Source organism: Chrysemys picta, chromosome 4, assembly GCF_011386835.1.
Source record: "Chrysemys picta bellii isolate R12L10 chromosome 4, ASM1138683v2, whole genome shotgun sequence".
Classification (NCBI taxonomy): Eukaryota; Metazoa; Chordata; order Testudines; family Emydidae; genus Chrysemys; species Chrysemys picta.
The window spans coordinates 92792524-93055064 of NC_088794.1; the positions used below are offsets into that span (position 1 = coordinate 92792524).

Consider the following 262541-nt stretch of genomic DNA (forward strand, 5'->3'; position numbering starts at 1 on the left):
TTTATTATATCTTCCTTCACACTTCATAAGATCAAGATAAAATGTGTGTGGCATTCTAATGGAATGTTAACCTCACACCAGCAACAGCAATCAAGTCATGTTCTGAAGCAGGAAGCAATACTGAACTCTGTTAGAGATAGGTTTTATATAAAACTCACAAACTGGTAGAAAGCTAGGTCCCGATTCTCTTCTCACTTATGTGGTTTCAATGGAGTCACTCCTGATTTACATCAGTGGAGTTACACCATGTAAAATCAGTGTGAGCAGAGTCAGGCCCTTTGTGTCCTTGAAGAGGAGAACCAGTACTTTTTACCTAATTTTTGAGGTAGGAAGATAATTTTCTTAGCATAGACAAAATTTTGCCCTCTCTTAAAGGTTACATTGGCATAACTAAGGCCAGAATTCGGCGCTGTTTTTGTCATTTCTGTCCCTTGGAATGTTCAGATCAGTGAAATCCTTTTGTTTTCAGACTGGACTATTTGAGGCTCAAGGAGACACAGGATTCACCTCAGCTCACCCAACATGGATTGGTTCAACGGTGATTTAAACAGAAATCTTCAGGTCCCCAGTGTTTAGTGCTTGAATCAAAGTCTCACTGATCACATCTGCTTGAAGGGAGTATATAATTTTAAAGGGGGAGGAGAGTAAAGATAGTTCCTCAGAATAAAGGGTAGGGAGATCCTCAGGGTCCCAGGAGGAATGGACTTGCTTGAATAAGTTGCAGTCATTCATTTAGAATATAATGGTAACAGCTAATGCTGTGTGTTGAAACTTGGCACTCCCAGAAATCCCCTACAGAGAATAAACTGCAGCAGGTGGAACTGATTGACTGAGCACTGTGTAGGCTTAGTGGGAAAAGCTGGCACATGTACAAGCTTGTTGGTATTTGCTGGCCAGTGTGGAGTTAGAGCAGGAGGGGGCAAACTTTTTGGCCTGAGGGCCGCATCGGGTTTCGTAAATTGTACGGAGGGCTGGTTAGGGGAGTGGGTCGTGGCCCAGCCCCCACCTCCTACCTGCTCCCGCCCCGTCCCGGGACTCCTGCCCCATCCAACCCCCTGTTCCCTGACGGTCCCTCTGGGACCCCTGCCCCATCCACACACCCCCACTCTCTGTCCCCTGACCGCCCCTGGACCCACGCTGCCCCATCCAACCCCTCCTCCCATTCCTGACGGCCCCCCCGGGACCCCTGCCCCATCCAACCCCGTTCCCCCCGATCAGCCCGACCCCTATCCACCCCCCCGCCACCTGAGCACCACCTCTGAACTCCCCTGACCTCTATCCAACCCCCCCGCTCCCTTACCGTGCTGCCTGGAGCACCCGTGGCTGGCGGTGCTGAAGCTGGGCCATGCCGCCGCCACCGTGCAGCACAGAGCACTGGGTCAGACCGGGCTCTGCAGCTGCGCTGCCCCAGGAGCTCACAGCCCCGCCGCCCAGAGCATTGCATTGGCGGCGGAGTGAGCGAGTTGAGGCTGCGAGGGAGGGGGGACAGCAGGGGAGGGGCCGGGGGCTAGCCTCCTGGGCCAGGAGCTCAGGGGCCGGGCAGGACGGGCCCGTGGGCCATAGTTTGCCCACCTCCGAATTAGAGATCCTCTCTATATTCCCCACCACCCACACACATGTAACAAGAGACTATCTGAAGAGGCAAGTAAACTATTTACTATTCTCTTCATTTTGCTAAAAGAATGGAGTGAATTCTGCTCGCTTCCATCCATATAACCAACTGACATCATTCACAGGTTTGCATCAGAGCTGACTTTGGCTTGTTTTTTTTTAAAATAACATATGATTTATAGCACGGATATTATTAAATAGAGCTGGGCAAACAGTTTAAACTAACTATTGAACAGTGACAGTGGGCTGGGAGAGACATAGACTGGGGGTACGGTGGCATGGAGCTGTGTAACCTGGTCTTGGAAGAGGGGATTCCGGAAGGCAGGAGCAAAGGGTGCAGAAGGGGTGGGAGCAGGAGACTATAATGGCAATAGGAGGAGGTGTAGGGAATTGGGGAGGGAGCATTGAAGAGGACAGATAAAAGCCAAGTCTTTTAAACATTTATATATATATATATATAAGCATTTTAAAGTTTTCAGTGTGGAACAGTATCCTCCATTCCCATCTTCCAGCCTCAGCTCACAAAGGTAAAAGCACCATTTCCCCACTGCATGCATTCAGGCATGCATGAGCACCCCCCATCCCAAGGACTGGCTAAAGCAGGGGTGGGCAAACTTTTTGGCCCGAGGGCCACATTGGGGTATGGAAATTGTATGGTGAGCCATGAATGCTCACGAAATTGGGGTTGGGGTGCAGGAGAGGGTAAAGACTCTGGCTGGGGGTGCGAGCTCTGGGGTGGGGCCAGAAATGAGTTCAGGATGCAACAGGGGGCTCCAGGCTTGGGCTGGGGAACAGGAGTTATGGGGTGCAGGCTCTGGGTGGTGCTTACCTCAAGCAGCTCCTGGAAGCAGCAGCATGTCCCCCCTCCTGCTCCTATGCAGAGTGCAGCCAGGCATCTCTGCGTGCTGTCCCGTCCGCAGGCCCCGCCCCTGCAGCTCCCATTAACTACAGTTCCTGGCCAATGGGAGCTGTGGGGGTGGCACTTGGGGTGGGGGCAGTGTGCAGAGCCCCCTGGCTGCCTCTAAACGTAGGAGCTGGAGGGGGGATATGCTGCTGCTTCCGGGAACCTCAGCATGCGCGCACAGAGCAGCCTCCGACCCCGCTCCCTGGCTGGAGTGCGGGAGCAGGGCAAACCCCAGGCCCCACTCCCCAGTGGGGAGCTTGAGGGCCAGATTAAACTGGCTAGAGGGTCGGATGTGGCCCACGGGCCATAGTTTGCCCACCCCTGGGCTAAAGTCTGGAGGAAGAAAGCCGTGCTATAGCACGTCTTATAAGATCTGTAAGAGCAGAGCTTCTCTTGTGCAGACCTTCTATTTGAACAGTTGGTACTCATTCAAATAAAACCTTGGGCAATCGCCACAACCAAAACACATTGGCGGTGGGCAGGGTGGGAAAAAGCGTTGTGATAGAAAGTGTTTATCCAGCTAATTCCCAAACCCAATATTATCCTTTATAAAAATCTAAATGTTATAAAGTCTAGAAATAAATATTCAATGTGATTTCCCCATTCCCATATTATCCTTTATTCACTCACATCACCTGGTACATACTACCCTCCCAAACCTTAACTTTGGGCTGAGTTCAGATTCAACTGCTGAACTGTTCACCCAGCTCTGTTATTTACTTTCCTATAAACAGACTGTAGGGTTGTTCCTTGTCTTGTAGGCTAGGGCTGTGGGGACAGAAAGAGAATGCTTGTAACAGAAGTAATCACACTCATTCAAGTTGGTTCTGCCCAACTTGCACACAGTGTCCTAGACATACATTTTAGTCCTTTTCATTTTGCATAGATTCATCAATGCTGTTTGATCAAGCTGATTCAGGGCTCCTCCCCTTCTCCCTCTCTGAAATGCCCTATTCGCTGAACAGTCAAGATTTGCAGACACTGACTGGGTCTACACTACCCGCCTGAATCGGCGGGTAGAAATCGACCTCTCGGGGATTGATTTATCGCGTCCCATCGGGATGCGACAATCGATCCCCGAATCGACGCTCTTACTCCACCAGCGGAGGTAGGAGTAAGCGCCGTCGACGGGAAGCCGCAGAGGTTGATTTTGCCGCCGTCCCTACAGCGGGGTAAGTCGGCTGCGATACGTCGAATTCAGCTATGCTATTCGCGTAGCTGAATTTGCGTATCTTAAATCGACCCCCCCCGTAGTGAAGATGTAGCCTCAGAAAAGTGCCTGCAATTTAAAAACTAGAAATTCTTGGGTTAAAGATCTTGAAAACCAGGCCCACTCTCTTCCACAGCCTAATGGAGGACTTTATTGCATGGGTGCAAGCAGGGCCGGCTCTACTGTTTTTGCTGCCCCAAGCAGCGCGCCGAATTGCCACCGCCACGGAAACGCGCGTGCTGCCCTAACGGCACACGGACTGCTCCCCCGTCCGCAGCGGCAATTGGGGGCGCTGTTTAGGGCGGCAAAAACACACGGACTGCCGCCCCTTGCAGATTGCCGCCCCAAGCACCTGCTTGGAATGCTGGTGCCTGGAGCTGGCCATGGGTGCAAGGGAGGGCAGAATTTAGCCCACTGCCTGCAGAATCCTGTTTGCCAAAATGAAACCAGCCTTGGCAGGACAGCGATGAGCCTTTTCCAGTGATATGATCGCATTACTATTACTTTTGCCAGCTACTGACCAGGAAAGAGCTTGTCAAATCTAAGTTAAATCAATCTTTTAAAAGAAAATGTTAAGAAAGATTAGCCTGGGGCTGCTATAGTTCTGCCTACATTATTTCAAACTAGTCAGATTCAAGAGAGAAATTTAAGTCCTTCAAAACCATTTCCTTTCAACTTTCCATCCAGTTCTCTGAAGATGCAGTTTCTCCTCTCACTTGATGTGAATTTCCCAGTCAGCACCAACATTTAATAATAGTTTTTCCAGGGTCAACATGGAGGACTTGGCATCATATGTGAAAACCACTTCTTTGTCTTTCCCATCTGAATTGCAATAGGAAAAGAGAGAGTTTATGATGCACTCTAAGAAAACCTCTTCTGAACAAAGTTATACATGACTGCCTTATTTCTCTCACTCTTATTGGGTCAGATTATCTCCTCTGTTAGGCATGGAGGTGATAAAAGGAGAGCAATTACTGGCCAAATCTCCAGTATGCTCATAAGGGTGCATCAGAGTTTACAGTATCACTTCTTCTTTTACTCCAACTCTGCAAACATGTGCTTGGGGCTCCATGGTTTTTTGGGGGAAGCTACCATTCTGAACCCTTATCTTCTCTTATATCCAAGGATTTTCCTGCAGAAATTACAGCAGAATTGAATGCTTGTTTCTGCATTAATTGTCACTTTTTGTGCCTTAGCAGGAGTCGAGACAGGTGTAGGCAGGAACAATGACATTATGATTCCCAAAGGGGAAAGGGAGGCCTGGAGGGACAGGTCCTCTGTGCAAATTTTACTAGCTTTCCCTAGGCAGGTCCTTATATAGTCCAGTGGGTTCCACACTGTCAGAATCTGTGAACCCTCTTGTGTGAGCGAGAATAGAAACTTTTGTTCTTGCCTGCAAATTTCCTTTCTTGGACCAGTCTGACCCACCCTATTTGAGGGTCTAAGAGTGTTATTATTAAGATGAATCTCCAGCTGCACGCTCTGTAAAACAAGGTTATCTACATTTGTTAATCCTGGGCTCCTCCCTGGGCTTGGAGAGCTAGGTTGATCCCCAGGCTGAGGCAGCTTTGTTACCTTGTTTTGCTTTGTGTTTATCGAGACTTTCTCCTAATGAATGAACCTTACAGCCGTTTGCTGTGGTTTCTGCCCAATTAAGCCACCAGTTTACACACTAGTTGCAACAACTGGTGCTTTAGTCGACACCTTCAGTAGAGGGGCCAAGGATTAACTAGGCTTGCAAACTGAACTACCCTCTTATCCACAGTGACGGTCCCTCAAGAACAGGGTGGGATATACTGGAGGGACAGCACTGGGAAGCTTGTACTGTTGCTCCCCATGCTTATAGTTTTCTTTTCAGTGTTGTCATCTGCCACCTTTAATTAGTGCTACCATTGCAGTAAAATTTTTAAAAATTGAAGTGAAGTATAAAATACTTGCCTCTCTTACCATGGAGACTGACTGTCACAGATGTGGGTTGCTTTTGAACTCCCAGAATTAGTACCCGTTCAACTACACATTTTGTGTGGTACTGCCCAATTTCATCAGCACAGCTGAAAAAGAAAACAAACAGTCTCAGACACAGTAGTTTCTACCTGTGGTTGGAGAGCCAACCCAGGCATAAAACTTGGAGGGACAAACCACTACTACAGTTTCTTACTTCAGGATCCAAAACAGTTTATTTTCCCTAACATACTTTTTCTTGATGCAGAGGCGATATTTTTTCCCCTCCATCACCAACTGCCTAATGGGTGCGTAAGTGGGTTTCACAAGCTCCTGGTTACCTAGATGGCGTCTGAAAATGATTTAAATAGATACAAACGGTGAAGGGCCTGTCTATGTGATTCAGTCGTGCCTGCACTGAGGCGACTAATCTGTGTTTTAGTCATGTTACCCAAGCCATTCTATGATCCTGCTTTAAGGTAAGTTTCGTAGTACAGATGATCTCTAACTCACACTTAAGAGCTGAAGGAGCAAGAAAAAAACCTGTAGGTTAATGATGGTGCTACATATCCATTTGGAGAACAAAATTTTGTTACAGTAGTGGGTAGAAATCTGGGAGTAACATATTTGAGACATCTGCCTACTTACAAACAGCTGTGGATATTTTTGGTATTTAGCATGCCTGACCACCCTCTTTGTTTTTCTATGCTACTATTCTCTTGACATACATTTTCTGATTATGTTTCAACATTTCCTTCCTTGGCTTCATTGCTAATAAGTATTTGTCCCCCCATTATTTGTAATCTTAGAACATAGTCTTTATTGATATGATTACCCCGAAGCTATCCATAAAATGATTGTATCCCCTACGTATCTTCCCTTTGCAAAACTCTAAATTTAGCTTCCTCAGTCTTTCCCATATACCTTATTATCTAATCCTTGGATCCCTGTTGCTGCCCTTTGTTATATTTAATTTAGTAAATCTGTATCCTTCTGAAACAGTGTGAACCAGAGTTGCACTCAGTATTCCAGATGCTCTACACAGTCCAGGCCTGACTGTGTAGAGCAACACTTACCTCTCCAATTTTGCATGTGAAACTCTCTATCCCTGGGGGTTCTTGAGCAATGGACAAGAATAACACTTACACATTTGTTGCTAAGTAAAATGAATTATAAAAGGGATTTCCTTTTATGGGGATTTTACCTGCAACAGCTGCCATTACCTGGAAGAGAAAACATTCTTGTGGAAAGTAAATTTCCTGTGCAGGAATTGCTTCTTATGGAGGTACTGAAATGAATGCCCATCATCTAGATAGAGCTCACCTACTGCAAAGTCCTATGGGACACATCAGATGTAGAACAAAGTTAACAGAAGCCTGAGTGTTGGACAATGAAACTGAAAATAAGCATCACTATATGTTGAAGTTAACAGTTAGAAGCCACTAGAACCGTTATGATCTCTGGTAGGTTAAAACACTCCCTTGAAGAACAATCCAGCATTACTAAAAGAACATTCTGGATGTTATGGTTTTGTAAATTCATTGTGGTGTCTGTGCAGTACTTTCCGCTATTGGCTTGTATTTAAAAAGACAGTTGCTGAATTCATTCTCTCTGGGTCTGAAGAGGAAGTTTGTGGCCTGAAGCAATCCTCTCCTTCCTCCAAGCTGCTGGAGGGTGGCTGACAAGGAGAGGAAGGGCAAGGGGAAGGTCAGGAAATGCTCTACTTGTGTAGAAATCCTAGTCTCATGTTAAACGAACAGTTTGTGTGCTCTGGCATGAACCCCAGCACAAAGAGTGTAGCCCAGGCAAGTGAGAAGAGGGCCAAGTTTCTCCACAGCAATCTGGAGGAGACTGGCTCTTCTTCTAGCTGGTGTGTAGGCAAGGACCGTACTGTGCTGGTTGAACAGGCAGAAGGAGACCTCCTGTTCCCTGTAAAGCAGATCCTATTGCTAGAGGGCAAAGAGGAGCAGGGACATGATGAGATCAAAAGAGACAGGAAGAAGGGATAAAAAGACAGGTGTATAAACTAAATGTAATCCCAGAGTACCTTGGAGTCCAGAGCAACACGGAGTTCGTAAGAAATATCTGTCATCCATTCAGTGGATCTTCCTACGGTGGTCTTAAGGGGCACCACACCCCCACCTCGCTGGAACACTGGAATCTGCCAATAACAAAGCCAAGGTAGAAGAATTCAAGTGTGGAAATCATAGTGCTATTCTCTGATCATTTAATTTTAGCTTATTGGGGAAAAATTGCAGCTGTTTCTTATCACCCATAGGGAACTTCAGCAGACAGCACGTTGATGAATAAACTCTATTCTGCTTACAAGTCATCTTCCCATATGCTTTTCCTGTCTCAAAATCATCCCAACAACATTTGCTCAGAGTGCCCACCCTGTACGGTGTCTGTCTTCTCAAACAACAGCATATATTGGGGGCCATGGTGTAACTGGGTCCATCTGAATGAAGGACATGGGATACTGACAAAGACGGTCCATTGCCCTCCTCTGGTACAACAGTTGCTATAACTTACATGGACAATGGGCACTGAGAGTCCAGTGCTGACGTTCATGTAGTGCTTGAACAGTACTACGTCCCACCTAGAAATGTGAGGATGTCCAAGTGAACCCCTCCTTTGCTATAAATACTGTTGAAATACTTTCTGCACTTTCAGCATTTCTACTAAATACTCCCTCTAAGTGGAAGGTGATTTGGAGGTGGAAGGGGGTTCACTGTGGAGTTCTCTTCTGCCATAATTAGCCCCCTCTTTGTCTATCTGAGACTGCTGTGCTCATATTATCACTTTGCTGTTTCTTAGTTTGAACCATGTTGCCTAGAGTTAAGACAGCATCTTTTTTTTTCTCCACAGAAGCTATTTTAATTCTCCTTGCAGGACTGCAGCCTAATGTCACTATTCGGATTTATGAGTGTTTGGGAGAAAATCTATTTTAATCTGTCAACCCAATAAAAGCAATGTTACAAAACGAAAACATACACTCTCCAGTGTTACTGGGATCTTCAGAGTTCCTGGATAGTCCAGTCGTCTAAATCTTCTGAAGTCATACCAAACCTACATCAGGGAAAAAGGCAGAAGAAACAAACATAAGATATATATTATGAAAAGATCGGATACCTCTGCAGGGACATTTGCTTTGTGAATTCATCTCTGGCTGTCACTGTCTTTTACTGTATTCTTGTGATGCAAGGAATAGCATTTAGTGTGCTGAGTCCAAAGACCTTTCTGAGAGACTTAGTAAATGTGCATTACACAGAAACACAAAATGGAGAATGACCTTTTCTATAAGTTGCATTTGCTCTAATAGGTTTCAAAGCTGCTGCAGGTGCTAAGCAACAGTGTCATTCACAAAATGATGAAACTTTTAAAAAATACTTCAAGAAACAAATCCAGTGTAAGCACATTTGTACCTTAAAATAATCTAAGTTTTCCACAGGCCTCCAACTTGTGTTCTGAGATATGTGCTATGGACCAAACCTCTTTAGTACACACTGCTTTGGCTCTAGGGCCTTTGGAATGAGTATAAGAGACAACAGGACACATTGTCTATTTCTCATGAATTTTCAGTCTTTTTATGTTAAGTAACAGGGCTTTGCAGTTCAGTGCTTAGTACATGTGAAGGGTTAAATTTAGGCTGGTCTGACAACTGAAACCTTCTCCTGCACCAAAAGCCAAATGCATTTCTAGGCACCCACAACAGCATGTGATTTTCACATTGTCCTTGAGAGATCATGCCCCCAGTGTAAGGTTATTCAGTTTTTGATATTGTCTGAGTAAATGCTGTAAACTGTATAAAGCAGGTCAATGTGGACTTTTCTCTATTACCTGGGAACTAAAATAAGGCAAACAAAATAACTACAACCTAGACGTCAGACTTGACTGAACTTATTGGGATATTCCAAAGCATGCTGCAAGAGCAGGTCATTGAAAATGACCATACAAAGCACCCTGTGCCTCTGCACCATAGTCCCTGACAGGATTAGCTGTTACAGCCATGGCAGGCAGTGAATTCCTATACAAATCTTCACTAAAAAAAAAAAAAAAAAAAAGTGTGTGTCAGAGATTCCTGAGAGAGACCCTAAGCAATCTTTCCCATATTTCTATACTCTGCCTTATCTCAAGCACAATGATCAAAGAACTCCTAGTTCCTGAGACACATTGGGGAGAGCCACAGGCTTTTACTTGACCTTTCATACTCAAGGCTATTCCGTCCTCTCCTTTTCTACCTGTTGTCCCGTTCACCTGCCTCCAAAATTAGATCTCAAGCTCCTACTCAGTGCAATCAGAGCTGATTCCCATGACATGTGGGAAATCTAGTTACTTGAGATGCTGAGAAAATTTTAGTCAACACTTAGCCATGGAAGCTGAAGAAATCTCTCTTCCCAAAGTACCACCTCCACAACCTCTGATTCTGAAACCAAGTCTTCTATGTAGAAGCACATTGCACTGCCATCATGTGGATGAACAACTTTCTCTTCAGAGAGGCACTGACTTTTTATAAGTGTATGAGAGTGTTTGCTGTGCTTAACTGGGGCACCTAATCACAGAACAACAATCTGCACTGCAGCACTTGCATTATTATTACTCAGACTGAGGCAGTGGCCAAAATGTGTTAGTTGCTGAAATGACAATACCTGCTCTGAAGAGCATGCAGTCTTGGGTAAAAAGAATATAACATACAAGCAAAGTGATCACGGTGACAGGCACACAGCAAGATTATAAGAAAAAATTGTTGAAGTTCCTCTCCTTTCATATTTCCTCTACCATCCATCCCCCAAGTCTTTTCCCCCAGGTTCAACTCAAATGTCCTTCCTATCCTCTGTCCCAACATTTGACCCCTTCCTGCAACATAAATGAGAAACTAACCCTAGGAAAAGGAAATTAAATAAATAAGCAGACAACTTAAGTCAGCTAGAGTGTTGCAGAGGTGTAGGATAAGTATAAAATTAAAGAACTAAATTTAGCTTAAGTTTGGTTAAGGAAATATATATTTGTTGTAAAGAAAGGCCCAGACTAGCAAGTAGAATGAAGGCCTTGAAAATAATAAGTAATAAGGCCAGAAGGAATGAAGTAGGGAGGCTGTCTGGTTCAAAGAATAACTAATGAGATAAGGGGAAGTTTCTAAAAAGAAGGCCTCTGACTGAAAGGGATGACTGCAGATGGTTTTAAATAAAATAAAGAGAATCTGTCGTAAAATGAGCCAACATGGCCCTTCCCCAACTCACACACCAGTGTTAAAGCCTGTGTAAACCTAGGTGCAATTGGGAAACTGTTGGACAGCTAGAGGGAAGGGAGGAAAAGCCTTGGGAAGAAAGGAGGTGCAAAATCTTATCTGGATTAAGACTGGAAATAAAGTGAACTGTCTCAAATTGGTGTTTAGCTGAAGTCAGCAATTGGCAATGACATCACTTGTTTGTAAAAGGGCATAAAAAGTAAACTCTTAAAGGATTCATTGCTAATACCTGCCTGACCATGTTGGAGCCAGCCAATACGGATCTAAATACCCCTGGGTGTAGCCCCTTTGTGAGTATCTTGATCAAATACTTATCCATTTTTTGTTGCTGTTTGGATATAGTAAATTGCTTATTAGTTAGGGTTTGTAGGCATGTTTAGAGCAATTGTATAAGTATCATTTGGCCTTTGGATTTAATAAAGGAATTTATGATTAAATTTGTGTTTGGTGGTTTCCCATATTCATAATTCCAACAAGGTGTCATGGAAGGAGTGGGGCTTGAGGAGGGATTTAAATGAGAAGAGAATAATAGCTCGGGTGCTGGCCCGGGGAGGGTAGTGTATGTGTAGAAAGTACAGAGATTGCTGTGCAAGAGACAGACAAATGGGGAAGAGTGGCCTTGAGAAGGGGACTTGGGTTGCCGCTAGTAGCAATATCACTTATTGGTTATGCTGGAATAGAAGAGGACTCATGAGAATGGAGTTAATGCACTTTCTTTGATTCAAACATCAGAGTGGGTTCTTAGTTACCCTTACCTCATCTGACCCAGGCAGTAAAACGTTCACTGTAGTGGCCTCTTGTTCAATGACTGGATGCACCAGTAAAGCGTTTCCTGGAATAAGAGATACAAAAGGAAATGAGAAGATGCAGCATAGCCTGTGAATAGGGCATTGGACTGAGAATCAAGGAAACCTGGGCTCTATTCGTGGCTCGGCTACTGGCCTGCTGGGTGACCTCTGGCAAGTCACTTCACCTCTCTGTGCCTCAGTTACCCCATCTGTAAAAAGGGGATGATACTGACCTCCTTTGTAAAGATAGCACTGTGCGATCTACTAATGAAAAGTGCTGTATAAATTAATAATAATATCTAACTCTTGTATAATTGTTTTGCCTTTACCTAAAGATTCCATTGTGGGGCTAATATTTAAGGTTGAAGACTACAGACTTATTGGATAGGATTTTCAAAAGCACCTAAGGGAATCAGATGTTCAAATCTCTTTGAAACGCAATGTGAGTTAGGCTGGTGCCTAATTCATTTAGGTGCTTTTGAAAGTAGTACTCAGTGTCTGTAAGAGTTATGACCATGCAATGTTAAACACCAGCATAGAATCCAAAACTATGGTATGTTACCAATATGTTAACAATGAACTTCCACAAAAATCACTCTTCACAGGTGATAAAATCCAGGGTCCTATGGGTTAATGTGCTTGCATACAGGACTGGTGAGGGACTGGGGAATCTATTAATATATTTTCATATTTAAAAAAAACAACACTTTCTTACAACTGGAAGCAAGGAAGAAGGCAACCCCATTTGGCAAACAAACTCCTTTTCAGTGCACTTCATTGGAAATGTTTACACTTTTTTTCTGAAAAATATATTGAGTAGGTTGATTGCATAGTACAGTGTTCAAAGATGTGTAACTGACAAGGGTGTGTGGGAAAAAAGTTTCTGAAGTTCTAATACTTGAAACATTCAAAAAGGCTAAACATTTGCTCTTAAAGATGTATTTTTCTAGCTCTAGAGGTAACTCAACCCTGGCAGGGATGGTTTATTAGAATCCACAGAGAAGGTGAATTTCATCAGAGGCACTGAAATCACTCTAATCTCTCCATCAGCTCTGGATAATTAGTTATTAGATGTTGCCACACCTGATGCAGGTTGTGGTTTTAGATGCTGGAACCAAGTTCCATCTCTGCCATATAGAAATGAGAGCCAAGATTTTCAAAAGCGACTAATGATGAGTGCCTCAATTTTTTCACCTTAACGTGAGACATCTTTAAAGGAGTCTGATTTTCAGAAGTGTTGAGCATTCACCCTCTGAAAATCAGGCCTCTTTAAAATATCTCTCACTTTTAAAAATCTTGGCCAGGGTTTTCATACTTTTTGCTACTATAATATGCAGAAGTGCTTAACTTTGAAACTTAAATCCAGACACCAGCTGGTGTTTAGGAAATGGTTTACTTACCCAGCATGTATTCATCTTCCACACCAAAAGTTTCTTGTTCCTTGGGGAACTCTACCCAGAGAGGCCTGTAGAAAGCAAGGTGGAGTCTTGTCAGTTTCTTCTTTTCCATTGGACACCTATGTGACTCAGCTGGAGTCCACAGGCTCCCCACCATTTTCTACGTTCCCGCTCTCCTACAAGGCCCATTTCGTGACTACCGCCATCCAACCAAAGAAGACTGGACACATTTCTCATCTGTCCCTTTAAATGCCACTTCTTCTACAATCATTATGTTTCCTAGCTGAACGAGAGTTAAGGCACTTCCCAGTGTATCTACTGCAAGCAAAAAGCTGGTCTAACCCAGCCTCGTCCGCAGGCTCTTGCAGGCCAGATCACAGTATTTGGGCTACTCAATGTGTGTGCTCAGTCAAACTACTGTTTGTTTTTCTTTTTGCTCTGGTTTTGGCATGTATGTCTGTTTTGCCCTTGGCAACCCTGGGAATCCCCCCCCATTTCCTTATGAACCCATATAGCATCAACCTTTCTTCTAGCAGAGGGGAGATGGACTGTCTGGACAGGACTTTCCTTCAGAGACCATCAGCATTGCTCCTACACTGGCTTGTTTCTGGGGGACAGTCTCTTTTCTTCTCAGCAGCTGACTGTGCTGGTTTTACAGCAATCCTGGGTCCTGTTGGTCAGGGACTGAGAAACCTGACTCAGAAGATGAATTGCATAGTAATGTGGTATGCTAATCACGTGGTCATCGCACAGGCCTTCTTTTGCTTATTTATAATTCCAAATGTTACGATAACAATAGCTCTTTCTAGTTAGAGACAAGAACTGGAACAATTCTGTGGATTCCCTCACAAACAATGCCTGCCTGACCTGCTTACTAATAGGCATACTGTTGAATGCTGCAACAGCACTGTTTATTGGCAAAAAGAACAGGAGTACTTGCAGATTTTACATTCTGCTTGCCTTCATAAACCAGTGAAGAAAATACCACACTTCCTTTTTAGTTTCTGAATTTGCCACAATGCTAGCTATGCTAACAATGCTAACCATGGCAGTATTTATTATTGTATATAGTCAACATGGGCCTGATTTTTAGAAAGGTAGAAGCCCAGGGCATGGTTAGGTGCTGGACAATATATACAAATAGGACATTTGTATATGCAAAGGGCCAGACAGATGCCCTCACTGGCTCTTGTAGTGCCTGCATGCACAAATCAGGTTCACAACTGAGTGCAGCCCAGAGCTTCTGCCCTGTTAAAAGCTAGTCCTGATCTTTAAATGCTTTTGCATTACAACTAGCGAAGAGAAATTTGAAAAAAGGACAGCAATTCTAGTGCCATTTGTAAGAGACAAAAATACAAGAGAGATTAGTAATATTTATCTTCTACTTATGGGACTGTTGCACGCAGCTCCACTGAGAGCTCTCATTATAGATTGGAAAGGAGCACAATGGAAACTAGTTTACTAATTTAATGTCTATATTACATTACTAAAGAAAAAATGATTATAGGAAACGTGGCATGGCATATACTTCATACTTGAATTATCTATATGAAATGAACTCTGGGAAAGGTAACCCAGTTGGCCCAGTTTCTTCAAATGAACAAAAAGCATTTACCGGAGAGAGAGAGAAGGCAGACTTTGAAACTTTCAGGTCAGCGTAGGGATCCACTGGCAGTATTTAGATATGAATAAGAATTGTGATAACATTCTTCTTGGGGTCTACTGTATTTTAGAAATTTATCTAAGACTGGTAATGGTTTATTTAACTGATGTGCTCAATTGCTCTCTTTTAGAAAATTAATGTATATATTATTTGCTTTTAAAAATTCAAATTGAAAGTCACAAAAGTAAAGAAGAGTAATTTAATTTCCCCCTCTTAAACACCCATCTTGACACAATTATAAAATTTCCTGGCTCATAAGAAGGGCTTTTATATAAAGAGCAATACAAGTAGTTTTAATGTAGCCCCTTATGATCTTACCTCATGACTGGTTCAGCAGTGGTGTGTGCCCGGTAGAACAGTGAATACAAGTAGGGCAGAAGGGTGTAGCGCTCTCTAATGGCTTCCCTGATGATCCGTGTGTTCTCATCCCCAAATAGCCATGGTTCACGCCGTTTGCTTTCGATATTGGCATGGCCTCTGAAAAATGGTTGGTACGCACCAGCCTGATACCAGCGAACAAGTAGCTCTGGTTCTGGGTCCCCAATAAACCCGCCCACATCAGCTAAAATTTAAAGACACGTTAATTGGTTTATGAAAGTGTTCTGCAAAAACATGAATTTCTCTTATTACAAACATTACAAATCTATAAATACATTAATGTAATATGGTACCTCCTATCCTGCTGAAAGGCAGCTGCTTGGCCATACAAAGTGAAAAAAATTATCAGACTCATTTGTTGATGAAACAGGTTGATAGCATTTAGAGACACAGTGAGTGGTTTTCCTTGTCACAGGGGAAAATTATAATGATGCTCATGGAAGACAACTCCAAGCTGTCAGTTCAAGGGACTCACATGCTACCAAAGATGAATATGCAAAAGGAAGGAGAGAAGAATGCTACTGGGAGCTGTAAATGGACTAAATATAGGAAACTGTTTTGAAACAGATTGGAGTATAGGAAAGAAGTGGGTTGTTCTGGTGGTTGTGTGTTTAAATCTATCTTGAGACTCAAGCTCAGTAAGTCTGGTGGCCTACATTTAGTGAAGAATCCAGTTAAACGCCTTACCTCCACAGAATGAAATTCCTGCAATACTGATTGTGAGCAACATTGGAATGGAGATTTTTAAGTAACTCCACTCTGCTACGTTGTCTCCTGTCCATACTGCACCTGGAAATACCAGTAGCATGGTTTCAAGTTTACACACTGAATTCAGACCCCTAGGTCAATTTATACTTGCAATTAGGGGGAAAGAAAGAAAGTGGCAAGCCAATAAATTTGCTTTGAGTACTCTGCTGAATTTAAATCGGTATTCTATATTGTTTAACAGTGTGATTAAAACTGCAATTAATCACAACTTTTTTAATCTTGTGATTAATTGCAATTATTTTTTAATTGTTTGACAGCTCTAATACCAGGCCTAGCATGCATAAATAAATAAACAAAGCATTACAGAAAAACATGATTTCATGAAGCTTGTCCATGCTTACCATACTTCTGTGATCCGGCAAAGAAAGATCGCGTGAGGACAAATGGCCTCTTCTGTCCCCCAGAGCGTTTGATAAGTCCTTCTGCAGTTGCCATTTGCTGCAAAGCATAAGAATAACTGACAAGGAGATAACCTAATTACAAACAGTATATACCACACTCCTGTTGTAGACAATTAAATGCAGGAACTATATGAAATATATGTCTAGAAATAATAGTAATTATTATTAGTTAAGTACTCACAGTTTGTTGGAAGATACTAGAACAGGGAAAGGAAAAATATAGAAATACTACCTTTGCATATGTAATAGATTGATGTCATTACACTGTTGCAGTAGAAAGATATGCATGAGTGCTATCACTGTTACAGGTCTGGTTTATCATGGAGAAGCTGATTCCAAAATACTGGCACCTAGTACAACAGGGCCCCAATCTTGATGGGACCATCTGGGCGCTACCACAGTACATAATAAAAACCATAATCATCCAGGACAGAGTATCTCTGGCAGTAGATTTTTGTCTTTAGGTGCCCTACCTGGTAAAAGCCATAGAGATTGTGAACCTCCCGGTGCTCCCAGTTGCCATGATGGACAGCATCTCTCTGCATGGTTAGTTCTGCTGCTTTGAAGACTGAAGGCTCATTCATATCATTCCATACAAACAGGATGTCAGTAGAGCCCTGTGATACAAAGTAGCGTTTAGGGTACATTTAAGTCATTAGGTTAATCCAGTGTTACCCAAACTGCAGTGCTGGGTGGTGCTAGTGTAGGGGATGCACAGGAAGAGACAGAACAAAACAGTGTCACTGCAAATATGCTCCCATGGCTCCAGGTACAGCTGAGGGTAACTTATTGAAAGCTGTCTGTCTTCCCTCTCTTCTCTCCTGACCGCCCCTAATTCATCTGGCCACAGAAGCAGCTTATGTGTACAGGGTTGCAGTTCACAAGCTTATTTGAGCTTTTCAGCTCTCATAGCACTCAGCTGAAATGGCCCTGCGGGGCCAAGTGCACATACATGTGCAACCAATAGATGCCTCAAGCCTCACAGCAAGCAGAATGTTGTCTTCTCGTGAGTGATGGTGGGAAGGAGGCAGGGGAGCATAAAAGTTCATAAGAGAATTTTAAAATATTAAAAAGCCCAGAGGAAAACTGCAGAAAAGGACAGGAAAAAGAAACTGGGGAGAAAAAGTTGCCTTGGGACATGAAGTGAGGGGCCGTAAGTAGCATGAGTTTACCTGCCCCTTGCAAAGTGGGGCTCCAACAAAAAAATGACTGGGAGCTGGGCAGTGTTTCAGTGACACACACGTCTAATATTGAGTACAGCCTGGAAGGGGCTAGGAGTGATGTGACTATAGGCTATGAACAGCCAGTACTTCCACACTATTCTCCTCGCTTAAAGGACTCATTGTGGGGGAGGACGACTTGAGAGCAACTGTGAGCTCCTCAGAGGCAGCACTCTCACATCGTTTCCTATGTGGACTCCTATTGAGAGAAGCTGGGAACGGGACAGCTGCATTAGATGACATGGTGGTAAAATGCCTTTTCCCTGTCCACACCAAAGTCTCCACTGTTGCTATCAGGGGGGGAATTGCATCAGTGGTGAATTAGGCTCCTATTTTTCTTTGTGTTGACAAGGCCACGGTGAGGCTCCTTCTGCAGTCTATATGGTTATCATTATATTCAGGATATTTGCCTCTACAGTCTAATGACCATCTACAAATACAAAGCCCCACTACCTTACTTATCTAGTAGTTTATCTCCTCTGACTCTCTCTTCCCCATTTCCTGGTTTTCGATGTGCTCTGTAGGATCCAAAGAGAAGAAACACAAACCTTATATGATTTGAAGGCAAACTGATCTGCATACCATTCTCGGACGTCAGGATTGGTAAAATCCAGGTAAGAAGAGGAACCTGCAGGTATGGACCACCACATTTATTATTTTAACTTTTATAGCATTTATTGCTTTGGCATTCAAGCACTGTAACATGTTGATACAACGATCTCTACAATGGGTAGCACCGAGACTTCTGCCTTTGCTGTAATCTTAATACGTAACCCAAAATGCCAGGAACAAAAACTTAAGCAAAGTGTAACCAAGTGCTAAACTAAACAAGTACATCTTAAGACCACTAAGCTTGGGTTGTGGTGGGCTAAATTCCACACCATTTAAAGATCGTGACAAGCATTTTGAATGGCACCCAGAAGCAAACTGAAAGCCAGTGAAGGAATCGAAGCCTTGATGTTACAGGGAGTGTCACTCAGGAGGTGGGTAACTGTGTTCTGCAATGGTTGTACTACGTTCATTACATAGTATAGAGCCACAGTGATTCAATATTGTACACAGACAGCTGATTTGCTGTCAGTTTATGTCCCTGATGGAACTCCATTGATCCTCATATATTTCCTTGCTTACAGAGACGTCTACTCCCCATGCACCAGTAGTGCAGTATTCACCAACAGCGTAGTGGAGTTTTGGAAGTGCAGGCACTCCCAAGTATAGTCAGGAATGAAACAAAATGCATCTATATACTTATTTCAGAGCCGCACCCATGTCATGACTCTCTGTTATTTGTTGCTAGGCTGTCCGGCTTGAAGCTAGAATTTTAAGACTGGCAACTTCTACAAAAGTCATGTTTTCTGGAATTAGATGGATATTTTAAAATATAAAATTGGGGCTTGCCAACCTTAATGGTGTCCAAATCCTATTAACTCTTATCTCACTTTCCCTTTTCCCTTCTCAGACTTTCCCCCCTCCATCTGATCTAACCCTTTTCCAATTTTGCTGTTCCCACCTTTGCTGAAAAGGATCTTTATGGTACTGTTTCATTCTCACAGCGCCGTGACAACTGTCTCTCCCTGCGTGGCCTCACAAACTTCAAGTGGAAAGGATTCCTCTAGCCACACACTATACAGTGAAGAATACAAGCCCCACTCCATGAAGTTTGAAGGAGAAAATGTAAATGAAACCCTTGTTCACTGTTACAACATTAAACCGTGAAGTGGGTTTTATGTTATCACTGGCTTACTCCCATTGTAACAATCACCATTAAAAATCCAAGAAGGAATAGCAATCTCCTCTCACTAAAATTAACACAGTTCAGTGATTTAAACTATTAACAATTCCTCCTATTTCTAGAATCTTTCCGCTTGTTGTTATACCAACCAGTGACTTCAGCAGGAACCTTGAAGATCTCTTATTACAGTTCTTTTAACAATTCAGTTTGTACCAGTCTATTTGACTCAACTTTTGCTTACTTTTATAAACAATTTCATGTAACAGGCCGAGTACGATTTATGTAACATTGGACAACTTAAGAGTACTGATCTTTGCACAAGTTCAGTAACTTTATGGTGCCATGCACCTAGATTATATGCAGACAGAGGCACTGTCTTTCTAAGTTGCCAGGGGGTGCTTAACCCCCGCTCTGCCCCAGGCCCTTTCCCCACAGCCTCCCCGCCTCTTCCCACCCCCTCTGCCCCTGCCCTGCCCCATTCTGCCCCCTCCCCTGAGCGTGCCCCACCCTAGCTCCTCCCCCTTTTCCCCAGTGACTCCTGCACGCTGCTGAACAGCTGATCCATGGCAGGTGGGAGGCACTGGGAGGGAAAGGGAGGAGCTGATTAGCAGGGCCGCTGGTGGGCAGGAGCTGATGGAGCTGATGGGGGGGGGGGGGGCTGCCAGTGGGTGCTGAGCACCCACTATTTTTGGAGCACCCACAGAGTCAGCGCCCATGTATGCAGAGATAATAGAACTAATGGTAGGGGAATTAGAGCTGGGAAGACTAGGAGATGCATTAGAACTGTCAAAAGAACTATAAGACTTGGAATCATAAATATCCAAGAATTACACCAACATTTTTTTTTCCTTTTGAGATGCTAGTTCTATCCACATGACTATCCACTTTTGACTCATGTTATTCTGCTACACATTACAAATAAACAAATTCTAATGTATAGACTATAAGCAGTGGGTTTTCTTACCTGGCCAACAGATGCCCTCAAAGTCTTGGCCTGTCCTATTTTTCACAAAATACCCCTTCTTTTTGGCCTGAGAGTATAGGGTGTACATGGGATCAACCTTAATGTGAGGATCTATAATGACAACAAGCTGCCAGCATAAGAGATGAGAAGAATCCATTAGCATCAACTGTTCAGCATATTACAGAAAGAGCTCAATCCTGATTCAGGTTAAGGCACGGGCAGTCACATTTTTGAAAAAGGAGTTACTGGCCCTTGTGCATACTTACTATACATATGTAAACTAGCTGATTTCACAAGACAAGTAGCAGTGCATGCTTGTCTACCTGAAATAAGGGTCAGTACTATATCATATGCTTCAAAAGAAAGTAACCTCCCCTAAAACCAATATAATACAACATTACACAATTGATGAGGTGGGAAAATAAATTTCTCCCTGACTGTTGTGGCGATTAGTTTCTTCCCTAAACCATAATATTTAATTACCGTGACAAAGTCAGGCTGGACTGCTGCAATTGGAGTGATGGAAGGCAGGGCTATTAGCCCAAGAATGAAAAAGGCCCTTTTGCCTACAAACTGAAAAGAGGTCAACTAAGGACACTTGGACATTTAAAAACCCCTCTCCTGGTGGGAGAGAGGGAGGAGAGACAAGCTGCTGCAGGGTTAATGGCATCAGGGAAAAAGGCTTCTCCAGGGTGAGAGGGTGCTCTTCTACCTCCAGCAGAAACCACCAAACTCACTGCCTATTTAGGAGAAGGATGGACACCCTGGTGGCCAATAACAAGGCAACACCACCCCTTTCAAGAGGGGGTAGGAAAAGACATTCCCCCTATATTTTGTGTTTTGAATTTGTTTCTTTTGTTTGGTAGAGGAGTACTCCTTGGGCCTGCCTTGAAAACATTGACAAATAAATCCAGAATGGGAAGCCCAACACTCCCCAGGGTGGTGCTGATTTACTTCAGACCCCACCATCATCTGAGGGGGAAGCACTAAGCTTGGTGAGATGGAAGAAGTGCCCTGCCACATTACACATTGTGACAGCATATGCTATTATGGTCACCACTTATTATGATCAATCTTGTACAAATGCCTTGTGAGGTATCGTTGGGAAAAGTTATAGTCTGCTGAATATTATTGCCCTGTTAAAATGTGTGTATGAGATTTTGCTATATGTTTGCTACTGAAACATGTTGTGAGTCTGGGGAATGCCCACCGTCTAGCTCTTTAGAAATAACAAAAGAACTATAAACTATAAACAAAGGACTGGCATGTCATCCCCAGAGATACCTGCATGCATACTGAAGGTGCAAGCAAGAATTTGCAATTCATATGGAAATCTGAGTGCACAGCACATAGGCATGGAGTTGCCTGACCTCATGACACAGCAAGAACTTTTCCAGTAAAAAGGGTCAAGATACATGTGAAACTGACTGACTGGTCAAGTTGGGTATGATCCATAACTTAAAAAGAGACCATAGAGGACTCCTGCCTCCCCATACTGGGGGGGGGGGGCACAATCTAAAGGGGAGGACATGTGACCTAAGTTCCCTCCAAGGTGCGCGCTTGCATAGACACGCAGGAGGCCACCAAGAGCCACACACTTAACTCCCCCAGCCCTGGAGCTGCTGCAGCGGGGAGAGGCGCTTCTCTCCCGGCCCTGGCCCCGGCCTCAGAGCTACTGCAGCAGGGAGAGGGCTAGGGGGAGTCCTTTCTCCCTGCCACAGCCCCAGGGCATCCTGCACCTCAAACCCCTCATCCTTGGCCCCACCCCAGAGCCTGCACTCCCAGCCAGAGTCCTCGCCCCCTCCCGCACCCCAACCCTCTGCCCTAGCCCTCAGCCCCATCCCACATCCTGAACCCCTCATTCCCAGTCCCACCCCAGAGCCTGCACCCCAGCCAGAGCCCTCACCCCCTCCCACACCCCAATCCTTTGCCCTACCCCTCAGCCCCCTCCCTCACCCGGAACCCCTCATCCCCGGCCTCACCCCAGAGCCCGCATGCCCAGCCAGAGCCCTCAACCCCTGCACCCCAACCCTCTTCCCCAGTCCTGAGCCCCCTCCCACATGCCAGACTCCTCGGCCCCACCCCCACCACACATTATCTCCATATTGGTGCACGTAACTAATTTTTCCCATTCATGTAGAATGAATTTTGAGGGAATTTTGAAGGAACATTGCATATGACTGTCCCACATGTCTCCTCTGCCCAGTGACCCCCCTACCCTCCTCCCAGACTGGGGCCACCACGCTCTCCCTGCCGCACATTACCTGCTGGGGGGGGGCAGGGGCAGAGAGGGGCTCTGTCCTTCTCTCCCTGTATCTCCCCTCTGCATATTCAGCAGCCGAGCCCAGGCAGAGAGCAGGTCACTGCTGACTCCCAGCCAGGCTCTCTCAGGCTTCTTGGTAACCAGTGTGATATTGCAGAAACTGTTTTGTTACTGGCTTGGTGAATCTAATTATAGAATAAACCACCAGTTTGGGAGATTGCAAGGAATAGGGCAGACAGTCTGCCCTGAGTATAGCATTCTCAGTGTAGCCCATCCAGGCACCCGGTCACAATATAAAAAGAGAGAACAAAGGCCCCTGGCCACCTCTCTTCTCTTCCATCTTTACTAAAACAAGATTGATTGTAAGACTTGGAACTGGGGAAGATTGATCCCAGGCTGGGAAAGGAAACCAGCCTGTGTACTAAGAACTGAACTGCCTGCAACATCCAGAGGGGTGAGAATAACTGTTTGCTTCAAGTATCAGGGGGTAGCCGTGTTAGTCTGTATCTACAAAAACAACAAAGAGTCTGGTGGCACCTTAAAGACTAACAGATTTATTTGGGCATAAGCTTTCGTGAGTAAAAGCATCCGAAGAAGTGAGGTTTTTACTCACGAAAGCTTATGCCCAAATAAATCTGTTAGTCTTTAAGGTGCCACCAGACTCTTTGTTGTTTTTGTTTGCTTCAAATTTAGCTTTGGTAAAGTTTAGGAAACAGCTTGCAGTTTTTATCTTTTATTTCTTTTTGTAACCAAGTCTGATCTTCAATGCCAACCCCACTAGTAATCACCTAAAATCCATCTTTCCATTTTAATGTTTTATCTAAACCAGGGTGTTTTTGGCTGAAGAGTTTGGGGAATCTACTCAGATTAGCAAGGGCCAGTGCATATTCATTTTCTTTGATAAAATGATTAACTTAAGAGCTTGACCTGTCCAAGGGGGTCTTGAGCAGTGTAAGACGCACATTTCTGGGGTGCAAAGCTGGGACTAGAGATAAACGGGTGTTATTCTATATGGAAGAGTGGCTGGGCATAAAACTCTGGTAGTTGTCTGGGGGTGAGCTGCATACTAGAGGCTGGGTGAGTGGGCAGAGTGGCAACTCATACAGCAAAGCGGCGCACAGTGTACACCAGACTGGAGCATTAAGGGGGCACAGCTATCTTATGAGCTGGATTGTATTTTGGGGGACGTCACACTCATATCTTAACATGCATAATAAATATCAGTTATAAAATTTTCCTGAACTTTAAAAAAATTTGACCATTGTATTTTGCTTAGTTGCCTTCTGCAGCCATTAATTCCACGGTCAGAAGAGGTGCTACTATGTAACTTACTATGACTTCACTACTTTAACATTGCTCCAATAATCATTGGTTTTTGGCTGAGATCAACTATTGTATGAGTTCATTAGTTGGTTACATAATCTCTAGATTCTGCACTTGAATATATAATACATTTATAAGTCCATACAGCTAAGGACTATACAATAAAAGCAGAAATAAAGATTAACCAACCAGAATACACTGCTAACTACAGCCAAAGGATCTGATACAAGGGCAAACGCAGTAGCCCTTAGGCAACCAATCCCACCAAACAAGAAGGAACAATTCCCAATTAACATAGATAGGGGAGAAAATGGATTGTCAATATAAAAAAGAAAAGCAAAAACAGAGAAGGGGGCTTCACAATGGGTAAAGGTCACCCTGTTGAAATAAACAGACCTTCCTTTATGACCTAAATGCAGCCAACAAGGACTGCAGTGAAACCTCCTGTAAGATGGAGTTTCACATAGGTGGAGCCTGGACCAAGAAAGCTTTGTCCTCCGCCTTATGCTAACTAAGCAAAACATGAGTAAGAACTGACCCACCACAGCCACTAGTAACTGCTGGTGGGGACATGGAATGAGATATGTTTGCTCAAGTATTTAGGGCCTCCCTAAATTATGCTGTACTATGACATTTTCCTTCCTCCCTCTGTATAATGTACCTTGCGTTTTTTCCTTGTGAGCAGTTCCTGCATCCTTTTGGGGTGCTGAAATTTTTTCTTGTCCCAGGTGAAGTACCTCTTGCCTTCTGTGTGCTCTATGTCCAGCCATATAACATCATAGGGGATGTCATGCTCATCAAAGCCAGCGTCTACGGTCTTTACATCCTGCTCATCCTCATAGTTCCAGCGGCATTGGTGGTAGCCCAAGGAGAAGAGTGGAGGCAGGGCTTGAGTGCCTAGGAACAGATATGAAGTTAGAAACTAAGCCAATAAGCATAATAATGGTATTGCCTTTCAGGGTTACCTTGAATCTTTGGAAAAGTCAATGGGAGTGGCATGGCTGAAATCATATGCAACTGTTTGAAATTGAAGCATACTTACCTAAGGTTCAGTCCAGAGCACAATTTTCACATTTTGAGTTTGTAACACCAGAAACTAAGCTCATAACAAAAATTATGGACAGGCTTAAATTTAGCAGAAGCTGCTGTAATTATTATATCATATGGGTGAGAAAACGACTGTTACAGGGTGGCATAATGATGCAGTGTTATTCTAGTGATCATTATTACTCTCCTTGCTAAAATTTTTGTTGATGTTTTAAAAATATTGAGGGTGAATTTAATTTTCATTGACATGAATAACTAACAAGATCAGGCTTAGTGGAGAAGGCCATTGTAATCTTCCTGCCAGTACACCTCAAGAATGATTTGTAATTCCCCTTACTCTGGCACTTGAGCAGAAACTAATATTTGCTTAGTAATAGAAAATAAAACCGGTTCCTTAGGTGCAACAATACAGCGAGACCAGGGGGTCAGATTTTTTTGAAACTTTTTCATAGTGTGGGCCTCAGCTTTGAGAGACAGTCTTGTAAACTATTTGCCCTCCATTCATGACCAAATGGACCACTTCTCCTCCTATTCATGATCCAATAATATCCCCGTGGCAATTGCTTATGTGGAAAAGTAACAGGAAAGTTTGTGTGCTTTTAACTGTCTTAAATGTAGTAAGACAAGGAGGGTGAGGTTATACCTTTTATTGGACCAACTTCTGTTGTCTCTTTCACCAAGCTTTTGAGCTTACCTCACAAAGCTCTTTTTCCACCAACTGAAGTTGTTCCAATAAAACATATTACCTCATTCATCTTGTCTCTCTAATATCCAGGCACCAACATGGCTACAACAACACTGCCTATAGTGTAGTAGGTAATTTTTCCTTTATAAAAAAGTTAGTCACACTCTGCACTTTTGCTCTTTTGCCTCCCCTTGCCTATGACTCTTTGCCACCTGGCCTCTTACTTCTCCTATCGCCCTGCACTTGCTTTCCTGTCACTTTGCTACCTTCTCTCATGGACTCACTGGCCAGCTACCATCTCCTCTTCCTGCTCCCTTACAGGTACTATCCAGTTGCTTCATTCCGTTCTCCCACTGGTGCTTGGTAGCGCCACTCGCTAGGATTTTCTCCTGTTTCCTCTCTTCCCTCATGAAAGAGCAGCCTCAAGTAGTAACAAATAGATTGGCTTCACATTACCAGCTACTTTTAGAGGCCAAGCCTGAACACCAGTAGATGCTGCTGAAAACAAGGATGAAAGCCATCTCTCCACAGAACACCAATAAGTGCTCTGTGAACTACATTTTGGGACTGGCTGTCCTACTGCATTCAATGAGATAAGTAAACATTAGTCCCCTTTTTGATACAATATGTCCAGCAGGTAATTGTTCCACATTATTTAGGTGATGACAGGGAACCTCAGTGAGGAATGTACAATGCTGTTTCTTCACTGATACAAGATAATACCTGTCAATTGTGCATATTGCTTGAAGATATCAAAAGGGTTGGGTCCCATTAGGAGGAAAACATCAATTATTCCACTTTCTGACATCCAGCGCACATCAGTTTGAGGCACCACTCTCTGCTTAGTTATGTCTGGAGGAGATCTGGATGGTACATGCTTTGAAAGAAACAGAAAGTAGAATCTGAAGCCCTCTCTCTACCAAAGATTAATTTTACAATCTCTCCATTGATTGTCCAGACCTCAATATTTCTCTCTGATTTTTTTATATAATTTAATCTAAATAGTGTATTTTTGACCATGATAATGCAATACTTTATTTTACTGTCTCATTTTAATAAGCAAAACTAATATTGGGTGTGAAATCACAGCTATATCCTTGTTCCCTGAATATCAGCAATATAGTCACATGAAGTACTGGGGAGGGGAAAAATACCAAGAACTTCTAAATTCCATGGTTTGATAAATCCTAGCTTAAAAAATGCTCATTATGTTTTCTGCACTTGACCGTGTTGGATATTTATTTTTGTGAATTTTTCTTGCAGGATTTGAAATACTTCAAAAATTTTTTTTTCCTCATATGAAATTTATTATGTGATTCCTGCATCTTGTCTTCTGAAAAATGCATCCTTGTGATCACGTCTAAAGTTCACTAAAATAAATGAGGAGGGAGAGAAAAGAGAGTTACAATTCCTGATTCACTGAGGCAAAAGGTGAACATGAAGTTACACTATCAGATGGCCCTGTGCAGGAGTATTTTAATTTCTTATTGAACTCCTGGGCACAATACCATGCATCTCTCACCTCCATTACAGCTTTTGTATTAATCTCCACTAGAGTTTCTGAGGAATTCAGCCAGAAGATCCCAGAAGTTCTGTTAGGTTTATGTGCTAACAGAAAGGGCACTGAACCATAAATGCCCATTTTGTCATGAATCTTGTGCCCATAGACATCCAAGTTAAAAAGCCGGTAGGCATCATCGTCACTGGAATGAACAAACAAACATTACTTGTCATAATTACTCACTGGGCCACTGAACTCAAAGGTGTTACAGCAGGGATTAATATGGTGTATTCTTTATTACCGTCTATCATTTATCAGCAAGATACGACATGTGGCATGGATGACCATTTCTATCACTTTGCTCAAAGCTAGCTGTATCAAATTATATCTCTTGCTATCACTGACACTGCTTCTGATGTGGTCTTATCCTTACACTATTAACATTCCCCTTCCCCATTTTTCTGCTTAAATCCCATAGAGCCGTCTGGAGCTGCTCTTTTATGCATTTCAGTAAAGTATATTCTGTTTAAACCTGAGAAATACTCATGCAGAATTGGCTGCACAGAAACATAATAGAGAACAGGAAGAGTCAGCGGCAGACTGTGGAGTTGGAAGCAGAGCAGCCTATTCCTTGGGCACAGATGCCATCATTTTATGTGTTGCTGCTATTAGAACAAAATACAAAATGTATCGTCTGCTGTATCGGTATATGTCATACACATCTCAAGCCTTGTTTGAATTAAATCATCTGGAACACTTTATGGCTTCTCCATTACAGGACTTATAAAGTTTTCTTTAGTTATTCACCAATCCACTGAACACCTAAGCTGCAGTAACCACTCCTTGTGCTCATTCAGTCTTGGATTTCCTCACATCACACCACTAATATGTCTGTTATGACTCGCAATGGCCATCCGAACAACAATCCGGTGTGTTCAGTTAAACTGTTGTGCAAATCTAAATGTTCAAAGGTGACATCAGGACAAAGATCACCAGCACTTGTTCCCATTGCATCATCAAATTTCAGATGTGCTACCCCCAGGGCCGGCTCCAGGGTTTTTGCCGCCCCAAGTGGCGGGGAAAAAAAAAAAGCCGTGATCACGATCGGCTCCACCGTGCCGCTTTCTTCTTTGGCGGCAGGTCCTTCCCTCTGATAGGGACTGAAGGACCCGCTGCCGAATTGCTGCCGAAGAGCCTGACGTGCCGCCCCTTCCCCTTGGCCGTCCCAAGCACCTGCTTGCTGGGCTGGTGCCTGGAGCCGGCCCTGGCTACCTCGCCTAATTATCCCCAAAGTCAGGATTACAGCCCTCTTTAGAAGCAAATCTGCTACTCTTTTACCTGGTGTTTTTGAGGAGAAGTGTTTCTGCATGCTCTGGTATTCCATAGACATGTTCACATCCATGCAAAGAAAAATCCAAGCCTATGGAACTGGGACCTGTAGGAACAGTATTGAAATACAACAGCCCTGAGTTCTGGTCTTATCATGGCCTAACTTTAAGAAATAGATCAGAACATACTAACTATAAAAATGTTCTGTTTACCTATTGCTTCAAACTTGATTTGAGATTCACCTCCATTATTATATACTTACTATATGGGAAAGTTTTCTAGGGGCACTTGTTTGTAAATTTGTTGTTTATAAATTTTGATCTAATCATGAAGGGCAAAAAGAATGCATTTATAGTAAAAAATGCCCAAACTTGCAGGTTACTTTATTTTTATCAAACTATTCTTTATTATGTAATAAAACGGTTTACAATTTCTATCTCAATTCCTGCAAGCTCTGCCCTGCGGCAGAAGCAGTGCAACAAGGTGAAGTAAGAAAGCCTCTTTTCCAGCCCTGCTTTCCTGTTTCAGCCTCAGGAGAAGCAGCAGCAGAGCACGCACATGTCTTAAACAAGGCATATCAACTCTGTCAGCTAAATCATTTTCTTTTATCTGTGTAAATCCAGAGCAACCCCAACGAAGTAAATGGGGTACTTCAGACTGACACACACACAAAAATCTGACTGTATGGACTTTATTCCCTAGGGAATCCGTGACTTCAGTGGCAGTTGTTACAGAAATGCAGCCTTAAGTATTTTATACCAGTTCATGCAACACTCTTTAGATCACAGGTTTTACATTTCACCGAGGAAAAGATATGGGACTTTAATCACTTCTTAGAAGAGCTTTAGCCAACCAAACAAAATCATTGTATATTGATCTTTGTGCCTTTTGAAAGATTTTGGGTTGCAAGTCCTGGAGACTGAAATTTCTTTCTGTCCACAGAACAGGTACAGCACAGGCAACAGGAGTGAGAGCTTCCTCACCCTGTGCCACCTGTGTGCCTCCTCAACCATGATCTAGACAACTTCTAGAGAAGGGAGGTTACAGCAATTTAGTTTCCATGGCTCAGATCCACAAAAGGACTTAGACATTGTGATGCTGAGCATCGTGGCTCCTAACTTTTAAGGGCCTGGCAAATCACAGGAACAACACTGCAATCCACAAAGCATGAGTTAGGAGCCTGGGCTCCTATACAGTGAATTAAAGATAGGCACCTTAGTCTGCAGTCCACAAAGCCAGTGTGGTAGGTGGGGAGCTGCCTAACCTAGCCAATGGGAGATGAGGCCAAAGGTGGGGCTGTCCTAAGTCCTGCCCCTCTCATGGAGATAGGCACCTAAGTCTGGGCTGCAGGGAGGTGCCTTGCCCTGCTAGTAATCCACAAACCAGGGAAGATAGGTATTCATCCCTGTAAGTCGTGTGTGGGGCCCACAACAAAACAGCTGGGTGCAAGATCTCCCTTGCAACCTTTAGCCTAGTAGATAGGGTGCTCACTCAGGATGTAAAAGATCCCTGGTTTGAGTTCCCTCTCCTCCTAAGCGAGAGAAGGAATTTGACCAGGGATTGTCCGCTTTCAGGTGAGTGCTCTAATCACTAGGCCATACAGTCATTCTAACTCTTTCTCTGGCCCAATTTATATATAATTGTTCAATTAAAGTCGAACAACTTAAATAGGTGAGACTGAAGGAGCCCTACATCAGAATATTCCATTGCCTAGGGCCCTCCCCACTGTTCAAATTCCTTCTCCCCCACAGGAGGAAGGGGAGCTTGAACCAGAGGTTAGCTATAGCCCGGATGAGTACTCTATCCACCAGGCTAACAGTTATAAGGGAGCTACCTTTCCTCTTCCTTTTCTTCCCCTCCCTCCCAGCTGTTTTGTGTGAACTCAGTGGAGGAGCCCAATCCTGCAGCCTCTGAGCATGCCTACTGGATCTGGGCTCCTGTATGGGACTTAGACAGCTGAATATCTCTCTTTCCCAGTTTGTGAATTGCTCTGGGGCTTACACAGGAGACAGACATCTGGACGGCTATCATGAGGCAGCAGTGCGCATACTCAGGAAGAAGATAGGCACCCGCCACCTAGTGTTAGGCTTCAGCATGCATGCCCAGAGGCAAAAACTTAGGCATCCACAGGGATAGGTGGCAGCTGAGGCCTTGGCTACACTGGCGCTGTACAGCGCTGCAACTTGCTGCACTCAGGGGTGTATAAACACCAACCCCCGAGCGCAGCGAGTGCAGCGCTGTAAAGCGCCAGAGTAATCAGCACCTGCAGCGCTTCACGCTCGCTCACAGCGCTGCAAGCTATTCCCCTCGGAGAGGTGGAGTACTTGCAGCGCGACTACACTCGCACTTCACAGCGCTGCCGCGGCAGCACTGTGAATTCTCAAGTGTAGCCAAGGCCTAAGTGAGAGTTTTGTGGATCACAGTGGTGCCTAAAAATAGGACTTGGGCACCTAAGTACCTTTGTGGATTGCACCGCAGGCCCAATCAATTGTTGGCCTCTCTATTGGGTCTGTTAACTTAGTGCCCACTGTGATAAAGGTTTATGTGATAATGTTTTATGTCATGCAGAGCCTGGCCCATTAGGAAATGGATTGAGTTAACCCATTCATTTCATGTAGAACACAACAGGTTGTTATGAATTTAGTTCAATTCCAGCCTAAATTAGTAATGAACCTAGAGAGGTCTATCGTCCATTAATAAATATTTATTATTAATGTATCCTTTGAGCCTTCCAGTAGGAGAAAGAGTGAGATGGATAACCATTAAGTAGTTAAACAAAAAGGCAGATAGAAATATGAATGAGCACATACTTATGCAAACTGGTAAAGTTGTTTTCAAGTCTAGGCTTAATCTTACCATTAGCTTTGATGTCTAAAAAACTGCCAAATTCCTCCTGCCAGAGACCCAGATCCTCTTGATTTTCCTACATGTACAAAAATAAGCAAATCTAACTTAGCCAACTGTGCTTGTTTACAGAACATTTTATTTATGAGTGATACAAATATATTCTCTTGAGATGCATTATTTACTTGATATGTTGTTGAACATAGGTGGAATGTGGGCCAAAAAACACTTCAGGTTTGGGCCAGGCCTGTGAACCTTGAAGAACGGATGCGCTGGTGGAACACTACTGAGCTCCGCTGCAGCACAGAAGAGCAGCATAGATTCCAAGGCCAGAAGGGACAATTGTAATCATCTAGTCTGAGCTCCTGATGCAACATAGGCCTGAAATAATGCCTTGAGCATAGCTTTAAAAAAAATACATCCACCACAACCCTCAGTAAATTGTTCCAATGGTTAATTACTCTCATTGTTAAAAATGTCCACTTTATTACCTGTCTGAATGTGTCTAGCTTCAGCTTCCAGCCATTGGATCGTGTTATACCTTTCTCTGCTAGATTGAAAAGCCTGTTAAATATTTGTTCCCTGTCTAGATACTTATAGACTAATCAAGTCACCACCTTAACCTGTTCCTTGTTAAGCTAGATTGTCCTCTTTGAGTCTGTCTATCACTATAAGACATGTTTTCTAATCCTTTAATCATTCTTGTGGCTCCTCTCTGAATCCTCTCCTAATTCGTCTTGAATTATGGACACCAGACCGGACACAGTATTCCAGTAGTAGTCGCACCAGTGCCAAACATAGGGGTAAAATAACCTCTGTGCTCCTATGCAAGATCGCCCTGTTTATGCATCTCCAGGATTGCATTAGCATCTTGGGCCACTCTGTCACACTGGGAGCTCATGTTCAGCTGATTATCCACCATTCCCCCACCCCAAATCTTTTTCAGAGTCACTGCTTCCCAGGATGGAGTCCCCCATCCTCTAAATATGGCCTATGTTCTTTGTTCCTAGATATATACATTTAGCCGTATTAAAAACATGTAGCTGGCTTGTGCCCCGTTTACCAAGTGATCCAGATTGCTCTGATCCAGTGACCTGCCCTCTTCATTATTTGCCACTTCCTCAATTTGTGCATCATCTGCAAACTTTATTGGTGATGACCTGAGGTTTTTTTCCAGGTCATTGAAGGTAATGTCGTTAAATAATGTAGAGCCAAGAACCTAGCCTTGCAGGAACCCACTGGAAACACAGCTGCTTGATCATGATTCCCCATTTACAGTTACATTTTGAGACCTATCAGTTAGCCAGCTTTTAATCCATTTAATATGTGCAAAGTTAATTCTACATTCTAGTTTTTTAATCAAAATGTGCGGTACCATGTCAAATGCCTTACACAAGGACAACACTTGACTTGGTACTGCAATAAAAGATCTTGAAAACTCACAAAGCAATACAGATACTATTTCAGCATATTTGATCCTGAGCTCCCAGGACAAGCCAGGCAATGGATAAGCCTCCGAGAGTCTCCAACCCTTATAGGAGTCTTGAGCTTGTTAATGGCCTCCCTCAATTCTTGAGCCCTGTGCCCTACTATCCAATCTCCTTGAATTTAATCTTTTTGCAATATTCTTTCTGATTTTCTTTTTCACACTCACTTCAGCATAAAATGAGCTTGCCCTCTGTGACAGTTTGTTCCCTTATGTTCACCCCTTTTAAAAGACTATGATAAATTTTGTACAAAGCATACGTTGTAAGGTATCATTTGAAAACTCATGCTTTGCTGATTATTGTCTTGGTAAAATATGCATGGCAACATTGTATATACAGTTGTAAGATTCTACTGCATGATATTAAGATAGGTTCTAACATGTTCTGGAGGGCAGTCAGAAACCAGTTCCCCAGAGACAAAAGGCTAGCCAAGTCCTCGGCCAGGTGTCAATGAGATTAAGTGGACCATCACCTGAGTGGACACTCTTTGGCAGGAGAGGGGATGTAGGCTAAAAAACCCTACATTTTGACAAAGAAGCATCCTGAGGTTCCTGCCCCCACAGACTTTCTGTCTACTGAAACTCAACTGGAGATGACTGTTGCACAAGAGAAAAGGCTATAAGGGGAGATCATCTCTCCCAAATCATCTCTCCCTTGCTCTCTACCCAGGGCATCATCAACACCTGAAAAACAATGGAAGTGTCATTGGACTGGGGAAGAGATCCTGACTGAAAGAGGTTCAGCCAGTAAGGCTGCTGGAACATGGGGTGGGAGACTTTTGCTTTGTATTCACTTAACTTGTTAAGTTAGATGTTAGTTGCATTTTACCTTTTATTTCCTTGTAACCATTTCTGACTTTTATTCCTTATTACTTGTAATCACCTAAAATCTATCTTTCTGTACTTAATAAATTTGTTTTGTTGTTTTACCTAAACCAGTGTGTTTGGGAAACTTCATTTGGGGTAATAAGATTTGGGCATATCATTTTCTATTAATAAATGACAGACTTCATATGAGCGTGTATTGTCCAGGAGAGTACTGGGCAGTACAAGATGCACATTTCTCGGGTAAGTCTGGGACTGGAAATTTGCTGGTGTTGCTCTGCAGTTTGATTCAAGAGTGGCTGGCCATAGCACTCATACAATATAGGTGGGAGTGATTTACATGCTGGAGGCTGTGTTGAGCAGACCAAGAGTGGTAGTTGTCACAGCAAAGCAGTATAAAAGACACCCCAAGTTGGAGAATTGAGGGGACACAGATGTTCATCAGTCCAGATTTGTACTCTGGGTAATGTCACACCCTCCTACACCAATTCTGACCTCCTATGACATCCTAGGAGCCCTCTTATTGGTCTACATCCAAGGTTGATCTGGAATGGGTTCCAAGGTAGGATACAGGTAGAACTTCCTCTAGCCTCTCTTGTCAATTATAACAACATGGTGGAGCAAACAGCCATCTATTTAAGAGTAGGTTAAATAAATGTCTATCAGGGATGGTCTAGACAGTATTTGGTCCTGCCATGAGGGCAGGGGACTGGACTTGATGGCCTCTCGAGGTCCCTTCCAGTCCTAGAATCTATGAATCTGCACACATTGTACTAACACAGCCTACTCAGAAAAAGATGTGTGTCTTTATCCACTGCCAATACTAAGTCTCTTTTCAAAGAGAATCCTGCAACAGTACCAGGGATGTATGTGCCTGAGAATATGCCTCTGGCCTATTTAACACAGGTGAAATGTGGGTCTCAGGCTCCTGGCAAGTTGCCAATGTGGCCTCAGTTTGGCTGTTTGGAAACCCCTGCCATAACACTAGCCCATGCCATACAAACACAGAGTTTGTAATCATGACAACTGATCCATCCTTCCCACAGGGTACTAATGCCAGAATCAAACCAAGCTTGGGTTACCTGAGAGGAGCCAATTGATGTGTCCTCTTTCTTTTGTGCTGTAGTTTTGCTAATGAAAACAAATGAGCAGAAATAACCAGTTAATTGAGAGGATTTCAGATAGAAAACTTTAAAAACTACAACACCTCCAACAATATCTGGAACTTTTAGCTTTCGACTTTTCTGAAAAGCAATCGTGTGTTGAGATCTGTAGTTGACAAGTGATTTTGGTATTTAATTTCTTACAGTGATCTTCTTTCCAAACCAGATCTAGTTTGGGTTATTCTGTTCAACTGGTTCCTGGGGTTTCTACAGTCACTTCTAATAATGTCAGCATTTTCCCCTCTTTATCCCCACAGAGAAGCTTTTCAGACTAGATATTTGTGTGTGTTCTGTCATGCAGAGGGCTCTCTGTCAATTACAAGTATTTTTTAAAAGTAATTATTTTCCCTAGGGTAGAGTTACCTACCACGTTGCTTTCTCAGCTCTGCGGAATGTCCCCACATTCCCAACTCCCCTACTTTATGACCCCTCATTCTTCCAGTATTTTGCAACAGGGCTGGAGTGCTAAATATTGCAGCTATATGATGAATGATGCCTTCATAAAGAGCAGGTTCAGCTATAATGAGGATAAGTAGATAAAATTAAGGACCTGATCAAATGAGATAGTGGGCACCCTCAAATCCCCAGAAAAGTCAAGGGGAATTAAGGGTGCTCAGCATCTTATAGAATTGGCCCATAAATAGGATAAAGAGGCAGAATGAATGGGTTCAAACAGCTTTAAGTTAAACTGGTCCAGAATCCCTTCATCAAAGATTCAAGGAGATGAAAGCCCCTTTGGCAAATGATCTTGTTGCGTGGCTCTCAACCTTTCCAGACTACTGTACCCTGTTCAGGAGTCTGATTTGTCTTGTATACCCCCAGGTTACACCTCACTTAAAAACTACTTGCTTACAAAATGAGATATAAAAATTCAAGTGTCACCGCACACTATGACTGAAAAATTTCTCACTTTCTCATTTTTACTGTATAATTATAAAATAAATCAATTGGAATATAAATTTTGTACTTACATTTCAGTGTATAGTATGTAGCAGAGGTGGCCAAACTTACTAACCCTCTGAGCCGAATACAACAATCTTCAAAAAACTGACAGCCGGGCCGGGCCTGCTGGGGCTCGGGGCTTCTGCCCTGTGGTGGGGTGGTGGGGCTCGGGGCTTCTGCCCTGCGGGATCGGGGGGGTCTCGGGGCTTCAGCCCCACAACAGGTGCCTCCTGCGGGGCTGAAGCCCCAAGAGCCCCCTCCCTGCTGGGCAGAAGCCCTGAGCCTCACCACAGGTCAGAAGCGCCAAGCTCCCCCCAAACAGTCTGGTAGGTGAAGAATGGGCGGGGGAGGTTGTGGGGGGCTCCAAGAACCGTACTTTTACGCAGAGCCGCAGTTTGGCCAACCCTGGTATATAGAGCAGTATAAACAAGTCATTGTCTGTATGAAATTTTAGTTTGTACTGATTTCGCGAGTGCTTTTCATGTAGCCTGTAATAAAACTAGGCAAATATCAAGATCAGCTGATGTACCCCCGGAAGACCTTTACGTACCCCAAGGGTACACATACCCCTGGTTGAGAACCACTACTCTAGTTGAGTGAGCAAAGGGAGAACCCAGGCTTCAATATTTGGGGTGCCCTCAATCAGCTAGAGGATGGATGTGTCCTCACAGGATCAAATTCTGTCCTGACTTCAGTGGGGTCTCGCAGGGAGTAAGTCAGAGCAGAGTCTGTCCTTAGTTGTTGTGCTGGTACTTTTCTGAATGTCAGAGCCAAGAGTATTGCATGTAGATAGTAGCATTACAAATGGTGGCACTGCATATTTTTGCTGATCTGAATTCTTGTTGGTTTATTTTCAGCAGCATCACAAACACTGCACTGTGGGATATGGAGATTTCACACCTGTTTTGGGGTGGCGGTTGTAGATGCTCAAAGTACAACAGGCCATTGGTGTTCACGCTCAGTACGGTCTCACCCTTGGACTCTAGTTCTATCTGGAATGGATTTGCTGTGATATGAAGCTTGCGGTCCTCACTGGCACATGTCAGTACCAGAATACCTGCCTCCTTCTGGGCTATAGAGAGCCTGGCAAATAAAAAAAAAAAAAGATAATGGATTTCCATAGGTTTTAGATAATTGTAGATAAACAAAAAATTAGACAAATTAGACAAAAGATAATTTAAGGATAATTGTGTAACAAAGCCAAATCTTGAAACTGCTATTGAAGCAAAACTCCATTCTCTTAAATAACTGTGGGTTCTGAATAAGCACTAAGGACTCCTGGATCTGGCCCACAGACTGAACAGTGCAATAGCTGGCTACAAAGTTTCCTTCAACATTCTCAATAGTTTTTATTTTCTCAATACAACTAGACTACACATTAGGTCAAAATGATGCATACTAAGGTCTCTAGCCCACTTTCTGGCTGGCTCATATAGTTACAGGTTTCACATATGAGGCTATATCATCTTTCTCAATGTGCAACATTTATCCTTAGGCACAAATTCACCTTCATAAGCCAATTACTTTTTTTCTATTCCTATAAGTTCCTGATATTCATGAGGGTAAATACAATTGTACTCAAATGAGAGGGACGAGAACACACAGTTGAGGGGAAAGGAGTTAAGAGACTATATCACCTTCCAGAGCTTACCTCTGAGTGGTAGGTTCTTTTATGAGAACATCAGGGACTTCATACCTTGATTTGAGAGGAGATACCTCATTAATTTTAAGCCTGAAAATGTTGCCTTCTATTGCATAAATTTCCACTAGGAGAGGAACCTGGGAATAAACAAACAGGTACAGTAGCAGCTAGTGCTACACTGTGATAAAGGCATCGATTTATATTTTGATTTAGAAATTCTGGATCTCATATCATCAGACATTTATTTTTTGAAAAAAATCTATGTCTGCCTTCTGATCCAGCATAGTTTAGTAGGCCCAAAACTGCACACAGTCACTATGCATTTGAATTTTCACCAGATAGGTCTATTTCACTGTTTTTAAGAAACAAATTTTCTTAGTTTGTAAGTGAAACTGGACTGAATTTTTTACAAACAGCCAAGCTGAAGGCTTTGTTTAGCATTTTGCAGGAAATTGCCACTATTGTCTCCACCAATACCAACAACAGCCAGAGCACTAGTGTCAGGGCCGGCTCCAGAGTTTTGGCTGCCCCAAGCTGCCAAAAAAAAAAAAAAAAAGCCGCAATCGCGATCTGCGGCAGCAATTCGGCAGAAGGTCCTTCACTCCGAGCGGGAGTGAGGGACCGTCTGCCGAATTGCCGCCAAATAGCTGGATCGGCCGCCCCTCTCTGGAGTGGCCGTCCCAAGCACCTGCTTGCCAAGCTGGTGCCTGGAGCCGGCCCTGACTAGTGTCGACAAGGCTCGAGGCTCAGTCGTTGAGAACTGCTGTAGGCAGGGTTAGGTGACATGGTGTTAAAAATGTCAAGGCCCTATCTACAGTAGTACTCCCAGTGGTGCTTATACTGTTAGAGCTGCACAGTGGGAAATTAAAAAAAAAAAAAAGGTTGTAGAATTACCTACCCAGTAGGTCTATAACTGGTCTTTGTAAACTTGGTAATTCAGAGGTATGTAAAGTGGAGTGTAAGCCACATAACTATCTCACCCCAAATAACTCCTTTTTTCCTCACCGTGTAGTGTCTGCTACATGCAGGAACATTGAAGATCTTCACAATGGCATTCCTCCTCCCCTCCCTCCCCCCCCCCCCTTTTCTAGGATGGAGGAACGTCACTGTCATTCCTTCTATCAGACTGTAGGGATTCTTGTAAGGCTGTTCCTCACCCTAACAGCTTACAATGCTAACTTAATAGACTAGACTTATGCTCCTATTAGTGTGAGATGCTGAATTTGGCTGATCCTGGATCTTTTGTATAGGAAATCACTAGAACCATGAGATAGCAATTGTCTTTGCTCATTTAACTTCCTTATTTGTAAAATTTTGAGAAGGAAAACTTTCCAGACAAAATGTTATAGGATGCAAAATTATTATTTTGAAAACTACAGGAGTTTTCATTATAGCTAAAGTTTTTCAATTGGCATGCACTACAACACACAAAGGAAATCACCTTGCTCTCATTCCATTTGGGCAGACTTGAATTTGTTATTTTGGAATGGGGGAGAAAGCCCTAAATCTAAAAAACCTTTTTCAGGTAAAAAGACATCTGTTTAGGTTTTTTGTATTGTCACTGAAACTAAAAAAAAAAATATTTAATATCTTTAAATGAGCCTCTCTTTATATTCATATAAATTATCTGTAAAATAAAGGACATCTTTGTGATGATAATATTTTGCATTATATCACAGAACTACCTACATCCAAGGATCTCAAATGACTACAAATGTGGGCAAATATTATCAGTCTCATTTTAAAGAGAGTCAGTAGAGAAAGGACTCAGTTTCCCAATTCACACTCTCATCTTTTACCATTGCCTCCCTTAGTGTGCGAGATCTTACCTTATTCTTCTCATTAATTATTTGGAGTTTGACACTATCATTGCATAATGTAACCGAATCCAACAATGCTTGATACAAGGACTTCCCAGGATGCAGAAGTTTCTGACGCCTGCAAAGACAGAGAATTGTTGTTGGCCTCTATAAATGTCATGGTTTACATGATGTTAGGGAATACTACATTAAATAGGAATTGTTTACTGAGTAAACTCTCTCTTGCATTTTTCATATACTTGCTATTTTTCATTATGTTAAGACATTATTATTAATTATTTATAGCACCTGGAAGCCCTGACCAGGACTAAGTTCGGGCTGTGTCAGGTGCCATATAAAGATAAATAAAGACATGGTTCCTGTCCTGAAAAGTTTATAAAATATATCATGTGTATGAGTTACAAAAGGGAGTTTTTTGAGTTCATAATCACTAAAAATATCAGTACAACTGTTTTTGCAATAATAGGGTTAACCCAAGTGCCCTGGCCAAATTCCAAGTTAGGCAATCATATTCTGCCTCCTTAACTTCCTCCTGAAGACAGTTTAAAATGGATAAAGTTTACTTCACTTCCTGTCATATTCCTGGCTTCAGATACCCTGGTAAATAGCTACTGCATTGCACTGGTGGGTGAAGCAATTCCCTTGTGTGTATGTATGCATGATTTATCTGTATTTTGTATAGATTAGAATACTATGGAGAAATATAGACTCATTTAAAAATGGTGTCTTTAAAAGCATAACCGAGAGGGGACCTAACATAAAAACTACTAATCAAGAAAAGCTATCCTGCTGTGCATAATTAGGCCTTTAGGATGGAATTTGCTGCAGAAGACAAACAAACATGTAAGATTAAAACCTTGTGAGATGTGTAATTGACTAATTGGTACAACTGCTTTTCTCCACATAAAATCAGATAATAGTTGGAAAATGTATTCCAGGTAGATATAGGAGAAGGGACTGTTTATATTTGGAGTAATTTCATCAGAATAATAGGGCATGGAGTTCAGGTTTGATGTTAAATTATGGCTATAGTTCAGGTTCAGCACCACTGAAATCCTCTGAGTTAGTCTTGTAAAACTTTGGCCCCAAAGGGCAGAAATCTCAGGAGAACAATTGATCTCTGTGAGATTTCTGCCATTTTGGGCCACAGAAGAACAATAACCAGAAAACAACCTCCTACAGTCTTATCCAAATGTAAATAGTATAGGTGCTTGTTAAGATATAGAGATTCAAATTCAGATTTTTCTGGAATTTTGGGGGAGTACGAGATGATGCTGCATTTGAGATTTCAGTCTGACCCCATTTCTATTTAGAATATACTAATTATTTCCAAAAATGGTATTGCTGTTGAGTGGAAAGTTCTCCTTTAAAGTCGTATTCATTCTCAAACTTTGTGTATTCTTTGGTTGCTTTAAACTAAGGTATGGTTATGAACTGTAATTTATTTTTTGTTTTAACTTCAATATTGTTGGCTTTAAAAAAAACAACAACAACACCTCCCTTATTTAGAATCCTTGTTATAGATGTCCATGTAATATAATGAAATAAATCAATCATGCTGTGTGTGAAAAATACACTTAGGTTGGAGCCCACATCCTTACCTGTAGAAAGCAATGTGGTTGCAGTTCTTAAAGTTGCTTTTGTCCACAGCCTCATCTTGAACACTAAAGAAAACAGATCGTTTAAGAAGTCTGTTTTCTAAACACCTGCTAAATGATCATATAATGACAGCCCCTGCACAAGAGCAGGGAGGATTAAAGAAATTGCTTACAGTTTACATAGCACTGAAATGCAAAGAGTATTGGAACTGAACCACTTTGAGCTTTCGTACTGAAATAAATGAATTATTCTTATGGTTTTGAGTACTAAATGATTTCCATTTAATACCTTGATATTTAGACAAAAATCATTAAATCAGTGACTAAAAGAGCTGACTATTAGCACAAATAACTACTTGGGGGTCCTGCAATTTGAGGTGAGTTGTCCTACAGCAGTCTCAGTGACTCAGTTCATGGTCCACTTCTAGAGGTGGGAATGGAGAGGGAGAAACTCAGAAATGCCTTCTCTTGCCTCCCCTACAGCTGGCAGCGTGAGGGCAGTGCTGGCTATGCCTGTTGAAGAGATGTAATAAATTCTACTGCTCAGCCATTGTGTGCTTCCCCATTATCTCCGGAAGTAATTATTCTTCCCAAAGGCATAGTGGGTCTGATCCTAGTAGGTACTGAGCACATGCAACTCTCACTCACAGATGATCAACCCTTTTAAGAACAGGCCAAAAGTTTCCAGATAACACAACTTGGGTTGTGAGAGTCAGCCCTCTAAAGTATCATAGCTGAGCCCAAAGAATTCAGAAAAATAGATGCTAGTAATTAAGTACTGTGCTTTAATTAATGGCTAATTAATAAATAAATACCTATGTTATCCAGAGGAAAATAAGGCCAGTAGTTCTGACCATTCTAAAAACAGAAGTGCCTTACATCTTCCAACAGATTTTGATCTCATTTGTTGTCAATATGTAATAACTGCCACTTATAAAACATACATTCAACAAATTCAGCTAGGTGTGGGGGAGGGATAGCTCAGTGGTTTGAGGATTGGCCTGCTAAACCCAGCGTTATGAGTTCAATCCTTGAGGGGACCACTTAGGGATCTGAGGCAAAATCAGTACTTGGTCCTGCTAGTGAAGGTAGGGGCCTAGACTCAATGACCTTTCAGGCTCCCTTCCAGTTCTATGAGATAGGTATAGCTCCTTTTATTTATTTATTTATATTTTATTTCTGAAAAATGTCAGCTCAATGCATAGCAGTGGTCAAAAAGACTAACAGAATCCTAGGAGATATTAGGAAAGGGATAGAAAATAAGACAGAAAATATCATAATGCTTAGGGTTACTTAACTTAAAAAAGAGACAATTAAGGGGGAATATGACCGAGGTCTATGAATAGTGTGGAAAAAAGTAGAGTTATTTTCCTTTTCCACAGTATAAAAATCAGGGGTCACCTGACAAAAAAAGTAGGCAGCAGGTTTAATACAAATAGGAGGAAGTATTTTTTCATGCAATGCACAATTAACCTGTGGAACTCATTGACATATGATGTTGTGATGGCCAAAAGTATAACTGGGTTCAAAAAATAATTAGATTAATTCAAGGAGAATAGGTCCATCAATGGCTATTAGCCAAGATGGTCAGGGATGCAACCACATACTCGAGATGAGCCTAAATCTCTGACTGCCAGAAGCTGGGAGGGGAAAACAGGGATGAATCACTTCAACTGCCCTGTTCTGTACACTCCCCTGGAAACTCAAGTAATAGCCACTGCTAGAGAAAGGATACTAGGCTAAATGGACCATTGGTCTGACTCAGGATGGCCGTGCTTATATATGCAACATATAAAATTGCAGATAGATGCAATATATGCAACTATGGCCTGATCATAAACAATATTATAGTCAATTCATATATTGTATCAGTGGGGACCATTATGCTCAAGTCTGACCTACTACATAATATAGGCCAGAGAACTACAAGTGATTCCTGAATCAAGCCCTAACTGCTGGTTGAAATAAACAAATACAATGGCAAATGTATTAATTAATCTGTATCTTTATAGAGAGAGTTGACAGTGACCCCTGTATTTAGGCTGCTTAAAATGTTTCATTATAAAAGTTTCTTTTGACCTTTTTTTGAGAAGTTTGAACACGTCCATTTTTTGCAGTAGTCTTTGGATTTCCACAGGGAGAGAAACCTCGGGGTAGAGAAGTGCTTTTTCTTTGTCCCATTATGATTGGGTGTATTAATGCCGTACCGGCCCAGCAGGGATTAACCACTCACCGGGGGCTCAAGAGGCCACTCTTCCTCACCCTTGCTGAGCATGCTCCAGCTGGTCACAGGGTATAAAAGGAAGCAGCTCAGCTCAGTATGGCCTGCCTGAGGAGGTGAGTGGATGCAGGCCGTGAGCGCCTGCTGGGAAGTCCCCAGACTGCAGAGGCTGAACACACTAAGTCCACTGCAGGACCCCAATCAACTGGAGACAGGTGGCTACTGCCCCTGGGGGAATTGCTGGAGCTAGAATCCAGGGTAGGAAGTGGCCCAGGGAGTCTGTTTGTTGAGATAGGAGTCTGAATCTGAAATCAGGACTACTGGTTCTACAGGGCCCTGGGTCGGACTCGGCAGAGTAGGGTGGGCCTGGGTCCCCCTACCCTTTCCAGCACCTACTATGGGTTATGGCAGCTGCCTGAGGGATTAAGCGCTATTGCCAGATACACTTAATACAGGGTGCTAGTACCTGAGATTATGGCCCTGGACAACTGACTTTGGCTGCTAGGCTTTGCCTCCCAGAAGGTGAAGGGCTGCAGTCTCTGAGAGGGGGCAAGGGCCCTCCCTCCTCTAGGGTCTGATGCTCCATGACAGCCATGAAATATTCAGGCTTTGCTGAGATATAAACTTTAGAAAATCACCATTTCTCTTCTCTTGCTCTCATTCCTCAGGAAAATTCTGGCAGCATGTCAAAATAACACAAACATTCTAAAGTGCCAGGCTCATGCCACCACCAAAGCAGTTGGGGCAGCACATACTGTACTGGAAATTAAATCTCTAGGATCTGCCTCAGCAGCTGTAGTAGGGGTGTGGGGAAAGAGCTTGGCCTAGGATCCCCCCATTCACACCCCCTGCAGACTCAGCAAATGGCCCCAACAGTCCAGCTTCTCCACCTCTGGAGCTGGGGGTGGCAGAAAAACTAGCTGCTCTTCTTCCAAACACTTCCAGGCCTGGCAGGTGGTTCAAGCAGCCCATCTCCTTTCTGCCAAGAAGTCATCTTCTGCTGCCAGCTATTGTAGGACTAGATTCACAAAGGGATTCCGGGATGTAACTGCTTCTTTGGGTGCCTAAATCCAAAATTTAGGCACCACTGACCACCAAGCAGCTGCCACCTAAACCTGTAGGGGCCTAAATTTCTGCTTGTGGGCATACATAAAACTGCCTGTGTCCTGACACAGCAGAGCTGCTCAGCACCCTAGCTCACGCCTAAACCCCAGCAGGCTTCTCAAACTAGACTTTCCCGACTTATCTCCCTGTGGAGCCAGATCCAGTAGGCATGCTCAGAGCACTCTTAACCAGGGCCGGCTCCAGCATTTCTGCTGCCCCAAGCAAAAAAAAAAAAAAAGCTGCGGCAGGTCCTTCGCTCCTAGAAGGAGTGAGGGACCTGTCGTCCCAGAATTGCCACAGGTGCCGCCCCTCTCCCTTAGATTATAAACTACTGGGGCAAGGGCTGTACCATTCTGTGTGTCAATTCCATGAAAGTAGACCAATTTGGTCACCAAACATACTTTATACATATTCAATATATTTAGACATCAACATGGAAAAAGGTAGGTTTTTACAAATCTGAGTGTCAAGTTATTTCTCATTATGTTGTTTGCTAATAATGTTTGCCTGCTATTTTCAGTGCCTTCTCAATATTATTCTGTAAATATTTGACCCATAACTTTTCTTATTGTATGTTAAAGGAACGATGTCCTCAAATGATGACAGCCATTAAGTCTGCAAAGTAAAATTGAAAATGAGGAAAGAGTGTGCTGGAAGAAAAAGTGCCTTTCTCTCCCCTCCCTCCCTTCCTTCCTCCCCAGGCAAGCACTATCCTGTCAGCTCAGATGTGTAGGTAGCAATTGCACAATTATTTGTGTTTTACCTGCTTTCTTCTTCCTTAGCTGGTTCCATTAAACTCAGTGTTTTTTGAACTACAGTGCTCTGATCTGATCTCTGTCTGTCGGTAAATGTCTCCTCACCTTCACTACTGATCCTGCAGTACCAATCACAGAGGGAAGCCTTCAGCCAATGACAATCTTTGACTCCACAGTCTCTGAAAGGATTCTGGGAAATTGAGTTCTTCTTTAGTCAGCAGTTCATCTGAATGCCAATTTGCTTGTAAAGATTAACTGCAAATGACAGTATGGCATGACAGGTTTATTAGTGTGGTGCCCAGAGAACTGCTATCAGGGATGGGATCGAGAAGGTATTTAGAAAACAAACAGCTGGCAAACATCTACAAGCCTGCATTTTTTATTTAAGTGCTGGCAGCATCACCAGATTTGCAGCTGACAATCCTATGGGCAAACCCACAATTTATTTATAGAGCAATTTCACTAGAGGCAAATTTTTCCTGCCTGCCCTAGAGGTCCCTCCTTTACAGTCAGATGGGAATTCAGTTCACATGATCAGCCAGTTATTAGTATCTCTGCTGTGATTACCAGTGAGTTCCATATTTGGTGGTAGTTCTTATAATGTGAAAAGAAGAACAGGAGTACTTGTGGCACCTTAGAGACTAACAAATTTATTAGAGCATAAGCTTTCGTGGACTACAGCCCACTTCTTCGGATGCATAGTCCACGAAAGCTTATGCTCTAATAAATTTGTTAGTCTCTAAGGTGCCACAAGTACTCCTGTTCTTCTTTTTGCGGATACAGACTAACACGTCTGTTACTCTGAAACCTGTCTTATAATGTGGTCACTTGTTTACCAGGAAATGGACTGTGTCCCTTCCAACAACTCATTTCATATAAGCCACCAAACCTCTTTCAGAGTGTAACAAGTTTGATCATCACTGACCTGGGTTAGACTCAGTTCCCTGGATCAGGTTTATACTTTAAAAAAGAAAATGTGGTGGTGATTGGCAAATTTCTCCCACCTTTTAATGGTTTGACTGACTCCTGTGACAGTTTCTAATGTAGTCAAAAGCCTCATAATGGGATTAGACTTCAGCTCCTCACTCTAAGACAACTAAAACTGCAATCCTTACTCTTCTGGAGACCATTTTCTGTAAACGGACCTGCATATGGAGATTTCATATTTTAACTTCTTATTAAGCTTTGTTCTTCTTTGTAAAGTAGAAAACCAGGCACTGTTTAGTGAAATCTAATAAAAGTAAATAAATATGCAACAAAATGGTGTCAATGCTGTGCCCCAATACAATCTGAAAGAGGCTTCAATGGCTGGGAAAGTATGATGATAAAATCTGCCCAACCTATTTTTAGTTTGTGTGGTTGGACTAACTTTTGCATCGCCTCATCATGTGCCACAATTAGATGAAAGTGACAGTCTATAGCACAATGTTCATCCTTTTTACAAAACTATGATACATTTTGTACAAGACATGCATTGCGAGGTATCAGTTGAAAACTCACAATCTGCTGTGCATTATTGTCCTGATAAAATATGTGTATCAGCATTGTATGCAGCGTTATAAGATTCTTATTCCTAGGGAAATTCTGTGCCTAAAAATTCTACACACATGATTTTAAACTTCTGCATGTTTTATGTCAAAATAACACTATATCATCATGCCAGTTTCAATTATTTGGATAATTTATTTCAAAATACCTGTCAGCAAGTATGTCTGTAACAATTTAGACACCTGCTGGGATATAGTAACTATTATCATGGTGGGACAGGACCAATACAAATTGATGTCACGACATCACTAGGATGATGCAACACTGCTTGTGCGCCCCTGGCGGGGATGCAACAAGATGATGTCACCTCAGCACATCAACACAACCTGCTCCAAGAGTGATAGCATCCCTCTGCCTCGCAAGGTTGTGATGACGCATGAATACTACGTGAGCGAGAAGCTCGTCCCCCGTTCCCCTCCCCGACGCCGGCGGCAGTGACACGACCCAGCAGCCACGCCCTGCCGTCCAGGCGTGGAAGGGGCGAGGCCAGCTCAGCGCTCACTCGCTGCTGCAGGATGGCTGCTCCGCGGCGCTGGTGGCGGCGACTCCGCTTGATGCCGGTGGCGGCCCTGCTGCTGCTGCTGCTCCCGGGCCCGGCCGGCGCCGCCCAGCACTCCAAGTGGCGGCTGCCGGTGCCCATGGTGAGTGCGGGCCGGGGGGTCGCTCCATCCCGGATCCCGGGGGCGGGGCAGATCCGGGACGCGGAGGCTGGGGGACGGGACGTTGCCCCGCCCTATCCCCGGGCGGGAGGGGGCTGCGGTGCGGCGGGCCCCGGCGCAGGGAGAGGCGGAGGTGTCGCTGGGGTGTCGCGGCGAAGCGCCGCCAAGGTGGCCGTGGGCTGACGCCGGCCCGCCCGGGGCAGCGTGTGCGCGGAGCTGTCTGCTCGTTTGCTCGCTGCACTATTGGTTTTTTTCCTGGGGCATGAGAGTCTTGCCATTGTCTTTGCTCAGTAATATGGTCCTAGACTTAAAGGTGACCTTCAGAAGGGAACAAAGTTGGGCTTGTTGGGCCCCTTTTTCTTTCGATTTGTGTAGAAGGGCCGAAAACTTAGATTTATTTATTTTTGGCCCCTCCTGTTTTGCATTTGTATAGTCCAGAAGACACTCCGCTTGCCTTTGGTGCTAGTGAAATGACCTCAAAAGAGTCTAGAAAATGAAAACTGCATTTGAGAGGAGGAAGGCTTTCTTATCAGACTGCTAAACTGTGTTTTATACCTGTTTAACATTAGTGATTAAAAGCTCTTGGTGAAAGGACTTCTCTTTTAAAGAATCAGCTTCTCTCCACTGTCAGCCAAGCTGTGAAAACTAACAGTTCACATCCTCTGAGAAATCCTTGAGGTCTTCCAGCAAAATTAGAGAGGATCACAGCTCCTGTTAGGTTTAGGGCTAAAACTCTTTTAAAAAAAAAAACCAAAATCTAGACCTTTTGTATAGCTCCCAAAGAAGCAAAGTCTAATTTAAATAAAACGCCTGTGCATGAGCTCTTTTGTAGGTGTGGCTGGATATGTTGGAATTGGGGGTGGAAGAATCATAAATACTAAATCAGTTAGGCTACTTCTTGCAAGAGTTTGGGTTCTCTTGACTATTGTGCTTGAAATTCTGGGTGAAAGAAAGCAGTGTTTACTTATTTAAATGATCTAATGCTATCCAATTGTCTTCTTCTTCTCTTTACTTGTTTGTCTTTGCAGGGGAAGAAGTTTTTTCATTTTGAGAAGGTTCTCTTCAATAACACTACAATTTTCCTGAAGTGTAAGTGCTTTTGGTGGATGAGTCTGTTATGCTAGTCTCTACTCAAGCTAGTAGTCATCACGCTGTAGTAATACTTGGATGAAAGTGCTTGTAAAACTGTGACTTATCCAAAGATATTAAACTGGTTACATTGGTAGATTAAAATCATGTGCCCATACTGATATTGTTAGATCTGTTAGCATCCTTTGACACCTCTGATTAAGAGGTGGTGTTAACTTGCTGCAAATTGCAGTAGGAGTGGATGGTGCTGCTCTTGGGTGGCTTCCATCTTTCTTGACTAAATATTTCCAGAAAGTGATATGGGAAAGTTGCTTCTCTTTCCTTTGGGTACCATAATATGGACTTCTGCAGGGATCTGTCTTGTCTCCCCTCCTGTTGAATGTGTGGGGCTGTTGGGAGGGTTAGTCAGAAGATACGGGCTGCGGTGTTTTCAGTAGGCTGATGACATTCAGCTCTGTCATTGTCTCCTGATATAGCCATGATAGGCCAGTGTCAGAGGAAGTTGGGGCAGTGGTGGAAGGCCAGTGTCAGAGGAAGATTGGGGCAGTGGTGGAAGCCAGCTAGCTGATGCTCAATTGAGATAAGACGGGTACAGTTGGGAGTTGGGGGAAACAATTGGGTAATATGGTGGTGATGATTTCTCTCCTTTTGACTGTGGGTGTGTTCCTACCATTTGTTTACCCACCTTCATTGGGAATAGTATGGGGTCTGTAGGTGCTGTTAGAGGATCAAATAGCAGCAGTGTCCAGGAGAGCTTTTTACCATCTGTGTGTGGCCAGGAGACTGAGACTGTGGTTGGGGTTTTTTTGTGTTTTGTTTTTCTTTTCAAATGCAAATCCTCTTGCAGTGATCCTTGTCTTTGTCACTTCAAAACTGGATTATTCCAGTTTACTCTGCATGAGGCTATAATTGAGGTCAATCTGGGAATGTAAGGTTGTGTAGAGTGCGGCAACTTGCCTATTAACTGGTGGTACTTGGTGGCAGCACATGTTACTGGTGCTCCATGATGTGCCCTGGCTATCTACTGGTTTCCAGATGGAAGATGCTGGTTTTGATATATCAAGTCTTAATTGGGACTTGATACTCTGATACTTGAGAAGACCACCTCTCCTTGTGCCATATTGCTACGTTTGCAATCAATGGAGCCATTTGATTAATAGATTCCAAGCCCAGAAGGGACCATCATCATTATCTGGTCTGACCTCCTGTATAACACAGGCCATAGAACTTCCCCATAATAATTCACAGATCATATATGTTAGAAAAACATCCAGTCTTGATTTAAAAATTGTCATTGATGGAGAATCCATCATGACCCATGGTAAATTGTTCCAATGGTTAAATTATCCTCACAGTTAAAAATTTACACTTTGATCTGACTCCACCTTGATTTAAACAAGGTGGCTGATGATAGTGTTCTTTGTGAGGGGTCATCATCTCAGGAATAGGCTTTCCCCACTAGTCCAAAATGGCCCAAAGTTCCATTGAACTTTATAGCACCCTGCAAGATGGCTGTTACGCAGGCTGCTGTGGAGGCAAGCCTTGGAAAGAAATCCGATATGTTGGTGAGAGGGATGGCTGGTGTTTTTAAAAATTTAAGGCATGGGCGTCTAGAGCCTTAGTACTTGACCCTCTTTATTTCTGTATAAATCTTATTATAATTATTAATTTGCATTACAGTAGTGTGTAGAAATCAGGGCTGTAAGTAAGGATTGTAAGACAGATTGTGAAGCATTTGCAATTGAAATAAATGAGCAGGCAAAGGGCAGGAGGGGAACCAGAGGCACATAGAAATGAAATTTTGTCCATGGTCACACAACCGGTCAGTGGCAGAGCTGTCAATAGAATCCAAGACACTGTGTTAAAGAATAATTTCACACATCTTCAGTCACCCAAATGGAATCCTGTAACATCAGAATGAATGGAATTCTAGTCTCCATATGGGTCACTTTGTGTTCTTTTGAACAATAGTGACTGTCTCAGAAGAACACACTTTCTGCTCTTCTGCTGCTGGTCTCTTGTTTGAATAAGCATATTATTCTTCATTGTTTATTGTAGTTGGTCAGGGGAGTAACATTATATATGGTACTAGTCCATTAACAGCTAGGGGACAACCTGGCATATGAGGGCTTGTTATATTTTTTTCTGTCTTGTTTTCCTTGTAGTTGAAGGAGACGAGAAGGCTTGTGATCCCTTGCAGGGTTACAATGTTACCTGGTACTTTAGATATTCTGATTGCTACAATGAAGTCTCCAACTTTGGGGTAAGAATCATCTGGAACTGCATGGTGGGTTGTTTTTTTGGGGGGGTTTTTTGGGTCATGGTGGCTTAGTGCAGGGGTGGTCAAGGTGTGGCTCCGGAGCCACACGCGGCTCTTCAGAAGGTAATGTGTGGCTCCTTGTATAGGCACCAACTCCGGGGCTGGAGCTACAGGCGCCAACTTTCCAATGTGCTGAGGGGTGCTCACTGCTCAACCCCTGGCTCTACCACAGGCCCTGCCCCCACTCCACCCCATCCAGCCCCCTCCTCTGAGCCTACCATGCCCTCGCTCCTCCCCCCACCCCAGAGCCTCCTGCACGCCAAGAAACAGCTGATCAGGAGGTGTGGGGAGGGAGGGCACTGATCAGGAGGGCAGCCGGTGAGTGGGAGGCGCTTGGGGAGGGGGAGGGTAGAGCTGATGCGGGGCTGCTGATGTATTACTGTGGCTCTTTGGTAATGTACACTGGTAAATTCTGGCTCCTTGGGCTCAGGTTGGCCACCCCTGGCTTAATGGATTTGAGCTTGGATACTTCATTTATATCTCATTCCTGTCAGTCTGCTGTGCTGTGGAAGGCATCTGTACTCTGGTGGTAAGACTCCTCGGTAACTGGGAAATGCAGAGGGCATAACCCAAAGCTTATTGAATTCAAGGGGAGTCTTTCTATTGACTTCAGTGGATTTTGGATCGGGCCAGTAGCTCTTGAGTGTTTACACTAATTTTCTTCATCTAGATGCAGAGGATAAAAAAGCAACTAGGAAAAACCCAAACAAACCCATCAACTCTGATTAAAAACTCAAACACTTAATATTCAGTACAAAAAAAATTAGAGAATTTAGCACTCCAAGGTCAGCAAATACCTAAACTGAGTTTGTATTCAACCTTAATTCTTCCCCCATCGCGTATGCTATATACAAGTCTGTACGTTATATAAACGCTACTGTCTCTCAAATACAGTAGAACATACAACTTTAGATACTTCTGTGTGGCACTTTGTGATAGTTTTCTTGTTTACTTAATTTTTATTCTCAGGTTCATAAAATGTACTGAATATAACTTTTTATATTAAACTCTCTCTTCTGTCTAAGGTATTTTAATAATTTAGACTTCCATGTTGCAGATTTATGCTTCTCCTCTAAATTTAAGCATATAAGTAATCCCACTGATTTCATCCCGATTACTCATGTACTTAAAATTAACCACAAGTGTAAATGTTTGCAGGCTTGAGGCCTTAACAGCCATGTTGACTTTTTTTTTTTTTTTTTAACCAGTGGTACAATCTTATTTCAGGTGCAGTTGATTATTAAGCAAGTTAGCTCTGAACTTAGGTTCCTTTTATATGGTAACAAATGTTCACTATTAGTATTGTATAATATATGTTGTATATTTATAGTTTACAGTGCAACTTTAATGAAAATAACTTTGTAGACTGCATTCAGTTCTGTATGTATATAATTGTGTAAGATTATGTTTAAAAAATCATGGCAGAACTAGTTGCCACTCTCTGGTTAGAGAACGGAGAGTTCAGTTATAAGATGTGTTTTGATCCCCATTCTAAATTTACATGGAAGGATTTTTGCTATGAATATCTTTGTAATTAATTTGGGTGGATTCATTTTGTATGGACAGGATGGGAAATACTTTTTTTGTTTTAGATGTCCTTTTCTCTTCATAGATGTTTGTACGTTAAGAGAAATTGTGTTGCTTTCCAGTTTTTCTAGCTGCGGAGAAAAATCATTTTATATATCAAATGCTAAAACATAAGTTATATTATGTGTCTGACAGGATGATCAAGCAGTGTCTTATTTTGGAACCACTGCTGAAGCACATACGGGTTGGTCAGGATCCTATGCCATGGCTTCACTCTTCTTCCCCAACTGTTCTGAGCTCTTCAAACCACAGGTATGATGTTGGTGAAGGCTTTGTAATCCCACCATGTTCTCTAATACCACATTCAGAGGAAAGGATTGGGATGATTGGGAACAGTTGGGCTTGTTGCAACTACAGGTGCTGCCTTAACTGATGAGTACATATCCCCTACCTTAAAGCGGAGAAGATGTATCTTTGTGTGTATATAATTTGTTTGGTTGTCTGTTATTTGTTAATCATGATTTCTTTGTTTTGGTTTATTTAATGTTTACTGTTCAAAGTCTGGCCCCAAAAAGCAGACTTAAATGGTGGAGTTTTCCATAGTGGCAACAGTGTCTTCTTCATATTGGGGAATGGCATAATGCTTACTGCTGGGAAGGTTGTGGGTGTGTCCATGTAGTCAGAATGGGTGCTGCTTTTGGCGAGGCTGTGGGAAGTACACAGCAAACTGGGCTTTACATTCCTTGCTGAATAATACTCTCAGCTTTTTGCCAGGTGAGTGTACAAGACTAACATTTAAATAAACAGGTTTCAGAGTAGCAGCCGTGTTAGTCTGTATCCGCAAAAAGCACAGGAGTACTTGTGGCACCTTAGAGACTAACAAATTTATTAGAGCATAAGATTTCGTGGACTACAGCCCACTTCTTCGGATGCATCCGAAGAAGTGGGCTGTAGTCCAAGAAAGCTTATGCTCTAATAAATTTGTTAGTCTCTAAGGTGCCACAAGTACTCCTGTGCTTTTTATTTAAATAAACATAAATTTAAAGACTAGGTGGATAGGTAGATTGTATAACACATTGTCGATAAATTAGAAACTTCAAGCAACTTTTGCCCTTTCAAAAGAGTACTTAAAGCATAAGACCAAACAAGAGGGGGAAGAGGAGGGCCCAAGTGGGCAGTGACACGTGGAGGTATGTGCTTGTGGAAAGGAATCCAGGGGGAGTGTACAAGTACACGCCCTACACCAGTTGTATCTTGCCACGTGAATCTGCACAACTCTATTAATACTAAATGTCAGTAAACGTACTGTTTGTTTAACAGTTTGTACATAGAGATTTCAAGGAGAAATGTGCAGCTTGGCATCTGTATTAGACTGTTCCCAGTTGAAACAAAGGACATTCTGTAGTGAACACCAGGAAACTTCTCTTAACTACTGAATCTGGTGTACTAAATAAGCAATGAGGCATAGTTAAAGGTGACTGGAAAAAGAAATTTTAAAAATCATATTTGTGCTCTTTTAACTACTTTGATGTATAAAGATGGCTTGAAACACATTTTAAAATACGTTGCCTGCTTTTACATTTAGAAATATCAGAACTGTCAACTGTTTTCTCTGCTTTTACTGGAAGAGCTCTTGTGCATCTCAGCTATGTATTAGGAGGCCATATATTAATAGAATGGCCAAGGTGGCAAGGGTGGGATTTTCAAAAGACCATAAGGGTATGTCTACACTGCAATAAAACCCTTTATCGCTGGTCTGTGTCAGCTGACTCAGGCTGCTGGGGTTATAAAATTGCAGTGTAGATCTTCAGGCTTGGGCTGGAGGCTGAGCTTGAATGTCTGCACTGCAGTTTTGTAGCCCCGCAGCCCAAGCACCCCAAGCGTAAGTCAGATGACACAACTAGCTGTGGATGTATTATTGCAGTGTAGACATATACCCTATGTGACTTTCCCTTGGGCGCCTTTGAAATCACAACCGAAATCTTGAACAAAGACATCCTTTCTCCCAAGTGTATCAGCTAATAAACGATTGTAAACAGTCTGGCAAAGACTCTTTCACACTCAGTTGCTTAGCTTTCAGGGTCTTCTAAAGTAGTAGTTTCATTAGTTTTCCAGTCGCTGTACTGTCTTTCCGGGTAGTCAAGATCTGAATTTATGTAAAAAACAAGCAGCAAAAAAAAAATCTGCAAATACAACCCAACTAAACCCACCCTTTCAGGACTCTTTTATGCATAAAGAAATAAAACGGCTTGGGTCCAACTTTTTTCTTCATGAGTTACCTCTCACAGGGAGGTGCCTAGAACTCTCTAAGTGGTGCACACTTTATTATGGGAATTAACTTCTTTACTCCTCAAATTAAATCTGTTGGTTCATTTCTAAAAAATGAAACCTGTTGTATTTAGTAATTCCGTCTCCTAAAAGGGCTAGTCTAAGTAAGTGCACAAAGCTTTATCCCAGCTGTGGAGAGAGTTTGGGTTAGGGAAATGAGAGAAGGGCTTCTCCCTGTAAATTAACCCTCTGTTGCTATGTTTCAGAATGTGCTTTCTTTCTTGTAATCTAATTTTAACATCAGAAGCACTGCTGGTATAACTTGTCTTTATATTTCTAAGAAAGTGTTTATATATATATTTTTTATCCTAAAGATTTTCTATAAAGAGTATATTCCCCTAGAACACCTCTCAGATGAAAAGCAAGAGGTAATTACTTTTCTTTGGTGTACATGATTTTAAAATGGGGTTGATGGTGGTGTGTGTGTGGGGGGGAAGCTTTTGGAATCTTGATTAATTGCTGCTTTTTATGTCTTTAAGAGCTTAAAAGATAAGGAGAATGCAACAAACCACACAATGGTGGCAGAGAAAACTGTAAGTATCTGAGGATTTTAGGCATAAAGGGTGGTGTGGAATTTAGCAGCTCTCAATAAAATTTTTTATATTTGCACAAATTATTTTTAGTATCTATTAACGGTAGTGCTATTAATTTTGCTACACTTAATTTTATGGAAGCTAGATATGTTTTAGCCTTGTCATAGTGTAATAATTATGTGGAATGTAGGTAATTTGGCAATAGTTCTAGGTGTTCCACATTCTTCATATGAAATGTTTAGTTCTTTTAAGTCCATGTTCTCTCTGGATTCCATTAAAGGTAAGACTGATTTTATCAGAAATAAAATTAAATACAATAGTTAGGTTTAAATTTTTAACACACTAATGTTGGTATATAATCTATATCAGCTTTCACAGATTTTTTTATCATTGATAATTTTGTCTTCTCAAATATCTGATTTATTGGCAGATCTGAGTTGTAAGCATGAGGGATGTCCCAGAGCCAATAGTAATTTCTACAGCAAATGATCAATATGGAAAGTTCTTAGTCCATCTCAATAACCTTTGCTGTTTCATGTTATACAATTTGAATTGCTACTATCAAAGCCAAATAACTCGTTATAGTTTTGTTGTTGCTTTCAGAGAGTAAGAAGCAAAATAGTCTTGGTGAATGTGTTAATGTTAGTGGAGCTGAACCCAGGAAAGCAACTCTTTTCTGACATCACTGTAGCTTTTGTGGTAGTCTGTCTGATTAGCTTTACTAACTTTTAGTGCATTGCATATAAACCACATTTTTTTAGGAGCCTGGCTCTAGTGTATTACAAGTGTGAGAACAAGTTGGAGATTGAATGAAAAGTATTAATATATATCCACTAGGTGGACATCTCCCATCGTGTTATGTAGTCGTATTCATATTTCCCAGCATAAGGGCTTTGGGAGAGAACATCGTGGTTGTAGCCTCATCTGTGAATACTGTGCCTGCTTAAAATCTTTTCAGGAGTCTTATCAGAAGATGTTAGTTTTTCATTGATCTGATTTGCTCTGTGTTGGTCTGTACATACATCTGGAAGCTTGTTTTTCAGGCAAGGAATGCTGTGATCCAAACCCGGAAAGATGGGCCATATATCTTCATTGTGCAAATTGGGATTTCAGCCTTGAAGGAGTCTAGTATCAACATGAAAAGGAGGGAGATAATGGCACCCTCCTCTGATCCAAAAGAGAGTCTCTTTACAAGTAAGCTGTATATAGCCATCTTTTATTCTCTTATTTATTTTTGACTTATTGAATGCTCTTATCAGACATTCTTTAGGTGCTTTTATGTAATATATACTGTGCAGCCTAGTGTCAGTTTAAAGACTTCCATCTTCTATCTCACACACAATTACATTCTCCATTACAGCTCCCCTCAGCCTAAGGCAATAGATGAGCCATGCGTGGTATCAGGAGGATAACCGCTTTAGGCTTTGTCAAACTAATGGTGGAAACTATCGAGTCATCAGTAATTCAATTCTGAGTATTGTCCCTCCATGTAAGGATCTCAGAAGAACACCTAACTAATGTAGTTGTTTATAGTAACGCTCTTAAGTAGAAAGAACAGGAGTACTTGTGGCACCTTAGAGACTAACATTTATTTGAGCATAAGCTTTCGTGGGCTACAGCCCACTTCATCGGATGCATAGAATGGAACATATAGTGAGGGGAGATATATACACATTCAGAGAACATGAAAAGATGGGAGTAGCCAGGCCTCAAGTGATGTAGCATTGCAAGATCAAAATTAACACCTTGCAGTTGCTACTAGCAGTGACTTGGAACCATGTGCACACTGTTGAGGAAATACTAAACTCTTTAGCATATCTTAAATTAAAATTTTATTGGCATGACAATTGTTTTAAAAGTGGCTACAGAGCATAGGCAGTTAAGAAAAATAAGGAAATTCAAAATTAAGGCTTAAATGTTGTCTTGAACTAGCCCTCGTCTGCACAGGCTCTTCGTAGCACAAATTAATATAATTTACTTTTCATTAATGACTCCTATATATAACAGGGCATGTCATTTTGAATACAAGCATGTAATTCATTGTTTTATATAAGGTTTAATCTTTTGTGATTGAAGTACAAATTACATTTAAGAGGTGGTGCACTATGTAAAGATTTGGAATATCTCTGTTATTGTGCTGATGTCAGAATTAGGTTGTTCTAGTTCCCTGTTTTGGTTCCTGTTCAAACCAGTTGGATTGTTTTTTGACAGTGACTGTGGAACTGAAGGGTCCATATGAGTACCTCTCTCTTGCAGACTATCCTCTCATGATTGTAAGTAAAACTGGCTTTCTTTAGTTGGCCTACAGAGTTGACATAAATCCCAGTAAATTTTTTTTCTTGAGCAGTGTAGTCAACCACAGTGACTTAGTGGCTCAGCATGAATAAAGAACATTATTCTTCATGTATTTTCCCTACTCTGCAAAGTTCAGGAATTAGCATGTTCCAGTATTAATTTTTTTTTATTGTCTGAGTGCTATAACATAGCTGCTGTAGACTAGTCATGACAGAAGGTAACAATATCATTAGTATAGTTATCCACTCATGAATTGCAACTTTCAGTACATACTCTCCTGTCTTAGGTCATCTGGGGAAACTCATTGTTTTTTTTTTTTTTTTTTTTGCTTAATGTTACCATTTTGTGTGTCATTGCTTTCTCTGCTCTTCAGTGGTAGCCACCCCCTACTGTTCTTCACTGTCACCAGACAGTGACCGAATAACTCAGCTTGTAGCTGACTCAGTTCTTAGTTGTTTCTTTCCAGGAGATGAAGTGATTTCCTGCTGGCTGAAGAAGTAAAGGGACTTAAACAAAATGTTCATCCCCTTTATAGAGACCTTGGAAAAAGACTGACAAAAAGTAATGTCTCTTTAGTCTGATTGCAGTGATCTCTGCTACAGGGCGGGGGTAAGCAGTAGTCTCTGGTTGTGATTGAGATGCTGCACGCTTCACTTTCTGCAGAAGTAGAAAGCATCCAGCAGAATTTTCTAAGGCTCATTTAACCTGTGTGAGTGACCCAATGTGAGAGATCCAGGAAAAGGGCCTTTAAGTCTAGAAGGTACCTGTTATGGAGGGCCTTTACTGAAGCTGCTGTGGCTAGGTCCTTCTATTTGAATTGTATGCCTAACCTGGACATGCAGGTGTATAGGGAAGAAAATCCTATCCTGATCAGGAACTGCGTTGAGGTTCTGCAGTTTGTCTTTCGATGGCCTAGTTTAAAAACCAGTTCACTGCAGGGAGAGACTGCAGTTGTGCCTATGCTGTCCCACTTTGTTCTGGCCATGTAGTTGATCCATATTGAGAGGCCATTTGTTTTATGTGCTTTATTGTCTTCATCCTCATCTTTCTTGCACATTGAACCTCAGTGATCTATTGGAAGTTCACCATGATCTGGTTGGTGTTCTGATGTTTCTAATCCATCAAATAACTTATGAAATCTGTTTTTCAACATGTCAAGTTTGCTTCTATGCAATGCGTGTCTGAAAGATCTTGATGATTTTACTTAAGTATCTTAAAAAAGTCACTTTGGACCTAAAACAGCAGAGTGTTAGTTTGAACATTCTTTTGTGATTAATTTCTGAGACTTTTTCTAGGTCCTGTGTCTTACTCACCTCTTTTGAATGACCTCAGATTTGGTCAAAAACTTTGTTTGTTGGCCACATGTGTCAAAAGGTGATTTTGGGACTGGGGGAAATGACCGAACAGATCTGTAATGAAAAGCAAGCCTCTTTCCTACCTGGGAGGGGAGGGTTCCAATAATCACCCCGTAACTTGTGCTTTACAGAATGGTATGAGAAATAAGCCTGCTTCTTACATTAAATCTTTCCAGGATAGATTCAGGAAAGTTTCTGAAATGTCCCTTAAGGGTGGCAGAGAAGTTTGGAACTACAAGAACAAACAGGTCCAAGGGGGGTGATATTTCTTGGTGTTCGGGGGATGATTTGTACAAGCGCAGATTCTAATTGGAGTTTTTTTAGGCTAGTGATATTTGCTTTACTCCTTTGGAAGAATCAGCCGAGAATAAGTTGGGAAGCTCCTCTTATATAAGAATGGAATCACTCAAACTCAATTACATTGGTTCCATCTGCTGGCAGTGAGAAATTTGTACCATGCCTCCAGACTGTTACAGAACCCCAGGAAAGAAATGTGAAGTGGAACTTTTTTTTTAAACTTTCCACAGTAGTTGGATATAGACATTTCAAAAGCTGCTGTGCTTTACCAAGAAAATAGAGCTGTATTAAATCCATGAACTGTCCTTCCGTGGAAATGGAGTTGGGTCTAACCATTCTATTAATCCCTTCCTTGTTTCCCTCCTCATATAATAGTTTTTCATGGTGATGTGTATCGTATATGTGTTCTTTGGAGTTCTGTGGCTTGCATGGTCAGCCTGTTATTGGCGGGACCTCCTGAGGATCCAGTTCTGGATTGGTGCGGTTATCTTCCTGGGAATGCTGGAGAAAGCAGTCTTCTATGCAGAATTCCAGAACATCCGCTACACGGGAGAATCTGGTATGTATCAAGGACAGCTTATAATTATGGGTATATCGACACTGCTGTCAGAAGTGTGACTCGGCACATGTCAACATCCTGAGGTAGCTTTGATTTAGCCAGTTGAATAAGTCTAGCAGTGGAGCTGCGGCACTAGGAGCTGTACAAGCCCTTCCGGGACCCTAGATATGTATTTGATCAACCAGTATGTGCTGCTGTGGCTTCGCTGTTATTGTTTGAGCTAGCTAGATCAAAACTAGCTCTACATATTCTGTAGTCACCCCTCTGATTGTAATGTAGTCATAACCATTGTCATGGGCAGGGTAAGGTGGTAATGACTCATCCTAATATATAACTAATTAGGTAATGTATATTCAATAACTATTTGATTAGTTGGGCACCTCAGAACAAGGAATAAGTAGTCAATGTTTTTGGGTTCTGTTCCCAATTGTGCCACAGGCTCTCTGGGTGACCTCTGGAAAGTTAGTAAACTGAAGTCTTCAGTCTTCATTGTCCCATCTGTAAAAAGGGTATAATACCTACTTTATAGGGATAATTGAATCCTGTTTCTAAAGTGCTTTGACATTCTCTGAGACTTAAATTCAATGTGCTATGTAGGTTATATCTGTATAGGAAAATCTTGCTAACAATAAGGATAGTTGAGCACTGGAGCAGGTTGCCTAGGGAGGTTGTGGGATCCCTGTCATTGGAGGCTTTTAAAAACAGATTAGACAAATATCTGTCATGGATGGTATAGGTATACTTCTTCCTGCCCCATTGTGGCGGGAAGGACTAGATAACTTTGAGGTTCCTTCCAGCCCTACATTTCTATGAATCTATAATGTAATATTTTAGAAAATACTTCAAAAACATTTTAGGATCGGACTTAAACTAATTTAAAGCTTGTTTAAAGCTGATACTCGTGCTGTTTTGCTCACCCGTGCATCCTTATGGGTTAGAGAAGTTTGTGCTATAGTACATCAAAAAGCTTTAAAACACAAGGTAATAGATTACAAATGCCAAATCTAGATGCAACAAGTTGAGTTATAGACGGAGCTGGGTTGTGAATTAATGGGTTGTGTGACTTGCTTTGGGATATGACCATTTCACCTATCTAGATCACTAATTATAATCTGGTTCAGGCTGGTAGCAACCAAAATTACTGTACCAACTCACTGTCAGATTGCAGTTGAAGCTGATTGGAGTGTGCTGGGTTCTAGGTGGGATGCACTAGCACAGGGCTTCGCACCAAGATCTTAAAGAAGGATCTGAGTGAGTGGAAACTACAACATGGTCTTACAGAATTTTTACATGCAGACGTCCTGATCCACAACGTAGAGGATCTTGTTAGTTGGCTACTTGGGATGCTATTAATGCCCAGGAGATGCTTAAGGGCTATATCCAAAGTATTTGCAAGAAGGAATGGGGAAGGGCATTATCATATTTTGGTTTCCGCATGAATTAAGATCATTAGGTATTCAGTCTGATTTAATGACTTGTGTATACCCTGTGGTGAGGTATGGGACTGAAATAACCTTCAGTTCATCTCTCTGCTAGAAGATACTTAAAGGTAGGTTTTGTCTTAATCTATCTTATATAGACCTTTTGCATACAGACATTTTCTGAGAAAAGTTTCTCATGAACTTCTTTGGTGCTGAATGAAGTATTCAGCTCTTCCTGGAAGCTTGCTCCAACAGTAGATAATAAAAAGATTAAAAACACTGATGCATTTTAATTTGCCTGCGTTTCTTGGAATAGTCTTGACCACTGTAGTGTTGCTCTTACCTGCAGCACTTACTCAGAACCTTAATTATATGTTTAGTAACCAAGTTTCTTGTGCTTTGTTCTTGGTAGTCCAAGGTGCACTGATACTTGCAGAGCTGCTTTCTGCAGTGAAACGTTCACTGGCTCGAACGCTGGTCATCATCGTGAGCCTGGGATACGGGATAGTTAAGTGAGTAACAACCTCATCTCATGTTACAGGCTGAACACGTTTCTTTAAAGTGGCTAAATGACATTTGAATGTTATTAGCAAACTTGGAAAATGGATGCTGCAGTGAGACAAAATGAAGTAAAATGTTAAATACAAAAACTATTGGAACCAGGAATGGAAAGAGAATTTTAAAGAGAGAGAAGGCAAAAATCTTTCTGTAGTTCAACACTCTTCTCTTTTTAAAATAGGCAAATTAGAGACCCTGTCAGTGAAGAAGCTGACCTATCTACTGAAAAATGACATTTCGTAATGCATATGAGCTTAATTAAATGTTTCTTGAAAATGTTAAAAATTAACCCTGTTTTTATAAAAAAAAAAGTAGCTGCTGACAGCACTAAGTAATGGATTCTGTTAATGCTGTCACTCTCCATGATGTAGTCAGGTGCGTGTGGAGGCTGTGCGCATGCATGAACAGATACTAGTATGCAGTGAATATAATTGAGTACAAAGTGCTCAGTGTCCAGGAGAGGGAGAATATTAGCAAGTAGGTGAGTTATGGAGAATGGTAGAAATGTGATCATTCATTCAAAATATTTTCTTTAAACCCTTTAAATGTGGATAGTAACGGGACTAAAACAGGTGGAGATAACTCTATTCTTAAGTGCATTTGCTGAATCTTCTTGAGATGGGAGGAAGTATGGAGATACCCACTTGGGGGAATATGCAATTCTGGATCTGATCTTTTTTAAGAAAGATGTGGAAAAACTAGAGAGGATGCAACAAATGCAAAAGGATTAAATGATAAGACCTGTGATGAAGGACCAAAGGCACTAAAGTGTGTGTAATCTAAAGGGGAGAGAACATGGGGGACAAAGCTTGGCATAGAGATCAGAATAACTCTATAAATGAAGAAAAGTATTTCAGAAGATGGTAGAACCAGGATTAAAGGAAGCCAAGAAAGGAAAATGTTAAACTAGATTTTGGGGATGTTATGGTTCTTAGACTAGACTGAGATTAATCCATTATCTCTCACAATGAAAGAGTTTAAAACTCTTTTGAATGTTCAAAAAGCGGTTGGAGAAGACCACTTGTGTATGTATATTTTAAATTCCCATGAAGTGTGAGACAAACTTTTTCTGTGTCTGAAATTAAGTCTGGGTCTTGAAGTGGTTTTTATCTTACACATAGCATGTGAAACTTTCATTGTACTGTACTCTTAAAATCACACCTTTAAATTCAAGCCTGGACAAAGCCTAACATGACACCATGAGCCTAGAGCACCATGACAAAATAACTTCCTAGATCTATAACTTGTGATGAGAAACCTTGAATCGTGTGCCTTTTGCCAAAGTGTGTGTGTTAGCTTTTTTCACTTTTTTTTTATATTTCCCTGCAGGCCTCGTCTTGGAGTCACTCTTCACAAAGTAGTTACGGCTGGAGTGCTCTATTTATTATTTTCTGGCATGGAAGGTGTCCTTAGAGTCATAGGGGTCAGTAGACACTTACCTGTGTTTTCATATGTGCCACAGATGTAGCAATTGTTGGTCTTGTGTGATTACATATACTGTAATGTAGTGAAGGATCCTTGGGTTGTGCTATAATAGGGAAATTTGGAGAATGAAATTCCCAGCGCCTTAGGGGGGGAGAGAGTACGGTTGTGGAGTGTTGTTGAGAAGGCTTTATTTTTCCAGCTATTTTCCCAATTTCTTGCCGTGTCTCCTCCCCAAAATTTAATTCTCAGCAATGGAAAATAATTTTGGTGCTTTGAAATAGGAATACTTGAAAATAAGTGGGTTTTTTTGGGTCCAGAATTGACAAAGTTTTGAATTTGTGCCTACTAGTCAAGGGAGGTTTCACTGGGCCTTGTGCAGTGAAAAAAACACGTTGGCACATAGAAATGGGTGCTGCTTGCAGATTTTTCAAGGTACGTATTTTAATAGCCCGATGAAGACTATTTTAATTCTTAAAGCTTTTATTGTAGTCATTTTTTAGGTCGATGGAGTTCGGCTTCACTAGGACAATATCAGTCCTGCAGTGGCACTGCTGCTTTTCACACCCTAAAACTTACCTTATCAGAAGAGTCTTTGTCTTTGGTTCTGCACCTGACTTGACTGAATTCTCGGGACAGCTTATTTTGACTTTGTCTCTTATTTGATACCCTTTCAGCTTTTCTATGGCACTATGGCTCTGATAGCGAACTTGGGTCTATCAGTGATTGATGCCTGTATTATTTTGTGGATATCCTTTCAGAAGTTGCCCAATATGACTAATTTTTCTAGGAAATGTTCAGTGCCTGGTGCAGAGACCAGTACAAGTGAATTTCTTACACAAATTCATTCAGGATGTTATTCTCTTATGTGCAAGAGGACTGTTGATCGCATCTTGTATGTTTTCTCCTAGTGGGTTCCATCAACTTGTGCCATTTTGTTTAAATTTAGTGCTCAACAGTGGAACATGTAGTCTTTGGCACCAACACAGTACCTGCAAAGATCTATAACAATCTTTCTGTAAGAAGTGGGGTTATTGCAGCGCAGCACCATCAAGGCTGTCTGCTCATTAGCGGTGCCTTTTCAATGAGTTACTCACCTGACTCTAAAAACTTACTTCTTGCCATATCAGTCGCTTGTGGGGATCAGAACTGTGTGTGGCGTTGTCTGCTTTTAACTCTGCTACAAAATACTCTGTCCTTTGTGGTGAACACTAATTCAAACCCTCTGCTTCAACGGCAAAGCATAGGATCTTCATAGCTTTCCAGTTCTGTATTTGTTCTCTGATGGTAAAATGATAACCTGGGACTGAATGCTTTAATGATTTTTGAGGTGTGTGTGCTTTGCTTTCCCAATCATTTTGTTCTCACTGGGTCTTTTTCTTTATCTCTAGGCACAGAATGATCTTGCCTCCTTGGCTTTTATTCCCCTGGCTTTCCTAGATACTGCCCTCTGCTGGTGGATATCCTTCTTCACTGTTTAATTTGGTGCAGTGTTTTTTCTTTGGAGTTTGGTCTTCAGGGAGTCTTTTCGCAGCAAACATTTTTTGCCATCTTGAATGACATGCCATCTTTTTGTCGAACAGCTACCATAGGCCCTGTGGCCTAAAGGTTCAGGTAAGCTCTATTTCCATAACTTGTGTAACAAACTTTAAATTGCCAACAGAGGTTTGTGTATTGGTTTTGAAACCGGTCCTAGCCCTTACCATAGTGAACAAGTAGTTTTTGTGTTGTGGTGTTCTCTGATTATTGATGTGAATTTACTCTGAAGTTGTACTGAAGCAGTAGTCAGAACAGCAGTTTTTGGACTATGGTCTGTCCTGACCTTACTGTGGGTGTTTTTGTTTTTTTGGGGGTGGTTTGGTTTTGGGTTTTTGGTTTTGTTTTAAACTGGTAGAAAACTCTTTATTTTGACAACACTAGTGCTAAAATTTCTTCTCAGAACTTGCAGGTCTCATAAAGTAGTTTGGGGACAAGAAAGAGTTGAGTTAACTTTTAAAGCCGTTTTCTGAATCATTTTTCTAAACCTCTTCCCAGCCTCCTCTTCCACGTTTGCCATTTGTCTTCTGCTGCGCTGAGACCCCTTTGAGTTTAGGTCTTGGCTAGGTTTAGTATAAGCTCCCGAAACTACCAAACCTGAAAAATTAGGATATGCCAAAGTTTACCTTTCTCTTTCCAGGCCAGGGCAACCCCCTTATTCCTCTTACAATTATGTCGGTCTTTTGTCTAAACACATGTTCGATTATTGTACAATTAAAATTGCAGGCAAGGTAGGTAAAGACAAACATGGATGTGCTGTCCATTTATATTAATCTCATGACCAGGTTTTAAACTTATTTTTCTCATCTCCAAAATGCATGTGAGGTTTTCCCGCGAGTATGAGCTAGTTGGAGTATAGTTGTAGTATAGTTGTGAAATTTTGCATCAGGCTAGCTTACTGATGTGGTGATATCTGAGTACTAGGCCTGGATGGGGCTGGGTGATGTAAAAAGATGGGTATGGAAAACTTGTTTTAGTAAACCACTGTTCAGGAGCACTGCCTCTGGATGACCACCTACTGCTGTGCGGGAGGGCTGGGTCGCTGTGGTTGTGCTGCTGTTAGAAAGGGTTGCAGGGGAGCTATGTCTGTATGGCATGACGGTGTTGCTTGAGATGTGTACAAAAGCTGTATCCTACTTGTTATCAAGAACTTGATTCTTAAGCTTGCTTTCCTTGACTTGCCATACATATTCATCAGCTTGACTCAAACGATGAAGCTGCTAAAACTTCGGAGGAACATTGTGAAACTCTCTCTTTACCGGCACTTCACCAACACTCTTATCTTGGCAGTAGCAGGTGAGCTGTGGATTCCATTCCTCACTAAATAGTCTACTTTCCAGGTATTATGGGTCTGGTTTAGTTTACTAAAGCTCTTCTTTGGGTCAGTTTATTGGCCTTTGGCATTTCAGTGTTTGCTCTTGAACACTCAGCCTTGCATAGTGGTGTGCTTCTGACAAATTTTTCTGACTACCCATAAACTGTAGCTTCAAATTAGCATTTATCTGAATAAGCTAAATAGTTTTTTGGAGTTTTTCATTTTGGTCCCTTTTCCTCTCCCACCTCCTCTCCCCAGACATCCTCATGCTTTGCTAGCAGCTACATCCCATGCTGAAATCTGCTGCTGCTGAGATGGGTAGTGGCTTCCTCCAAAACTGCAGTATCACTTTGTACTGGTTAATAGGGGATTTTAAGATGTGTTATGGCTCCACCATGCTGACAGCTTAATCTTTGAGCAGAGTGGTTTCGTGGAAAAAGAATGTTTGCTCATTTTAGAAAGGAGAGGGCAGGCTATTTTGGGATGGGAAATTGAAATTTAAAGTTTGTACCTATTTGCATCAAATAAAATCTAGTTAACATCAAGGACATACCTAATAATGCTACCAGACTCCTAGTTTTTCTCACCCATCCACAAACCCTATCCAGGCAGTGAGCAGATTGCTTTTAACTCTACTCTCATAAGGGACTGAAATGTTTGACACTTGTTTTACAAAATCTGCCCATTAAATAGATGGGTTTGGTTGACATTCTTGGCAGCATCTGAAACTAAGCCGCTCCAAAATACAACCAGTATAAAAAAACCCAACCCATTCTTTAAAGCCCACTATGGGGAACGCTTAGCTTCTGCATTAAAACTTGCTTTTGGTCCAGGGTAATAAGATCTAAATTCCAGGAATGGTGGGTGGGAGGCTTGGTTACTTTAAAATATTTTGCACTTGTAATTGATGATAAAGAGGCCTGATGTCTTTGAATGCCAGTATCCTAATCTGTCTTTCTAGAAGAAGGAAAGTAACATGACAATGGGAAATGGAGGTTTGAGGTTTAGCTTAGACTTTTTTATGTGAGGTATGTTTTTTTCATTTTTGAAGAGATAGCATATAGTATTTGAAGCCTCTGATCTGAAATATCTTGACTTCTTGTCATAAGGTCAGTTTCCGACTGGGTTAACCTAACTTTTAATTTTTTCCGAAGGCTGATAAATTGAGTTACGTGCAGTTCACTCTGAAGGTCTCTGGAATGAAACCTTTTAAAAACAAGGTTCTGCTGATACTGTGCAATTATTAGATTCCTTGGCCTTTTTCATAAGATGGAGGGGTTTTCTTTGTGTAAGTCATGCAATGTATTGTGTTCTAATTGATTGCAAGTATGCTTGCTCGAGGTGACTATTCTTCACTATTGCTGTGGATGTAGCTTGTAAAGAACTTTAGTTTTCATAAATGTTAAACTGTTACATTGTCTAGAATGCTGCTAGAAGGAAGTTATGTAATTCTTCAAAAAATAGTCCCATGGGGAAGAAGGAAGTAGTGGGGGATCATTCCTTGCCATGTCTTGGACAAGGTGTTGAAAGCATGCCTTTGGGGAAACAAGAACACTGAATTCAGCTCTTAATTTCAGTGGCTGAATTAACTGATGTGAGATGACTTCTGGAGAATCATTGTCCCTTTGTGATTGGAAGAAAGGATGTAACAGGAAAAGATATAGTAAATTGTTGATGGTTTAAAAAGACTTTTGCCTTTGAAGTCCCCGGGGGATTGATTACTTAGTTCTTAGTTTTTCTATCACCAGAGTATCTAAGAGGTAACAAGCTTCATGCATTCATGTCTGACTTACCGGTTTTATCAAGTGTTTTTTTTTTTTTGCCTTCAGCATCTATTGTATTTATCATCTGGACCACCATGAAGTTCAGGCTGGTGGATTGTCAGTTGGTGAGTTTGCATCTTGTACCTAAGTGGTTTCCATGATTACTACTTCCTTTCTTAAAATCTGGATTTGGAGGTAGAGGAAGTGAGGTTGGGGAAGCTGGCAAATGCTCTTCTTATAGAGTCCCCTTCATGCGGAGGAGCATACAGTGAAGTCTTAATACATGGAAATTTACACCCTATGTGAAGCCATTTAGTACAGAACTGCAACTTTACTCCTTATCACAGGTATTTCTAGTTCACCAGTTTAAAAAAAAAAAGGACTAAGGGCATGCATTCTCTCTGTTCCTGGCATGTTTTACTTCTCGTACTTTTCTTGACAGGACTGGCAGGAGCTGTGGGTGGATGATGCCATCTGGCGACTGTTGTTCTCAATGATCCTTTTTGTCATCATGGTTCTGTGGAGGCCGTCTGCCAACAGCCAAAGGTTTAATGCGTCTTACCTTTCTTAAAGTAATCTTGAATTCTTAAAGTCAAGTCTATCCAAAGAAAGCATTTCCAGCAGTCCTGGTGTACTACATGGTCACTTGCTAAACTTTTTTTCAGGCTCTGTGAGCCGTGTGTGTGTGTGTGTCTATATATATATATATATATATATATATATAATGTATATAGGGATTGAGAAGGAAGTATAGTTCATGTAGTCTCTCTCCTGACCTCAGAAAGTGAAAGCAACATTTGTAGATTTATAGGCTCTCCTTAGTGACATTTCTTTAAAAAAGAATGGTATGAGTACTTAAATTACCTCAGGCTTGTGGTTGATCAAAAATCTAACTTACAATTAGAGTGAGCTGTCCAGAATAGTCAAATGATAAAAATGGCAAGATAATCAGTCTCTTCAAAATGACATTTATGTAAGATATTTTGACTTTGTGCGTCTGTCTCATGTGCCTTCGTTCTTTTCCTCTTCTCCAAAGGTTTGCTTCCTCACCATTGTCTGAGGAAGATGAGGATGAACAGAAAGAGCCCATGTTAAAGGAAAGCTTTGGTAATGTTGGAATTATTAATATTAATGTGGGAAACCGCCAGACACTAATTTAACCATAAATTCCTTTAAGTCCAAAGGCCAAATGGTGTTTTATATAGTTGCTCTAAACGTACCTAACAGCCTAAAAGTAAGCAGTCACTACATCCAATACAGTAACAGAGTATTCATAAGCATGTGATCAGTATACTTACAAATAGGCCAGACCTAGAGAAAACCGTCTTATCCTGGTGTGCTCCAGCATGATCAGGTAGGGGTCTGACAAAGAAGCTTCAGATTCATAGCTTTTCTTTATACCCTTCAGCTAACTCGCTAGTTTTAGCAAAAGTCCAGTTTGAAGCAGTTTCTCCTTGCTTCTTTCTTTCCTTCCTCCAAGGCCTTCCTTTATCTCCTTCCCCAATCCTTGCTCACCAGCAGAACAGTGGGAAGGTTTGTGTTTGTTTCTCTTAAGACATTTTTTTTCTTATTCTTGTTACCGCAGCTCTTTATTTTATTAGTTAGTTTTTGAACCATACTTCCTTCCCACACTACAAGTAATACTATTTATTATTCTCATGGCTGCCTTTTACTTGCTAATGAGAGCCCCTTCCTTACTGGCCACAAACCTGAAAGCAAATCTATTATTTTCTCAACCAAACTTAAACTAACTTTTTAATTCTTTTAATTTCATAACTATCCCTAAAGGTAGGAACAGAATTTTTCTGATTTTTTTCCTTTCTGTGGGGGTGGGAAAGGAATCTTAGTGCTGAATTAATCAAGAACAGGTATAGCAGCACTGTCACCAGCAGCGTAAACTTCTCCACGCTGCCACTAGACTTAACCCTAGCCTTCGAGGAACACCACCACTAACTGTTCAGTCTCTACAAGGAACTGGACTGAGCTCAGCAACTTATTTAATGTAGGCAACTAGCCTTCAGATGGTGGGGACTTTCAGATGCTACTGCTGAACAGCAAATTAAGATGGGTTTGAAATGATGATTGAAGCCCTGAACTCTCCAGTGCTAATCATTTTGCATTTCAGAAAGGCCCACAGAAAAGGTGGGGGAGCTGGTTCTACAGGAACAGTGAAATGGATAATGTATAAAGTAGACTGAAGAAAGATCCTTTCCCTCTTAGTTATAGTTATCCTAGGTGTTCACTGAGCTTCACTTTGAGCTTGCCTAGACAGTGTGGCAATGCACACTAAGGGGAGTGATTTCTAAAGTATGTGAATGTGGTGTGCACTAAAGTTCCCTGGAGCGCTTTAACATAGTGCTGTTTCCACACCCACCTAGGGAGCATTGTCACACCATGCAGACCAATTCTTAGTATTGTTTGTTAAAAACATATATGAATATTTCTGAGAAGTTACTTTTGGTACCTGGAAAGGGGACTCTCCTTTTAAATAGGTAGCATGCCCTTTCCTCTAAATAATGATCTTTGGTTTCAGTGGAGTATTCCTAATAGATATGCAATCTACAGTTTACATACTGACCTAGTTTAATCATCCCGTTTCTACCTTGTCTCCCCTTTGCAGAGGGAATGAAAATGAGAAGTACAAAACAAGAACCAAATGGAAATATGAAAGCAAACAAAGCCGTGAGTATGCTCTTCCCACCTTGGCCCTATCACTAGGTAAAGGTAATGCCAGATCACTCAGTTGGCAGCCACTTAAATAGGAGCTCTGTAACAGGATCAGACCAAGTATCTGTGTTTGTCCTTTCCAAGAAGTGTGAGTGATTTGGGTCAAAACATGGTAATCGTGGTGCTTGTGAACAGATTTTGAGTCTTGGCTTTCTGGTAAATCAGAATTCAGTATGTGCTTTGAGAACTTGCACATAATGCATTAGAGACAGAACTGAATTTCATATTTACACCAAGTTCTCTGAAACTGGCTAATTTAGCCTTTGTGTAGCTAGTGTCTCAGGTTCTGAGATTGCTTCAAAACAGAAAAATATGTGGAAGTAGAACTGGATTCAAAGGGAATTTACACTACTTACCCTGTGTCTCCAAATTCTGTATGCTTTTCAGTCAGATGCATGACCACGTGAGGTGCATGTATATCTTTTGTGAGTGCATTTAAGACGTCTGCATTTTCCACATGTGACCCTGTAAAACTCAGGATTTATTCACATTGAGGAGGTAGAAAATGCATTAGAGTTGTTTCTCAAAAGCCTTTAGAGTGGAGCTCATTTTTGTCTAAAGCATGCATAAACTGTAGAACCCTGATGCCCCCTGAAATCTCTGTTCTGCTTTGGCAATAACAAGGAGTTCCTCAAACTCTTGAGTCAGCAGCAAGGACATTCAAATAAAGATGACTTCTAATTCACAGATATCCTAAATATAAAGATAAAACTGCCCATTGTTTTCTGTTCAGCAACAAAGCAAAGTAGAAATATATTCAGTGCTCAAACATCCTAAGTAATATTATATATCGTAAACCAAAATGTCAGTTCATACAAACTTGTGGCAAAGTTTGCAGATGATACTAAACTGCTCAAGATAGCTAAGACCAAAGCAGACTGTGAAGAACTTCAAAAAGATCTCTCAAAACTAAGTGATTGGGCAACAAAATGGCAAATGAAATTTCATGTGGATAAATGTAAAGTAATGCACATTGGGGAAAAAATAACCCCAACTATACATACAGTATGATGGGGACTAATTTAGCTACAACAAATCAGGAAAAAGATCTTGGAGTCATCGTGGATAGTTCTCTGAAGATGTCCACGCAGTGTGCAGAAGCGGTCAAAAAAGCAAACAGGATGTTAGGAATCATTAAAAAGGGATAGAGAATAAGATGGAGAATATATTATTGCCCTCATATAAATCGATGGTACGCCCACATCTCGAATACTGCATACAGATGTGGTCTCATCTCAAAAAAGATATACTGGCACTAGGAAAGGTTCAGAGAAGGGCAACTAAAATGATTAGGGGTTTGGAACGGGTCCCATATGAGGAGAGATTAGAGGATGGGACTTTTCAGCTTGGAAAAGAGGAGACTAAGGGGGGATATAATAGAGGTATATAAAATCATGAGTGATGTGGAGAAAGTAGATAAGGAAAAATTATTTACTTATTCTTGTAATACAAGAACTAGGGGTCACCAAATAAAATTAATAGGCAGCAGGTTTAAAACAAATAAAAGGAAGTTCTTCACACAGCGCACAGTCAACTTGTGGAACTCCTTACCTGAGGAGGTTGCGAAGGGTAGGACTATAACAGCGTTTAAAAGAGAATTGGATAAATTCAGGGAGGTTAAGTCCATTAATGGCTATTAGCCAAGATGGGTAAGGAATGGTGTTCCTAGATTCTGTTTGTCAGAGGGTGGAGATGGATGGCAGGAGAGAGATCACTTGATCATTACCTGTTAGGTTCACTCCCTCTGGGGCACCTGGCATTGGCCACTGTCGGTAAACAGGATACTGGGCTAGATGGACCTTTGGTCTGACCCAGTACGTCCGTTCTTATGTATAAATCAACAATCCTATGAGTGCTATAAAAATGCTAATAGTCTCAACAAAAATTAGGAAGATTACATTAACGTATGGTGTACTCTTTTATCTTTTAAATCCAACATTATGAATCATATTTTTGTGAGTTAATACAATGTTTTATTAATTATCATAGCATTTTAAGTTAATTCTTGGCTGAGTAGGCACTGGCTTAAAATTGCTGAAAAATGTTTAAAAAATGTATTGTGACTTCCCTGATCCTCTGAACTGGATTCCTTAATCCAAAAATAACAATTTGTATTTCTTGTGTGAGCATCCACTGTAGTTAATGCTGAGCTTTTCAGGTAGGCTAGAGAAAATGTATTCATTTGCAAAGCCCTTCAAAGAATCTTGCCATTTTTGTTTTTTATGTTTTGTTTCTGTGCTTCTAGCAGGAAGATGATCTGAAGTGGGTAGAAGAGAATGTTCCTTCTTCAGTGACTGATGTGTGAGTATCTGTACTGTGACAAGCAGTAGTAGCTGCATTGGAGTCAGACGCACTGGAAGTATAGTTAGAATGCCAGCAGTTCTGATGCTGGCTCTGTCTGGGCAAGTGCTGAACTCTTTCTGGAGTTGGCCTCTGACTTTAAGGGTATGTCTACGCAGCATACAAAGCATACATTTTTAGCCATGTGTAATACTTAATTGAGTTTATAAGGTTTTTTTTAAAAAAATCCAAAACTGCACCTCCTTTAAATCTTGGTGTTTGTCCTTCTCTTGCTGCTGTGGTGAAATTATCCTTAAATGTAATGTATTTGCTCAAAGGGGGACTGGGAACTTCTTAAATGTTCAGTGAAGTTGGTAATGGTAGGTACAAACAGTCCCTTATGAGGATTTGACCTCAAGTTGAAAATCAACAGTACTACAAGTGAGGCTACATAGAACAAATAAGTCTTTGGTTCAATATTTTGGTTTGATTTTAAGCATTCAACATTTGTATTGTTAGAGGTCTCACGCATAGGTAAAGTCCTAGTCCTAGTTAAAGGACTAAGACATTTAAAAGATACAGAACAGAGCTGACACATTCTTGTGCTCTGTGGATGGAGAAATCAGTGTGATTCTGACAATGAGTAGTGATACTTTGTATGATAGAAACTTGTTCCTGTTTTGGCTTCTGTATACCACCTCATGACTATGAATAATGAGCTGAAGTCAGTGTTAGCTGCCTGTGTTTTGAATCCCATGTCTGATGACTTTTTTTTTTTTTTTTTTTTTTTTTTTTTTTTTTTTTTTTTTTGGGTGAAGTTAAAACCAGATTAGTTTCCCTCAGTAGTATGCTCTGGATGTACACTTGAGTATTTTTCCTAATATAATATAAATTGTGGATAACTTTTATTAAGTTTTGTAATTAAGACAATGTCGGAGCCTTCTGTTTAGTGACACTTGACATTGGCATTATGGAAGCCCACTGTACACAACCGGTATCACTTCTGTCTTAATATAGTGATTTTTGCAATTTAAAAACTTTGGTGTTCTATGCCTAAAATTTATATTTGTTAAATCATATGTAAACCATGATGGGGATACTAGCTTACAATTCTGATACTGGCATTCCAGTGGAAGGCTCAGATCCTGGATTTAAATACACTTCTTTGTTTACAAAAATACAATTCAGTTTATACATGATAGGATACTAAGTTTCAGAATACTACACTGAGGAAAAGAGGAAAATTTATCATAATTTGCCTGGAGTTTGTCTTTATAGAATGAGTAAGGATTTTCTTTTTTAAAACACTCTAATTAGAGGGTACTGAAAGCTAGTAAAGGCAAGATACTCCTCTCCACCACATAAAGTAAATAAGAGGCTATAAAAGACACTTGCATTTTACTTGAGAGTTTTTGATAGTTGATACCTTCTGGCTGATTTCAAGTGATAATGGGAATTTGAGAGCTGAACAATGAAAGCAGAACTTAGAAACTGATTTTAGTATTTGATGATACTATTTAGGTCCCATCTCACTCTGTTAATATCTTTCTCTGTCTTCCTCCAGTTCTCTAATTTTAGCGAAAGGTTGGTCCTCTTCTCCATCATAACCTACTCCCTGTCAAAAAGCTGGCAGTGTTAAAACTGACATTGATATTTTCAGTCATTTAGTGCCCTGGGTCTGTGTAACAATCTTTGTTTGTTTTACTGCAGTGCTCTCCCAGCCCTTCTGGATTCAGATGAGGTCAGTAAACAAGCCTTCAGCACAAATTGAAGTCTTATGACATGCCAAGGGTGTCATGAGTCTTTCATTAAAGAGGTTGACTTGGCCTGTTAGAACTGAGCTCTATGTTCCTATAAATGCAGCAGGAAAGGGGAGAGGAGAAGTACTGATGTTATAATTGAATGAAATACAGTAATTTTGCCCTAAATATGAACAGTATAAACCAGTGTTCAGCCAAAGACTTTCAAGAATGGTAGAACCTGTGCAGCAGATTGCAATTTATCATGAAACAATTGTTTTAAATGCAAATGATTTAAAATACTAGGCGCTCCCTTCATGCAGTAGTGCCATGCATGTTTGTTCAAAGTAAAGCTGCATTTCCCCGTCTCCTGCCACGTTTGTGTGTGAATTCCAGTAACGTGTGTTGTAGCAAAACAGCTCAGTTTCTGGCTTTGCAGATGCCATTACATAAATTAGCAGCTATTTCTAGAACAGTGGTCCCCAAATTGAGGGGCGGGGGAGCATTTGGGGTGTGTGTGCGGTGGGACCTCGGCCAGCCCTGGTGGGGAGGGAGCACCATGCTTCCAGCCCCACTCTGCCTCCAGCTTCACTTCTCTCCCAAACTCATTCAGCCCCAGTCCTACTCTGCCTCCAGACCTGGGCCAGCCCCCGTGGGGGGGCCCGGGAGGGAGTGCCACACTTCCAGCTCCGCTCTGCTGTGATTCCCTCTTTGCCCCCAGCCAAGCTCTGCCTCTAGCCCCAGCTCCTCCCCCATCCACAGTTCCGCCCTCAGCTCTACCTTCAGTCCAAGCTCCGGTGCTGGGAAAGCCTTGGCGGTGCTGTAATGGAGGGCAGGCACAGACCGATTCCATTAATGCAGGGGTTCCCAAACTTGGTTCGCAGCTTGTTCAGGTAAGGCTTGTTAGGGTAAGCCTCTGGTGGGCCGCGAGACGCTTTGTTTACCTGAGCATCCGCAGGTACGGCCGCTTGCAGCTTCCCAGTGGCTGCAGTTTGCCATTCCCAGCCAATGGGAACTGTGGGAAGCGGCACCCCTGGCCGCGGTTCGCCGTTCCCAGCCAATGGGAGTTGCAGGAAGCAGCGCGGGCCAGGCCACTACTTCCCGTAGCTCCCATTGGCCGGGAACGGTGAACCGTGGCCACTGGGAGCTGCGAGCGGCCGTACCTGCGGACGCTCAGGCAAACATGGCAGCCCACCAGAGGCTTACCCTGAACAAGCCGCAAAACAAGTTTGGGAACCCCTGCATTAATGGTAAGTGGGGTGGGGGCAACTGGAAAAGTTTGTGCACCACTGTTCTAGAAGTTGAGTTTTGGTTAATACCTTCATTTGCATGTTGCTTTTGGGGAAATAAAGGGTTAATATGTGAAATCTATGCCTCATGTTGAATTACAATAAAATCAGTCACCTAAATAATGCTATGAATGTTAATGAGTTGATTAAATTCTTGACAAATGTGTGCTCTCTACTATATCTGGAACCACTAGGCAAAAATTGTTCTTGCTTAAGAGGACTTAATGAGAGAGATGATGGATTACTCCACAAATTATTTGGTGAATAGTTTTTTCCTTGTCTTTAGCACATATTTTTCTTTCCGCTTTTTGTAGTATTAGATGAGTTCCAAACTTTAAGGTTTGATTAAGAGTGCCCTTTTCACCTATTTGGGAGTGACAAAACGCAAACCTCCTGCTAATTAGGGAGAAACACATTATGTCAGTATTTGAGTGTGCTTCTCTCTAACCAGCATACAAAGTTCTGTAATGTGTACATGACAGGTATCTTCACACATTCAGAGTTAACGTTGTAATGATCTGATCGAAACAGAGATCGAGTAGCAGTGTATATTCAGAAAGGTAACTTTGCCCCATATGTGCAGTTAGATTTCTGACTGGACAAATTTTTATCTTGTCAAAATTTGAGCACTCTTTATATATCTCTTATTCCGTGTATAATCACTGTTCTGCAATGCATGTGTGTATCTATAAACATGTGAAGAGTGGGCTCTTAGTTCTGAGTGATGTAAACACAGAGACAAAAATTACAAACTTCAATGACCTTTCTTTGAATCTTTCAGGAAAGAATGATTACACACTTTGAAAGATCCAAAATGGAGTGAAGAAGAAGCTTCTTGAAAGTTCTGTTTCCCGTAGGCTGCCCAGTGGATCAGGTGCATCCTGCTGATCTCTCTTGATCTTCATCTTTGGAACTGGACACTGTATTTGAGTGAGAGCATCTTACACAGTTCACTGTGGAAGAGGTTCGCAAGGACATTGATAAACCTTTGGAAAATGTTTGAATTTATGGTGTTGCTGCAAGTTTGGATTTTTAAGTGATTTAAATGTGTGTTCCAGCACCTTCTGTAACTTTAAATATCTGAAGAATCTGTCAAACTAAAAGTCCTAACATCTGACTGAGGGACTATGAATTCAATGTTACAATTAACTTCCACAGGTCAACTACCTGCTTTTGGTGGAGGGTAGAAGAAATTGGTGAAGAGTTATTTTAGAAACAAGCTTCCCATTTAATTGGAAATAATGGCTAATAGATGGAGACTGCACAGCTGGCTTAGAAGGAGAGGAGGTTTTTGAGTAAGAAGCCCCAGTAATTGAAGGAAATCAATTAAGATACCAAAAAGGAAATATTTGAAAAAGTTACAATATTGATGTTTTTAACAAAACCAAGTGCAATTTTATTAACACTGTGTAGGAAAGATTTTCTATTTTAAATGTCATTGACCTAGGAGCAACAGTTGCATAACTTTAGCATTTGTTGTGGCACATCTCATTGCTGGCAATGTGGTGGATGCCTGAAAAATGACTTACCCATACCTTCAAAGTGTTGCGTGGCCTAATAAAAACTTCCTGCAACACTTTGCTAATGTTTGTCTGACTATGAAGTTAAGCAAATATTAACTAGATATTTCAGTAGAACTCTACTCTGTGCAAGTGACCTGTCTGCCAAGAGGTCCATACTCATCCATGAGAAGTTGGCACCACCTCCCAGAAGGAGCAAGTTCTACTTTCCCCTGCAGGCAAAAGCTTTGCAGGTTTTGATGCTAATATGTTCTGCTAGGATATTTCCGCTCCTGAGGTCTATTAAGGAGAAGGGGCGGGGGGAGTTTAAAAAGTCACCTGTTACGTAAGTGGTTTAGTGATCGGTTTTCCTGTCCAGTCCATCCCTGTGGCCAACAGGTGCTCTTTGTTCATTTGATCAATGTCTGAGTTGCAGATGTCTATTCTGTACAGAATGTTCTTCTCACTTTTTAAAAGCAGGGAAAAAAAGTCTCTGCTTTTGGTTTTTTAATCATCTTTCATACTTTCTAGCCTGGAAGTTTCACTTGCAATAATTTAAATGTGCATGCCCATTGTAGGCCACGGGTTTGCACGTGTAAGTTGCACGGGTGCGAGTGAGGCTATACTTGGCCTGTAGAGTCTTTACTACTGATAATGACAGGAGGCAACAACAGCTTGACTTTTACATCCCATGTGGAGTTTGCAGTTAAACAGGTTTTTACTTGTAAATTGAGCACATTTGATTCAGAAATTGATGAGATAATATGTAATGCTCAAAGTGCCCTTGATAGAGCTGTCCTTGTGGAGGAGAACTGCACTAAAATCTCAAACTCATAGACTTTAGATGAGCACAATGATCCCTTCTGGCCTTAGTCTGACCTCCTGCACGTTGCAGGCCACAGAACCTCGCCCATCCTCTCCTGTAATAGACCCATAACCTGTCTGAGTTACTGAAGTCCTCAAATAATGATTTAAAGACTTCAAGTTACAAGGTATCAGCCATTTACTCTAGTTTAAATCAGCAAGTAAACCATGCCTTATGCTGCAGAGGAAGGCAAAAACCTACAGGGTCTTTGCCAATCTGACCAAGAGGAAAATTCCTTCCTGACCCCAAATACGGCAATCAGTTGGACACTGAGCATGTCAGCAAGATCCACCTGCCAGACACCTGGGAAAGAATTCTCTGTAGTACCTCAGAGCCCTCTCCATCTAGTGTTCCCATCCCTGGATATTTGCTAGTATAGTCGCAGATGGGCCACATGCCATTGTTGGCAGTCCCATCATACCATCCCCTCCATAAACTTACCAAGCTCAGTCTTTGAAGCTAATTCAGTTTTTTTGCCCACACTGCTCCCCTTGAAGGCTGTTCCAGAACTTCACTCCTCTGAGGGTTAGAAACCATCATCTAATTTCAAGCCTAAACTTGTTGATGACCAGCTTATATCCACTTGTTCTTTTGTCAACATTGGTACTTAACTTAAATAACTCTTCTCCCTCCCTGGTATTTATCCCTCTGATTGTATTTATAGAGAGAAATCATATCTCCCCTCAGCCTTTGGTTAGGCTAAATAAGCCAAGCTCTTTCAGTCTCTTCTCATAAGCTAGGTTTTCCCTTCCTCTGATCATTCTGGTAGCTCTTCTCTGTACCTGTTCTGGTCTGAATTCATCTTAAACAAGGGAGACAAGAATTGCACACAGTATTCCTGATGAAGTCTCACCAGTGCCTTGTATAATGGCAGTAACACTTCCCTGTCCCTATTGGATATGCCTTACCTGATGCATCCTAGGTTTGCATTAGCCTTTTTCATGGCCGCTTCACATTAGTAGCTCATAGTCATCCTGTGATCAATTCTTATAACCAGGTCTTTTTCTCCTTTTTCACCTCCAACTGATAAGTCCTCCGCTTACAGCAGACATTCTTGTTGTTAGTCCCTAAGTGCATGACCTTGCACTTTGCACTATTAAATTTCATCCTATTTCTTTTTCTTCCGTTTTCAAGGTTGTCCAGATCTTCTTGTATGATATTCCAGTCCTCCTTCCAACTTTGCCATCCGCAAATTTTATTAGATCACTCCCACTTTTTATGCCAAGGTCATGAATGAAAATGTTAAATAAAACTGGTCCCGAGATGGATCTCTCAAGAACTCCACAAGTGTAACCTCCCTCCAACCTGACCGTTCTCCTTTGTAGAGACCCATTGTAGTCTCCCCTTTAACCAGTTAATTATCCACCTTTTTAGTTCTCATATTAATCCTGGTCTTCTCCAATTTAATTTATAATTTCCCATGTGGAACTGTATCAAATGCCTTACTGAAATCCAGGTAGATTCGATCTACTGCATTTCCTTTGTCTAGAAAATGGATTATCTTAGAGAGAAAACCATGTTTGCATGTTTTGTAACACCATAGTCACATGCTTTCATTGGCCACTTTCCTCATCCAGCAGTCTACCCTCACAATTCTTTAGTCCAGCTTCCATCTGTGAGTCTTGAGTTTTCCCTTCTGCCTTCTCTCGCCTTCCATCCATCATCTGCTTGAATACCCTTTGAAACTCAACCATGGTTTATACCTGCATCTCCAAACCTTGGATCTTCTCTTCCATCAGCTCTATCAGGCGGCACTTCATACAAATGAAGTTTTTGGGCTCTTTGGGTACCCACTCCAGGATAATGTACATCCCGCAGCGTCCACATCCAGTCATCTTCACTGTTTCTTCCATTCCTTGGATCACTACCACTGCTGCCTTTGTGTCTGTCATAGTGTTCCCGCCTAAACTCCATTCAAACCCTGCAAGCTCAGAACACCACACTCCCTCTCCCAGACTCCATTTTCTGCTGTGTTTGCTATCTCCTGCTGCTGGCTGGCTGCTTGGCTGCCTTTATAGGCCTGCTAATCAGGGCTCTGTTACGATCAAAGGCCAGACAGCAAACTAGCAAGCAAACAGACTCTCAAGAACTTAATCTCTGCCCTTAAGAAACAGGGGCTTGCCTCCCTCCTTTCTCTAACAGCTCTACACTCAAATTCCTCTGTTTGCTGGCTCCTATGCTGCTGCTAACTGGCTCTTTTGTGCTAGTCTTCATATTTTCTTTAACTCGTTTGATATTAAAGGTGAATGGAACAAAAAATCATCATGTGCCCTGGAACTGCAACATGGGGTGTGTGTGTGTGTGTGTGTGTGTGTGTGTGTTTTGAACAAAACCTAGGCCAGGGCACTGGAGGGACCTAACTCAGTTTGATTTCTTTTGCTGAGCAGTTCTGCTTTGTGATGGGAAATGGACAGAAAGTATTCTTCGTTCTTCAGAAGAGTTGCAAGGAACTTGGCTTCTTTAAACCAAGCTCTAGTTTACTATTTCCCTTTTAACCCTCAGGTGCCTGCTATCTTCTTTACCTCTTCTCTGATTCCTTTCTAATGGTTGTCCGATTCCCTGTTATAAATGAAGCTCAGCAATAATGGTGATGTCACTTGCTGGTTGAAAAGCTCTTGAGATGGTTGTCCAGGACATATATTTGAGTTTTGAATCTAAGCTAAGAGGTATTTCAAACAACTTTCAAAATTGGTAAAACTAGCTAGGTGTGCAAGAGGTTTAAGAGTAGAATAAATATAGCAGAGATCGTATACTATCAGCCAACAGCTATGCTGGGCTCTTGATCTATGCTGTTACTTGACTCTTCTCAAGTGGTAGATTGATTCAATATTGAATCTGTCTCTCCATCCTATTGGATGGATACTACACCTAATCAACAAAATGCACACTGTTTCAGTATGTATTCTACACAATTTCTTGCTCTCAGCTACTTTCCCTTTTTTTTGTTTTGACATGGGTTTCCTATATCTTTCAGGGGTGAGAATCCATTTCCTCTCATGAAATAGCTTAATGCTATGGGCTCAGCTGTACCATCACTCTGGATAACTTATTTTTGAGAGTAGTCTTATGAGCAGTAGGGCACTTCACAGTGCAAGTGGTTACTCCTGAGGGAATTCTGCACCAAAAAAATAAAAATTCTGCACACAGTATTTTAAAATTCTGCAAAGTTTACTTGTTAAAAGGTGGAGGCTCCAGTATGACATTGGGGAGCACAGGTGGGAGATCCCTGTGCAGCTCCCCCTGGGACACAGACCCAGTGGTGAGGCTGCCCCTAACCCTGACACAGCACAAGCGCTGGGATATCCCTCTCTGCCAGATGCACCAGCTGTGGGCAGGCAGGCTCAGCAAGGCAGGATCCGAGTGTGGAGGGGATCCAGGTGTGGAGGGTTCTGTGTGGAGCAGTCTGGGTGGCTCATTGGGGGATACGGGTGTGGGGGGGATCTGGATGCACAGGGGCTTGGGGGAGTTCTGGGTGAAACGGTAATGGGATTCTGCAGAGGTGTTCAGGTGAAGGTGGTTGGGGCTCAGGGGGGGAGGGCACTGGGTGTTGTGGGGATAGAGCTTGGCAAGGGGGTATGGATGTAGGGGGTTCAGTGGGGAATCCAGATGCAGCTGGGTGGGGAGTGGGGGGGAGGAGCTGGGTGCAGTGGCTCATCAGGGTGGTCCAGCTGCAGGGGGCGTGGAGCTCATTTGGGGGGGGGGGGTTCTGAGTGTGGTGGGGGTGAGGCTTGGTGGGAGGGTCTGGGTATGAGGGGGTCTGTATGCACAGGGGTTGGGTGGATGGGGGAGCAGCTCCCTGTACAGGGATCCCTCCTTCTGCAGCTGAGGAGCTACGGGTACAGGAAGGGGGTGAGGAAGAGGAAAGGGGAGTTTGCAGAGCTTCCTGCAGCTGGGGTGAAATCTGGGAATGGGTCTGACCTGGAGGGGAGGAGGAAGTCCCATCCTCCCCAGCCCAGCCGGGACTAGCAGCTGAACCCAGTGCAGGGTAGGAGCCACCAGCTGGGTCTTTCCCAGTCCTGCCTCCTGCCCCATAGTGATTTACTTCTCTGCCGGCTGCCCTGGGCCCCCAAAACATACCGCTGGGGAGGATCAGATGACTGCACTTGTGGCATCCCTTTGCTTTCTGGTCAGAAAGGCATTTTTCTGCGGGGAAGCAAAGAAATCTGCGGGGGACATAAATTGTGCACATACACAGTGGTGCAGAATTCCCCCAGGAGTAAAGTGGTGCAATATAAACTATGACTTCACAAAAGAAGAAGCTAAAATCCTGTAAAATGATTAATTAACTTTAGTTACATTTTCTGATTGCACAAAAGCAGTGGTGATTAAAATCCAACTGTATATTCACTCTTTAAAAAAATACAGGTTAGATTTAAAGCACAAGGTAGAGATGGCTTAATTTGAAGACTTAAAAGGCAACAGTGGGTGTGAGAGAAGATACAGGATTCATTTTCTTCCAATGCTGTCTGAGAGCAGAGTGGTCCAGGGGCTAGAACAAGGTGTAGAAATCAGGACTGCTATGGGTTTTTTAAAAGCTTTGCCACTGATTTCCTCTGTGATGTTGGGCAACTTTTTAAGCTCTGGGTTTTTTTTTAAACCTGTTTGTAAACTGGAAATAATATTTAAGCACAGTACATTTATTAAATAGGTCAGTAAAGAATATTTGAATAGTCTTTGTTCACAAGTATATTATCTTACTCTTTTTTCAAAAAAGGGTTTTTCTGCCCTTAAAATGGGGGCTTTCTTATCGGAAATTGGACAGAATAACATTTAAGTGAATGGGGAGGAACAATAGATCAGTTAGAGCAGCAGTTCCCAAACTGTAGGGCATTCCCCCTTTTGTGGGGGTAGGGTAGTGGGGAGAGCGCCCCCAGCAGCAGCAGCAGTGCCATTCTGCCCCCAGATCAATTCTGACGACAGGCCAGCTCAGCCTCTTGTCCCAGCTCCTCCCCTATCCCCAGTTCAGCCCCCAGCTCCACCTTCAGCCCAAGCTCCTCTGCTGAGCCAACTGTTCAGTAATGGGGTGGGTGATATGATAGGGAAAGTTTGGGTACCACTGTGGATGACAAAAGTAGCACATAAAATGAGTGACCATGAGGAAGAAGGTATAAGTCAGGATCTGATGAAGGTGGTAGAAGCTTGGTAGAATTAGATGAGGGAGAGACTAGGGTCAAATGGTGAAGGGAAGAACCATCCCACTCTTGAGGGGAAAGAGAATGAATAAGGCTCACATACAATTGTTGAAGAGAGTGATAGTGACTGAGTTTGGCTTCCACCATCTGAAGTAAAGGGTACACTTGTATCATAACTACTGTAGATACATAAAGATACATACATCCTTACTGATAGTACAGAAGTCAAAGGGAGTAATATGTTTGTTTCAGTACACTAACATCACTACTATTCTCACTTTAACTGCGAGAGGCAGTAAAAAGTAGGGTGACAAATGGTTACAAAGGCATGACATGATTACATTATCAGAATGTAAGCTTCATTTTATTAAACCTGATACTCTTAAGCTTTATTAATTTTCTACTATGAAGTCTCAGGGAAAGGAGAAAAGATCCTAGGCTCGATGGCCAACTGATCTTAGCAAGTTGATAAATTGTGCTTTTGGTGCATAGACACAGACTGCCCCTTGGTGTTTTAGCTCTAAGAAAGCAGATGATGCTGAGGTCATGAATGTGCACGTCTAGGAGTGCTGGAAAGGAACTGCCCTTTTTTAAATTTTAGTTTGGTCTTAGTGTGAGATGGGTCATGCTTACTCAGGTGACTAATAACTCCTGTTACAGGGTGGGATGCACTCCTTCGCCCGCCCATCCCCCCCCGGAAGGCTCTTGGTACCTTAAAAACTGGGGAAACGGTCAGAAGTAAACATCAGCTTGAACTCCCTGTGCCAGCTCTTGTGTTTTAACTGGATGCCTTCCTGTATGCTCCAGTATTTACTGCTGCCTAGCCAACGGCTGCAAGGCTGGTGGCTGAATGATTCTGCCAAGCTGAGCAGCAGTGAAGTAGCGAGCATTGTACCTATTTAAGGAGGCAGCAGCCTTCGATATTTCTACCCCCCCCCCCCCCAATACCTATTAAGAGGGACGGGACGTTCACGGCTCTCAGGGCCTGGGTTCCTGGCCGCTTGGCTCCAGCTGCAGACAGCAGGTTGCACGTCACTCTTGGTGAACGGCGGGTTTGCTTGGTGGTCATGCCGCTGAGAAGTGACAGTCACAGCGCACAGACTAGCTCTGAGCTACAGATCGGGGCGAGAGGGGCTGAGCTACTCCGCGGGGAGCGAGCGGGCGGGCCCCACGTGCCTGTGCAGTGCCTGGGCGGGGGGATCGCGAGGGGCAGTGCCATGCAGGGGGGGGCAGGCATATGGGGTGATTCTCCCCGTGCGGGGGGGAGGGAAGGGCCCTGGAGCGGAGTCCGGGGGAGGTGCCTCTAAGGGGCACAGGCCTTGCGGGTGGGGGGAGGAGCCGTGAGCGGGCGGCACCCACGGGGCGAGGCCGCTGGCTCGGGGAGGGGGTGGTGCCTATGGCGGGAAAGGAGCCGGGGGCGGAGCTTACCCTGTGGAGGAGGCGGAGCGTGTGGGCGGGGCTCCAGTAGGGAAGCGGAACGGGCCGGGCGTGGGGGCTGCTGGGAAGGGTTGGGATCAGCTGGGCCTGTACTTGGGGCCGCGGGGGCCCCGCGGGGGGGAGGCGCAGCGCTCTCCAGCCTGGCCGGCCCGGGGGTGCGGCTGAGGCGGAGCTACCGGCCCGGAGCGAGCGCGGAGAGCTGCCGCCATGCACGACGCCTTCGAGCCGGTGCCGATCCTGGAGAAGCTGCCGCTGCAGATAGACTGTCTGGCGGCCTGGGGTGAGCGGCGGGGCGGCCCCCGGGTCTTCGCCCCTCCCCCGGGGACCCCGCGGCGGGGTGGGTGAGGGCTGGTCACTCCACCTGCCCTTGGGACCAGCTCCGAGCCGCGGCCCGCTTGTGACCCCGCGCCCTGACCGCCGTGGCTGAGCCTGCTGCCCCGGAGACCAGCGTCTCCAAACACCCCCATGACACTGCGCTGCCGTCACCCTCCCGGCTCGCCGCGGCTGTTCCTGTCCGTGGGGTTCCCCACAAGAAGGGCTCGAAGCTCTTTCTAAAAACACGCTCCAGACTTTGTGGTGAATTTTGGGGTCTCCATAAACCACTTGTGTGACCCACCTTGAGCGTGGCCCAGGGCTACGGCCAGCGGGGATTGAGCCCCCGTTACAGGGAACAGAGAGAGTGGGGACTGGAATTGGGCTGAAGTGGGATTTGTAGCCTTCACCCATCAAAACTATTTTTTTTGGAAGGGTAGTAGAAGTGACACACTTTGGTCTGGTTATGAGTCTGATTTTTAAACATTTGGGTGAACTGACTGATCTGGTTGCGCTCAGTTTGTATCAGTGTCTCTGATACTTGAAGAGGTTTGTTTCTTGTGGGATGGAATTTTTTGTTCTGGTCTTGTGCATCCTCCTCCATGTTTTCTTTCTCCATTGTTTAAGTGTGAGTCTGAATGGTAGAAAATGTGATGTTGTGTAGCACAACAAGTGTCACTTTGCCTTGCCCTACCTGGTGTGTTTTATTTGTGAATAAACCCATACTTTGTGTCTTAAATACAAAACAATCTGACCTGGTGGGTTAGAACTGTTACCTAAGACTGTGTATATACTATGGGACTATCTACGGGCATAGCTACAGCACCGTAGCTGTGCTGATGAAAAGTCATAGTGTAGATGCAGTCTTTGCTGGCAGAAGGTGATTTTCCATCGGTATAGGTTATCCTTCCCGCGCGCCGCCCCCCCCCCCCCCCCCCAGTGAGGTTAGCTAGGTTGATGGAAACATTTTTCCATTGAACTAGCAGCATCTACCCTGGGAATTAGCTATGTTGCTCAGGGCTATGCGAACCTATGTCGGCTCAAATTTTAAGTATAGATCAGGCCTAAGTGACAATTCAAGTTACTATTATTACTGTAGATGGTGCAGTGAATACTTACAGTAGTATAAAATGGTCCAATATTTATAAATATGGCTTAGCTAGTTTCTTCCTGTAATTGCTTGTTACTATAGCAAAGCTGTGATATTAACAAATAAAGTTTAGCAAGTAGACAGTTCATAGCAAATTTTGTTAGATACCTAGGTGAATAGGTTTTATTTATCATGCACCTTTGATTGCCTCGTCTGTGCTCTAATCAGTTTTCTCTGGGACTCTTTCTAATACTAAACCATTGGAGCAGTTTCAAATAAATGTTATATTATGGAACAAACTCTTTCATGTAAAAGAGTAACTTTGTCAGAAACTTGGTTTGTTTTTGATTAAGCCTTAAAAATAAAACACTGAGACTTAAATTCTGTAGCTAAATTGAATATATTCCATACAGAGGCACTAATACAGTGGAAAAACATTGAAATCGAGAAACTTCATTGCAAAACAAATGTATTTGTTTCATTGAAGTCATAATCCTGTGGATTTTTTGAGCAACATAGTCTCATGGAATAGAGATGTCCTTCCAGTTTTATGACTTAATTCTTGATTAAATAGGAGAAGAGGAGGCGCAGGGGAAGCAAGATCTTGTTAAATCACAAGTAGCTTTGAGAAAATATGGTGTGAAAAAGGGAAAGGTAAATTTCATATGTTTAGTAAAGATTTCCCTGTTATGAAGCTAAAGATTAATTGAAATTTCATTAACAAGATTTTTGTGGATGAGGTGCATAGCAATACTTAGATTCAAAGCCTTCTAATATGCAATGTACCAAAGTGTGTGTGTGTTTGTGTGGAATAACAGTGGATTTTTCAAGTGTTCTACTTTGTAAATCCAAAATGACTTTTACGTGTCACCGCAACTCAAATACTATTTCTTTGTAACTTATGTAATCACTTCAGACATAACTGAATAATTCATGTGGACCACTGTGACTTCTAAATGTTTAACTACTGTGTTCAAAGTCAGAACTCACAAATGGTAGTATCTAAATTTGTCTTGCTCCCTCCAATTTTTCACTGTGTAGACCAGTCATCTATATGCAGCAGCCAATGCTTGAAAAGTAGTTTATCTTCTGTTTATGTATATTTATGAAGAATGTGGAGCTCTCTCCCTTTTAGTGTACTTCATTATGAGTAGTGCCCTACCAAATTGACAGTCCATTTTGGTCAATTTCATAATCATAGGATGTAAAAACTTAAATTTCATGATTGCCTCTATTTAAATCTAAAATTTCATGGTGGTGTAATTGTAGGGGTCGTGACCCGAAAAGGAGTCCGGAGGGGAGGGGGGGGAATTGCAAGGTTATTGTAGGGAGTGTGGCGGTACTGCTACCCTTACTTCTGCACTGCTGCTGGCAGCAGTGTCGCCTTCAGGGTTGGGCAGCTGAAGAGCATCAGCTGCTAGCTGGAATCCCAGCTCAGAAGGCAGAGCCTCCTGAAGCACCAGCACAGAAGTAAGGACAGCGCCCTTTATGGTATTGCCACCCTTACTTCTGCGCTGTTGCCTGCAGAGCTGGGCCCTCAGTCAACAGCCGCCAGTCTCCAGCCGCCCAGCTCTGAAGGCAGTGCAGAAGTAAGGTTGGCAATACCATGACCCCTCTAAAATAACCTTGCGACCCCCCCCCCCCCCCTTGCAACTGCCTTTTGGGTCAGGACCTCCACACACAAGACCAGATTTCACGGTCCAGGACACGTTTTTCATGGCTGTGAATTTGGGAGGGCCCTAATTATGAGCAAGTAGGCTCCTGTGTCGGGCTTGTGTTTCATATTTACTTCCTGATCCCTGGAAACCTTTGTTTCCCAAAACAAAGGTTACTCCATATGTAAGCACTTCCTCTAGGACAGGAGTGGGCAAACTACAGCCCAGGGGTTGCATCCGGCCCTTCAGATGTTTTAATCTGGCCCTCGAGCTCCTGCCAGCGAGCGGGGTCGGGGGATTGCTCTGTGCGACTTACGGAAGCAGCGACATGTTCATCCTCCGGCTCCTACGTGTACGGGCAGCCAGGGGGCTCCACACACTGCCCCCGCCCCAAGCGCTGCCACCGCAGCTCCCAATGGCTAGCAAACAGGGCCAATGGAAGCTGCAGGGATGGCACCTGCATATGGGACAGTGCGCAGAGCCGCCTGGCTGTGCCTCCGCGTACGAGCTAGAGGAGGGACATGCTGCTGCTTCTGGGAGTTGCTTGAGGTAAGCGCTGCCCAGAGCCTGTACTCCTTACCCCCTCTCACCGTCCAAATCCATCAATCCCACCCTTCTGCACCACAGAGCCCGCACCCCCAGCCAGAGCCCACCCTCCCTCCTGCACCCCACCCCCAATTTCATGAGCATTCATGGCCCACCATACAATTTCCATGCGCAGATGTGACCCTTGGGCCAAAAAGTTTGCCTATCCCTGCTCTAGGGAAACAATGGAAGAGCCATGCATGTTCCCCAGCTGAAATTTGCCTTAGTATGTTTTGGACCATTCAACAATGGGCTTCAGTTTAAGAAGATGAAGAATTTTCAGATTAATTTTAGCTGAGAGTCGTATTCTTATTGGTACTGATAAAAATTCTCTTATCTTATAGAGGAATGGCTGCTCGTTGGCACCAAACAAGGACACCTTCTTCTTTACAGGATCAGGAAGGATATAGGTGAGCTTGTACAAACAAAGCCAAGCTTTTGCGCAATATTATGCCAATGTATCATTCTCAACTCTTCAGTGACTCTAATACTGGTATCCTGGTACATTTAGTATACTAAACAGCAGACTGTCACCTATAGTTTATGAAAATGTTTATACGGGGCCACTGCAGTATGTACAGATCTTACTTTCCTTTCCTTCTTTTCTGTTTACTGTCTTATAGAGTTTACCATCTGCTTTAAAATTACCCTTTCTCTCACGATTCCACCAAAGCTGATACTAATCTCTGAACTATAACGGTTTCCACATTTGTATTTACAGTAAATTAGTGTAATGTGCATGAATAAAATACCCACCATGCATAAACTCTAACAGAACCTAGTGAATAGATCAGATTGGCAATGTAGTTAAAGGGCAACTTAATTAAAACGCGAGGCCCACCATCTTGATCAATATACATAATAAAATTAAACCTGGTTCAGAATCTTAACATTCTAATCTAGACCAAAAAGTATTCCCTTCTCTGTCTTTTGAGGAAGCAGTCACAAGTGGCCTTAGTCCATTCTGGTGATGCCACAAAGAGCGCCTATTGTATTTAGAATCAGATATAAAATTACTCATGTTAAACAGATCTATATCTCAGCTATTTACCAGTTATAATGTGCAGAAAGCTATACTATTAAGTGTACCTAATTTAATAGCTCATTGGATTGCAAAGTAAAAAGATGTGGCACATCTGTCCCAAATTACACCTGCTCTCAGAAGGAAGCTATTTCTATTGTAGCCACTTGGATTACTAAACCCTAATTCCAGCTCATTTTTCCCAGCCTCCATAGGCAGTCTGTTTCAATAGATCATGCTGACTTGAGTTGCTAGTGTCTTTTGTCTCACTTGGTAAATTTCTCCCCCTTTTTGCATCAATACCAGGAGAGGTTACGTCATCAGAAAGTGGCTGTAAGTTTGTATCCATAAAACTTTTAAACCCTTGTAGTGAAGTATTTTATTCTTTGTCCATCTTGCAGTGATGTGCTTCCTGGAGATCTGAGTTGCTGGTATTTGGCTGGGAAAAAAGGTGCTTTAGTGCTGTCTTCATAGCTTGGGGTTTTTAAATATTTAATTAAATTATATTAGGATCTGAGATTACAAGGCAAGGATTTAGCTAATGATGGGACCTTCAGATTTGCTGACTTCATGAAGTTAAACCACGTTTTTGGACTCCCCAGCTAGATATCAATGACAACCTCAGATTCCCCAAACTGGTTTAAGAAAAAGGAAGCACACACTTCTTACAAGACATGCAAGCTTCTGGCATTAGCTGCTTAATTTGAAATCTGCTATAATTTTGTGGGATTTAGAGTAAAAGTTTATGCAGTAATAAATCTGAAGGCAACTGTGATTTTATGTCACTCGTTAATCTCTGCTTGGTAGGTTGCAACAGATTTGAAGTGACACTAGAGAAATCCAACAAGAACTTCTCAAAAAAGATTCAGCAGGTAGGAAATGGCAGTTGTTGACACTAGGGAAAATTGCTAGTGTTTTCACTAAGAGGGTGCAATGTGAAATACTTTAATCTGGAATCTCCAGAAGGCTTTTTTTAACAGTAAACTTTGTTGGGAGTGGCACAGAGTAGCCTAACTGTGCGTTTGTCCACAGTCTCTTCCTACAGTAGGAAGGAACTTGGTTTGGTGGTTACAGCAGATGACTTGGAGTTAGGACTCCTGGGTTCTTTTCCTGACTCACTGAATCACTGTGACCTCCAGCAAATCATATATATTTGTACGATGGAGATAATACATTGCTGTCTGACCTGGTGAGAGAATTAATGAAGTAAAGCACTTGATCTCCTTAGATGAAACATGCTATTAAAGTGCAAATATTGTTTTGGCTATTAGAGGCTGGAATCTAGAATAGCTGTGTACTGACTTGCTGTCAGTTTTATTACCATTTTAATTTCAGTAGATGTGAGCACATTGAATGTATCACTGCAGTAGAGCACCTTGCATTTTCATTGGAGAAGAACAATAGTTTTTAAGGAATCATTTACATCCTTTTATTGGTAAGGCACCAGAACATGGTTAAATCTTGTTAAAGGGATCTACGTTGTTAAGCTTTCTCACTAGGAAAGGATATACAGGTCTGTCTCATCTTACGCTGGGGTTACATTCCCAGTCACCGCCTAAAGCGAAAATCGCGTATAGTCAAAATTACGTTGAGTGTAATGGCGGGCGGAATCGCCCGCACTACAGAAACAGTATTTAAATTATTTTTCTCTTTTTGGGGGGTTTGTTTTTGCCGACCGCGTACAGCTGAAATCGCACATGTTAAATGCGCCTAAGATGCGACAGACCTGTAAACAATATAAGCTAGCTTTATCAGACATTTCATGAGTATAGGTGTGGGATTGTACAGTAGCTGTAGGAATGTTGCACAGAAAGTAACAGTAGCCCCATCTTCATTGCCTTATGTGGGTAAATAAAACTATTTGCATAGACTAATTAAATCTCTGTCCAAGTTGGAGGGGCGGAGGGCAGGGGGCAGGGAAGAGTGTTTTGGCTTGTAGAGATGTTGCTTTAATACAATTCTCTTTTCAGATTCATGTTGTTTCCCAGTTTAAAATTCTGGTCAGTTTGTTAGGTAAGTGAAGAATATGTTTTAGTAGTATTCAATTCGTTCTTTTTTTGGTGCAATTACTTGGCTGAGCATGAACCCCGCTCTTCTCTACCCCCCTCCCCCGCAGTACAGACATCTGTTTGTTGTACCAAGGAAAGTGAATAATTCACACTCTCACCTACTCTAAGGCTTATTCTTAAAACAGTTTGCCACCTTCTTGATTTGGGGAGGTCCTTCACACCTGCATGAGGGTCTAGTTGTTGAAAAGTCATTGGGTCTAGAATTCAGGCCTCTAATTTGCAGGGAAGTGTTATGCATTATAGGTTAAGAAGCAGCTGGGCTATTCTTAAGCCAGTAAAGACATCTGGGGAACAGACCACTAATATTCAAATAACTTGTGCAAGAATTTTGAGTATTTTGAGTACTGTATGTTGGGTGAACTTATTCTTGAATTATGATCTTCCTTGTTTCTTTTTACTTATGGTACAACTCCCTCCTTTTTGACCTCCAAGTCCCAGCAATCCCGACTCCAGCATGTGTAGAATGCTGCTGCCTGCGTTCTCGTGCGTACAAAAACTTGACCACACCAGCTCCAACTTTCAACTCTATTCACCACCCACAAATTTCAGGAGCCAGTTCAAAATGGTGGTTTTTTTTTAAATAAGAGCTTCCATCATGAACTTGCTGTGGCCTGCTTTCTCTTCTGTCCTACTTTCACTTTGTTTGCTTGTTAGCACCCATTCTTGGTTCCTTCATGCAGTCTTGCCACGGTTGGTGTGAGAGTCTTCTGCAACCCAGAAACCTTTTTATCTCACTGATTGTTTTCAAATGGGGGGGAACCCATCCCCTTCCTATCCTGAAACTCTTAATTTCTCTCACTAGTTTGGATCTGCTTTGTAAACATACTTACATTTATAAAGTGTTTTGTGATAGTTTGTGTAAATTAAAAATGAGTTGCATGTGTTAAATTATTAAATAATAATTAGGAATTTTGTCTAAAACAGAAAATAACATTTATGTCCACGACCTGTTGACATTTCAACAAATCACCACAGTCTCTAAGGCAAAAGGGGCATCTCTGTTCACCTGTGACTTACAGGTAAGTGGAGGCAGGTTAATGTTGCAAGCGTTCTGACAAAAGCTCATAACAAGGACTAACTTTCAAATTTCTCAGAGGGTTTGGTATGTTAAATTTAAAATGAAAATAATTGTATTATATGAGAAATTAGGAGATGTTGTGGTTCAGCACTTCTGAAAATCAGGCTGCTTATTTACATATTTAACAATGGACTTAAGAACTTCACTCCAGGTATACAAGTTTTAAAAATGTTGGTCTTGGTCCCTCCCTCCACTTTGTAAAGAGTATACTTGGTTGTAATTTTGGCCTTTCACCCATCGATTCAAGACTTAACTGAATTTTCATCCTAAGTGATGAGATTTTTAAAGGGTTCTTCGAGTGCTTTTTTCATTTGGAAGCCATCCGCATCTTGGGACTTAAAATGGGGCTTACAAAGGTAATGGAATCACCATTTGAGTAATTCTTTGAATTTTCACTTCACAATCTTTTTCTGAAGATTTGTTTCTGGTAACAGTTACATTAACTTACAGTGTCTTGGAGACACTAATGGCTGATTCAATCTATATAATGTTCCATAAGGATAAGGTGGTCCTTCATCCGGGTCCTACGGTCTTATAAAAATGGTCTCTTATTTACACGTAAATCAGTTCATCAGTTTACCTGTACTTTGGTCCCCAAGCCTTGCTCATAGCTAGAGGAGACTTAAGTTGATGGTGTACCTCTAGTGCTTTGATTTACTCTTCACAGGAAGCTTGGTCTTTGTAATTAGGCAAGCTGAAACTTTTGCCCAGTGATAAACATTTTCTTATAATTATTTAGTCTTGGGCTTCTAGTGTTAACATACAGCTAATGCTAAATCTTATGAAACATGCAAATCCAAGTGTTAGTGTCTTGGTTTACTTTTTGTGTGTGGGTGTCTGACTTAACGTGTACTTTCAGTGGTGCTTCTTGTCAAACTGTTCTAATTAACTAGTATACAAAACATAGATCATAGTTCATTAATATGAACATGTCTCCCTTTCTTTGAATCCCTTGTTTCCCACTCCTTCACCACATAAGTGTCTAGTTTCTTCTTTACATTCAAGATCCTGACTAATGCCAATTTCTAATGCTTATCTGTCCTTGTCTTTCATATTGCCACAGTCCTTTCCACTTCACCAGTAATATTATTTTCCACCTCTATCTTTTTCTCCCACCCTGCTCAACTCCATGTGGAACCCCTCTTGGAGCTGATATGTAAAGCACTGCCCTCTCCATATTCATATTCCTACCATGATGCTGTCAAGCAATTAATTAACTAATGATGAGGTGGAAGGGTAACTGGGGACAGCAAAACACCATTGACCACTTAGAGTAGGAGAAAAAGGTACAAACAACTTCTCTCTTGTTGACTGAAGGGTCTTGGGGAAAGACAGTGCCTTTCTTTGTTTGTACAGCACCTAGCACATTGTTGGAGCTACAGGAAAAATAGTAGGACTAGATGGCTGAATAGTGGGCAATGGCAATTGGTGGCTTTCACCTCTTCAGATCTAGCTCAGGGTAGTAGTGACTGAGCCATTACCATCTTGAAGGCTGTCTGGTTGACTACATGAAAGAGTTTGGTGCATCTTGTCCTTGGGGAAATGGAACAGGTGTCCTCATTGCATAAACCACCATCACAAAGTTTGGTCTCTGCAGAAAGGTCAGTCTATGCCTGTTCATTCAGTCTTTGGCCTATCTTTTTCTGTATAGAGGCAGTCTCACCAAAATAAGGTTGAGGTACAGTGGAAAATGTGGGTAAGCTTATACTGCTGCTACCCAATTCAGTCTCCAGAGCTGTTATCCTAGTAGCTTTCATTAACAGTAGAGTTCTTGATAAAAGACCTATTGTGGCCTGGATTTATCTTGCATTAATTATTTCAGAATGCATCTCAAAGAATCTTTCTTCTGGCCACATGCACATCTGAACTCAAGTTCAGCACCTTGATTGACATCCACTTGGGGTTTGGCCCAGTGAGAAAATAGTCCATGGTGACCCGATGGGAGCATGAAAGTTTACTCAGCTGCAACTTAGCTCTTCCATTGGCCAGTTGTGCTATAGGTTTAGGATTATTTATGGCCCTATATTATCTTCCTTATTTACCTTCTAATCCTAATGCATGTGAGGCTGTCTGTTTTCACAGCACTCTGATACAGGGGAGGAGGTGCTGAGGATGTGCGTGGCAGTGCGGAAGAAGCTACAGCTGTATTTCTGGAAGGACAGGGAGTTCTATGAGCTACAGGTGAGATAGTGGTGTGGGAACCACTAGACTGTATGAGAGCCCTTGCCAGAGTATCAAATTGTTTTTAATACCCCAGTTTAATCAGCAGTATAATTCAGAATCAGTGCTCTTGATAATGCTGGTGCTGCATGGTTTAACAAAGAAGCAGCAATTGAAAGCAAAGTGTTGATACCATTGAAATAATGGATTGGGAGCTAGATATGGATGAAAATCATCAGGAGCCAATAGACTGACTTCTTTCTTGAAGATGATGTGTAGTGATAGAAAGATACAATTTGTATACAATCCTAATTGTCCTCTGCATTCTAGCTCTGGTCCACTTTGAGACCCAATTAAATAACTGTTCAGAAAGGTCACACTGTCTAGTTGCAGAATGCCCTGCCGCTGTGCAGAAAACTGGAGTTGGGACATTCTAGCTAAATCCTGTCGTTCCCTGGCCAGGAAGGGTTGGGAGTGATTCTAAAGTAGACTCCACTTCTTAAACAGATATAGCCTGCCCTTTCCTGCAGCAAACATGATGCTAGTGAGAATTATTCAATGAGCATATCACTATTTTGCAGTAATATCTAATGTTTGAGGACTCTACTAGCTACAGAACTGCAATCTTAAAAGAAACCTTTCCTACTGTGTAAGAGTGAAGAAAGGGTTATGTGCTCAGTGTTATTGTACTGCCTCCTCCGCAATTAAATATGAACCTGTGGTCTGGAAAGTTTGTTTAACAGGAGCCCGGGGAAGGCATAGTTAGCTCCTAAGGCAGCCAATATGACTTATTTTCCTTTCATCCTTCAGGGGGACTTCAGTGTGCCGGATGTGCCCAAGTCTATGGCATGGTGTGAAAATTCTATCTGTGTAGGTTTCAAGAGAGACTATTATCTGATAAGGGTAAGAACAGGACTTTGAACTGAGGATGTAAGGGGATGTTAATAATTTTAGGGAGAGTACATAGACTGCTCCCGGGGAGGGAGGATTCAGAGTGAGAGACACACTGTTTATCATAAAAATGTACCATTTTTGACATGCTGTCTTTCAACTGACACCTCCTTCCACAAAAGCATGCATGTTCCTTTAAATTACCTGTCTTTCTGAAAGAAAAAAACTATCTTGCTGTTGCAAGTAATGCCTAAGATTAGTTTAACTGAATTAAATTAAGAAAACATTTTTTCATCTGGGCAGCACTTTAACTCAGTTTCATAGTTTCCCTTTTGTTTGGTGTATTTACACCTCAACATAAGAGGGGAAAATATTTTAAAGATAACCTATTCAGTAGGGTTTTTTTAAGCGAGGTTATTCAAGGGGCAGAGTAACTTCACCAAAATTATTTTAGTCCTTTCGCTGAAATTAAACAGCTTCAATTTGACAACATCCCTTTAAATATCTAAATTCATCCACTGTTAATTATTTCAGATTCCACAGCAGGGATGAAATGAAATAGTGCCTTCTATTCATTGGTTAATTTGACGGAAACATTAACAATAAAGTCATAACTATTACCATTACTATAATTTTCCATCTTTATCATTTTATGCTGATATTTTAGGAAAATGGAATCCATACCTATGGTGCTGTCACTTAAATAAGGCCCATATATGAATGAGAAGGGTGTCCAAGGAAAATCCATGGACTACTGCACACTTTTACTGACATCAGTATTATCTTGCTATACAGACTGTATGCCTTGGTGGCTAAATAACAAGATCATCCAGTTACGGTAGTCTATTAGCAATAGGAACAGGCTTCCTCAAATTAAGAGGAAAAAACACAAATTTATTTTTAAATTGCAATGCTAACAAGTAATATTTTGATACATACAGAAGATGACCTACAAATAGCCTTCAAAGCTACCTTCATGTGTTAGTGGATATTTTGAGACTCCTGTATCACTTTCCAAAAAAAAAAAAAAGCTATTAAGTCAGTCTTTTCATCAAGTAGTCTTCTATAGTTTTGAGATGACAACTCCACAGTGAAAGCTGAATGACCTTTCCCCTCCCCCCTTCCTCTCACAGGTGGATGGAAAAGGGTCCATCAAAGAACTGTTCCCCACAGGGAAGCAGCTTGAACCATTGGTGGCTCCCTTAGCAGATGGAAAAGTTGCAGTTGGTCAAGATGATCTAACGGTAGTACTTAACGAAGAAGGGATTTGTACTCAGAAAGGTGCCTTGAATTGGACAGACATTCCCATAGCTATGGGTGAGAACTAGAAGTTTTTTCCTTGCTGTAACCAAGCCAGGATTTGTCAGCTTTCTGTTCCTTATGAGTGGAGCAGATTTAAGTTTACTAGCTTAATGTATGAGGCTTTGATTGTGTCGCACTGGTTTTATTACAGTCATCTGAGTGCTAGTTAGCATAACCTATTGATTAGAGCAGAGCGGCATGGGTTATATTTTTGTCTCTACTTCCTTGCTCTCAACTTCTGTGCCCTCAGTTTCTTTTTCAGTACGGTGGGGATAACCCCACCTTTGTAAAGTGATTTGAGATCTACAGATAAGACACTACATATGTGCCACTTGTTTTTGTAATTTAAAACCTGATTTTTGGCTTTTGTGAGCAGTTGAGTACTGCAGAATTTGCATGTGGTGAGAGAGAAGTGGCAAGGAAAACGGGGGGGGGAGGAGAGATAGTAATGAATTGCTGTTAATTTTTAGCATTAAGCTCATTGATGGATTTGGGGGATGGGTGAGAAGGGCGTAATGTACTGAAAATTTCTGGAAAGAAGTTATGTAGTGAGTTGTGGCCCTTTCCAGGGTATATTGGAGAAATCCATCTGATTCATGCTTGTTCCATCTCCCAAACAGAACATCAGCCTCCATACATCATTGCGGTGTTACCAAGGTATGTGGAGATTCGCACTTTTGAACCCCGGCTGCTGGTGCAGAGTATTGAGCTGCAAAGACCACGCTTCATCACCTCCGGAGGGTACAAGAGCACTTCCTTTTTCATCTCTCCCTATACCTAGTCTTTCTTCTTTGACAGCTTCTGTGTATTGTGCCCTTCCATACAATCTGAAATACAACTCTGGTAAACTAACACCATGAGTTCATCATCATGTTGTCTCTTTTCTGACCTGTGGAGTCAGAAGTTGTCAACAGCTCATAGCCAGAACCTTAATAATCTGCCTCTCTTGTCCCTACACCATGCTGTGTTGACCTTAGGGTTACTGGATAAGGGACACTGTTCTCTTGTGTTCTACTGCTTTCTTGCAACTAAATTCCTTTGTACTTCTCACAGCTCTCTTCACTCTGCAGTGGCTAGTATAGACCGAATACTTGTATCCTTATTGCTTAGTTATGTAACCTGTTTTGATTTAATCTAACCTGATGATTTGGGGGTATAACTGCCCTTTTTTTTGTAGAAGGCAGCTAGAAGCACTGACAAGTTTGCACAAAACTTTCTCTGGGAATTTATTTTTAAAAAGGTTTAAGATTAACAAAATGTGTCTGTGCTTGTGGGGTGAGGGCTGGGGAGGCTCATGTTCTGAGCACAACACAGGAAGCTAGAAAATCCTTAATTCTGTTCTGACTCCCTCCGACCTTGACTAAGCCACTTAAACACTCTTTCTCAGTTTCTCCATCTGTAAAGTAAAAGGTAATACTCACCTACCTTGAGTAGGCATTGAGGATTAATTGGGTGTTTAAGTTGCTCTAAATATGAAAAGTGGATGTTATTCAAGGCAGCATTACTGTCATCAAAGTAAAGTGAACATGTATAAGCTGATCTCTCATGGCTTTCAAGGGCATAGTGGAGGTTCCCTTGCTCTCTAGTAGAACCTTTGATTCCTGTTTCAAGCTTGATTATTGGGGTGGCTGCAGTAGTGTCTTGATGACAAGCTTCTTGTGGAAATGGAATACTGTGACCCTTTACGAGGGTACCCAGGATTGTGAGGCACTTTTTGCTGCCCTTAGCGTGAAGTAGTCTTGTCTGTGTATGCGTGATCAGCTCCCCGAAACCACCACCAGCCTCTGAAAGCATAAGCACTACCTCCTAGGCCTCTCCAGAGCTCACTTTCTCTGTACAGGTAGCAACAGGCACACAACAACCCCCAAATACTCAGTGTTCCCTGCAGCGTCCAGCCTTTATCGGTTGAATACTCAGACTCACCGGTCTGCTATTCCCAAACACCAGCTTCTAAGATTTAACTCAAGAGGAGCACATTGAGTTAAACTTCTACACTTAAACTTGTTTTCATTATAAATATATATAATATCAGTGACTAGAGATTTAAGTAAATAATGAGTAATAATATTGGAAACAAATGGTTACATATAAAACACAATTGTAATATGCTTTCTAGAAACTAATCTTAACTAACAAATTACTCTTTTGTCCAAAGAAATTTCTCACTCAAAGTTCTCTTCAGTGTTTTCAGCCAAGCCTGGTTGAGACTCCTTTTGCATGAAGCAAAAGCACTGTCCTTTTACTTCCTCAGTGAAGGGTGCCTGGGTGTCCCTTTGTACCCCCAAATATACACAAGCAAGCCTTTGGTGAGCACCCCAAGATAAGGGTCTCTTCCTTTTAGTTCCTTTCTGAAGTTGTTTCTTGCAATCCAGCTGCAGGTATCTAATTGCAGTGTAGACATACCCTGAGTGTCCTCAGGAATTCATAGTGGTGGTTTAATCACTTTCTGTTTTGCCTTCACCACCATGTTGAGCAGGGGAAAGGAGAACTTGAGTAACCTCACCACTTCAGTATATCTGGTTAAGTCATACATGTGTTAACCAGGATTGACTGTTCTTGCAAAATATGGGATAGAGTTCCTGCCTCACTATTACATCTTGGTAACCTGCCTTTTCTCTTCCAATTATAGTACGAATATTGTGTATGTGGCCAGCAATCATTTTGTTTGGCGTCTCCTTCCAGTCTCCATAGCAACCCAGATCCAGCAGCTTCTCCAAGACAAGCAGTTTGAATTGGCTCTGCAGTTGGCGGTAAGTTGTCTTCTTTAGTGGTGTAGGTGGAATACACTATTTGTAGTGCTGGGGTATAGAACCATGGGCCAGTCTCTGTAGTTTGTTTGGTAACTGCTGCCACTAAGCACTGTTGCAAGCCCTGAGGTCTTAACCTCCTTGATGTCCACTTCACACAAACTCTCTAGTTCCTCCTGATTAACCCTTTAGCCATTTAACATCTTCCTGTCTCCGGGTTCTACTCTGCTATCCAGTGCTGCCCATCCTTGACAAGCTGTCTGTTTTTAGAAGTTTAGGTGCTTTTGGTCACCTCTTCAATCCTGGATTTTCCCATTCTCTGCAGTGAATTTCAGGCTCAACACTGTCAGTGTTTTTCTTCTCCATTCTCTTTATATTTAAACACAAGAATTCTTCCTATTATTCCTGGGTTTGTATTTGTGTAGGAAATGAAAGATGATTCAGATAGTGAAAAGCAACAACAGATTCATCACATTAAGAACCTTTATGCCTTTAACCTCTTCTGCCAGAAGCGCTTCGATGAATCCATGCAGGTTTTTGCCAAGCTTGGTACAGGTAACTTGGTATAGTCTGGGGTTGAAGAATGTGGGTGAGGGGAGACTACAGTAAATCTCACCTGAAATTGACATTGGTGCTGAACTTGATTTTGTTTGAGAACAAGTAGTGTTGTCTTGTGCAGCCCAAAGATTAGTTTGTTGGTTAAATGCTGAAACCCCCCCCCACACTACTCCACAAAAAGTGTCACAAGTTGAAATAGAAGTATAAGGGGCACCTGTACACTTGCCAGTGCCTTCACTCTGAGGTCTGAGCACCAGCCACTGCTAAAAATCAGTGAGCCCCTACCTGTTTTTCTGCCTGATGGACATTTCATGGAATGGAATACGAATGGAGTGAATGTCAAAAGTTCCTGAATAGTCAACTTTCAGCTAAAGCCATGACTTTCAGTGAGTCTTAGGCACCTAAGTCACTTTTGGGCATTAGGACCTTTTGAAATCTACTCCTGGGACCAGAGGAGCAGATCAGGAACCAGGAGGGTCCTAAATTCTAATCTAAGTAATGAACTTTAGAGTTCGTAAACTGTGTGAAACTGATACTCATTAGTAAAGGGAACTGCTGGTCAGATCTGTCATTGTAATCTGTTCAGAAGCTCATTGGATTTATTATAATGGTGTCTTGTTCTTAGGAGCCTTTTGCAACCAGCAGTATTAATTCACAGTCCTGCCATTGAACCTCATTATTAGTGTTGGGATTCTGCACTAAGCTCTAGCAACAGAATGATTATCATGGATCGGGGAAGGCATGAACTTACAAGTTCTGCTCCAGCTCTGTCTGTCTCCCCCTTGCCTCACTTAACTTCTGCTTCCATTTCCTTGTGTGTAAAATGGGGATATTTGATTAGTGATTTAATAGTGTAGAGACAATTATTTGTAAAGCACCAGGAAGATGAAACTACTAAGTGTTGGGGGTTTGTCTATGATCAACTGCACTTATTACCGGAAAGCTATATAATACTGGTATTTTGGAAAACAAGATGCTATGAAACTTACAAATACTGGTTGTTTTTTTGCTTAGATCCCACTCATGTGATGGGTCTGTATCCTGACTTGCTGCCCACTGATTACAGGAAACAGTTGCAGTATCCTAATCCTCTGCCTGTGCTCTCTGGGGCTGAGCTGGAGAAAGCACACTTAGCACTCATAGACTATCTAACTCAGGTAAATGCTGTTAATATGTACCTCTAGGGAATTTGGCTTCTGATGCCCAGCCCTGACCTGGTAACTTCAGTAAGGGGGCATTGCATAGCAGGGAGATGTCAGAAGAATACAGTGCTGGATTTGGAGCATACTCTAAATGTATCTGGTAGCTATGCTTTCCCTCTCACTGGTTCCCATGGACTACTATACTGTTCTCTCCCTTGAAGCCTTCTGTATAATAGACTGAATGGATAGCTTGTGTCTCTACTTATATTTTTGCTGAATAATAATTAAACTTCTCTATTGATTTTAAGAAATTGGAAAGCTGTTTAATGCCTCTAGCTTTTTAAAAAATGTCTCCATTCATCCTTGCTATTTTGAGGGTTTCCTTCACTTTTTTCTTAACTTTACAACATTCAAATGGGAAATTGGCCCTTTTCTGGATATCTTAATAAATATGAACATTTGTCCCTTTATTACAGTGAACAGGTTGGCAGTAAACATTTTAAAAAAATACACATTGAATCTTTCTGGGGAGCCAAAAATAGATGGTTTTAATGTATCTGAAAATTATTGTTCGATATTTGTGTAACATAGTACTAAAGCAATGGACAAGAGAGCTATTAAGTGAGCATTCTGATAGTCAAATTAATGCTGCAAAACTCATCTGTTTTCTTGGGACTTGGAGACGTGCTGGGATGAGAATTAATTGATGAGTTTAGTTGCAATAGAATTAATTTACAGAGTGGTTTTCAGATCTTTGAGTAGATGCAACAGTGTATTCCACTTAGTTTTATGTTTGCACAGTAAACCGGAGCCGGAGAATTTTGCCTATCAGTACCTGTAGAGTGGTGATGGGGCTCGTGCCTCATGGTCATAGTCCCTCCCCTGGCTATATGAGGGGGTGGTACCACCTGGACTTGTCTCAGTTCCTTCTTACTGCCTTTGGCCGGAGTCAGGAACCTCACAGACTTCCAACCTTGCAACCTCTGTTTCTTAGTGACTTTTCTAGTTGTATATAGTTAATTAGTGTTAGCTTTCGTTTAAGTATTTCTCTGGTGGTGATCTCACCAGGATTTAAACATTGTGCAGAGGAGCAATCTCCAACGATCCCCATGCACGGTGCTTGCTGTGCTTTGGCTACTAATACCCTGTCTCTACCAGTGGCCTCCATGCAATCTGGGACACTGCAGAGGTCCAACTCTTCATCTTGTTCTAAAGCAAGATCACTGGGCGGGTCTGTGCCTGTGACAGGCCCAGGCACTGGTGGAGTCTTCCCGGCACGAAGCCTCCAGTGTTGTCCAGGTCCGTCAGTCCTGGAGCTGGATCCATCTCGGGCACGTTTAACTGCTTCATCTTCGTCCCTGGACAATTCCGTGGTGCCTAGTTCTTCCTCTCCTTCAGTACCAGAGGATTTCAAGACCTACCAGGGCCTCTTGTGATGTGTGGCTGCTTCCTAGCTATTCAAGCAGAGTTCCTGCAGGCGAATACCCATAAGCTGTTGGCTATCCCGCAGCTGTCTGCCCCTGGGAAAGTCACCCTCTCTCTTAATGATTTGCTCTGAGAGCCTGCTAATGTTCTCTGAAGCATGCTGACTTTGATAGCACCTACTGCGGAGCACGTGGAGAAGTGCTATTTCATCCTGGTGCAGGGATTTGAGGGTTTTTACTCTTGTCTGGCCCGAAATTCCCTGGTCGTAACTGCAGTGAATGATAGAGCTCAGCAGGGCAGATTTAAGTCTACTCCCAGGGATAAGGCCTCTAAACAAATGGACCTGATGGTTAGGAAGATTTACACCTTCTGTTCCTTGCAGATGTGTGTTGCTAATCAGCAGTCATTGCTGTCCAAATATGATTTTGTAAACTGGATGGCTGCGTCTAAGGTTGCAGGCCGGCTGCCCGAAGCCTTGAGAGAGGAATTTTGGGCCTTTATCACTGAAGGATGCTTGGTGGCTAAAACTTTGTTGAAGTCTATGCTGAATGTCGTGGCTACTTTGGCTAGAGTGGCCTCAGCGGTGACCATGAGAAGGGTGTTGTGGCTGCAGAATTTGGGCACTACTCCTGATGTGCAACAAGCCATAGAGGAATTGCCCTTTGGTGGCCTAGTGCTTTTTTTGAATGGATGACTCTGCATTCCTTCAAGGATTGTAGGGCTACATTATGTTCTGTGAGGGTGTACACACTGTCAATGCAGAAGCACCACTTCAGTCATCATCATCATCAGTATTGTCTGCCGTATACACTTGGTCAGCCTTTCCCTCCTCCAAGACAGTGGAGTTACCCCAGAAAGTGGCATAGGTCCCAGAGGAAGAGGCATTTGGCTCAGGGGTTTGGCCAGTCCATATGCCTTCCCCAGGCATCCCCCAAGCACTCATTTTGACTCCTTAGTCCGGGGCAGTGTTCCAGTCATCGCTCCCTTCTCCCTGTCCCCTGATTTGGGGACAAGCTGGCTTGCTTTCACAATGCTTGGGGCTTGATCACCACCGACAGTTGGGTCCTAAGCACGATCAGATTGGGCTGTGCCATCCAGTTCCTTCCATTTCCCCCCACCCCTTCTTCAGGGATCCCTCACAAGATGCTCTACTGGCTTTGGGAACGGTGAAGGGGGTTCTGCTAGAACACTGGAGTCAGGGCTTCTATTCCCAGTACTCTCTGGTGCCCAGATCCAAGGGAGAGGTAAGACCCATTCTTGACATTTGTGGCCTTGACAAATATCAGATACATGAGGTTCTCAATGGTCACTATCGACTATCTTCCCCGCATTGTCTCAGAATGACTGGTTTGCTGCTAAGGACCTTCAGGATGCCTGCTTTCCTGTGGCAATTCTACCGAGCCACAGAAAATTCCTTTGATTAGTCGAAGCAGAGCTCCATTTTCAGTATATGGTGTTTCCCTTCAGCCTCTTCTCTCTTCAGGTATTTTTACCAAATGCATGGTTATGGTGACTGCATACCTCAGGAGGAAAGGAATCCACACCTCCCCATACTTGAATAACTGGCTACTGAGAGGCAAGTCCAGAGAGGAAATCCTTTGTCAACACTACACTGCGCTTGCTAGACCGTCTGGTCTCCTCCTAAATGCCAGGAAGTCATCTTTGGTTCTCACTCAGAAAATTGAGTTAATTGGGACCCTAATAGACTCTATAAGTTTCAGAGCATTTTTGCTGACTGATCACTTTCAGGTGATTTGCCACCTGTTCCTCAGTCTGCGATGTCAGCCTTTCATGACAGTTTGGATGTGCCTGAGGCTCTTGAGCTATGTGTCTGCTTGCACACAGGTGGTCCAGTTTGCAAGGTTGTGTCTTCTCCCCCTTCAAAAGTAGCTCAGGACAGCTTACTGACAGATTGTTCACTCCTTGGACAGATTGGTCCATCTCCCTCCACTGGTCCTGGACTCATTGCAGTGCTTGACGCTTTCCAAGAGTGTTTCAGGGCATTCCCTTCGTCTGGCCCTTACCAACAAAACGGTTGTCACTCGTGTCTCCCTGATGGGCTGGGGAGTGCATCTGGGATTGCTGCAAGTTCAAGGTCTCAGGTTGGAGCAGGAATCCACTGCCTATCAATGTGCTGGAGCTTCGGGCCATCTATAATGCATGCCATGCTTTTCTGGACCATTATAGAGATATACCATCTCAGCAGGTATTCTTCCCTGTGTTACAAATAACCCGGAGGATACTTGCCTTTAGTGATTATCTTCGCAGCTTGGGGCATTTCGATAATTGATCTTTTTGCTACGAGGGAGAAAGGAAACATCTGTTATTTTCTCGAAGAGAGCCTCAATCTGGGCTCCGTGTCTGCTTTCCATCTCAGCTGGCAGTTGTCTCTCTTGTACTCTTTCCCTGATCCTGCTCATCCCAGAGGTTATCCTCAAGCTAAAGGCAGACCTGGCCAAGCTCATTCTCATAGCTCCGGCGTGGCCGAAGCAGTGCTGGTTCTCCAACTTTCTTGCACTGTCAGTTCAGCCTCCCATACCCCTTCCCCTCCATCTCGTCCTACTCTGACAGAATCATGGTCACACCTTACCAACCAAATAGCTTTCTTTGACAGGGTAACAAGCCTTGTAGATAGGGAGGAAGCGGTAGGCGTGGTATGTCTTGACTTTATTAAGGCCTTTTGATTCTGTCTCTCATGACCGTCTCGTAAACAAAGTAGGAAAATACAATCTAGATGGCGCTTCTATAAGGTGGGTGCATAACTACTGTCTGGGAATGGTTTTCAACCAATTATCAGTGGTTCACAGTCAAGCTGGAAGGGCATAATGAATGGGGTCCGGCATGGATCAGTTTTGGGTCTGGTTCTGTTCAATATCTTTATCAGTGATTTAGATAAAGGCATACAGCGTACCCTTATAAAGTTTGCAGATGATACTAAGCTGGGAGGGGTTGCAAGTGCTTTTGAGGATAGGACTAAAATGCAAAATGAACTGGAGAAATGGTCTGAAGTAAATAGTACAATAAAGACATGCAAAGTACTCCACTTAGGAAGGAACAATCAGTTACACACATACAAAATGGGAAATGACTGCCTAGGAAGGAATACTGCAGAAAGGCATCTGGGGGTCATAATAGACCACAAGCTAAATGAGTCAACAGTGTAACACTGTTGCCCTCTCCTCTTCTCCCCCCCTCCCCCCCCCCAAAAAAGCAAACATCATTCTGGGATGTATTAGCAGGAGTGTTGTAAGCAGGGCATGAAGGAAATTCTTCTGCTCTACTCCACGCTGATTCGGTCTCAACTGGAGTATTGTGTCCAGTTCTGGGCACCACATTTCCGGAAAGATGTGGATAAATTGGAGAAAGTCCCGAGAAGAGCAACAAGAATGATTAAAGGTCTAGAAAATATGACCTATGAGGGAAGATTGAAAAAAAATTGGGTTTTAGTCTGGAGAAGAGAAGACTGAGAGGGGAGAGTTTCAAGTACATAAATGGTTGTTACAAGGAGGAGGGAGAAAAATGGTTCTTGTTAACCTCTAAGGATAGGGAAAGAAGCAATGGGCTTAACTTAAACTGTCATAGGATAGGTCCTCTTATGGATCGGTAACTGGTTAAAAGATAGGAAACAAAGGGTGGGAATAAATGGTCCGTTTTCAGAATGGCGAGAGGTAAATAGTGGTGTCCCCCAGGGGTCTATTCTGTGATCAGTCCTGTTCAACATATTCATAAATGATCTGGAAAAAGGGGTAAACAGTGAGGGGGAAAAAATTTGCAGATGATACAAAACTACTCAAGATCGTTAAATCCCAGGCAGACTGCGAATCGCTACAAAAGGATCTCTCAAAACTGGGTGACTTGGCAACAAAATGGCAGATGAAATTAAATGTTAAGTGCAAAGTAATGCACATGGGAAAACATAACCCCAACTACACATATAAAGTGATGGGGTCTAAAGTAGCTGTTACCACTCAAAGAGATCTTGGCGTCATTGTGGATAGTTCTCTGAAAACATCCACTCAATGTGCAGCAGCAGTCAAAAAAGCTAGCAAAATGTTGGGAATCCATTAAGAAGGGGATAGATAATAAGAGAGAAAATATCCTATTGCTTCTATATAAATCCATGGTATGCCCACATCTTGAATACTGTGTCCAGATGTGCTCGCTCCATCTCTAAAAAGATACAGTATATTGGAATTGGAAAAAATTCAGAAAAGGACAACAAAATGATTAGGAGTATGAAATGGCTTCTGTATGAGGAGAGATTAATAAGACTAGGACTTCTCATTTTGGAAAAGAGATTATTAAGGGGGGATATGATCGAGGTCTATAAAATCATGACTGATGTGGAGAAAGGAAGTGTTAAATAAATAGGGAAGCGTTATTTACTCCTTCTGTTAACACACGAACTAGGGGTCACCAAATGAAATTAATAAACAGCAGTTCTAAAACAAACAAAAGGAAGTATTTCTTCACAAGAAGCACAGTCAACCCATGGAACTCCTTACCAGGGGATGTTGTGAAGGCCAAGACTATAACAGGGTTCAAAAAAGAACTAGATAAATTCATGGAGATTAGGCTGGAAGAATCACATGCACTGCTACAGACTAGGGACCGAGTGGCTAGGCAGCAGTTCTGCAGAAAAGGACCTGGGGATTACAGTGGATGAGAAGCTGGATATGAGTCAACAGTGTGCCCTTGTTGCCAAGAAGGCTAATGGCATTTTGGGCTGTATAAGTAAGGGCATTGCCAGCAGATCAAGGGACATGATCATTCCCCTCTATTCAGCATTGGTGAGGCCTCATCTTTCATAGAATATCAAGATTGGAAGGGACCTCAGAAGGTCATCTAGTCCAACCCCCTGCTCCAAACAGGACTAATCCTCAGACAGATTTTTGCCCCAGATCCCTAAATGGCCCCTCAAGGATTGAACTCACAACCCTGGGTTTAGCAGGCCAATGCTCAAATCACTGAGCTATCCTGCTGGAAGCAGCAGCCAGTACGTCCCTCGGCCCGCACCGCTTCCAGCAGCTCCCATTGGTCTGGAGCAGCGAACCGCAGCCACTGGGAGCCACAATCAGCCGAAGCTGCGGACGGGGCAAGTACACAAACTGGCCCGGCCCGCCAGGGGCTTTCCCTGCACAAGCGGCGGAACAAGTTTGGGAACCACTGATCTAGATAATACTTAGTCCTGCTATGAGAGCAGGGGACAGGACTAGATGACCTCTCCAGGTCCCTTCCAGTCCTGTGATTCTGTAATCAACTCCCTGCATCGCCTGGTTTGGCTGCTTCATTGCTGAATGAGGGGAAAGTGTGGTATTTGGCAGCTGTTGAACAGGTCCTAATCAATAGATGAAAGCCCTCTACCAGAATGGCCTATTCAGCTAAATGGAAGCAGTTTTTGGTGTGCTCGTCAGCCCTCAAAATTCAACTGACAATGTCCTGAATAGGAGCCAGCTTGGAGTACTCGCTGCACCTTCAGGCATTGTGCTTGGCTTGTTGAGAGTACCTCAGGCAGCAATATCAGCATTTCATCCCTCCACTCAGGGAAGATCAGTCTTCTCCAATGCCATGATAGCAAGATTCTTATAAGGCTTCGTCTCCATCTTCCAGTCAGTGAGTTTGGTCCTGTATGGGACCATAAAATGGTCCTAGTGGCTTTAATGAGACCTCCATTTGAGCCCCTGGCATCTTGCCTTTTGTTTTTGTGTCAGAAGGCTGTGATTTCTGATAGCAATTAACATCTGCAAGGAGAGTTTGAGAGTTGCAGGCTCTGATGGTAGAGCCTACTTATATACAATTCTCTAAGGACAAAGTGACTTTTTATGACTACATCCAACATTTTGTCAGTTCCATTTGAATCAGGTAGTATATTTACCTCTTTTCTTTCCTAAGCTGCGGTCATCTCCGGAGGAGCAGCGTCTTGACACATTGGATGTCAGGTGATGTCTAGCCTTCTGTCTGAACAGGAATAAACCATTTTGTGCTTCCCCTTACCTGTTTGTCATATTCAGATTGTATGGAGGGGCAAGCAGTCTCTTCAGATTATCTCTAAATGGATAACATCCTGTATCAAGGCTTCACATTAAATAGCTTCAGCTGTGCCTCCTCAGCAGATGTGAGCTGGTTCAATGAGAGCACAAGGAACGTCAATAGCATTCCTCAATGACGTCTCAATAGTGGACATTTACAGGCTATTACATGTTCGTCCATACATTTATGAACCTTTATGCCATTACTGCATCTTCCAGGACGGATGCAAGTTTTGGTAGGGTGATTCTTATTTAGGTAGACTCTGAGCCCCGCCTCCTGGGGGTGGGTACTGCTTGTGGGGCAGCTAAGTTGAATACACACAGCTGTATAAGAATGGCCATACTAGGTCAGACGAAAGGTCCATCCAGCCTAGTATCCTGCCTGCTGACAGTGGCCAATGCCAGGTGCCCCAGAAGGAGTGAACCTAATAGGTAATGATCAAGTGATCTCTCTCCTGCCGTACATCTCCACCCTCTGACAAACAGAGGCTAGGGACACCGTTCCTTACCCATCCTGGCCAATAGCCGTTAATGGACTTAACCTCCATGAATTTATCTAGTTCTCTTTTAAACCCTGCTATAGTCCTAGCCTTCACAACCTCCTCAGGCAAGGAGGTATTTCAGACGTATCTACTCAAAGAAGAAACGCTTACTGTAACTGTAGTTCTTCAATATATGATGCAGACATGTATTCCATAACCCACCCTCCATCCCCTCTGCATTGGTCTCTAGTCTCTGAATACTTGGTGCAAAGGAACTGAGGGGAATTGGGGCAGTGCTGTCTCATATAGCTGGGGGGTTGGGGGAGTGTATGCCTATGGCCACAAAGTGTGAGTGCTGCCCTCTATGGGTACTACTAGGCAAAATTTTCAGGTGTGCGTGCGCACCTAATATACTGGAGCTGAAATGGAATACATATTTGCATCACCTCTCGAAGAACCACAGTTGCAGTAAGTGACTGTTTCTTATGATTTTACGCCTGGTCAGAAGTGCATTTTAGCAGTTTAATGTAATTGTAGATTGTGTATTAAAATTGGAAGAGGACCCAGACCGCAGTATTGGTGTTCCTAGTACATAGTGTAAATTTTAAACATACTGTCAATAACTTGGGTTGATAGCTAAAAAGCCTAACTACATTGTGATTTATAGGGCCAAGCTATTTTGGTAAAGATAAAAAAACAGAACTTCAGCTAGCGTGCAATCAGTGGCGCTATACCAGCTGAGAATTTGGCTGGTTTCTATAAGGTACTTACAATGCTGACAAACTTTGATAGTTTACTTTTCTAGACTTAAATAATTAAAAGTAGTGACTAAATGTTACTTTTTCTATTCATAGATTTATTCTCACTAGTTTGTGACATGCTGGCCTATTAAGGGTAGATGGTGAAAGACACCACCAAAAGGAGCTGGACATTTGCGCTTTTTTTCTTAAACAAATGTCAAATCTTAAATTTTCATAAAACTTGGTTAATGTAGATTAACAGTAGGCTTCTCAGATTAAGTGGTGGTGTAAAATTAGTATACATTGGGGACTACTCCTGTCATGGTGTGATATGGAAGGTGAAATTAGTTGAGGCCCTCGAGCTAAAAGTTCCCTGGCATAAACTGGGAAGGACTGGAGGCAAGCTATTTTCAGGAAGTAATCATCCGTTCTGTAATGCCCTTCCTCTTTGACCACTAGAGAACAAATATATTGACCAATAGATTACACTGCAGATGAAGTTTATTTGCCCAGGCTTTTCCCGGACAAGAGGGTTGGCAGAGCAAGCAGAAGTGGGTGGTGGCAGAACTTTGTTTGTGGGGACACTTGCGCTCTGGACACTAGTTCCGATTTTATGGGTTTTAGTAATTAAATCTTTGAAATGCACCCAGATTTATGGATGGACACCTCTTAAATCTAAATTGAGATACTTGTGGAGGGACAGTTGCTGGGTGTGTGTAATGCATTATAATTAAGAGGGTTTAGGTTGGCCTATGTTTTCCTTTGGAATTGTATTAGAGGGATGGCGGAATAAAATACTTCTAAAATCTCATTCTATGTTCTGCAGAAAAGAAGTCAGCTGGTAAAGAAGTTAAATGACTCAGACCACCAGTCCAGCACCTCACCCCTCATGGAAGGAACACCCACCATCAAATCCAAAAAGAAGTTGCTCCAAATCATTGACACCACCTTGCTCAAGTGTTACCTACATGTGAGTTCCCTGCCTAACCCAGCGAGCCTATAAAAATCTATAAAAAGTAAACTCCATTAGAAGTTTGGGGTGGGGAAAATTGGATGACAGGATAAGGAATAGTTTCATTTGAGGTTGTTGAAGTGAACATCTGTCCTTCATGGACTAAGGTGCTTTGTGGAACTTAATTTCATCTCATCTTATTTCTTCATTAGCAGCAGACAGCTTCACCGAAATTGGCAAGCATATCTGTTTACTTCCCTGGATTTGCAAGGTTGCCTTTCCTTAAAAAAGAGCAATGTTCTGTTTTGAAGTATAGAGAAATACCTACATATTTGTAAGCATGCTTGTCTCTTATTGCTGTACTTAACTAGATGGAGACAGTTGTCTGAGACCATTACACCTGAAGTTAATGTTTCTCAACAGCTGGCCTCCACCATAGTGAGTAAAAAAGTGCTGGTATATAGGCCACTGGCTATCTGCTTGCTCACTGAACACCGAAGTTAAACTGCATGTAAAATGGACAGAGTAGAGGACTCGCTTTCAAATGTTAAAATCCCACTTCTTGTGCCATAATGGATGTTTTCTCTTTTCTGGATCTCCTCCCCTTCCTGTGTTCTTGATCATCGTGTTGGACACTATAAGCCTGAGTATACAGTTCATGAATCTGAAATGTCTAAATGCCCTTCCCTTGCTTGCAGACAAATGTAGCTCTGGTAGCACCGTTGCTACGTCTGGAGAACAATCACTGCCACATAGAAGAGAGTGAGCATGTACTGAAGAAGGCACACAAGTACAGTGAGCTGATAATACTGTATGAGAAGAAAGGGCTGCATGAAAAAGGTAAGTGAGGAAGGAAGAAGGGTGAATGGAGTGCACACTTCTGCTGTACATCTTAACCCATCCCTTGCGGACAAGAGTCTGTTTATCCATTCTTAAACTAACAGTATTTCAGAATGGCCTACCCATTGTAGCAGTCTCTTGATTAAATAATTATTTGACTTTAGGCAATTAACAGGGATGAATACTTGAGTATGTCCTTGCCAAGAGCTGCTTGTGTAGCAAAAAGTTGACATGTAAAAATCATTTTTCCTGTTCTGCTGCATTGGTTAAGCTAATGGGGAGCACACTTTGTTGGCCTGCTCTCCCAGGAACACGAGTTCTCAGTGAATGCAGGAAGCTGCTTTCTAAATTTAAGGATAATCCCCATGGAATTGATCTCTTACTTCTACTAAAAGCTCTGCAGGTGCTAGTGGATCAATCAAAGAAAGCCAACTCACCTTTGAAGGGCCATGAAAGGACAGTGCAGTATCTACAGCATTTGGGTGAGTGCAGACCGGGGGTAAGTGGGAATCTCTCTTTTAAAGGGACGCCTCTAACCCTCATTACCTAGATTCTTTTGTGAATTTTCATAAATTGCAGAGATGCCAACCATCCATATTTTCTGTAATCCTCCCAATTTGTACATGTAGTTACAAAATTACTAATTCTGGCTTAAATCTATGAATTTTGCAAACACACACATTTTTATATGTATAACATAGTTATCAGTCACTCACCACCACTCGTTCAGATGAACACCGCAAGTAGTGCCATGGCTGCAAGGGGCTTTCTGCTCCAGCACCCCTGTGGTGCAGTAAGGGCCTGATAGAAAGCAAACCATGGCAATTTTGAATGGGTTAGGGTGCTGTTGGGTTATGGTAATGCGCTCTGGGTACCTAGAATGCGCCAGGGGATTCCACATAGGGCCGTTAAAGTGCAACACGCAACATGAGGCTTGGGTAATGAATCTGTTCCCCAAACCCCCTGACAATGGCTTGTTTTCTGGCTGACCCTTACTGCACAGTCTGTGGGAGAGAAGGCAGAGGAAGAGAGGGTACGTGACAGGAGGGTCATCCTGGAAAGGAGGTCCAGGCCTGGCCTGGCCAAGGTAATGAAGGGCCCTAGGCGGAGTAAGAGGGCAGCTTTTGTAAGGCCAGTATTCCCCTTCTGCCTGTTTTGATGGAAGGACGCAACCAGGCAACTTCTGGCCACAGATGGAGGTAGGGGCAGAGGTCCCTGTTTCTGGGAGGGAGGCACGGGGGAGAAAGAGGTCATGACTATGCAAAGGAAGGAACCTCATATAAACGTGCATGCCTCTGGTGGGGGGGTTGCCCCTCAAGAAAATTCTGGTTGCACCTTTGATGGGGGGGATATTGCCATGGGAGGAAGCAGGCGTGGTTGTGTGTTTTTGGTATGCTGCAGTGACTCGCCCCAAAGTTCACCAGCCACTACTGTTAATCAAAATGACTGATGTGGGTGATTTAAAAATTAGTGAGGATATCACCAAAATCATGGTTTGACCTGGTTGTGGCTAGTGATGTTTATTGTTACTAAATGTCACTTCATCTTGAATACTGTTATTACTCTGATATGCACAGAAGTGCTTCTAATATGGATTAGATGCGTTTAGGCGCTACTCCAGACTCCCGTCTGTATTTGGCTTCCCAACTTTGGCAGTTGGCACAGGTCCAAGCAACTTCTCTATTCCTCCCTAACTTTTTTCATAAACATCCCTAAGACTCAGAGCAAGGTTGGCATCTCTGAGATTATAAGGTCAGAAGCGTTGTGACCATCTAGTCTAATATAGCATAGGCCTTAGGACTTCCATGAAATAATTCCTGTTTAAAGTAGACAATATTTTTTTAGAAAAATTTTAAAATTTCCAGTGATGAAGAATCTACCACAACCCATGGCAAGTTGTTCCAATAGTTAATTACTCTGTTTTATTTTAAAAGAGCATCTTATTTGTCTAAATTTTGTTACTTCAGTTTCCAGCCATTGGATCTTGTTTTTCTTGTGATTGTATAAGTCTAATGGTACCATAGTATCTGGCTGACTTGATTTTCAAGCGGGAGCTAGCTGAATAGCAAACTGGGGCCTTAGCACAGAATTTGCTCTCTCTAATTCAAGCTCTGTTTTTTCTTAAATCAAACTTCTAGCATCTCAGGTTGTGAAAATATTTCACTATGCAAATCACTGCTTGTGCAGGAACTGGTAATTCATATAGTGGTGAGTGTTATTACTTTGGTTCTTGTTCCAGGCACAGAAAACTTGCACTTGGTGTTCCTCTATTCCACGTGGGTGCTCAGAGACTTTCCTGATGATGGTTTGAAGGTAAGAGTTGCTACATTAGATGTATCTTTCATCTGGCTATTGATACCATTGGTATAGCAGCAGTTGTTTGTCCATGTCCTCAGAAGCCTGGGTAGAGATTGGAGTCCAATTATTACCATTGAACTCCAGTGCAATGTATAGTTTTTCACTTACATTCAGTGCAGAAATTATCTTTCTAGTAATGGAAGGAGGTAGATAGAGCATTCCTACGTGTTTCCTTATATAGCCTTCTACTTGAAGATGAGCATGTGGAAATAGTTTCACTATAACTAAAGCTTCACATCCATGCAGTTCCCTCTGCACAGGGGGCTTTTGCTGTAACCAGCAATAAGGGCCCTATGTAATGTTACTATTAATGATATTTTGTGGTTGCACATAGTTTCATATGGTATATTTAAATACCAACTATAACTTATGCTCTTGTTTTTCATTCCTTCTCTGCTGCAGCTTCTGGTGGTAGAACACAAGCTTAAGTGCACTTTTTAATAGGCGATGTATGTGATACGTAGGGTAGCAATGGAGAGTGTTGCTGCTCATTCCAGATACAAGGCAGTGCCAAGTGGGTGAATCTGCTGCTATCATTCTTCAGAGGGCTCCCACATTTGATTTGAGGGCTTGTGTGTTGCAATACCTCTGACCCTTATGCCTCAGAAGAATGAGATTACACTCTACATTTTAAAAATCAGTCTCTGAATAGAAATTTTGTTTGGCAGATATTTACAGAAGACCTTCCTGAAGTAGAATCCTTGCCACGAGACAAAGTACTCAACTTCTTGATAGAAAGCTTTAAAAGCCTGGCCATCCCTTACCTGGTAAGAACTGGTAGTGAAAAAAGTGCTGCTAATTTAACATGTCTATATCAAGCTTCTGCTCTTGAGTGTTGAATCTGAAATTTTGTGAAGAATACTAAGTTCAGCATGAGGTGAAATAAACAAAATATACAGTTGTTAGGAGATGAAAAGCGAGTGGGACTCAAGAGCCATTTTTGACATTCCTAAATGGTGGTCAATGGAGAAAAGTGTGGAACTGTTGATAGACTGCACTGAATCACTTTCTGAAGGAAGAGGAAGCATTTTTTGATGAACTTGTGAACTGTGTGTTTATGTTCACAGGAACACATAATCCATGTTTGGGAGGAGACGGGCTCAGAATTCCACAATTGTCTGATCCAGCTGTACTGTGAGAAGGTGCAGGGATTAATGAAGGAATATCTCAGCTCCTTCCCTGCAGGTACTTCTAACCATGCTCTGCCTTGCCTTGCAACAGGCAGTGACACAGGACGGGGAGACTGCAGAGCACACTGGCTAGACGTTGCCTTAGAAGTCTCTTGGAAATGTAGGGGTGAAATGGACCTCAACTGGTTATCTGGTCCATCCTCTTTGCTGAGGCAGGATCATGTATACCTAGATCATCCCTGATAGGTGTTTGTCTAACCTGTTTTTAAAAACCTGCAAAGATGGATTCCACCGCCTTTTTTTTTTTTTTTGATCCCTGTTTCAGTGCTTAACTATTCTTACAGCTAAAAGCTTTCCTAATATCTAGCCTAAATCTCCCTTGCTGCAGATTAAGCCCATTACTACTTCTCCGTGTCCACTGAAGGCAGGACAACAGTTATCATCCTCTTTATAACAGACCTTAAAATACTTGATGACTGTTATCAGGCTCTCCCTCAGTTTGCTTTTCTCAAGACAAAACACGCTTTCCTCATAGGTCAGGTTTTCTAAACCTTTTATCATTTTTGTTGCTCTCCTCTGAACTCTCTCCCATTTATCCACATCATTCTTAAAGTGTGGGACCAATTCTACAATGTATCCAGGTCCTTCTGAATTCCAGTCCTGTCCTCCAAAATGCTTGCAACCCCTCCCATCTTGGTGTCATCCACAGATTTTATAAACAAACTGTCCACTCCATTATTCATGTCACTAATGATTTAAATTATAGGTTCTCTTTGCTAGTGCACTTCCTAGGGAAAAGAGCACAGCATGCTTCTAATATGGGATGAAGGGAGTACAATAGTGGTGAACTTACATGGAGCTTATAGTTTCGTGTGTTAAAGGAAATTCTAGGAAGCAATGAGAAACTTTTTTTTCTTTTCATGGTTGTGTGGAGTTGAGACTACCCGTTCCTGAATTCTGGGGTTTGGGAAAGAGAGGCTTTCTGCTTCATTATCAAGTGGTCCAAAAAAGGAGACCATAGTCCTCCAACTCCCTAAGAAGAACAGGAGTACTTGTGGCACCTTAGAGACTAACAAATTTATTTGAGCATAAGCTTTCGTGGGCTACAGCCCACTTCATCAGATGCATAGAATGGAACATATAGTAAGAAATATATATACCTACAGAGAACATGAAAAGGTGGAAGTAGCCATACCAACTGTAAGAGGCTAATTAATTAAGATGAGCTATTATCAGCAGGAGGAAAAAAAACTTTTGTAGTGATAATCAAGATGGCCCATTTTAGACAGTTGACAAGAAGGTGTGAGGATACTTAACATGGGGAAATAGATTCAATATGTGTAATGACCCAGCCAGTCCCAGTTTCTATTCAAACCCAAGTTAATGGTATCTAGTTTGCATATTAATTCAAGCTCAGCAGTTTCTTGTTGGGATCTATTTTTGAAGCTTTTATGTTTCAAAATTGCCACCTTTAAGTCTGTTACTGAGTGACCAGAGAGGTTGAAGGTTTCTCCTACTGGTTTTTTAATGTTATGATTCCTGATGTCAGATTTGTGTCCATTTATTCTTTTGCGTAGAGACTGTCTAGTTTGGCCAATGTACATGGCAGAGGGGCATTGCTGGCACATGATGGCATATATATTCTTTTTGCAGATACAGACTAACATGGCTGCTACTCTGAAACTCCCTAAGAGTTATTCATGCATCTTTTATTCCACATGGTCCCCAGTGCATGGAGTATTGTAAACAACATTTGACTTCTTGCAAAATAGTTTAGTGAAAAATGCTCTGTCTCCCTGTTCCCTTATGTTACTATGGGAGAACTCATATGACACTAACTCTGACAGAGGGTCCTGTGGAAATCTCCAGAGGCAGGTATAAATCAGTATGGCGATAACGAGGTTAGTTCAATCAGTGAGGGTGAGATGCTCTGCTAACAGTTGAGGTGTGAACACCAAGGGTTTCTCACCCTCCTTGCATCTGAAGAAGTGAGGTTCTTACCCACGAAAGCTTATGCTCCCAATACTTCTGTTAGTCTTAAAGGTGCCACAGGACCCTTTGTTACTTTTTACAGATTCAGACTAACACGGCTACCCCTCTGATAATTAACTCTGACAGTTTTCTCTCCCTCACAGATAAAATTCCAGTGCCTGCTGGAGAGGAGGAAGGAGACCTGGGGGAGTATCGGAGAAAGCTGCTCTGTTTTCTTGAGATTTCTAGCTGCTATGAACCTAGTCGTCTCATCAGTGATTTCCCCTTTGATGGTGAGTGCTAGTCATGCTCTAGCTTCCTTCAGCTTGAGGTCTGTTTAGTTTCATGTTGCACAACAATATCTTTCTGTGCTCGCCTTCCTGTTTATAGTAACTGAAATGGAAAAGAACTATTAGGTCAGTAGTTGCCAATCATTGTTGCATGCACCAGTGTTGGCTGTTTGGGCTTTGTGACGGGTATAGTGAGATTCCCCTCTGGGTCTGTGGTGGGATAAGACGAGCTGCTGATTGACTTCTTTTAAATTTATACTGTAACCTGTAGATGAGCTTGGATTGCTCCAGACCAATAATGGCCCTTGAAGCATCCTATGCACATTGCTAAGAATCCCAAGCATGTTCAATAAAAAAGGTGGTGGGGGGGGAGCACTGGCAAAAATAGTTCAGGAACCAGTAAAGTGATAGTATTTGACCTGGTCAGACACCACCGATAGATCATCTAGTTAGTAGTCTCTGACCTTCTGTTCATGCCATAATTTATATTTTTCTCCTGCTTTTCACTCCTGTCCCCATGCCATTCAGTTCCTTGGTCTGTTGTTGTAGTGGAGCTTGAATATTCCCTTTTCTGTGGCAGGCCTGATTATTCCTTTATGTTTCCCTCTAGGCCTCCTAGAAGAACGTGCCCTGCTGTTGGGTCGTATGGGGAAGCATGAACAAGCCCTCATTATTTATGTCCACATTCTGAAGGATACCAAAATGGCTGAAATGTAAGCCTCTCCCTCAATGTCCATTTTTTTGCAAGGTTTTTTTTTTTAAATAGCTTCTCCAACCATTGCTGCTTCATGTCTCTGTGGGTGGGGTGGGGTTGTTAAATGTTATATGTGCACTTAGAACATGATAGGTATTGTAACCTTTTTGATCTCTCATACCTGCCACACTTGTTAGTTAGGATTCTCCCTGTGCGCCTTCTGATCACAGCTAGCATCCCCGCATTTCTTGGGGCTTGGCCTTCCCATGCTGTTGCATTTGTCAGTGCCTCAAGCCAAGTACCTGTTTCTTTACTTGGGCTCCCATCAGTCTTGAATAGCAGAGCAGTCGCTCACAGGCTTTTAGTTTTTCACCCTGTAATATAAGCACTTCCTGTTGTCTCTTAGCTTGTGCCCTATTATTACTTGTTGCTTTCTCTTTGTTTAGCTATGAACAGCTCTCATTAGGGTTAATATTAATCTTCTTCTGCAATATTCTTCCTTAATTAGAAGGAACTATGTTAGCAAGGAGATTCTTTTCCATTAGCAGTTGATGGTAGTTAAACAACAGCATGTTTATTATGATGGGGCCTAAGAACCAATTGAGAGTGAGGCCCCATTGTGCTAGCACTTCACAAAGACAGAACAGCGAACAGTTCCTGCTGTGATCTTACAATCTAAATAGACAAGACAGAGGCTAGGGGAAAGCATACAACACAAGCAGAGGAAGCACTGTCATAATTGTTCCATTTTTTTTGGCAGCAGGCAGGAGAGCGGGGTTAGTTGGGAAGGGCGGATAAGTTGCATAAAAAGAAAAGGGAAGGGTGGTGAGGGGGACGGGTATGGAGTGAAACTGAGGTTAAGAGACTGGGAAAATGTGAGGGCTGGAGCAAACAGGCAATCAGCACATGGCAGAGAAATTTCAGTCAAAACTGTGGAAAGTTCTCTGCATGACTGAAGGTCCCTGCCTTGGCTGCTTTTGCAGTTGCTCCTGTGGGCTTTAGTTCCTTGCAGCGTTCCTCTGCAGTTTTTCCCTGGGGTCTCCTGGTGAGGGAGAGGTCCCCATTGGAGTCCAGGTGGTGCTGTGGAAGGGGTGGCCCAGCTAGGGCCACATTTTACCCCCTCCCTCACTCCCATGCAGTAGTCCCTGCTTTGTCTGCTGCTGCAGCTGCTCCTACTAGGTGGAATCGATGGCTGATTCCTCTCTCTCTGTTTTTGAACAAATTCAAAGCATTTGGGTGAAAATACAACTAACCAGCACCTAGATATTGGCAGGTGTGCTTCAAAGGGTTTCTTTGTACTCCTCACTTAAAGTCGTCTCAGTTAACGTTGTTTTGTTGTTCTGATGATCAGTTAGGGAACATGCTCATTTAAAGTTGTGCAATGCTCCCTTATAACGTTGTTTGGCAGCCGCCTGCTTTGTCCACTGCTTGCAGGAAGAGCAGCCCATTGCAGCTAGCTGGTGGGGGCTTGGAACCAGGGTGGATGGGAACCCCCATCAGCTCCCTGCTCCCCTAAGTTCCCTGTGCGGCAGCCACCCAGCAGGCTACCAGTTGCCGGCAGTTCAGCTGTCCCTCCCCCCGCTGCCATGTGCTGCTCCTGCCCTCTGCCTTGGAGCTGCTCCCTGGAGCCTCCTGCTTGCTGTGCAGGGTGGGGGGGAAGAGAGGGCTAATGTCAGGGTGTTCGCCTTCCCCCTGCTCCTGCATCCAGTTTACTCTATCTTCCATAGAGCGGTGGGGCGGGACACGACAGGGCTCGGGATGGAGGGAGCTTCGTGGCAGCAGCTGCCATTTCAACTTGCTGATCTACTTAAAAAGGCAGTGTACTTAGAGTGGGGTCAGCATACTTAAAGGGGCAATGCGCATCTCTCTCACACACACGGTGTGTGTCTCTGTCTGCCATGCTATCTTCCTTCCCTCCATTCGTGCTGCCTTGTAGAGTGTGAGGCTACGTTAACAACAATGAGTTAATCCTTGAGGGCTCAGCCAATTGCTAGTTCATCATTTAGCAGTATGGCATTCCCTGGGAAATTTCCCACCCTCTGACTTCACCACCTCAACCAAGCTTCACAATCATTGCTGTGTACCAGTACTAAATTGTTTAAAACTTTGTGTGTGTATAATTATATAATTTGTCTGGTTGAAAAAAATTTCCCTGGAACCTAACCCCCTGTATTTACATTAATTCTTATTGGGAAATTGGATTCGCTTAACATCATTTCGCTTAAAGTTGCATTTTTCAGGAACTCATTCCTCACATTGCATTCCTCACTTAACATTGTAATTACTGTAGCTAGACATGGGGGCTGTTAAACCTAACTTTGTGCGTTCCTCTTCAGGTAACACCTATTGGGAGGCATTCACCCTGCTGTGTGCTGATCAGGCACCTCTTTTTTTTATATTTTAAATTCTGTTACCATTCATTGGCCTGTTACCCCAGGATTTATCTGTTTATTTCCTTGGCTGCATTGATAGTCAACCTAAGTCAGGTTTCTCCAGATGTTTGTTTTTGTGTTTACACCCCAGAACTCAATTCACTGTCTATTTCAAATTTAAATATCTTGGACTGACACAAGTATTTTTAAAAAGTTTTAAAATCTCCCCTTTTTACCAGCATCACATAGTTGAGAATGAAAAGTGCCCCTCGTAAATGCTCTGCTCTACTTTTAGTACATGTTCTGTATTGCTGAGGCTGTCCAAATTGTTAATACTTATAGCTTGTGTGGATTTATTGGTTTACAAGACAGTCCCACTTTTCATTCACTTCACGTCTGTTGTAGGTACTGCCATAAACACTATGACAGAAGCAAAGATGGCAACAAAGATGTGAGTGGCTTTATGTCCATATTCTTGTTGTTGATGTGAGTGATATGTGAATTATAACTATTGTCTCCATATTCAGCCAATTTAAAGTAGACCTATGTTTGCTCAGAACTTCTCAGGGGCAGGGTCCTCTGTATCATCTTCTACTATTGAGGAACTTGTACATTTTTTCACAACTTCTCTCCTGTTTGGAATGTTGCTGGGTTGTAGGAAATGGCTGAACTTTTTCATTGGCCAACAATTCTGTTTTACAAGTAGGAATAGAATCCAGCTCTGTCCCTCTGGGCTGTGTTGATGCTGCTAACAAGAATAAAAAGTAGTAAAACTTGCTACTTACTAAAGACAACAGATGAGTCTGAATACACGCAACAGAGCTGTAGAATAAGGAGTTTCAAATTTTAATATCTAAAACTTGTTCTGTGCTGAAGGCTTGGAAATTAATCAATGCACAAACTTGTTCAGGAGACAAGCTGCTTAACGCTAATAGATTTTAAATCTGTATCAAAATCCCTACTTGCCAATGCCATGGTGTATTGCAGAATTAGCCCTGTAGCAGTTAGAGTTCAGTGGTGTCTGTTTGCTATACTTCAGTCTTTATTGTGTGAAACAGGTGTATCTGTCTCTGCTCCGGATGTATCTATCCCCACCTAGTGTTCATTGCCTGGGGCCAATCAAGATGGAACTGTTGGAGCCTCAAGCCAATCTCCAGGCTGCCCTGCAGGTTTTAGAATTGCACCACAGCAAATTAGATACTACCAAGGTAAGGATTCCTTCCTTTATAGGTGGTGGTATGGATAGTTGCTATAACTTGAATTACAATGAAAAACACAGGAGTTAAGGGTAGGCCCTGGGAGCAGATCCTAAAAGTATCTGGACCAAAAATAAATGGGACTGAGATTCATTTTATTCTTTTTCCTACCATATCCCTTCGTCTTTCTTACAACTTGTCCTTGTCCCTTCTAGGCTATAAACCTGCTCCCAGCAAATACTCAAATTAGTGAGATTCGAATCTTCCTAGAAAAAGTCCTTGAAGAAAATGCCCAGAAGAAGCGATTCAACCAAGTACTCAAAAATCTTCTCCATGCAGAATTCCTGAGGGTTTGTACCCACCTCTTTCATCCTCATTTATCAGAGTGAATTTTCAAAAGTTCTGTTAAATGGAAAGACAGTAAAAAATTGAGCTCTTCATTACCAGTACAGGAAACTTGTCCTCTAGATGGTGGTGTAGTGTAGCCAAGATTACTAAATGCACACTAATCAGCAAATCATAACTCTGGCATTTCAGGATAGAGGGAAACTAAAGGTAGTTTAAAAATACTATCCTTCTGTCTATTCAGACTAGAAAGGTGTAGCATTACATTGCTTACCACGTTTCCATTCTCCTACAGGTTCAGGAGGAGAGGATCTTGCATCAGCAGGTGAAGTGTATCATCACAGAGGAAAAAGTGTGCACTGTGTGTAAAAAGAAGATAGGAAACAGGTGAGTAATACTTCCTGGGAGAGCATTCTTCCTAAAGAGGCTGTGGTACAAAAGCAAATTAGTCTGGCTTATTTTTGCAGAGCAGTAAGTATGTGTAAATCCAGGAGCGAACAACTGAGGGAGAACTTTCAGAAGTGTACAATGAATTGGAAACTGTAATCTTAGCAGAGTGGCTGGAAAAAATGCCAAACCTCTTGATGCCTATGATGAAAAAAAATGAACTGCAAAAATAACTTCTCTTGGATTTTCAAGCCTCCAGCATAGACCCAGTAAAGCAATTTCAAGTTTCATGAGGCTTTTCTTCCAAGATTGATGGAGCAAGTAGTTGATATGCTGACCTCACCTGAGATGATGTCTGCAGAGCTCAGAACTCTGTGCAGAGTGGATGATAAGCACTATAAAAAGTTGTTTTCCATCCTGGAATCTGAAAGCTCTTTGTAAACAGGTACAATTGGGTCCATGTGGAGTGGCTCTCATTGGGGTTAATTTAATTAATGGAGATATCCTATCTTCTGGAAGGGACCTTGAAAGGTCATCAAGTCCAGCCCCCTGCCTTCACTAGCAGGACCAAGTACTGATTTTGCCTCAGATCCCTCAGTGGTCCTCTCAAGGATTGAACTCACAACCCTAGGTTTAGCAGGCCAGTGCTCAAACCACTGAGCTATCCCTCCCTCCATTGCACCAGGTAGCTGGTGCAACCACCAGGGCAAGAAACAATTCCCCTCCCCCATCCATCCATCTACTCTCTATTTAGGTAACAAGGACGCCACCCCGAGATTAAAGGCAGGGGAAGCAATTGCTAGTCACTTCTGCTTCTAGAAGAAAAAAGGTCCACAGCCCAGTAACAAGCCCATCTAAACATCCCATACACAAAACCAGCCTCCTGGTTTTGCACATGGCTTCTTTATATAAATCTTTATAGGTGGTCTCTCAGTTTTGAAAGTATAATGTATATAATATAAAGGCTTTGTAAATCTGAAACCTTAAGTATGGTGATGGCTACTTTGTGCCTCCAAAATCAACCTGTACCTTATGTGCCAATGACGTTAATACATCTGAGCAGCAGCAATGGTTTTATTTGTGTCAAAACTTCCGATAATTATTCTCCTCCCACCATTTTCATCCCTGGAGTTTTCAGGAAGAAATCAGGCTGATGTGGAGCAGAGACTTTGATGTTTCCTTCTCTCATCCAGTTCAGTGCGTCAGCTCCAAACTAAATCTTATATATCACCTAACAACCTTTAGCTACTGTTACTGGTGGTGGGATTAATCCCCTCTAAAACATGACTGATATTCAGAATCTGGTGGGGAATAGATCTCTCTCTGCTTGCTGCTTTAATGAGCACAGTCAGCTGTCTCTGAGAGCACTGAATTATTGGTATGCATTGATCCAGTTTTCCCTGTTAAGTATGATCTTGAAGTACTGGGTGAAGGTAGGGTTAGTGTAAGCGTGCAGGATTCACCCCTGCAGCCCCTCCTGCTGGTCTCTGTCGGGAATTAGCTCTCCAGCCGTCGGAGCACCCTCTGCAGGCCGGTGATCCACCTTACCGCTGGCCACGTGTCCCTCCCAGGACCCCGGTGCCCCTTTCTCTGGGGTGCTGCCCCTCTGGCAGTAACCTCAAATCTCAGGGTTTCCCTTCCCAGGGGAACCCCCATCCTCTATCCCCACCTCGCCTCAGTCTTAGCTACTGCTAGTCACCACTTCGCCCCCGTTCACCGGGGCAGACTGCAGTGTATCAGTCACTCATCACAGGCAAGGGGGGTTTGCACCTGCTGCTTCTACCGTGCCTACCCGTGGGCTGCCTCCTGCAACCCAAGTGCCCCCTTGTCCTTACCCTAGGCCTGCAGCCTGGGGCTTTCCTAGGCCAGAGCTCCCAGGCTCCCTTAGCCTTTCCCCAGCCCTGCTCCACTCTAGGCACTTGGTTAAGCTCCCTGCAGCCAGGCCCTATCTGCTTGAGCTCCTGGTTCAAGCCTTTATAGGGCCAGCTGGGCCCTGATTGGGACGTGGCCCCAGCTGAGCCTGCTTCCCACTCAGCTTGGGCTGTTCTCCCAGCCCTCTGCCAGGGCTGGTTTTAACTGTGTCAGGGCTGGAGCGGGTAGCCACCCCCCTACAGTTAGTATAGACTATGTGCTTCGTTTTGGGAAAGTTGGTCATTTGGATCATACCAGACTTAGAAAAGTGATCATGTTAAAATCGCACTTTGTGGTTCCATGTTTGTATAGCAATTACTTCCAAATCAAACTTAGCTAACTAGCATTTTTGAGTCACGCTGCTGCAAAGTCCAGCTGAATTCTTTGCTTGGGACATCACCAATAAAACTGATGCTATAATTGAAACTTAGTCAGGAATTCTCTTCATTAAGAAAATAGCAGTCTTATGTAGTCACTTTTCTGACAGTAACAAAAATCAAACTTGTATAGTGAACAGGGAAAACTGTGTATTGATTATACTGACATTTGATCTTGTGTGCTATTCTGTTTCTTCACAGTGCATTTGCCCGATACCCTAATGCAGTAGTTGTGCACTACTTCTGCTCCAAAGAAGTCAGTACGGCAGACACCTGAAACATGTTGCCATACAGTAGATGGACTGCATTAGCCACAACACTCGCATGAAATACAGAAGTGAAGACTTGTTTGGGAAAATTGATGCTCTGGAGTTTTGAGGCATGTTGCTAGGAACATCTTACAAATAGCTTGTACCCAGCGTCTCTCTGGAATGACTCTACCTACAACTTGGCAGTACTGACTTATTCGAAAATTGACTTTTTAGCTGTTAAATTGCTGGCAACTATATATACCTCTTAACACACCAAGATGAGGAAGAATGGAAAATTGATCAGCAATGAGCTTGTATTGCACTCCAAACCTTGCAGCCTAGTTTCTGAACACTTCTATGGTGTTTACCAATGAGGGCATGTTTTAAAGTATAAAAAAAAAAAAAAAAAAAAAAAATTCTATTCAGGTAAAAACTTCTTGATCTGACCTTGTTTGTGGCTCACTCTAATATTCCTCAAAAGGCAAAATCCTTGAAAAGTCACTGCAACTGTATTAACACTGTATTGAAATCTACTTTTATCCACCAAGTTGGGGGGGGGGGAGGGAGCAAGCAAGAGGATGAGAGGCTCTTGTGCCTGATACTTGAACAATTGTCTGATTTCACCTTTCTCCCAATGTTGGGAATAACTAGATGTTGAACAAAGGAACGTTTATCTTTGATGCCAAGAGTGCTTATCAACTCCCCTTCTGATACACAGAAGTTCCACAGGAGTTAGTCACACACTATAGGCTTCACTGGTAAGCATTTATTTTCCCCTTTTTGACTTTAGTTTGTTAGAGGTATGTAAATATGAATTAGCTCACATACTGTTTGCACTGTGTACAGTCACTTCCAACATGAGTGGATACTTTTGAGAAGCAGCAACAACTATCTGAAGAAGGGAAGCTCTCACTTGCACTTGTACCAAAAAGAACACTCCCTAAAAGTAACACTTTTGACAGGGACTGAAATGTATCTCTTGCTTGAGCTTCTAGAGCACATTTGAGATCCCTATGTATGTAAATAGCTCTTCAGTCTCTAGTTCTCTCTCCAGCATTAAAGTAAAATATAGACTGCATTTCGATGTCTGAGGGCTTTAGATCAACTCCCTTCTGCCCAGGCTGGTATTGTGTGGTTTTTTTTTTTTTTTTTTTTTTTTTTTTTTTTTTTAATTTTTCCTTTGGCCTGAGGATTCTAAATACACAAAACTGGATGCGGTATACTACTTCTTAGTCTGTAATACTTTTGTTTTATTTTTCCATGAACTTTAATCTGTAGCAAAGTTGATACAAGGGTACTTGCATGTTCACTTACTGTACAGAGAATTTGAGCAGCAGTGAATAAAGGCAGCAGTAGAACATGGTTCAGTGTAATTGAATGTGGGTAATAACATCCCAGTTTAGCCATACTTCTATAATTAAGTATTAAATGATATGGAACATGGCACACTTATTATACACATTTTCTTTTAAAATCTATCATACTCCCCAAACAAGGAGTCGAGAAAATAAATTTTAAAAACAAACCCATCTGCCCAGGATGTCCTTGAATTTCACTGTTTACATGTTTAAGTCCTTTTTTTTAAACACTTTTAGCAACAGGTCTTCTGTAGGATATAATTGATCCTACCTCCCCTTCACATACCCTGGTTATATAGCCTGCTCCTTCTGCCATCTGTTTTTTGTTTCAAGGCTATGGTTGCCAATAACCTTGGATGTCTTGGGTAATACTGCTGGTGGTGCCTTTCTGTAGAGGTTAGGGGAGTTCCTATGCTGAGATGAAGTTACTTTTTTAACTTTCTATTTGAACAAGAGAACCTAATACATGCTTGTATTCAATTTGCACATATTCTTTATAGTGTTTATCTACTAGTTCAGGTACAAGAGGAAGATGTTTTGGGAGTTGACAGTGAAAGAAGGGTATCAAGGCCCTAGAGTTTTTGCATACAGAAGTCAAGATCTTTCTGATATTGGTAAGGAGGATAGGTAATTCAGACTATCTGCTGCCAGTAAATCTGCACTTTCTCACAGTTGGGGTCTGTAGTGTACTCTTCTTTCATGGTAATGCTTATGTGCCTCTGTTCAGCTTTTTTGCATACATTTGCAGAGGTGTGGTTTGAGCTACAATTCTGCTGTCTGTTCTCATCCCATGGTTTAGATTTACTAGCCATATGGAAGTTTTGTTTAAAGCAATATATTGTAATAAATATTGTGAACCAGTCTGTTCATTTTATTGTGTGGATGATAGTAACTATCTGAGCTGCTCTGGATTTACATATTTTCTTTCCTTTGCTCCTATAAGAGTCAGTGACACACAGTTGACATCCCCAGTATTTACCTGCTATTAGTCTTCAGAAGTCATTTCATGTTACTGAAAATAATGCAGGTGGCACTATCCTGTTTTTAAAAACCTGGGCCAAGGCCCATCTTTCTCGCCTGTTGGTTCCTGAACTTGAGCACCATCTAGAGAGCTGAGGCTCTACTATTCACTTGAATGTTTTAAAGCTCATATTTTCTATCCTTTGTTTTTTTAATTATGCTTTGAAAGTTGCTCCCATTCAAGAGGCATTTGCTCATGTCAGACATTCATAACTTAATTACTGAAGTTATTTTCTTTGAGCAAGACTTTATATTTTTAGCTCTTGCTGAGGTCTACAAAACAGTTTGGGAACATAGGTTTAAAGCTGATATTTTCCAAGGTCCCACAAGAAATCTGTGGCAGAGCCAGAAATAGATAGAACCCCGATCTTCTGACTTCCCCGTTCCAATGCCCTAGCCCCAAGACTATTCTTCCCCTCTGCCTTAACATTGATTGTATAATGCTATTTTTAACATGAAATAGACAATATTTCTGTGGTATAGTGTTTTTACAGGTGAACATATGTCAAGGCAGTGGGAGAGAAAAATACATCTCAGTCCTGTCAGGAAATGTAAAAGAAATGTGTTCTGAGAAACTTTTCTGTGTCTTCATGTTTTGTGTAAAGTTGAGTGTGCTGGTGCTTAAACTTGCCAGTATCCCTTGTAATCTTAATACTTCACAGGCCTGTCCACAACGATTTCACTCTTGGTGCGCATGTGCCCTAGGCACATGAGATTGGATTCTTTTCGCCAGCTGTCTGTGGCCAACCTGCACCCTAAATGCCGTCATGCACCACCATCTAAGGCCAGAATGGGTCCAAATATGCCTCATTTGCCTGTACAGGTTCCATCTTAGTGCTAGAAGCAGTAAAAGTGTCTACTTTGCACACTGCCAATTTACTTACCCTTGTATATAATAATGTAGTTAGTATAGTTGGCGGCAGTGTAGTTAATGAAGTTCTTTTTTGTGCTTGGCAAATGTGTATATATATTTCATATACTGTACATGGATAAGTTTTAGTTAACCCAGGCCCCTCCTGTACAGGTATCCTAGCATCATGGCAGACGCTAAGTAGCTAGGAGCCTCTTTTATATGCTTTGATGCCCATTAATGACAGGCACTCCGCATGCTTGCTTTGTCTCTGAGAATGTCCCAGAAAGCTCTTCCATCTTGCATTTTCTCCAAGCATACCAGAGAGCAAGGGATTTGAGGCTGAAACTTTTCCTCCTATAGAAGTAGATGCAAACCTTCTCAGACGCAGAGGAGAGCTACAACCAGGACTCAGTCATCGGGTTTGTCTCTTAGAGAGCTGTGATTCCACTCCAAGCTCCTATTCTGAATCCACTCAGGCCCTATTTATCCACCATTATATTGGTGTCTGTCTGACAGGCAAAAAAGAGCACCAAGCCAAAGATGAGCTCAGATGCAAGCAAGAGACAGAAGGGTCGTCACCTGCGTAATTTCTCAGGCTCATACATCTAAGAGCTATAAGCCTGAGAAGTTCCAGGACTGACAGCCAAGGCAACTTACATGGTACCCTCTAAATTAGCTGATCACACTGCCCTCGGTAATGACTCCTCTGCACTGTGTGTATATTGTGGTCCCAGTACTGATTGCTCTGTGGTATGCTCTGCCTTCATATTATCTTGGCACTGAAACCTTATCCAGTGTTGAAGGACTTTTTGATAGGTCTGATACTGGAGTCACCTCTAAGTGAAAACAAAGAGTTGATTTCCAAACCACCAGCCTTGGAGTCACCAGCATGCCAGGCTAGAGAGTTGTCTCCGTATCAACATCCATGATACAAAAACAGGATATAGCTGACAGGACTGCCCCTCCCTTAGGGGATGTATACTGTTTCCTCCTCTTCTGCTGAACACAGCAGAGAATCTTCTACGTGTCTACCAACCCCTTACTGGGAGTCAGGGAGTTTTTCTAGGAGAGAGTCCATGTGGGGTAATAGAGGCCTGGATTTCATAGGGACCACCATATGCTCCGACCCCACTACTCTGGCCCATTTGTGTTGTGGTATTACTGGACCTCCTGGGATGTGTAACCTTACTCCAGGAAGCCTGCTTCTACTGTTTCCATGGCTAGGTCACTTCCTCAAAGAAAAGCCACTTCAGATGAGTGTGTTGGTCTAGTCACAACTTCAGAGGCAGGAGAAGTGAAGAGAAACAGCTACCAGGAGAAGAGCAGCCAAACCCTGTTGGAATAGCTGTCTCCTCACTTGAGACTGTGAAGCCATCTACCATTGGCCTCAGCTGATGAGTTTTAAGGTATTCCAGGACCTGAATCTGGTGAAATGCATGGTGGAAATCTTTTGCATCACTTTCAGAGATATGCCTGAGAAGTGGCATAAATTTGCCCACTTTGAGCTGCAGTGGGAGGGGGTGGAATATGATTGAAAAGTGGGAATTTGGGATGGTATTCAACCAAAACATCTGCAGGGAAATTGTATCACATCTGTGCCTAAACTTAGTGATGTGGTAACCTGCAGTGGGAAAGTGTGCACCCCAGAATCCCCTTTGTCTACCCCAGATGAGGAAGAGAGAGGGAACAGGGAAGAATGCTTTCCCTGTATTGCAGGGCAGGGACACACATTCCCAGAGTCGGGGGAGACTGGGTCAGCTGCTCTTACTGAGAGAGCCTCCAAATCAGCTGGAGACAAGTAGCGTTTATTAAAGATCAGGACACAGACCCTTCCCAAGGGGAGTGCATTAGGAAGGCAGTTCACAGCAGTGCCCTTACAAAGGAAAATAGGGGTGTCTTTTTTTTATGGAACCAGGTAGGATATACAGAGAAGCCCCAGTGGTCGAGAACAGGGACCATATGGAACCCCACAAACCGTTCTTGGTGAGCAGTAAATACAGGGCAGTGTTAGTGTTTAGCCCATGACTGTCCATTTTCTGGACATCTAGGAGTAGAGAGGACATTTGAAAGGCTTCAGAAAATGTTTTTTTGCATGGTATAAATCTAGTAGTAAAGGAATACTGACCATGGTGCCCATCCTTATTATACAGGAGAGCTATGTAAATATAAGCACAACCTTGTGTGGGCCAAACAGATTCTACATATTGTAGTAAGATTTAAAGTCACCTATATTTATTTATATTTTAAATTCCACTTGTTTTGTATGTATTTGGTTGTTTCTATGTATAGTATTGTCTATTTACACACTTGTGTAAACTAAAATGATGTAAACATGACAATGCTAATGAATCAGCTGTTAATATATTGCGTTGAACAGGCTGTGGGCCTTCTGAAATGCTCTGGTGGGCTATGTGCAGCCCACAGGCCAGAAGTTGGGCAACCCTGCTCTAAGACCTGTGATGTGTGCCAAAAGCAGAAAAAGACTATTGGTCTTTAACCAGGCCTTCAACCAGCTTAAGGCGATACTCATGTCTGACCCTGTTCTAAGGGCCCCCGACTTTGCTAACCATTCCTAGTAACCACAGATGCATCAGAGCGTGGTGTAGGAGCAGTTTTACGCCCATATGTTTGGGGCCAGCGTTTCCAGCTACAAACCGTCCATGCTGCGCTAAAGTGGCTTCATACCGCCAAGGGAAAAAACAAAAAACTTCTTTGGTGGAGTTTAGCTCTCCAATATTTTGATTTTGAAATGCAACACATTTCAATAGCTTCTAACAAAGTGGCTGATGCACTCTCCCATGAAAGTTTCCCAGAATTAACTGGTTAAATCGTCCTTGAAATGTGAAAAATATTGTTAGTTTTTGCATAACCAGTACCATATGTAAAGGTGCATGTGTTTTATTAATCTGTTTATCCTAAAGTTCTAGGAAGAAATCACAGCCAGTGCGGTCCAACACTGTCTGAGATTTGGGAGGGCGTGTCATAAACAGACAGTTAAGGGTTAATGCCTCTTTTACCTGTAAAGGGTTAAGAAGTTCACCTAGCCTAGCTGCCACCTGACCAGAGGAACCAATGGGGGGACAAGATTTTTCAAGAGGAAGGAGGGAAGTTTTCCTTTGTTCAGTCAGTTCATTAAGTTTTGTGCTGGATAGAAAAGATCCAGAAATCAGCCTCCTATCAGAGTAGTGTGTATTAGAGAAGAAATAAATAGATTTATGTTTATTTTCTTTTATGACTTGTCTTGTGCATTAGAGGGATAATCAAATTGGCATTTCTTTTGTGTAACTAAGGTTTTGTCCAGGGAAACATCCTCTGTTTTGAATCTGTTGTCTGTGAGAGAAGCTTGTATGCTCTCTCTTTCCCAGAGGTTTTCCTTTCACCTTTTTTTCTTTAATTAAAAGTCTTCTTTTTAAGAACCTGATTGATTTTTTTCCCCTTGTTTTAAGATCCAAGGGGGTTGGATCTGGACTCACCAGAAACTGGTGGGGAAAAGGAGGGGGGATGGTTAATTTCTCCTTGTTTTAAGATCCAAGAGTTTGGATCGGTGTTCACCAGGAACTTGGTGGAGAAGTCTCTCAAGGCTACCCAGGGAAGTTTTATAGTACTTGGGAGGGAGATATTTTTGGGGGGGGGGAGGGGAAACAGTTTCCAAATGACTCATAAATGATTTGGTGGTGGCAGCATACTAATCTAAGCTGGTAATTAAGCTTAGGGGTTCTCAGGCAGGTCCCCACATCTGTACCCTAAAGTTCAGAGTGGGGGTGAAACCTATGACAAAGCCCCATTGCAACTATTACCTGTAATTGGAGAAGCATTCCATAGGGTTGCAATGGACATTACTGGTCCAGTCCCTAAGCCATCCAAAAATGTGAAAAATATATATTGGTGGTAGTTTGTTTGCCACTAGATACCCAGAGGCAGCGGCTCTAGCTAATATAGAAGCAGAAACAGTGGCAAACGTGTAAGTCCTTTACATATTTACTAGGGTGGGTTTTCCAAAAGAAATATTGTCAAATTGTGGGTCAAATTTCATGTCCCACACATACTCTCAGTATGTATACAAGAAGGCGCAAAGAAAGCATGCTAGACATATAATTGTATACATAGAATTGTAGCAGTCAGACAGCACCTGGGTTTTCCCAGTTGTTCTAGTCCCCAAGAAAGACTGTACCATAAGTTTTTGTGTGGATTATAGAAAACATAATGCTCTTATAGTTCCAGTTACTTACCCTATGCCTTGTGTGGAGATATGTTAAATATTTAGCTCTGCTAAGCATATCTAACTACTGTGGATTTAACCAAAGGATACTAGCAAATTCCTTGGGACACTGAGTCACAGAAAAGGTCTGCATTCATTACCAATTTTAGACTTTTTAAGTTTACGGTACTCGTGATGCTTTGAAGTTCAACCCAGACCAGTAAGAGGTTGTCACCACCTGCCCTGCAACTGTGGGTGCTCTAAATGCTATGCCACTGTGACTCACAACACTGACACCAGCAGCTGGGCTACAAGCATGCAGGTGTCACCTTGGGTTTCACCACCCAGGTAGTTTTTGCAGAGTGACCCAACAGCATCCCAATCCTGCACTTCCCTGGAACTGTCTGCCTCTGCCTCTCCCTCTCCTGGAGCACTATTAGAAATAATTAAGTTTGTTGCTTCTTTAAAGAGTCAGTACACTGCAACTCATTAATTTAACTGGTGTTTGACAAACACTCTTGTTATAATCACAGCATTGAATTTTTTATAGTAAAAGTAAAACAAATTTATTAAACAAAGTCATTGGTTTAAGTGATATTAATAAGGAATAAAGACAGAAGCTTCACTTAATTTTGGCAAGTTACAATCTTTGTCTAAGCAGGTTTCTTACCTAAACTTAGTTCCCAGAGACTTCTATCCACTTGATTGAAGGACCCAGTGGTCTGTGATTTCAAAGCCCTGACCCCATGAATTCCCTCAAGTAACGAACTCCTCTTTTTGCCCCCCTTATATCATCCCAAAGTTCATTGTCTCTATTTTAAGAGCAGGGAAGGAAAGCTGTTCTTCCCTTCCTGTGGGCTTTCCATCCCTTTGCTGATTCATATGTAAACAGGGCTTTCTTGTTTTGATTCCATACTGCTTAATTTACATCAGAGACAAGTAGATAGCTTCCTTCGCTCTTGTCTGCAAAAGATCCTGTTTCTCCCTACATTGGACACAGACTTTAAAGCAGGTAAACTTTTTGGCCTGAAGGCCACATCTGGGTATGGAAATTGTATGGTGGGCCATGAATGCTCACGAAATTGGGGGTTGGGGTCTGGGAGGAAAGTAGGGCTCCAGCTGGGGGTGTGGGCTCTGAGGTGGGACTGGGAATGGGTTGGGGATGCAGGAGGGTGCTCCAGGCTGGGACTGAGGGGCTCGGAGGGTGGGAGGGGGATCAGGGCTGGGGCAGGCTGTGGACAGCTCCCAGAAACAGTGGCATGCCCCCCTCTGCGCGCTGCCCTGTCTGCAGGTGCTGCCCCTGCAGCTCCCTTTGGCTGTGGTTCCTGGCCAATGGGAGCTGCGGGGGTGGTTCTTGGAGTGGGGGCAGCGTATGGAGCCCTCTGGCTGCCCCTACGTGTAGGAGCTGGAGGGGGGACGTGTCGCTGCTTCCGGGAGCTGTGCGGAGTGGGGCAAGACCCTGACCCCACTCTCTGGCTGGAGCGGGCAAGCACCAGGCCCCACTTCCCGGCAGGAGCTCGAGGGCTGGATGTGGCTCCCAGGCCGTAGTTTGCCCACCTCTGCTTTAAAGCATAATATCAGTGAGTATCCATTATTCCTCATAATGTTAATACATGTATTTTGCAACTATATTAACCACCAGTGTGTCACAGACTTTCACAAAAGATCTTACACGATACACTTGTATAATACAGTAATATTGTATAGATTCAGTTGCTTATCAATTGAAGTTCAGGCCCCCTTTCTTTAGACCAGTAAATGTTTGAAATGTATTCTCAGATGGTTCCTTTTCTCCTGCTGGGAAGAGATGCCATGCAGTCTGGTGAACACTTCATGCTGGATCCTCCCTGTATTAGCATGATGTATTTGTTTACCTTTTATGTAAATGCATCTCCAATGTCTGACTTACATTCAAGCAGGCCTAACCACATTCTTTTGCCTAGGATAGGGTACCTTATATCCTGCCTGCCCCACATTTTAAGAACACAATTTCAGCATGTTTGTAATTTTGCATATGTTACCTGTACATACACAATGCAATAATATTAGTCATCAGTGAGTTGTTAGTTTTCCAGTGATATATTTTACATGCCACCTGTTGAGTATATATCATGACAGCATGTTGTTAGATGTGGTGAGTATGTCAGGTCTGACAAGAGTTGCTGACACAGGGTAGTGAACCACCAATGGGCCTCTGTGTCACAGTGCTATTCTTTGAATTAATTAATACAGGTGCTGCATTCCAGAGTCTGGTTAATCGAGTATTACATGGGTTCCAGGACTTTGCTCTCAGCTACATACATGATATTGCTATATTTAGCAATTCCTGCGAGGAACACAAAACACATGTGAGGAAGGTTTTGTAGGGAGGCAGCCCTCACTTTCATCCAGACCACATTGCACGATCCATTGTCTACAGCCAAGCTCTAAGATACAACCGCATTTGCTTCAATCCCTCAGACAGAGACAAACACCTACAAGATTTCTGTCAAGTGTTCTTAAAACTACACTACCCACCTGCTGAAGTGAAGAAACAGATTCACAGAGCCAGAAGAGTACCCAGAAGTCACCTACTCCAGAACAGGCCCAACAAAGAAAGTAACAGAACGCCACTAGCCATCACCTTCAGCCCCCAACTAAAACCTCTCCAGCGCATCAAGAATCTACAACCTATACTGAAGGACGATCTCGCTCTCACAGATCTTGGGAGACGGGCCCGTCCTCGCTTACAGACAGCCCCCCCCTCCCCAAACTGAAGCAAATACTCACTAGCAACCACACACCACACAACAAAAAAACTTCAACAATAGACTCCAATGAGAAACTGCATAACTGCAATTAATTTGCAAACTGGACACCATTAAATTAGGCTTGAATAAAGACTGGGAGTGGATGGGTCATTACACAAACTAAAAACTATTTCCCCATGCTAATTTTTCCCCTACTGTTACTCACACCTTCTTGTCAACTGTTTGAAATGGGCTATCCTGATTACCACTAGAAAAGTTTTTTTTCTCCTGCTGATAATAGCCCACCTTCATTGATTAGTCTCATTAGAGTTGGTACGGCAACACCCATTTTTTCATGGTGTGTGTGTGTGTGTGTGTGTGTGTGTATCTATCTATCTATCTTCCTACCGCATTTTCCACTGCATGCATCTGATGCAGTGGGTTTTAGCCCATGAAAGCTTATGCCCAAATAAATCCGTTAGTCTCTAAGGTGCCACAAGTATTCCTCGTTCTTTTTGTTGATACAGACTAACACAGCTACCACTCTGAAATCAGCCCTCACTAGGTATATCTACACTGCAAAAAATAAAAAATCTGGTGCCAGTGAGTCCCAGAGTTCAGGTCAATTGACTCAGCCGCACAGTGCTCATGCTACGGGACTAAAACTAGCAGTATAGACATGGCTACTTAGGCTGCAGCCCAGGCTCTGAGACCCACCCTTATCACCAGGTTTCAGAGCCCAGGCTCCAGCCTGAGTGGGAACATCTCTACTGCTATTTTTAACCCCAAAGCGCGAGCCTGAGTCAATTGACTTGGGCTCTGGGACTTGCTGCTGCATTTTTTGTTTTGTTCGTTTGCTACCCACACAGTACACTGACACGTTGATTGTGGGCATGTCTACACTGCAAAGATTCCTTACCTGGGGGCCAAATCCACCTCAGACTTGTTCCTACAACTAAAAAAAATTAGTTCAATTTTTTACAGGTCTGGCTAACTATAGAAAATGTTGTGGGAGGTTTCAGTGATATTGTTGCTATCACAAGTCTGTGCCAGAAAAAATGCTTTGGGCAGACACCTGTCTAAAGGGTTTTGATACAATGAAACAAATTTTATCAAAGAAATCTATTTTGGCCAGTTCAGATTTTAAGAAAATGTTTGAATTCTGCACTGGTGCATCCAACATGGATCGTGGAGCCATATTGATGCAAACAGAGGAAGATAACAGGGAATATTCCATTATGTTTCTGATCAAACTGTCTCTCACTGAACAGAATTACTCTGTCACAGAAAAAGTGTGTTATGCTATTGTGTGGACTGTAAAACACCCCAGATACTACCTAGTCAATAACTAATTCATGGTGTTAACAGACCATTTGCCATTCATATGGCTCCATAGAACAAAAGGAACAGACTCCAGATTGCTATGCTGAAGCATAATTTTGCAGGAGTATGATATAGAGATTAAACATATTGAGCGGTGGGAGATCAAGGTATCTAGAAAGGAGGGGCAGAGGTGAAGCTTATTTTATGGCCCGTGGACAAAAGTCCAGCACCAAACTCCTAAGAGGGATGTGACAATAAGGATCCAGACACCCCCTGGGGAGAGCAGAAGGTTTAAACCCCAAAAATGAGCAGTTAACCCAGCTGATTGCATATGGTGGTATTGTATTATAAAAACATATTGAGTAAGGTCTTTTATGAAAACTTGTAATGTTCTGAACTTGATGGTATGGCTTCTAAGAGGAGTAGTGCGGGCAAAAACCCTAACTTGTTTCAAGACTGAGCTTGACAAGTTTATGGAGGGGATGGGATGATCAGATTGCCTACAATGACAAGTGGGCCATCTGCGACTGCTATTAGCAAATATCTCCAATGACTGCAGATGGGATACTAGATAGGGAGGGGTCTGAGTTACTACAGAGAATTCTTTCCCAGGTATCTGGCTGGTGGGTCTCCCACGTCCTCAGGGTCCAACTGATCGCCATTTTTAGCATCATGAAGGAATTTTCCGCCAGGTCAGATTGGCAGACACCCCGGGGGGGGGGGGGGGGGGGGAGTCACTTTCCTCTGCAGCACAGGGCACATGGGTAACTTGCTGGTTTGAACTAGAGTAAATGGTGGATTCTATTTACCTTTAAGTCTTTAAATCAAGACTTGAGAACTTCAGTAACTCAGCCAGAGGATATGGGCCTATTGCCAGAGTGGCCTGTGACATGCAGGAAGTCAGACTAGATGATCATGATGGTCCCTTCTGGCCTTGAAGTCTGAGTAATGAGATACAGATACAGACTTTGTTTATGAATCTGTATATTTGTGTTATAGAAAACTGCTCATAATTTATACTACAATTTCAACAACACCTCACAGCAGGGCTGTGAGCAGTCAAGTGGAGAGGGAAACCTCCCAAACCAGGTGTTTACATAAAACTGGCTTCAAATAACTACCCATTGTCCAGCCAAGGAAAAGACAAGGATGGATCATTAGATTAATGGAAAGAGAGAATTTCCCCACTCTGAATAACCATGAGTCACCATGGACTGAGAGAGGGGGGAAAAAAAGATAAAAAGAACAGAAAGATAAAAAGTCTTTTACAGCAGGCTGGGGACGTAAATCTCTTATCCAGAACTTGGGGGACAACAGGAGGCTGTCCATGAACACTGCATCCCTCCTATAGTTCGGGTGTTCTCTGAGAAATTGTTGAAAGGTAATTGATAACTGGTATTAGAAAAGAGATTTTATCTAATGTGAAAGTAAAACTGGAGGTTGAATTTTTGTTTATTGCTGTGTAACTTTTCTGTTTGCTTTCCCTTACTGCTTCATCTTTGAATCTGTGGTTTTTCTATCACAGAAACTTTGTGTTTATTTTTACCCCAAGCTGGTCTCTGGTGTGCAAACTCTTTAGATGGTTCCTGTGACAATCAGGGTCCATATGCTCCAAGAGAAGAACAAAAGGTTCAGGGCTTCTCACCCACCCCTCCCAAATGAGCAGTTAAACCAACTGATTGCATACTGTATTACTGTAGTTTAAAATGTGTAGAATAATGTTTTTTGTGAAAGATGGTAATGTTCTGAACTTGATGGTCATTATGAGATATGTATACAGACCATGATTATGAATGTGTGGGTGTGTATGTATAGAAAATTGTAACTGTGGTGCAACTTTAGCATCATCACACAACTGGGCATGGAAGCAATCAGGCAGCGCTACATCCAAAGCTAGTTGTTTACACAAAACTAGCTTCAAGTACCCACGTATTGTACAGCCCAGGAAAAGACACTGATGGACCATTAGAGTTAATTGAAAGACACTGAAACAACTTGAAACTGGAAAAAAAAAAAAAAAAAGAGTTTTGAAAAACTAATGCCCCATCTACACTACAGAGTTGTCTACACTGGAGGTAAGGCAGCTTATGTCCACCGAACTATGTGAGTCTCTAGTGGTGCTCCTACCAATGTAAGGACATGTCCACACTGGCAGAGTTACAGCACCAGCAGTTACAGCACTGCTCAGAAAGCGCTGAAGGGAAACCACTATTGTGTGTTCACACTTGCAGCACTTGCAATGGTATTCAGAGTGGTGCACTCTGGGCAGCTAACCCACAGAGCACCTCTTTTTCTTCTGCTGCTAAGCCTTGTGGGAAGGCGGAGGGGGTTGCAGAGCATCCTGGGTCCTGTTGCAGTGATCCGTGATGCATTGCTTCACATTCCAGCAATCCCTGTGCTTCCGTCCACATTTGGTGCCATCTTTCAACGGTTTGTGTACTGCGCGCTCTGCCTCTTTCAGGCTGCAGGAATGGATCCCGAACCATAGACGCTGACTCCATGGGTGCTCTGGGGCTGGAGCACCCAGGGGAAAAATTTGTGGGTGCCCTGCACCCACTGGCAGCTCCCCGCCCGGCCCCCCACCCCAGCTCACCTCCACTCCACCTCCACCTCCTCCCCTGAACATACCACGGCTCCACTTCTCCCCCTCCCTCCTAGTGCTTCCCACCACGAAACAGCTGTTTTGTGGTGGCAAGCACTGGAAGGGAGGGGGGAGGAGGGGGAAACGCGGCGGGCTCGGGGAAGAGGCGAGGAAGGGCCAGGGTGGAGATTTGGGGAAGGGGTCCAATAGGGGTAGGGAGGGGGCAGAGTTGGGGTGGGGACTATCGGGTAGGGATTGGAATGGGGGTGGAGGCATGGGCGGGGTGGAGGCGATGTGGGGTGGGGGGCAAGCACCCACCAGCGCCTGGAAAAGTTGGCGCTTATGTCCCGAACTGCTGACCAGTAAGCTGCTCGCTCTGACCAACACGTCATGAGTGGCAGTGGAGTTATTCCTTAAACTACAAAGGCAAGAGGAGTGCGACATTGATCTCGCCAGGTGTAGTAGCTATGACACGAGATTGCTTGTGGGATTCACGGAGGTGCTGACCACAGTGGAACGCCGCTTTGGGGCTCAGGAAACAGGCACTGAGTGGTGGGATCACATCGTGATGCACATCTGGGACGATGAGCAGTGGCTGCAGAACTTTTGGATGAGGAAAGCCACATTCATGGCACTGTATGATGAGCTTGCCCCAGCCCTATGGCGCAAGGATACGAGAATGAGATCTGCCCTGCCATTGGAAAAGCGCATGGCAATTGCACTGTGGAAGCTGGCTACTCCAGACTGCTACCGATCGGTCACTAACCAGTTTGGAGTGGGAAAGTTGACCGTTGGACTTGTGTTTACAGAAGTGTGAAGGGCCCAGCTTTGATGGCAGCATTGCCGCCAACAGCAGTGGCACAAAAGTAAGGATAGCAATACCACAACCCCTGCCCCCCACAATAACCTTGTGATCCCCCCCACAACTCCTTTTTTGGTCAGGACCCCTAAAATTACAACACCATGAAATTTCAGATTTAAATAGCTGAAATGATGAATTATATGATTTTTAAAACCCCATGACTGTGAAATTGACCAAAATGGACCGTGAATTTGGTAGGACCCTATTTGTTGCCAGTACTGTGGTATTTAAGGATATAGAGGAATCAGAATGGTGAATTTTCAGCCCAGTGCAGGGATTTCAGTATAAGTAGTGTGGGGCTAGTCTAAACTCCAAGTTCTGATGAATAGCCAGAAAAATGTTTTTGGAAACTCCTTCCCCTCCACCATTGATCAAATTTCTGTTCACAATAGAATATTTCGAATCTTAGAGTAAAATGTAATCACCACCAATGATGATGAAAAATTGGTTAAACCAATAGATTAATTGCAATCAATATCCACAGTTCCTGTGTAATATGTATCCTTATACTATAATATAAAAGGGCAGAACAGATTTTGCCATAAAAATATATTATCTAAAGTAAGAGAGGAGCAAGAGAGAACCCATCTTTTTTGTAGATTATTCACTTCTATAGGAACACTTAGTATGAGTAAGAATTACAGGATAGGGTCTTGTTAATTTAAAGATGAAACAAAATGTCTAAGAGCCAAAATGTCATAAGTTGCAACAAAGTGGGAAACTCCACTATCTATGGAAGCTGCATAAATGTCAAACCCCGTAGACAGATTCAATGGCTTTGCCTGCTGTTGCAGGAGCCTATGCTGAAAGCAGGTGTCTGCTATAGAATTCTGTAGGGCAGGGATAGTCCATAGGTGGACCATGGGCCAAATCAGGACCACCAGATGCTTTTGTACAGACTATGAAATCTTTTTATATACTTAATAATAAATAATGATAATAATATTTATGTTGTTGTTATTGTTGTTTTTATTATTTGCTCTGGAGTCTGGACCTTGACTGTACCTTGACCAAGAAATTTGGACCTTGACAAAAAATAATTAACTACCTCTGCAATAGGGCTATGTGTGGCATTTCAATAATACAACACAATTACTCTTACATTTTTGTGTCTTTCTAATTTATATATTTGTTTTCAGTATTGAGTCTGATCATGCACAATCTCTGTTCGCAGTGGTTGTGCAGATTGGTCTTTTTATAGGAATCACCACTCTTGGACTTATTCTGGCTGTTGCATAGTAAAATATTGGGCAGTGCCCATCTATTTTGGGAGGGGTGGTTGAGTGTTTATCTAGCAAAGCAGTTTCACACTAGTTTCTCTTCCTCTCACTCAAGTCCACCAAATATCTTATCTGGTCCCACCCATCCAAGAATTCCAAAGTTCCAGGCATGCCAGCATTCCTTGAAACACAATCCCTCCAGTGATAACTTGTTGCAATGCTATTTGTTTATTACAGCTAATGCAAATCCTTTCATGTCTAATTGTGTAATCTGATCAAAATAAATCATGATTTGGCTGGATTTGTTCCTTTCATTTGTTCCTTGCAAACATCTGGAAGATGATAAGGTGATAAGTAACAGCATGGATTTGTCAAGAACGAATCGTGTCAAACCAACCTGATTGCTTTCTTTGACAGCATAGCAAGCCTTGTGGATGGGGGGGAAGCAGTAGACATGGTATATCTTGACTTTAGTAAAACTTTTGATAGTGTCTCATGTGACCTTCTCGTAAACAAACTAGGGAAATGCAACCTAGATGGAGCTACTATAAAGTGGGTGCAAAACCAGTTGGAAAACTGTTCCCAGAGAGTTATCAGTGTTTCACAGTCATGCTGGAAGGGCATAATGAGTGGGGTCCTGTAGGGATCAGTTCTGGGTCTGGTTCCGTTCAATATTTTCATCAATGATTTAGATAATGGCATAGAGAGTACACTTATAAAGTTTGTGGACGATACCAAGCTGGGAGGGGTTGCAAGTGCTTTGGAGGATAGAATTAAAATTCAAAATGATCTGGACAAACTGGAGAAATGGCCTGAAGTAAATAGGATAAAATTCAATAGGGACAAATGCAAAGTACTCCACTTAGGAAGGAACAATCAGTTGCACACATACAAAATGGGAAATGACTGCTTAGGAAGGAGTACTGCGGAAAGGGATCTGGGGGTCATAGTGGACCACAAGCTAAATATGAGTCAACAGTGTAACACTGTTGCTAAAAAAATGAACATAATTCTGGGATGTATTAGAAGGAGTGTTGTAAGCAAGACACGAAGGTAATTCTTCCCAGGGCCGGCTCCAGGCACCAGCTTGCCAAGCAGGTGCTTGGGGCGGCCACTCCGGAGAGGGGCGGCACGTCCAGCTATTCGGCGGCAATTTGGCGGACAGTCCCTCACTCCCGCATGGAGCGAAAGACCTCCCACAGAATTGCCGCCGCAGATCGCGATCGCGGCTTTTTTTTTTTTTTTTGCGCCGCTTGGGGCGGCAAAAACCCTGGAGCCGGCCCTGATTCTTCTGCTCTATTCCACACTGACTAGGTCTCAACTGGAGTATTGTGTCCAGTTCTGGGCCCCACATTTCAGGAAAGATGTGGACAAATTGGAGGAAGTCCAGAGAAGAGCCACAAAAATGATCTAGAAAGGTCTAGAAAACATGACCTATGAGGAAAGATTGAAAAAAAAATTGGGTTTGTTTAGTCTAGAAAAGAGAAGACAGAGGAGACATAACAGTTTTCAAGTACATAAAAAGGTTGTTACAAAGAGGAGGGAGAAGAATTGTTCTTGTTAACCTCTGAGAATAGGACAAGAAGCAATGGGCTTAAATTGCAGCAAGGGAGGTTTAGGTTGGACATTAGGAAAAACTTCCTGTCAGGGTGGTTAAGCACTGGAATAAATTGCCTAGGAAGGTTGTGGAATCTCCATCATTGTAGATTTTTAAGAGCAGGTTTGACAAACACATGTCAGGGATGGTCTAGATAATACTTAGTCCCGCCATGAGTGCAGGGGACTGAACTAGATGACCTTTCAAGGTCCCTTCCAGTCCTATGATTCAAAGCCATGGTGCTAATTGCTCAGGCTTCCATTATCTTTTAGGCACTTTCAGATGTGTGTTGCTCAGTTTGTCCTATTATTTTACTAGGGAATTAAGTTAGATTCAGGACAAATAACCAGGTGACTTGAAGTTTGGCTTTACAATGTATGAGGTTTCCCCAGTTCTCTCTACCTTTTAAAAATTAATTGCCAGTAGTTCAGAAAATTCATTAACAAATACCTTAAAGCCTCGGGATAAAATCTGAAACTATTGATTGTTTATATTTTTTCCAAAGTATTCTAGTACCTATTTTTAATAATTTTTACAGCATCTAATCCAATGCTTATTGAAGTCAATGGCAATGAGTGTTGGACTGGGTCCATACTGAGAAAGGACCAAATTGTGCTTGCATTGCCCACCAAAGTAATCTCATGAAGTCAAAGAGTTTTACTTACATGAGAAAAGTGAGCAGAATTTGGCCCAAGGTCTCAATCCCATTCTAATTGTCCAAACCCCTCTTGATTTTTATTTGCAGTAAATTTGGTTGCTGTTTTTTTTAAGATCCCAAACTGCAGTGTCTCAGCTATTAACAACTGTTATTTTTAACTAATAATTTCCTCTGCCTCCTTCCTCATTACCCCCCCCCCCTAATAGACGTAAATATCTTCCGTATCCCCTTAATTCTTTGGATTCTTAACTTTGATTGTTATCTAGTCTTTCTTTGTTGCCTTCCATCAGAGGATCTCAAAGCACTTTGCAGACACTAGTTAACTGTGACATAAGAATTTCAACACACCCGGAAATTGAAGCCCAGAGAAGTCGTGACTTGCCCAAAGTCACAGAACAAGTTTGTGGCAGAGTCTGGAAGAAAACATAGTGCTTCTTGTCAGATCCTCTTTCCGCTTGCTCGAGCTACTTTATTTGCCACCCTTATGTTTTACTGCTAGTGTTTGGAAAAACCTGCCAGTGAGGCTGTAAACTGGATTGTTCGGCAACTCTAAGCCACGCCCCCAGCCGCCCGTGATCGCTTCTCCCTGTTGGAGCAGAGCTCTGGGTGTAACTCAGGACAAAGCTACAGCAGTTCAGAGGAGTGAGGAGAAGCAGCCGGTCACATTCCAGTGACTTGGTGTTTTCACTCCTGTTTGTTTACCTCAAGGTTTGGGAAGGTCTCCCATGTTCCGTGCTGTGCTGCTGAGCCGGGTGTCACCCCGCATGTTCCCACTTCTGGCTGCTGTGCTATTCCAGAGGAAAGAGAGGAAGAACACCGGGCTCTCTCACTGGCAGGTAATGTAAACTTTTGCCCTTCCTTTGTGTCATCACCCACATGATAAAGAAGCAACTAAAAGTTATGAAACATGCATAAAAGCAACCCTAAAACCGGGTGAGCACAGCCTTTGTCACGTGTGGGAGAAGCTACCTAAGGCTGGGTTTGGATAGCGAAGGTGAGGAAATGCTTTTGCAAATCTCATCCATAGTCTATTTTGTCTATAAAGAAGCAGAGCAATTCTGTGCCACATTAACTATTTACAGGTGAAATGTTGCTGTTGAGAATTAGAGGTGCACAGATGCTGTCCCTTCGGTTTATTTAGATTCAAACCCACTGAGTTTCACTTAGCGGTTTCAAGCTCATCCAAACGCAGATAGCAAACCTGGCAATTTTCTGTGCTTTCAGAGTAGCAGCCGTGTTAGTCTGTATCCGCAAAAAGAAGAACAGGAGGACTTGTGGCACCTTAGAGACTAACACATTTATTAGAGCATAAGCTTTCGTGGACTACAGCCCACTTCTTTCTGTGCTTGTTACGCTTAGCAATTCACTGAGCCAGAAGACCGGTCGTGGACCCGTCCATTGTGTTTTGTTATGAAACTCATTCCCTCCAAAAATGTGCTTATCCAGAGGCAGATTGAAAAGATGTAAGATTTGCAGGACCTGAAATTGCCTCAAACAAAAGTGATGATTTAATCTTTAGGTTTGAATCCAAATGAAGCAGAGTTAAGGTTGGTATGTGCTTTGAAAATTGATTTTTTTTAATTCAGCACTAGTGAGAATCATTTTGGGGTGAAAATTGTTCAAGAGCCTACAAAAGGCTACTCCACTGTGTGTGTGAAGGGGGTCTCTGCATTGAACCCATATAAAATGGGGAAGGCAAGGAGTTCTGCACTGTGTTATAGACAGAACCACTAGATTTGTAGCTGTGTTAATCCAGTGGCTGGGAAGCCCCTCTTAGGGGTCTGCAGAAGAGCTCCAGCAGATATTCCAGCCCACAGATGGACAAGTGGCATCCAGTTCTTAGTGGGGGGCGGGAAAGAGAATTCCATCCTAGGCAATGTGAAGTCCCCTACAAAAAAGGGCCACTCATTCAGGGAAGTACATTTCACCTAGGGTGCAATATGCCTAATATGGAGAAAGGGCACATGGGCTATAAACTCAATTCCAAGAGCTGTCTCACACTTGAATCTGTTGCACAAACACTCATTCCTCATATAGAACAGCTGCTCTGCTAGGAACCAGCTACTCTTCCGGCCCTGCCTGTCTCGCCCCTGGGACTCAGGTAGTGCAAACTTGGTGATGTCACATTTAATTTCTGGGTTTACTGTGCATGCTTATCTTGTAATGTGTTATGACACCGCCTGGTTTCTGATGAAATAAAACTGCATTAGACTCAGAAAGGTGCCAGTTTACTTAAAAGCATGGGACTTGGAACAGACTTAGCTCTCATAGCTGGCAGAGATCTTTGCTATGCTCCTGAGTCTTTAATTTATGTTGTGGAAGTTCCTCTGTTTGGAGAATGTTGATTCAGCTGAGTGGCTGTTGTTGACAAACATCTTTTCTCAGAGGCTCTTGGAGAGGATCATTCTCATTGGGATTGCAACACATGGATGTACATTGACATCCTTCAGAGTGAAGTGAAGGAGTGGGATGGGTGCTGGTGTTGTGTGATCTCCCAGATGTCAATATTATGGAACCTTGTGTCTCAAGTCAGGAGAGTTCAGTCACTCATGATGGCAGGCATTTTTGCAACCAAATCCTTACTGCATTTAACAGCCTACAGGGCAGTAGCAATTTTCCACCAGGGAGGAAGGAAAAATAACCTTACATACAGCCGTGTATCTCATTCCTTAAACTTGTAGACCAAGTATTGGGAAGGTAGAGAGGCGGATGGTTTAGGTTGAGAAGTTAGTTTGGGATATTGAAAGAAGAAAAACCTATTAAGAAAAGCTTCAAAAACAAAATGTGTTTAACCTGGCAGAGGGGAGAAGAAGATCTAATTATGGCTCTGATGTATATTACACTAAAAAGAAAATTATAAGAATGTTAAAGTTACAAAGACAAACACTCAAAACTTAGGAAATGTCACTACTAACATTGTCTGTGCAACCTTAGTTTGCTCCCCTTGTTTGCATGCATTGCAATAGTCTTTAATTACATGATCACTTAGTATATTTCCACTGGACCCCTGCCTCATTCAGTGCACTGAATATTTTGTTTTATCTTCATAGTTCAGTATTTGTCCCATTCAAACCCTGCTCTGAAGACAGAATTATTAATTTCCTGATAGGCTTTTCTATGATGCTCGTCACTATAGTATCTGAGTGCTTCACAAACAACTTATTTTCACAACACCCTTGTGAGGTAAGCTGGGGGAGGAATCTTATCCTTAGTGCCCATCTGTAAAATGGGGATATGTCTACACTACCAAAAAAAAAAAAAAAAAAAAAAAAGACCCATGGCAGCGAGTCTCAGAACCCAAGTCAACTGACTTGTAGTCAATATAGCAATGTAGCTCAAGTGTTCTGTACAAATTAATGGGACATGCTAAGTTAGGAGGAAGGTTTTAAAAATTAACATATCTAATTTATAGCTCAGCAGTAATAGGGTTAATTAACCTATTTGAAACTGAGCTGTAACAACAGTGAGCCCTAAAGAGTACTCTTTTCTTCTATGACTCTCAGTTTGACCCTAAAAAAGATCACTTTTACCTGTGGTGAGATGAGAATTCATTTAATTCTCAGCCTCCCTTCACTGAGGTGCTCTGTCTCTGTCCTTCACCCACCTTAATCAGAGATAACACCTTATGTCTTCACTTTCTCAATTTCTGATAGTTCTTATATTTCAAAACTGAGATTTACCTATCGTGGACCCTGTGCGGGTTGTTCCACGTCATTCCCTTATCTTGATATTTGCATGTTTGTGGAAGGTGTGCTGAGGCTGAGTTTAACACAGAACCTGCTTGTCTTTACAGCGTGAGAAGCATCCTTACTACAACCTCACAGTAAAAGTCCTCAGAGCCAGAAACATCCAGGGTACAGATCTGTGTAAGTACTTGACCAATGTTGTGCAGACTCATGTTTTACACAATGCACAACTGTAGTATAGCCCGGATTTCCTCTGGTTGATGTAACACTGCATTCCCACAGCTTGCGTGTTTTTCTAAAATATCTGCTCTAGGAACTGCTTGGGGGAAGTTCTCTGGCCTGTGTTACACAGGAGGTCAGACTAGGTGATGACAATGGTCACTTCTGACCTGGGAATCTATGAATCGGTCATTTTCAGTATATATTTACATAAAACTTTTTCCTACTAAAATGTATTTATATATTTTCAAGGACTGAAATAGAGCCAGGATTCAAATTAGTACCTCTTATGTTTCTGCTCCCTGTGCACATCCAGCCATGGCCTTCACTGTGTTCTTTCACACAGTCTCACCACAGTGCAACTCTACCCTGCAACTCTTGCCTTCCTGCAACTATCTGCATCAACTCTCCGTCTTAGTTCGAGCCTCTATACATCTGTCTTCTCCCTGGACTACAATCCCCCTTTTCTTTCTCCCTTTGTTATGCTTACTGTTTAACTCTGTAAAGCCTTTGGGGACACAATGTGCATGAATGATGCTAAAAGTAAAGCTGTTTTGTGCCCTCCCATCCATTTTTGTTTACTTTTTCCTTTCCCTTTTTTAATATTTGCTTTTACAGCCCCATGACTTTTAAAATCCCCTTAGCCATTTTGGGTTTACTGTGTTTTCTTAATTAGTATGGATTTTGAGATTGAGGTAGTCTGTTTTAGATTCATATATAACATCCAATACTAAATTTATTTAAATATTGAGTATCTATACAGCTAAAGCTACGATAATGCTGAAGTGCTGGATTCTGTAATAACACCATATGTTGGTAGTCCATCACTGGTGGTGGTGATATTGTCGAAATTCTCATATATGGCTACGCATATGACTCCGCAGTCCGAATCCTGATGCACAGAATCAGCTGCACTGAGGGCATGGGAAGTCTGAATCTATATTATTTGATGATGCAGCTCTGTGGCACCTTTCACGGGCAGCCTGGAGATAATTTCATCGATCCCGCTCAAACTTATCATATGCTGATCTTGTCAGAGACCTTCAATGAGCCTGTTCTGAGCCATTTGCTCAAGTTCTTTGAGTTTGATGCCAGCCCACTGGAGTCTGCTCTTCAGATTATCTTTGAAGCGCTTATATGGACAACCCTTCTTTCTTTGGCCCTGACTCAACTCCCCATACAAAATCTGTTTTGGGAGAGGTGGTCTTCCATTCTGATGACATGCCCAGTCCACCTAATAACATTTCCTCATTGCTGGTTATGTTTGCTCTCTCAAGGCCCTTAATATTGGTCACTCTGTTCTAACAGTGAATGCTCGTTATTGAGCGAGGGTCACATGCGAAATTGCTCAACCTGTTTAATGTGATGTCTGTAAAGCTATGAATCTGTCTCCGATCCATGTAGGAGAGACGTTAGAACCACTGCACTGTAGATCTTCAATTTGGTGGAGAGACGGATGTTGTGTTGATTAACAACTGTTGTTCGAAGTCGGACAAGGGCCTGGCTGGCTTTACTAATTCTAGAAGAAATTTCCTTATCAAGGGAACCATCACTTGAGCTGGTACTGCCCAGATACTTAAACTGATCCACATTTTTCAACTGTGTGCCTTGGATGAAGATGGCTGGCATTGGGGCATCGGAATGAGGTGCTGGTTGGAACAAGACCTCTGTCTTCCAAGACTGATGGTGAGGCCAAAGAGCTGGAATGCTTCAGGAAATCTATCAACGTTGACCTGAAGGTCGTCTTGTCTATGAGCCATCAAGGCACAGTCATCTGCAAAAAGTGCCTCGACGAGAAGCCTCTCCAGTGTCTTGGTCTTAGCAGTGAGTCTTCGAAGATCAAAGAGGGAGCTATCAAGTCAGTAGCGGGATGTATATTCCCCTGATCCAAGTCCCTTGTTGCATGGTTGAGAACACAAGCAAAGAACAAGTTGAACAGCACTGGAGCAAGTATGCAGCCTTGCTTCACTCCATTCGAGATTTCAAATGCTTCGTAAAAGTCACCACTGGTGAGGACTTGTACTGTCATGTGGACATTGAACAGACAGATGATTTGTATGAATCTTCTTGACAGAACAAGGAGCAATGGTCTCAAGTTGCAGTGGGGGAGGTCCAGGTTGGATATCAGGAAAAACTATTTCACTAGGAGGGTGGTGAAACACTGGAATGCGTTACCTAGGGAGGTGGTGGAGTCTCCTTCCTTGGAGGTTTTTAAGGCCCGGCTTGACAAAGCCCTGGCTGGGATGATTTAGCTGGGAATTGGTCCTGCTTTGAGCAGGGGGTTGGACTAGATGACCTCTTGAGGTCCCTTCCAACTCTGATATTCTATGATTCTATGATTCTTGGGCAGCCCAGTTTATGCAGAATAGCCCATAGACCCTCTGTGTTGACCGAATCAAAAACTTTGGTCAAATCGATTGAAAACTGCATACAGGTCCGTGTTCTGCTCTAATCATTTTTCCTGGACCTGCCTTACAACAAAGATCATGTCCATAGTGCTATGACCTGGTCTAAAACTACACTGCGCTTCTGGCAGATTCTCCTCAGATATGTCAGCTATGAGTCTGTTCAGTAGAATGCAAGCTAGTATTTTGCCTGCTGTACAGAGGAGAGCAATCACTCTTTAGTTTCCGCAGTCAGCTTTGATGCCTTTGTTTTTGAACAGTGATATGATAATAGCATCTTTGAAGTCTTGTGGCATTTCTTCTTCTTCCCAAATGCTACTCAGGATGTCATGAAACACCTCGATAGCCTTTGGGCCTGCTCCTTTATACAATTCTGCTGGGATACTATCCTTTCTAGATGCTTTGCCAGAGTTCAGTTGTTTGATGGCTTTTATAACTTCCTCAACTGTTGGAGGGAGATCGAGATTCTCTTTGATGGGTTTCTCAGGTAAATGGTCAAGGACGCATCGATCGACTGTGGATGGTCTGTTGAGTAGACTACTGAAGTGTTCAGCCCATCTCTGTATGATTCTCTTTGTCTTTGACAAGTCCTTATTATGATTGTTTGTTGAAGTGGATCGAATCAGCCATCCAAAATTATTTGACTTCATTGGGGAAAGGGTGGAGCCTGGCTGGAGGGTATTGTGGCTGGAGGACTAGAACTGTTCCCTTTTGGGGATGGGAAAAGGGGGAAGTCCCACGTCCTTAAACAGTTTCTATGGGAACATGAAGCTATCTGAGAGTGCCCTGCTGTGGAGGATAAACCGCAGGATGAAGGCAGATGGCAGTTGTGTAGGTTTGGTGAGGCAGTATAGTGGTAAAAGAATTAGTCCCCCAAATCTTCAGTTTAATATCGCTTGTATTTCATTGAAGCTCCATTGTTTGACATTGTAACTTGGCTAGTTGCACAGTCCTGAAAGTGAAGCCATTACAGTGAAATAAGGACATTAGCAAAAAGCATTTCAGATGAAAGCCATGTTTCCTGGTCAAGCTGCAGGGTTTAATAGGCCAAGATGTGACTCATGTAGAACAGGCCTGAAGAGAATTTTACTCCAGGCTGGGTTATGTGGGAATTTAAAGAAAATGTATTGCCTGAACAAGTTTCTTTCTATGCTGCATTCTGTTTTCAGGGATACCTGGAAAAAATCTATAGGTCCTCATGGCTTAATACATGTTAAGAAGACATTTAAGACAGTTGTGAGGGTATCTAATTTAGATTATGACCCACTGAGTTCTATCACATGAGCTTTCCAGCTCTTAGTAGTGTGTGTCTCTGCCAGAATTCACAAACCTATGAAATCCTGATTGTAAATGCAGGACTAGATCACATGCTTGGATCTAAGTGTCAGAATTTCCTGTCATGTAGGTACTTTATGGAAGAGATTTCCTAACATTTCCCAGTTAAAAGGAACACATAGGTTCTAACTTGTTTGGAATATCCTCTGAACTCAGCACTAGTGTCTTTATGCAGTCTTTATGGTCTGTGTTAGGGAGAACAGAAAACCTATGCATGTTACACAACCTGAGTGTTGCACTTTACACTAGAATTAGATTTATTCTAGTGCCCGTATTCTGATACTCTTGTTGCACTCAGAAACGTGGTTTGATTTTTTGCATTAGGCTTCTGGGGCATGGATCCCACTGCACATGAAAGCAAGGTGTTCTGTTCATGGTATAAGCTAATATACTTAAAGAATGGCAGAGTGAGATCTTTTCCTCTACTGTCCAAATAGCAGTAAAATAATTTCAGAAGAAGAAACCTCTTTGGAGCACTAGCCCTTTTCCCAGCAGTGTCCCTTTGAAGAAGGGGGGTTTAACACTGGGACATACCTGAAAAATGAACTATTTATGTGAAAAGAAATTCAATTTGCAGCTGTTGAAAATATTTGTGTCTTAATGAGAATACTCTCCCAGCCAGTCCAACTGTTTTTTTCTGATTAATTCTGCACAATCCTGTGACATGATAGAATATAGAAAGCAATGACACATACCTGATTAGAATTATTCTGATACCATTCTTCTGTACTTTTCATTCCAGTGTCCAAAGCAGACTGCTTTGTGAAATTGCGTCTACCAACTGCATCTCCAGTCAGTTATCGAACTCAGGTTGTTGACAACTCCAGTAATCCAGAGTGGAATGAAACCTTCCAGTACAGAATCCACAGTGCTGTCAAGGTGAGGGAGAGCCTTTTGATATGGAGAAGATCAGATTATCTGGTGCTCCAGAGGTGGCAGGATCTTGAATTTTAAAAAAATCAAAGGATCTTTATTACAAAAAAAAGTCATTTCATGTAAAATGTTTCATATGAGCCTGCAGGTGCCCTTTGCTCGCAACACCCAAACATGTTCCCCAAGTCCCTGCATAGTCACCAAAAGAGCTGATTCATAACTGCTCACACCCTTGAAAATCACAGCTAAGGAGAGAGAAGGATTTTTTTTTCTCTAGTACCGTCTGATGCGTTTTGGGAGAAAAGAGTATTATGAATATTATATTTGTATTATTGTAGTGTCTTAGAGCCCCGGTCATGGACCAGGACCCCATTGTGCTAGGCACTATACAACCACAGAACAAAAAGAGTTCCTGCCCCAAAGAGCTTATAATCAAAGCATAAATCAAGAGAAAATAGATGAATACAGACAGACCAGGGAATATAAGGAAACAATGAGACAATATTGGTCACCATCATAGACTGTGATCAAGCAATCTGATATTGGCCCCATAAAGTTTCGGGAAATTCCTTGATAATGCAGGTAAACTTTCCTGGGCTATTCATTCTCCCAGCCTGGGGCTATTGTCTTCTCATGGTTGTATTTGCCCTAATGTCCTAGTCATTAGGGTAATATCACTGTGTGGGCAAGAATGCTGGGATCAGCTAAATTCAAATAAGTTTGTGATATATGAGTTGACTGTGAGTTTGTTTTACTGGCTGCAATAATTCCAATATTACAGAAATACAGAATTAAGTCATGAGAGGAGAGAGAGTAAATTTGTCACATATTGACAAAGCTGGACAGTAGTGTAGCATGAATGATGAAAACTTTTCAAATTCTGTCTGTGACAGTGCTCTATGTTGACACTAGTGATAGATAAATAAGGATATTATTTTTTAAAAGATGATGGCATCTCTTTATTAAAAAAAAAAAAAAAAAAGCCCCACCAAAACCCTCTCTGCAGAAATTAGTTAACAGATACTGATTTCCAGCTGGCCCAGGTTTGTGTCATGGTTGTTTGTGGCTGCTGGGAGCGTGAGTTGGGTTGATAAATGACTCTGACAAGTAGGCAGAAAGTTACAAACAGGTAGGAGTTAGATTACCAAAATAAAAGCAATAAAATAACAAAGAGCTTTATATTCCCCCTAATTCATGAGGACACTTAAATTCTGGCTGCTACTGCTAAGGCTACGCCGGAGCATTTCTGTAGTTTAGCAGTCTCCTTGAAACATGACGCTACTGCACAGGCCATTTATAGGCAACTGTACTTTGTGTACTAGTGCACCTGTCTGTTAATCCCAGCTGGGCTTGCCTCTGCCCAGTAGCAGTGATGATCAGGAAGTTATTGGTTGCTCCTGAATCACCCTGAAAGGGAGGAAACTGCTATCCTTTCCTCAGGCAAACCAGTGCTGAGTTAAGAAGAAATTCCAAACAAGTTGGGTTCTGTGTGTTCCTTTTAACTGGGAAACATTAGGAAACCTCTTCCAGAGGAACCATCAAAACATTAGGAAATCTCTTCCAGAAAAAACATCCCAAGTACGGGCTAACAAGCCCACATCCTCCACTGTGTCATGAGCTCTTTGGAACAGGGCAAATTCTACAAATGGGGAAAGATAAAATTGTTGCAGAAGGACTCTTAATTTTTCAGGCCTCTAAAAGGGTGTATTATAAACAATAGAGAGTAAAACAAATAGCAATACTAAGTAATTTATAACACTTTCATCCATCAACTTGCTTTTGTTAACATGAATATGGCCCTTTGTTTATCAGCTATGTGTGTACACACACACACACACACAGAACACAAAGTGTGTCTATCTTCCCCCCATTCCAACCCATCCCTTGAATACTGTTTTGTTCTATTTTGTTTTAGAACATTCTGGAGTTGTCTCTCTTCGACGAAGACGTTCTGATAAATGATGAACTTACTTCTATTGTCTTTGATGTGGGGGGTATAAAGCCAGGCCAGCCTTTAAAGCGCACTTTCAAGTTAAACCCAGAGGTTGGTACCATTCACCCTGTGACCAAGTACCTTTACAAATCTGTTCAATAAAGCCACACAGAGGTTCAATCACACTGAGAGAAACCTCTCTGCATTGCAGAAATTGTGGAGTGCTTTTGATAATGCTCTTATGGTTATAGGGGTTTTAGTTTCTCTTGGCAGCCATTTTGGTGACAGTTGACATTATTTGGAACACTGATATTAGATGCTTCCCCATACGTGTTAAACAAAGGGACCACTTCTCTTTTGCGCACTTCCTTTGCTGACTGGTATCCTGAATGTTATATCACTGGCCATGCACACTTCATTCTTCAGGCTTTACGTTCTCTGTGGTCCAGCTGTAACCAAAACCCCTATAACCAACTGTAGAGGGTGATGCAGTTGCACATGTTTGAGCAGGTCTGATATTTGTTCACTAAGCACCAGTACTACACATGCACAATACTTACTCTTCTCTTTTCCACCAATTGACTAAAACTCGTCCTGTGGAATCCAGTGTAACCAGGAGTTCAGATTCTAGAGCAGGTTGCTGACTAGTTATTCCACATCTGTGTGGACTTCTGTATAGATAGAACTAGGGACCTTTTGGTCCAAAACCACAAGTCCCTACTACTTACAATAAAAGGAGACTCTCTTCGGTATAGAAGGATTCATATCCTCTGTGGGCCCAGACAAGCAGTACAGCACATAGGCAATATCTCTTATGTTACAAGAGCTGCTATCATCTAGGCTCAGAACTGCCATTTTATAAAAAGTATCTTAATTTTCCTGGCAAAGATGCATTCGGATTGACCCAGTGTATTGAAGTAATTACAAAATATTGGGGAAAATATAGTAAGCTAGTTTACATGCAAATACAGCCACCCTACATTTTCAAAAGTCACTAGTGATTTTGGTGTTTCTAAGTTTTTTGGATGCCCAACTAGAGACAATTCAAAGGGGCCCCTGTATTTCAAAAAGTGCTGAGCCACCCACCTTCTGAAAATTAGGTCCCTTTAAAGTGTCTCAAATTGGATTCCCAAAAATTGATTTACTCAAAATCACTAGTCACTTATGAAAACATAGGCTATATATATATATATATATATATATATATATATATATATATATATATATATATATATATATATATAATATAGAGCCTATTCGTTTGCAAGGATCAAATATTCTTTGCTGCAAAGACTACCTCTCAATTTTAACAAGTTCAAAACTTAAGAATAACCACCGTCCCCATGTTAAAATCTTGAATTGCTACATTCAGTCAAATTCGCAGATTTCGCACGTGCTGGAGATGTAAGCGCTCTTCAACTACTATTGGTCCAGTTACTTTAGTTCCAATCTTATTGTTTTGTAACAAGATATCCCATCCATGGTCATTGCCTCAGCCAAGTTATACCCAATAGGCCTGGGTGAAGACAAACCAATTTCAGCCTTCTTTAAGAAATGTGTGCTAACTTCTTTAATACTATTCAAACGGATCCTACTTAGAAGCTGGAATGGCTGAGTTCAGAAGCAAACTTACCTGTGTACACTGTTACTGAGGAGTAATGATCCCTCATCTAGGCAACCTAGATGATGTATAGTAGTCTAAGCTCTGTCTACATAGAAGCTCAGATCACATGATCCTGGAGGGCCTTTTGTAACAGCTCTACCCCTCTTTTCCCAGAGCCTAATTAGTGTGGTCTTGGACCTAATTAGTGTGATCCTGAAAAACTGATGTGGATCTGGAACTGAAAATTAGTGCCCCAGGGAGAAGTGCCAAATACAGTTGAGTTAGGAGCTACATTTATTTCCTGATTAGTTATGTTCTTTGTAATCCGTTACTGAATGCTTGCTGGGCGCTGTGAATGGGAGATGGGCCAAAGTCTGCAGAAGGCTGTTAAAGATAGCAGTGAGCTCAGAGTGCAAATTGCTGAAGAAATGAAACTAAACATAGGTAGCCCATATGTAGCTATAATCAGTTATGCTGCCATATGGGTATTGGAGTTCAAAAGGGCTTCATTGAATAAAGTAGGGACAGATTTGAGAGCAAAGTTCCCCTTGTTCCCCTATAACCTGTGTATGTATATAGTACTTAGCATGTTCAAGTTCAAAGCATTGTTCAGCACTAAACATTAGCAAGGTGCTTGTGTAGACAAACTATTAGTTTGCAGCAAGCTATAGTGTGAAACTACCTTAGACTAGCCTACTGTGCACCAACTGTCCACGTACATACTACCTGCTACCAGCACACTGTAAGTTCTCTAGTGCACTTTCACCTACTCCAAATTCACTGGGGAATTTTTAGCACGTAGTAGCAGGGTCCACAAAGACAGTTAGTGCAAGGTAGATTTACACCCCAGCTTGCCACACACTAGCCGTTCATCTATACAAGTCCTAAATAATCCTATTGTCCCACCTGTAAGATGCATTAGTAAGTAATATCCCTATTTGCCATATCAGGAAACAGGCACAGCAAGGTTAAGGCAAACATTTTAAAAAATTGCTTCTGATTCTAGGATTTTCTGTTTTGGGGTGTCCAGCTTGAGACATGTAGGGCCTGATTTTCAGAAGTGCTGAACACCCAGACAAAGTTGATGGGAGTTGTAGGTGCTCATCACCTCTGAAAATCAGACTCTGGATGCCCAGATATTGAGGTACCTAAAATTAGCAGCTGCTTTTGAAAATGTTGATCTAAGTGACATACCCATGGACACAACAATCAAGATTAGGATTCAGGAGTTCAACTCCTAGTCGCATGATCAGTTTGCGAGACAATGTCACCTCTCCTAAACCATAAAAAAAAAAAAAAAAATCCTTGTACAGTCCCACTGCTTTGACTACAGTTTCACTCTAACCCTCTTTCTGTACTCGCTTTCTTTCTTCCTCTGGCTAAACTTCTAACTTCTCCCATTCAAAGCATTCTACAGCTCTGTCCTACATAAATCTGTCCTGCTTTTTTCCCAACACACTCCCGTCTGTTGTCTTTTCTCCTGCCCTCTCCTGGTAGATCCTTTTGACTACCCTAAGCCAATGGACCAAATGACTTTAATGCAGGGGGTGCAGTTTTAAGTAATTGATTTAAACGAGGTTGAGGCTTAGTAAAACTTGTTTGAAAATTTGTGCTATTATAACTTTAGATTAAATTTTATAATGAGTTAAATTATAAATGTGTTTTTTTAAATGCCACTATTGGTAGGATGTCCTAGTTGACGTCTACAGAACTGCTATAGTCAAAGATCAGTATATTGAAAATTAAAGCCTTGATGTTGGTAACACTTAAGCAGTTATGGAGCGTTATTTATATGAATTGACTTCAATGGGACTAGTCATGTGCTTTTGGGGATAGGGTAAAAGATATTGTCTCACCCACCTTCTCTCTCATTTTTTTCTTGGTCACTTCAGAATATAATTGCACTTTAAAAAAAAAAAAAGGGCAAACAATCTCTAGAGTATATAACCTAATGTGAAAATTGCCTTATAGGCAAAGCTGCTGGGTGAACCTGGACCTGCTTAATCTCTGACCATTAGAAAGAATATGATCTTGTTCTGTGTCTGATTTTTTTTTTTTTTTTTTTTTTTTGTAAAGGCTCAGGAGGAGTTGGATGTAGAGTTCTATTTAGAAAAATGGTGAGTCTGATCATCTAAGTACACTGCTCAATGTAAATGTGCATTGTTAATGCATTATTTTAGAATGAAGTGTTGGTCTCCCACCTCTTACAATTCTTTGCATTATTTCTGAGGTATAAATGCCTTCAAGGCTATGGCGTCCTCAGCCTTAGGGCACTGGCACAGTGCTCTGGAATATTACTTTGCTGGAATCTTGTTGCTGTGGCATTGCAATAAGGGAAATCTTAGTATTGGAGTCTATCTGCCATTGCTGTGGTGAAGCTCATGTTGATGGAGTCTTAGCTTACAATGGAAGGTTACTGCAATAATCCCTGTAATACAATTAACACTACATCTCCTATCCAGAATACCTTTTTTATGTTTGGTCTCTTTTCATTTGAAACCAGTCTCCCTTCTGGAAACTGAGGTGGGAATCTGCATGTGCGTGTCACAGCTGCACAAAGCCAGGAAGCAGTTTCTCCTTTTAATAGTAACATTTTTTCCATTGCCCTACGAAGGAAACGTTTACTGAGCTGCCATTCTCTGTCTGATTACAGATCGTGAGCACACAAGGTGCCTCTGAGCACTCAGTATGGAAAGGGAGGTGTGAGGGGCATCAAAAGGAGGGACCAATGGGAAATTAAAATCAAAACTCATTCATATTTACCCTTTACCTTCACAGCTCAGATGCCCCTACTGAGATCCTCACCAATGGTGTCCTTGTGGTGAGTGAATGGAGATAATTGGTTATTCATTAGAGAATTGTTACTTAATGCAGCTTTCAGTGGTTAAACAGGGGATGAGCACTTCAAAATTAGAGGGTCCCCAAAATCCATGCATCTCATTTCCTCTACTTCACGCGTGTCCCTTCTTGCATTTGCTTATATAAAAATATTTAATCTGGATTTCTGGAAATTAGGGCACTGTCCTGTGATGGGGGTTATTTTTTCCAGTAGGTCAGATGGCTTCATAGCCAAGGAAGGATGCTGTTTCAAAACAATGCCTTTGGAGCGTCAGTGGATATTTTGTGGACCCCTCTATCCTCCAGTCCTTGACACTTACCTGTGCTCCTTTGTACTTTTGTAATGTGCAAATTCAGCATACATTCTTTCCAATCATTTCTTATTAGTGATAGTAAATGGGATAAATCATTGCAGCATTGGCTGCTGAATCTGAAATTTGAAGCCAGAGGGCCTGATCTCAGGCAATTTCTTTAAGTCTTCAGAGAAAATGGTAGTATGAAAATGGTATCTTATATAGTGAAGAATCCCAATCGCAGATGAGGGATGGAGGGAAGGACTGGTTAGCTAAGGAAATTAACAGGATAGGAGGATATGGAGTGGAGAGGATCCAAAAAACTTAGGCTGAAGCATTTTCTATTGGAGAATGTAATGCTGTGTGAAATCATGCTGATTTCACTGAAATTTCATCTTGAAGAAAAATTGGGTGTCAAGGTGTGGGGGGGGGGAGAAAAGTTTTGATCAATCAGAAATGAAGGATTTGTAAGAATTTTCTTTCATGGAGAATTGTGAAATTTTTGGGTTTTGTTGTGATTTAGAATGAAGCCAAACTCCGAAATCTCAAAATCCTTCCCAAAATGGAATTTCCATCCTCTGCACAGTTCTAATATGGAGCATTTTGCTTCTAGGTTACTGACTGTAATTCAGCCTAGGTAAATCATGTCTGAAAATAACTGTTGAGGCTGCCTAATAGCCTGTATGTGAACTGAATGGGTGGGAATCAATTCATTTCCTAGTGCAGTCATTCTCAAATCTTTTCATTCTATAGGCTGCTTCATAAGAGCATGGACCTATACCTCCTAGCATGTCAGTCTTCCATTTAAGCAACTGCTTGGTTCCATGTGTTAGGGAAGTATGATTCCCAGCTCACATAGACGTATCTGCACTCGCTGTGCTCAAGCTAGCATGCTAAGAATGGCAGTGTAGCCTGGGTAGCATGAGGGGTGGCTTGGCCTAGCCATTTCAGTTTGTACCCAGGTGGACTGGGCGGGTATGTGCTACCCTGGGTGAGCTGCTATTTCCAGCATGCAATTTTGAGCAGAACTAGAGTGGATACTTCTTCATGAGCAGGGAATCACACCTTCCAGCTCAAAGGTAGACATGTACCCTCTCTGTGGGGACCAGTAGAGTTGTGGAGGAATGTTGATGCTTTAATAAAATGTAATGAGCAAAGTTAACATCAGTGAAGTCCCTTGTCCCCAATCTCATCAGAGAAGCCAAGGACTAAATGGCGTGGGAAACCGACCTCCTCTCTCTCCACATGGTCACTCGAAGGCAGGGTTTTGAGACTACAGTGTAAGAGGTGTTTGCATAGGCAGAAATGGGGCAGTTTCTGTGAATTGTGGGATGGATGGCAAGCAATTTTTCCCTTCTGTGCAAAGCTGGCTGTTTGCTCAGCTTGTATTTCAGTTCCATTCTGATTTGGATCTAAATACAAATCAAGCCAGCTTTTAGTTTCCCTAAATTTTTGGAGGGGAAAGAGATTGAACATAAAGCACATTCTTAGTAAGTAAAAAAATAGAAAAAAGTCTGTGTATCCTGACAGTCTGTAGCTGTGTAGAATAGGGTGTGAGGAAGTTATGGTGTAGGGAAGTGATTTTCAGTTCAAAAACAGCAACAATCCCTGTCCATTTGAAGGAACAAATCTGCCCCCCAAACCTTTGTTTTGCTACAGGATCAATGCTCTAAACCACTTCCTATTGTCACTGGATTATACTTCAGTGGGGAATTGAAGTGAATCTCCTAACCAGAGCTGTTTTGTTTTTCAAATAGGCTCATCCCTGCCTGTGTCTCCAAGGTGTAATCAACAAAGATGAGAAGTCAAAGCAGAGTGAAAAGGGTATGTCTGCTTGTATATTTCAAGGAAGAGCTACTCTATTGCTCGCTCTTTAGCACATCCATCCCATCCTGGAGGAAGTTTGGATCCTCACCTGAATTTTGCCTCTTGCCATCCAATTCTAAGGAGCTTTGCTTCACTTTCCATGTAACATGTTGTTTACTACTTTCTTTCAAGAAGTGGCTTTTTAATAAATCTGTTAATAAAAATGGAATGCTATTTCATCTTTTCCATAAAGTGTCATATGAAAGAAAACTTGGGGGCTTTAGTTTTTGTCTCTGTAGTCTGGCTGTCATTTCTAATAGAATTCTCTAGTTTTCAGTGTGTGTTTCAGTGACTGTTCTGATCTAAATCTCTCATCCCTACTGTCAGGGAGCTGTCAGATCAAGCTATCAATGCCGGGGACCTATGAGAAACAGTTGTGCATTCCTTGCACACTAGACAATGAACAAGATTTTGGGACCCCGTTTGTCTTTCATGTAGACAAAGAAATGTGTCCAGACCTGGAGGTGGAACTGGAGCAAACAATAACTGTCATACAGGTGAGCATCTGTGCTGACATCTACATAGCCTACCAACCCCTTTTGGAACAAATCCATTCCGAAGCAAGGTGTCTCCTGGTCCATGAAATAGACTGAAGAGTAATTTGTACTGATTTATGGTTATGATCATCATGCCAGAAATTTCTTTAGAGGAAACCAATTTCTGGTTTGCCATTGTATAGTAGTCAGATACTGGTGTTGAAAGCAATTTTCTCATGGAGTACTGGCAATTACAGATGGGGATGGTAGTGCTGCCTATTATGACGGTTCCCTGACACTTCCCATTATAAGATCCTCTTTTCAGTAGCCTATACTTTGTCAGACTTTAATTGTTCAGTCTGAAATTTTCCATGCTGGGTATCAGTCTTGGGCTGGATTCTTTTAGAAAATTTCAGACAAAGCAGTTCAGCTGTTTCTGAGAACAAGGTAAGGGAAAAATATGTTTTTGCCCATGTTTAAAAAAAATTTTAAAAAATTCTTGAGACCTTTTCTTTGAACAGCTGTGGTGCTCCCATGCTTTTCACAAGGGACATTAAATTTGGCAGTGGATGGTCTTTGTCTCAGGATGTGCCTTTTGCCATCCCTGTGAAAATCCACCTAAATTTGACCAAGTTATAGGCCTTTTAGAAATCAGCGTTTGCACGTGCTCTGAGACTTTTTTGATATTAAACAGCTAAAATCTCCAGAGATTCCATCCTCACTGAGCTTTGTTGAGCCTCTCACAGCTACTAATGCTGACCAGATTGCACATGCATCTTCCCCACCGTGTGACTGAGCATACTCCCTACAGCCCAAGGCTACAGGGGCAAAAATGGACTTATCCTGTGTGAAATGGCTGCTTTCAGTGAGTCTGGTCGCTGAAACTGAGCGCAAAGAAGCCTCTCTCCCTTATGCTCTCAGTGACTCCTTCCCTGCTGGCACCCTGGCAATGTGGAGGAGGAAGCCATCTGATTTGAATGCAGAGGGGATAAAAGTTGGAGCAGTGTGGAAGTGGGTGGGAAAGGAGTAGACCGGAACAACAAGTCTGGTGAGACTGGGCCTGGAATGGGTGAAGGAAAAAAGTGGGAGTGAATGAGACAGAGGTGGAATGGAAAAAAAAAATAGTATGTGATTGTGTAATTATTAAAGACTGTGTCACATGCAATAGAGGGCTGAATTAAAGTTGTATGAATGACCTTAACTTTTAAGTGCTTGAATGTCCAACCTTAATAAAGTTCTTGTAACGTTGTGGGTACGTACACCCGCCCCCTTCCCCCCCCAGCTCCACCCACCCACCCACACTAGTGTGGTATAGAATAAAGATTTTTATCAGCATGAATTTAGTTGTGCAAATAAATGAATATCAAACCTTTATGCTATGCTATCATATATTGGGCATGTGATACGTGCTACAGAAAAACTATTTTACAATTTTTAAACACAAATATTTTTCTATTGGGATTGGTTTTTTGTATCCCTCCCTTGTAAAACAAGGTGCTTCAGTTATCATGAATCAAATTCTGTAGGAATTGAAGGAGCTTTGCTTTACTAACTATGTAAAAAATGAACCTCCCCAAAAGAATTAAAATAGCTTTTCTAGACAAAATGTCATGACTCTAGAGTCTGATATCAATGGACCTTCCAGGGCTAGAATGAAGTGCTATTTGAAACACGTCACAATATATTGGACTTTAAACCCGTTAGGAATGCAGCACTGCATATTGCCCATTACTGGCCTCAGACCAGGGCAACTCTTTTGGGGGGAAATTTCCCATTTGGGGGCAAGAGAAACATTTTTATGACAGGTTGATTTTAAAAAGAGAGCAGTTAGATTTTTGAAGTAATTTAGAGGTTTGGAATGATGGAAATAGTCCCAAGAAAGAAGGCTTGATGGACAAAGAGCCTGTAAGGTGGTCAAAAGTACATTATATCATAAGAACTTCTTCTGAAGAGTTGTAGTGAGTTGCAGTATGTGAATAACTCCACTTTGTGACCGTTCTGGTTCTAAATTTTCACAGGTGAAATTACTATTTTAATGAACACTATTTTTCTTTGACTGTAGAATTACTATTTCTTGTTACTAGGATGAAATAAGCTCTGATCTGGAAAAGCACACTACACTTCTGGGACAGGGAACTGTACCAGTTAAATCACTTCCTGTTGGACAGAAAGTAGACATGGCTGTTCCTTTAGGAGAGGTAACCCACTAATATTTTTGCGTGTATTTTAATACCCTTGGGAGAAAGGTTCCAACATTTAGAAGTAGGCATATTTAAAGTTTGGGACTAAAAGCCAGTGTTGCCATAACTGAAGACTTAATTGAACTCTTGACATCTACCAAGTTTTGCTGTAATTTTAAAAATTAACACCTCAAGAAGATGACATTTCTTGGAATGATGTCATAGAGTTAATCACTGCAGTCATTCTCAGATGTGCTGTTTTCAGGGCTGATTCCTACAAAATGAGCATCAGTGCCCATCAGTTTGCAGAAGCAAGGGAAAAATTAAATAGACTGTGAAAGAGAGGAAGGAAAAGCCAAAAGTGCACAAGAGGAATAATACTTGCACTCTTCCCCTGTCCTCCAACTTTATATAACTCCAGTGTAACAGCTTTTAAGAGAAGTCTATTTGCACTAAAACAGCCACAGGGAGAAAATAAGGTGTGCTGTGTATTTGCTTTTGCTGGTGGAAGTGCTTATCTTGCATAATATTTGATAATAGTGAAGGCATTCTCCATGCCCTGTTAGTAGGCTCACCTGTGAAACTACCTTTGGTTCAGGGATTTATTGTATTTTTCCAGGGACAAAGTTTGGACCTGAGTGTGAAGGCTGAAAAGAGGTGAGTCAGAGCCTCAGAGGTGAGTATGTTCCTTGCAGATCCTATGATGAGGAAATACTTTACTCTCACAGTGAATGATCTGAGTGACTGTGTTAACTGCTCCCGAAGCACATTCATTTTAGTAGAGGCTTTCTTGGGTTTGAATGAAAAAATAAAATCTTGTTGGATATTTTTCTTCTGTTAATCAAATTCTATTTTGATTTTCACTGTGAAATTATTCTTTGCTGCACTGATATCAGGAAAGGGCCTGAAATCTGAACAAATTTTTCATAAATTCCAAGGGATTAGGCCTCAAAAATGAGCAGCTAAATGTGCAAACAGAAAGTGGCTGTTTTTGTATTTTATTATTACTACTAGTGTGCCCAAAATGTGCTGGGAGCTGTACAGACAAAGACGAAGATACAGCCCCTGGCACAAAGAGCTTTACAATCTAAAATAAAATGAAATAATAAAATTAAAAAAAAAAATTGGGAAAGGATTAGCGCATAGAAGCAAAACAGATCAGGGTAAGGGGTAGATAGATTCATGTTTTGTTAGCTTATAATTTTAAAAAAATATAATAGAACTATCCCTAATTGCCTCTTAACATAGCATTTATTAGTTTCTGATCCAACCCTCGTCTACAAACCCATAGTAAGATGTTTTCTTCTCTTAAACCGACTAAAATCCTTTTAAAACTATCATCTTAATCCTGACACCTTCCTTCCCTGTACTTCTCACAGTGAATCCAGCCTTTCAACCTGCATCCTCCCCCTACTTCCCTCTGAAACTCTTCCCCTCTGCTAAAGACATCCCTCTGCCCAGTTATCTATTTCTTTAAACCAATCATAACTTTCATTATATTTGTATGAAACTATCAAATCCTGGTCTTTGGACACTGTAGGATTGAATTTACCACAAACTAAAATAGTGAGGATGAGTGAAGTTCACCTTTAACCAAAAAATGCTCTTCTGGTTTTTTAACTGAATATTGGTTGTCATGTTTTGTGTTTGTTACAGTGATTTGACTGTAAACCTAGAATATTTGCTTAGAGAAGATTACCATACACCCTTTTTCAAGGGGTTTCAAACCCTTTAGATTTATGAAAACTCCTAATTTCTTTTTAACCCCTGTTTCTATAATCAGCACTTGGGATCTTGATGTACGCCTTGGTTTTGACCTCTGTGAAGAAGAGAGAGAATTTTTGAACAAGAGGAAGAAAATAGTTTCTCAAGCACTAATGAAGACACTTAAGTTAAGAGAAGCCCCTGGGAAAGATGAGGTATGAAGCACAGTGTTTAGAGATGGCTGTAGAGCCACTATGACTGGTAATCATTTAAACATTTAGGGCTCTTTGCAGGTAAACCATAGGACTTTCCTTCATTCACGGAACATTCACAGCATCACCTATGGTGAGTTTCTCTTTAGAGACCAAGAATTTTGAGTTCTAGATTTTGATATCTTTTCAGACTTTTTTGTTTTTTGTAGGTATTCCTTTTATGGAACAAAAAGTAATTTTAACAAAAACCAAAAATTTTTCCAAAAAGGTCGATGAAAATTTCTGGGGTTTGAGGTTCCAGAATTTCTTTGGATTCTCTCATCTAAAGCTACTGCAACATGTGCTGTCAGGATGTTAAAATAAAGCCAGCCTTTGGACCAAGCAAAGCTCATGGTTGTAAGGGAAGGGCAGAAGGAATGTCTGTGTACACAGGAATGTCTGTGTACACAGTGCCTGGTACAATAGTCCTGATCTCTGCTTGGGGTCTTAGGTACTAGTGCTACAGAAACGATTAAAGTATTTTTTGCTTACAACAGTGTACGTTTGATGTGCTATCGCAAGGCGTGTGATTAAATGACTAGCATTTGGGGAACATAATATACATCACACGTCTTTTCAGCAAATGGATGACTCTCTAGACAATACTACGATCTATATCACTAAAATATCAGTCATGATTAACTTTATACTGGAATTTAATCAGTATATTAACAGGAGTATAACTATTCCTGTGTTTTAAGGGTCTCATCCTTACATAAGTAAAGAGTAAATAAATATAAAATTAAACAGATCAAAAATTAACTCAGAATGTGTCATTCCCTGGTTTCTCGCCTCTCTGCAGGTCCCAGTGATAGCAGTTTTGGGATCTGGTGGTGGGACTAGAGCACTGACATCATTCTATGGCAGCCTGTCAGGGCTTCAGCAGCTCAGCCTTTTGGACAGCACAACGTATCTGTGTGGAATTTCAGGTTCTACTTGGTGCGTAATATGCAATGATGGTCCCTGAAACTTCTAGCTGGATAGGGTTTGTGTAGCTCCAAGTGAGATGCTAGATTTAATGCACATAATCTTTAAAAAACAGTAGGTCCAATATATTGCTATTGTCTATCAGATGTTGACAGTCATAATGTTCTGGGTGGTTAAAAAGAGTTTTATTACTATTTTTAATACCTACAGCAGTGGGTCTAGTAGACGCTATATAATCGCATTACAGAAAGAAAACACTTTTTGGGGGAGATTTTCAAAAGCACAAAGAGGAAGTAGATGCCCAGCTACCATTGAGGTATTGTGAGGGCTGGATACTTAACTCCCATTTGCATCTTCAAAATTCACCCCCTTTATGGAAAAGTTATGGTAAATAACTTAATGTAAATAAATATGTACTGCTCCTCATCTAAAACTCTAGCTTATACATTTGTGTAGGGAGGTTTGCAAAGCCAGATTTTCTGCTGTGCAGAGGAGGAAGCCAGTCCCTGGCTCTGTTTGAAACCCCATACAGTACCTAGCTCGCAGGGCTGTTGTGAGGGTGAGTTAGCTAATGTTCGTAAACTAATTAGCATTAGCTAATCTGCTCTCCAGAACAACCCTGAGTGGTAGATGAGCTGACAGAGTGATAACAATAAGGTTGGTCTCAGGTTCCCCAGCGTATTTTAGAACTTAAAACTCCATCTCATAATGCTTGTTAACTTTAGTATTTAGTCTTCTAGGTTGTCCGAGTTCTACAGTTCTCAGTTCAATACTGCAATAGTAACAATACTTAGCTGCAGTTTGATGTTTAATATCATTCACTGATCTTGATGTAAATGTTTTTCAGGTGTTTGTCTGCACTGTATCAAGACACAGACTGGTCCTCTAAGGACCTCCAAGGTGCAATCAGCAATGCCAGGGATAATGTATCTAGTAGCAAAGCAGGGGCACTTTCATCAGAACGATTGAAATATTACTTCCAGGAGCTGAACTCAATGGAGAATGATGGACGGAAAGTCTCTTTCATAGACTTGTGGGGCCTTATTATAGAGTATTTTCTATATCAGAAGGTAAAGAATTCTAGACTCTGAAGTGTATTGCTGTTTGCCTTCAAATTAGGACCTCAACATATCCACCTTTTTGTGCTCTGGAAAATGATTTCTCTTTGTGTATGCATAAATTGTATAGCAGGGGTAGGCAATTTATGGCACGCGTGCCGAAGGCAGCACGCGAGCTGATTTTCAGTAGCACTCACACTGCCCGGGTCCTGGTCACCGGTCCGGGGGGCTCTGCATTTTAATTTAATTTTAAATGAAGCTTCTTAAACGTTTTAAAAACCTTATTTACTTTACATACAACAATAGTTTAGTTTATATATTATAGACTTATAGAAAGAGACCTTCTAAAAATGTTAAAATGTATTACTGGCACGCGAAACCTTAGAGTGAATAAATGAAGACTCGGCACACTACCTCTGAAAGGTTGCCGACCCCTGTTGTATAGAATTGTTCTTGGGATTAGAGGAGTCTTGGGAGAAACTTGGGAGTTTTTTGCCTCAGTTTTTCTATCTATAAAATGGGGATAATGATATTTACCTAATGTATAAAGCACTTTGAGATCTATAGATGAAAAATGCTATGTAAGAGCTAGGTATTTATTTGAAATTACTTCGCAAGCCATTCATTTGACAGCCATTTGGAATGTTAAGGCTCAGAAAATATGGTGGCATATGTCTAGCAATATGGTTTTTCAAAAACAGAATGTAAAGTGATACAGTTAGATGAAATCACAAATTGGAATCTGATTAAAACAGCAATTAACTAGTGAAGAATGCCTGTAAAATTCAAAATATCTAGGCCATGTAAATATTCTAGTAAAATATAATGAGCCCTACACTGGGGAGAGAGGAGCTTCAGAGCCTGTGATGTGGTTATAGCTGAGGTTGGAAAGTGAGAGAGCTCCAGAATACTGGAGCATGGTGGCGAGATGGCTTTAGCATAGCACCAAAAATATTAAGCTTTTTTTCTTTCCCTGTTATAACCAGAAAGACTTGTCAAAGCTGTCTGACCAACAGGAAGCAGTGAAGAGGGCACAGAACCCCTATCCCATCTATGCAGCAATCAATGTGAGGCCCAATATTAGCGATGAAGACTTTGCAGGTATAAATGAGACAGGTTTATTTTTCTATTTTAAAATTTGTAAATAACTCCCTCCCACTGAGACTTAATCCCCTTTGCAGCTCCACCATTCCCTGAAGCTTGGATAATGAGCATGAGACATGAGGTGCTGATTAGCCAGTATTTGGGAGCCCAATAGCTAATATGTCAAACTGGACACTGCTTGGCAAAGTTCACCTTCACCTATGTTCTCCTCATAGCTATATCACTGAAGATCCAGTTCTGAGGGAATTCTGCACCAAAAAAATAAAAAATTATGCGCACAATATTTTAAAATTCTGCAAATTTTATTTGTCAAATAAATGTGACTCCTGCATGGCAGTGGGGAGCACAGGCCACTGGCTGCATTGAGGTGGGAGATCACCCTGAAGCCCCCAGATCCCCCAGTACAGGGACTCAGCAGTGAGGCTGCACCTGACCCTGACACAGTGCAAGAGCTGGGCCTGCCCCTCTGTGCCAGGCCCACCAGGTGTGGGTAGGCAGGCTCAGCCCAGCAGGATCCAAGTGTGGAGGGGCTTAGTGTGGGGGAATCCAGGTGTGGGGTGAGAGGTTTCTGTGTGGGGCAATTTGGGTGTGGGCAGCTCAGTGGGAGATCTGGATGCACAGGGGCTCATTGGGGCAGGGGCAGTGGGACTCTGCAGGGAATCCAGATGATGGTTGTTGGGCTCAGCGTGGGAGGGGAGCTCTGGGTGTGGGGAGATGTGGCTTGGCAGGGGTCTGTGTGTGTGTGTGTGTGGGGGGGGGGGTGTTCGGGTGCTGGGGGACTGGAGCTTGATGGGATGAGCGTCCAGGTGTAGCTGGTTGGGGCTCAGTGGTGTGGGGGTCTGGTTGTGAGGGGTTGTCAGAAGGGTCCAGGTGTAGGGGGTAGGGCTTGTCAGGGTGAGGGTTTGATGGGCCTGCTTAACGGGGGAGCCCCAGCTGCTTCTGAGGGGATGCCGCATGCTGGGCTCTCGCTTTCCCCTGTGATTCCCCATCCCTCCCCTTTTCTTCTCTATCCCCCTCCGCTCAGTCCCACATTCCCCTCCCCCACCCTATTCCACTCCCTTCCTTCCCCACTGCCTCTTCCCCCCCCACCCCTTCTCCCCCCACTTCCCTCACTCCCCCCACCCCCACTTACCCAGCCCCACCGCAAGCACTCACTGTTGCACAGAAGACAGGAAGGCTCCCAGCACACAGAAGGGGAGCACAACTGGCACTAGGACCCAGGAGGCTGCGTTCAGCTGCCGAGTCAGCGGAGCTGGAGATGCAGCCTCCGAGCTGAGCAGCTTTGCGTTTGCAGAAATGAGGGGGAGGCACTGGCATGTAACCCTGTGTGCCCCCCCGCATGCCTCGCCTCTGTCTGGGGGGCAGCATGGGAGAAAGCACAAAAGTGCCTGTTAGAAAATTGAACGAGTGGGTGATGAAGGCTGGTATTGGCTGAGTGGAGAGGCAGGCATCATCTTGATACTGTATGAGCAGGGGCAGCTCTAGCTTTTTTGCTGTCCCAAGCATGGCAGGTAGGCTGCCTTTGGCGGGTGCCTGTGGGAGGTCCGCCGGTCCCGTGGATTTGGTGTACCTGCCGCCGAATTGCAGCCGAATCCGCGGGACCGGTGGCCCTCCCTCAGGCATGCCGCCGAAGGCTGTCTGATTGGTGCCCTTACAGGCGCCCCCCGCGGCTTGCTGCCTCAGGCACGCTCTTGGAGCGCTGGTGCCTGGAGCTGCCACTGTGTATGAGAGATGACAGGTAGCAGGGAGGTATGTTGAGAAGGGTCTTGAATGTGAAGATGAGTCGTTTATGTGAATGGGGTTGAGAGATGCAAAGAGAGGAGTGACATGGTCAAAGCAATGGGCTAGGGAAATAATTTTTGCAGCAGCATTCTGAATTGACATGAGTGGGGCAAGATGGGATTTGTGAAGGCCAGAGGAAAGGATGATGTGGTATCTGAGATGCAAGGTGAGGAGCACGTGGAGGAGAGTTTTAGCTGATGGTAGATAGGAAAGGCTGTGTTGTAGAGATGTTATGCAGAAAGAATTGGCAAGAGTTAAACATAGTCTAGATATGGGAATCTAGAGAGAGCAATATTTCTGCCATGAGCAATACTCATTGCACTGTTCTGAGCTATCTTGACAAGATTGCTTCTGTAAACTTACTTGTTTCTGTGGGAAATAATGTGGCCTAGTGGATCTCTTGACTGGGTCTCAGGAACCTGGCCTCTTTTCCCATCTCTGCTACTAGATTGCTGGGTGACTTTGGGCAGGTACTTCACCTCTTTATGTTTCGGTTTCCTCAGCTGTAAAATAAGCACAACAAGATCTACTGATGAAAGGTGTTGAAGAACCGAGTATATTTGTTAATGTTGTTAATGGGTTAAATGGAGGATTTTAGTGATAAAATGGCAATGCGGTTTGGGTAGCTGGCCCAAATAGATCTCAGAAAGGTTAGGTTTTGGAAATATAAATATGTATTTATGGTTTGAACTCTGTCATAAGGTCATTTTCAATAATATTTTAGGCAGATACCTCTGTTAAGTTCTGGCAAGGCTTAATAACACTCTGTGCTATTGTTTTTAAATAGCTGTATGCTATTTCACAACTTAATGACACCAAAAAGAAATATTTAAAAATTGCTGCTCAGAAAAATCAATCTCAAAAATGTGGAATTGCTGGTGAGCTTCAACTAATGTTTTCATCGTTGAACAATGTGACAGAGTGGGAGTAGCCTAGGGCTGGCTCACCATGTTGTAAGGTTTCCATCATGGACCAAATAGGGAGAGATTTGATTAGGACTGGGTGGTTAACCAGTTAACAAGGGGATTCAGCATGTTAGCTGGGAACTGTTAAATGGGAGAAAGGAGGGGAAGGCTGGAAGGATGGGTAAAGAAGCTCAGGATCTCAGAGAGGTGAGACTTCTTCCCCCTTCTCCTCCCTTTCCTGTGCCACAGGGGTGCTTTGAAACTGTCCCTTATGGTGATGGGACATGAAGCTGCATAAGATGTTGTAAATAAAGTACACTGTGGTGAACTTGCATAAGAGTGTGAGAGGGCTGCTTGCAAAGAGAAATCCAGGGTGAGGGAGCCCATTCTGTGACAAACATCTAGACAGTCAAGTTGCTCTCATTGCCATAATTGTGAGAAATCCTAAATTGTGGTATAGCTAAGGAGCTCTCATCTGAGAGGGTTACCCTTCCCCAGTTCTAGATGTTAAATCCTTTTTCTCTTCCCCTCCATACCCAAACATGTGCTAATGCTGAGCTTGGTGCAGGGACTATTCATGGGGACTAAGCTAAGGAATTCATGAACCCAGGCCATAGAACAGAAGTGGAGGAGCTCTTTGGTGGCTGCTGCTGCCCTGAAACAGCAATCATTCCTGCTGCTCTTGTGCCCCTACTCTGCAAGGGACAATGGCTGGTGGATCTGCATACCAGTGGTTTGATTAGTCCCCCAAACCTTGCTGCACAGGGAGTTCCTACAGAGCCTCTCTGGAAGATCCAACTATCTGTTCCCCCAAGACAGCCACACTAGTTCTACTATATATGGGGTTTTATGGGGAAGGAATTGCTGATAGGTGATCCTGGAAGAAGCAGAGACTCTTCTTTAACCACTCCTATAAGAATAGGATAATGAGACTGCGCATCAGTGTTCCTGAGATAACTGTTGATCTGCTGTCTTACTCTCAGAGTGGTGTGAGTTCACTCCCTATGAGGTTGGATTCCGCAAGTATGGAGCCTTTGTCCGAACAGAAGACTTTGACAGTGAGTTCTTCATGGGGCGGCTGATCCGGAAACGTCCAGAGCCCAGGATCTGCTATCTGCAGGGTATGCTCTAATGCAGCTGGCTTTGAAAGGGAAATAGGAAAGCTTCATCTAGTGTCAGAACCTGCTCATGCCTCAGTTTCCCCCTTGCTCAGTTAAACAAACCACCATAACTGGTGCTCTTGAAGTACTCACCCCTTCTTGGGATCTGACTTATTAATATAAAATAACAGTTTAACTCAAAAGTAGAATCTCTCAGCTTTTTTTCTCAAGCCTTAGCAGTCCATTATGCCCTCATGGGTTCCTAATACTCTTGTTGAGGTATTGCTCCTGATAAGGGTTGCGAACTTTCTAATTGCACAAAACTGAACACCCCATGCCCTGCCCCCACTCGCTCTATTCCCCCCTCCCTCCGTTGTTTGCTCTCCCCTATCCTCACTCACTTTCACTGGGGTTCGGGTGCAGGAGAGGGGTGAGGGTTCTGGCTGGGGGTGCAGACTATGGGTGGGGCCAGAAATGAGAAGTCCAGGGTGCAGGAGAGGGCTTTGGTCTGGGGCAAGGGGTTGGAGTGCTGGGATTTGAGGACTCTGGCTGGGGGGTGCAGGATCTGGGGCCAAGGGGTTTGGAGTGCGGGGGGGAGGGGAGGTGCAGGTTCCAGATGAGGGTGTGGGCTCTGGGGTGGCACCAGGGATGAGGTGTTTGGGGTGAAGGAGGAGGCTCTGGGCTGGGGCAGGGGGTTGGGGAGTGTGTGTGGGGGTGCAGGCCCTGCCTGGGGGTGTGAGTAGTGGGGAGGGGCTGTGGATGAGGGGTTTGGGGTGCAGGAGGAGGCTAAGGGCAGGGGATTGGAGTGTGAGGTGCGGGCTCTAGGAGGAATTTGAGTGTGGGAGGGGACTCTCGGCTGGGGCAGGGGGTTGGGGTGCGGGGTCCTGGTGGTGCTTACTGCAGCTCCCAGGAAGCGGACGCCAGGTTCCTGCGGCCCTAGGCGCATGGGTGGCTAGGGAGGCTCAGCTTGCTGCCCTCACACTCACAGGCGCCACCCCCACAGCTTCCATTGGTTGCGGTTCCTGACCAATGGGAGCTGCGGAGCCGGCACTCAGGGCAAAGACAGCGCGTGGAGCTTCCCTGGCCACCCATGCACCTAGGGCCGCAGGGACCTGGCAGCCTCTTCCGGGAGCTGTTTGGAGCTAGGGCAAGCCCCTGCTGCACCGCCGACCGGACTTTTAATGGCCCTTTTCGACCGGGCATTCCTGTCGAAAACCAGATGCCTGGCAACCCTACTCCTGCTCCAGCTAGGCCTTTCCCTCTGGCTCACAGGGAGAGTGTCTTCCCCACTGAACTCAGACCAGGGTCTCCTCTGGTCCCCTGCATGTGACTTCCTGCTCCCTGCAAGGTTCTCTCCTCTTACCCTTCTGTCATGGCTTCAGGTCTCTCTCGGCACGTATTGTAATAACTGAGCCAACAAACTTACACTAATTGTGAACTCATCTGTGAGAAAGCAGATAAAAGTTTATGAAATGTTCCAATCACATACAACAATCCATGTTGATGGGAAAGGTGTAAAAGGGAGACTGGCTGTGACTGATTTAGTCCAAACAAAAAGGCCTCCTAATGTAACTCCAAGGCTGTGTTAAGATCATGTCTAGTAGATGAGAAATGTGGGCCTGGAAATCAATGAACCAAAATGAGTGTGTTGGAAATTCGGCCTAATTGGTGGACAATAACTGAAAGGATGGGCTATCCTGCCCTTCTCTTCCTTTTGGGGTTCTGTAGCGGGGTGGATACCCGCTCCTGCTGTGAGGAATTTGTAGGGTTACCATATTTTGTGCCTCCGAAAGGAGGACACTCCACAGGGCCCCAGCCCCGCCCCCAGCCCCGCCCATGCCCCCCGCCCCAACTCCGCCCCTTCCCCAAAGTCTCCGCCCCCTCCCCTGCTTCCCGCGAACATTTGATTCGCGGGAAGCCTGAAGCAGCTAAGGAGGGTGTGCGGGGAGGAGGCGCGGCCCAGGCTGGCCCCCCCGGCATTTCCAGCCTGGGTCGGCTCGGGCCCTGGGGTGCCGGCCCCGGGACCGGCCCCCGGCCGAGCACCCCCGGCCCGCCCAGCACCGCTGGTCCCTGGCCCGCCCAGCACCGCTGGTCCCCGGCCCGCCCAGCACCGCCGGTCCCCGGCGGCCCGGCGCACCCCTGGGCTGCCCAGCACCGCCGGCCCCCGGCGGCCCGGCGCACCCCCGGGCCGCCCAGCACCGCTGGGCCCCAGCGGCCCGGCACAACGCCCGGCGCACCCCCCAGCCACCCAACACCGCCGGCCCCTGGTGGCCCCCGGCGGCCCGGCGCACCCCCCGGCGGCCCGGCGCACCCCCCGGCCCGCCCAGCACCGCTGGCCCCCGGCGGCCCGGCGCACCTCCGGGCCGCCCAGCACCACCGGCCCCCGGCGGCCCGGCGCACTGCCCGGCGCACCCCCTGGCCGCCCAACACCGCCGGCCCCTGGTGGCCCCCGGTGGCCCGGCGCACCCCCCGGCAGCCCAACACACCCCCCGGCGCCGCCCAGCACCACCGGTCCCCGGCGGCCCGGCGCACCCCCCGGCGCCGCCCAGCACCGCCGGCCCGGCGCACCGCCCGGCGCACCCCCCGGCCGCCCAACACCGCCGGCCCCTGGTGGCCCCTGGCGGCCCGGCGCACCCCCGGTCCCCGGCCCGCCCAGCACCGCCGGCCCCCGGCGCACCCCTGGCCGCCCAGCACCGCCAGCCCCCGGCCCCGGGCCAGCCCCCGGCCCAGCGGCGCCGGATTTTCCCGGACATGTTCGGCTTTTGGGGATTTCCCCCCGGACGGGGATTTGAGTCCCAAAAAGCCGGACATATCCGGGAAAATCCGGACGTATGGTAACCCTAGAATTTGGAACTGCCCTGGGAGAAGGCTGAGCTGATTTGGGGGAAATGGCTGCAGCTAGGCCACGCCCCAAACAGACTCAGCTGGCCCTATAAAGGCAGGGAGCCAGAAGCTCAGACAGAGTCTCTCTGCACTCAGCAGGGAGCTAGATACAGGGTACCTGAGTGGAGCAGGGCTGGGGAAAGGCAGAGGAGCTGGGGAGCTCCAGCCTGGAAAGCCCTAGGCTGCGGCCTAGTATTAGGCCAAAGGTACTGGGGGTTGCAGCGGGCAGCCCAGAGGTAGGCTAAGGCAGCAGGTCCAAACCCAACCTTGCCTGTGATGAGTGGCCTATACTGGGAGCGGGGGCTTGATAATGACTGGCAGTGGCCTGGTACTGAGGCGAGGTGGGGTTAGTGAGTGGGGGTTCCCCTGGGAGGGGAGACCCAGCATGTGTGGGTACTGCCAAGGGGCAGCACCTAGAGCAAGGGGCACCGGGGTCCTAGGAGGGACACGGGAGCCAGCTGAAGACAAGGTGGATCACCGGCCTGCAGAGGGTGCTCCGGGCTGGAATGAGCTAATTCCCAGGATAACCAGCAGGAGGCGCCCACAGGGGTGAATCTGACCCCTTTCAGGTCCTTAAAAGATAAGACTTTGGGGGGGCAGGGGAAATCGAGCATGAGCATAATTGCTAACTGAAAGAAGGGGAAGGAGGAGTGAGCTTCACTATCCTGGCCTGCCACCTCCATTGACTCCAGGGACCCTGAGGTCCACAGTGACACCATTTGGTTTTTGTTGTCCGGAACCAGAGAGATTCTACCAGACTGTCCAAGAGAGGGACCCCAATGACATTGCCACCTCCACTGGCTCTGGCTGAATCCCAAACACTGGGATATGAGACTGTCTCCTCACTACCCCTCGTATCCTTTTCCTTCCCTGCCTTATTTCTTTTCTTTCCTACCCGTTTCTCTTTTCCTACTGTCTGAGTCCAGCTTAGCTGGCTAAGACTGTACTTTGCAACCCTGTTGTGAGCCTTTGACAAAAGCTGCTGTTGTTCCCTAAGCATCCTGATGCTGGTACTTGGAATGGCTGATAAGGCCATGTGCTGTGCCTGTGTTTTTCCAGCAATGCGGTTGCAAATGGATGCAACATCAGAGACAGAATTTGTATTTTGCATCTCTGCTATTCTCTTGTCTCCCCTTTTGTGTGTGTTTGCCTTTAGCAAACAGGATTGAACTTCAATAACAGTTCCAGCCTATCTCAATTGACATCTTCTCTTTTCCCCAAAAGGGACAGTTATTACTATTTTTAATATAATCTAAAAGACTGTCAAACAAAGGGTTTTCCTTATAAAACCTCTCTATAGCTAAAGGAAAAGGGGATAAGAGTTATGGTTAAAATAAAAGCCTTCGTTAATACTTTACATTCCAAATGCTTTACCTGTTTTTCCTTTTTTTTTCTCTATATCTTTAATAAAAGGTTGAAACCATTAAACAGTCTGTGTTTTCCATGGTGCTAAGCAAGCACTCTCTATACTAAACTCTGAACCTTGTTTAAAACTCTTCATTGTTGGACAGTTTCAGGGTCATGTTAACACCTTTGACTCTTTGGGCCCATATATGCCATCAAAATTAACACAACATATCCCAGATCTCTCTTTTGGGAGTACCCCAGACTGGGCCTCTCTGTAGAGATGTCTCCTTTAGGTCTTCCCTAGTCTCCCTTTCTCTGACAGAGTAGACTCCCTTGTACAGGATGGTACTATCCCTGAGCTACCATTACCTGATGCCTGCTCACCTGACTCAACCACTGCCCGAAGCCCAACCCATCACTTTGGAAAGGGATAATTAGGCGTAGGGCTCAACTCCTCCTACAGGGCCAGCCCACTCGGTAACAGGCAGTGACCCGATGGTAGAGCCTCTATTGACTGCACTGGGTTTAAGAAGCCTACGAGGGTGTTAAATCCTTCTTTATTTCTGTCTCCACTACCCCTTCCTCTGCCTATAGGAATGTGGGGCAGTGCCTTTGCCGCAAGTCTGGATGATGTCTGTCTGAAGATGGTTGGTTCAGGACTGAGCTTTCTAGATTCTCTGAAAGATGTAATCAGAGTCATAGGTAAGGCCATTCACTACCCCGTAAAATAGTCAGTTTTTGTTTAAAAACTGGGTTTTCTAGAGGTTTCTTTTCAGAACGGTCACATAAATGTAACTCCAAAATTTAAGAAGTCCTGTGGAATGTCCAAGGACAGACAAGCCTCAGCTGGGCTGGATCATTAACACAGTTTCTCTAAAGCTGCATTCCACTCTCCTCTGTCATGTAGTTTCTCTCACCAATATGGCCTATATATTTACACAGTAGATTAAATAATAATGGTCACCATTAACTTCTCTCTTGCGCCCCACCCCCTTACCTGGTTCCATTGACTATAATATTTTGTGACATCCCTGGGCGGTAAGAAAGTGTTGTTACTCCTGTTTTACAGATAGGGAACTGTGGCACAGAAGTGCAGAGAGGTTAAGTGACTTGTCCAAGGGCATATAGGAAGCTGATGGTAGATCTGGGAATTGAACCTATGTCTCTTGAGTCCCAGTCCTATATCCAAACTACAAAGAGAAGAAGGAAGATCCAGTGGTTAGAGTGTTAGCTGGGGACTTGAGAAACCTGAGTTCAATTCCCTTCTTGGCCATAGACTTTCTCTGTAATGTTTGACAAGTCACACTGGGCCTCAGTTCTACATCTGTGCAAGGGGGATAATAGCACTTCCCTACCTCAAAGGGGTGCTGTGAGGATAAATACATTAAAGACTGTGAGGTGCGTAGGTATTGTGGTGATGGGGAGAGGCCTATAAGTACCTTCAATAGGTAGGTAGAAAGAACATCCTTCCTCTCACTCTGCATTTGTCATACCACAGTGTTAGATTTCACTATGCTATTTCCCATTTGTAACCATAAGAAATATTGTAGTGAATGGTCAGTATTTCTAGTGACCGTTGTCCCATATGAGAGCATATCCATGATGTCATATGGTGACCGTTTTCATTGGCGTCAGTTTGGAATGGCTACATGACTCATGAGTGAGATTTGAAAGACATCCTAAATGACGAAACTTCAGTATAGACTCAGTTAATTTGGAAATCAGACTAATACGGTTTTACAGTGCCCACATATGTAGGGGGGAAAAACAGTCATATGACATTAGTTTGAACTTTCATTTGTGAGAAGATTAGTATCTTGAAATGCTAGGTTTGAATGAGCATGCTTTTAAATATATTCTGGTCTTTATCATGGCTTGTGTTATAGATGATTGCCAAAGATTCCATTTTCGGGAAGCCACTCGGTTAAAGACTCGTCTGGTTATACCAGGGGGACCCTTATTACAAATTTTCCAGGATTTCTTCAAGTCCCGTGTCACCGCTGGGGAAACCTTCAACTTCATGCAAGGCTTGTACCTTCACAGAAATTATGTCAACAACAGGAATTTTGTAGCCTGGAAAGGTAGCTATTTTGAAATAAATCACTGTGTTTTGGATATTCTGTTAATATTTTAAAATCATGCATAACTTTAGCATTTTGGGCCAAATTCTTTGCTAGTATAAGTTTGGAACAGCTCCATTGAAATCAGTGGAGTGCTGCCAAATTTACACCAGCAGCAGAGAATTTGATACAATCGGAGAACTTGTTGGCTATGAAATAATATCACCCAGCTGGTGATACAGACCTGTTTTCTACTTTGCTTCTGGAATATCCAGAGAGCAGGTCTGATTTTGGTGTGTGAGTACAGAACATGTATTAGAGGTTTCTCCTTAAGGTCTCAGTGGTTGTTTCATTTCCTCATTTCCAAAGTTTTCCTCATCTTTTTGGTAACTAAGGTGATTTTTTTTTTGGGGTGGGGGTGTCTGTTAGGTACACACCTTGATGCTTTTCCCAACCAGCTGACTCCCATGGAAGACAGCCTGTACTTGGTGGATGGTGGCTTTTCGATCAACTCTCCCTTTCCCGTGGTGCTCCAGCCAGAAAGAGATGTGGATGTCATCCTGTCATTTAACTACTCTTGGGATGCTCCATTTGAGGTGAGCAGCATTAGACAGGGAAAGAAGCATGGAAACATACATTTTTCATAACATGGATCAATCCAAGATGTTTGAATAGGGAGTCTCCTGAAGTAGGACACATTGTAATAACTCTAAGGCCACTCAAGGCTTCAGTTGTCAGACCAGGCAATTCACTGTGAACTTCATGTCACAACATGAATTTCATACATGGAACTTCACAGTGACAGTGGTGGTAAAATGCCAGTATTTCTGCTTAAAAAGCATAGGCCCCTAACACTTTATCTAAAGGTGAATCTCCATTAACAGTATAAGACTTGTGGCACACCATTGCACATTCTTATTCCATTTAGTAGAATGCACTGTTAGGTGGAAAGATGAAGGTGGCGGTGATTTTTTTTGTGCTAACAGTAGGCTATTTGTGCTGTATACAAATGTATGTTCACAAAATATTACATGCAGCTAGTCAAATTCAATATATATATAATCTTGAAATGATTCAATTTTAATTTGTAGTATATTTTAAGGGACATAATTTATTTCCAAGTATTTTTATTTTTATCGATTTTAATATTTTCCCTAGCACCATCAAGTCTAGTTGCTGTTCAAAATATGTCTACAGAAATTGAGCTCCATCAGATTCAGTAATACAATCCTAATATTAGTCAACACCTTATTTTATTGCCAGAAAAAGGTGACTGCAACACAGTGTATTACTTGTCTACGAGCCCATCATAGGATATACTGTTAACTTTTCTTCAATGTAATTTTTGAATTTTAATTATGAAAGCATTTTATTTGTTTTTAGCAAAGTGAGAAATCTGAGTCCAATCCTTCCAAGTCTAACTGTAGGTTTGGCTATGTAAAATGATAGTGACTGACTAACTTTTCTGTTTGAAATATATTACGAAAGTGTTTTTAAAAAACTTGCTAAATGTAATAATACTTAGGATGTCTACACATTTGCAGCACTTCAAAAATATTTACTGATTTTTCACAATCTCCCTGTCAGGTAACTTATCCCCATTTTACAGATGAGGAAACCGAGGCAGAGAGGTTAAATGACTTGCTCTAGGTCAGAGAGGAAGCCAGTGGAAAAGTTCCCAAACTTGTGATTTAGAACATGCTGCCTCTACTTTATAAAATATTTGCTACATAACATAAATTAATTATGAAAATTGAATAGTTTGTAGTAGTGCCATAAATATAATCCATAGAAGAAAAATATTCTCTATTTTTCTGTTTTCGCTGGGTAAAACAGGACCTAACATTTGACTTTTGTTCTGTGACCACAGGTTTTACAGTTGACTCAGAAATACTGTGAAGAACAGGAAATCCCCTTTCCACAAATCATCTTGAGTGAGGAAGATGAGAAGAAACCAAAAGAATGTTACATGTTTGTGGATGATGAAAACCCAAAAGCTCCCATAGTGCTTCACTTCCCACTGGTGAATGATACATTCCGGAAATACAAAGCACCGGGTAAGGGAATGTGCATCAAGATACTATGATTAAGGTATTCAGGTATGATTAGCCAGCTAGAATGCGAGACTGGCTGACCTTTCCTAACCATAAAATGTATGCAGTTATAGCTGTGTTGGTCCTAGGATATTAGAGAGACAAGGTGGGTGAGGTAATCATTTATTGGACCCATTTCTGTTGGTGAGAGAGACAAGCTTTTGAGCTTACACAGAGCTCTTCCTCGGGTCTCGGACCTGCCCTGAAGAAAAAAAGATATCTCACCCACCTTGTCTCTCTAACCATAAAATATCACAGCTTTCCCTTACCTAGTTCCCTGTAAGCTATTGAGCAATATTACTTTTTTACAGAAAGAGCAACAGAAGTGTTTCATTTTGGTGAAGGGAGGAACAGGGCTGTCCCAAAAGCTATGTAAAGTGTGGGGGAATCTAAATAGACAATTATTTGCTCCTCTGTGAACCAACTCCTTCCTTACCAAGTAGTTCTGCCACATATAATGGCTAGATGTAGATGTGAACTAATATTTCTGGGATTTATCCTGATGGTGTGATGGTCACTGTATTTGTATTATAAAGAGGTCTGAAATACAATCAGTTAGCGTTGCCTCAAGGATTATAATTTAGGAATTCCCAGCCATTTTTCCACCTGAGAACCTGAAACACCTTTTTACTCATAGAACCCCATTAGTCATTTTAAAATCAAGTTTAGTTACAATAGAAGGCATGGGGGCCTTTTTTCTATATTATGGTAACACGTGTTAAAGTCCAAGTGGCCCTGTCTATATTAAGGTGTTAAAAACACACCTGTTATCCTAATGTGGGCGGCCCCTTCCAGGAAGAATTAACTTTATTACCTTGAAGTCAGGTTAGTATTTCTCACCTCAAAATTATAGCTTAATCCTGTAGTGTGCCATACTGTGATTTATTGCAGCAAAACAATTTTTTTCTCTTTAATCTGTGTTTTTGGAGGGTGGTGGAAGTATGAAGTGGAGATGGTACTTTGGCTTAAAGTTTGAAAGCTAAAGTATTGTGACCCTACTCTGAGGTGCTGAAATCTCTTCTCATGCAATTCCTGACCAGGAGAGTGAGCAAAAGTTGACACCTGCTTAGTTGATCTGTGACCTTCATTGGTGATTCAATTAAAGAGTTCTAGTAAGACTTTCACAGTTTATTTTTCTCTGGTTTCAGGAATAGAACGCGAGTCAGAAGATGAGAAATCCTTTGGTGATTTTGTCATTAAGGGAAAAGACTCTCCTTACCGCACGCTAAACTTCACCTTTGAGCCCTATGACTTTGACAGGCTGGTGGAAGTGAACTGCTACAATGTCCTGAACAACAAGGACATACTCCTAAAGGCCCTAAATTTGGCTCTGAGCAGGAGGAAGCTGAAGAAGGGCAATGGGCAATGAGAACCTTCTTGGCATAGGACATGGATGGACTGCAATGCACCAAAGACATATGGTTCAAGTACTCCTGAGGGAATTCTGTGCCACTATGCATGCATAATTAATAAGCCACGCATAGTTTTAATTTTTTATGCAGAAAACAGCTTTTGCCGGAAAGTTTCTGCAGTTGTACCTTTTGCTCACCAGAGAGTGCTGTGGTGATAGAACAGAACAGCAGCTCCTGGCCAGCTAGGGAAGAGAGAGCACCTGCAGAGCCTTCTTCACAGCGCATGTTGGGCTAGGTCAGGAGACAGGGCTATGGGGAGACAGACCGTGTGGGGCTGCTGGGGCTCAGACAGGGGCTCATAATGGTTAGTGGGGGAGGACAGACTGGGGCAGGGGGTGAATGGAAGTGCAGGGTCATGGGGGGAGGGAAGTGCAGGGCTACATAGTGACAGGGAGATGGCTGAGTTGGGGGCTCAGAGACACTTGGGAGGGGGTGCAGGGCCACATGGGGATGTGGGGGAGTGGGCATCTGAGTGGGGGAGGAGAGACGCACATAGAGTGTGCAAGGACACATGGGGACAGGGGCAGATGTGCCCTAACAATCACTTCCTATCCTCCCCAAAAAACCTGTTCCATACTTTTCCCACCCATACCCAATAACCCTCCAAGTTTACACGCAGGCTCCTCCCCAGCAATTTACTTCCCTCTCCCTCACCTCCTCCGTTACCCCCGACTCCCCCAAGCATTTGCTCTGCTTCTGAGGGGTGCAGGAAATACAGTTATGTATTGTAGTTTAAATGAATTATTACTCAGTTATGTATTAATATCCCTAGTAAGAAATCTATTTCTCAAAAAACATTTTCTGAATCTTTTTTGTTTGTTGTCTGTATTGTTACAGACATACTTGCTGACAGGTATTTTGAAATAAATGACCAAAAATAATTGAAAGTGGTGTGATTATAGTGTGTTATGACAAATAAAATATGCAGAATTTTGCAGAATTTTAAAATATTGTGTGCAGAATTTTTAATTTTTTTTGGTGCAGAGTTCCCCGGGAATAAAGTAGGAATGCTGATGGGTAAAGTAGCTGCAAGCCACTTTCATCTGAGTGGGAGCACAGTTAAATTCCCTACATTTCACACTGAAAACTTACACCAGATATGGTGTAACCCCCAACCTCTTTTGTACTCCACTACAGTTTGTAAAACCCAAAGAGATGACAATAGTTGTCTTTCATTGCCAAATGTTCGGTACCGAGAAACCAAACTAGGTGTACGTTTTGAGGGGAAAGGAGTTCCTCTCGATATTCAGCACAGTCAGATGCATCAAAGTTCCAGCTGTGCAGGGTGGTACGGATGCTTATGTGAGGTGCAACAATCCTGATCTGATGATGCATGTTTTTAGTTATGGGTCTCTGGGGAGAAGAGGATGCTGAAGTGTGGGTGATGTAGACAAGTGAACATTGGGGACTAGATTGGTTAAGGCCACAAAACTCCTTCTGTGTTGTGACCCATCTAGGATTTGAAGCCAGGTTGCCAGAGGTGAGTTGTTAGTAGAAGTCCAATCAGTAACTGTGCCGAGTCCTGGAGAAAGATCCTGGTTTGTTGGCAGAGAGTCCTCGGTTCAAGGCACGGATAAAGTGGGCACATTCCTCTACACAGCCTAACTCAGTCTATGCCAGAGTTCCTTTTAAAATCTGCTGCATGTAATACTTCAAGTGTTGATTTTGACCAATAAAACACCTTGATGGCTCGGTCCTAGCAACTTCAGAGATGGTCTCTCTCCTTGTGATACCAGAGCAATTGCTTGAATTCCTCTCTAATGTAATTGGGAAGGCACTGGGAGTTCTTAGGAAAGGATCTTTGACTCTGGAAATTGCTTCCTGCTGCTGCTGCAACTTGGCTCACCAGAGCCTGAAATTGGTCATTTTCAGATGCTGCAAGAACTCATCTGTTTGTTTTCCTCAGACTTTTCCTGGGGCGGAGGAAGGGAGGCTATTTTTCTACAGATGGGTAGATTTAGGGAAGTCTATTTTGTTTTAAGATATTTGGGTCAAGACCTTGTTTAGAATTTTATTTTGTTAGTGTGTGTGTGTGTGTGTGTGTGTGTTAGAGGAATAGTGTGATGCAGCTAGTGCTTGTGATAGGTGCAACTACTAAATGTGAATAAATAGAATGAATGTGAACTGCTGCTGTTATATTGTGGGGTGAAATTACCTCATTTTGCAGAGAGTTTTTAAGATGCGACTTTCAGGGCACGTCTAATCAAAACAAAGTTTTTGGGGAATAACCACTATTAACATGTATGGTGTTTACTTTGAATTGAATGTACTGATTGTGTATTTGAACTGTCATGACAGAAGTTTTATGTCCCCATTCAAAGCAGACCATAGTGTAGTGGTAACTTTTCAAGAACATTTTGCTACTTCATTTCTATAAAGAAAAGGATATTTTCTGTATTTCCTTTTAATTAAATAAAAAGAATTTTGCTAACATGCCACTTCTTAGGCCACAAGGCTGAAATGGAGGGTTTTTTCTTAACTGATTGATTCTTGTTCAACTTAAGGATAGTTCTTTCTCCTCCAGTTTAAGTGCCTTCTGGTCAAAGGTAAGTAATAACAGTAAATAGAATAATACCTAGCTCTTACGATAATACTTTTCATCAGTAGATCTCAAGGCCCTTTACAAAGAAGGGTCAGCATCATTATCCCCATTTTACAGATAGGGAAAGTGAGGCACAAAGGGGAAGTGACTTGCCCAAGATCATCCAGAAGGCAGTAGCAGAACCAGGACTAGAACCTGGGTCTCCTTAGTCTCAGTCCAGTGCTCTATTCACTAGGGAGTACTGCTCAAATATAATATAATTATAAAAATATAATCAATCTGCACTCCAGGAATCTTGCTTTTTAGAGTTCAGAGTACAAAATAACTGCAGTTCTGAGCTGTTAAACTTCCTTCCTGCCAGGCTGCATCCTCAACTCTTATGTCCTTTTCTCCAGCTGAGGCATGATGAGAATCACCAATTCACTGCTACCTCTTTTCATTATTTCCAATGCAGACTGGTTTTCTTTGCAGGATTGGGAAGTCTATCACGTTTTTTTATCATCAATTACTTTAGAAGATTAATTTTATTATTGTTTTCTACATAAGTTTATACATATTCTTGACTGGGCTTTAAGAAAGCCTTACATCCAGGTTAGGCCTTGTGATGTTTGGCCCGGGAAGGCAGGATACTTCCCTCTCCAAATTGGACCTTTTTCTTCCTTTGCGAATCTTAAATAAACTAGTGTCTGTTTCTTGCAGTTTTCCCTTTCTCCCAGCAGGTGCTCAGGTACCATGGTGAGGGGGGATATATATAAACCTAGATTGATATAAATGGGAAGGCAACAAGTACTCTCCTCAAAGCTAGGTCTCCCCAGGCTTCCTAAACACTTCACACATCCACTCTCCGTTCCAGAGCAGCAGGACTTCATGTCTGAAGCAAGGGTCCTTTATGCTCCCACTGATCAGTAAATTAGCACATAAGCACTTCATGTAGGATTCCATCACATTTTTGTAGGAAGATAAATCCTTCTCTGTGGACCTTGGGCTGCAGAACGCTCTGCAACATGTATTGATATGCTGTCCTCTCTCTTTAAAAGGCTTCCTGTTCTGCAGGAAGAGCAACTCTGGAACTTGGTTATTCAGTAGAATTCACCCTGCAGGGCAGGAGAGATTTTAAAGGGCCAGCTGTACTGTGTACAATTCTGGATCTTTGTAGGTTGTCTCTGGGGGAGGAGGAATCAATGATGCAGCATCTGGGTATGTTCTAAATATAACTTTTATTTATACCAGCATCCTAGTCCTGGCAGGTGAGTGGGGACAAAGAGCATGCAAGCAATCTCTTCTCACAGGAATACCAGCTCAGTTCCAAGAGAGCAATATTGCTAGAAGAATTTGACTATACATAAAGGCAGAGAGCAAAAACTGCTGCTCACACAGCTCCCTCTACCTGGAACCTTACATAACCCAGACTAACTGTACAGCCAATACCAAATATTTGCTCACACGCTAAGTAAGAGAACTTGAAAGACTGTAATAGTGCCACCTGATGACACCTCCCATAACCATAGGAAACCTGCAGTCCTTGATGATTCTCACTGTCCCTAGAAGATTACTTGATTTTAGTAAAGCTTTTGACATAGTCCCACATGACATCCTCGTAAGAAAAACTAGAAAAATGTAGTTTAGATGAAATTACTAGAAAAATGTGGTTTAGATGAAATTACTATAAGGTGGATGCACAACTGGTTGAAAGAGTGTGGTCAAAGAGTAGTTATCAATAGTTTGTTCTCAAACTGGGAAGGTTTATCTAGTGGGGTCCCGTGGGGGTCAGTCCTGGGTCCATTACTAATCAATATTTTAATTAATGACTTGAATAATGGAGTGGAGAGTGTGCTTATAAAATTTGCAGATGACATCAAGCTGGAGGGGGTTGCAAGCACTTTGGAGGGGACAACATTAGAAGTCAACAGGACCATGGCAATTTGGAGAATTGGTCTGAATTCAACATGATGAAACTCAGTGGAGCCAAGTGCAAGGTACTACACTTAGGAAGGAAAAAGCAAATGCACAGCTATAAAATGGGGAATAACTGGCTAGACAATAGTATTAATGAAAAGGATCTGGGAGTTATAGTGGATCACAAATTGAATGTGAGTCAAAAATGTGATGCAGCTGCAAAAAAGGCTAATATCATTCTCGGGTGTATTAAGAGGAGATATTGGAGATAATTGTCCTGCTATATTCGGCACTGGTGGGGACTCACTTGAGTACAGTGTCTGCTTCTGGGCTCCACCCTTTAGGAAAGATGAGGACAAATTAGAGAGAGTCCAGAGGAGAGCAACAAAAATGTTGAAAGGTTTAGAAAACCTGATGGAGGAGGAAAGGTTACAAAAACTGGGCATGTTTAGTCTTGAGAAAAGAAGATACAGGGGGGACCTGATAAGTCTCAAATATGTTACGGGCTATTATAAAGAGGACGGTGATCAATTGTTTTCCATGTCCACTGAAGGTAAGGCAAGAAGTAATGGGCTTAATCTGCAGCAAGAGAGATTTAGGTTAGAGAGTAGGAACTACTCTAACTGAAAGGGTAGTTTAACTCTGGAACAGGCTTCCAAGGGAGGTTGTGGAATCCACATCACTGGAGGTTTTTAAAAACAAGTTGGACAAACACCTGTCAGGGATGGTCTAGGTTTACCTTCTTGAAGTCACTTCCTGCTCTCCATTTCTATGATTCTGTAGAGGCCAATACACTGCAGCTAGTTTGGGCATCAGGGTCCTGATTTTCCTTTCCTTAGGTATATCTCCATATTTAATATATCTCATAGAGTTGGAAGGGACCTTGAAAGGTCATAGAGTCCAGTCCTCTGCCTTCGCTAGCAGGACCAAATACTGATTTTTGCCCCAGATCCCTAAGTGGCCTCCTCAAGGATTGAATTTACAACCCTGGGTTTAGCAGGCCAATGCTCAAACCACTGAGCTATCCCTCCCCCCTCATATTGCTCCCAGGAATTTGAAGAAGGGATGTTCTAAAACACTGCTGTTCAATGTTAGATACTGGCAGCATGCCAATAGCACTCATGCTGCCCTAGGAAGTAGAAATTGCAGTACTAGATCTGTACCCTGGTAAATACCATAGGCAGAGCTCTGTTTACTCTATGATCCTAAAGCTGCAGAACTTGCTGTGGAATCTCATTGTGACAGTTTGGATATCAGCATTGTTAACTATCTCCCCTCACTCATTCTGGAGACTAATTCGGCTAATGTGCTTATTGCATGATTGCCCATTCCTCGATGAAAACAGAAGACCTCAGAAAAAGCAGCACTGGTTGGCATTCATAAGGTAGGGGAACTTTCACCCCATATTAATATTCTCACTCATGCATATAGGAAAGGGGACTGGACTCGATGACCTCTCGAGGTCCCTTCCAGTCCTAGAATCTATGAATCTATGAAACCATACAGAGGTACAAAATAGGAAAATCCCAGTTTTTTTTAACTGTCTGGGAAGGGCTTTGAGCTAGCAACACTACCCCTTTCCCTTTCTGTATGCACTTGCCTTCTTTACAGCAGGGGAAGATAAACAGGTTTGGTAGAGCTAGGGACCAAGGTAGGGAATCAGACTGCAGGAACCAGGGGATGGAAAGCCATTTTATTTGGGTACTCATTTGCTGATGGGCTCTTAATCTGTCACTATTGGTCCTTGCTAATTAGAGCAAAGCTGTTGGTATGGGCTCCTTTGTTGCGTGTTTGTTTCATCAAACCCACAGCAACAACTGTTTTAATATGTTGTGTTTATTTTTTTTGATTAACTGTTTCAGACTATTTGTGTGTGTATGTATATGTATTACACATATACAAGAATAAGTTAAAGGAACACTAAGGTTGTAAAGATAAGCACTCAAGAGTTAAGAAATGACCAAATTAAGGTTGCCCATGAAATCTTAATTTGGCCCCCTTATAGGTGTGCATTATAATAGTCATTAATTACATGATCTCATTCCATTTTTTTCTCACATGACCCCTGCCTCATTCGGAGCACTGGATGGATGGTGCTCATTTAATGAGCTGCTATTCAATATTTTCTTTTCTCATTATTCAATGAGTGACATCAGATCTTATTTACTGCACAGTGTTCAAACCCTGTTCTGAAGACAGAATGAATTTCCTCATGGGCTTTTTTTATGGTGGTTGTCACTGCAGTATCGGAGTGCTTCACAAACATTATTTGATTTATCTTCACAACACCTCTGTCAGACGAAGGCTACTGTTATCCTCATTTTACAGGTGGGGAGCTGAGGCACAGAGATTAAAGTAAAAAGTGTCCACTAAATTGGGTGCCTCATCTGAGATGCCTAGGGACCTGGTCTTTTAGAGAACTTAGCACTATATATGTTCAACGCACAGCCCCCATTGACTGACTACAGTTGCAGCTGTGAGTGTTCAGCACTTCTGCAAATCAGACCCCAGGGTTTCCAGTCAGGCACTCAGGAGAGGAGAAACACAATTTGTGACCACCTGTGCATAGTTTGGTTGAAGTGATTTGCCCAGCATCAAAATTCTGTGACTGAAGCAGAAATAGAATCCAATGATCTAAGCCAGCATTGAACTGAGGGACTGGGTGGACCCCACATCTCTTGGTCAGCGCATGGTGCTGCCCACCTTGCATGTCCCCTGTCTCCAGGAGGTGAGGGCAGTCTTGCCTCCTGATTCTCTTGCTTTCTTTGAGCAGGTCCTGTGGGTGATTGCTGCCTGCCCACCCCTCTAGAACTCCCCATTGGGCTCCTGCCCTGCCATCTTCTCTGGCCACCCTAAACAGGCCAGCTGTGCCAGCTGCCCAACATCCAGCTGGTCTGCCTCTGAACTGTGCCCAGAGAACATCTGTATGTGATCTTGCTTCATACCATCCCCTTCCTTGCCCTCGTTGTTAGAGGGCTTTCCCTTCACCCTCTCCCCTGGTTCTTGTCATGCAGACAGAAAGCAGAAGACCGGAAGTCTGAAGTGCAGACAATTCAATGTTTATTGAGGTTAGTTCCAAGCAAACATATCCATAGCTCTACGGACTGGCAGAATCTGTTTCCCAGTGTTCCGTTCCCAGCTCTGATGCCACAGAGCCTTTATTCCATGTCACTCTTCCCCATTCCCACCCCCCATTCCCAATTCCCCATTCCCTATTTCCCCCCTCCTCCTCCTCCTTAGCAGGCCCAAATATACCTTCAGTGCACGCCCCTAGTCACACCCCTTACAACTTATGGTCATGTTCCATTTGGGAGGGTCATGAGTTGGGGTCTTCGTCCCACCCCTTTTGTACCCCATGGGAGGGGTAAGGAGTGAGGTTGTGCTCTGGCCAAGGCCAGGCCTTTCTTCGGCTTTTAGTGTTTCTTATGCCTCTCCCGCAACCTCCCTTGCCCCTCCTAACTGGTTACTTGGCCTTATCTTGACATAAGGAGTTGAGGCAGTCTTTAAGTGTGTGCTCATATCTTACATTCCCACCATGCCCAGTAACACTTTAACTGCTCTTATCTATTTCCATTATACTAACAAACCCATCTGGTTTAGGCAAAAGCAACATTTACAGTGCCTGTCTTTATTTTTAGTAAGAAATCCCTTTGTTCACACACATTAGTATAAGATATGAGTATCAAAAAATCAAACCCAAAATTCTATCCCAGGCTAACAAACAGGCTTATATGCTAACACTTGTGTCCCATCCTGACACCATGTGGTGGGACCTGCTACCACCTGAGGAAGGTAAGGGACTCTGGTGGGCCAGTCTATTCTGGTCCCAGGGCCCACCGGAGATATTAGTTGGCAGTTCCTCCATGTGGCCATGAGCACGGGCATGTACTTGGTGCAGTTCATGAACTCCCCTAACACCTGTCCCTTTTGTGGAGAGAGGGAAATGCTAGCATACATATATGTAGGATGTGTCAGGTTGAAGCCCCTCTTCCGGCTCCTTCAGAACCTCTTACTGAGGTTCTAGTTGCACTTTTCCCTGCACCTCCTGATTGATGCACGTTCAATCCGTGGCCTCACAAATCGTGGGACCTCCTTGATAACCTCTTCCTGGCACTGGCTAAGATGGCTGTCCATCACACCAGGAGGAGGAAGCATGGTTCAATCAAGTTTCCTGGCAGAGTTCCTCTGGGCAGTGTCCACTGACTTCTAAGACATCTTTGAGGAGCAGTGGGTGCTGTCCAGGGTCCTCTGATTTTTAACCTTTGACCTCACTCCTGTTCCTGTTTTTTCATTTGTTGTCCCACATTCTCACTTGTGGCCTGGGCTTAGTGGTTCCTCCCCCTTAGCTAAGGGGGCAAGCCTTTAGTTTTGGATGGCCTTAGACCTGCCTGTCTCAGATCAGCAAATAGCACACATGGTCCTACTTCTGCAACAAACAAGGCAGGGGTCCTGCGGGAAGTAGCATCCTTTATTGCAGGGGTTCTCAGCCTTTTTCTTTTGGAGGCCCCCCCAACATGCTATACAAATTCCAGAGACCGCCTGTGCCATGACAACTGTTTTTCTGCATATAAAAGCCAGGGCCAGCATTAGGGGTTAGCAAGCAGGGCAATTGCCTGAGGCCTCAGGCCACAGGCGGACATGTGAAGCTAAGTTGCTCAGGCTTCGGCTGGCCCTGCTTGGCAGACCCCCTAAAACCTGCTCATGATCCCCGCCCCCAGTGGGACCTGGATCCCTGGTTGAGAACCACTGCTTTATTGTACAAACTTGATTTTTTCGCAGAGCACGATCTAGCCTGTGCACTGATGAGGCAAACATTTGTAGAAAAAAATAGTATGTGATCATGTAGTTAAAGAATGTGCATAATGCATATGCACAAGGGGTGTGAATTAAGGTAGCACAGTCTGGACATTTTCTAACTTCTGAGTGATTGGCAATTGGAATGTTATTTCAGTGTAGATTTTTGTGTGTAATTTCCTAGGTTTTAAAACCAATTAAACTGCAAAACGTGCAGATTGTCCTCAACATGGGTCATCAGCATGGTTGAAATTTTCACATCCACTGCACAGCTCTCTGCCACTGATCAAACCAAGTAACTGATAGCAATAGTAGATTGCCATCCTCTGCATGTAGCCCAGCATTAGAGGGGGATGAGACACACACTTTGCCAGTGGGTTTCACAGATGCTTGCTGACAGCAGAGGAATGGTGAAAGTCAGGAATTTTGGGTTCTAGTCCAAGTTCTGTGGGGAATGTATCTAATGGTCATAGACCTTCTGCCCCATCCATTCCAGCCTGTATCTGTCACTTTCCATGCCCAGTGTCAGCTCATCCTAATCTCACATAGACGATCTCAGTCTCCTACCCCAAGCCCCTCATCTCAGTCTTCCTTGACCAGCCAGTCCCAATATCCCCTTCAGGGCTCCCTATTGGAGTCCAGGTCTTCTCTCCACCCTGGCTCTTCATCCCAGATTCCCTGCCTGGGTTTCTTGTCCAGCCAGCCGCCTCCTCCCTGCCTAGGCTTCTCATCTAATCCATCTTCCATCCCCACTCTTCTTGTTCTGGTCTCACTTGTGGATTCCTCATCTGACTTCAATCTCTCCCACCCTCACTCCAAGTTCCAGTCTCTCTTCTAGGCCCCTTGATGCCCCGTGAAGTAAACTTTTGCATTATTCCCAGCAAAAGGAAACAATTTAGCATACATTTTGATATCACAATTCCTGGTTGAAGGAGAGCTAAAACACTTGTCTGTGCTTAAATGATCTCTGTTAACAAAACTTGACTTGTGCTGCTGTAGTTGGTAGAGGTGAGCCTCAGTCACAAAATTCAGCTCTGGAAGTGGGTCCAAAATTGGGGGATTCCTGTCTAGTATTCTGATTTGGGTCCATTACCCCCCCCCTTTGAGTTTGTAAATCTGCATCTACTAATTTTCCCAAGCATTATCCTACTTCCTTTTGCTAGATTTGTGTGGAAAAATCTCTCTTGTAATCCATCAATGCTTCACTGACAGGTATACCATCCTTCTTTAAATAACAGCAAATTACAACTTGTTGCAAGGGTGTTGCTTTGGGACATAGCCTTCTGAGTTTTGGGAGGCAGTGATATGTTATGATGAAAGAAAAATACTCCTCTTCGCATCTAACCTGCAACACTTGCTCGTGTAGATGAAAGCAGAGTGCCAGTAATGTCTGATGTGCTGAACTGTGATGGTTTTATCCTACGTACAAATGGGCACTATGTGGAAACCACATGAACTTCTTACTTATGATCAGCAGGTATAAAATGTGTAGGGCAAGTGTATCAACCCCATGTGCCATGCGGTATTCTCCCTTATGATTCTGCCATGCTCGCAGAATTTACTATAGGTGGTTTTAGTCCTAGTGTAAAGATCAGTTCTTAAAGTATCAAAAGTTGTACACAAGGTCTGCTTAGAACAGTGGGAAACAATGGGGAACAAAACCAGTGTCCTGCCCCTTCTCTAGCATTTTCAGTACAATGATCTCAAAGTTCTTTACAGTCATAAATAAACTTTTCCTCAAAACACCCCTAAGAAGTAAATAGGTATTACTGTTCTCATTTTACTGATGGTTTAACTGTGAGTGCAGCTTATTGTACCACATAGCTGACTGGAACTGCCTCTTCCCACCTGACATGTTTCTGGCTCACTTGGCCCCTGTCTCCAGTAGCTGGGGCAGTAGTGGGCCACCCACCACTCAGGCACTGCTGTTGAGGACAGGGACTGAGCGAGCCGGAGCCCCGTGTCTCCTTCCAGCGTGCTGCTCCGCCCTTGTCTCTAGCAGCCAAGCCCAGGCAGGGAATGGGCCACTGCTGCCTCCCAGCCAAGTGCTCTCAGGCAGAAGCAGCTCTGTCCCTCTCCCGACTTGGCTGCCAGGGAGAGCGGTGAACGTGGCAGCGGGGAGGCGCAGGGAGAGAAGGACAGAGCCCCGCTCTCTCTCTCCCTGCCTCCAGCAGGCCAATCTGGGAGGGCACTTGATCCTCCACACCACCCCTACACATTGCCTCTGTTGTACCAAATGTGATACTTTGACTGTTACTGTGTCTGCTGTAATCCTTGTCGGGTTGCCTCATCATAGGTTTCTGTTATGAGCTTTGAGGACAGGGCCTGTCTTTTTATCATGTTGTATGTACAGCACCAAGCATAATGAGGCCCTGACCTATGATTGGTGCCTGTAGGCACTGCTGCATCACAAAAAACATGATACTAATAATTCATTAACTGACTTGCCTGAAGTTACACAGTGAGTCTCTGGCAGAGCTGGGAATAGACCAGGTCTCTAGTCTGCCTACCCCGGGCCTTATCTTCGAAAGCATCCTTATTCCAGAGCAATAAGGCCCACTTCTCATACTTTTGTTTTCCTTTTTTAATGTGCAATCCGAAAACTTTATGGCTAACAAAGTTTGGAAGAAAAATCCTAAACACCCATTCATTGTGCTTGAAATATTGTAATGAGTCTGTGTGGGCAATTGCATCTAACTTCTAACATAATTTGGGGAGTCAGTATGAATGATCATATTCAAACTCCTCCTAGACACTCAGCTGTTGATGAATGTGCTGAATGTCATTCACGCTACATTTTTTCCTGCATGTAACTGGTGATGTCACATTTGACCTCAGACAATTAGAATCTAATCTCTAGTGGAAATTCCAGTAGGCACCATTAGAATCCATCAACTGGTCTCTGGCTTCAGTTAGAGGAACAGGAACCCCAGGTACCAGTAGCCCAAAAAAATGCAGTGTAGCGTTTCAGAATCTAGTTGACTAGCTAGAGTCACTATTATACCTGTAGGTGCCATCACAATGCAAATACACCCCTACCTCGATATAACGCGGTCCTCGGGAGTCAAAAAATCTTACCGCATTATAGGTGAAACCGTGTTATGTTGAGCTTGCTTTGATACGCCAGAGTACGCAGCCTCCCCCCCACCGCCCTCCAAGCCCTGCTTTACCGCGTTATATCAGAATTCGTGTTATATTGAGGTAGAGGTGTAATGAGGTCTCTTTCAGGGATTGGGGACCCATTGTTTTAGGCATTGTATCAAAAAGAGGTCTCTGTCCCAAAGAGCTTAGGCTTTAAGTATATGACAAGATGTCAATGCGTGGATGCTACAGATAGGGGAGCACAAGGTAATAATGAGATGATTATGATTAGTGTAAACCAGCAGTCACCAATTCCCTAGTAGAAACCAGCTGAAGATTTTCAAGGGACCCTAGTCTGTTAAAGCTGAAAGTTGTGCCTTAAATAACTACAAAGAGACTTTTTCATAGATTTCCAATAGGACTTCGTATTTGTTCTGTGACTTCAATTTCAGGGTCTTTTGGGGATTCTTTTTGCAGGACAGGCACTTCCATTACTTTCATATACATTTTCAAAATGAGTGTGTTGTAATACATATTCCTCTTTTTTTGAAGCCTTTATGGCCTGCTGTGTAAACAATGAGCCTTTAAATACTGAATCTCTAGAGTGAGTGTTTTTATACACCAGCAAAGCTCTGTTTGCATATGGGAGAGGAGAATGTCTGTTTAGATTCTTTTCAGTGTCTCAGGCAAAATAAATTTTTGTAACTTCCATGAATTGATTTATTTTTAAAGCATAGAAAAAGAATGAGGAAATTAATGTAAAAATACATGTCAATAACATTGATGTCGGGGACTTTTTAACCCAGACGGCACGGTTCGTTGTCTGACCGCAGAGTGAGAGACAGGCAACACCAGCAAGGTCCAATACAAGCTCTTTATTGAAGAGTGCACACAACAATAGAGAGCGGCCCGTCTCCTGAGAGAACCAGCCACGATTACAACAACTAGTGAGATTATATAGACAGTTCCATCGCGTCATAGTTAAGCAACTTAAAACCCCCAAACCCCCCTTTACTAGTTAAAAGCTTCTAATATTCATACATATCTATCTTTTTGACAGTACAAACAGTTCATGATGCCTCAGCAGCTTCTTATCAGCTTCTTCGTCATGCACCAGAGGCTGAGAGAAAAGGGGGAGTTAGGTACAGATAAAGAACAGAAACAGGGAGTGGGGACTTCGAGTCTCCATCTGTTCAAACAAATTGTTCCTAGTACATCTGGTACAAGAATGCAGTCCCCCCCTTTATCTCATTCTTTGAAGCCCAAGCAAGCATGTCCTCATGTTTCACAGAGAGACAGGAATGGCCCAGCAACTACAGTTAGCCTAAGTTTGGCTAAGCTGGCCAAACAACCTGTTCTATACTCCATTTTCCTTGGACCTAACAGTCCCCCCTTTGTCCCTGGAGTACCTTGAAGGGACTCCTGGGACAACTAACTACTGTGAGTGGTAAACTTGGGAGTTTGTTACCTTTGGACAGAACACACTTTGGCGCCCATCCAACTTTTATTATAACATACAAGGCCAGCAAGCTGCATATAATTACAACGGCGCTTCGGAGTACATTATGGAGCCAACCACCTATATTTGGAATCTAATTGAACAGGTTACTCCACCAGGATTCAATTTGCTTTTTTCCGTGGTCTTTTGCTACCTTCATAAGGTGGTTTGCTCTTTTCCAAGTGGCATTATAAACGTCTGGGACATACACACAGCATTCTTGTCCAATTAATGCACATGTTCCTCTCTGAGAGGCCAGTAAAATATCTAGAGCCAAGTGGTTCTGGAGAACCATCTGCCTTAGTTTTCTCTGTGCTGTTACCAAGTCCATCAGGGCATCGGCGTTAGTCTAATTTCCCACATGTCTCGGTGAATTACCCAATCCCACATGCATCCTCCCCATGGACCCGGCAGGATTCGGTATGTGGGAGTCCACACCTCCCTAACCAGTCCATATGCTTGGAAGGAGCATTGAGAATGTCCGCAAGTCTCCAAGTATTTCTCCATGGCCACAGATCAGATGGTACTCCTGATGTGTCTGTAAGGGCAGTGGGCCAAGCCTGAACATGCTAGATCCCACTACAATGCCTGCCCAGCCTCAGTGATATTTAATACCATCTCTGTCAGCAACTTCTGGGTCATAGAACTAAGGGCGGAGATAACATGTAACTCACCAATTCCAGCCTGTACCTGGGTTAGCTGTGCTCCACAAATAAGGCTTGTGGCCTTCTTTAGTTGCCCTAATTTCTTATTATGTTTTTGGTTTTTAAAAATATTTTAAACTGCTGCTGTACTATTGGCCCTATCCCATAGGGATCTGGTCAAGTCTCTCTTCTTTCTAGAGGAAATAACTCAAGCCCTCTGTTGTGCTAATCTAATAGCAGCCCCTTTTGCATTTAAAATCCAATTAGGGAGGGCAATACATGCTGAAGGACTCATTCAAAACACAGGGCGCAGCCTGTAGAATAAACCCCAAAATCCAATCAGTACCACATTCCCAAGCATGGGTCCCACAAGTTTCTTCCTGCCAGTGTATAATTCTTTGTTTCTTCACCAGGGTCAGTTCTTAATGTTTTTTTTTGTAGTCAGGAATTCCTGGACTTTGGTGGTTTCAATGGAGCGAGTGTTCCTTCTTCTCTTTTTCTGAAACAGTGTGGTTCAGCATCATACAGGGGAGAGGTTACTAGCACGTTACCCTGTAATGGGTTTTGCTTCTTTTAGAAAAAAAAAATCCAAAGGCACAGTAGGTCTGTCAGTGGACAAGGGAGAGGTTACTAGCACTTCACCTTGTCTTTTTTTTTTCTTTTCCCTGCTGTCCAGAAGGCACAGCAGAGTTAGAAGGAGGAATAGGCTGATCATCAGTCGGAGAGTCCTCCCGAGGTGGAGGGGTCTTTTTGCAGTGAGAAGCATGAGTCCAGGTAGGCAGTCCTTGGCACTGCACAGCAGTGTTGGTGGTTAACAGGACTTGGAAAGGGCCTTTCCAGCATGGTCAAAGCAGTCTTTCGTTGATGGACTTTACGTAGACTCAGTCTCCTGGTTTCAATGAATGGCAGGGCTGCTAGGGTCTTTGGGTAGCACTTCTTTACCTGTGAGAAAAACCTAACACATTTCATTAATGCCTGGCAGTGTTTTGCAGATTTTACAGCTGCTTGGGCACATTCAGGCCCCCCTTTTTTTGGCTGTCAGCCAAGTCTTAGCTGTGGGCAGTGCCCTTGGATGGGCCAGCATCTTATCTTTAGACTGAGCTTGCTAGCTATTTTTTTTCCAGTTAACTCGTTCTGTTCTTTTTCTTTTTTCTCTTCTTGGCTTCTTTTAACTTACAAAGGAAACTTCCACTCTTCACTCATACACCTTTTCTCAACAATGAACACATACACATTGCCATTATACAGTACATTAGTCTTATTATTCAATGTATGCCATATACACCTTTTTAGTAAAATAACTTTTATACAGAGCTTTGGAGCAACAAACCAGGACAAGCACACCCACCTTTGAGGAGTCCACTCGGTACAACCTCTTGTGTCCAATAACTTTCCTCCCTCCCCAGCCCTCTGGCTAGAAATCTGAGGTAGCCAGAAGGATCCCATGTGCAATATGGGGAGTGGGTTAACCTTCCATGTCCTTGCTTCCAAAGACTGTTGATATGCAAATTTTAACAACATTTTTTCAATTAAAAGATCTGACCAATTAAGCTTTTTTTTTTTTACTTAAGCAAATGTATTAGACTTTAGTATATCACATTTTCCTGATTTATTCAAACACTTTGTATTCCAAGTTGAATAAAACAAGTATCTGCTTTTTTATTTAACCCTTTTATTTAATTTTGAACTAGACTGTCTTATGAAAATATTAAACACAACAATTCTGGTCACAAGACAAACACCACAAGACAGGACAAAGAATACAAAAATAATTCTTATTGTACCAGTAAATGCATGGTGCGTTGAATGCTGTTCAGCTGGCATCCGTTTTCTCTGATGATTTGAAAGACATTATTTACTTAAAATATTTCTTTTATATACACATACTCTTGTTGATTTTAGACAAAACAGAGGAATTACCCCATATTTCCTTGTATTTGTTTTATAGGCAGCCCAGGTTTCAGTGGCTTCTACCTTATTAATAAAATAATTTGCATTAATACAGATGCTTTCTGGCTTGCTTCCAGATTCAAAGCTATCCACAGCTTAAAGATTCTTACTTTAAAAAAGGACACAATTAACTTTTTCAGACTTTTGATTGCCTTTTACTTGTAACTCTTGCTTTTAAACACACAGTGATCTGAAAAAGACAACACAACCTATATTGGTAGGTTTGCATTTCTTTTACCTTTACTACAATATACACTGCACATGTTCTGGGGAAAATGCACATCCTCTCCACAATTCAATTTCTACAACACTAGCCACATCAATTTCTACACAAGGTGTAACTGTTTCTTTTATGCTTACAAAATCTCCATGCACCCACAGCAAAGTGTCAGCTCGACCACACAGAGCCAGGGGCACTGTCCTTCTTTCTCTTTACCAGATCTTTTATCTGCTATTTTGTTACTCAAAAACAAAATTTAAATCTTTTATTCTTCTGGCTTTGACTACCCTGCTGCAGCCACAACCTTTGGTCTTTATTTAAAACATTTTAAATCTTGTAGCATTAAGTCACTTTAAGGATTAAATGCTAAATACCTTAAACAACACTAGTTTCCTGTGCCTGGCAAAAGTATTCTCGGTTTTGCAACTTTAAACAATACCAATTCATTTTAAACTTATAAAATACAGATTGTATGCAGCAGGAGTGTTCTTCAGCAAATTAGACTAACGTATTCATAGTTGAATAATTCTACTTAAATAACTTCTTGCCTGGATTACTTACAGAAATTCTTACTAAGTTTCACTGCTTAATTCTCTCTAGCAACTATAGAGTTAACTTCTCACTCTTGGGAGGGCTGTTCTTTTACACCCTGGGGTCTCCTGCGGTGTTTCTTTCAGAGATTCCAGTCCAGGCCGGCTGCCTGTGGCTTTTTCAGCATCTCCAAACCACACCAGCTCCAGGGTCTCAAGGCAGACTGTTGGATCTCACTGGATAGTTAAGCTTTGCAAATGTAATCTCAGCACTGTAACTTGTACTGCCTTTGGTTTGCCTTTGTCTATATTTTTCCACAGCCAGCTGGGGCCGAAAGCAGTTTTTCTTTTGGTTTATAGTTATACCATACAAATAAATAATCCATTTGTCCCGGTCTAAGATCCACCAGGATATTCCTGAGGGAATCCATCCTGTCAACAGAAAAGGTTCCGCACCTTGGCCAGTCTTTAGTCGGGGACAAATGAGTAGTAAAGGAAGGCCATTGAATTTGGCATAAGTTTCTCATTTAGATTTAGTCAAACCGGTTGTTCCAGAGATTTCCTTCCAATTTCTAAGTACCAGAGACAACGGGGCGTCCCCCGGGCATTTACTGCCGACTTGTCCCATTTAGCCTGTAGGGACTCTAACCCCTCTCTGGGGACTCTAACCCCTCTCTGGGGACTTTAACCCCTCTCTGGGGACTCTAACCCCTTTCCCGGGGACTCTAACCCCTTTATGGCGATCGCTTACCTTATTCAGGGACTCGAACCCCAAAGACCTGACCTCCCCAGGGACTCGAACCCTGAAGACCTGGATCCTACTCAACGGGTAGGTGGACATTGCTGGGTTTCTACAGGCTTCAGCTGGTTCACAGAACTCGCCTTATCGCCGATGCAGGGATCAGGTTACCGGGCAAGGCTCCTCGAAGCCAGAGGATGCGCGCTGCGTTGCTTCGGAGTCTGATCCCGCACCGGAGAGTCAGACGAGTCCCGGCGGAGTCGCCAAATTTGTCGGGGACTTTTTAACCCAGACGGCACGGTTCGTTGTCTGACCGCAGAGTGAGAGACAGGCAACACCAGCAAGGTCCAATACAAGCTCTTTATTGAAGAGTGCACACAACAATAGAGAGCGGCCCGTCTCCTGAGAGAACCAGCCACGATTACAACAACTAGTGAGATTATATAGACAGTTCCATCGCGTCATAGTTAAGCAACTTAAAACCCCCAAACCCCCCTTTACTAGTTAAAAGCTTCTAATATTCATACATATCTATCTTTTTGACAGTACAAACAGTTCATGATGCCTCAGCAGCTTCTTATCAGCTTCTTCGTCATGCACCAGAGGCTGAGAGAAAAGGGGGAGTTAGGTACAGATAAAGAACAGAAACAGGGAGTGGGGACTTCGAGTCTCCATCTGTTCAAACAAATTGTTCCTAGTACATCTGGTACAAGAATGCAGTCCCCCCCTTTATCTCATTCTTTGAAGCCCAAGCAAGCATGTCCTCATGTTTCACAGAGAGACAGGAATGGCCCAGCAACTACAGTTAGCCTAAGTTTGGCTAAGCTGGCCAAACAACCTGTTCTATACTCCATTTTCCTTGGACCTAACATTGAGATGACAATAACACTCACATCAGGAAATTCATAGCTAAAGTTAATTCCCCTCCCATTCTTACCTATTGCTTATTATTTCTGTAGAAAAATGTGTTGGGTGCTTCATAGAGAGATAAGATGTGGCCCCATCCCCTGGGATGAACTCTGAAACAAAAGGTGGAGAAGGGGTGGAGGGAAGATAAGTGATCCAACAGTAAAAGATCATGGGATGAGCAGATACTCACATCTTGTGAGTTCCTTCTTTACATTTCTTAACTTTGTATATCTTATCTATTGCCCTCCTATCTGAGCACTTCCCAGTCTTTATTGTATTTGTCCTCACAACACCCTTGTGAGGAGAAAAATATTATTATCCACATTTTACAGACGGAGAATTTACTTGCCCCAGGTCACATATGAAGTCTGTGGTAGAACAAGAGGCCAGGTTTCCCATCTTGTAGACTAATGCCCTAACCACTGGACCATCGTTTCTCTGACACATATAGCTATTATGAAGTCTGTGTACATATAACTGTTTGAAGGAGCAAATTCAGTCTAAAGAGCAAGAGTGGGGGAATGAATGTAAGCAACTGAAAACTAAGAGAAAAAACAAGTCTGGAGGCATTTGAAGGGAGAGTATGAAGTTGTATGACACAGTGTATTAAGGAATTATGCTTCTGGTGTAATAATGGTCAGATACCTAGGAGTGCTGGAAGATACTATTAGTTGGCCCCTGACATGCTATTGGTCAGGGTTATATGGCAGGCATCGATATCCTGGCTCCTGTTACATCCGGCTGGATGTCTGAGGTTCCTTAATTCAATACCTGCTCCCCTGGACTAGGGAACTTTGTGGACATTTGATGTAACTATTTCTTCAGCGCTAAGAGACTAAGAAACATGCAGCGAAGCACTCAGCGAAATGTGCAGGGATTTTTTTTTAAATGGGCACTAGCCATTTAGGAATATACAAATGAAGTTCCTGTGCTCTGACGTCTTCAAAATGTCTGAAGTCACTGTCTCAGGTAATTAGTTTTAAAAGGAGGGTTTGAAATAACATTAAAGAAATATGGGAGCAGCGCTGTGTGCATGCTTTCAAGGAAAGGATATTAGAGTAACAGCTACATTGAGGAGAGAACAGAACCAGCTAATGAACTCAGAGCAGCCCAGTGATTTTAAACATCTTTCATTCTCTGTTACATTTACCTCAGGCTTGTGAGGTGCCTGGACCCAGTCTCTCATGTTCCGTGCTGTGCTGCTTAGCTGGATGTCAACCCGAAAGTTGCCACTTCTGGCTGCTGTGCTATTTAAGAAGAAAGATACTGAGTTCTCTGACAGGCAGGTAATGTAAACACATCATTAGCAATTCTTTTGCTATATGATTTTGCAACTAATGAATGAAGAAACTGTAAAACTACAGGCCTGAGCATAGTGCTTATTGATTTGCTGGTTCCACTGATGTCAGTAAAAGGTTTAACAGTAGTAAGTCCTGCATTTTCCAGTGTATGTTTGCAGGGTCAGGTCCCAACTCTGACCCTTTCAGCATATAGAGTGAGGCCTAGTCTACATCTAAAACTTGGGCTGACCTTGCTACATTGCTCAATGGTGTGAAAAATTCACACCCTGGAGAGATGTAGTTAAGATGACCTAAACCCCGACGTAGATACCACTAGGTTGATGAAGGAATTCTTCCATCGACTTAGCTACAGCCTCTCGAGAGGGTGGATTTACTACAGCGATGGAAAACCCCTCCTGTTATCAGTGGAATAAAAAAATGTGTACTTCATTTCTTGTTTTATATCTCTGAGTCTGTGCAATAATTTGTGTTATTTATTAGCAAATAAATGTTTTGAAGTGCTTTTTCTAAAATGAGTACATGGCAGCTCAGCACTCCTAGATAGCATATAAAGAACATTTTCATAGAATGTTTCTATGAGACATCACAAAGTCTTCAATCTCAGGTTATATAGCAATATTCTGACCACTGTAACTACTCCCTGTCCCTTTGCTGGGACTTTCTCATGGTTCATAGTCCTCAAGTCAATGGAGACAACTGACATCTTAAAATGAGTAAGCAAATCCAGGGCCGCCCAGAGGATTCAGGGGGCCTGGGGTCTTCGGCAGCGGGTACCGGAGCGGAAGAACCCCCCGCAGCAGATCATCGGGGCACTTCGGCGGCGGGTCCCAGAGTGGAAGGACCTCCCTCCGCGGGTCAACGGGACACTTCGGCGGCGGGGGGTCCTTCTGCCCCGGGACCCGCCACCGAAGTGTCCCGTTGACCCGCAGAAGGACCCCCCGCCGCCGAATTGCCCCTGAAGACCCGGAGCGGAAGAAGCTCTGGGGGCCCGGGGCCCCCGGAGCGAGTGAAGGACCCCATTCTAGGATCCCCGAAAAACTCTCATGGGGGCCCCTGTGGGGTCCAGGGCCTGAGGCAAATTGCCCCACTTGCCGCCCCCCCCCCCGGGCAGCCCTGAGCAAATCTGAGGTATAAAGGCAGATGATTGAAGTAGGTAAAGAAAGGTAGGCCAATTCTACTCTGCTTAGCCTGATGAGCTTCCACTTCCTCAGTCTGAAGTGGTTCTTAGTTTTCATAGGCTAAGCAACCCATGGGCTGGCTGTTCCCCTGTTTTTGTTTGATATTAGCAGTTTTCTTAAGGTGGATTGTGGCTGAGTTTAACATTCAAGTTAATTGTCTTTTCAGCATGAGAAGCACCCGTACTACAATCTCACAGTGAAAGTCCTCAGAGCTAGAAACATTCATGGCACAGACCTGTGTAAGTCCTTGACCAAAATCATACAAACTAATGTTGTTCTTCTGTGAACAGAATGCTTCAGTTTCCATAGCACTTGTCTGGCCTCTGTCACGAATACTAAATTAACTTTTACAAGTTTTTAGTCTTAATTTTTTTTAACTGAGGCTGAGAAAATAGAGAAGCAGCCATGGTAGTTTCCGGGTACATTAGTAACATGGAGGAACTGTTTAATTTCTGGTAAATTAAAAATGACAACATTGGTAGGGCAAAAAACGTTGCTCTTCATTTTTCTCTCTTAAACTGGTGTAAATGAGGAATAACTCCAGCAAAGTAAACAGAGTCACACTAGTGTAAAAATTAGGGTGAGTGCAAAGTGAATCTGGCCCTTTTTACTTTTAAACCTTCAATACTGTATTCATCTTCTCCTGACCATTTTAAAAAATAAACTAAACAAAATTACGTGACAGTGTTCAGTTGCTTTAGTCAACTCCCTTTGAAAACATTGCTTTTATTTTCAAATTAAAGTTATTCTTAACTAGAGTTTGTTTTTATCCTGATTTTCAAATGTGGTTGCATTTATAAAAATGAACACATTTGCTGCACCTGAAAAACCATTTGTGCATATAAACAGCTATTTATGTGTGCAAATTAGGTAACTGGGTACCTGACTACCTGGTTGCATGTTTACTGAATCTCCATGCACAAATGGCTGTTTATATGCATGTATGTGCACACACACAGGTTTCTGCAGACAGAAAAGGTTTCAGTTAATGAGCAATCTGATAGCACGGATTACTTGTTGACCAAAGATAATGGTCAAGCTGTGCCTTTCTCTTCTAGGTCACATGGCCTCATGCATTTATGTGACACCAATTGCCAGACTTCATCTATGCTGCCTACAGGCCTGGGTCTGGTCAGTCTATGCAGCAGACAAGGATCACATCAACACGATAGTGACCATTCCCTTTCTTATTTGGTGGTCAAACCTGGATGGAATGAGAGTTGGCATCCTCTTCATCACTCCCGCCCCTAGTACCACCATCATAAAAGATGGATCCCTTATGGGTTGGGATGCTCACCTGAACAATCACACCGTACCAGGTATTTGGATACTCCAGGAGGCCAGACTGCACATCAGTCTACTGGTACTGAGGACAGACTGTGTGGCATGCAGACTTCTCTCCAGCTCATTTATTCTCTCCATGTCCAAGTAATATTGGGCAACATCACCGTGGTCTTTTACATAAATGACCAGGACAGAGCAAAATCTCTTCCCCTTTGCCTAGAAGCAGCCAGACTTTGGAACGGGTGCACCAGAAACCACATCATTATCTAATCCACATACCTTCCAAGGGTTCAGTACTCTTTAGCAGACAACCTGAACAGACACTTCTCTGCAGACTGTGAGGGGGAGATACACAGCTCTATCCTGAATGAGAGATTCATTCAGTGGGAAACACCTTAATGGGATCTCTTCGTGTCCCAAACAAACAGGAAGCTTCCCTTATAGTGCTCCAGAGGAGCTACAGATCATGGCTCCCAGGGCAATGCTCTCCTGTTGTCATGGATGGACAAATTCCGATATGCCTTTCTGCCTGTTCTCCCATTACCACAGGTCTTGAGAAAGATCCACCATGAAAGGGCCAGAGCCATTCTCCTCACACCCACTGGCCCAGACAGTTTTGGTTCCCAGAACTCCTGAGAATGTCAGTTCATCCTCCTCCCATGATCTGCTCTTTCCTGGATCTTCTTACTCAGGAAGGGGGCACAATCAGACACCCCCATCCAGACCCACTCCACCTCATGGCCTGGTGTTTCGATGGGCATTAGAACTAGAGCATCTTTGCTTGGCAGCCATCCAAGATATTCTTATTCAAAGTAGGAAAGACTCAACTAGGACCTGCTACCTAGCTAAATGGAGATGCTTCTCTCTACCTGGGCTCAGCATAGGCAGCCTTCTCCAAGTTCTGAGATATCCCAGTTGTGTTAGTTTACCTGCTGTTTTTAAATATCTCTGAACTTTCCATTAGCTCACTGCAGGTCCATTTTGCAGGGGTCAGTGCTTGCCTTCTTCTAGTAAAAAGAGGTTCCATCTTTACTCACCTTACAATAGTGAGATTCATGAAAGGCCTAGTTCAAACTTTTCCGCCAGTGGTCAAACCTGCATCTCAATGGGACTCCATCTCATACTATCAGCACTCCCCAGGCTGCCATTTGAACCCTTGACAACATGCTTCGTGTCTCACCTATCCATGAAAGTTGTATTTTTAGTTGCTATTACCTCAGCTAGAAGGGTGAGCGAGATGGGAGCCCTCCTGGCAGACCCAACATATGTTATTTTTCACACAGAAAAGGTCTCCCTTCTGCTCCATCCTAAATTCCTTCCCAAAGTTATTTCTGAATTCCATGTCACCCAAATTATCCACGTACCCATTTTCTTCCTGAAATCCCGTGTCTCTGTGGAGGAGAGGAGACTTCATTTCCTTGATGTCAGACATGCCTGGTAATTCTACCTGCAAATAGAAATCGGCTAGGCTATTTCTTTCCATAGCAGAAAGGTCACAAGGACAAAGTATATCCTGTCAAAGAATCGCTAAATGGATTTCTGGGTGCATCATAGTGTGCTACCAATTAGCACTTGTCCCTCTGCCTGATGGGATAAGGGCACACTCCATGAAAGCACAAGCTGTGTCTACAGCATCCCTGCAGGAAGAACTGATAGTGGATATATGCAGAGTAGCTACCCGGAGCTCCATTCACACGTTCACAAAACATTGCACGCTAGTTCAGGCCTCTGCTGGGGGTACAGTAGTGGGAGCTGCAGTACTTCAAGCATCTTTGCAGCTGGCATCCTCGCACTCTCCTCCAGGATGAACACTGCTTGCCATGTGTGGAATACATATAGGGACCAGCACTTGAAGAAGAAATGGAGTTACTTACATGTAACTGAATGTTCTTGGATGTGTGGTCTGTATGTGTATTCTAGTACTTGTCCTCCATCCCCTCTGCTGCTGTTTTCATGGTATGAAGAGGCACTGGAGAGGCCTGCATCAACTTTTATGCCCTCAGTCTGGAGCATGAGGTGAACTCCTGTGCATGTGCAGGCCAGTGGACACTGCTTGTTAGAATTTCTGGACCTGTGTGGAATACAAGTAGAGCCACAGGTCTCAAAGAACTTCCAGTTACAGGTAAGTAACTCAATTTTTGGTGCTTTGGCTGCGTTTTGCATCTTAAGTGGAATTGACTCCATAGGAACATGTTTGTTTGGACAGCCATTTTGAATGTTAGGTTGTTGATATTCAGTAGCCTGAACTAAAGACTGAAAAGAAAGTGGATAATGAGACATGATGGGTTTTGAACACAGGCACTGACTTTTCAAAGTGCCAGGGGATGCTCGACCCCCCCCCCAGTTCCACCCCAGGCCCTGCCCCCACTTTACCTCTTCCCCCCCAAGACCCCACCCTACCCCTCCTCTTCCCGCTCCTGCTCCACTCCCACCCCACCTCTTCCTGCCCAATTCCACCCTCTCCCCTAAGTGTGCCACGTCCTCACCCCCCCTTCCCTTCCCTCCTCCCCCCAGCCTCCTGCACGCCACGAAACAGCTGTTTGTAGCGGGCGGGAGGCGCATGGAGCGAGGGGGGAGGCACTGATCCGTGTGACCTGCCACTGGGTGGGAAGCACTGAGGGTGGGGTGGGGGGGAGATGATGGGGGGCTGCCGGTGGGTGCTCAGCACCCACCATTTTTTCCCAGTGGGTGCTCCAGCCACGGAGTCAGTGTCTATGGTTGTGAAGAAAGCTATGAGTAGGGCCCTACCAGTTCATGCCCATGAAAAACACATCACGGATCATGAAATCTGGTCTCCCTTCTATGAAATCTGCTCTTTTGTGTGCGTTTACCCTATACTATATAGATTTCACAGGGGAGACCAGCATTACTCAAATTGGGGTCCTGACCCAAAAGGGAGCTGTGAGTGGGGGGGTGTCACAAGGTTATTTTAGGGTGCTTGTGGGGTTGCCACCCTGATTCTGTGCTGCTTTCAGATCTGGGTGGCTGGAGAGCAGCAGCTGTTAGCTGGGCATCCAGCTGTGAAGGCAGTGCCCTGCCAGCAGCAGCGCAGAAGTAAGGCTGCAATACCAAACCATGCCACCCTTTAATTCTGCTTCTGCCTTCAGAGCTGGGCAGCCAGAGAGTGGCAGCTGCTGACTGAGAGCCCAGCTCTGCAGGCAGCAGCGCATAAATAAGGGTGGCAATATCATACCATGTCATCCTTACTTCTGTGCTGCTGCTGGTGGTGGTGGCTTTGCCTTCAGAGCTGGGCTTCCAGCCAGCAGCTGCTGCTCTCCAGCTGCCCAGCTCTGAAGGCAGCGCCACTGCCAACAGCAGCACAGAAGTAAGAGTAGCAGTACTGCAAGCTCCCCTACAATAACTTTGCAACTCCCCCCCACAACTCCTTTCTGAGTCAGGACCCCAACAATTACAAAAGTGAAATTTCAGATTTAAATAGCTGAAATCATGAAATTTATGATTTTTAAAATCCTATGACTGTGAAATTGACCAAAATGTACTGTGAATTTGGTAGGGCCCTAGCTTCAGGGTTCACGGTTTCAGGGTTTTCCTGATGCCAATCTTCTGTCCTCCCTTTCAGTGTCTAAGGCAGACTGCTATGTGGCATTGGATCTTCCAACTGCATCTCCAGTCACATCTCGAACACAGGTTGTTTATAATTCCAGTAATCCAGAGTGGAATGAAACCTTTGAATACAGGATCCACAGTTCTGTGAAGGTGAGGTGGGTTTCTTTGACATGGAGCTGGCTAGATTATTCTACGCCATCTGCACTGGAAGGGTCTTAGCATTCAAAAAACAAAGGGTCATTACTATAGAGGTACAAATACTGAAATAAAATGTAGGGATTCAAGATCTGCCTCTATCAAGCTCTTCACTTCACTGAGAAGGTGTATTTCTGACGACAAACGTACAAGGTAAATTTCAGTGAAGCCTTCTTTTAAATAAACAAGGGTCTGGAAAAATAGTGGTGCAGGGAAAAGTAGGGGCAGGGAAAAGACCAATGTGCCTTTTAAGGACTCTTGAGATGGTGGCAGCATAGATGAAGAAATTATGCTTTTTGCAGTTTTCTCAAAGGAAAGTGTTTGCAAGTTGAATAATATTGTTTATATAGAACTGTACGTCTGAAAGTGCTGTGTGAACTAATCCTCACAAGATTTCAGTGTGGTTGGGTAAGCAAATTCCTGTTGGATACATGAGAAAACTGAGGCCCAAAAGCGTTGTGGCTTTTCTCCAAACCACACTGGAAGTCTGTGACAAAGCCAGGATTAAAAATCAGGTTTCCAATCCAAAACTCAAATCATTAGACACCACTGCCTCCTTAATAAAGAACCATAAGACATAACTGGAGATGGGGTATCAAATTCAGCATCCCCATACAGGAGTTTAAGGAAGAGAGGCAAGGTGGGAATGCTGTTCCTCACCAGGATGTCATGTGGGATTGGCTGATTGAGCTCTAACCTGGTTTGCCTTGTGGAAAGGCTTTGGGTCCTGGGCTGGTTTGTAAGAGTTTTATGACAGGTGTTGTAGAGAGGTATATTAAATCAGTCTCTGCTAACAACATAACCTTCTGTGAAAAGAAGTCAACAGACTATACCAAAAGTTAATCAATTTCCTATTGATAGCCAAGTAGCAACAGCATAGTAATATCTGTAAAACTTTTCTCTGTAGGAAGCCACTCTGCAGGAAGCCTGAAATGCTGCCTGTTGTTTTTTCAAACTTGCTAGGGCAGCAGCCATTAGAATTATGTTGAAAAACTTATGTACCCCCGAGCCTTCCTAAATAATATCGCTTACTTAAGACACAACGTATCATTTGATTACTGAATTACATGGCCTTCAAAACCGCTCACAAAGCAAAGGAGGCCAAGACCTCTGAGAAAAGTTTTCATACCCAACTGCAGGGGATGCTGGCTTATATTTGTTGATAGCTAACTGGTTCTTGTCTAATGTGTTTGCCTAACTGTCTGACGTTCTCTCCCTGACCAATAAGCTTATTGTGTCCTACCCCAGAGCATTACTGTTAGCTATTAGCAGGAATGTACTGCAGCATTTAAATGCTTGTCTAGCTTAGAGTTTGTTCTCACAACTTAATATATTGAGTGGAACTAAATGGGGTCTCTGCGGACTATGCTTGTGATTCTACCATCACATGGCTATGCTAGTTGCTTGCCTTCTTTTCAAGTCTGCTCCCCTTCTCTACTTTTCCTCTTGTTCTGCCTCTTCCTCCTGCTTTGTTCCTTCACTCCTTCCAGACCCCAAGTCTGTTACTGGGGAGAATATGATGTTTATTTGACTGCCCCAGTCCCTATTGCCACTCTCTTTACGTCACATAGATGCCTGCTGTGTCTATCGATTACCTCACCTCTTCAGGTGTCATATGTTCACTGAGGGTGTTATGCATACTGACCCTAGGTGCATTGGCTGTCCCACATTCTCTAGTCTGGGGCACATGCCAGCAGAAGTCGCATCCATGTGGAGGTTTGTCACAAAACACAAACTTAGTAGAGGAAATGTTTTAGTTGCTTGAAAATAAAAGGATAGAAAACTTCAAGTCACCAGGGCCTGATGAAATGCATCCTAGAATACTCAAGGATCTGACTGAGGAGATATCTGAGCAATTAGTGATTATTTTTGAAAAGTCATGGAAGACTCGAGAGATTCCAGAAGACTGGAAAAGGGCAAATATAGTGCCAATCTATAAAAAGGGAAATAAGGACAACCCCAGGAATTACAGAACAGTCAGCTTAACTTCTGTACCTGGAAAGATAATGGAGCAAATAATTAAGCAATCAGTTTGCAAACATCTAGAAGATAATAAGGTGATAAGTAACAGTCAGCATGGATTTGTCAAGAACAAATCATGTCAAACCAACCTGATGGCTTTCTTTGACAAGGTAGTGGATGGGGGTGGGGGGAGGGGAGAGGAAGCGGTAGACGTGGTATATCTTGACTTTAGTAAAGCTTTCGATACTATCTCGCATGACCTTCTCATAAACAAACTAGGGAAATGCAACCTAGATGGAGCTACTATAAGATGGGTGCAAAACTGGTTGGAAAACCATTCCCAGAAAGTGGTTCACAGTGATGCTGGAAGGGCATAATGAGTGGGGTCCCACAAAGATCAGTTCTGGGGCCAGTTCTTTTCGATTTCTTCATCAATGATTTAGATAATGACATAGAGAGTACACTTATAAAGTTTGTGGATGATACCAAGCTGGGAGGGGTTGCAAGTGCTTTGGAGGATAGGATTAAAATTCAAAATGATCTGGACAAACTGGAGAAATGGTCTGAAGTAAATAGGATGAAATTCAATAAGGACAAATGCAAAGTACTCCACTTAGGAAGGAACAATCAGTTGCACACATACAAAATGGGAAATGACTGCCTAGGAAGGAGTACTGCGGTAAGGGATCTGGGGGTCATAGAGGATCACAAGCTAAATATGAGTCAACAGTGTAACGCTGTTGCAAAAAAAGCAAACATCATTCTGGGATGTATTAGCAGAGTGTTGTAAGCAAGACACAAGAAGTAATTCTTCCACTCTACTCCACGCTGATTAGGCCTCAACTGGAGGATTGTGTACAGTTCTGGGTGCCACATTTCAGGAAAGATGTGGACAAATTGGAGAAAGTCCAGAGAAGAGCAACAAAAATGATTAAAGATCTAGAAAACATGACCTATGAGGGAAGATTGAAAAAACTGTGTTTGTTTAATCTGGAAAAGAGAAGACTGAGTGGGGACAGAACAGTTTTTAAGTACATAAAAGGTTGTTACAAGGAGGAGGGAGAAAAAATATTGTTCTTAACCTCTGAGGATAGGAAGCAATGGGCTAAAATTGCAGCAAGGGAGGTTTAGGTTGGACATTAGGAAAAACTTCCTAACTGTCAGGATGGTTAAGCACTGGAATAAATTGCCTAGGGAGGTTGTGGAATCTCCATCATTGTAGATTTTTAAGAGCGGGTTAGACAAACACCTGTAAGGAATTGTCTAGAGATAATACTTAGTCCTGCCATGAGTGCAGGGGACTGGACTAAATGACCTCTCGAGGTCCCTTCCAGTCCTATGATTCTATGATAAGACAAAGGACAGAATAACAAATGAATTGAGAATATCCCTTTATTCCACATTAGGCTATGATAGCTTTTATTATTTGACTGTGGAAGATGTTTAGATAAGATTTCTCACTTCTCCCATTGCAGAATATCCTGGAGTTCACCTTCTATGACAAAGGCATTGTGCTGAGGAGTCATGCTGCCTCCATTCATTTTGATGTGGGGAATATTACCCCCGGGCAGACTTTGAACCACACATTTGTGCTAAATCCCCAGGTGAGATTTTTCTATCCAGTAGGGAAAAGACTAGTGCAGGTAGGATGTGTAATTGATATGTGATGAAGAGGCTGGTAGTTGTACCAGGATTACTTCCCACATTAGGTATGTAGCAAGAGTTGATTTATTAAATATTCCTTTCCAAAATGGAGGATAATGTGGCTAATGAGTCTCAACCTGAGCAGTTGTCCTGGATCACATTTCAGAGATAACACCTAATAATCATGTTCTGCTTTTTATCCAGTATTCCTTTGAAGCACTAGCTCTTAAAGCTTCCACCATAGCCCCATGTTCAAACTCCCCTGTTTGGCTTCCAGGACTCACAATATGACACAAACCCTTAGAAATTATTGGTGATGTTTGATATTGAGTCATTGGTGAAAATTCCTAAGGAAAATATTCAGATTTAAAGTCCATATTGCCTCCACATCCCTCGCCACATTTCTTCATGAAATAGAAGGCAATTGACAAAGTAGGATGTATTGGAGATTTCTTGGGGTGTTTTTTAAAAAAAATCTCTATACTGTCCTTTTTGGGAAACATCAGTTTATGCCTTGTAGGCTGTCAGTGCTTCAGAGGAGGTAGTGGGCACAGAAGGTGACTGTATCAGCTGATATCTAAACTAGGGACTGGTGAACTGATTAACAATGGAGTTGTGCAAAACTCTGCAGTCTTGTTTTGCAGGGGTTCATGTAAATTTTCTTTCAGTTTTGCTCTGTGAGGGATCAGACTCCTTGAGTTCCAGGTTAGAATGAAACTCACCTGAAAACAGTGAATTCTTTGTGGTTTCTATATGAATTCATACATTGGTCCAGGCAGGTTTTACAAACCCAACTTGAGGTTTGGATTTGTAATCAGTGCTCAATTTGGTGGAAGAAGAATGGTGGTACTCTCCCAACCTCCATTCACAATCAACTCTGTGCCCACTTGAGAGACCAGTCTGTTCTTCCCGAGCGAGGAATTGCGGGGGGAATTCAGGGAGACGGAATGCAATAATTCAAGCAGAATTTTCCTAGGAGGGAGAAACAAACACATCTACTCTTGTAAAAACATGCACTTTAAGCGGAACAACCACCACTACTCTACTATACTGGATCCTTACTGACCCAGAGGGATATATGACTTCATTGTCAGCACCACATCCTGCAACATATAGATTTTTCTTAGAGGTCTTCCATCTAAGCACTGATTAGACTTGGATCATATTTTAGCTGGGGAGATCTGAGGTGGCAGGAGTGCAGGCTGTAGAGGGAAGTCAAGGCATGAATATTGGCACAGAAGGCCCATGGTTGGAAATGGCCATTAAGGGTACATATGTGCTCATTATCTTGATGAAGCTGGGTATAATTTTACTTTTTGGAAAAGGTGCTCTAATGGCAGCAGTTTAACACAGAAAGGGGAAGAAGAATGGAAAGAATAAAAATTTAGACTAAATGAGAGGCTACATGTCTTTGTATCAGAAACAGATCAGCTCAGATATCTGTAATGGCCCAGTGTAAAAGATATCTTTGTGAGAAGTTACAGAAGAACGGCCAAACTGGGTCATGCCAATGGTCCATCTAGCCCAGTATCCTGCCTTCCTACAGCGACCAGTGACAGATGCTTCAGACGGAGTGAACAGAACAGGGCAATATATCAAGTGATCCATCCTTGTCATCTAGTCCCAGCTTCAGCCAGGGGGAGTTTAAAAACCCAGAGCATGGGGTTGTGTCCTTGACCATATTGGCTAGTAGCCACTGATTAACTTATCCCCCATTAACTTATCTAATTCTTTTTTGAACCCAGATAAACTTTTGGCCTTCACAACATCTCCTGGCAATGAGTTCCACAGGTTCACTGTGCGTTGCGTGAAGTACTACTTTTGTTTATTCTAAACCTGCTGCCTATTAATTTCATTGGGTGACCCGTAGTTCTTTTGTTATGTGAAGGGGTAAATAACACTTCCTTATTCACTTTCTCCACACCATTCATGATTTTATAGACCTCTGTTATATCGCCCCTAATTTGTCTCTTTTCCAAGCTGAACAGTTTGTCTTTTTACTATCTCCTCATACCGTTAATAATTTTTGTTGTCCTTCTCTGTACTTTTTCCAATTCTAATATATCTTCCTTGAGTTGAGGTGACCAGAACTGGATGCAGTATTTCAGGTGTGGGTATACCATGGATTTATATAGCGGAATTATGATATTTTGTCTTATTATTTATCCTTTTCCTAATAGTCCCTAACATTGTTAGCTTTTTTTGACTGCTGTTGCACATTGAGCAGTTTCAGAGAACTATCCACAATCTTTCTTGAGTAGTCACAGCTAATTGACCCCATCATTTTGTATGTATAGTTGAGATTATGCTTTCCAATGTACGTTACTTTATTTTTGTCAACATTGATTTTCATCTGCTCTTTTGTTGCCCAGTTACCCAGTTTTGTGAGATCTCTTTGTAAGTCTTTGCAGTCAGCTTTGGACTTAACTATCTTGAGCAATTTTGTATTGTCTGCAGACTTTGCCATCTCAGTGTTTTACCCCTTTTTCCAGATCATTGATGAATATGTTGAATAGCAGTAGAGCTGGCCCCAGTACAGCTCCTTGGGGGACCCAGCTATTTACCTCTCTCCACTGTGAAAACTGACCATTTATTCCTACGCTTTGTTTCCTGTCTTTTAACCAGTTACTGATCCATGGGAGGACCTTCTCTCTTATCACATGACTCCTTACTTTGCTTAAGAGCCTTTGGTGAGGGACCTTGTCAAAGGCTTTCTCAAAGTCCATGTATACTATATCCACTGGATCGCCTTTGTCCATATGTTTGTTGACCCTCTCAATGAATTGTGATAAATTGGTGATTTCCCTTTACAAAAGTTGTGTTGGCTCTTCCTCAACATATTATCTTCATCTTTCTGTCTAATAATTCTATTCTTTACTATAGTTTCAACCAATTGGCCTGGTACTGAAGTTAGGCTTACTGGCCTATAATTACAAGGGTTACCTCTGAAGCTTTTTTAAAAAATCGGTGTTAAATTAGCTATCCTCCAGTCATTTGATACAGAGGCTGATTTAAGCAATAGGTTACATACCACAGTTAGTAGCTCTGTAGTTTCATATTTGAATTCCTTCAAAACTCTTGGTTGAATATCATCTGGTCCTGGTGACTTATTACCATTTATCAATTTGTTTCAAAATCTCCTCTATTGACACCTCAATCTGGAAGAGTTCCTCAGATTTGTCACCTAAAAAGAATGGCTCAGGTGTGGGAATCTCCATCACATCCTGGGAAATGAAGACTGGTGCAAAGAATTCATTTATCTTCTCTGCAACAGCCTTGTCTTCCTTGTCTCCTTTAGCACCTCAATCATCTAATGGCCTGTAGCCCAGTGGGCCAGCTTACCTGTATTATATTCATTTATTGTGCTTAGTAGTAATACAAGGAACCTACAGGCTTTTATCCTGTAAGATTTGGCTTTAGTAGATAGTGTGAGGCTTGAGGCCTATAACCTTTGGTATAGATAAGCTTAAGTAACTCATAAGTTATAGGGAACTGAAAGTAGCATGCAAGAGGGGGAATTTTGTCCAGAATACTGACATAAGCCATCCACTGACCCCAGCACAGAACACAGCTGACACCAGCATCCGGAAAGTTCCGGACAGGACCTCTGACCGCAAAGCTGCCATGACAGCAAATTGATGTGTATACTAATAGGGTAACATCATACATATACTAACCTATAGAAAATGGACACCTTAAGGGAAGGAAATACAAATAAGGACCTCTATTGAATATGTATTGGTCATGGCAGTATCAGCATAAGCTACTATAAAAGTAACATCCCAGGGGCAGCAGAATGGTTGGAGAAATGTAGACCTTGGGAGGGGCCAGAATGATGGCTACCGGGGAAGATGAGGATGATGACGGTGATGAGAAAGATAATGGTTAAGTATGAAAGATAAGGGTGTAAGTATGGACGTCCAAATGTACTTTCTGTATTATCTCTATCTGCTTTGTTAAGTTTGTGTGTGTATAATTTTTGCTAAATTATTAATAAATCATATATTTATGTATATAAAGAATTCCTATCATGTGAGTGTTGCACCTGTGCACATCGGGGTTCCCAAATTATATGATGATTTTATAATAATCTTACTGGGCCTGATCTTGGGACAAGAACCTATTAATCCTTAAGTTACATTTATATTTACCCAACTTTGGGTCAGGCTACAGGCCCCACTGATTTTTTGGCAGACTTCCTGCTTCTAATGTATTTCATTTTTTTTTCACAGTTAGTTTTTGTGTGTCATACTAGTCGCTCTTCAAATTCTTTTTTGGTTTTCCTAATTATACTTTTACACTTGATTTGCCAGAGTTTATGCACCTTTCTATTTTTCTCAGTAGGATTTGACTTCCAGTTTTTAAAGGATGCCTTTTTGTCTCTAACTATCTCTTTTACTCTGTTGTTTAGCCATGGTGGCATTTTTTTGACCCTCTTACTGTTTGTTTTTTATTTGGGGTATACATTTAGTATAAACCTCTATTATGGTCTTTTTTAAAAGCTTCCATGCAGTTTGCAGGCATTTCCCTCTTGTGACTGTTCCTTTTAATGTTCATAGCTTCCTTATTTTGTATAGTTCCCCCTTTTTTAAATTAAATGCTACTGTGGGGGTTTTCTTTGGTATTCTTCCCCCCCCTCCCCTGGTCTCCATCCTGGTCAGGCGGTTGGTAGTATATTCCTATTGCTATACTTTTATTATTCAAGCATGGAATTTCTATCCATAGACATTCTATGGATAGAAGTTATCATGGAAGGGGAAAAAAGGACTGGGGTGGATCTGGAGCTATGAAATGTGCTCTCCAATATTCAGCTGACCCATTGTGTGTCTGGTTTCTTTCAAGGAAAAGGAGGGGAAAGAAGAGTTGGATGTGGAATTTTCTCTGGAAGAAAGGTGAGGTACCCACCGGGTGCTGCTAACTGTACATCTAGTTTTGAATTAACCCTTTACAATCCACTGTAGTACTTCTCAGTGCACACATTATGTGAGGGGATGCGATTATATGTGTCAACAAAGCTGCTGCTTCCTCAGTTTGAAGGGGTTGTTGAAGCGCTGCTCCGAGGAAGTCACAATCTTGGTATCCTAGATGTGCCTAGGGCAGGTTAATGCAGCAGGATATTTCACAGTATATATTCCAGTGTTTTGTTGCAGTATGTCTGGGATGACTGGTATCCGGTTCAAATCCTTCCTTCTTGGGTTCTGGCTATCCTGTGACAAGGTGGGAGAATCCAAAGCAGCTGTATAAAACCAAGATGCTATTTCTCCTCTGACAGTGGAAAACTTTTGTCTGACATAAAGGAAGCATTTGCTTCAGTGTCAGGTTATAGATTATAAAAAGCCTATCACAGTTTAGGCCCCAAATGCAGAGAGTTGAGAGAGGTAGGTAAGGAACCCAAACTCATTCATATTATCCCTTCATTTCCACAGCACAGCTCCCCACACTGAGGCCATCACCAATGGAGTTCTAGTGGTGAGTAGAAGATGTGATTTTACTTACCATGCTGGAGGACTGTTATTTGGTGTGGGTTGTGCTGTTGGCAGTGCACTGCTTCCACACTCCCCTTTCATTCTCTCAAATCAGAGAGACTATCTCTTTGCTGCGAATGTAGTGATGTCTCCCACTTCCCCACAGTGTGTCAGCTGGGTATGTACCTGGGACTTTAAGTACCACAGAAGAGACCTCAACCTCATGAGCTAGAGAATAACTCCATTAGTTATAGAATAGTTAAAGAATAACTCCATTACTGGTTGCAGTAGTAGGCTGTTATACTCTAATGGACCTACCAGTAAAGAATGACATGACCCACTTTTTCCATATGTTACACTGTCACCTGCAAGCATTACTTGAAATTGCTGTGTCTGGCAGAGGAGTGATCATTTTCATTGCAGAGTGTTTGCTGTGGGGCAGATTTTGAAAAGCTGTGTTTCTGGAGAATGTGTGTGTGGTGGCGGGAGTATTTTGGACCTCTCCCAGTGCTGAGGTACACATTGCTTTCCATAGAAGATGATAGTGGTACATCTGTCTCTTCACATCCCTGCATTCCCATTCCTGTGCCCCTTAATAACAAATGATTTTAGGAGCCAATCTCTCCAGGCCAGTTTTATTTGGCACTGGTTTAGGTCAGAAGCAACCAGGAATAAGAAGTTGGAGGAAGGTGCTCAAGCCATAGAGTCATTCTGAGCACTGCAACGAGAGTCTTGCTGAGGAGGAATGATCTTCTGGATGCAGGAACAAATTTGTCTTGAACTGACCTTAGTTTTGTCCTTGGATTAATCATCTAGCAACTTCTCATCATAGAAACTAGCATTAGCATCCGTGAGGAAATGAACACAATTTCTTAGTCAGAGTTAAGTTCTCACAGCCCATTCTTTTCACATAGGCTCATCCCTGCCTGTGTGTTCAAGGCTCCATCAATAAAAGTGAGAAGACCAAATGGATAATACAGGGTAGGTCTTGTCAGAGACATAGCAATTTCCTGCAATAGCCTTGAAAAACCTTATTGAATTAAGTTAAGTATCTTTGGAGTCCATTGTGTTAAATGCAAAGGTTATGTATTATTGTGGGCCTTTGTCTGCTGATCACCTTTTCCATGAGGCCAGGATCAAAGGCCCAAGCTGTGTAAAGGAAAAACTGAGCTATTCATGGCTGTTATGAACTTGTGGTCACAGATAAACCCCTTTGTGGGGTTTGAAGGACTGACTAGTAACAGAGCTCTTTCTGGAGTTGAGGGGTGATCTCTGGCAAGTTTATTAGCATTAGCATGCATATAGGTTCCTTTATTGTTTTTAATATGTTTTCTCTGTAATATTTCACCTTAAGAATAAATGTGCTTGCTTACAAAGAGCTGTGGGGTAACTTAAAACTGCTGGCAATTACATCTATTCATACCCTTTAAAGAGAAAGCTAAGTGCAGATGCTAGCCTGTTTATGGAGTCTGGCTTTCTGGGGATATCACAGTGTAGGCAGGGAACTACAGTCCTTGAAACACTCTGATCCAGAGGGAGAGAAATGTGGTCTCTGCCCAAGAGAGGATAGTTGAGGATCTGGGAGCCTAGCATGGGTGCACTCAAGGGACTGCGAGGGGGGAATACAGGTGCAGTTGCCCTGAACTGTGATGGATATATCCTTCCTTTGACATATACATCCAATTCAGGAGTTAAGTGGCAGAGGATATGGTGAGGAACTGCACTTCCCCTTGTTATGGAGTTGTATAAAAAACATTGATATGGGCTTAACAGGACCTTTGGGACCTTAACAGGACCATTTGTTCACCTGGCTGACAAAGGGCAGATACTGACATTCCTACAAAAGGGGGATTGTGAGGATGACAGCTGGGGCAAACAAGGATAATTCTTTAGGTATTCTGTAAAATAACACTACCCCCTCACTGCCAAAATCCATCCAAACAAAATTCCCATTTTTCACTTAATGCAGTCCCTCAATGCTATCTGCAGTGCTGGGGGCACAGCTAACACACCTCCGCTGCCACCATATCTGTATTCGGTTGGATGAGCAGAACCCACCTGGAAAACAGGAAACCCATCTTAATGTTACAAGGGTTCATATGTAGGTTTGACAGCTGGAGATGATCAGCAGAGAAGCATTGCAGGCAGGGTGTTGGGGAATCAATGTGGAATCTGTTCTGGAGGATGTGAGAAGTTCTGGCATCTGGGAGGGGATTCTTGTTGAGGCATTAGTCACTTGAGGAGAGTTGATTGCAATCTAAAGTAGTATATTAGGGATTTCCTTTTCTGTCTTTATGCTCTTAATTGTGTGGACTGAATCTTTCATTTCCTTATTCAGAGAACTGTCAAGTCAAGTTGTCTGTGCCAGGGGCCTTTGAGAATCGGTCATCCACTTTCTGCAGTGCTGATTCAGAAGAGAGAAGGAAGATCCCATTTCTCTTCCACGTAGACAGAGAAATCTGCCCAGAGATGCACTTGGAGCTGCTGCAAACGACAACTGTCCTAGAGGTGAGAAACAGCATTTGCCAGAGGCTTAATCCACTAGCCAGGCAAATCTATTCTGAAGCCAGGTCCTCGGCTCCTGAAAATGACACTTGGGTCCTGACTTCCGTTCCATTCATAATAATTACATGTACTACCCCAGTTGGACAAGTAGTGTTAGAGGCAAAGTTGACATAGCTCTTAAACCTGTTGATGAAAATAAGTTCATTATGTTAAAATAATAACTATTTATATTAATTCTTGGATGTGAGAATACACAACAAATAATTATAGGGTGGGGCTGGCAGTGCCGACTATTGTTAAGAGGGCCCAGCACTTCCCATAATAAGATGCTGTTTATTTGCTTATAACTTTACCAAACTTTAAATTGGAAAATTTCAGCCAAAATGATTGAGCTGTTTCTGAGAATGTGCCTAGGGAAAAAGACATTGTTTTGCCCATGTTTAAAAAAAACCCAACAACCCACCAGGGTGACCCTTTCTTTGAGAAGCTCTAGCACCCCTGTTCCTTGGAGCAGGGACTTGAAATTTGGCAGGAGGGTGGTATTTGTGTCAGGCATATTTCTTTCACCATCCCTATGAAAATCGGCCCAAATTTGGCCAATTTAGTAGCTTTCAATGCAGTACAAACTGCATTGAAAAATTGCAGTTTGTACATGGTCAGTAGAGAAATGCTAGAACTTTGTAGCTGAATTCCCTGAGAATTCCATCCACATTGGGCATGCCCCACCTTGGAGCTAAGCAGAACATCTCTGCAATTGCAGACTGTGCTGGGGCCAGACACTGGAAGTGGGAGCAAGGGAGCCTGTCTCTCCTGGGCTCTCAATGGCCCTCCTGCTGACGCCTAGGGAATGTGGAGGAGGAAGCTACCTTACTCAAATTTAGAGGGGACAAGAGCTGTACTGGGTGGGGGGGGGGGTGGGGTAGGCGGGGTAGTGGACTGGAACAAGGAGCCTAGGGGATGAACTGGGACTGAAGGCTGAAAGGAGGGAAACTATGAGTGGGATGGAATGGGACTGGCTGGGCTAGTAGAGTGGGAGCTAGGGAGGGAACAGATGGGACTGAGAGCCAGTGGTTGGGCTTGGGAAACTGAGTTTGGATGAAGAGTTGTGGGGAGATTTTGACTAGAACAGATCTGACAAGGAGCTGGAGTGGAGGAGAACTGGGACTATCTAGGCAAAGAGATTGGCGCATGGAGCCAGAGTGTGGGGGAAGGGGAGGTGCTGACATGAGCCACATAGATTTATTAAACGTTAAAAAGGGCATAGTCAAACTCCTATTAAAGTCAAAGGAAAGAGGACTATTGATTTCAGTGGAAATAGGATTGGGCCTTCATGTACTACCATGTATCCAGGTTCAAAGGACAAGTTTATTTAGTTGCTGGTCTTTGGGAATGTTTCTGTATAATGGTCCACTTGTGTGAACTGGGTAGGTCAGAATTGTTTATGTAACTTTAGCTTGTAATTTTTAACTTTTCAAAGTTAGTGATATTTTAAGGAGATATTATCAGTACATCTTTTCCTGAATTGCATGTCTCGATCTGAACTGTGACATAATAAAGTTTTTGTTATTGGATAATTAAACCACCAGCCATTTTTACTCATTTGAACAGCGTACATACGGTTTTCTATTAGTCAATAGCACATAGTTGAGTAGTATGTTTTTATAACAAGTGTACAGCACCTTGAGTGATGGAAGGATGCTTCTATAAATATATAGAAATAGTTACTTTTCTCTGTATGTAAACCAAGCATTTTAATTCCTAGGAGGGATGGAGTGAGGATCTGAAAATGCACACTGCACGCTTAGGGACGGGAACAATCCCTCTTGCAACACTTCCTCTTGGACAGGAAGTTGAAATTAGCATTCCACTAGGAAAGGTAATAGTCTCTCTTTCTATGCACAGGTTTTTTGGGGGCATGGAAATGGTGGACTAAGTTAAGCTTTGTGCTTTTAAGCTCTATGTTGTGTTTTTGTTACTGTTAGCGTTGGTTTTTTAAAGTCAGAAGGATTTGGGGACATAAACTGTTTTTTACAATGTGTTTATATAGCACCCTAGTATAGCAATGCCTGGATCTGACTGGAGCAGCTATGTGCTACAATAAGAGGGAAGAGAAAGGGATGCATGAGTCAGAGATAAGGAATGGAGGAAGGGGAATATTGAAGGAGGAGAGGCTTTTGATTGAGAATAAAGGGAGATAAGGAGAAAGTTGGTTGTTAGAGCAAATAAGGAATGTAAAGGGGATAATCAGAGGGGGACAATATTATAATGGAAGTGAAGGGTAGGAGTGAATGAGGGGGCTGATAGGGATAAGCCTACCACTATCTCTCCCTTTGTGCCTTTCATTTTCCCTTTACTAATTACCCCGTCCTCTCACACTTACCTGACCTTCGGTTTGGAATTGGGTTTGGCTCAGAAATCCTATCCACTTTGGCTTGTCTGATAGGTTGCTAGAGAGAAGACATGTGCTCTGCTAAATTTTCTGGATTCAACTGTGGAAGCCCATGGTAACTAACCCCTTATATACTGTCTGTCTCTCCTAATGAGCACTCACTCGCATGTTATTGCTGCCTCACAGTAAAGTTGGAGCGGTTATCTCTCAAATGTGGTAAATAGGAGGAAAGAGTGAAATCTTGTCTACAATTCATGGGTTAATTTAAAGCATTGAATAAAACAAGCAAAACTGTGTATAAATTCATTGAGCCCTGTTTTTTCCCCTGTTCAGTTCAGCATTTTCTCTGTCTGGTCTTGCTAGTCAAGGACCTCTTTATGGAGCTGGGAAGAAATGAGATGTCCATGTTGACTTGAGACGAGCAATCACAAGAAGTATTTTGCATGCCCATGGACTCTGGAAGAGAGAGCTGGTATTGCTCTTGCTAGCCCTGTTCCTCTCTTGAGAGGAGGAGACAGAGGCTAGTGTTGGGTGAGCACAGATCTGGCAGCTCAGCAACTAAACCTGCTTCTCCCTCTGTCGATCTGGCTGTGGCTTGTCTCATGTTTCCATTCTCTTACTCTCTCCCTCCTCCAGGCCCTTGGCTTTTTTTGCATCTACATAGGCAATCAAGTCAAGCATATTAGTTTAAATGTCTTAACCATTCAATAGCTGAGGGAAGGGCACTATGCAAATCCATGCAGGAACCAGGCAGCCCTTGCTGATGGGTGTATCCCGCAGCTTTGTTGTCTACATCTTCTCACTGGCCGCAGTGGCAAAGTGGGAAGTCACAAAGGCCCCCCTTAGAGTCATTAGTAGAATATCTTATCACTCCACATCTGAAGAGATTGAGCTTTACCCAAAGGTAGTGTGCAAGGTCAAACACAGGGGTTTGTTGGATCTGTCACAAGATATGTACTGACTATGTTTTTGTGCTTATAATCTTTATGGTTACATTGATGGGTTTTCTCATCACACAGTGTTGTGTCATCTTCAGTGAACTGTTAGGAGGAGCCTCCAGAATTTTACGTCACACAAGCTGTGATGTCCAAAAACCTCTATTATATAAACTTTCATGTTCAACACCTTCTGCCGTGTTGACTCACATGCTGAAGACGGGATTATGTGAATGAACTAAATTAGCTCTTTTTGTTAAAATTTGTCAAAATCCATGTATTTATTGTCCTAGCCAGCATTCCAGTTACCAAAAACGGTCATGTTCTTGCTATATGTGGATTTTTATGATTCTGTAGGTATTGGTAGTTCACAAAAATGGTTTACAAAAAAGTTGAAAATCCAACCCTGAAAATCTTGAAAAAGTGATTATTATAACACACAGTAACTTCACAAACTCGTTAACACCTTAAAAACTCTCTAAGTTTTAAAAAAATGCTAAATTTTGTAATTTTTAAATTTTCCTTAAAAAAAATTGAAATTGGAGAAAATATTAACACTTAATGTGGCCAATTAAAAGGAAAATCCTTATGCTACTTTTAACTTCTGGCAGAACCTCCATAATCTGGCTTCAGGTTTGCTCCAGATAAGTATCCTCATACCATCTGATTTCAAATCCTATACGTTTGTACAATGAGCATTCAGACCAAACATCCTACACTGAAATACATTTGTATTATCTATTATTGCAGTAGTTCCCAGAGGGCCCAGCCGGGAATGCTCACCATTGTGCTGGGTTGCTGTACCAGCGTATACAAAGAGGTGTTTACAATATGGTCTGCCACTTATGCACTAGTTTACACAATAGTTAATTTCACTTCCCCAAATTGAGAGAGAATCCTTCCCCTTATCAGGCTTTGCGGTATACCGAACTGACCAAAGTTTATTTGCTCAGATCAAAGGTTATGCTAGATGTCTGCTAATGCCTTCCCAAAACAAGTGGCTTCTCTCCTAGCCAGCTTGCGTTACTTATAGTAACTTTAAAATTTTTACTAATTTATTTAATAATTCAAATTGATGTCAGATCATTAAATCTCTAAAGACTGAACTTTCTACAGTGACAGGTTCTGTGTTCAATTTGCACTTTTAGAGGAGATGTACATGTGACCCGGTGTGATTAGGACAACCCTCACTGGAAATGTCAAGGACAGGGCAGGCTGCAAAAGGGAGAGCAGACACTCCCCAAACTGGTGGTTCGTTAACACTGAAGTTAAACTTACCAACCAGTCACAAACTGTGCTTCTGATTCCCCATACTGGTTATCAAGAAGCTAAAAAAGAAATCACACAGCCCCCTTTATGTGGAAAATACAGTATTTTCCACAAACATGCATCTGATGAAGAGGGTATTAGCCCATGAAAGCTTATGCCCAAATAAATTTGTTAGTCTCTAAGGTGGCATAAGTACTCCTCGTTGATTTTGCTGATACAGACTAACATGGCTACCACTCTGAAACCTAAAACTAAAGGTTTATTTTAAAGAAAAAAGAAAGAACAGGAAGAGACTTGTTAAACGATAAAGTGCTCAGATACACCCAGAGACTTCAAAGTCCATATATCAGGTTCTTAGTAGTATTGGTGAGATGGCTGGCTTGAAAATCCCTCTGGAACACATCCACAGCTTGGATGGGTCATTCAGTCCTTTGTTCAGAGCTTCAGTTTGTAGAAAAGTTACTCCAGAGGTAAGAAGCAGGATTGAAGACAAAAAGCAGATGATGCAGCTGCCCTTTATATTCCTATTGCTATGTGGCTTGTATTTTGTGTCCCAAACACAAGCTTCACAGCCCATGGGCATGGAAAAGCCTTAAAGCCTCTGTCCATAGGTATGCCCCTACAAGTCCTGCTGACTCATGAGGTGTATTCCCTGGCTCCTTTCAGTGGATACATTGTACAAGTGATGACCCGTGATGGGCCATCGAACAGGCTAAGCAGTGCTGATGCCAATCTGTCTGGGGGTGTCACCCAGAAACAAAGCACAAGTTTGGAAATACCCTACATATCTATAACTCATAATAAAAGGTGATACAAACATATAAACAAAATTATCATACTTGGCAAATGGTAACATTTTGGCAGATACCTCACACAGCGTATCTGGTCAGATTCCTTGCAATTCTATAATATTGGTATCAACAATATCATAGTGTCCCACATATTCTATACATTGTCACAGTACACCACTGTTCCTTTATGGTGACTTTATTGCTAGCTTTTCTTGTTTTCTTAATTACAATAAAGCTCCCTCTGACTAAAGCATATATTTGTTCTTTGTGTATGGTGAAAACATAACATGGCCTGTCTTTGAGTTGGCTTTACTTCTGGATAGATCTTGTATAATTACTTTACGATAAGCTGTGGGAATTCTTTATGGCTTATGGGTGAGACCGTCTGTAAAACTATCCTTTGGTTCAGGATTGTTCCTTCTTTTCCAGGGGCAAGGTGTGGATCTGACTGTGAAGGTTGAAGAGAGGTGCGTCAGATACCAGAAATTCCTAAAAGAACATATGATAAGCAAATACTGTTCTCATTTATAAACTATCTTGGTAACTGTTTTACCTATCTCAGTCACACTTACGGTTCATTTTACTTGACTGTCTCAAATGAAAAAGGTTCCTAGTGTAGAGGGTTTTTTCTTCTGTTGTATCAGTTCACTGTAACTTTGCTGTAGAATCAGTTTTCCTTGTATTTGAAACTTATTGCGTCTGTGGGCTCAGAAAAAGAACTGAAACTATAAACTTGGGGCTGAGTGCTGAAGAGTTGCTTACGGAAGTCAAATCTGAAAAATTTCAGAGTGGTAGCTGTGTTAGGCTGTATCAGCAAAAACAACAAGGAGTCCTTGTGGCACCTTAGAGACTAACAAATTTATTTGTGCATAAGCTTTTGTGGGCTAAAACCCACTTCATCAGATGCATGGAGTGAAAAATACTGTAAGCAGTATATATATACAGCACATGAAAAGGTGGGAGTTGCCTTACCAAGTGGGGGGTCAGTGCTAATGAGGTCAATTAAATTAAGGTGGAAGTGGCCTATTCTCAACAGTTGACAAGAAAGGGTGACTAGCAAGAGAGTGAAAATTACTTTTGTAGTGCTAACGAGGGCAATGCAATCAAAGTGGATGTCACCCATTTCCATCAGTTGACAAGAAGGTGTGAGTATCAGTAGAGGGAGAATTACTTTTAGTAGTAACCCAGCCACTTCCAGTCATTATTGAGGCCTAATTTGATGGTGTCCAGTTTGCAAATTAATTCCAGTTCTGCAATTTATCATTGAAGTCTGATTTTGAAGTTTTTTTATTGAAGAATTGTCACTTTTAAGTCTGTTATTGAGTGTCCAGGGAGATTAAAGTGCTCTCCTACTGGTTTTTGAATGTTACAATTCTTGATGTCTGATTTGAGTCCATTTATTCTTTTGTGTAGAGACTGTCCGGTTTGGCCAATGTACATGGCAGAAGGGCATTGGTGGCACATGATAGCATATATTACATTGGTAGATGTGCAGGTGAATGAGCCACTGATGGTGTGGCTGATATGGTTAGGTCCTATGATGGTGTCCCTTGAATAGATATGCGGACAGAGTTGGCAACAGGGTTTGTTGCAGGGATTGGTTCCTGGGTTAGTGTTTTTGTGTGGTGTGTAGTTGCCGGTGAGTATTTGCTTCAGGTTGGGGGGCTGTCTGTAAGTGAGGACTGGCCTGTTTCCCAAGGTCTGTGAGAGTGAGGGATCATCCTTCAGGATAGGTTGTAGATCCTTGATGATGCACTGGAGAGGTTTTAGTTGAGGGCTGTAGGTTACAGCTAGTGGCGTTCTGTTACTTTCTTTGTTGGGCCTGTCCTTTAGTAAGTGACTTCTGGGTACCCTTCTGGCTCTGTCAATCTGTTTCTTCACTTCAGCAGTTGGGTACTGTACTTTTAAGAATGCTTGATAGAGATCCTGTAGGTTTTTGTCTCTGTCTGAGAGATTGGAGCAAATGCGGTTGTATCTTAGAGCTTGGCTGTAGACAATGGATTGTGTGATGTGGTCTGGATGAAAGCTGCTTCAAATGGTAATATGTGAACTCATCCATAAACTAATGCATGTATGAGCATGGGCAGGAGAGCTAGCACTCAGTTCCAACCTGTACAATGTATGTCATTATTGGTAGATTATATTTTTTTCAAAGTATAGCTGATTCCTGTTTAAGGCATGGTCTGGTATAAACCACACATCATGTCATTAATACACATTTAAAATATTTTCAATCTGCTGAATGTTTAGGACTTTCCTCTAACCAGATTTTATATCTGCCTTTTTCTGGGAGGTTGTTACAATTCTTTTAGACATATTAATACTTCTATCGCTCTATTGAGATGCATGGGCATTCGGCAAATATGTAAGGAGTCAGAGCCCTGTTTCAAAGAGCTTATGGTGTAAAAAGGCAAAACGGAAAGCAGGGTTGGGGAAGGGATACAGCTTAAAAGTGAAGCGACTGCATAATCTTGTGAGTGGAAGAACATTAGAACTAACTTCAGTTGTTTTGCTGATGTCTTGCTTCTAACTGTTCCCTGATTTGTAATAGATTTATCTAAAGAGTGTATATTATGCGTTTTTAACTGTATAAACGTTTTTCTCCACATGTATCATCTGAGAAATTGTATAGGTGATTGAACAGATTTGTCAGGTACAATTTTTTAAATATTTTATTTTGTTTTTTAATGTTTAATTATCTGATGGAAGAGAGCAGTTTGGAAGCTTCATTTTTGTGAGGCGGTCCTGATGATGTGAGGCCTTTCAGAGGGTCTTGAAGTGTGAAGTTTGGTCTGGAATGCTGAAGTAAGAAAACTGTTCCAGAGATGGGACAAACTGCTTTTTTCATGGCTCTTATCACTTGGACAGCTTGGTTCTTTAAAATCAGATACTAGTAAAACATAAACAAGAATGCAACACAGGAATGAATGAAAACCAAGGAAAAATAAATGCATTTAATTTCTTCTCAGCTGGTCTTAACTGGTGAGGCAGGATACAAAATCAGAGAGGTAGTCTCAAGTGATAAGGGCTCTCTGAAAGTTCATCTCTCTCTTTTTTGCCATTCCTATTCTCCTTTGTTCTCCTCTTGCTTGTGGGAGTAGCTCTCAGGATCTTGATGTGCGCATCAGTTTTGACCTCTGTAGAGGAGAGAGAGAATTTTTGGACATGAGGAAGAAAATAGCTTCTCGTGCCCTAAAGAAGACACTTGGTTTGCCAGAGGAACCCAAGAAAGATGAGGTATGAAATCCCTTTTTAGAGAACTCTGTCCTTTGTGACTAGTTTTAGGGGGAGATAACTGTACTGTCAGTGAACCTCAGCCTAATGGGAAAATAGATTGTAAGCACACAGGTTTTGAAAAAGCAGTTCAGAATACAAGATAGTCACAGTTTGGATTTACAGTAGCAGAACAGGGACAAACAACCCAGAAAAAAACAGGAGAAAGCTATTTGATCTGCTAATAGTCTCTGTTTTCTGTCCAAAATGGCTGCTCATACTCCTGGATAAAATTACAGAGGCTAAATGAGCAGAAGATTTGGATATAGTGGGCTCAGATTTTTAATGTCAACAGAGCCCTTTCATAGGAATACTTATCTGTCTTACTACCTCCCATATTTTATTTTTGTTTATAATGAGAAAATCCATTAAATGAAACCTAAAACCAAATGACCTTGTATGTGTGTGTGTGTAATTTAATACATATGTATGTAATGGAGTATACTCAATTGCATGTTTTTCATAGCCTTTCATTTTTCTATTCCTGTAGATCCCTGTAGTGGCAGTAGTGGGATCAGGAGGTGGGATGAGAGCCATGACTGCTTTCTATGGCAATCTGTCAGGACTCCAGCAGCTTGACCTCTTGGATATCCTGATGTATATGTGTGGAATCTCAGGATCCACCTGGTATGTCACTGGAACTTTTCCCCCATAGTCCTTTGACCTGAGAACCCAAGTCAGCATAGTCTGGGGAATGATACTCTTCTGACACAATTTACTTTTACCAACATGGATGATTCAGTGATAAGCTCATATATTTCCATAGTCTCTGTTATTCATCTGGTTACTTATTTAATTATCCTTCAGATTTCTAAAGTTCATCAATAGATGCCCATTCAAGCTCTGGGTGCCTCTCCCATAAATTAAAAATTACAGGATAAATATACCCAGAGGACTGCCCATAAATAAACCCACCTTGGTCCACCCCCTCTCAACAGCCTTAACTAAAGGAGAAAAAAGGTGAGATTTGTAGCATGCTCAGAAGGTTAAGAAATCTGGGCTCTGGCAGACCAAGTAGGGAGAATTGAATTCCAGAATCAAGGGCCCCTCACCGGGGATGCCCTATCAGCAGCTCCCTGTTGTTTATTTTGAGGGAGCTCCAGCTTAAGTGCCCCGCTGATCTCCATTTTGGGAGTACATCACAGGGAGAGAGGGGATCTGAGTAGCCTCCCTCCCCCGAATCAATGATAAAAAGGAGAAGCAGGAAAGTAAGATATAATATCTTTGCCCCCCCCCCTTTTTAAGTGAGCATTTTTCTTCAATCCATGCAATATTTTCATTAACATAATTCTTATCAAAAGATTTCAGACTACATCCAGTTTCAATGAGTCAGATCCATCTCTCTGGGGCCTTAGTCCCTTTGCCACTGAAAGTCTTCTTTCTAAGAAATGAGGTTTTAGTGATATCAGGCTTGTAGCAGAAAAATTAAGGGACAAGCCCATGTAGCATTCAAATAAATTGGCCTGTAGAAAGGTGTGCAAAGTATGTCTAGGTATTAAGAAAAAATAATGTGAATTAAGTTAGAGGGAGGGCACTGGAAAGGGGGTATGTTTGTGCTTAAAGTAGTCTGAGATACTGAGGTAAAGAAAAGAGGGCACATAGGAAGCCCCAGACATTAGATGACTATGGTAATCGATGCTTTAGGAAAGTTTCTTCATACTAATAATTAATTAGGTTGTTACTGAAAGTCTGAGGGTGTGCACAGAGATATGATATTAAGACTTTAAGAGAATGCAGTTTTGAGGCCCAAACTGTGACCTATCATAAAAATTTTTAATAGGAAAGCAAATTCCTTGAAGATTCCAAGGTGTGCTATAGACTACAATTTAATATGTTGTTAAATAAAAACAGTGATGTTACTTTCAGTTCTGTTCAAATCACAATGTAGGGAGGGCAGCCATCTTTCTCCAGACATTTGGCATCTTGTGTAATAATTTGTTGTTTACTGAAAAACTTTGTGGACGTTTTACTAGGTGTTTGTCTAAACTCTACAAAGACCCTCACTGGTCCCACAACGATCTCCAGGATGCAATTAGCGTTGCTCGGAAACTTGTGACCAGCAGCAAAGTGGGGGCATTTTCTGCTGAACGACTGGTGTATTATTTCCAGCAGCTGGTCTTGTTGGAGAAAGAAGGACGGAAGGTCACACTCACGGATTTGTGGGGCCTTATCATAGAATATTTCTTACAACAGAAGGTAATGAGAGTCCTGGATTATGAATGATTTGTCTTCAGAATAGGAGTTTAACAAACCTGTTTGAAGCCTCAGGCAACTTATCTCTTCAGACTTGTGGAACACTTCTTAAACTTCTCCCAGAGAGAAACAGAATTTTACAGAGAAATGAAAACTTTAAATAATATCTAAGGGTGATTAAAGCCCCATGTGATTATTCTATGTTAATCATAAACCTATTCCATGCTAATGTAATAGTAATTATCCTATGATAATCATAAATACATAACATTTTGTATTTTCAAAATGCTTCACAACCATTAGCTGACTCATCTTTATAACACCTCTGAGATAGATAAGCATTACCTCTTTTTGCGGATGGCGTAGCTCTGACACAGAGAGGTTATGTTACTTGTCTAAGGCCACATGCTGAATAAGAGACGGATAGGATTAGAAATCCAGAATCCCTGGCTCACAGTATTTTCCTCAGTAGGTATGTGTGTCTAGTACTTTGTATTTGCTATTATGTTTTTTTATTGTCTCTCTTGATGCCTAAAGGAACCATTTATGAGTACTAAACACTGTGAGATCTAGTTTTTTCTTACGTTATTTCTGTTTCTGGATTGTGGAAATACCAAAAGATGAAATCATGAATTCGACAAATTACTCCAAGAGGTTTTTAAAAAGCCCATGAAAAACTAAAGAGAATTTGCTTGAGAATTTCCTCTGAGTTGTTCACTATTCATGCTGTGTGATTGGTCAGATCAGTCACATGGTATTGCAAGGGCAAGAGGAACCTTCTATTTAAAGGCAAAACTGAACACCAAAGTGATATGACATTTCCCTGCCATATCCAGCAGGATCCATCGAAGTTGTCTGACCAGCAGTCAGCAGTCAGGTGGGGACAGAACCCCTTCCCTATCTATGCAGCTGTCAATGTGAAGCCCAATGTCAGTAGCCATGAATTTACAGGTATGAAGTGAAGTGTTTTTTTCCCCCTCTAAAATCTGTAAATTACATTTCCCCCTCAGTTTTAATTATTTTTGTCCTTGTTCCCAATCTTGTCGCAGCATAGTAATGATGGTGGGCAGCAACATAAATTCTCCTTCATACCCTCGCTACATTGAATGTACTGGGTGAAATCCTGTTCCCATTAAACTCTCAATGAGAGATTTGCCATTGACTCCATTGGGGCTAGGGTTTCACCCATTATGTATACCTAACTTTCCCTGCCTTTTAAATATATGTAATGATGTGTTCAGTAGCACATCTTCTCTTGAATTGTACTTGGCAATCCTAATTGTAATGCCAAGACATAGTTTGTTTTTGGCTGTATCTCTCTGTGGGGATATGCACATCTTTATTTGATGTTTATTTGTTTTTTGTCTCCAACATGCTTTTAAATGCTGATATGATGGATTGAAATTTTGTTTGGCTGATTTGAAAATCCCATTACTTAATTATTCCTGTTAGTGGCACGATAATACTTCTTTACATTCATTCTTCACTCCTTTTGCCACCATTAAAAATATCAGCTTGCGATGCTGGTGAAAAGTCTTAATAGTGAATTCCCGTGAATCTCTGTTAAATAAACCTCCTGTCAATCATATTGCTCGCACGCCATACGTAAGATGTATGTAGGAGAATTTCACCTTATGGCATTCATGCATTATTCATGCATAGACATCATTAGTATGGGTTAAGAAACTGAATTATTCTCTTAGCCAGGGGTCGGCAACCTTTCAGAAGTGGTGTGCCGAGTCTTCATTTATTCACTCTAATTTAAGGTTTTGCGTGCCAGTAATACATTTTAATGTTTTTAGAAGGTCTCTTTCTATAAATCTACAATATTATAACTAAACTATTGTTGTATGTAAAGTAAATAAGGTTTTTAAAATGTTTAAGAAGCTTCATTTAAAATTAAATTAATATGCAGACCCCCCCCTCGGTGGCCAGGACCCAGGCAGTGTGAGTGCCACTGAAAATCAGCTCGCGTGCCACCTTCGGCACGAGTGCCATAGGTTGCCTACCCCTGCTCTTAGTCATTCTCACAGGAATGGGGTGGGGATGAAAACATTTATTCAAGTGTATTTGTGAGATAATTATCTTGGTTAACCCTTTCACAGAGTGGTGTGAGTTCACACCCTATGAGTTTGGTACCCACAAGTATGGAGCCTTTATCCGCATAGAAGACTTTGGCAGTGAATTCTTCAATGGGCTGCTACTTGGGAAACGTCTGGAGCCCAGAATTTGTTTTCTGCAGGGTAAGATCTGATGCTTCTAGAAACACTCTATTATGCTTTATAGCAACTGTAACTTGATGCACATTGATGAGAGGGTTAAGAATAATCAGATATTTAATTTTTAGTGACTTATATCAACAGCTGCACAGTTGCATAAGATGTTGTCCCTGGAGACTGTTAGGCCTTGGCTACACTTGGCAATTCACAGCGCCGCCAGCGCTGTGAGAGCTCTCTCGCAGCGCTGTAAGTACTCCATCTCTCCGAGGGAAGTAGCTTGCAGTGCTGCGAGCGAGTGTGCAGCACTGCAGGCGCTGATTACACTGGCACTTTACAGCGCTGCACTCGCTGCGCTTGGGGGGGTAGGGGGTGGATGTTTTCACACCCCTGAGCGCAGCAAGTTGCAGCGCTGTACAGCGCCAGTGTAGTCAAGGCCTGAGGCACCTAACCACACTCTGTGTTCTTAGCTGAACAAGACTTTTATTAAACATAATCTGTCCTATCCCAATTTTGTCCTGCATATGATGCATATCTGATGTGGTGAAATTGAGTTTGGTCATGCTGTTCAGTGCCTGAGAAGTCTGGGGGACCTAAATTAATACTTTCCTTGTCCATTTTCAGGAATATGGGCCAGTGCCTTTGCTGCCAATCTAGATGAAATCTGGGAAGAGGTCATTTCTTCAAAAGTTGGCTTTCTAGAATCTCTGAAAGATGCCATCAAAGCTATAGGTAAAGGATAGACAGAGACTGGGCTTTTCTTAGTCATATGAAAGGGCCTTGAAAATATCTCCTCCATTCAAGGAAGTGTAACCCCTTCTCACAACATAAAAGAAGATAATTTAGGAAGGTCTTAACAGCACTGCCTACTGGTAGCCCATTTAGTTTAGATCAGGGATCTCAAACTCAAATTGCCACGAGGGCCACATGAGGACTAGTACATTGGCCTGAGGGCCACATCACTGAAACCTTTTCATACAAAGATACAAAAGCCCGCCCTCGGCCCCACCCCCACTTCACCCCTTCCATGAGACCCCACCCCTGCTCTGCCTCTTCCCACCCCTTCCCCACCCCCATTCCAACCCCTTCCCCAAAGTCCCCGCCCCCTCCCTGCCCATATTCCAACCCCTTCTCCAAATCCCTGCCCTGGCCCTGCCTCTTCTCCACCTCCTCCCCTGAGCGTGCTGCATCCCTGCTCCTCCCCCTTCCCTCCTGGAAAGTCCTAAGTGCCACCAAACAGCTGTTTGGCAGGGCCGCATGTTTGAGACCCCTGGTTTAGATAATGGGAACATTGTGTGGGACTGACAGAGGAGATAAGAAAGGATAATAGTTTGTAATACAAGAGATAATACAGGTTCTCCTTACCAATATAATGAAGAAAAAGAGAAAATAGGCAGCACCACAACTTTTTGAAACTTCACGACAGCATCAGATTCTGGACTTATTTACACTACAACTATTATGGAGTCAGAGGATTTGGCAATATCACAGTTGTCCCCTGAAGCACTTGCAATATGTTTGAAGTTTGTAGTTTAAATAGTACTTATCTGTGTCCACTTAGCCAGGTGAAAACCATGCACTGTCCAAAGTGGGGACATGGGTAGGCCCCACCTATACTAGAGATTTTAACTCTAGTATACAAGGTTGGAGACAACTGTCTTAATTGTTTTCTCAACATTCTATTGTAGGTGGGGGCTTAATAATACCTGTCATTTAAAAAATATTGCTTGAGGTGTTAGCTACATGAGTCCTGCTAAAGACAGTAGCAGTTGTGTTTAAAATCCCAGCTGTTGTAGGGGGAAATGTCAGTATAAAATGGCTGGTGTCTTGAACTCAGGGTAAAATGCTCAGGGAATAGTGAAATTTGAGCTTGGATGAAGAGATCTGAATTCTGGTTTGTTTGTTTCTTTTTGCAGATGAGGCTCGTGGACGCCAGACTCTGGACCCTTTACAGTTAGAAAAGCGAATGGTCATGCCAGGTGGAGCTTTCTCACATTTATTTCAAGATTTATTTAAGTCTCGCTTCTCTGCTGGGGAAAACATTAACTTCATGCGTGGACTGTACCTTCATAGGGACTACGTCAATGCCAAAGAGTTTGTGGCCTGGAAAGGTGGGTAACAAGATTCTGTGTGAGAGAAACCAGGCTGTGTGTCAGAGGAATTGGGGACAGTTAGGAAGAGAAAGATGACCGGGCAGTGACAGTGCAAGTATGTGTCATCTAAGTACATACCGCTGTAAAGCTTATAAAATGGGCAAGATGCTGCTCTGAGCAAACCATTCAATTGGCAGTATAGAAGGCTGATCAAAATGCAGTTGCTGTCTTAAACAAGTTAAAACATGTTGTATCTGCTGCCACTGGGGTTTGTGTAAACCAGATCTCCTACACCACCAATGGAAATGCTGTTGGCCAAATGCAGTCTTCATTTACAAACAGACAACCGCAATGATAGGAGTTAGCTGTACTTGTATATATGACAGCAGACTTGGGCTTATATAATTCAGAGCAAAAACATCCCAAATCCCTTTTGACTGTATTGGAAATTGCCATATATGAAAGTTATCTGTCCCAGAAGGAAGGATGGGCTTGTGCTTAGGGTACTGGATCAGGAATTAGAGAGCTTTGGGTTCTGTTTTGAGCTCTGCTACTGACTCTCTGTGGGCAAGTCACTTAATCTCTCTTCCCTACCTTAAAGGGGTGTTGTAAGGACAGATTAGTTAATGCACATGAGATGCTTGGTTCCTGTGGTGGTGTTTGCTTATCAGCTTTTCTGTGGTGCTCAGATATAGATCTTTTTTGATTTGTCTTGTTTTGCTGAGAGTCCAGGGTGGAGGTAACTTACTTTGATTTGGTGGTGTCTGGGTGTTGGGGTGTGGGAGTACAGTTAATGTAATTCCAGGGTATTTAAACATTTCTCCTTAGGGTCCCAGATGATTTTCACCTTTTCTCTGAAATTAGATTGATGTGTTTTGTGTACTTCAGTGACCAGTATGATTTTGGGGTCTTTCAGGCACTCACCAGGATGCCTTTCCCAACCAGCTAACTCCAATGGAACACAGCCTGTACTTGATAGATGGGGTTTTCTCTATCAATTCTCCCTTTCCTTTGGTGCTTCAGCCAGAGAGAGATGTAGATGTCATCTTGTCATTCAACTACTCTTGGGAAGCTCCATTTGAGGTGAGAGACAAAAAGGAGTAGAATTAGGCAAACACATGTGCGTGCTGACCAGGACATCATGGATGAAATCAGAATGGTCAAATGCCCTATTTAGACATATCTCAATGACTGAGAGAATTATTACTGGGTATAATGCATTATACGACCTTTCGTCAAGTTTTGGGGCTTGCTGCAGAAATTACTGGGTGAAATTTTGTGGCATGTTATGCAGGAGACCAGATTAGATAATCATATTTATCCCTTCTGGCTTTAAAAATCAATGAGCCTGTAGTAATTGGTTTGAATCCAAGATCAATTTAGTAGATTTCCAACTGATGGCTGTTTAGTGATTTACCTGAAATAAATTGATGGTCTCAGTCCAGTTCCTGATGGACAAATATCAGTCTAAAAAATAACCATTTCCATATGAGATGAATCATTTTTTCTATACTTAAAAATGCCATGTTAAATGAACATTATGTATATTTAGAAATTCAACATGACACTGCACATTCCGGGCTCTGAGGGCCCTTGACATAGATTTAAAAACACAAGGAAGAGAAGTTTCAAAGTAAATTTCTCATCCCACAAACTGCCAGTGTGTGACACCAACAATCAAAATGTGTGATAAATGACCAAAATGTGGCACACCATAATATACAGATTTAAAAAAAATATATAAAGCATGTTTGAAGGATGTTTTCTCGCCGTGTTACTTAAATAAACCAATTAAAAAAAAAGAAAACTGGAAAAAATTAATTCTATTGCTTGCAGTAAAAAAAAATCCTTTGCCATATGGATCATCAGCAGAGTTTGAACTCTGGATTTTCACATTCCCAGCACAAGCCTTTACTTGAGTTACAAGAATAATTGCTCTTCTCTGTATGGAGCAGCCACTACAGGGGGACGCGACACGACGCACACTTTGCCAGTGGGTTGCCCAGCTGTTGGCTAGACAGCAATAGAATATTGGAGACTGGAATCCTGGGTTCTGTCCCTGGCTTTCGGAGGGGGGCATTTTTTAGTGGTTAGAGAGAACAATAGCCAAATCAGACAACTACATTGTTATCATTGATGATAACATTTATATTACAATAGTACCTGGAGGCTGAGGTTGAAGCCCCACTGTGTTAAGCACTATGTAGACATATACTCTTTTGAGCTCTTCTGTAAATCTGGCCATGAGGTCAGAATGGGAACTTCAGAGTGCTGTGCACTTGAAAAATCTCATCTTTATTTAGATGCCTAAATGGGAGCTGAGCACTTTTGAATATCTGGCACCATCTGATTTTTAGATCTCATCTAGTAAAGAAAATAACTTTACTTTTTGTCTTCTGAGTTCAGGTGCTGCATCAGGCCCAGAAGTATTGTGAAGAACGGGAAATCCCCTTTCCACACATTGTTGTGAGTGAAACAGATAAGCAGAAGCCCAAGGAGTGTTATATGTTCGTGGATCATCGCAATCCTAAAGTTCCGATAGTGCTTCACTTTCCATTGGTGAACAACACATTCCAGAAATACAAGGCACCAGGTAAGGAAGTGTGTAGGCGAGGTTCAATTATACATGGTGCTGAGCATTTTTAGCCCCATAGTCATGGGTTACTTAGCACCTTACAACGTTGAACCCTAAGAACCTAAGACTTGGTCTACACTACATGCTTACTGCAGCATAACTACGTCACTCAGGGGTGTGAGAAATCCACATCCCTGGGTGATGTAGTTAAACCGACCTTAACCCCGGTGTAGACTGTGCTATGTGGGCAGAAGAGCTTCTCCCACTGACATAGCTCATAGAGGTGGGAGACCTCCATCCAGTCGGCTTACAGCATCTTCACCAGACACGCTACAGCAGTGCAGCTCCAAATTTGTAGTGTAAACCTGCCCTACAAGAAGAATCATTTGGAGCAGTAAATATATATTGGACATCGGCCACCAGAATATCCATCTTCAGTATCGCAAGAAAATATGATTAATGTGCTACTTAAAGTGATTAAATATTTATAATATTAAATGCAGAAATATAAAGGTTGGGTGTTCCTTACTCTAGCTGCCAGTCAGTGGTGGAACAGACCATCTGTTTAAAACTGTTTTAATGTATTCAAATATTCCAAAGTAGTTTTTGTCATATAGAGTATATTCGTTCAGGTGTACCGTTAGTTCAGTTTTCAGAAGCCCTCTTTACTCCATTACCAGAGATTCTGGGTTCCTCGGGGTTGGGGCTTCTGTCATAGCTTTGGCCTCATTTTTAAAATGTTGTAGTCTGAGTTTAAGCTGAAATTTTGTATTAGGATAATGGCAATGGGCTCTGTGGTGTTTGGTTTTATGAACCGTAACAACATTGGCATATGGAATTGTATTGTCCAAAGGTCTGAATGCAAAGCTGAGGAGTACTGGGGATAAGGGACTCTGGGTTCCCCTCTGTAGCTGAAAAAGTTCTGAATTAAAACCATTCACACTGCCTGTGAGATAGGAACCACGTATAGGGCTTGAAAATCCTATGTGGTTAAAGTGCTTCAAACATACACCTATTTTCACCTTGTCAGGAACCTTGCTTGCACCCAGTGACAGGACAAAAGAGCCTTCTGCAGAGTTGGTGGAGCCAATTATCTATCTATCTATCTATCTATCTATCTATCTATCTATCTATCTATCTATCTATCTATCTATCTATCTATCTATCTATCTATCTATCATCAACTTGTGGGCAGGTTTATGATAAACCATGATGGTAGTACCTCCTTCTGCTCCTGCACAAACATGGGAGCATCTTGTTAAGGGGATCTGTGAATACTGTTAATGTCTGATTTTCTGTCTGCAGGAGTCGAGCGTGAGACAGAAGATGAGAAATCCTTTGGCAACTTCCCTGTTGAAGGAGAAAAATCTCCTTACCATTCTATGAACTTCACATATCAACCCAATGAATTTGATAGGCTGCTGGAATTAAGCCGCTACAATATTATGAACAACAAGGAAGCTATTTTAAAAGCCCTTACTTTGGGCATGAAAAGAAGGGTGCTCAAGAATGCCAAAAGGAAATAAGATGCAGCCTTGTAATTAGGCTATTGACTGGTTGCAGGACACTGAATACATGAAAGCTTCAGACAGGAACACCAAAGGGCTAAGGTATCTGCAAATGACCAACACAGCTGATAACTCAACTATGTTTCGTAGCTTCTCCAAATACAGAATGTCTCAGCTAGACTTCACTTCTGGGTGAAGTGTGTGAGTGGAGCTTTAATAATAGCATTAAAATATTTTTGTATGAGCATGTCTGTATGTTCTTACTGAGCTCTTGTGTTCCTGTGCAATGTGTGAATCAATGGGATTAAGCCAGTGATGCTTTTCCATTGATAAATATGTAATGTTGGTAAACTATCCCCAGGATGCCTATTCTTCGGGGAAAAGAGGGTTTTGCTCCATATTCAGTACTGTCAGGGTGGCATCAAGAAGTGCCTAGGGTTGATAATAAGGGTGTGTGTATTTGCACAAGAAAAGGGCATGAGCTTTCTTCAGTGCTCTGCATTGTTTAGCTTTAGAGTTTTCCTTTGAAAACATATGTTTTAGTGAGTGGTAAAAAATGTAGTTATTTCACCTGCTTTTCCTGTCTCCAGAAAGCATAATTACAGATAAGTGTTCTCAATTGGAGATGCGCCAGAATCAGAAAATATCTGAGTTTGGGTAAATTCTGGATCCATACTCCACAGTTCTGGCCCCTCTTTAATCTAAATTCATTTAATCTCATCTCATTATTTTGAGATCACTAAACCTAGTAATTTGTACAAATGATTATCCCCTGAGTGTTCTGAATACAAAGGCAAACAGACAGAGTTGGTTAACAATAGCAGTCCAGAAGCAAAGCTGTGGTTAAGTTTGAAATAGCCATTCCATTCTAAGAGCAGATCTTCAGTAGCTTGCATCTTTCTCAAAAATGTTCCTTGTGGGATAAAATTTGGCATATTTGTCTTCAGGCTGAAAGTGATTATTGTTGTTGTGGAAAACTTAAGTAAATCCGAGCTGCTTTTGTATTGTCTGAATGCCAAAAAGTTTTTAATGCCAACAGACAAAGATACCAGCTGCCTTTTTTTTTTTTTTGCAGTTGGGTACTTGTAACTTAAAACCAGTTTTTGTTTTAAAATGTAAAAATTTGCATCTCTATTGCTTCCACTGAGAAATGTGGCTTAATAAAATATTAAAATACTTAATTAAAAGTAATTAAGTTCTAATTGATTAAAAACTATATATTTGCATACAGTGTACTTTAATTTTCCTCAATTAAATAAATATGTAAGGGATGTGGCCATCTGAGATCCACGTGCACAAATGTGTGTGTATCAAAATAATACATAGGATTTACTTTGGTGAGGCTGGTCTTATAGGTGGTCCATGTGCACTAGTGAGTTGGTGGATAGCAGCAGTCTGCTCTAATATCACAGCAGGCGCCTCTGGGCATCAGCAATTATTGTCATTGCTTCCTAAAAGAAGTGAGAGAACAACAAATGTAACTTGGTTGTGATGTAGCCTTAGAAGTAATACAGTGACAGGGGAATGTGGTTCAGTAACACAAAGCATATTAACCATTTGAAAACCAGGGATCCTTGTCCAGCACAAGATGACATTTGTGTCAGCCAACCAGAATGCCCAGTATCAGTGTCACTCAAACTCTTTCTTTCTCTTGTGTGACTTCCATCCTAACTTACAGTACATGTATTCACTTAATTGTATTGCAATTCCCTAGTTGAACTCAGGTGGCCCTGCCTTAAAAGGATGCTGTCAACTATAATTTTATAACTATTTAAAAAAAATCCAGTTTCTAATAGGGCACCTTTTAAATAGGATGTCTAGCTTTTGCTTAAAAAATTGAATAAATTACTAAGGGTTTTCTGTTTCTTTGATGTTTACAAAGGTTATTTTCAGCCAGGGAGAAATTGACTGTGCAGGAGAAACAGTGAAACTGACTGTAATACACACACCTCCCACAACACACCTTTCAAGATCCATGGGTCCTAGACATGCTTATCACAACATCTAGGGCATGTCTACACTTACCTCCGGAGCGATCGATCCAGCGGGGGTCGATTTATTGCGTCTAGTGAAGATGCGATAAATCGACCGCTGAGCACACTCCCATCAACTCCAGTACTCCACCTGAGCGAGAAGCATAGGCAGAGTCGACGGGGGAGCATCAGCAGTCGACCTACTGCAGTGAAGACACTGCAGTAAGTAGATCTCAGTACGTCAACTTCAGCTACGTTATTCACATAGCTGAAGTTGCGTAACTTAGATCAATTCCTCCCTCCCGCCCTCCCCAGTGTAGACCAGGCCTTAGTGTACCTCATCCAGTGCACTAAATGCCCCAGTAACAACTATGTGGGTGAAACCAGACAAGCACTATGCTCTCGAATGAACTCACACAGGAAAATGATACAAGACAAAAAACATCATATAGCCTGTGGGTGACCACTTTTCACAAAGTGATCACTGTATAGCTGAGATATCAGTCCTCATCCTCAAAGGAAACCTTCACAACACTTTCAAAAGATGAGCCTAAAACACTAAAAATCGTGGTCTTAATAAAGACATTGGATTTTATGGCTTACACATTGTAACCCTCTAACTCCACTTTTTGTCCTATGACTACAGGGTTGTTAACAGGCCACTTCACATTGAATGATTCCTTAGAATATGTGCTAACTACTTATGTTAAACTATCTGTTCAATCTTGTATTTAGCTGTACCTTTCCTAGACCTGAGGAAGAGCTCTGTGTAGCTTGAAAGTGTGTCTCTCTCACCACCAGAAGCTGGGTCCAATAAAAGATATTACCTCACCCACCTTGTCTCTCTAAAATCCTGGGACTGACACTGCTATAATAGCAGTGCATGTGCATACCGTGCTGTCAGACACCCACAGTACACTAAAAATCAGAGAAATATTTTCTTCACTAACTTCCTTCATTTTTTACTACCTTTTGGTGTTACCGGTAACTACTGTAGGTATACTATTTTGAGGCAGAAATATAATTAAGTTAATGGGGGTATCTAATTAAATTTATTTTCCTTCCCATTCAAATACATAACTAAGATTAAGGAAGCAAATACACTCTGTGTATTGAATTAAACAAATATTCACATAGTATTTGCGTAGAATGAAGCAGGTCTTCCATCTGATTCTAGTGAGGTAGATGATAGGTGTATCAATGTGTGAGAAGCAGTGTAACCTTATTGTACAGAGTGCGCTATACAGCGTATACAAAGCGTGGCATACCTTCTGGCTTCTTCTAACTGGCACCCCTTTATAATTCATCAGATTCCATGATACTTTACTCTGGTTTAGGACATAAGAATGTGATAAAACATAGACTAGATGCCATTCATTCCAGTAATATGCACAGTATGTCTCTTCTCTCACATTGTTGGCTATAATAGGATCTCCTTAATCTGCAGTTCATGTTCAGAGGGTGGTAACTATATTTTGTCTATAGGAGTTAAGTGACTGGAGAGAAATAGTCTTATAACCTGTATCCTTTTTGATGTTTATGAGTTAGGCACTGTCATTTAAGATAGCATGTCAGATCATTGAATTAACAAATACATTATTTAGTTTGTTCAAAACAATTATCCTAATTCTACAGAAGCAATGACACTCTCCCAGATGCATGTTACTTGCATTCGCTTTCCTGTCTTTGTGTTCCTGGGGTGATACAGCTTACCTTGCAGGTTCTGCATGTGAGGTAGGAGTATTTACTATGAAACTGTAAATACATTTCCCCTCAAAATAAGAAAAACAAATCCCTACTCTTCATTGTGTGTTCTGATGATGGAACTTAAAATTCAGAGCCCTTAAACTGTTTTGCTAGTGCACCTACGCACTGGTGAGTAAGGATCAATTGTATCCTTTGCCTCAAATATCACCTTCTTCATTTCCAGCAAAGAATCAACAGAAAACAAATCATCTCCGCTTCTGCAGAGCAAGAGAGTTCCTTCCGGATATGTAGGCCCAGATTTCAAAAGTGACCAGAGATTTTGGGTGCTCAACTTGAGACATTTTAAAGGGCCTTGATTGATGTCAACAGGCCAGACATATTTACTAAAGTCCTTTCCTGGGTAGGGATTGTTAAGCGTGTGGCTCAAGTGTTTTCCTGAATCAGGACCAAAATGCTGAGCATGCATCCTCTGAAAATAGGGTTGCCAGGTGTCTGGTTTTTGACCGGAAAGTTTGGTCGAAAGGGGACCTGTACACTGTCCGGTCAGAAGTACTGACCGGACACCTAAAGTCTGATTACTGCCTGCAGGGGTGCCAGAACCGGGGGTGGGGGTGGGGTGTGTGTGACCGCAGCAGGGCACTTGAAGAGAGCTGGGGGCAGCATGGCTGTGAGCCAGGAGGGTGCCAATCCACGCCGCTGGATTGTGTTTGGATTGCATCCTGTTTTCCACCCTCCTCTCTGTTCCTCGGTTCTGTCCCCCCTCCCCCCACTGCAGAAACAGGAGGAAAGGACATTTCTCCCAGTCTGGCCTGGTTCAGTCAGACAGATTGACAACATCTCCCATCCTCCCCTTGATGGCTGCCTGCAAACACCACCACCAGCCTGTTCCAGGGTGTGGGGACAGGGGGCACCAGGACATCAACCCACGCTAGCCCCTTCTCAGTCAGAGCTGACTCCTACCTGCATCTCGTAGGCAGGCTCCGCTTCAGCTCCCAGCCCAGCTCTGCAGGTGGCAGGTGAGTCCTGGGGGAAAGGGGGAGCGAGTGAGTAGGAGAGAGGGCGGCTGGATTGTCTGGTTTTAAGAAATTGGAAAGTTGGCAACCCTATCTGAAAATTAGGTCCTGAGTTATTTCAAGTTAGGCATCCAGACTCACTATTTACTTCTGAAAACATGGGCTATAATTCTTTCCTCTACAGGTAAATATGCTAGTAAATTCAAGGCCATCTAGGACTTTAGCGCATAGGCACTGACTTTTGGTTTTGCTGGTGGGTGCCTTCCTGAGGCCCCCTCCTTCACCCCTTCCCCCGAGCCCCCCCTCGCCCTATCCCTTTCCCCCACCACTCCTGCAAGAGGTAGCGACCCAGATGCCAGGGAGGGGGACAGAGCGACGCAGTGACTCCATATGCACCCCCTCACATACCACCCCTGGCCTCTGTTTGGGGGGGGGCAATGCCCCCAAACTAGAGGGGGGGTTCTACAAAAGAACGAGCCCCTCAGGCGCCCCCACCCCTCAGCACAGAACTGCCCCAGAGGCACCGTGCGCGCTGCATGGTCACTGTCCCCGAGAGGCAGGTGTCTCTGCTTGGGCAGGGAGGGCGAGCAGGGACATCATACCCTGCAGGAGCCCAGGAGACGTCGCCAATCAGATTCCAAGTATGTAGTGAACCAAATGAGGACACACTGGCTCAAGGTGTTTGCAAGGCTGAAGTCTTCTTGGAGAAATGACCTTTACTTTGCTTTTGCTGGGCATGATTTTTAATTGTACTCAGGCAGGAAAAAATACAAGCCATTTTAACCCATAGACATCTTCTGTTTCTCTGACAGTTACCTTCTACCCACAAGCTCTCCTCTGCTGGTCACAGGCCTGTTCATCTTTGACGTGCTGGAATATAGTGCATTTATTATGAAATGTGATATGGGATACCCTGTGATCCACAGAGCTAGAGAATCCTTACTGGAAATTCCAGTTGAAAGTTGTCTATTAGTTTGTACTGTTTTCAGTTGGCCTGTTAGGTTTTGAAACTGAACAACTTGACTAGTAATCTGCAGGCTACTGGTCCTCCTATTGAAACCAACAGAGACAAGTAAAAACAAATAGATGAAGGATTCTAATGGACTTTGCTGGAATTTCTATTGACGATACCATATGCCAAGGCTTCAGCTCTGCGAGAGGAGGTGTTTGTTACACAGCAGCAGGTAGGCAGGTTTGTACCACATGGAGGCTCTGCATTAGTGGCCCCTCTTTTAAAGGAATTGCATCCTACCCATCAAAGGGGTCTTTACTTGCGGGCTATGAAGGGGCTTGGAAGAGGGACGGGGATGGATGTCTGCCTGAAGTGGTGGTTTGAAATGGTGGGGAGACTGGGATGATTGGGAACAAGAGAGGAGGGAGGAGCATCTGCCTTTAGGGAAGAGGCATTTTTGCTATGACCTGTGCTTACACTTGTAGCTGAGTAACCTGGTGCCTGATTTTCCAGCATATAAGCATCATATAACTTATGAAGGCCAGTAGGAGTTGTTCATCTGCGGTGCCTGAAGAATTAGGCCCATTGCCTATGACCCAGTCAGTCTGCTGTAAGAAAGATCCTTTCTTCTGCATCTCTTTCTAAACTGGTTGCCTTTGATTGCATTATTTCACAAAATATCAGCTAAATTCAATCTATGTTGTTGAGCAGAACAGGGAGTGGCATTAGGAAGGCCAGGGCTAACCTGATAGATTTATATCCCTAAAATAGCAAGGCTCCCAAATTCCACTTACATGAGAACATAACTCATTATGGAATGATTTTTATGTTAACATTGTAAAAAGTTATTGAAATGGAAAACAACGTCTCACTTCACCAAAAAGCAAAATAAGAATTGTGCATACATTTGTATTACATTGAACTAGTTGTGAAAAGTGCTTTCCCCCTCTCAGCTTGGACCAGCCAGAAAATCTCATCACAAATGGCGTCCTAGTGGTAATAGTTACATTTCTGGTTGATTTCTCAGCTACTCTCATTCTCTCTAAAATGTAGTTTAAGGTGAATAAAATTTTTACCCAGAGGGAAGGTGCAAATGGCAATCACGGGAGCATGGGGTTAAACGCTCGAGTAGAAGAATAGTGGCAGGTCCCACCCCGCTTCCAGGAATATGAGTTTCCATCACAGACAGTTTTTGTGAATGGCTTTGTCCATGTCCATGTACTTTACTACATACTTTTTTGAGTAATATGTAGAACTTTGCTTATCATGTTTTTTCCAGACATATTATTTATTTTTCCAGTGATGTATATCATCATTTGCCTATGAAATATTATATGGTCTCAGCAGCTACCAGGGCATTAAGATTGTGTTAAAGATAATATGGACTAAGATGAGGTAATTCTAGACAAGAATATGTTAGGAACACTCTTGAGTTGTTCCTAGATAAGGAATGCAATGGGATCGTGGTACTAATCGCAGAAGAGCAAAGTTTCACCAAAGGCTGTTCTCTTGGAATGGATGACTCAAAGTAATGTTCATTCTCTTTTTTTAAATCATTTGTCACAGGCCCGTCAAATTTCCTGTTTAGAAGTTTGTGTGACAAAGGGGAAGAGCATGAAGTATTTAAAAGGTAAGTACATCTGCAGGTTAATCTGATAGTAAAGTCACACTTTGTCCAAAAAAAAAAGCTTCCTAAACTTTCTTTAGCATAGTTTTTGAATAGCAGTCATGGTGACTGTAAAATGTGTGTGTGTGTGTGCCTGGATGACTGGCTCCTGAAGATTGGTCCTTTCTCAAGGTGCATTCAGTAACCAACAAGGCACCACCCCTCTTTCACTGCTTGGGCCTCTGTCTCCATGTGGAGAAGTCTACACTCATACATATGGAATGAAGAGACTTAATTGGAGCCTCTCCATCTTTCACCACCTTCAAAGTGTACCTGCTCATAGACAGGTTTGCTACAATGTCCAGCCTCATTTTCACACTGCAGCTGGGCCCACAAACTACAGCAAGGACTTGTCTTCAACTCTTGGGCCACATGGCAGCCTGTACATTTGTAGCTCCCCTGGCAGGATTACATTTCTGATGTCTTCAAGCCTGGCTCAGGTCTGTCTACACACCCAACAAGTACAATCTGTCCAAGTAGGTGTGGATACCTCAGAGGGTCCTTGACTCCCTCAACCTTTGGAAGGATCCCCAAAAGGTCTCTGTGGGAGTTCCAGTCTCAAGTTCAAATTATTTGACACATTTTCTACCAGCTATATTCAGGAGTAATGTTAGTAAATGTATTCAAGGATTTCTCTCCAGAGGTTCAAATGGTATTTCTCTCTAGAGGTTCAAATGGTATTACTTAGCCCTCAATGTCAAAGAGAACCACACACCTACTATTGACTTTAAAAGAAACTATTGCAGAGATTTCCTTGTGTTTTAGTTTGAGAGGCATTGAGTACCCAGTGATTAAGACAAGATTGACAGCTTTATTATTACTTTTTTTTATAGGCTAGAAATGTTTTATATGTTTGTTAGTTTTTCATGATGCTACAAAGCCCACTTGTAAGAAATGGTAGAGAATCCATACCACACATGGTTAATTCAAGAGACGGATTTTTGTCTAGTGTTTAGAGCAGGATGCTTGGAATTAGATTTTCTGGGTTTTATTCCTGATTCTGCCACTGATAACTCTGTAAACTTGGACTTCATCCCTGTAGAATTTCAGTTTACTCATCTATAAAATGGGAGTAACGTGTAGAATTTTCAAAATCTCCTAAGTGACTTAGGAGCCTAATTCTCATTTTCAAAAGTGACTTTGGCATTTAGGAACCTAAATCACATTGAATGTCAGTTTTATCCACTGCCATATCTGACAGGAATGTTGTGAGGCTTTAATAATAGTTGTAAAGTGCTTTGAAATCCTCAGATGAAAGGTACCCTATAAGTGCAAAATAGTACCTCTTGCTCTAATAGCCAAGAGGGAAAGCCCTGTTGGGATCAGAAATACATGCCTAATGAAACATAAGCTAATAACTGGCTGATGCTGACTACTGGTCTTAGCTAGCAATGTTCATTTTTGACCCGAGCAGCCTTCTGTTGGATCATGGCATACTGGGAATTGCATCTGTGTATTAAACGGGAGGTTAGAACTATCTGATGATTTGTCAAACACCATGGATTCCAATGGACCCTTGTCTTGGACAAGTATGACCATCCTATTTAAGTGTGAGAAGCTATTTTTACTCAGTCCAGGGCTTCCTTCAGGTTGCTCCATGAATGCATTTGAATGTTCCCTCCTGCTGTAGGGAGTTCAACCCATATGTTCACTGCCAGCATGAGCTATATTTTAGAAGCTGTTAGATTTTTCACAAATTGGTAGTTTGAGTTACAGTCCCCTGGGAATTAAGTGACTTCAGCACATTTTTTCAAATGATGCTTTTTGTCCGAAGTCAGAATTGTTCCATATATATCCTTGTCTGCTTCCATGATCAGGTAAAATATTTCATTTTTGTGTTTCTAGAATGGTGTCAATTTTCCCCTTATTAGGTTGGATTCCTGAAATATGGTGCTTTCATTCACTCAGAAGATTTTGGAAGTGAATTTTTCATGGGGCAACTAATGAAGAAGAACCCAGAGACCCGGATCTGTTACCTAGAAGGTGATTATCCTTAAAAAAAAAAAATCTGTTTACAGGAACAGTATAAGATCACAAAAACCCAGATATCCATTGTCAATAATGGGATCATCAACCAGGTGGGCTGTACGTTAGTGGGTTGTTAAAGGTTAAAGGGCAAATCTTGTATGATTTGGTGCTGATATTTCCCTGATGCGTTTGGTCTTGCAGGCTTATGGAGTAACATCTTTGCTGTGAATCTGCTTGATGTTTGGAATCCCTTGAGCAGTTCAGATGAATTTTGGCAGCAACATATCCGAGACAAAATAAAGAATATTGGTAGGATTTTTATAGTAACTGCTGCTTCATTATTGGTGAATCAGCATTTCTAATAAAGGAAAAGGAATGAAAGAAAATAAATACTCACTGAAGATAATTCCAAAGCTATGGGAAAAACAGTATGTGATCATGTAGTTAAAAACCATATCATAATGCTTACACACAAGGAAGCTGAGCTAAGGTTGCCGAGCAACCTTAATTCTGGCATTTCTTAATTTTTGAGTGCTTGACTTTGCAATCTTAATAATGTTCTTTAATGTAGTATTGTGGATGTAATTACTAATATAATGCTTTTGAAGTACATGGAAGCAGCAAATGTAATCCTTGACAAGATTCCTGTTTTCCTCCTGTTTTCCCTTCTTTGGAGAAAAAGCATGTTCTGTCTAAGAGCTCTTCCTGCCTGGGAGCATCTTGGATAAATCCTACAGGGATGCTGTCTAAAATAATTACGGATATTTTAACTGATCGCCCACTACACCATCATATCCATAACTTCCTAAAAGGCCTCCAGTTGCACAAAGACTACTATGAACAGAGCCCATTTCCTATGTGGAACGGTAATCCCAACCAATCAGCAGCTTAATCGTTCAAGCACTGGGATCCAATGAGGCAACTGAGGAAATTGCCAAGAGAAATTAAAACAGTTTTCTGCTTTGCTTTTTTTGTACTAACTTCGTTATTTTAGCAGGATCTCTGCCACCACTGCAAGTGCTTAGAACTATGTAGATAGTTTTGCTCTCTTTTTATAATCACAATGGCCCTCTTTATCGCTTCTGTCGCACTCTTTTGAGCAATAAGAAAACAGCCTTATCTGTATTTGTGTCCTTTCCTTGAAACAATTACTTTCTACAAGACACTCCTTTCTCTGTCTCCCTTGTAGAGGCTAGAACTCTCTGCTCTCACCAAGGACACCTTTCAAATACAGATGTCTCTCCACATAGGAAATGTAACTATTGTAACACCCAAAATTTGTATAAATAGCTGCCTTCTTGTCCCTTCCCCCCAATAATTTTAAAATAATATCTTTCAGGTATGTTCTAATATGCTTTCAGTGAGCAAGTCTTGGCCTTTTGGCTGGTGCTGGAGTATGACATTTCATTAGCAAATTAAAAAATATTTGTAAAAGTACACCAGGCATACTTAAGATGAGATAGTCCCATAAATTTAGTACAAAGATGTGTAAAACAGGCAGGAAAGGTTAATTCTCATAATGCATTATAGAGAGCTATTGACCAATCAGCCCCGAGGGAAAATTAGACCCTCAATGTTTCTTGTGGGAATCACTTTTCATAGGATACATGATATTTTGGGAAAACCATCATGGATTTTGCACAGCTCCCCAATTTTGTAGGGGAGGATTGGGGGAGTGGCAAGAATTGCCCAAGAAAAGGATGGCTTGAGTCTCAGTTGTTTTGTTGCTGGTATACCAGTGGGGGGAACTAAAAGGTTAAAACACTGATCAAAATCCTCCTTTACTTTAAGGGATTCTTTCAGGATGGAGGGTTAAGATGCCATGAGGGAGCAGCATCTCAAGGGTAATCAGATATGGACATCTGAAAACTCCTTGTTTCTGTTATCCTTTGCTTCCACTAGAGAACAAAATCCTAGACACTGTCTCTAAATGGTGCACTAACGACTAGATATATCTGCCTTTCAGACTGTCAGCTGGACTTATTCCCTATTCAACTGACACCATCAGAAGATGACCTGTGTCTTGTTGATGCTGCCTATTTCATCAATACCAGTTGTCCACCACTCTTGAGGAAGGAGAGGAATGTGGATATCATCCTGTCATTTGAATACTCCTTGAGCACAGCATTTGAGGTTATTCAATTTGATTTATCTTTTTGCTAGACTGCCCGTTTTCAAACCAGCAATCTCTAGTGGCCACAATTATTTGGGTGCTGTCAAGATTGACAGATGCCAAATGTGCCCCTATGCTTAAATCTGCCATTTTATATCACAAGTATCCCTTGTAAAAATGAAGACTGCGATTGTCTTCCAATTTTAAGTTCTGAGGGTACCCAACACCACCCCGGTGTTCTGAGTTTCCTGCATCATGATGCTCCCTCTATTCTTTCCTCTTTAGTCAGAGAAGTAATAGAAAATTAATCCTCATGGACATGTTGTGTGACATAGTGTGACAATGCGGTTCTGGCGGAACCCAACTGAGAGTGCCAACTCAGGACAAATTGCTCAAATAGGGCAATTACAGCCCAAGGCTGGGGTTTTTTCCACCTCTAAGGCAAACCAAACCAGCCAGACTAGGAGGACTTCGGTCTCACCCCACTGGCTAACCGCAAGTCTCACAAGCAATCTCCTTAGACACTCCAGTTTCCCAGTACTCCCACCAGTGCCACTCGTTATGGGGACAAATGGTTATGAAAACCAATACCCCGGTAAAAGAAAAAAGGTTCTCCTGATCCCAAAGGACCAAGCCCCAGACCCAGGTCAATACACAAATCAGGTATTACCCACAAATCACGCTGCTGCCAATCCTTTAGAATCTAAAATCTAAAGGTTTATTCGTAAAAGGAAAAAGATAGAGATGAGAGTTAGGATTGGTTAAATGGAATCAATTACATACAGTAATGGCAAAGTTCTTGGTTCAGGCTTGCAGCAGCGATGGAATAAACTGCAGGTTCAAATCAAGTCTCTGGAATACATCCCCCGCTGGGATGGGTCCTCAGTCCTTTGTTCAAAGCTTCAGCTTGTAGCAAAGTTCCTCCAGAGGTATGAAGCAGGATTGAAGACAAGATGGAGATGAGGCATCAGCCTTATATAGTTTTTTCCAGGTGTAAGAATACCTCTTTGTTCTTACTGTGAAAAATTACAGCAAAATGGAGTCTGGAGTCACCTGGGCCAGTCCCTGCATACTTTGCTGAGTTACAAGGCTTATCTGCCTTCTCTCAATGGGTCCATTGTATAGCTGATGGTCCTTAATGGGCCATCAAGCAGGCTAGGCAGAGCTAATCTCAGCTTGTCTGGGATGTCACCCAGAAGCATAGCATAAGTTTGCCATACAGACAGTATAGAGCCAATATTCACCATACAGACAGTATAGAGCCAATATTCATAACTTCAACTACAAAACTGATACACACATATAGACAGCATAATCATAACCAGTAAACCATAACCTTGTCCTAGACACCCCATTTGACCCCCTTTATACAAGATTTGGGTGCCACTACAGGACCTTGGTTGCAACAATGATCTATACGGTCCCAGTTTATGTCAATAACGTCACACATAGTTTAAGAACTTAAGGCTCAGTTTTGCCATTGTTACATATGTGGAACTGCCAGTGAAATTTTATTTCACTGGGTTTGTAATCTTTTTAGTATTGGGGTAAAAATAATCCTTTTATTACAGGAGGACAGTAAGAATACATTTGCATTTGTAACAGTGATCTGACCAAGATGGCTCACAGCCTGTTATCTAATATTGACAGACCTATAGCATCAATTATATAAACTCCCATAAAGATCAAAAACAAAATAGTGCACCAGACAGATATATAACAGATATATGTATCCACCAAAAATGCATAAATTCTATGAAAGAAAAGTCAGAGATGTAAACGTTTTTAGTTTTAAATTCTTTTTGCAATCTGTTACATTTCTCGGCTGCTGGACAGTCAACAGTCCACTTACTGAAAGTAGGCTAAATTTAGAGAATTAATGAGGGTAATAAGATATTAGCTTTTAAATGATATATTGTCAAGGAGAACAAAGGTAAGTTCTGAAGGCAAGCTAGTACTTGGTGCAAGTGATGTCTTATAGATGACTAAGTACAATATCTCAGACATTTGTTATTCAGGGGGCTAGCTGAATAGGGATTCTGGTGGCAAATCAGATTGCTGAATAGTTGGTGGCCAACCTCTTCAGTACTTTGATGCCAGTCTCTAAGTGAAGCCTGTTGCTGTTGGAGTGTTTGGTACTTGTCAAACTTGACTCTGTCCTTTAAACTTGCAGAGAAAATTTTGGAAAGTTGCTCCTAAGAGGAAAAATATTTGAAGTCTTCAGTAAAAAGTCACTTTCAGACCATTTGTGATTGTTATGTGTGTTCCAGTTTAACAGTTAGGTGCAATATATCTTTAGGCCTGATTCCATAAACTTCATGAATGCAAGATTCTTATTGACTGGAACAGAGTTTTGTTTGCATAAGGAGTATAGGATAGGTCCCTATTATTGCGTTAACAATCAAGACTGTCCATATTATTATTTTGTCAAATATCGTGTCTCAAACTGTTTTCTAATGATTTTTCTTTAACCTTTTCCTAGCTCTTCTATTATCAAGGGATTGAATACATTTACTAACATTACTCCTGAATATAGCTGGTAGAAAATGTGTCAAATAATTTGAAGAATTTCACAATATTTTTCAATTAAGTTATTTAACAATTTTTTTCAATATTTCCTTAGCTTACAGAGCTGGTCCAGTGTACCTGGATTTTGTAAAGCAAAAATAAGTAAAATATTTAGGAATATATTCACTATTCACTGAGCTCTACTTCTGATAATATTTTAAAAAACCCAACATTAATGTCATCTTGGTCCTTAGAATTCTCCAAGTTTGACATGATATAACTTAAGTCTGTACTTGAAATTAAAATACTATAGCAAGTAATATGAAGGCATATGGAATTATAGAATATGGGAGTCATGTGATTTTTCATTATGTCACATAAAACACAGGGACATAATTTTTTTTTAGCTCAGGCCAGGTTTCTCAATGTCTTAGTTCTGTCAATGCCAGGAGCAGCTATTTTACCTGTTTATATGTTTCTACTAACAGTCTTTACTGCTTCTTGCTTTCAAACAATGGTTGAGATATTTTTGTTTAGAAAAATCTTCTCAGTATTTATTAACCTGATGTTTTAAAGGATATATATGTTGTTTGTTATTTATTTCTCATTTTATATATATTTATATATTCTCCTCTTGTACTTTACATGTATTCCCACCGCTATTCCAATGCAATGTGGCATTTTTCTACACTCCAGGAAGGGCTGACCTGGCCTTAATTTTGTTGTTTGTTCTAATGTTGTCCACTTCTGTGCTGATGTAGTCTATGGAACAGACTGGGAAATACTGCTCAGAGCTAGGAATACCTTTCCTAAAAATTATGCTGAGTAAAGAAGATAAGAAGAATCCAAAGGAGTGCTACATGTTTGTGGATGAAGAGAAGCTAAAGGCTCCCATAGTAATTCACTTCCCATTGGTGAATGATACTTTCAGGAAGTTCAAAGTACCTGGTAGATAGTTGAGTATCAACTCAAAGAGCCAATTTTATAACATTTTGGCTATGGATAGTGTACAGTGTACATCACAGTTTGTTACTGGTTGTCGCTTTATTGCTTCTGCTATACCCATGCGTCAAAGAAATCATTAAAAATACTTATTTTTAAAATAATTTATATCTAGAACTGCAGGGTGGATTTGATTTAAATCAAATTGATTAAAATCATGATTTAAATCACTAGTCAGGAAGACTCGATTTAATCATGGATTTCTATATAAAAGTGCATTCTTGTTGGTTGTTATAACCTTAATACATATTCTTCACAACTCAGAGATAGATGTAGGTTTCATTTTTAGAAGGTACATACTGTACATTTTTAAAGTGATTTATTTTGAAAACTTTTCAGATTAGTTTTACAGCTATCTCAGAAAATGAATGATTGGTTATTTCATTTACCAAAGGTAACTGAAGCAGATATTTATTAAGTCATTGGAAGGTGAATTATCTCCAATTCAACAGGTTAATCATTAATATTTGGAGGATTTTCTTGCCATGCCATATTAGGAGGAGAACATCACCAGACAGACATTTAAATTGTTTTATTTAACTAAAACAACAATGTTATGTACTCTGGATTTTTTCTTCAACAGCAAATATAATATATTTTAACAAAACAAGCAAATGAATTTTTGAATTTACTTAAACATTCAAGTTTTTTAAAATCAGGTTTGTTTTTGTTAAAATTGTTTTTAACTAAAATAGTTAAATGAAATATTAAAAAAAAAATTTAAATCGACTATGTTGGCCAGGTCAACACGAGAAACTTAAAATATTGGCTTCTGCAGCTAACTCAGTCGTCTTCACCTTCATTTTCCTGTTTGTTCATAATCTGGAAAAGAAAAACAAGCTTTCCTGCTTTTTCAGGTCCCAAATGATTTCTCAATTTGGAATGAATTAGTCCAAAGGAAGAAAATATTCTTTCTAGACTGGCAGAAGAAGCTACTGCTGTTAAAAGTGAGATTATCACTTCAACTGACTCTGAATCTTAAGTGACTTCTACCAGTTCACTGGTGTGACTTTCTTCAAAACATCATCAGCAAACATATATTTCTTGAATGGTTCACCCTTAGCTCTGAAGTTTATTATGTTGGCATTATGAAGGGATTATTGCTGGATGTCCATGTCATAGCCAACTCCTCTGCTTCAGCCGTTAATGTTTGACCCTGGTACCGAGTATTAAGACTATTTGCAAGAAAATGAGCTGGAGATAGTGCTTGTCCCATTTGTTTTTTTAATGCTTGTAATTTAACTCTGTCATTGAGTATTTCTATTTTTAAGACCTAACCCAGTTCCTTCCAAATTTCAACAGCATCAGCAATAAAACATCTATTTCCCTGCATTTTGTTCAAGGCTACAAAAATAGGCTTTAGGGTACTCACCATGTGTTCAACATTTCTCTTAAGCCCAATGTTGAGAACTTTGGCTGTGACAATGCCATCTATTTTTTCATGATTTTGTTCACAAACTGTCATCGCATTAGGCCAGTTCTTGATATAGTGCTCAAAACAGTCCATTACTGAGTTCCATCGCACGTCTTGTGGGAGAGTTAGCTTGGTTCCTCCCACTTTTTTCAGAGCAGCTGGTGCAAAGTGGTTGTTACAGATGTATTTTGCAATTTCAATAACATTAGCCTTTATTTCTGGAACACTGAAGTGTTTGGCTAGGAGGTGCATCAAATGAGCACTGCAACCATATGTCATTAGCTTGGGACTCTCTTCTAAATAATTTCTTCTCATCATGGATACATTTGCAGTATTGTGTGTGACCAAGCTGCGTACTAGACATTTGAATTTTTTCACGGTTTGTTATAACTTTTACTGCTAGTTCTTGTAAGTATTCTGCTGTGTGGACATTTCCTGATGTATCGATTGTTTTTGTAAGGAAGATATTCCCTTATTCTGTTGTCACACAAGCACATACAACAGGATCATTGTGGACATTGCTCTACCCATCAAGACTCAGGTCAACAATTTTACCCTCTAGACCTTTTGCACACTGCTCAATTTCTCTTTCATACACTTTATCCAGCAATTTGCCTGTGACATCTGCTCTGTTGGCGTGGACTGTATCCTGGTCTTAATGACTGAACCATGTTAATGAAGTGTGGGTTCTCAATCATACAGAAAGGAGAGTTTGTTGCATAAACAAAACGGGCAATTTTTTCATCAATTACCTCTTTTTGTAATCTGCTGGTTCTTATCACAAATTTATCTATGGTTGTATCTGGATGATGGAGATTTTTTCCCCCTTTTTCCTACAGGTGATATACTTTAGCTATGTGACATACATGATGTGATTGAAACACTATCATTGGCAGATAACTCTGAAACTATAGAAAATGATGATGATCTTGAAGGTGGATAGTCTTCAGAATCCTATATATTGAGGATGGATTCTCCTAAACAGAATAAGTCAATGCAGTTATTTAATTATTATAACCATACAGCTCATTTAGTATTACTCATTGCATTCACTGACACTCAGTACTACTTTAAAGGTGAAATTATAAAAGGAAGATCTGCCTATTTCAGCTATTTATTTTTTATCACAACTGCATCTAAAATGATAGTACCATAGAGTAACAACTATATTTTTTGCTCAAACATGAGAATTCAAGAATAGTCTAGAAGGAAGACAGGCAGTCCTTAAGAAAGAAGTATGAAATAAAAAAGTTTACCAACCTGAAGATCCTGCATGTTCAGACATGTTCCTTTCATCATCTTCAATGCAGCTTCCTCCTGAGAAAGAACACTTCTCATTATGTTGTTTTGTTTGGGCAACCAGGCCTTGCATTTTTTTGTTGCACTGTTTGCATTTTGCACGCATGCCTATCTTACCCACAGGTAGAGGAGCTTCATTAAAATATTCCCAGACTGGGTCTCTTTTATGGCCTTCTGCCATTATAGGTTTTCCCTTCTAGTGAGAGAATGGTATGGTAGATCTCAAATCAATGAAGGCTACACAGAAAGACCTCAAGACTTCTGGAATATGCTGCTCAAACAGTTTCACTTTTGTTTCTACTACCTGTCCCTCCCTTCTCACATTTATCTTCAGACTTCTTCTTCTTGTCTAGATCTATTCCGCCCCCAACAATCTTCTATTCATTGAACTTTTTGAAACTTTGCACTTTTTGAGGCAGGTAAGGGATTGATTCTGTGTGCGCAAATTTGCAAGGGACAATAGGGTTGAGAAGTTATTTCTCACTTCTATATATTACTTATTTATAACATTTTTGCTGTTAATAAGCATGTTATCTCTGGAGACACAAATCCATAGTTTGAAAACTGCAAAACTAAGCATCTCTGATGGTATCTGATGGTAGCACTGGAATGGGTTACCTAGGGAGGTGGTGGAATCTTCTTCCTTAGAGGTTTTTAAGGTCAGGCTTGACAAAGCCCTGGCTGGGATGTTTTAGTTGGGATTAGGGTCCTGTTTGCCGCTTTGAGCAGGGGGTTGGACTAGATGACCTCCTGAGGTCCCTTCCAACCCTGATATTCTATGATTCTATGATTCTATCTTCTAGACTGAGCACTGAGTCCCATTGGGTAGATAGAAAGATTAACTTAAATAATCCATACAGAAGCCACTGGAACCCCATAAGATTGGGTCCCTAATCCATGAACTGTTGGAACTCATTTACAAAACTTTTCTTAAACATTTTATTAATATATTGTCTCATACTATAGAATTAGAATTTATAATCCCTATTCCATGATGAGATATCTTTGAGCTATAATGTATCTTAATTAAAACAATCTGTAGATAGGTTTTTTTCCTCAAAAATCTGATTTAAATAAAAAAATCTGTTTGTTTTTTTTAAAAATCATTGATTTTTATCCTCCCTGAAGAACCGCAATGCAATGCAATTTTTCTGTAAAATTTAATTTTAATTAAAACTGAATATAAATAGCTAATAGCTATTTAGAACTCTGTCAAAACTCTGACACTTGGCATTGGGCCTTGTACTTTGCCCACTCAAGGTGTGGTGTTATTTGTATTTGGCAATTGCCATGAATAATTAGGATGATCTAGAACAGACATGGGCAAACTATGGTCTGCAGGCCACATCCGGCCTGTGGGACCTTCCTGCCTGGCCCCTGAGCTCCTGGCTGGGGAGCCTAGTCCCCGGCCCCTCCCCCACGTTCCTCCTCCCCCGCAGTCACACTGCCGCGTGGGCCGTGTCCTGGCCTGCCGCTCCCACTGGGCAGCGTAGCTGGCTCTGGCCAGGTATCGCAACTGCGAGCTCCTGCTGCTTGTAAGGGGGCGGGCAGTGGGGGGGTTGGGTAAGGGAGCAGGGGGGTTCTGGGGTGCAGTCAGGGAGGAGGGGGCGGTTGGATGGGGTGGGGGCTCTGCGGGGACAGTCGGGATGGGGAACAGGGAGGGTTGGGAGTGGGAGTCGCAGGGGGCCTGTCGGGGGGCCTGTCAGGGGGCGGGGATGTTGATAGGGGTCAGGAGGGCAGTCAGGGGACAGGGAGCGGGGGGGTTGAATAAGGGGGTGGGATCCTGGGGGGCAGTTAGGGGCGGGGGATCCCAGGAGGGGGTGGTCAGGGGACGAGGAGCAGAGGGCGGTTGGATAGGGGGTGGGAGTCTTGGGGGGGCTGTCAGGGGGCAAGTGTGTGGATAGGGGTCGGGGCAGTCAGGGGACAGGGAAGTTTCAAGTGCAGCCACGGCCTTAAAGGGTGGGATTGTCAAAAGCACTCAGCACTGGCCTAACTCTGCTCCCATTGAAGTCAAGTTAGGCCAATGCTGAGTGCCTACCTGGAGGGACCTGCCCAATGTCACAGAAACCAGCCTTTACTGGAAATTAAGGTGACTGGCCATGAAACTGAGGAATCTATAAGGGGACTGTGTAATTGGAATGTAAACAAAGAGACATGCCGTTCAAACTGATTTAGATGAGGAATCTTCCTAGTTTATGGTTGCCAGTGTTAACTATGGGGATTCATCTTTGATTTTCTAGTATTTTTGTGAATTGATTCAGCCACTTCAGAAGAATTAGTATGATGCTGCTGAAGTCTACCTAGGACCACAGGGTGGTGCTGGTGGTGTGTCTCTTCTGAGGATTGAGATGGGAAGACAGAAAGCTGTATGAAGTACCTTTCACTGACTAACAAGAGAACCCAGAAAATTAAGGTGACCTTGGACCATTCATCCAGGGAGATAGAGATCCTCCCAGAAGAACCTCAGAATTCCATGGAGTGGGGACAGTCAGAAATGATGGCAGCTAGCCTTCCCCAGTCCAGGCCAAAGTTTGGGTCTAGAATCGCATTTGCGAAGGGATGAAGCTAGTATTACAGGTATTTGGAGCTGGTGGGCCAGGTGATTTTCAGATGAGAAAAATACATCATGTTCCTTTTTGAGGAGAGTAGAAAGACTGAGGTCTATATCCTTCTTATAAATTGAAAACTATTCAAGTGCCCATGCACCTCTTTCAACTGAGGTTAGTCAACAGAATATCTAAAGGTGAAATCTGTTACCGCTCTAAAGTATCCTCTGATTAGGCTAGTACTTAAAAATAAATCATTCAATGCAACTGACCTCTCCAAACTGTTACTCAGTTCCTAGCCTTCCTTCCTACAAATCCTAATTCAGAAGCTCATCATCAAGGGTCTCTCCCAACTCCACTCAGATACTGCTAATAGCCTGGAGCTCACTTAATCAGGCTTCAGGCCAGAACATGGAACAGCATTAGTGGTATAGATGGATGATCTCCTTTTTAGCCAAAGACAAGGGCCACATATCCTTTCTCTTCTGGTTGAATCTCTCTGCAGCATTTGATACAGCTGACAAGAGAATCCTGCTCTCCCACCTTAGAGACATAGCAGGAGTTAGAGGGGCTTCACTGAAATAGCTTCAATTGTTCCTACCAGACCTCACCCAGGCAGTCATGATGGGCACATGCTTCTCTGCCTCTAGAATCCTCCTCTGAGGAGTAACTGAGGGATGCATCTTGTTCAACTTCTGTGTGCAGCTTCTGGAGAGATTGTAAATGAGCATGAACTTAAAATATCAGCTATATGCAAACGATATCCAGCTTTATATCATCTCCCCATCAGGCACAAACAACATCATCTTCCACATATGCAAGGACTTGGCTGAGATCAGTGACAGAGTGAAGAGCAGCTAGCTGCACTGAGGTGTGCAGTTGGGAAGATGGAACATTTCTGTCCAGGGAGGGTGTCTGCCTTCAGATTATTAAGACAGCCTGCATTCATGGTGTCAGCTTGAACTCCTCAGTGTTTCTGGACATCCAAATAGACATGGCCATGAAAAACACCATCTACATATGGCATGAATAGTGTGTCCCCCTCCTGTCAGATTGACTTTTCCACGGTGATCCATGCATTTATGAATACTGGTCTGTTGATCAGGAGCTGCTCCGGCACCAGCGCACCAAGTGCGTACCTGGGGCGGCAAGCCACGGGGGGCGGCCTGCCGGTCACCATGAGGGCGGCAGTCAGGGAGCCTTCGGCAGCAAGCTTGTGGGAGGTCCGCCGGTCCCGCAGCTTTGGTGGCAATTCGGCGGTGGGTACGCCGAAGCTGCGGGACCAGCGGACCTCCTGCAGGCATGCCGCCGAATCCTCGTTACCAGCGGACCTTCCCCAGGCGTGCCGTCGAAAGCCGCCTGACTGCCGTGCTTGGGGCGGCAAAATACATAGAGCTGCCCCTGCGGTTGATGTAATTAACTATGCCCAAGTATGAAACAGTCAGCTTAAAAATTGGTTCAGAACTCAGTAACTTGTTTGCTTTAACAGCACCAGCCACTGAGACCACATCATTCCATTGCTGTTCTCTCTTCACCAGTTTCCCCTGGAATACCAGGCCAAATACAAGGTTTCAGACCTTATTTGCTTAAGTGTTCATGGAAATAGTCCAGGAAACTTAAAGGGACCACATTACGTTGCATGATCATGGTCTCCTATGACAACTGTGTTCCACTGGAACAATGGAACTGTCTGACTTAGCAGAGAAACTTATGTGCAGGAGACAGATTTCTCATCCATTGGCCCATGAAGGCCCAAAGCGTATCAAGTAGAAATATTTGCTTCCGAGGGAGTTTGGATCATTGGTATGGGAGGTGATAGCTGAGTGCATGCTAGTAGCTAGGGAAAGGTCTTGGAAGGGTAGGTCTAATGTATAGATTTAAAAAGAAATTTGACACTAGGACCATTCCAGTTGCCTTCCATAGATTGTTGAAGGAGATGGGCACTGAGGGATTGCAATCCTCAAGGTTTGAGCCCATCTGACCTTTGTCTAGGGGTTAAAGAAATGAGTGTGGGTGGGAAGTGTAATGAGGCAGGAAAAAAAGAGCCTTGGATAGAACTAAGGAAGAGGCTGGAAAATAGGTGGAAAGTCGCAGTGGTTCCCAAACATGTTTAGTCAGAGAGTAAAAGAGGTCAGTGAGTGGGGAGAAAAGAGGTGTCAGAGGTCTTGTTAATTCAGTCAGTGCTCTCCGTATTTAAAATGTCTCCAGGAAGTGCAGAGTCAAGGAATGGTTAGAAAAGGGAAAAGGAGATATTGCTCTTCTTCGGTAATCTGGATTCGTCAAATACTTAGCAACAACTGGAACCAGCTCTGGTGTCAGAGGCAGGGCTTAACCCAAGGGCTATCCCAAAATAAAAAGTGCAGGAAAATGTAATGGAGGAAACTTTCTTGCAGTGGCAGGGAAATAGGTGGGATGACATAAATGTTCTGTGCCATCTCTGTTCCAAGTGTGAGAATATGTTCTGGCTGTGCCATGGGCAGAAGGCTCATATCCCCTTTGGTCCAGGATAAATGGTTTGTCCAATGAGTCTGTTGGCATTTTTAGTACAAACAGACTACCAGTGAAAGATCTGATGGTGACTTGAATTTCCTCTAGAGAAATATTCCTCATCCAAAGGCTAGAAAAACCAGTTTTACAAGATGCACAAGGAAATTGCACCTCAATTGTGGGTGCTCCACCCAAATTTATTCATAATAATTTAACATAGATTTGCTTTAGGGAGGTGTTGTGAAACAGGGATAAGGGGAGGTTTTGGTTCTCTTTGGGATGCAGATGCTCAGTGTCCTTTAAAAATACATTTCTAAGGAGTCCTTCAGAGGCTGAACATTCAGATTTTCACGGGCAATAAACAAATATTCATGGAAGCTGTGACCTGTCTGTGACTTGCTGCTGCAGCTCCATGGTTTCCCCTGCCACCTTGGTGGCTGGGAGCTGTGGGGCCCCCCTCTGCCCATGGCAGCTGGAAGCTGCAGCCCCGCCCCCCCCCTCGTCCATGGTGGCTGGGAGCTGCAGAGTGACCATATTTCCCAAAGAGAAAATGGGACACTCCCAGCTGTTCACCCGAGGCGTCCCCCTCCCCCTGTGTGAGGCTGTCACCATCGTTGGAACCCTGAGGAGTCTGTCACCTGTCGCTGGAGCCTCACAGGGGGTCCCCTGTTGCTGCTCTCACTGGAACCCTGCCAGGGCCCTGCTGGCTGCCAGCTCCGGAGTCCCGCAGCCCCGGGGCTGAGGCAGAGAATGTCACAGAGATCTCTGGAAGTCACGGATTCCGTGACTTCCATGACCTCCGTGACATAAATGTAGCCTTATTTATGAACTGTGTGCACTACACAGACACTAAAAATACACCAAAAACTTTGGTAAGAATAATAGGGGTTGTCATTGGACAAAATTACCACTCCTCCCTTCCCAAATGCTGTACTGTTGGTTGTCAGCCTCCACCCTACAGATGACTGCATTTTAGTGATGTTGTATATAGTTTATGAAGTGATTTTCTTTGGTGCCCTCAATAAATGAGTTAACAATAACAGTCAGCATGAGCTAGATTGTGACTGGGACTAACTACATGCCCCTGGAGGGAACTATAACTTCCTTGCATGGGCTTCCTAAGTCCTGGAGCAGGTGGGGAGGGAAGAGTGAACTAGGCAGAGTAGGGACATGAACCTGCATCGCCTACATTGTAGGCAAGCATCCTAATGACTAGGCTGTTGGATATTCTTAGGGTGGGGAGCGGGTGCTCCATTTGTCTTTGATTTTGACCAGCAATTTCATCCTGGACCTGAGAAACCTTCCCTGACAAGAGCTGTGTTGAAACTGGCACATTCCCATGCAAAATTTAGATTTAGACAAATTGGTATTTTCTGACTGAAAAACCAT

General features: G+C 42.5%; 6 protein-coding genes and 1 long non-coding RNA gene across 39 annotated transcripts; 6 read left to right on the plus strand and 1 right to left on the minus strand.

Moving 5' to 3' along the window:
• Positions 1 to 3123: 3123 nt before the first annotated feature.
• GANC (glucosidase alpha, neutral C) lies at positions 3124 to 44940 on the minus strand. 3 transcript variants are annotated; one of them, XM_008169894.4, is made up of 24 exons: positions 44782 to 44940; positions 40697 to 40759; positions 39105 to 39213; positions 37285 to 37412; positions 36534 to 36716; positions 34611 to 34659; positions 31230 to 31296; positions 28383 to 28479; positions 27066 to 27246; positions 26267 to 26420; positions 24473 to 24708; positions 20226 to 20352; positions 18078 to 18157; positions 16783 to 16926; positions 16250 to 16346; positions 15828 to 15929; positions 15081 to 15324; positions 13103 to 13167; positions 11670 to 11746; positions 8661 to 8735; positions 7714 to 7827; positions 6890 to 7002; positions 5664 to 5776; positions 3124 to 4547 (listed from the first exon to the last, which is right to left on the minus strand). In XM_008169894.4, the coding sequence occupies exons 1-24, from the start codon at positions 44808 to 44810 to the stop codon at positions 4438 to 4440; spliced, it is 2757 nt and encodes a 918-aa protein (XP_008168116.1). In that variant the 5' UTR covers positions 44811 to 44940; the 3' UTR covers positions 3124 to 4437. The 3 variants fall into 3 exon arrangements, with proteins under 3 accessions (XP_008168116.1, XP_065451431.1, XP_008168117.1); XM_008169895.4 differs by having other exon boundaries at positions 4307 to 4547; positions 5673 to 5776; positions 44782 to 44916; XM_065595359.1 differs by lacking the exon at positions 44782 to 44940 and having other exon boundaries at positions 37285 to 37329.
• Positions 44941 to 46677: 1737 nt separating this feature from the next.
• Positions 46678 to 76450, plus strand: TMEM87A (transmembrane protein 87A). 13 transcript variants are annotated; one of them, XM_008169896.4, is made up of 20 exons: positions 46678 to 46962; positions 48009 to 48069; positions 50235 to 50332; positions 52112 to 52228; positions 54559 to 54612; positions 54724 to 54777; positions 55821 to 55971; positions 56989 to 57050; positions 59100 to 59283; positions 61117 to 61216; positions 62592 to 62685; positions 64076 to 64144; positions 65408 to 65516; positions 67365 to 67423; positions 67741 to 67844; positions 68335 to 68405; positions 69919 to 69980; positions 72271 to 72326; positions 74016 to 74046; positions 76115 to 76450. In XM_008169896.4, exons 1-20 carry the CDS (start codon positions 46837 to 46839, stop codon positions 76154 to 76156), a joined length of 1704 nt encoding a protein of 567 aa, XP_008168118.1. In that variant the 5' UTR covers positions 46678 to 46836; the 3' UTR covers positions 76157 to 76450. The 13 variants fall into 13 exon arrangements, with proteins under 13 accessions (XP_008168118.1, XP_065449109.1, XP_065449110.1 ...); XM_065593036.1 differs by lacking the exon at positions 64076 to 64144 and adding an exon at positions 63362 to 63433 and having other exon boundaries at positions 46743 to 46962; positions 72274 to 72326; XM_008169897.4 differs by having other exon boundaries at positions 46745 to 46962; positions 72274 to 72326.
• A 7792-nt stretch (positions 76451 to 84242) lies between these two features.
• VPS39 (VPS39 subunit of HOPS complex) lies at positions 84243 to 126844 on the plus strand. 11 transcript variants are annotated; one of them, XM_065593045.1, is made up of 27 exons: positions 84293 to 84546; positions 88253 to 88318; positions 89236 to 89262; positions 89737 to 89801; positions 90900 to 90942; positions 91431 to 91481; positions 91923 to 92017; positions 94159 to 94257; positions 95047 to 95139; positions 96261 to 96444; positions 97050 to 97170; positions 99059 to 99179; positions 99602 to 99731; positions 100749 to 100891; positions 110379 to 110522; positions 111203 to 111344; positions 111740 to 111826; positions 113584 to 113657; positions 114371 to 114469; positions 114770 to 114887; positions 116968 to 117096; positions 117704 to 117806; positions 120565 to 120610; positions 121218 to 121367; positions 121571 to 121705; positions 121996 to 122087; positions 124577 to 126844. In XM_065593045.1, the coding sequence occupies exons 1-27, from the start codon at positions 84474 to 84476 to the stop codon at positions 124650 to 124652; spliced, it is 2706 nt and encodes a 901-aa protein (XP_065449117.1). In that variant the 5' UTR covers positions 84293 to 84473; the 3' UTR covers positions 124653 to 126844. The 11 variants fall into 11 exon arrangements, with proteins under 11 accessions (XP_008168114.1, XP_065449117.1, XP_005284663.1 ...); XM_065593048.1 differs by lacking the exon at positions 91431 to 91481 and adding an exon at positions 86243 to 86322 and having other exon boundaries at positions 84314 to 84546; XM_008169892.4 differs by lacking the exon at positions 91431 to 91481 and having other exon boundaries at positions 84243 to 84546.
• A 4124-nt stretch (positions 126845 to 130968) lies between these two features.
• On the plus strand, positions 130969 to 134423 carry LOC135983128 (uncharacterized). Its single transcript, XR_010600635.1, has 3 exons — positions 130969 to 131042; positions 132989 to 133067; positions 134288 to 134423. It is a non-coding gene; the product is annotated as an uncharacterized LOC135983128 (long non-coding RNA).
• An 8995-nt stretch (positions 134424 to 143418) lies between these two features.
• Positions 143419 to 182306, plus strand: PLA2G4F (phospholipase A2 group IVF). Of its 5 annotated transcripts, XM_042849406.2 has the most exons (21): positions 143724 to 143861; positions 146076 to 146208; positions 146819 to 146891; positions 151413 to 151549; positions 153459 to 153587; positions 157156 to 157196; positions 157858 to 157900; positions 159968 to 160034; positions 160404 to 160573; positions 162637 to 162750; positions 163352 to 163389; positions 164516 to 164651; positions 165490 to 165626; positions 166462 to 166684; positions 167659 to 167773; positions 171447 to 171584; positions 176388 to 176495; positions 177680 to 177874; positions 178283 to 178449; positions 179724 to 179910; positions 181095 to 182306. In XM_042849406.2, exons 2-21 carry the CDS (start codon positions 146143 to 146145, stop codon positions 181313 to 181315), a joined length of 2505 nt encoding a protein of 834 aa, XP_042705340.2. In that variant the 5' UTR covers positions 143724 to 143861; positions 146076 to 146142; the 3' UTR covers positions 181316 to 182306. The 5 variants fall into 5 exon arrangements, with proteins under 5 accessions (XP_005284784.2, XP_023962387.2, XP_065449125.1 ...); XM_005284727.4 differs by lacking the exon at positions 146076 to 146208 and having other exon boundaries at positions 143419 to 143861; XM_024106619.3 differs by lacking the exons at positions 146076 to 146208; positions 171447 to 171584 and having other exon boundaries at positions 143419 to 143861.
• Positions 182307 to 201233: 18927 nt separating this feature from the next.
• LOC101935501 (cytosolic phospholipase A2 zeta-like) lies at positions 201234 to 239718 on the plus strand. Of its 5 annotated transcripts, XM_042849405.2 has the most exons (20): positions 201234 to 201447; positions 202807 to 202879; positions 207505 to 207641; positions 211124 to 211252; positions 216144 to 216184; positions 216719 to 216761; positions 217672 to 217738; positions 219096 to 219265; positions 221025 to 221138; positions 225076 to 225113; positions 227748 to 227883; positions 228410 to 228546; positions 229893 to 230115; positions 230949 to 231063; positions 232218 to 232355; positions 232953 to 233060; positions 234245 to 234439; positions 235338 to 235504; positions 236828 to 237014; positions 238302 to 239718. In XM_042849405.2, exons 1-20 carry the CDS (start codon positions 201346 to 201348, stop codon positions 238520 to 238522), a joined length of 2541 nt encoding a protein of 846 aa, XP_042705339.2. In that variant the 5' UTR covers positions 201234 to 201345; the 3' UTR covers positions 238523 to 239718. The 5 variants fall into 5 exon arrangements, with proteins under 5 accessions (XP_042705339.2, XP_065449128.1, XP_065449129.1 ...); XM_065593056.1 differs by lacking the exons at positions 201234 to 201447; positions 202807 to 202879; positions 207505 to 207641; positions 211124 to 211252 and adding an exon at positions 215067 to 215198 and having other exon boundaries at positions 216135 to 216184; XM_065593057.1 differs by lacking the exons at positions 201234 to 201447; positions 202807 to 202879; positions 207505 to 207641; positions 211124 to 211252 and adding an exon at positions 215067 to 215198 and having other exon boundaries at positions 216135 to 216184; positions 216724 to 216761.
• Positions 239719 to 247746: 8028 nt separating this feature from the next.
• LOC135983269 (cytosolic phospholipase A2 delta-like) lies at positions 247747 to 253360 on the plus strand. Its single transcript, XM_065594079.1, has 4 exons — positions 247747 to 247798; positions 247985 to 248092; positions 249750 to 249916; positions 253166 to 253360. The coding sequence occupies exons 1-4, from the start codon at positions 247747 to 247749 to the stop codon at positions 253358 to 253360; spliced, it is 522 nt and encodes a 173-aa protein (XP_065450151.1).
• The last annotated feature ends 9181 nt before the right edge of the window (positions 253361 to 262541 follow it).

Excerpts from the sequence above, each read along its gene's own strand:
- LOC135983269 (XM_065594079.1), top strand. The coding sequence starts at position 247,747 with ATGGGGCAACTAATGAAGAAGAACCCAGAGACCCGGATCTGTTACCTA. Across the intron at positions 247,799-247,984 it reads CCGGATCTGTTACCTAGAAG|GCTTATGGAGTAACATCTTT; the intron begins GTGATTATCCTT and ends TTGGTCTTGCAG. Across the intron at positions 249,917-253,165 it reads CCTTGAGCACAGCATTTGAG|TCTATGGAACAGACTGGGAA; the intron begins GTTATTCAATTT and ends GTGCTGATGTAG.
- VPS39 (XM_065593045.1), top strand. The coding sequence starts at position 84,474 with ATGCACGACGCCTTCGAGCCGGTGCCGATCCTGGAGAAGCTGCCGCTG. Across the intron at positions 89,263-89,736 it reads TACGTCATCAGAAAGTGGCT|GTTGCAACAGATTTGAAGTG; the intron begins GTAAGTTTGTAT and ends TCTGCTTGGTAG. Across the intron at positions 91,482-91,922 it reads ATGCTGCTGCCTGCGTTCTC|AAAATAACATTTATGTCCAC; the intron begins GTGCGTACAAAA and ends TGTCTAAAACAG.
- GANC (XM_008169894.4), bottom strand. The coding sequence starts at position 44,810 with ATGGAACCAGCTAAGGAAGAAGAAAGCAG. Across the intron at positions 20,353-24,472 it reads TCACAAGGAAAAAACGCAAG|CTTGTTGTCATTATAGATCC; the intron begins GTACATTATACA and ends TTATGCTGGCAG. Across the intron at positions 18,158-20,225 it reads TGAGGGCATCTGTTGGCCAG|GTTCCTCTTCTTACCTGGAT; the intron begins GTAAGAAAACCC and ends CCATACCTGCAG.
- TMEM87A (XM_065593044.1), top strand. The coding sequence starts at position 46,837 with ATGGCTGCTCCGCGGCGCTGGTGGCGGCGACTCCGCTTGATGCCGGTG. Across the intron at positions 59,284-61,116 it reads CCGCTACACGGGAGAATCTG|TCCAAGGTGCACTGATACTT; the intron begins GTATGTATCAAG and ends TGTTCTTGGTAG. Across the intron at positions 67,845-68,334 it reads CCGTCTGCCAACAGCCAAAG|GTTTGCTTCCTCACCATTGT; the intron begins GTTTAATGCGTC and ends TCTTCTCCAAAG.
- LOC101935501 (XM_042849405.2), top strand. The coding sequence starts at position 201,346 with ATGTTCCGTGCTGTGCTGCTTAGCTGGATGTCAACCCGAAAGTTGCCA. Across the intron at positions 219,266-221,024 it reads AAACGACAACTGTCCTAGAG|GAGGGATGGAGTGAGGATCT; the intron begins GTGAGAAACAGC and ends TTTAATTCCTAG. Across the intron at positions 232,356-232,952 it reads CAGAATTTGTTTTCTGCAGG|GAATATGGGCCAGTGCCTTT; the intron begins GTAAGATCTGAT and ends GTCCATTTTCAG.
- PLA2G4F (XM_005284727.4), top strand. The coding sequence starts at position 143,751 with ATGTTCCGTGCTGTGCTGCTGAGCCGGGTGTCACCCCGCATGTTCCCA. Across the intron at positions 171,585-176,387 it reads CAGGATCTGCTATCTGCAGG|GAATGTGGGGCAGTGCCTTT; the intron begins GTATGCTCTAAT and ends CTCTGCCTATAG. Across the intron at positions 179,911-181,094 it reads CCGGAAATACAAAGCACCGG|GAATAGAACGCGAGTCAGAA; the intron begins GTAAGGGAATGT and ends CTCTGGTTTCAG.